This window comes from Bos indicus, chromosome 3 (genome assembly GCF_029378745.1).
Source record: "Bos indicus isolate NIAB-ARS_2022 breed Sahiwal x Tharparkar chromosome 3, NIAB-ARS_B.indTharparkar_mat_pri_1.0, whole genome shotgun sequence".
Classification (NCBI taxonomy): Eukaryota; Metazoa; Chordata; class Mammalia; order Artiodactyla; family Bovidae; genus Bos; species Bos indicus.
The window spans coordinates 51,406,808-51,620,690 of NC_091762.1; the positions used below are offsets into that span (position 1 = coordinate 51,406,808).

The window sequence follows — 213,883 nt, forward strand, 5'->3', positions numbered from 1 at the left end:
CTGTGGCAGGGCTTCTTAATCTTTTGGGGGTCTTTTGCGACTGTGAAGACTAAGGCCTGTTTGCTGTGTTCCCACTGTGTTCATCCCAAAGGGGCTCCCCCAGGAGTGTGTGGGGGGCTTTTCCTGCCATCCCTGTGGCACAGGTTGGCGGTGCCCTGTTGTGTCCTGCCCCTGCCTCAAGGCAGTGTCTCTGGCCTGAGACTTACTGCACACAGGAGCCTGCCTTGGAGCACACCCTCACTTCTTCACGTGATGCCAATTTATTAACAACAAATAAACCAATTAAATGGAAAAAAAAATCTTTTCCTCAGGGAACGGTTTGTGAACACAGTGTCTTGACTATAATCTGAGGAAATTCGTGTATCCTCAAAACCCATCCCTCCCCCAGATTCCCTTTCGGGAGCCTTCCACCTCAGGCCAGGAAACCTGGGGTTTTTAGGTATAGTATGCCCTGGGCCTGAGGGTAGGGATATTCCTTGTCTTGCCCAGGGCAACACTAGGGTGTAAAGAGTAAGACATTCCCCATAAGTGCAAAATTTAAGGGGACATCAAAAAGATCAGAAATCAAGATAATGTTTTAATGCAGTATTATAAACAAATGTGCAAACTATGGCTGTGGCTAGTCACCTTCTTTTGTAAACAAAATTTTATTGTAACCAGAGTTCCAGTTGGATGAGATGGGTGAGGCAGGTTTGCACAAGTGCAGAGTCCAATTCTGTCTTTATTTAGAATTTTGATATTGTGTATTTTGTTCATGGATTTTTAATTTTTTAGATAGTGCATTAAAAATATTATGTTTTGAATGCTGAGTTTTTTGTGTTCCCCCTTTAAGTTGGCACCTGACACTAGTACCCCCCTCTGTCTTACCCTAGCCCCAGCCCTGCTGTGTCCAACATACTGTTCAATTAAAAACCATATGTGAGTGAATACTTACTGTGTGCTAGGCCCTTGTGGCCTCACGTTTACAGACAGCAGGGATAGTGGGAAAAACTCTGACCTGTTAAGAAGGTTGAGGTCTAGTCTTGGCTCTGTACATATTGCTAGATGACCTTGGCCAGGTCATTTAACTTTTCTGAGCCTCCTGTTATCTGCAGAATGAGAAGATGAGACTGGATACATTCCAGTTTTGGCAGTCTATGGTTCTGTGACTTTGAAAGAGGCAACTAAGCCATATTATTCCCTAGAGAACATCCCTCAGTGAGCACCCAATTCCACATCTCAGCCTTCCAGGATTCCCTTGTTTGACCTCCTTAATGAAAGGACTATATACTACAGCATTTCATTTGCCTTAGTGTGAGGGCCGTGACTATCAAATGTCTCCTAAATTTGGTTACTGATTGCCAGAATCAAAGATTTTGAGAGCGGAAGAAAGTAAGGTACAGAGTAATTTTGTTTTAAGGAAAATGAGGCTCAGACAGGTGAAGTCAGTTGACCAAGGTGGCGCAAGTGTTAGAACCAAAACCCCATTCTCTGACTGCCATCCAGTTTTCTTTCCACTTCACCGTGATGAGATATGATGCTTAACTTGCTGTTTCCCTCCAGAGAATTTCCCAAAATTACTTTGAATCTTCTCTCACGATGGTCTCTCCAACTCCTGTGTTTTGCTGGTTTCCTTGTTACGATGTTGCTCCCCAAACAACTCTGGAATTCACCCACTTCTGAGGGATTGGGAACCAGAATTCTTCATCAGTGCCTTACCCTCAAGACCTTTTCTCTCCCAACCCCATCTTGGGTGATTTAACTTCTATGGGGATTTTTAAAAAACTGATACAAGGTATATAATCTTAGAAAGTGAATTTCCTCCTTCTTTCTTTTGAAAGATATTTTTAAATATGGAGAGAACAAATGATGCATAACAACTCTATCGGGAAGGTACTATTATTATTCCTGTTTTACTGATAAAGAAACTGGGGCATAAAAGGATTAAGTAATATGCCCAATGTCTTTCAGCTAAGTATCAGAAAGTGAAAGTGAAGTCGCTCAGTCATGTCTGACTCTTTGCGACCCCATGGACTGTAGCCTACCAGGCTCCTCCATCCGTGGGATTCTCTAGGCAAGAGTACTGGAATGGGTTGCCGTTTCCTTCTCCAGGAGATCTTCCCAACCCAGGGATTGAACCAGGGTCTCCCGCATTGCAGGCAGACGCTTTACCATCTGAGCCACCAGGGAAGACTCAAATCTAGACATCCTGCCTCCTGGGTCTGTGTTTTTAACCAGCACAATGTGTGGCCTCTCTTATGGGCCATATCACCTCAGCTTGGACAGTTCCTATAATGGGAAGCTTCTAGGGGATCTCCATTTTGTTGGTGAGCAGCTTCACCAGTAAGAATGTCTTTTTATTCATTGGTACAAGCTATAGGCAGTTGTCCAAAATTGTTTTCTATTGTCTAAATAAGAAAAAAGGTTAAAAGGAGATTGAGCAACAAAAAGAATAAAATCCCTCAGTCTACTCTGTCTCCACCAAACATTCCTGACCCACTTCCAGTTCTGTGGGCTTCCTGAAAAGACAAAGTTCCCTCTTTCAGTTTTGTGTCTTTTGAAAGTAAAATCCCCACTCTGTGTATAAACACATAAATACATTGTTCCAGGAAAGATTTAAGGTAGCACACATGGATTATAAAATACAGTTAAGTAGCATAAATTCAAAGTGTATGACATGATCTAGTAATTTCACTTTTAGGTATTCATGCTTCAGAAATAGTTACAGGAGCTTACAAGGATAAATATTCAAGGATTTTTGTCGTATCATTTTTGTAGTTCTGCAAAAAGTGGTAGGCAATTTAAATATACATCAGTGAGAAAATGGGTAAATAAATAAATAATGGTGTACCTTTACTTTGAACTACTTTGTAACTTCAAACAATTTTGTAACTTCAAACAAAAGATAGTTCTTCCTGTACCAACATAGAAAGGTGTTGTTGCGGAATTTAGAAAGTAATTTTTAAAGCCATATTTGTCAAAAAGAATATTTGGTGTACACTGAAAAAGGGTTTTAGGCATAAACTCCAAATGATTAACCATGGTTACCCCCAGGGATAGAAGTGGTGATAGCAAAGGGTGAAAAAACTTTCAGTCAATCAAGATCACCCCTTATAATTTAGACTCAAAGGGCAAGGGTTTTTTGAGCAGCTTGGCTTAGGTCCAATACATCCTGAGTGTTCAGCTAATGTTTGTTGAATTGATTAAGAAGCTGGATCTTATCTTCAGTATATAGTTATAATTTAAAGATTATTGCTGACACAGTAAATAATCATCTGAAAGAAAAAAGAGATTCCAAGTTAGACTCCACCAAAAAAATATCAAAATTGCTTCTCTGCTATTCAGACTACTTGTAACTATTTTTGTATAATGCTTAAGTAAACTCCATATTTGCTCTGGAAAAAAATCATTATTGACATTTTATAAATTGGTGCTTGAGGGAAATATTTTTCATCAGAAGGTACAGCAGTGAAAAAAAAACCTTTTTTTCTCATTTCAGAAGTTAATAATGTGGAAAATAATAGTGTAAAGAAAAAAAAGAACCTGTAAACCAAACCCTAAAGGTAACCACTGTGAACATTTAACTGCACTTTCCCATCTTTTTTTGTATGTTCAGCCTTTTTAAATAGACTCTTTAATTGTGATAAAATATATATAACATAAAATATACCATCTTAACCATTTTTAAGTATACAATTCAGTAGCGTTCAGTTCAGTTCAGTTCAGTTCAGTCGCTCAGTCATGTCCGACTCTTTGCAACCCTGTGAATCGCAGCACGCCAGGCCTCCCTGTCCATCACCAATTCCTGGAGTTCACTCAGACTCACATCTGTGAGTGATCAAGTCAGTGATGCCATCCAGCCATCTCATCCTCTGTCGTCCCCTTCTCCTCCTGCCCCCAAGCCCTCCCAGCATCAGAGTCTTTTCCAATGAGTCAACTCTTCCCATGAGGTGGCCAAAGTACTGGAGTTTCAGCTTTAGCATCATTCCTTCCAGAGAAATCCCAGGGCTGATCTCCTTCAGAATGGACTGGTTGGATCTCCTTGCAGTCCAAGGGACTCTCAAGAGTCTTCTCCAACACCACAGTTCAAAAGCATCAATTCTTCGGCATTCAGCCTTCTTTACAGTCCAACTCTCACATCCATACATGACCACAGGAAAAACCATAGCCTTGACTGGACGAACCTTTGTTGGCAAAGTAATGTCTCTGCTTTTGAATATGCTATCTAGGTTGGTCATAACTTTCCTTCCAAGAAGTAAGCGTCTTTAAGTACACATTATCGTGCATCCATCATGACTTTCCAACATCAGAAATTTTTCATCATCCCAAACTGAAACTCTGTATCTATTCAATAATAACTCCCCATTCTTCTCTCCCCCAGATACTAATAACCACTAGACTACTTTCTGTCTCTGTGAATTTAACTACTTTAATTACCTCATTGGAGAAGGAAATGGCAACCCACTTCCAGTATCCTTGCCTGGAGAATCCCATGGAGGGAGAAGCCTGGTGGGCTATAACCCATGGTGTCGCAAAGAGTTGGACAAGACTGAGTGACTGAACACAGTTACCTCATACAAGTGAAATCACGGAATATTTGTCTTTTTGTTTCTGGCTTATTTATTTCTGGCAGTGTTTTTAAGATTCATCCATGTTGTATTATGTATCAGAATTTCATTATTTTGAGGCTGAACAAAAACCTTTTGTATATATGTGCATTTTGTTTATTCATTCATCAAAGGACATTTGAGTTATTTCCACCTTTTGGCTATTGTGAATAATATTGTTATGAACATTGGTTTAGAAATATCTGTTTGAATTCCTGATTTCAGTTCCTTGGGTATATATCCAAAAAGACTGTTGCTGAATCATATGCTAATTCTATGGTTAATTTCTTATGGACCACACACTGTTTTTGACAGCAGCTACATCATTTTACATTCCCACTAGCAGTGCATAAGGGTTCCAAATTTGCCAACACTTTGTTTTTTTACCTTTTAAAAAAATAATAATAGTCTCCATCCTAATGGGTGTGAACTGGAATCTCACTGTGGTTTTGATTTGCATTTCCCTAGTGGTACTGAGCACCTTTTCATGTGTCTGTTGGCTGTTACTGTATATTCTTTGGAGAAATGTCTATTCCTGTCCTTTGTACACTTTTTAATTGGGTTATATTTGTTTTTGCATTGTATGAGTTTTTATATATTCTTAATATCAGTCCCTTATCAGATATATGATTTGGACTCCTTTCAGTCCAAGGAGTGATTCCAAAAAACACAAACTATATAATATGAGGATTCTGCTTGTTTTCTAACAATCTTGAATTTGCTGATACTTCCCCTTCAAGGTGAATACTAATGATTATACTAGTCAGATAGGAAAGTCTGATGCCATATGAGACAGGGATATCTTGTAATCATCTACCTGTCAGAGACTCTTTATAAATAATCAGACACTAGGACAAGTTTTGCACTCACTCATTGAGGAACTGAACAAGCACCAGCAGTCCTGGGAACAGCTGGCTGTGTATTTTGGTTCAATGTGTTAGTGATCTTTTAACATTTCATCATTTTGGCTGATAAAGTGTCTTTTCCTTAGACTCTTTTTCATTTTATTGGCTTCACTCATTTCCTTTATTTTGATTTATTTTTTAATAATGATTACAATGAAGATGTACAACTGCATGAGACCAAACTAGAAGAGATGGGCTTACATTAGCCAGTATATTAGTATGGTCCTTAGTGGGTGTACTTAGTCTGGGCCAGGTCTTCTGGATATTATTTGGATATGCATTGGACGGATCCAGGCCACATATTTCTCTTTCGCTGTAGCTAATAAATTAACTGACAGTGGGGTCAATTCCTGTTCCTCTGTGGCAGCTGGGCCCTCCCTTGGAGCCTCTTTACAATCCCTTCACTTATTGTTAATTGATTTCCTAATTCCCCACAGCAGCTGTTGTAAGTAAACCTCTTCCATTCTCCTCCATCCCCTTAATCTTCTCCCTGCTCTCCACACACCGAGTGGCAGGTGATTGTGCCTCCGTGATCACTTCTCTTTTGCATTGCCTTTGGGTCCTCTGTCATCCTCACCTCATGTCCCTTGGGCCTTTATCCCTGTGTACCCCCTCATCTTTCAGGGTCTATCTCCTTCTCCCTCTCCCCTAGCTTCAATCTTGCCTCTTCTTTTTCTTTCAACTGTAAGTGAGCTCAAATATTCTCCAGCCTAGAGAAGCCTAAGCATATTTGCTTTGAAGTTAATTTATTTCTCCTTTTACTATGGGCAAGCTCTTTTTATTTCCATTATAAAAGTAATAAAGTAGTAGAAAAATTGGGAAGTACAAATAATGGAACATATTTCTAACATCCATAATCACACTTCTGAAAAGTAATCATCAGTGTTGACATTTGGGTTTGTATCCTCCCAGTATTATTTCTATGCACTTATAATAGTCATTTATGTCAACATTGAAAGCATTCTGGGTATTCTGTTTTGTAAGTTGACATTTCTGTCAATGAGTATTCTATGTTATTTTTTAATTACTGTATGAAAATTTCCATTCTATGGATGCATTGTAATTTAGCCATTTTAAACCATAATCATGGGGTTATTTCCCATTATTTGCTATAATTAACATTACAACCTTTACAAATAAGTCTTTTCACGTTTCCATTTTTTTCTTTAGTATAAATTTCTGAAGGGAAGTTCCCGAGTGTGTATTTATTGCAAAATATAAACATTTTTGAAAGAGTAGTGTACTGTCATTCTTTCAACTTTTAACTCCCATTCACTAACTTCCAGGCAATCCTGGTCCTTCCACCATCACTGAAGCTGCTCTGTAAGAGGTTAAGGTCAACATCAATTATTAATCACAAGTCTTCCCAGACTTTATCCAACCTAATCTCTTTGCAGCAACTACCCCTTTTTGTCATTTTCGTTTAAAAATGTTTTCCTCTTCTATTTCACCCGAGTCCTTTAACTTCTCTGGTAACACATTTTTCCTGGTTCCTTTTCTTCTGCCTGATCTTTTACTTTACCCGTACCCTAGATTTTCAACTGTTGAGGTCCTGCCACTGCCACGTAGCTCTCAGCATAAATCTGACCTGATGTGGGGTCTGCTGGCCTCTCCATCCTCACATTTCACCACTCTTCCCCAACAGCTTGCTCTCCCCATCCTTACACATACTTTATGTACCAGTCATTCTGAACTAATTGTTTTTACCATGCCTTTGATCATGTTGTTCTCTGTGCTTAGAAATTCCTTCTCTCCTTCTTCACTTGATGAAGTTCTGCTTATCCTTCAAAATTCACCTCTTTTAGGAAGCTCCTTGACAGCCCCCCACCCCACACTGTTTAATATGTCTTTGTCCCTTGGCCTGGCTGACTAAGTATATACTCTCTATATATACTTATATATAGTATAAGTTTTTCTATACTCTCAGGTTTGTGTTTCTTTTCTTGTGCTGTGTTATAACTGTCTGTCTCCTCCTATAAGCTGTGAATTCCTGGAGGGCAGGAATTGTGACTTCAAGGATTATATCCCTACAGTATAGCATGATACTTGTCATCTAGTAGACACTTATACAAAACATCTTCCGTCCCTTAATCAAATCATACTCTGATCTTCCTCTGGGACCCTCTCCATTGCCTTACTCCTGAGCTATAGGTTTGAGTGGGACTGACCTAATCCCTGCTGAAGGGGTTGATCCTTATTGACCACAGTCCCCAATTATAAGCACACTTTAAAATAAATAAATAAATAAAGCTTTATTTTTGTTCTGTAATAGCTGTTGGAAGATGTGTTTCTTTTCCCCTACATGTTATAGGGTAAAGATTTAAGGTAGAATTGTTTATCCATTTTGCTAGCATGACAGGGTGGGTTAGAACTGCTTGACTGTGTTTAGAAGGTGAAGCTGACATCCTGGATTACAGAGCAGAGACAGTGAACCAGTTTATGCATGCATGTATGTATGTATGATTATTATTTAACAATCATGTGTGTTATGTTTCTTAACACAGTACCAGGTGCTGTTCTACATGCTTTATAAATATTAACTCATTTAATCATCATATCAGTCTTATGAAGTACTTATTCTTATTTTACAGCAGAGAAAGGCAATATACAGAAAGGCTGCTGCTGCTGCTGCTGCTAAGTCCCTTCAGTCGTGTCCGACTCTTTTCGACCCCAGAAACAGCAGCCCACCAGGCTCCCCCGTCCCTGGGATTCTCCAGGCAAGAACACTGGAGTGAGTTGCCATTTCCTTCTCCAATGCATGAAAGTGAAAAGTGAAAGTGAAGCCTCTCAGTCGTGCCCGACTTTTAGCGACCTCATGGACTTCAGCCTACCAGGCTCCTCCGTCCATGGGATTTGCCAGGCAAGAGTACTGGAGTGGGTTGCCGGTGCCTTCTCCCACAGAAAGGCTACTACTACTACTACTACTAAGTCATTTCAGTCATGTCCGACTCTGTGCGACCCCATAGACGGCAGCCCACCAGGCTCCCCCGTCCCTGGGATTCTCCAGGCAAGAACACTGGATTGAGTTGCCATTTCCTTCTCCAATGCATGAAAGTGAAAAGTGAAAGTGAAGCCTCTCAGTCATGCCCGACTTTTAGCGACCCCATGGACTGCAGCCTACCAGGCTCCTCTGCCCATGGGATTTTCCAGGCAACAGTACTGGAGTGGGGTGCCACTGCCTTCTCCAACAGAAAGGCTAGATAAAGTCTATTTGCCTGAGGCAGTACAACTCATAAGTAGGGATTTGAAGCTGGGCATAGTCACCCCTCTTATGCTGTCCCGCATTGGACACTGACACAAAAGAAGGGCTTAAAGAGCAGGGCTTTCTCTGAAGTCAGACATCAATTCAGAGTGATCTCCTTTCTTCATTGTGTTTGAAATCTACATGACTGTAGGTCCTACACTTGGATGCAGGGTAAGGGAGTCACTCTGGCGGGCTTATGCTTTCTTGCTGCCGCTGCTAAGTCGCTTCAGTCGTATCTGACTCTGTGCGACCCCATAGACGGCAGCCCACCAGGCTCCCCCGTCCCTGGGATTCTCCAGGCAAGAACACTGGAGTGGGTTGCCATTTCCTTCTCCAATGCATGAAAGTGGAAAGTGAAAGTGAAGTTGCTCAGTCGTGTCCGACTCCTAGCGACCCCATGGACTGCAGCCTACCAGGCCCCTCCGTCCATGGGATTTTCTTACCCATGGCTAATTAACATTGTGATTTCTGAACAAACTTTTTACTTCAGAAAGCCAGATTTTCAAAAGGTCTCTGCCCAGGAAAAGCAAAGCAGGAGTCTGTCTCTTCATGTGGCTTATTGGATCATGGAATGTAAGGGTTGGAAGGACACCTTAAAGATGATCCCTTCTGATCCTCTTAAGTTACTGATGGGAAAACGGAGGCGCATTAAGGAACTATGGCTTGCTCAGGATCAAAGGAAGAATTAGAGATGCGCCAGGACTGGTGCCTTTCCCAGGACACCCAGGTGTGTTTCATGTGCTGCACTCATGGTTTGCAGCCCATTCCATTTGAGGGGATTTTATAAAACTCAGAATGTAACAGGCCAGGCTTAGAGACAGCGCAGTGACAAGGTTTGGGTCCTGCACTACTGGGGCTAGAAAGCAAAGGGCGAAAGTCAGCTCAGATACAGCCATGAAAAGGATGGAGGCTCCATAGCCCACCCTTCCTATCTAGGATCGTTCTGAGTGGCACCTCCCTGGAAACCCAGGGATCTTGGTGGGCATGCATGTCAAGGTCACTTTTGAGTCTTCGTCTTCCTTGACCTCTCAGAACTGTTTGACACTATTATCGTCCCCTCTTCCAAACTGTTTTTCCTCTAAGGCATTGTGACCTCTTGATTTTCTTCTTAATCCTCTAGCTGTTCCTTCTCTGACATCTTCATGAGTTCTTTCCCTAATTTTAAGGCTGGTGTCCACCCTGGACCCTCTCTTTTTCACCTGTGTTGTACTCTCGCTGGAGATAGATAGATGTCACCTGTCCCCATGGCTTTAATGATTTACATGCTGCTATTTCTCACCATCATATCTCCTTCATCTCTGTCTTTCCCTAAACATCAGGGCTGTATATTCAGGTCACCAGCTGAGCAGCTCCACTTGGATATCCGTTGGGTACCTCCGTGTCCACAAGGACAAAATTGCTCTTCTTGTCTCTATACCTCTCCTGCCCTCCTTACTGAGGTTGATTTTCACTCCTGGTCCCTTTTTCAGTACATGTACCACCACCCACACGACTCCACAGTGTTGATACTCCTGACTTTTCTTTCTCCCCATCCCCACAGCTACTTCTCTGGTTTAGCAATTGACCCCTGCAGTAGCCTTGCAACTGGTCTCCCTGCTTCGGACTTACCCCCATTCCAACTTGTTCTGTGCACTGTAGTCCAAATTAACGTTTTTCTGCATTAAAAAGTATATTTTTAAATTATAAAATTGATATGTACTTGTAACAAATAATATAGTAGAATATAAAGTAACAACTGAAAGACTTCCTCTGTATTTGCAGCCTCAATGTAGGTGAACAGTTTGGTGTATTTCCCATCACACTCTTTTCTGTGCTTTTCCAAAACATATATTAACTGGGCATCTGCTATATGCTACTTTATTGTCCAGGAATCCAGAACTGCCCATTTCTTTGCACAAGCCAAGTTCTAGGTCCCTTCCTTGATTTTGCTCATGTCTTTCCTTTGCTCTTTTCTCAGTGTCTTTCTTGCAGTGAATACCTACTCATCCTTGGAGAGTTACTGCATGTGTCATCTCCTCCTTAAATGCCCCCTGACTCTCTGGGTAGCTTCCCCTTTATCACTCTCACTGTATTATTGTGAGCTCTTTTCTGCTGCTTTCTCCCACTGGGGAAGAGATTCTTAAGGAGGAGATTGTGCATTATTCTTCATGGTATCCCCCACCCTTGGCATAAGATCTGGCATAATGCTTAATTCACATGATGGAGTGATTGTGGCTTTTATTGCTGCCTGAGTGCAAATGCCTTGGGTTGGGGAGGGAATTGTTCCCAGTGGACTGTGAACCTTTCTGATGGTCAGTTCACAGCAAGAATGGGAAACAAGATAGTGGCTAAAGAGTAAGAGAAAGGATCCAAGAGTGGGAAAAGGAGCTTGGTAGCATCAAAGGAAGGAAAGAACTGATATTTATGAAGGATCACATTTAGCACCTCTCATATGTTATTTAATCTTCTTAGCAATACTGTTCCCATTTTACAGATGAGAAAACTGAGGATCGGGGTAGAGTACTTTTCCCAAAGTTTTACAGTGAGTGAGGAGCATAGCTGGATTTCAGACCCAGTTGTGTGACTTCAAAGTTGAAGCTTTTACAGACTGCATATTGGTGATCAAGTAAATACAGTATACTCAACATCTGCCACTACCCTATACCCTTCAGGAGTGCCTGGAAAAGTCTGTGTCTAGCAGCCTCTGAATAGAGACACAGAAAGGCCTTCAGCCTCTGGGGAGATATGAGTTACAGACCTAAAGTCCAGACTTTCAGACATGGTAAGACTTTTCACTTGCATAGGCTTTGAAGTGAAAGTGCTCAGTTGTGTCCGACTCTTTGCGACCCCGTGGACTGTAGCCCACCAGGCTCTTCCATCCATGGGATTCTCCGGGCAAGAATACTAGAGTGGGTTGCCATTTCCTTCTCCAGGGGATCTTTCCAACCCAGGAATCGAACCCAAGTCTCCCACATTGCAGGCAGACGCTTTAACCTCTGAGCCACCAGGGAAGCCCTGCATAGGCTTTGAAAGGGGTGCTAAAGCTCTAGAGTTCCTGCTGCAGGGAGTTAATCTTCCAGAAAAGGCCAGCAAAGGCTCTGAGAAGCTTCACTCAGCCCAGCTTTCCTCAGATCTCCCTCAGGCAGCTGTGACTCCTTAGTTACCTCTTGGCTTCTCCCCAGTCCAGATTAGCCCTGGTTGCGTTGTCATTTCACTGTCAGTCTGAGCACATCTATGGGGCAGAGTCACCTCTGGAGGCTCAGGAGTCTGGGGCCCCAGCCCATTGATAGCTGAGTTTTAGAAATACCTTGAGATTTGGAGGGCACCAGGGAACAGGGTCAAGGGTGCTAAGGAGCTGCTGGTGTAAGGAGCTGTGTTCAGGGGCAAAGCTGATTCACAGGGAAAGCTAATCCTTCAGTCTACAGTGTTTACTGATCCTACTATTGTTTGGTCTTTGAGGGCAGGCATGCTAGGCCTGAGAGAGGCACTGATAGTAATAACAATAGCTACTTTTTATCCAGACCATCCATATGTCAGAGGCCATACATATACCCTGTCATTTAATCTTCCAGTAACTCTGTGAGAGAGCTAGTAATAGTTGCATTTTATGGATTAGATAGTTTAAAAAAAGGAAAAACACCCTGAAGCTCAGAGAAGTTGCCCATAACCATTGAGAGAGAATTGGGATTGAACCCATATCTGTGTATCTCAAGCCAGTGGTAAACTGCCTAGAAATATAAATTTTGTCCTCATCAATACTTGGGCTACCTGATGTGAAGAGGCAACTCACTGGAAAAGACCCTGATGCTGGGAAAGATTGAAGGCAGGAAAAAGCAGTGGCAGAGGAAGAGATGGTTGGATAGCATCACTGAGTCAATAGACATGAATTTGAGCAAATTACAGGAGATAGTGGAGGGCAGAGGAGCCTGGCATGCTGCAGTTCATGAGGTCACAAGGAATTGGACATGACTTAGCGACTGAAAAACAACACTCATCAAAAAGCTCACAGTCCTTGTCTGCTCTCTGCCCACGCCAGTTCAACATCATCTCTTGTCAATGCTCATCTCACTCTGTGCTCCAGACATACTGAAATACTAGCAGTTTCTGCATGCTTTATACATGCTGTTTGCTCTGCCTCAAATGCCTTCGACCCCTCCTTTCCGATGCTAACTCTTTTTCATTCTTTCAGTCTCAGCTTGTCTGTCACCTGGTTCTCCAAGGCTGGGGAGCTCACACTTCTGCTGGGTAGGGGGCTGTTTCCCCTGTCTCTTACAGGATGTTCTTGGACTTCTTGTTTGGGAAATTCACTCCACCCCCTGCATAGTTAGTCTCCCAGTTAGTGTGACTGACACCCCTCCTCCTCCAGCTCCAGGCATGGGTTTGATTTGTTGTTCAGTCACTCATTTGTGTCCGTCTCTTTGCAACCGCACGGACTGCAGCACGTCAGGCTTCTGTGTCCTTCACTGTCTACTGGAGTTTGCTCAAACTCATGTCCATTGAGTTGATGATGCTATCCAACCATCTCATCCTCTGCCACCCCCTTCTCCTCCTGCCCTCAGTCTTTCCCAACATCAGGGTCTTTTCCAGTGAGTTGACTCTTCACATCAGGTGGCCAAAGTATTGAAACTTCAGCTTCAGCATCAGTCCTTGCAATGAATATTCAGGGTTGATTTCCTTTAGGATGGATTGGTTTGATCTCCGTGTAGTCCAGGGGACTCTTGAGTCTTATCCAGTAGCACAGTTTGAAAGCGTCAGTTCTTCTGCGATCAGCCTTCTTTATGGTCCAACTCTCACATCTGTACTTGACTACCAGAAAAACCATAGCTTTGACTAGATGGACCTTTGTTGGCAAAGTGATATCTCTGCTTTTTAATATGCTGTCTAGATTGGTCATAGCTTTTCTTCCAGGGAGCAAGCATCTTTTAATTTCATGGCTGTAATCACTGGCCACAATGATTGGGGAGCCCAAGGAAATAAAAGTCTGTCATTGTTTCCATTTTTCCCCCATATATTTGCCATGAAGTGATGGGACCAGATCCTATGATCTTCATTTTTTGAATGTTGAGTTTGAAGCTAGCTTTTTCACTCTACTCTTTTACCTTCATCAAGAGGCTCTTTAGTTCCTCTTTATTTTCTGCGATTAGGGTGGTGTCATCTGCCTATCTGAGGTTACTGATATTTCTCCCAGCTGTCTTGATTCCAGCTTGTGCTTCATCCAGCCTGGCATTTCACATGATGTACTTTGCATGGGTGACAGTATACAGCCTTGACTATTTAATTCAATCAGCAGATCTCATTCTGATACTGTGATCAACTCAGGAATGGGGGTACAGTGTACTCTGAAACAAAGAATCAGTGAGAAACTATAAATTTTGAGAGTTACCAGAAGAGTCACCTTTTCTAGGTAACTGAATGAGGAAAGATATAGGTATTCAGCCTGGCTATGAGCAACCTAGAGTTTAATAGTGAAGAGGCTTAAGGGTCTGGGTGGAATACAGTAAAGGGGACTCTACCTCTATCATTAAAAATAGGACATTTTGGCCCCCATATATACTGTTTGTTTACTTTCAACTTTTTCAGAACCTTGAGCAAGAAAGAAGGGTGCTATTCATAGAGGACTTCTTGGAGCCCCAGTGTATTCTTTGCAGACATTCATACAAACACATATATACAAATTATCTTGGAGTCATTTTAATGTATCATATTCTGCATCATATTTTCCTACTTAAAAAAGTCCAAATTAACTTTTAAATCTATCTTACAAATATTTTCCCAGATACCTTATTTCTCTGTGGCTTTTGTTTATGGCGTGAAAGTTGTAAACATTTATATAGTTAAAATGATCTTATATCTTTTTTAGTCTCCAGGTTTCCAGTCTTTGTTAGAAATGTCCCCCCATCTTCAGTTTTTAATGTAGTCTCCAAAGTTTTCTTGAAATATATTGTTTTCACTCTTTTACTGCTCTTTACTTCTGTATTTTTAAAATCTGTGTGGAATTTTTTTCTTTTTAATAATGTATAAGATTAGAGTCCCTTTGTACTTTCTCCCATATGGAAAACCAGTTGTACTAGCATCATTTATTAAATAGTCCATTCTCTTCCTACCAAACTGAATTTCCATATATATCATGTGTTAACTTTTTATTTTTTTGGTCTTGCCACATAGCTTGTGGGATCTTAGTTCCCTGACCAGGGATTGATTCGTGGCCCTCAGCAATGAAAGCACAGAGTCCTAACCACTGGAGTGCCAGGGAATTACAATGTTAACTTTTCATAAATATTGCTATTGATTGTGGATTTTCTTTTTCTTTTTAATTGAACTGTTTTTCTATTTCTGTTTGACTCTATAATATGTTCTGGTAAGGCAAGACTCTTTAACTGTTCTTCTTTTTTACAGTTTTCTTGGCTATTTTCAGTCATTCTTCACATAAATTTGAAGCTGATTTTATAAAATTCCATTGACTATGTTGTTTGTATTCTGATTGGAACTTTTGACATATATATTAATAATTTGAGGAAACTAGTAGGTCTATACAAGAATACAGTACAATTTTCCATTGTCTACATCTTGTTTTGTATATTCAAATACATTACTTCATTTAAGTCCTGTATCTTTCTTATTATATAGATCTCTAAGTGTGTTATATGTGTATATGTATGTGTATATATATATATATATATTTTTTTTTTTTTTTTTTGCAGACAACATGTACTATTTTATTGGGCCTCAAAAGCTTTAAATACAGAAACAGGGAGGGCTGGGCAAAGGGGCAGATGTGGACACACTGGCATTATTTTGATTGCTTAAATGTAATGCTTTCCTTATTTCCTTTTCTACTGTTTTCCAATATAATAAAATTATTTTATTATTAAAATTATTACATTAATAAAATTTAATGTTTATTTTATACCCAGCACCCTACCAAAGAAGGAGAAGGCAATGACACACCACTCCAGTACTCTTGTCTGGAAAATCCCATGGATGGAGGAGCCTGGTAGGCTGCAGTCCATGGGGTCGCGAAGAGTTGGACATGACTGCGTGACTTCACTTTCACTTTCATGCACTGGAGAAGGAAATGGCAACCCACTCCAGTGTTCTTGCCTGGAGGAATCCCAGGAACGGCGGGGCGGGGGGGGGAGCCTGGTGGGCTGCCATCTATGGAGTCGCACAGAGTCGGACACGACTGAAGAGACTTAGCAGCAGCAGCAGCTACCAAAGAATGTAAGATTACTTAGTGAAATTGGGGAAGATGTGGGAATTAAACATGTTGGGGGCTATGAAGCACAGGGCTAGCTTGGCCTGGAGCCTCAGGGTGTCAGGAGAGAAAGAAGACCAAGGACAAGAAGACCTGATGGTGTGTTTAGGGCACTGGGTTATGTTTACTTCTACTGCGAGCAGTGCTGAGTAACAGAGACCTGAAAAACAGTGGGTTAAACAGAATAACATTTATTTCTGTCTTATACTAAAAAAAAGTCTATTGTAGGCAGTTCAGGCTCTATAGTACTCAGGAATCCAGACTGCTTCTAGCTTTACATTCTGCTGTCCTTCAGATGTGGCCCTCATCATTATGGTCTAAGATGAACTCCAGGCATCTAATCCATGTTCCAAGCAGGAGGATGAGGGATAGGGAGGAAGAGACAAAGGGCACATCTAGGGTGTATCTTAAAGAAATTTCCCAGAAGCTGCCAAACAACAATTCTGCTTATCCTGTTGGCTGGAACTAAGTTATATGTGGTCGTCTGCCTCCAAGAGATGTTGGGGAATATTTTTATTCAAGAGGAAAATTCTAAAGATTAAAAAGATTTATCCAAGTCAAGATTCTAAGGATTCCAGGATGAAGTCTGAGCTCAGAAACAGCTATCACTTACCCTGTCAGCTGCTGGAGACAGCCCTGGCTGCCCAGCAATACTGGGAATCCTGCTCGTCTAACATCCATTTTGATTTAAAATCTTTTGTGTTTGAGATAGATTTTTCTCTGTTGACAATGGGCTGGGTTTTGCCTGTTCATTAGGTGTGGAACTCCTGGCTTGTGGTAAATCCTGATTGGAAAACAATATAAACGCGTTTCCTGGTAAATGTATAAATATATATAGATGTTGGTTGGTCCCCTCCCCTCCACCAACACACACCATGGAAGCAATTTGTAGCGATTTAGACATGCTCAGCATCTGGCTCTCATAAAAGGTCTTGAGTGAGTCATGATTTTGTGCCAACAGAGGGGGTTTGTCTTGCTTGTGGAGAGAATTGTGTTTACCTCCTATTCGGCCCGTGAACCTCTCTATTGCTTTATGATGATCAGTCTGATTTGTGTGCAGAGAGACTGGTGAGATAAGAATTCGGGAAAGGAGAGCAAGAATAAGAGGAGGCTCCAGACAGCTATATACTCAAGGCAAAACTACAAGCTTTAGGGGGCTTGCTGTTTCTGCTTTTGAGGAACCAGCAAAAAAAAAAAAAAAAAAAAAAAAAGCAGTGGAAAGAGCCTCATTTTGTGAGTTAGGAGATGACCTCTACTTCTAAGTAGGCTTCTCAATCTTTGGAGTCTCAGTTTGTTCATCGGACAAGTGGGACCAGTAATGGCTGCCCTGTCCAGTTGAGAGAGAGAGAAAAGGGCAGCTCTTGCTTGAGTTGTGGAGAAAGCATCTGAAATATGCCATCTCATTTAATGCCCAAGACAGTCCCATGAGGGAGGTGGCATTAAACCATTCTTCAGCTGAAGCAACTGAGACATGGAGAGGCTAAGTGGTTTGTCCAAGGTCACAGATGTGTTGTAACTCAAACCCACATCTGTCTGGCTCCAAATTCTGTGTTCTTTTTATTACTTAATGCTGACACTTAAGTCACAGGACACATCCCAGTCTCCCCCTGGGGAGGGGAAAAGCTCAAAGTTGCTTCCCTGCTCCGAGGCCCGAAGTATCCCTGTGTCTTGTCATTACAGAAGTTCCAGCCAAGCCAAGTTCTGTTTCCTCAGGACTCTGCTCTTTGCTGTGGGAGCAGGTGGGTTGTTAATCTGATAAACGGCTTCCTGCTAAGGTGGGAAGGCGAGCTAAAGAGCTGCTGAATTGCCCTCCAGAGTTGTAGGTTTGACACTCCAGTTGCTTTGGCCCATGAAATTGCTCTAGGACTGTGATATGAAAGGATGAGAGCTTTGGGGTCAGTCAACTCTGGGTAGGAGTCCTGGCTCTGAGTCTTGCTAACAGTGTGACCTTAAGTTGTCTGCCCTTCAGTTTCCTCATCAGTAAAATACGGATATGAGCTCACTAAAGGGTGGACATTGTGCCTATTAAATGAGCTAATGTGGGAAATGTGCCTGGCACCTTGTGCTGTGCATTGTAAAAGGCAGCTGAGCAGACCTCCACGAGAGCTATTTAGGCACTGAGTTGTTTTTGGGTCCCCTCTAGCTTAGACTATATAGGATAACTTAGTTGTTATCTGAGGCATTTATAGAGTGTTAGGTGTGCCATACCTGCCAGGGACAGTAAATGTACGAGGGACCTGTTCCAGCTCCCAGCCTGCTGACTCACAGGTCACCCTGATGTCATCAGTGAGTACTCTGGGCCTTTCCTGGGAGGCAGTAAGAAGGGTGCCTGGGTCCAGGCATGGAACTTGACAAAGGGCTCATTGGCTGTTTGCTTGGTAGGAAGCCTAAGGTACAGCTGTCCTGGGGATTGTGTCAGGTGTAGGCATAGAGTTCATCCTTCTGGGCTTTCCAAATACTCCATGATTCAACCCCTTCCCATCCCATTGTACACTTCTATCCTGCTTGTTCCTCGACAGTCAACACTTCCACGAAGCTGGCAACTCATGAGTCTCCAAACACACAGAAACTCAGTCCCACTTCATTGGTTTGTCTGCAGTTGGATCCCTATGTTTTTACTTCTTAGCCATAGCTAGATCATCTCTAAAGCCCAGCGCTCATCTGCCTCCTCCAGAAAGCTTTCCTTAACTTCTACAGTGCATGCTGACCTTTCTCCTTGTGGATCTCCTATTTTAGTGACTATGCATTAATTATGTCATTCATTAATTCATTCAATGCATTGGCAAGTCTTACCCATTGTATACGAAAAATACTTCCTAAATTCATTTAGTTCTGTCCATCTCTGCTGCTTCCACCCTAGTCATCTCTTGCTTGAATTATTAAATACCCTTGTAACTGGTCTCCTTGCTCTTGCTCTTTGTTGTTGTTCAGTCACTTAGTTGTGTCTGACTCCTTGCAATCCCATGGACCGCAGCATGCCAGGCTTCCCTGTTCTTTACTATCTCCTACAGTTTGCTCAAACTCTTGTTCATCAAATCGATGATGCCATCCAACCATCTCATCCTCTGTTGTCCCCTTCTCCTTCTGCCCTCAGTTTTTTCCAGCATCAGGGTCTTTTCCAATGAGTCAGTCTTCGCATCAGGTGGACAAAATATTGGAGCTTCAGCTTCAGCATTGGTCCTTCCAATGAATACTCAGGGTTGATTTCCTTTGGGATTGACTGGTTTGATTTCCTTTCATTCCAAGGGACTCTCATCTCCTTTCATCTCCAAGGGACTTTTGCTCTGCTTCTCTCCAGCCTTTTCATACTCTGTGGAACATCCAGCAAACTTTTGTATAGATATATTAGCCCCTGTCATTCTTTTGCTTGCAGTCTTCTAGTAAATTCCCAAACTCACCACAGCCCAGAAGGCTCTGCTAATCTGGCATTTGAGTGTTTTCCCAGCCTCTTCTCATCCTCTCATTTCTCTTGCTCATTCTGCTTCAGGCCCCTCAACCTTCTCTCTGTTCCCCCCAAAAGGCCAAACCACTACCACTGCCTTGGGTCCTTTTCTCTTTCTGGGTCTTCTGCCTAGTATGTTTTCAGTTCCTCAATGCCTGCTTCCTTCTCATTTCAGCATTCTTTTCAGCTGTGGCCTTCTTAGTGAGATTTTCCCGGAACACTCTATCTAAATTAGTTCCTGCTCTCTTCAAGTCACACTTTATTTCATTACACTATTTCTTTTATATCATTCACATTTTATGAACTTAACCTGTTTTCTTTATATTGTCTGCTTCTTTCCAGTAGAGAGAAAGACAATACCCCTCTTTTTCACCACTGTAACCTCAGAGTTTAGAATAGCTTAACATGTACAAAACTAAAATATAGTTTAAAAAATTATATGGGTATTAAATATCATCTTTGTGTGAAGCACTGATAATCAATAAGTACTTCCATTGATTAGAGATATGAATGCCTATTCTTAAAACAGAGTTTCTCAAAGGTAGTCCACAAACTCTGGTGATCTGTCAAGGAGTTTGCAATTGATTTGATGGTTTTAGAGGAAAAACTGATGGGGCAATTCTGTTCACATACACTTAACTAATTTAAAATGTAAGATCAGTTAAAATTTCCATAGAATTTTTATTTGTTGCTGTTGTTCAGTCACTAAGTCATGTCCAACCTTTTGTTACTCCATGGACTGCAGCATGCCAGGCTCCTCTGTCCTCCACTGTCTCCCTGAATTTGTTCAAATTCATGTCCATTGGGTCAGTGATACTATCTAACCATCTCATCCTCTGCCATCCACTTCTCCTGCCCTCAATCTTTCCCAGCTTCAGAGTTTTTTCCAATGAGTTGGCTGTTTGCCTCAGGTGGCCAAAGTATAGGAGCTTCAGCGTCAGTCCTTCCAATGAATATTCAGAGTTGATTTCCTTTAGGATTGACTGGTTTGATCTCCCTGCTGTCGAAGGGACTCTCAAGTGTCTTCTCCATTATCACAATTCAAGAGCATCAATTTTTCAGTGCTCCACCTTGTTTTTGGTCCAGTTTTCACATGTGTACTTGACTACTGGAAAATCCACAGCTTTGACTATACAGACCTTTGTCAGCAAAGTGATGTCTCTGCTTTTAATATGCTGTCTAGGTTTGTCATAGCTTTCCTTCCAAGAAGCAAGCATCTTTTAATTCATGGCTGCAGTCACTGTCCGCAGTGATTGGGGAGCCCAAGAGAATAAAATCTATCATGGCTTCCACTTTTTCCCCTTCTATTTGCTGTGAAGTGATGGGAACAGATGCCATCATTTTAATGTATAGTTTTTTAATGTGTAGTCTTTTGAATGTTGACTTTAAACCAGCCTTTTCACTTGCCTCTTTCACTGTCATCAGGAGGCTCTTTAGTTCCTCTTTGCTTTCTGCCATTAGAGAGGTAATCTGCATATCTGAGGTTATTGATATTTTCCCAGAAATCTGGATTCCAGCTTGTGGTTCATCCAGACCGGCACCTGGCACTGCACAGAAGTTAAGCAGGGTGACAATATACAGCCTTGTTGTACTCCTTTCCAAATTTTGTACCACTCAGTTTTTCCATATCCAGTTCTAACTGTTGCTTCTTGACCCACATACAAGTTTCTCAGGAGACAGGTAAGGTGGTCTAGTATTCCCATCTCTTGAATTTTCCACAGTTTGTTGTGATCTACACAAGTCAAAGGCTTTAGCATAGTCAGTGAAGCAGAAGTAGATGTTTTTCTGGAACTCCCATGCTTTTTCCATGATCCAATAAATATTGGCAATTTGATCTGTGGTTCCTCTGCCTTTTCTAAACCCAGCTTGAACATCTGGAAGTTCTTGGTTCATGTACTGGTGTTGAAGCCTAGCTTGAAGGATTTTGAGCATAACCTTATTAGAATGTGAAGTGAGCAGGAAGTTCTGTTACCGTCTTTTTTTTTTTTTTTTTTTTTTGCCAGTAAACAACTTAGTCTTTTATTTGCCCAAGGCCAGCTGTTGCAGGCACTGAGGCCCCAGGATTTCCAGAAGGGATGGAGGGGTGGGGGTGCGCCATCCTGCCTCCCAGGTGCTGCCTGCCCCATCCTGCTTCCTGCAGGAGTGGGAGAGTAGATGAACTGCACACTTGTGTCATCAAGTATCTCCTCAATTTTATGTGTCGGTTGCTTGGTCGTGTTTGACTCTGTGACCCCATGGACTGTAGCCGGCAAGGTTCCTCTGTCCAAGGGATTCTCCAGGCAAGAGTACTAGAGTGGGTTGCCATGTTACCTTCTTAATTGTTTCTTTTTATTCACTGCAAGGACTGCATTGGTAGATAATTTCAGTTATCAACTATAGATTATTTGCGATAATGTGTTTCGTGTCAGGATAGTGTTAAAATTCTTAATTGTAAAAACGTGTATTTTTACTGTTACTATTGTGTTGCATTAAATTTGTCATGATACAAAAGTAGTTCATTGAACAGTACAATTAATGATGAAATAGTGCAATACAAAATAACTCTGTAAGTGTAAATGTTGAATAGGGCTACAGTTTGAATATACACCATGAATCTTTATGAGCTAGGGGACAAAATAATTTATAGGACTGTTGACTTGGCATCATAGCTGAAAATGAGAAGTTCAAATAAGAAATATAGTGCTGACTGTTTGAAAAGTGGACTTTATTGGATTTTATTGTAATGATCCCTAAGGGTATTGTTTCTTGTGATATGCTGTCCTATGGTGGCACAAAGCCATAAAACTTTGACATCTTTTTTTTTTCTTTTTTTTGGCAGTTCACTTGGCTTGTGGGACTCAGTTACCCACCCAGGGACTGATCCTGGGCAATGGCAGTGAAAGTCCAGAATCCTAACAACTAGGTACCAGGGAACGCCCCACAATTTTAAAACAAAGTATGGCTACCTCTCTGTTAAATCAAATGGTATTTTCCAGAGTAAGTGTAGGAAACTGATTAATTTTGTCAGTAAAGGTAGAGAGGAGACCAGAACTACAAAAATATTGTTCAAAATTGTACTTCTTAGAGCAAAATCATACAAGTTACATTGCCAAGACGACACTTGAATAACCAGCTTAAGCTTAGATAATGGTAAGTGTTGTGTTTGGAGAAAAAGCAGTATAAGCTTTGGGAACAGTTCTTTTTATCAGGAGATCCTTCTCAAAGTTAGTAAAGAAAATGAGTATGACTCACACTTTTGACTGTCCAGTGAAAAGCTGGAAACAGTTTTTATCCTTCTCACTGTTTTGGGGTAATTAATTAAAAAACTATTATGTCTTGTTTATAATTTTAAAAATTAAAGTGAATTTCTAGCTAACTGTGGTAGATTTAACTCATGTTTACTTTCCACTACTTCCTCAAAATTGTTAGTAAATGGATTTTTAAAAAAGGATAAGTGTACTTCTGCTTTAATCTATCATGGAGTAACAGGGATCACATTTACCCTGCCACTGTAAACAACCAGAAACTGCACAAAATGTATGCAACACCTGTTTTCTGATGTTGGACTAGAAGTAGTACAGGATTGTGATTCCTGAGGGAAGAGAGACAAATGAAGTGAGCTCTGTCGTCACCTAGGCTTTTACCTAGAGGTACATTCTGGATCATGAAGCAGGGTCTGGTGGGGGTTGCAAGTGTAGCACAGTGGTCTCACTGACTGGTGGGAACAGAGATTGGAGGTCAGGGAGGTTGACGTAGCTAAAAATTGTGAGGAAGAATTCCATGCAAGAGACAGTTATGCAGAAAAAGAGCTCCAGAAATGTTAAATCTTTTCTGAATACCAAGAAATAATACTAAGAAACAATGGTGAAAACCTTTCTAAATTTGATAAATATGCTAAGACAGTGATCTAAGAAGCTTGGTGAACCCCAAGCAGGATAAAACTGCAAACCCTGAAACTCACACTGAACCCCATCATAATCAAGTTGCTGAAAACCAATGATAGAGAAATCTTAAAAGCAGTTAGAGGGAAGAAAGACAGTATGCACAGAAAACCAAAGGTAAGGATCACTGTAGACTAAAGCTATGCAAGCCAGAGACAACAGAATGGCATCTTTAAGGTGCTAAAGAAAATGATAGCTTGGAAATATGTGAAAGCATTCTTCAAAAGTGAAGGCAAGGGAATTCCCTGGTGGCCCAGCAGTTATGACTCAGTGCTTTTGCTGCCGGGGCCCAAGTTCAATCCTTGGTTGGGCAACTAACATCCTACAGACCACATGGTCTGGCCAATAAAAACCCCAAACAAACAACAATAAAAACAAAACTGAAGGCAAAACAATAGTTTTTTTTCTAACAAATAAAGTTGAAATAATTTATGTTATTCAGGCAGAAGGAAAAAATCAGGTGGAAATGTGGATCTACACAAAGGAATGAAGAGTACTTGAAATGGCATAAATGTGAGTAAATATAAAAGACTATCTTCCTTCTCATTAAAATTTTTATTTAAAATACAATTGACTATTTAAAGCAAAAATTATATGCATGCCAGGGTTTAGATGATATATAGAAGTGAAATGTATGACAATAGTAGCACAGATGGAAGGGATGAGATGATAGTTATCAAGTTTATTATTAGGTTTTTACGTTATATTTCAAGTGATATTATTTGAAGGTGCAATGTGATAGATAAAATATGCGTATTTTAAACCCTAGAGCACTCACTTAAAAAAAAAAAAAGCAAAAACAAAACCCCAAACCAAAAAGGAAAAGCAGAGAACTATAGCTGATAAGGGAGAGGGCAATGGCACTCCACTCCAGTACTGTTGCCCGGAAAATCCCATGGATGGAGGAGCCTGGTAGGCTGCGGTCCATGGGGTCGCTAAGAGTCAGACACGACTGAGCGACTTCCCTTTCACTTTTCACTTTCATGCATTGGAGAAGGAAATGTCAACCCACTCCAGTGTTCTTGCCTGGAGAATCCCATAGGCAGAGAAGCCTGGTAGGCTGCAGTCCATGGGGTCACACAGAGTCGGACACGACTGAAGCAACTTAGCAGCAGCATAGCTGATAAATCAGTATTGGAGATAAATTGGAGTGCTAAAAATACTTAATATAAAATTAGGCAGGCAAAAAGGGAAAACAAAAAATAAAAAACAAATATGAAGATGATATACTTAAACCCAACCATATTAATTATTATCAAATATAAAGGTCTAAATACCCCAATTATAAGGCAGAGATAGACTTTTATCCAGTTAGGATAAAAAAACAAAACCCGACTGTGCTCTGTCTAGAGGGAATCTATCTTAAATATAAATACACAGGTAGATTAAAAGTAAAAGGATGGAAGTTATACCATGCAAACACCAATCAGAAAAAAGCTAGCATGACTATATTAATAGCAAAGGATATCTTAGAACAAGAAATTTCATATGGAATAAAGAAGGTCATCTCATAGTAGTTGAGAGTACAGTTCATCAGGAGGACATAACAGTTCTAAATGTGTGTACATCCAATAACAAAGCTTCAAAATACATGCAACAAAAACTGATAAAGAAATTAACAAACCGACTGTTATTGTTAGAGGTTTCAACATTCCTCCTTTAGTAAATAATAGGATAAACTGGCAATATCAGTAGGGATTTGGATGATGATGATAATACTATCAACCAACATGACCCAACTGACATTTACAGAACACTCTACTCAACAACAGCATTAGGCATGTTATGAATTAGAAAACAAGTCTCAATAAACGTAAAACATTACAATCATACAGAGTATGTTTTCTAATAAGAATGGAATTTAAAAGTATTAACAAAGAAATTTGGTACAAAAAAAAAAAGCATATCTTTAAATAATGTAAGGATCAAATTAGAAATCACAAAAGAAATTTTAAAATACTTTGAATAAAGATGAAGAAACTTTTCAGAATTCATGGGATACAGCTTAGTAGATATGTATAGCTTAGAAAAGAAGAAAGTTCTCCAATCAGTGATTGAGGCTTTCACCTTAAGAAATTAGGAGAAAAGAAGCAATCTGAGTCCAAAGGAAGTGGAAGGAAGGAAATAATAAAAGTCAGAAAACAGAAAAAGGAAGGAAATTAATGAAAAAAAATTTAGGTTTTTTTAAATCAATAAAGTTGCAACATTACATAGAATGATCAAGAAAAAAGACAAATTTCCAGTATCTATAAGAAAAAGAGAAAACACTACTAAAACCCTGTTAATTAAGGAGATAATAAAAAGATATTATGAATAACTGTGCAAATATATTTGACAGCTTAGATGAAATGGAAAAATTCCTTGGAAGACAGTTTTCCAATACTGACTCAAGAAGAAACATTTCCGAATATCCATGTATCAATGAAAGTGATTAAATTCATATTAAGAAATGTTTTCACAAAGAAAACTCCTAGGCCCAGATGGTATTATTGGTGAATTCTGCCAAAAATTTAAGAGCTAATACCAATCCTTTAGCCCTGAAGAACTTTCAGAAAACAGAATTGGATAGTATACTTTCCAGTTCATTTTATGAGACTGATATTAAACCAGACAAAGAAAAAAATTATAAAGCAATGTCCCTTAGGAACAGGCAAAAATCTTTAACAAACTATTAAACAGCAATATATTATTAATAAAAGGTAAATATGTCATGATTCAGTAGGACTTATCCCAGGGATGCAAGGTTTTTAAGTATCAATAAGTATAATTTACATTAGCAGAAATAAAGAAAAAATATCTTTTAGATATGCATGAAAGCCTTTTGGCAAAACTCAACATCCATTATGAAAATCTTACAGTAAAATGAATACCATGGAACTTCTTCAACTTGATAAAGGTTTTCCATGAAAACCTACATTTTATTCTTAATAGTGAAAGACTATTTTCCCTCTAAGATCTAAGGATGAATGCTCTCACCACTGTCATTCCTTTTTTTTTTTAATAGTCTATTTGTTTTTGGTTGAGCTGGGTCTTCATTGCTGCACGTGGCGCTTCCGCTGGCTGTGGAGCAAGGGCCGCTCTTTATTGTGGTGTACGGTTCTCACTGTGGTGGCTTCTCTTGTGAAGCACAGGCCCTAGGACACTGGCTGCAGTGGTTGCAGCCTGCAGCTTCAGCAGTTGTGGTTCTCTGGCTTAGCTGCTCCATGGCATATGAAATCTTCCCAGACCAGGGATTGAACCAGTGTCCCCTGCACTGGCGGGCAAATTCTTATCTACTGTACTGCCTGGCAAGTCCACCACTGCTCTTTTTTTTCACCACCTACTTTTTAATATTGTTGTGAAGATCCTATCCAGGGTGATAAGGCAAGACATAGAGATTGGCAAAGAAGAAATACTATTGTTTACAGATGACATGGTTAACTCTGTAGAAAATTCTGATTCTATAGAAAAGCTGCTAGAACTAATGTAAAATTCACAAGATACAAGGTCAATATATAAAATTTATCTTTATACCAGCAATGAATAATTGGAGACGAAAACTTTAAAATACCACTTATCATAACATAAGGCTTCCCTGGTGGCTCAGGTGGAAAAGAATCCACTTGTGAGAGACATGGGTTGGGAAGATGTCCTGGAGAAGGGAATGGCAACCCACTCCTGGATTCTTGCATGGGAAATCGCATGTACAGAGCAGCCTGCCAGGCTACAGTCTGTGGGGTCACAAAGAGTCGGACAGGAGTGAGCGACTAACACTACAGTAACATAAAAAATACTTGGGTAGGGGTGAATACTCAGGTGGGGTGGTTGTGTGCATGTGGGGGTGGGGTATATGGGAACTCACTGTGCTTGGATTTTGCCATGAATCTAAAACTGCTCTAAAAACTAAAGTTTATTATTTCAAAAAAACACATGAAATATTCAGGGACACATTTTCCAAGATTTATGTGAGACTTGTATACTAAAAATTACAAAACACTGCTAAGATAAAGTAAAGGAGACCTAAATAAATGGAGAGGTATGACATGTTCATGAATCTGAAGACTTAATATTTCTGAGACATCCATTTCTCCAAACTGACCTGTAAATTCAATGCAATCATAATCAAGCTGATTCTAAAATTTCTAGTGTAATGCAAAAGTGCTAAAATGGCCAAAACAATTTTGAAAAGAACAGAGAAGGAAGTCTTACACTACTTAATTTGAAGACATACTATAAAGTTACAGTTATCAAGACATTCTTGGTACTGGCATAAAGACAGATTATATGGGTCAATAGAAGATAATGAGAGTTGTTAACAGACCCAAACATGCATAGTAAATTGACTTTTTTTTAAAAGATGGCTCTTTTTTCTTTCTTTTTTTAAAAAGATTATTTATTTATTTATGGCTGCGCTAGGACTTCGTTGCTGCACAAGGGCTTTCTTCAGTTGCTGTGAGCAGGGGCTACTCTTTGTGGTGTGCGGGCTTCTTGTGTGGTGTAGCAACTAGTTGCGGAGTACTGGTTCTAGGTACGTGGGCTAGTTGTTGTGGAGTACAGGCTCTAGGTGTGCGGGCTTGAGTTGTTGCAGCACTCGGGCTCAGCAGTTGTGCTGCATGGGTTAGTTGCTTTGTGGCATGTGGAATCTTCCCGGACCAGGGATTGAACCTGTGTCCTCTGCATTGGCACCAGTGGTCCACTGGACCACCAGGAAGTTCTGTAGTCAGTGATTTTTGACAAAGTGTCTGAGGTATTTCAGTGGGGAAAAGGAAAATCTTTTCAAGAAATGACGCTGTATCAACTGGATAGCTATATGGAAACAACCTTATCCCTAACCTTCCACCATGCACAAAAAGTAACAGAAATGTAAAGAAAGTAAAGCTTAAATTATAAAGCTTTTATATAGAAGAAAACTTAAGAGAAAATATTTCATAACTCTGGAGTAGGCAAATATTTCTTCAGTAGGATACAAAAACCACAAATGAAAATTTAAAGAATTTACCAAAATTTAAAGAACCTAGGTGAACTAGCCCAAGTAAGAAGCAAATGTACTTACAGAGGTGATGAAAGGAATGCCTCAGATAACTGTGCAGCAGAACTAGAGGCATCCTGTGCAGATTGGAACAGAAAGGCTCTGGGAAAGCTGAGTTCAAGGGATGGATAGACTTCTGATGTGTTTAAATAGGAGTGGAGATGAACAGGGTGGAGAGTTTGGTAATGGATTAGTGAAAGATGCATAAAAACTAAGAAAACTAAGACAAGTATTAATTCTAGTTACTAGTTGTAAAAGGAGGAATGAGAAACCATAGTGCATGGCCTGCCTGTAATAGCATTATAGGTGATAAAAATGTAAACACTGAATATTACTCTAATTAGAAATGATATTGAAAGGATGGAAGAGGGAAAATGTGGAGTGTCAGGTATGTGGTGGTTTCTAGTAGTGGTACAAGACTTACATCCTCATCTTCTATAAGCATGTTAGTTATCCAGAGTGGGAAGGCAGGGAAGGGAATGCAGAAGGTGGCTGTTTTTCATAATGTCTTGTAGAATATTTTGAGTTTCTTGAACTATGCATATGAACATGATTTGAAGCCTCATACTGCCACTTACTAATTGTGTGACTTTGATCGCTTAACCTCTCTGTGCCTCAGTTACATCTTTTGTTGAAAATTAGTGTAATACTTGTGCTTTCCTCAGAAAGTTGTTTTAGAGTGAACTAATTTAATCTATGCAAAATACTTGGGATAGTGTTTGGTACAAAGTAAGTGCTGTGAATTTTGTACAGCCTTTACTTTGAAAAGTATTACAATAAAAACAAAAATTGTGCTGAATCTTAAAAGCTTTTACCTGATGTTGTGGCCTCTGTGTATTTACCTAATATTGCTGATCTCTGTATCTTTAAGTCCTGTTAAATAAATAACCCTGTGAGGAATGTATTTTTATTATTTTCCATTTTCAAATAAGCTGAGGCTCAGAGAAGTTAACCACCTACCCATGATCAACGAGCTAGTTATTACCAATAGCCCCAGTGTTAGGATTTCAACTGGGCCAACCTGGCCACAAATCCCAGCCTTTTCCCATTTGCCTTCCAGGCTCACAGTTTACGGAATGTTTCACAACCCAAGGTAGGCCACAAGTTTCTGTGGGGGAGTGAGGGAGTGAACAGAGTACAGTCCTACATACCTCACAGAGAAACTGCACAGGGCATCATGGAACACACTCAGTGAGTAATCACAGATGGGGAGGCCTGGTCCATGGTGAGTGCTCAATAATATATGTTAAATGAATGCATGAGTGTGTAGGATTCTGAAGCCCTGGGTAGATTTCTTTTTTCTTAATATATATATTTCATTGAAGTATAGTTGACTTACAGTGTTTCAGGTACACAGCAAGGTGATTCAGGTATACATATACACATGTATTATTTTTGAAATTATTTTCCATTATAGGCTATTACAAGATACTGACTATAGTTCCCAATGCTATACACAGCATATGTTGCATATCTATTTTTTAATTATAAATCTAGCATTCTATTCATATTAAGTCAAACAAATGAAATAAAAATGTCATAAAGTTTTTAGTTAGGCAAAAATGCATATATTTTCTAAAATATATATTATACATATTACATATATATATATAAGCTTTTCTACTATGTTTGATAAGGAACAAGAAGAAAAAAAAAGATGGAGAAATTGGAAAACATAAACTAAATGAATTGGGAGCACTGAATATGAAATAGAAAAAGTGAAACAAACTAGATAAAAGTAAAAGATAATCGTATAGTCCAGTTGTTTTTGAACATGAATACTCATCAGAAACATAGCTGATGCTCTGGAGAAAAAAAAAATGCCAATACCTGGGCATTTGCATTTTTCAGAAAATTTCAAGATAATTCTGATATGCATCCGGGTCTTAAAAAGTGATTACAGGTTTTTCTGTTAAATCCTAGTTTTGGTGATACAGAATTCTATTACTTTTCTTTTGACCAGTGGTATTGAGTAATAGTTACATAATCACAATAGTAAAAGATGTTTATCAGTTTTTACAATGAATAGTGAAGTCGCTCAGTCGTGTCCGACTCTTTGCGACCCCGAGGACCGTAGCCTACCAGGCTTCTCCGTCCATGGGATTCTCCAGGCAAGAATACTGGAGTGGGTTACCATTTCCTTCTCCAGGATGTTCCCGACCCAGGGATCAAACCCGAGTATCCCACGTTGGAGGCAGACGCTTTAACCTCTGAGCCACCAGGGAAGCCCCACAATCAATAGCCAGACAGAAAATAAAAGATAATTCCAATTGCAAGCCATAATGGGAACATGATTAACTTAACAATATAAAATAATTACATAGAATTTGGGGGGTGTCAAACAGAGTGATGTGGTAAGTGGAAGTGCTTACATGCACAGGTTTTCATCTGCTGGGCAGATTTTAAAATGCTCCTCAGATGACCCTATATGCGAGACAGCAAAAGAGACAAAGATGTAAAGAACAGACTTTTGGACTCTGGGAGAAGGCAAGAGTGGGATGATTTGAGAGAACAGCATTGAAACATGTATATTACCACATGTGAAATAGATCGCCAGTCCAGGTCCGATGCATGAGACAGGGCACTCAGGGCTGGTGCACTGGGATAACCCTGAGTGATAGGATGGGGAGGAAGGTTCAGGATGGGGGACACATGTACATCCATGGCTGATTCATGTCAATGTATGGCAAAAACCACAATAATATTGTAAAGTAATTAGCTTCCAATTAAAATTAATTAAAACAAAGTGCTCCTCAGGAATGCAGGCTGTGGCGGGGGGTGGGGTGGTGGTGGTGGTGGTGAGGAAACAGTTTCAGGGGAGACTCTAAAGCTCCACGCTGCTCTGTCAGGCCTGCCCACCCCCATCCCAGGGCATGAAGCTGAACAAGCTGAAGACTGAGTGTGACATTTATCCAGGCAGATAATTCCATATACTCCTAAAAAATAAATTAACCCAGAATTTTAATTTGGGGTCCTCATAGTAATGCTAACTTATTTCTCCCACTCCTCCCACCCAGATGTCCCAGAACCTTACTTCTCTCACCAACATGAGCGAGCTCACTTTCTTGGCATTTCACTTTTCACAAAAAAACTCAAGGCTTTAATCACAGAAAGAACAAAGTTGTGACATGTGTGTTTGCTGGTTTATTGAGTTGAAACTCTCAGAAATGGGTTAGAAAGATCTTCAGCAAATGCTTCTTCCACTTAGTAAATATTCCTTCTCTGTCCTAGAGGTCTTCCCTGAGAAATTTCTAATGCAACTGAGCTGTTTTCCCAAACTCTAGAAAACCAAGGACTGCTGGGTGGCCCTATGATCTTTTAACCTCTAACCAAGCGTGGACGCTTCAAACAAAAATTTCTGAGCCTTAAAACCAAATTGTTCTGACTCAAATCCAAACCCTGTCTACAAGTTCAGCTCTCTTTGTGGCAGTGACCCTTGTTCTAAAACGGAAGTGGGGGTGGAGGTGGAGGAATCTCAGTTTAGCTCACCCAGACAGGGCGGCTGCCCTGATCCCAGGTGGGTTTTGATTAAGAGAGTCCTGTTTTGTGCTCCTCTCTCTCTCTTCAAAGCTCATTGAACTTTTTTGTTGCCATAGACTATGAGTTTGAAACCTGGTTTCTAGCAATCTCTCTGCTAAAAGTGGCTTGAACTTGTGTCAACTCGGGGTCTTAGTCTGTGCTTTCTTACAGTCAGGGATTTAGACCAGCCCAGTGCTTATCAACCCACTCCAGTATTCTTGCCTGGAGAATCCGGGGACAGAGGAGCCTGGTGGGCTGGGGTCTATGGGGTCGCACAGAGTCAGACATGACTGAAGGTGACTTAGCAGCAGCAGCAGCGCTTTTCATATCCTTTCCCAGAGTTTCAAGACTCTTGCAAAGGAAATCTATCTGGATGCCGATACAGAAAAGAGGTAGAGTTGCTTGACTTCTGAAGGTGGACTCTCTCCCCTACCATGTGGCCATATTGAATACAGTTTTAAAATTCAGTTTTAATTTTTCCCCCGAAAGATGGATAATATGTTAATAGGATAATGGGAGAAAGAAAATAAAGAGGTAAGAATGTGGGAGGGAGGGAGTTAACAAATCACTGGCTATGCTTTCCATATAAAAAAATGGAGATAGGTAGTATAATAGAAGATATTAGTATACTGTTTCTCTGAAATGTCTTACAAATTATGATATGAAATTTTATTGTTGTTTGTATGCCAACTCGAATAACATTATAGTTAAGTGAACACTGTCTTGGCTGTATGACTCTAGCAGGTCAGGGCTCGGATGGGTATCCATCCAGGGACCTGGCTTTTCCTGCCCATCTAAATAATAAAAGTTTTCACTGCTACAGCACTTCAATTTATGCTGTCTTACTTTTGTGATAGGCTCTGTGAGCTTGGTTGAGTCAAGGGTCACCCAGAAAATAACCAGCTTCCACTTTCTTTAATTATGCAAACTAGAGCTAGGCGACTGAGATCTTGCCTTTGGTCTGCAAGACACAGGGAGTTTTGCAAGCCCTAGGGGAGTGCAGAATTTCCTGAAGATGTTGCAAGGTGGCTGACTTTCTTCTGAAGTCATGCAATATTCTCCTTTGCTTTAGTTATGAGTGCAGAGGTGCTGGGAAGCAAACTGAAAACTAGCACCTTGACCAGGCTTTTCTCCATAGGTCCACCAGAGGCGAGGCAGGCTCACTGAGAGCGAAGAGCTTGGTGCCCCTGCTTTCAGCTAAGGTACTGTGACCCAGTTCCACCTCAGAGGCCCCCAGGAGCCTGTTTAAACCTCATTCAGCCCTTTCTAGGCACATTTCAGATGAAAGTCACCCCTGCTCCTCACTCCACCTTCAGCCCAACAGAGGTGGCCTTCTAGACATCCTTCCTCCTTTTTTTCTGCCAGGCTTATAATGTGAAACTCTTGAAGATTTTCAAACTTCTAAGTGGTATCACTTTCCTTGAGTTTAGGTAAATCTTTATAGAGAATGGATCCTGTTCCCTAATGAGTAGGAAGATTACCTAGTATTTGGACATGACCATAAGCAGAAGATGCTAAATAATACCTTATAGAGATTCCACTAAAATATTAAGCCTAGTGAGGATTTTAAGTGTTTGAGTATACGAAGGGAAGGGAATTATTCAAATGGAAAGATTTTTTTTTTTAAAGTCACCATTGCCTGAATATAACAGCATATGGGCTAGTTGCTGAAGTACTTAAATAGAAAGTGAAACTGAATCATACTGTTTACTTTTCAGAGTAAAAGCTATTGAGAATAAAAATTTTCCCTGAAAGAGCAACAGGGATTTTGTAAAATATTCCTTTCTGTTCTTTGAAATTCAGAGTTCATATGAAAACCTGGGGGTTATGCCTTATTGAAGTAACACTTCAATAATGAAGAATGCCACATGGGGTGAAGGAGTAGTGTTCTGGAGAGAAGACCAGTGTGTGCTCTGAGTCAGCAGAGCACATGACTGAACTACAGATGGGGTCAGACACCCAAGGCCTAGGGAAGCAGCTGCTAAATCTTGTATCAGTTGAGAGCTTAGTAAATGGCAATACCAGTGTTTAGAGAGGTCTCACAATGCATTTTAGAGTTAGCTTAGGTGAGCTGGAACTCAGTGTGTATCGAAGGGCCTAGAGAGAGTACAGGAAAAGTTAGGCAAAGAATAGATATATAAGGGCAAAAAAAGGATCTTTCTTAAGAAAATTAATTTTTAAGTTTTTCATTTTAGGGTGGTTTGCTCACTTTCCCTCCTGTGTGCTTGAAAATAAATTACTGCCCCAATAAAGTTCTAATTCATTTAGCCTGGATGGGTCATGGTGGAGAGTTCTGACAAAACATGGTCCACTGGAGAGTGAATGGCAAACCACTTCAGTATTCTTGCCTAGAGAACCCCATGAACAGTATGAAAAAGCAAAAAGCTATGACACTGAAAAATGAACTCCCCAGGCTGGTAGATGTCCAATATGCTACTGGAGAAGAGTAGAGAAATAACTCCAGAAAGAATGAAGACACGGAGCAAAAGCAAAAACACCACCCAGCTGTGGATGTGATGGGTGATGGAAACAAGGTCCGATGCTGTAAAGAGCAATACTGCATAGGAACCTGGAATGTTAGTTCCATGAATCAAGGCAAATTAGAAGTTGTCAAACAAGATGGCAAGACTGAACATCAACATTTTAGGAATCAGTGAACTAAAATGGTCTGGAATGGGTGAATTTAACTCAGATGACCATTATATATTTACTACTGTGGGCAAGAATCCCTTAGAAGAAATGGAGTAGCCATCATACTCAACAAAAGAGTCTGAAATGCAGTAGTCAGATGCAATCTCAAAAACGACAGAATGATCTCTGTTTCCAAGGCAAATCATTCAATATCACAGCAATCCAAGTCTATGGCTGGACCAGTAATGCTGAAGAAGTTAAGTTGAATGGTTCTATGAAGACCTACAAGACCTTCTAGACTAACACCCAAAAATTTGTCCTCTTAATTATAGGGAACTGGAATGCAAAAGTAGGAAGTCAAGTTACCTGGACTAACAGGCAAATTTGGCCTTGGAGTACAAAAAGAAGCAGGTCAAAGGCTGATAGAGTTTTGCCAAGAGAACGCACTGGTCATAGCACACACCCTCTTCCAACAACACAAGAGAAGACTCTACACATGGACATCACCAGATGGTCAATACCAAAATCAGATTGATTATATTCTCTGCAGCCAAAGATGGAGAAGCTCTATACAGTCAGCAAAAACAAGACCAGGAGCTGACTGTGGCTTAGATCATGAACTGCTTATTGCCAAATTCAGACTTAAATTGAAGAAAGTAGGACAATCACTAGGCCATTCAGGTATGACCTAAATTAAATCCCTTATGATTATACAGTGGAAATGACAAATAGATTCAAGGGATTAGATCTGACAAGAGTGCCTGAAGAACTATAAATAGAGGTTCGTGACATTGTACAGGAGGCAGTGATCAAGACCATCCCCAAGAAAAAGAAACACAAATGAAAAAGGGAAAATGGTTGTCTGATGAGGCCTTAACAAATAACTAAGAGAAGAAGAGAAGCGAAAGGCAAAGGAGAAAAGAAAGATATACCCATTTGAATGCAGAGTTCAAAGAATAGCAAGGAGAGATAAGAAAGCCTTTCTCAGTGATCAATGCAAAGATATAGAGGAAAACAATAGAATGGGAAAGACTAGAGATGTCTTCAAGAAAATTAGAGATACCAGGGGAACATTTCATGCAAAGATGAGCACAATAAAGGACAGAAATGGTATGGACCTAACAGAAGCAGAAGTTATTAAGGAGATGTAGCAAGAATACACAGAACTATACTAAAAGACTCTGATGCTGGGAGGGGTTGGGGGCAAGAGAAGAAGGGGACAACAGAGGATGAGATGGCTGGATGGCATCACTGACTCGATGGACATGAGTCTGAGTGAACTCCGGGAGTTGGTGATGGACAGGGTGGCCTGGAGTGCTGCGATTCATGGGGTCACAAAGAGTTGGACACAACTGAGCGACCTGATCTGATCTGATCTGATCCAAAAAAGATCTTCATGACGCAGATAACTATGATAGTATGATTACTCACCTAGAGCCAGACATCCTGGAATGCGAAGTCAAGTGGGCCTTAGGAAGCATCACTACAAACAAAGCTAGTGGAGGTCATGGAATTCCAGTTGAGCTATTCCAAATCCTAAAAGATGATGCTGTGAAAGTGCTGCACTCAATATGCCAGCAAATCTGGAAAACTCAGCAGTGGCCACGGGACTGGAAAAGGTCAGTTTTCATTCTAATCCTAAAGAAAGGCAATGCCAAAGAATGTTCAAACTAGCGCACAACTGCACTCACCTCACACGCTAAACAAAGTAATGCTCAAAATTCTCCAAGCCAGGCTTCAACAGTAGGTGAACCGTGAACTTCCAGATGTTCAAGCTGGATTTAGAAAAGGCTGAGGAACCAGAGATCAAATTGCCAACATCCGCTGGATCATCAAAAAAGCAAGAGTTTCAGAAAAACATCTATTTCAGCTTTATTGACTATGCCAAACCTTTGACTGTGTGGATCACAACAAACTGGAAAATTCTTCAAGAGATGGGAATACCAGACCGCCTGACCTGCTTCCTGAGAAATCTGTATTCAGGTCAAGAAGCAACAGTTAGAACTGGACATGAAACAACAGACTGGTTCCAAATCAGGAAAGGAATACATCAAGGGTGTATTTTATCAATCTGCTTATTTAACTTATATGCAGAGTACATCATGGGAAATGCCAGGCTGGATGAAGCACAAGTTGGGATCAAGATTGCCAGGAGAAATACCAATAACCTCAGGTATACAAATGAGCACACTCATGGCAGAAAGCGAAGGAGAACTGAACAGCCTCTTGATGAAAGTGAAAGAGGAGTGAAAAAATTGGCTTCAGTTCAGTTCAGTTGCCTAGTCGTGTCCGACTCGTTGCGACCCCATGAACTGCAGCACACCAGGCCTCCCTGTCCATCACCAACTCCTGGAGTTCACTCAAACTCATGTCCATCGAGTCAGTGATGCCATCCAGCTGTCTCATCCTCTGTCGTCCCCTTCTCCTCCTGCCCCCAATCCCTCCCAGAATCAGAGTCTTTTCTAATGAGTCAGCTCTTCCCATGAGGTGGCCAAAGTACTGGAGTTTCAGCTTTAGCATCATTCCTTCCAGAGAAAACCCAGGGCTGATCTCCTTCAGAATGGACTGGTTGGATCTCCTTGCAGTCCATGGGACTCTCAAGAGTCTTCTCCAACACCACAGTTCAAAAGTATCAATTCTTTGGCACTCAGCTTTCTTCACAGTCCAACTCTCACATCCATACATGACTACTGGAAAAACCATAGCCTTGATTAGACCTAAAGCTCAACATTCAGAAAACTAAGATCGTAGCATCTGGTCCCCTTCAGCTCAGTTCAGTTCAGTCGCTCATTCGTGTCCGACTCTTTGTGACCCCACGAATTGCAGCACGCCAGGCCACCCTCTCCATCACCAACTCCTGGAGTTCACTCAAACTCATGTCCATCGAGTTGTGATGTCATCCAGCCATCTCATCCTCTGTTGTCCCCTTCTCCTCCTGCCCCCAGTCCCTCCCAGCATCAGGGTCTTTTCCAATGAGTCAACTCTTTGCATGAGGTGGCCAAAGTTTTGGAGTTCCAGCTTTTGCATCAGTCCTTCCAATGAACACCCAGGACTGATCTCCTTTAGAATGGACTGGTTGGATCTCCTTGCAGTCCAGGGGACTCTCAAGAGTCTTCTCCAACACTACAGTTCAAAAGCATCAATTCTTCGGTGCTCAGCTTTCTTCACAGTCCAACTCTCACATCCATACATGACCACTGGAAAAACCAGACTAGACTGACTTGGTTTAGTCAAAAAACTTGACTAGATGGACCTTTGTTGGCAAAGTAATGTCTCTGCTTTTGAATATGCTATCTAGGTTGGTCATAACTTTCCTTCCAAGGAGTAAGCGTCTTTTAATTTCATGGCTGCAGTCACCATCTGCAGTGATTTTGGAGCCCAGAAAAATAAAGTCTGACAGTTTCCACTGTTTCCCCATCTATTTCCCATGAAGTGATGGGACCAGATGCCATGATCTTAGTTTTCTGAATGTTGAGCTTTAAGCCAACTTTTTCACTCTCTTTCACTTTCATCAAGAGGCTTTTTAGTTCCTCTTCACTTTCTGCCATAAGGGTGGTGTCATCTGCATATCTGAGGTTATTGAGATTTCTCCTGGCAATCTTGATTCCAGCTTGTGCTTCTTCCAGCCCAGCGTTTCTCATGACATACTCCTTTTCCTATTTGGAACCAGTCTGTTGTTCCATGTCCAATTCATGGCCCCATCACTTCATGGGAAATAGATGGGGAAACAGTGGAAACAGAGCCTGACTTTATTTTTTTGGGCTCCAAAATCACTGCAGATGGTGACTGCAACCATGAAATTAAAAGACGCTTGCTCCTTGGAAGAAAACCTATGACCAACCTAGACAGCATATTAAAAAGCAGAGACATTACTTTACCAACAAAGTCCTGTCTAGTCAAAGCTATGGTTTTTCCAGTAGTCATGTATGGATGTGAGAGTTGGACTAAAGAAAGCTGAGCACCTAAGAATTTATGTTTTTGACCTGTGGTGTTGAAGAAGACTCTTGAGAGTCCCTTGGACTGCAAGGGGATCCAACCAGTCTCTCCTAAAGGAAATCAGTCCTGAATATTCATTGGAATGACTGATGCTGAAGCTGAAACTCCACCGAAATACTTCGGCCACCTGATGTGAAGAACCAACTCATTGGAAAAGATCCTGATGCTGGGAAGGATTGAAGGCAGGAGCAGAAGGGGACGACAGAGGATGAGATGGTTGGGTGGCGTCACTGATGTGATGGACATGAGTTTGAGTAGGCTGAGGGATTTGGTGATGGACAGGGAGGCTGGTGTGCTGCAGTCCGTGGGGTTGCCAAGAGTCGGACACGACTGAGTGACTGAACTGAACTGAACCAAAACTCTAGTTGATCCTTTCTTTTTAATCATGTTTGCCATTTTCCTCAGTTTTCTCTAATTTCAGATGTCTTTGTCTTGAGAAGAACACACCCTGGGTCTTACCTACCTCAGGGACTTTCTTCTTGAAGCTGCCCCTGCCTGGACCATACCCTCCCTCCCCTCCTAGCTCTCTGACATCTCTCTCCACTTCATAACTCCCATCCATTCTTCCATGCCATCACAAATGTCCCCTCCTATCTCTGACCCCCACAGCATACCCTGTGCCTTTTAGGTGGTAATATCATATAATTTAATGTCTAAATCAGAATACTTTTGGAAATAAAAGAGGGTACTTGTAATTAATGATGATGCTGAACTTACAGTTATATACTCGGGACTATCCCAGGCAAGCTAGGATGGATGTTCCTCTTCAGTGCATTTACCGTAGTCTTGCCTCTCCCATCATAGTCAACAAAAGAGTCGGAAATGCAGTACTTGGATTCAATCTCAAAAAATGACACCTGATGTGAAGAGCTGACTCATTTGAAAGACCCTGATGCTGGGAAAGATTGAGGGCGGGAGGAGAAGGGGACGACAGAGGATGAGATGGTTGGATGGCATCACCGACCCAATGGACATGAGTTTGGGTAAACTCCAGGAGTGGTAATGGACAGGGAGGCCTGGCGTGCTGCAGTCCACGGGGTTGCAAAGAGTCGGACACGACTGAGCGACTGAACTGAACTGCCTCTTCTACAGGCAGGCTGAAGATTCTGAGGGCAGTGACGGTCTCATCTTTCCATCCCTTCTCATATCCAGTTAGTACTTTTTAAAAAATAAACTTTTTATTTTGAAATAATTTTAGATTTCTAGAAAGTGACAAAGAGTTCCTGTTTATCCCTTACCCAAATTCCCCCACTGTTTACATTTACATTACCATGATACATTTGTTAAAATTAACAACTGCCTTGGTTTATTGCTATTAATTAAACTTCAGACTCTATTTGGATTTCACCAGTTTTTCCATTAATGTCCTCTTCCTGTTCTGACTCAGACTACGACACGACGCTGCATTTGGTTTACATGGCTCCCCTAGGATGTGACAATATTTCATTCTTTCCTTGTTTTTCATGACAGTCTTGAGGTACTCACAAAATTTCCTGCAGAAATGTCCTCCAAACTTGATTTGTCTTTTCCCATGGTTAGACTGAGGTTATGTTTTTAGGGGAAGAATGCCACAGAGGTGAAGCACCCTTTTCATCATATGTATCAGGGTGACACATGCACACGGCATCACTGAGGATGTGAGCTTTCATCATTTGGGAAAGGTGTTCTTCCTTGCCCTGTGCTGTTCACTGGGAGCAAGTCACTGAGTTTAAGAATATCTGCCTCTACCTCCTGGAAGGCACAGTATCTATGTGTTTTTTTTTTCTGGCTGTCTTGGGTCTTCACTGTGGTGTGCAGGCTTCTCTAGTTGTGGCAAGTGGACTTAGCTGCCCTGTGGCACGTGGGCTGTTAGTTCACCAGCCAGAGATGGAATCTGCGCCCCCTGCATTAGAAGGTAGATTCTTTTTTTAAAAAAATTAAAGCATTTTATTTTTGGCAGTGCTGAGTCTTTGCTGCTGCTCAGGATTTCTTCTAGTCGTGGCGAGTCGTGGCTACTTTCCAGTTGTGGTGTGTAGGCTTCTCACTATGGTGGCTTCTCTTATTGCGGAGCATGGGCTTCAGTAATTGTGGCTCCCAGGCTCTAAAGCACAGGCTCAGTACCTGTAGCACACAGAATTAGCTGTTCAGTGGCATGTGGTATCTTCCTGGATCAGGAATGAACCTGTTTCTCCTGCATTGGCAGGCAGATTCTTTATCACTGAGCCAACAGGAAAGCCCCTAGAAAGTGGATTCTTAACCACTGGACCACCAGGGAAGTCCATACATATAGTTTTATTCATTTATTTGTTTCAAAACTGATTCTTTTCTGACAACCTTATCTCTGTTTTCAGTTTAAGAGCCTATGGAAGAACAGCTTAAGACCACCCAGTAATTGTTCCCACCCATTCAGTGGCCTGACTAGGGGGAGCTTCAGACCAGCCTTCAGTGGCAGGCTGAGCACTCCAGTGTTCTGCAGGCAGCAACTGAATAGGCACAGAGGACACCAGCCTGTCTTCAGGCTAGCCTGTAACCTCAGGCTACAATGAACTCAGTAGCTAGAGCAGTTCATTTGCTTGGAAATGCCTCCAGTCACAGCCTTTTGAGCATGCCTTGCTCTTCTTTTTCAGTCTTCTCAGGATCTCTAAGTAGAGATCAGACATGACCTGTGTGATCACTAAGACTGTGCAGAACACTTCCCAGACCAGTATCCACTACATCAGGCCTACTGAGTGAGCTCCCTTGTCACTGCAGGGGATGAGTGTCCACACAGCAAAAAGGAGAATGTGTTACACAAAGTGATGGTAGACAGGCTAATATAAGAGGCTGGTGGTAAGCCCTAGGGTAATATCACCAGAAAAATGAGGCTCCCAGAAGCTGTCTGGATCTGATTAGTGTACGTTCCAGGAGTGAAGTACCTGGGGAGTAGCTCCAGTGGCGGCAGCAACAAACTTCAGTGAAGTCTGCTGGCCAGTTTCCCTGAAGGATGACGACAGTCACATCAACCAGTTTTTCAATGGTAACAATGGCATGAACTGTCAGCCTCTCCCAAGTCGTCTTTACATTCCTGATATAGATGCCATCACTTTGCCTTTTGTACATGCAATGTTCCACTTGGAAGTCAAGGTTTGTACCACTTACGTGGGTTCCTGCTGCTAGGAATTTGAGGACATCCTCCTCTTTCATATACAGGACACCGAGAACTGTACACATCATGAAAATTTCCCTTTAAGATATGGGGATAGAGGACAATGCCATATGGATCCCTCTCTGGGTAGTACAGAAGGACTCCTTATATATTACTTGGAGTTCTTCTGTAAGGAAGATGTGTCTCTTCTACCTCATTTATTTTTCAATCACTTATATCAGTATGTATATTTCTTTTATACTTTGGGTCACGATTCAGTACTATATTGTTATTATTTCATTGTTGGAATTATCATGGCATTGGCCACTGGGAGCTTTCAGGTTGGTTTCTGTGTCTCTTTGACATACCTTCTTTTGGTTTTTGAGCACTTGCTTACCTTAAAGAATCTGCCTGAGATGCAGGAGGATCTGGATTTGATCCCCAGGTTGGGAAGATCCCTTGGAGAAGGAAATGGCAACCTACTCCAGTATTCTCGCCTGGGAAATCTCATGGACAGAGGAGCCTGGTGGGCTCCATAAACTGAATCCTACTCAGGTGTTCCCAAGTTAACATACACATGGCAGAAGCAGTAGTGGTCCATTTGGGCATCAGTCCACTTGGTTTCTGTTTCTGGTGAGCTACTGGCCCTTCACCTGAGGCCCTAGACCTGCAGGGTGTGGGAGATAACTAAAGAGGTGTTTCTGGGCCCAGGGAGGGAAGCAGTGGGATACAGCAGCTGCTTCTCCTCTTTATCCTGGAGAGCTGCCACTAATAGGTTAGAGGGAAGGGCCCTTTCAGGTATGATTTTTCAAAATTTATTTTAAAAAACTGTGGTATAAGTGACATTTATTCTGCAATTTTAGCTTTATCTGAATTAACAAATTTATAAAAATAGTATCATGTGTTTAAATGCATAGAAAATGTGTTCATACACTGCAGTATTTCAGTGGAGTCATAATTGATTATTTTGCTGAGTAAGTTCTTGTAAATAATATATGCTGTTGTTCAGTCACCAAGTCATGTCCAACTCTTTGCAACCCCATGGACTGCAGCATGCCAGGCTCCTCTGTCCTTCCCTATCTCCCAGAGTTTGGTCAAATTCATGTCCATTAAGTCAGTGATGCCATCCAACCATCTCATCCTGTTGCCCCCTTCGCCTTTGCCTTCAATCTTTCCCAGTATCAGGGTCTTTTCCAGTGAGTTGGCTCTCTGCATCAAGTGGCCAAAGTATTGGAGCTTCAGCTTTACCAGTATTCAGTGAATATTCATGGTTAATTTCCTTTTGGATTGACTGGTTTGATCTCCTTGAAGTCCGAGGGACTCTCAAGAGTATACAGCAAATTAAATTATTTAGTAATGTGAAATGTTACTTCATTTTATTTTTAATTGAAGTATAGTTTATTTACAATATTGGTCTCAGGTATACAACATAGTAATTCAATACTGTTATAGATAATACTATATTTAAAGTTAATAAAATAATGGCTATATTTTCCTATACAATACGTCCCTGTACCTTATTTTAGACACGGTGTAGTTTGTACCTCTTAATCCCCTACCTTTACTTTTCCCCTCCTATCTTCCTTCTTCTCACCGGTAACCACTAGTTTGTCTCTGTATCCGTGAATCTGTTTCTCTAGTTATATACATTTGTTTTTTTAGATCCTTCATATAAGTGATGAATGTCTTTCTGATTTATTTCACCAAGCATAACACGATACCACCCTTATGGCAGAAAGTGAAGAGGAACTAAAAATAAAAAGCCTCTTGATGAAAGTGAAAGAGGAGAGTGAAAAAGTTGGCTTAAAGCTCAACATTCAGAAAACTAAGATCATGGCATCTGGTCCCACCACTTCATGGCAAATAGACGGGGAAACAGTGGAAACAGTGTCAGACTTTATTTTTTTGGGCTCCCAAATCACTGCAGATGGTGACTGCAGCCATGAAATTAAAAGACGCTTACTCCTTGGAAGGAAAGTTATGACCAACCTAGATAGCATATTCAAAAGCAGAGACATTACTTTGCTAACAAAGGTCCATCTAGTCAAGGCTATGGTTTTTCCAGTGGTCATGTATGGATGTGAGAGTTGGACTGTGAAGAAAGCTGAGCACCGAAGAACTGATGCTTTTGAACTGTGGTGTTGGAGAAGACTCTTGAGAGTCCCTTGGACTGCAAGGAGATCCAACCAGTCCATTCTGAAGGAGATCAGCCCTGGGATTTCTTTGGAAGGAATGATGCTAAAGCTGAAGCTCCAGTACTTTGGCGACCTCATGTGAAGAGTTGACTCATTGGAAAAGACTCTGATGCTGGGAGGGCTTGGGGGCAGGAGGAGAAGGGGACGACAGAGGATGAGATGGCTGGATGGCATCACTGACTCAATGGGCGTGAGTCTGAGTGAACTCCGGGAGTTGGTGATGGACAGGGAGGCCTGGCGTGCTGCGATTCATGGGGTCGCAGAGTCGGACACAACTGAGCGACTGAACTGAACTGAATCTGGATATAAGCTGTTTATCAAATATGATTTGGAAATATTTACCCAGTCTGGTTTGTCAATTTACTTTTTTTCCTATTGGGTTGGCCAAAAAGTTTGGGGTTTACCGTAACATTGTATAAAAAAGCTGAACAAACATTATGGCCAATGCAGTATTACGTAAGTTGTTTCAGGTGTACATTGCTCAGGACCACTTTGTAGAATAGCAAGCTTCTTTAAAAGAATAAAGACTAGACTACCAAAAAGCCTTAAATTGTATTTATTGACCTCATTCTTTACTGTGTTCTTTAGAATCTAGAGTTCAACTATGAAACTAAAATGGGACTTCTCTCAATTTTCTAGTCAACTGATAATACAACTGGTATCATCCAGAAAAATTACAGCTTGTTATATTTTCTCAAATATTCAAGTTTCTATTTATTTCAACTTTTATTTTCATATAAATAAAAATACTATGTCTTATACCTAGGATGCAAGGATTTGGTTATCCTTGTTGGGATAATGGTTCTCTATCTGTGGAAGTCACTCTGTCCGGTGATAACTAATAAGTAGCTCTGCTGCTAAGTCACTTCAGTCGTGTCCGACTACTCTGTGCGACCCCATAGACAGCAGCCCACCAGGGTCCCCCGTCCCTGGGATTCTCCAGGCAAGAACACTGGAGTGGGTAATAAGTAACTCTAGCTATACAATTATTGTGGCTAGAATTCCAGAGATGGTGAATGGAAGCTCATCTATTCGGTCTTCATGGAATATACCTGGGAAGGAAAAATGACACTTGAATAAAACACCTAAAGTATTCTCACCAGTTTTGGGGAACACTGTGTTGTCTTTCCAATATACATTCCACTTCCCCCCATTATGAAGCAATAACGGTTTGGGTAATTCATACTTGGTTCGAGGAGTAGACCCTGATCTAGGTCAATAAGAAAATCTCTCTCCTATTCCTTGCTAGAATTACTGGGTTAAGCTCATAGCATTTCATAGCCACGTGGATTAGTTCAGAAGAGCCCTCAATTAGTGCGAAAAGTTGAAGACTCTCACTAGGACAGTGTGATCTGCCATAAAACTGAGAACTACTGAATGATTCTGCCGCCTCTGGTAGATTGTAAAATGGCCCCCAGTGACCTCTGCCTTCTGGTATTCATTCCCTTATACAACCCACTCACCTTCAATGTGGGCCGAACCTAGTGATTCGTTTCTAACTAGTCACAGGATACAGAAAAAGTGATGGATGTTACTTCTGAGACTAGGTACAAAAGGACTGTGGCTTTCATCTTGCATTTCCTCTCACTTGCTCACTCTTGGGGAAGCCACATGTCGAGCTGTGGGCCACTATGGAGTGGTCCATATGGCAAGGAACTGGGAGAGGTCTCTATAGACAACAAAGAGCGAGAAACTGAGGCCCTAAGTTCAGCCCGAGAAGAACTAAGTCCTGCCAATAACCACATGAGTGAGCTTAGAAGGACTTCTTTCTCTACTTGAGCCTTCAGATGACACTGCAGCCCTGTCAGGGAGCTTTAATACAACCTCATGAGAGACTGAAGCAGAGGCCCTAAGCTAAATTGTGCCCAGATTCCTGACTCCCAGAAACACATTAAAAAAAAAAGTTTGTTGTTTTAAGCCACTTACTTTTATAATAATTTGTTAAGCAGCAAAAGATACTATCATAAAAAAGTTAGTTTGAGCTTTTTTTTTCTGTTATTTGTAACTGAAAGCACATTAACATATACTAGCTAGTAGTACAGAGAAGGCGATGGCACCCACTCCAGTGCTCCTGCCCGGAGGAGCCCAGGGACGGGGGGCCTGGTGGGCTGCAGTCCATGGGGTCGCTAAGAGTCGGACACGACTGAGCGACTTCCCTTTCACTTTTCACTTTCATGCATTGGAGAAGGAAATGGCAACCCACGCCAGTGTTCTTGCCTGGAGGATCCCAGGGACGGGGGAGGTGGGCTGCCGTCTATGGGGTCGCACAGAGTCTGACACGACTGAAGTGACTTAGCAGCAGCAGCTAGTAGTAATCTAATCTTGCAAAGGCTATAAGACATTGTACACAAATAATTTTGTGAACTTAAGGTTTACAAATATACAAACAGAAAACCCCCCACCTACCCATTCACAACCATCTTCATTTCTCATATGGAAAATTATACAATAAGGCCTCATTCATTCAGTATCCCTTATAATATTGAGGAAGTCTGGGCAAAGATTCACCTTTAATTACTTACACAAATAAACAATGTAAAGACAACAACAACAACAACACTGATCACAGGGCAACTATTAAGTCCACTTAAAACATCTACTGTTTAGGGAATTCTCTGTCAGGACTCAGCACTTTCATTGCCAGGGCCTGGATTCCTTAAAAAAACTTTAACACCATTTGTTCATATACAAGCATTAAATATGCTAATTTAAAAGGGTTCTTAATTGATACATATTCATTAAAGCAGATCTGCAAGGACATCAGGTTAGGCATACTTTGTTCTTAGTCTATCCGGAAAAGCAACCTTTCAACCAATGGACATAGGATATCATGAATTGAGGGGTATGATTAATTCAATATTCTGTACCTGAAGCTCAATAAAACAAACAAAAAAACGAAACTCAAAACTTACTCTATTCTTAGAAGGGCGTTTGAAGTGCTGCTTCCACTAGCCAAGCTGAGTTCACTGCCTAAATAAAAGCCTTTGCTTTAGAGGGTTCTCAGGGGAGCAGGGTTGCATGAACTGGTCACTAGGTTTAAGTCTGGAGGCAGTAACAGTGCTAAGTCCTTATGTTCTATTTTCTAGGAGGTTCAATGAAAGGATAATGGCATTCTTTCTTGTCTGCCAAAATATACCTCTCAAATATCCTTGTCATATATTCAAAGATTTGCTTCATAGAGTTTTTTTTAACAAAATTTCAAGTATCAAAATGTAAAATGATATCAATCTGTAGTGTGCTTCTGGGAGGAGACAAGATTTGAGATAGAAGTGAGGGGGGAATTTTGCTTTTCAAAATTATACACACAGTTCTGTATTGTTTAATTTTGACAAGCTTGTATTACTTTTATAATTTAAAAAATATTTGAAAACTTTAAAAAAAGGAAATGCTCCATAAGGGGATCTCATTCATGGTTTAGAATGAATTTCCTTTAATCATAACATTAACTTAATACCTATCTGAGCACTTCAGAGTATGTGAAATAGAAAGTAAAGGGAAGAAGAGACGGAAAGTTGTGGATAAGGGAAGGGACATTCATATGGGCAGAGACAGAAACGTGGGATAGTAGAAGAGGGCTATGTATCTGGGAACAGGGTCAGGAATCAACAAAGCTAGACTTTTAAACTCACAAGCTTATCTGTACATGAGATGACTAAGGTATTGGCTGGGCTGAAGAGGGAAGTAGGGTGAGGATATTCTCAAAGATCATTGCAGTATTTGGTTGAAGTAAACTGCTACTTCCTTGGCAAAAACTTATCAGATGGGACATGCAGGCTGGGATGGTCCAGATTTGAGTATGAAGCTGATAGTGGGGAGTTTCCTGGATTGTAAGAAACAGAACTAACTGTGGTATCCTATAAAGGAAAAATAACAAAAAGATGGGACACGGAGTAACAAGAGTGGACAGGAATTGACTGGGGCAGCTGGGAACTCAGGGATATTGTAATCTACCATAGCAAGCTGAAGACGTATGGAAGTCTCTAGTTGGTTTTTAAAATTTCCAATATGAAAACAGAGTCCAAACGGGCAACAAATAAAAAAACAAACAAAAAACTAAAGTAAAACAAGTCAACGCACCATTCTGGTTAACAGCTGGTTCTAAATATGATGGTTAAACTTTCAAGGTCTTCATTTTTTAAATGCAATTCTTCAAGCAGGGTGGTCATGAACTGTGTAAACATCACATTTTCCTGAGAAAGCTTCTGAATGCCAAGAGTTGAGGTCAATCTGAAACACCAAAAATATTAAATGCATATCCATGAAATTGCAAGGACTAAGGGGCTCCAGTCTTTAACATGGCAGAAGGGATTTTTCTGAGAATAATGAAGTCTCTCTGATTTAGCAAAATCCACAGAGAGAGGATCTTCTACTAAAGCTGAAGAGAAATCTCATGAAAAAACTGAAAGACCAAACATACTGTTACATAAGGAAAGAAGCTTAAAAGCCTTAATCTGAAACATGTTAGTCATTATGTCAGCAAAAGCTACCAAAATTCTGCTCAGAAAAGAACATTAATGAAGTCTTTCCACATGAGGAAAGGAGGTTGTGTAGAGAAGCTTAGAGCTGAGAATTGCTTAAAAAAACATAATTTGTATCAACTGTTTAGGTTATATCACTTGAAAAACAGACAACAAACAAAAAGATTGCCTTTGGATGAAACCTTATCATTTTTATTTATTTTTTAAACATTTTTATTTTTGTAATACTGAACAGACAAATTGCATCTTACAAGGTACTTAATACAAAACTTCAGAAGGAAAACAAAGCTTTCTTCTCTAACCATTTCCAGTAACTATCCCTAAAGACTGATTACATATATAATAGTCATAGAAGTAATTTTCATGAGTGATTAGTAAACATGATTTTTAAAAAAGTGAACAATATCTAATCACAAAGACTGCAAACCATTCCTTTTCATAAATTTTTGTATCTCCAGAGAGCATGGGCATGCTTCACAGAGCCTTTTTCCAAGTACATTCTGGAAAGCTTTTTGAAAAAAAAAAATTATTTTTCACCCAGTCTACACTTCCCACACAAAGCTCTTACAGATGCTTATTTAACCTTGGCCATTGCCAGTGGGCACATCAAATATAAATAAAATAACTCTGATTTAAATCAATATAGCTCAAGAAATCAGAGCAGAGGAGTTTCACAGTAGTGAGTGTGGGAATGAGAAATGTTATTTTCTGAGGCAGATTTCTTCCTTGCTTAGCCATTTCATGCAGAAAGCAGAAACAAAAGGAAAAATTTGTCAGAACTGTCCAAAGATGCCCTAGACTTTGAGTAGACTCTCTATATTCCTGAAGGTATTTTAGCAAGAACTGGAGATGAGGTGATTCTGTCCAGTGAAATCCAGAGAGCTACCCAAGAAAACTTCTGATTTCCTCACCCACCTCTCCTCTATTTATTTATAGCTAGTGGATGGAGTACTAGGTTCTCCTATTTCATGAGCCTTGTCTGCAGGTATTCCCCAAAGACAGTTCATACTTGGAAATCCTTCTATCCAAGCATTCTAATGCCAAGTTCAAGCTGGGCACTTGGGTGAACTTACAGGCAGTTGTGGCCAGCTTTTCCTGTGGAGAAAGTAGAACCTAAAAGTCAACTCTTTCGGCTTTCTCATACTTAGCTGATGCCAACATTTAAAATATCAAGTTGCTGCTTCCCCACAGTAAGACCAAAGGTGCTGGGGATGGGATAACACTGGCAAAAACAGGAAGTCAGGGCAGTCAGATCAGATGTCAGCTCCACAAAAACCTAGCTTTTGTGTGTTTTAAAAATGGTAATGACATATCCAAAACAATGTCTCTGATTTTCAAGGAGACTATACGAAAACATATAGTTTGGTTCATATATGAAAACAAAGTTTCCTCAATTACTTCTCAAAGTGCCATTAATATGTTAAACTTCCTCAAATTAGAAATAAAGGCTGACTACTAGATTTTTCAACCTGTGTGCCCATATGAAAGCAGAAAATAATAAATGTTATAGAGAAAGAGTTTGTAAGAGAATTTTTCTATCAATCACTCTGGTTAGAAAATATTTTGGGAATAGTAACACTTCTCTAACAAACTTATAAGGTTAATATTATTGTATAATTATAGGATATGTTCGTGCATGTGTGCTAAGTTGCTTCAGTCGCGTCCAACTCATTGCAACCCCATGGACTGTAGCCCACCAGGCTCCTCTGTCCATGGGATTCTCCAGGCAAGAATACTGGAGTGGGTTGCCATTCCCTTCTCCAAGGATATATTCAAATTTACCTAAAAGTTTTGTTCATAAAGAAAAACCAGGATTATTGAGAAACTTTCCAACAATGCAATCTCGTTCCTGAGCCCATGCCACAGACAGCTAAGCAACCAGCCGTTCTTTGCTTAATGAGCTTGGACCTGTTTTGAGACGCCTCAAAAACATGGCTCTGAGCAGCAATCTGTTATGTTTTCTCACAAGATGAGTATCGAAGCCCTAGGGTGTATCTATAAAATGGGGCTAATAGTACTTAACTTCCTTAAAAGTTATTATTGCAAAAGGATACTATAAATAGGTTTTTAAAAAATCAATTATGATAATAACATTTATCATGTGCTACCTAGGAGATTTACTGTGTACTTGTTCTAAGTATGAATTATCTCTTTTTAACTGCACAATGACTGAAAAATATATACTGTTCCCATTTTATGAGTAAGGAAATAAAGGCACAAAAAAATGGAAGTACCTTCTCCAAAGTCACAAAGATAGTAAGTGTGAGGTCACAGCTTTGAAACCCAGGCAATATATCTCAAAAAGCCCATACTCCTGGCTAATACACAAGCTTTCATTCTTTGTAGGCTATAGAATACTATATAAATTTAATCTTCACTTGTGCCCTTCACTACTGTGCCCTCAATGAACATGCAGAAGAAACAGAATGTTTTAACTGCTTTAGAGAACTAAAAGGACAACAAAGTAGCTAGCAGCAGAAGGAAATGCTAATGGAGAAATCATACAAGGTCTGGTGTCTGTTAGGAGACAGTAATAGCAGTTTTGGGGTCTGGGGATTTCTGCAGCAAGTCATCAGACAGATAGCAATCCTTAGGCAACTGGAGCCAGGATTTCCTGACTTCTCTTAACACTTGAGCCTTAAGTGTTGTTGCATAATTTTACTCCCGGAAAGTGAGCCAATGAGATTTCCTTTATTTATTCCCTTGTCCTTTTAATCTTTATCTGAAAAGATTTCTTCCCTACCCCCAAGTCCCTAACACAGAATATAGTAAGAAATATATATTACCTTTCTAAAATTTTTGACTTAAATCCTTTTTGGAATAAGCTGAGGTATAAAGAAATAAATACTCTAATAGTGCCTGTGTACCTCTAAACATTAGTAACCCAGTGGATTACTTTTGGGGAGTCATGTAAAAATTGTTTTTCTTTCCATAGAAACCAAGCTCACAAAAAAAAAAAAAAAGAATGGTTTTGACAAGCTATAAAGTCATAATAGTATGTCAGGGAAGATGCTAAACCCTGAAGACTAGTAATTTTATTCATTCAAAAGAATTATGATTTACTTCTATCTCCAAAGTAATTTACATTTAAAGTTGAATAAGAGCTATATATAACCTTTGTTTTCTAGATTCCTTGACTTGTCTACTTTAGTATGTTTTATTACTTAATAGCAACTGGCACTCTTCCAGACTGACTGCTTACTGGATATCTGCTGGATTTCCATGTCCATGTCATTGGTGTAGTGAGAGGCCTCTGTGCCTGTTTGCAGAGATGAATCTGAGACAAGATCATAACTTTTTATCAGACTTTATGGTTTTGGTCAATGATAAGAGCTGGCTGTTGCCATTGACAAAGATGCTTTTGCCATTGAGAAAGCAAGGATTCTTTTTAGGGTACACACCACCTTAATGATAGGTACTATTGGCTGAATTGGGTGGGCGGACCTGTCTGATGTAGAGGAGCACTGCGTTGAGCTTGGAGACAGGGTTCTGTGCAGAATCTGCTTTTGTTAGCAGTGACCATGGAAGGTGGCTTCGGCAAGCACAGAGCACTAGGCAAACAGTCTATGTGTGCTTAGAACTAGGTCCAAGGACAAATGAACAAAGACTTATTACTGCAACTATTCTTTACATGGTCTCTTCACTGCCACATCTGACAGCCTCCTCTTAGTTCTTTTTCCAGTTGACTGCAGTATTTGATGTCCTCATTCACTTCCTCCTTTTCTAGAATTCTCCTTCTTTGGCTTTTCAGGTACTCTTATCTCAGTTCTGCTCCTACTCCTGAACCTTTATGATCTCTCTTGTTGGCATTTTTTTTAAAACCAGCCCATTAATAATGACAGGTCTTACCTAAGGTTTCATATTGACCCTCTTTGGCACTAAATCCTATCTCATGGCTCTGATTATCAGTGATTCAAATCTCTTGGGATTTTTTTTACACTTTGGATGTCCAAAAGGTACCTCAAAAACATTCTGTTCAAACCTGAAATTCTGACTTCTCGTTTTCATTAAAAACTTCTAGTATTAGAAATCTCAAGTCATCTTTTAACTCTTTACCCTTAATGTTCTTTGTTCAATGAACTACCAAGTCCTCCTGATTCTCCTCTGATGTGCTTCTTGAATCCATTTCATTTCCCCTGTTCTCACTGTCTAATTCAGATGAATCCTCTCCTCCTGGGACTACCTCCTCAGCCACTAAGTGGTCTCCCACTCCATTCCAGCCTCCACACTGCCACCACGATCCTCTCTCGTACATCTGATTAAGTCACTCTCTTTGATAAGTACTTATAGGAGAAACCAAATTTCTCTGGACCTTTTATTTTTCATTCTATCACATGGATATGCTTATATTTCAAGTAAAATGAAAATATATAGTTAGTTGTATATTTTTTTCTCATCAAGCAGGAAGGTGGAAAACTGGGATATTTATTCATCCATCTTTGTATTCCCCACAGACTTGTTCCCTTAATAGTAATACATAATTTGGTGAAGGATTACAGAACTGAAACTGCTGCTATACTAGCACTTCTCAGTGAACTACAAGATGCATGCGTATATGTGCGTGCTTAGTTGTGAGTGACTCCTTGTGACCCTATGGACTACAGGCTGCCAGGCTCTTTGTCCATGGGGTTCTCCAGGCAAGAATACTGGAGTGGATTGCCACTTCCTTCTCCAGGGGATTTTCCAGACCCAGGGATCTAACCAGGGTCTCCTGCAACTCCTGCTTTGGCAGGTGGATTCTTTAACACTGAGCCACGTAGTCCTGGACAAACGATGGTCTGTGGGCCAAATCTGGCCTGCTGCTTGTTACTCTTGTAAATAAAATTGAAAAACAGTCATGCCCATTTATTTATGTATTCTGTAGCTGCTTTTGTATTCCAACAGCAGAGCTGAGCAGCTGGGACAGTTGGGCCAGCAAAGATGAAGATATAATCTGGCCCTTCACAGAAAGTTTGCACATTCTTATACTAGTAGATTAATGTGCACCAATTTTAATTTAAAGTGAATAACTCAGTCACTAATACAATGCTTTATATGCTGTAAGTCTGATGATGGGAGCAACTAACATGAGATGAGAAATCCAAAGCAATCATTTGGCTGTAGGATATTAAAGATCTGGTCTGGGAAAGATCTTCTGCCCCCTGGATCACTAAAGTATGGAAGATGCTTAACGAAACCAAAAATATCTCATAAAAATCTACCAGCTGGAGAGAGAACTTTCCTTGATTTACTTCACTCCAGCCAAACTGAGCAAAGTTGCCTCAATTAAGCCAAGGTTTAGTTTGTCCTCACTTAAGAGCTGGCTGTGTTCTTTCTACGGGGTGCTTTTTCCCCAAGTATCTACATGGTGGACTCCTTCATGTAATTCAGTTTTGTTTAAATGTCACCTTTTCTATCTTAAACCCATCGTCTTGTTTACCTTCTCTACCTGCCTACTTTGTCTTCACAGTCCTTACTATTTTCTAGTTCTATTATTTGTTTGCTTGTTTACTGTCTCTCTCTCATCCAAAAGAAGGTGAATGTCATGAGGGTAGTGACTCGTGTATTTACTGCATTCACTGTGTCCTTCATGTTGGGGACACTGTAGGTGATCACTAATTGTTTAATGAGGAGAAATGGCTTAAGAGGTCACGAATTTATTGTGTTTACGGAAATATTTTTTCTTCTTCAAAATATTTTCCTCCTTTCCGTTTTAGAGGAAGGGAGGGAGGAAGCATGTTCTCGACTCCTCCTCCCGCCTGCACAGAGTAGTATCATCTTCCTGCTAGAATATTTCAGAGTATCTATCAGGGAGGTGAGATGAGCTTCAAATTCATTAGGTGGGCCAAACATTAAATCAAGATCTACCACTTGTTTCTGCATTTCTCCTCCTTACTTCCATTTGTCCTGAAACTCAGTGTTGGCCAAGGGTGAGCAGGACTGAGAGCCACTGAGCAGGCTTGGTCTGTACCTTTAATTCACTCCATTCCTGTAGAGGAAACTGTGGAGCAAGGGGCTGTTCCTCAAGTGGGTGCCTGGTGCCTTCCTCTGGAGCAAAAGTATTTTAGCTCCACAGGTTAAATATGAAAATGACACTTGCCCAAAAGGAAGAGCACTTTAGAATTTCTACAGTCCAACTACTACAGGTCATTATTTTTGTGTATTTCTGGTTGGTTACTACTGTTCTTGAATGGGGTGTGTTCTTACTCTTTTTAGGTCAATGCAAGTAACAGAGTGTAGCTGCAAAGCTATACTCCCTTTCAGTCTCCTCCCATTAAGTTAGAAGATCTAAGAAAACAGACTCAAGATCATTTCTTAATGTAGTGATTTGGACCCTTTACACAAGATAGTTAATAAACTACCTCCATAACCTTGAAGGACGGAGATTCTTTACCTCTATGTGTATAGCATGTTGCAATGGTTAATATGCTTTAAATCCTGGACGTTGTTTCTTATATATAATGTAAATGGCCCTTGCAGAATATGGACGTGGTGGGGGCTGTGTGTGGGAGGGAGAGGCAGCACTTAAAAGTTATTCCTTCATATGCTTGAAAATGGTTCTCAATTAATTCCAAGTCTTTTTATTATTTCCTAATAGATGCCATCTAACTGCTCCTTATTCAGACTGGTGTTCTTCGCTATATCCCTAATTCTAGCTTCTCATTTTCCTAAAATGCAATGCCCCAGAATATACTGTTCAAATTCATTACTTCACAACAAAAATACATTTTCAGAGAAAGATATCATGATGTAAAATCTTTCACATCCAAGTTATCTTTGAAGTAAAACCTCAGAATCTTATAAATCCTCTCCCATTTTTGTTAAATTGAGTCCCCAGGCTCCTCCTTTCAATACTTTAAAGGATTAGCATATACATCTGTATATATTATATACTTAATATATAAAATTTAAAGGGACTCAAACCTCTGTTCTAGTCCAACAACTTCTAATAGTGAATATCAAAGGAAACAATAACTGGGCCCAAATAACTACTCTACTTAAATAAAATAGTAATATAGCATAGTTGGTATTTAACAGTGTGCTTTATGCAGGAAATGCCTTTAAAATAATCAATAGAAAATGTGACTGGCAGTGAGTAAAAACAGAAGATTTTTATGTTTCCATTTATTACCTTTGTGTACTTTTAAAGATGAATAAAAACCTCTAAAGGTGACACGAAAAGGATGGTTTACCACAAACAGTCTTTATGTTGGAGAATATAATTTGACAAAAATGACATAATCTGCAAATGTATAAATCACAAACAAGCCAGGAAACTTCTCATGAGAACTCCCCTGATTCAAATCTCTATTCTGAAAAGAAAGGCAGCCTTCTATAACTAGTTCTTTACCATATGGTCAATGGCATGACAACAAAAGCAAAAAAAAGCGAAGTGTCAAACTGCATCTTATTGATAAGACCTTTATTTAGCTGACTGCTCCACATATGCTACACATCAAAAGGAGAGTCTGAAGGCAGGTTAGGACAGGTACCCTCCATTCGTTATTACTGAGCTGTCAAACAACATGTGGTTAACAGGAATTCTTATACACACAATTGGGAAGAGTTTCAAAGTTTGGTAACTGAAACAAGAGATTTTTAATTAAAAGTGGCCTTTTTATAAATCCTTATATCCAAAGATTTAGAGCTATACAAACTCTTGATTAAGCCTCAGAAGAAAGTTATCTGTGACTGTGAGTCACTGGTTTGTTTCGTATCAACAGAGAAAGCTATATGAAGAATTAAAGTTGTAGTTTACTGAACAAGTGGAGGTAAAACAATTGATGGGACTCAAGGTTATCCATCTCCTGGTAGTGCATTAAGAAACAGTAATTGACTTGGAATTTTAAATGGCCTTCCCAGTGTGGCTGTATTGCTTTGCTTACTGCACATTCCCACTGGGGAGCATACGATGCAGCTCTTGCAATACCAGAAATCGCAGCATGGTCTGATCGATCCTTTCTTGAATAATCTGGGTGATACGTGTGAAGATCACATCAAGCATTTATCTTAAATGAAATAGCACAGACATCCCTTAACCTGACCATCAACACTAAGCAGCAGTACCTCTTAAGAGTTTCCTAAACTTGCAGAATCAAGCTGGTAGGCTGTTGTGAAATGACACTGAACACCACTCCTCATATTCAGTATAATCTTAAGTGAAAAAAGTGCTGTGAGAATGTCTATGTGAATAAATGTCACCAGAAAGCGTGCTTCTCTATGGTTTGGGGTTGGAGGAAGGGACAGGAAGTGAAAAGCCACACTTTTCTGTATTATCAGATTTGAGAAATTACTAGGTTCATACAGAGTTCTGTTGCAGTAGGGAAACCTGTTCTGCTGATCACCACACATAAAGGTGATGAATATGCAGAGACTGCCAAAAGATAATGCTGGGCTTAAAAGGAAATTTTTGACACTCTGATCTCATCCTTCAGAAGTTAGGGCTGGGCAGGAGAAGGTAAGAGGGATATTTCTGTTAAAAGGAAGTACCTTCAATATTTACATGCACAAGCACTATGCCTGTTGCTTTACCAATGCAAAAAGAATAGATATTACAGTACCTGACATTTCAGGGGCTTAGAATCAAACAAAACCAAATGTCTTTTGCGACAGATGAGGCATCTTTATTAATACTGGCCTGAGTAAGTGAGAAATCTGAAACATGAGGTCTAACTGCACAGTCTTCTTTGATGAGGGTATACCACTTAGTTTCTTAAATGGGACCTATCCAGCTAGTTTCCTTTTGACAGCTGAGGTGGGCAGGGTACGGATTCATCCAAGGTCACATTGGTTAAGAACAGTGCTAAAAATGGACGCCTTTTATCACAGAGGTATCTTGCTTATCTATCAAGTCTGGATACTCCTTCCTGCACTGCAGCAACAGTTGTCATTTTACCCTTACCATGTCTTCTTTAAGAAAACGAGTTGGGATTTTCCCTCATTCTCTACATGCTGCTGCTGCTGCTGCTAAGTCGCTTCAGTTGTGTCCGACTCCGTGTGACCCCATAGACAGCAGCCCACCAGGCTCCCCCGTCCCTGGGATTCTCCAGGCAAGAACACTGGAGTGGGTTGCCATTTCCTTCTCCAATGCATGAAAGTGAAAAGTGAAAGTGAAGTCACTCAGTCATGTCCGACTCTTCGCGACCCCATGGACTGCAGCCTACCAGGCTCCTCCGTCCATGGGATTTTCCAGGCAAGAGAACTGGAGTGGGGTGCCATTGCCTTCTCCGTGAACAAGTGCTAAATGATAAAGGATGACCTCTGTCTGTGAAAACATACACTCAAAACTGAAACAAAGGAGAGCTGTGACCAGTAAGTAACCCAATGGGTCAAAATGTCATCTATTTTCAGAAATTTGAGGGCTCACACAAACCCAAGGCATTTTACAAAACATCTCTCTCAGATATTAAAAAATTTTTTTTTGGTATAAACTTTCAAAAAGGATATCATCTGTATGTTCAGGGCTCATATTTAACATAACTCTTTTTCTACCTTGAGTGCTTCTTACTGGGGAGAACGTAGATGATTATTCAACTCTGTCACTTATTTCTCTAAAAACATTTGTCTAATCTGTGACCCTTAGCCTCCTCCTTGAAGTAACACAATGGCCCCAGGGGCACAGGGAAAGAACAACAAAAAAAGTCAGCCTATGGAACAGCTTTTCTTTTTCCATAAAATAACATGGGCTGGGCCATGTGCAGAGGTAACTCCTTCATGGCACTTCCCTAAGCTGCTCTGGATGTTGTTTTTAAGTAAACATTTCCCTGGTGGCTCAGAGGGTAAAGCATCTGCCTGCAATGCAGGAGACCTGGGTTCAATCTCTGGGTGGGGAAGATCCCCTGGAGAAGGAAATGGCAACCACTCCAGTATTCTTGCCTGGAAAATCCCATGGACGGAGAAGCCTGGTGGGCTACAGTCCATGGAGTCGCAAAGAGTCGGACACGACTGAGCAACTTTACTTTCACTTTCAAACATGGTTTTACTCTTGTTTGACAAGGAAACAAATGACAAGCGGTCAGAGCTCAGTTTAAAATTCAGATACTTTAAAATGGGTGACTTTCTAAATTAGAGCAAGTGAATTAGCTTCCCTTGAAGAATGCCAGTTTTTTCCCCAGCTATTCCTTTTGTGGCAGGATCTCAGCCACTGAGTCAAACATAAGCAGCTACAGTGATTTCCAAGTTTGTAAAAAGAAACTTTTCTTTATGAAACTAACTTGTTTATCTTCCACCTTTCTGTGAAGTTACACCAAGTGTTAACTCCACAGTGAGGCTCAAGTGACTTTCTTAAGGTCACGTAGTTAGTAAGAGATGAGCAAATAAGCCCCAGAAGTACTCCCACAGGTCTACACTTCTAACCACCATACCACACAAGCTCACATGTCTGATTCATTTTAAGAACGAGGAGACTTTATGATTTCAAAGGCCCACTTGTCTATGCTCTTCAAATAATTTTTGAAATCTGTCATTACAAAATAAAACATGCTAATGAAAACAGACAATTCTATTGTTTCTAATTAATTCATCCTTTCTGTGATAGCCAAAAAGCATCTTCCAACACCATTAACTACTGAAGACTTTAGAAGAAACCTAGGAAATGCCTCTAAGCAACCAAATCCTGGCAGATACAGCTAAATTAACTGATTTAGCACATCTTTATCTAGCACACTAATAACTGCACTAGGACAGTGGTTGTCAATTTTATCTGTACAAATTACAATCACTTGGGGAACTTAAAAATATTTATGTCCAGGCTCCATCCCAGACCATTCAATTAAAATCTTTGAATCAGATATTATACATTACACACACACACAGAGGGATTCCCTGGTGGCTCAGATGGTAAAGAGTCTGCCTGCAATGTGGGAGACCCAGGTTTGATCCCTGGGTTGGGATGATCCACTGGAGAAGGAAATGGCAACCCACTCCAGTATTCTTGCCTGGAGAATCCCATGGATGAAGGAGCAGAGTTGGACACCACTGAGCGACGTCTTTCTATACATATACATATGTATATGTGTATATATGTGTGTATATATATATACAAAGAAATTTTTATTTTATTTTTTTGGCTATGCCATAAGGCTTGCAAGATATTAGTTCCCCAAGCAGGGATTAAACCTACACCCACAGTACTGAAAGTGTGGGGTCCTAAACACTTTACCATCAGGGAATTCCCAAGTATTAGTAATTTTTAAACACTTTCTATGTGATTCTAATGGACAACCAGTGTTTAAAACGAAGCACAAGCTGGAATCAAGATTGCTGGGAGAAATATCAATAACCTCAGATATGCAGATGACACCACGCTTATGGCAGAAAGTGAAGAGGAACTAAAAAGCCTCTTGGTGAAAGTGAAAGAGGAGAGTGAAAAAGCTGGCTTAAAGCTCAATATTCAGAAAACGAAGATCATGGTTCTGGTCCCATCACTTCATGGCAAATAGATGGGGAAACAGTGGAAACAGTGTCAGACTTTATTTTGGGGGGCTCAAAAAACACTGCAGATGGTGACTGCAGCCATGAAATTAAAAGACGCTTACTCCTTGGAAGGAAAATTATGACCAACCTAGATAGTATATTGAAAAGCAGAGACATTACTTTGCCAACAAAGGTCCATCTAGTCAAGGCTATGGTTTTTCCAGTGGTCATGTATGGATGTGAGAGTTGGACTGTGAAGAAAGCTGAGCACCGAAGAACTGATGCTTTTGAACTGTGGTGTTGGAGAAGACTCTTGCGAGTCCCTTGGACTGCAAGGAGATCCAACCAGTCCATCCTAAAGGAGATTGGTCCTGGGTGTTCATTGGAAGGACTGATTGTAAAGCTGAAACTCCAGTACTTTGGCCACCTCATGCGAAGAGTTGACTCACTGGAAAAGACTCTGATGTTGGGAGGGATTGGGGGCAGGAGGAGAAGGGGACGACAGAGGATGAGATGGCTGTATGACATTACTGACTCGATGGACGTGAGTCTGAGTGAACTCCGGGAGTTGGTGATGGACAGGGAGGCCTGGCGTGCTGTGATTCATGGGGTCGCAAAGAGTCGGACACGACTGAGTGACTGAACTGTTCAGTTCTGATCATTTGTTATACTTGTTATCTACACTGCTGGAAGAAAATGAATAGCAAAGAAAATGAGATCTTTATATAGATACCTCTACCAAAGCAGAAGACAATACGGTCCAAAAGAAGGGTCTCACCTATAGGAATTTGTAAAAGGAAGATATTATTTGTACCTCTGGGGGCTTAAGAAAGACTTCTAAGGAGGTAGTGACATTAGAAGTGGGTCTTGAAGGCTAGGACAGGCAAACATGAAAAGGAAAGGCATTTTAAGCACAGGCCACAATGATACAAGCTAACAGAGAACAAAAGGACACAAAAGAGAAATAAGTTGGGTAAGCAGGTTGGGGCTCTATTAGGAGGGCTTTGAATCTCAAGCAAAATCACATGATAGGAAATGGGGGTGTCACTAGGTTTCTGAACAAAGACCTGCCCTGATCAGAATTAAGCTTTAGTGAGATTACTTCTGTAGCTAGAGAAAGGATGGGCTAGTTTGAGGGAAGAGACACCTGGCCAGAGACCTGTTTAAGAAGGTTATGATTGCAGCAGTCTAGGCAAGTAATGAAAGCCTGATGTGGGTTGGTAGCAATGGGAAGGGAGAAAAACAAAGGAAGGATTTAACAATTGATTAGATATGGGAGATAAGGGCAAGAGAAGCACCAAAGCCAACTTCAGACTTCAATTCTGGGTAATTAGGAAGAGATCACCTAAATCTTAGATTTGAGAGAGTGAATTGCTTTAGTGATATCCAAATGGAGATCTCCCTTCCCACAAATAAAATTCTGGTTTGCAACCTAGGAGAGACGTCAGAACTGAAGATGCAACTTTTGGGGAGGGACAAAAGAAACATTTCATTAGGACAACCGATTGTATTCCTAAGATGTCTCCCTTACCGGTTACCAATTATAACTGTCCTGATTTCTTGAACTAACCTTTCACCAGCACACTTCAGCCTCTCTTGCATCCTTATCTTAACTTTCCTATTCATCAAAACTACAACCTGGGATCAGTGCTACATACTTGCTTTCTCCACACCTACAATAGGATAGCTGAAAAGTACTGGAGGGGAGGAGTGTGGGAGGAAGAAGGGAACTTCAAAAATTGATACCACTACAAATCCATGATCTCTGGCCTCCTCTGGGTTACTTGTCAGCTTTCTCTGGCACTTGGTTAGGTCCTTTTCTGGATACTCTCAATGACTGTAACCAATTTCTTTCACACCCTACTCAACCATCATCTCTTTAGTTTTAGAACCCAACATCATACTCATTGAAAACATCAACTTCATTGGAAAATGAAATTGTCAGGCATGATTTTAAAATCTCCCTTCTACTTACAAACTTACCTATATCCATACTTGTTGTTTAGTCACTAAGTCCTGTCCAACTCTTTTGTGACCCCATGGACTGCAGCCCACCAAGCTCCTTTGTCCATGGGATTTATTCTTATTTTCTTCTGGCCTCAGAAGATAATGTTATCTATTTGACCATGATCTCACTTTTTTGATTATGGGCTTCCCAGGCAGCACTAGTGGTATAAAGAACCCACCTGCCAATGCAGGGACATGAGAGACATGGGTTTGTTTCCTGGGTCAGGAAGATCCCCTGGAGGTGGGCATGACAACCCACTTCAGTATTCCCGCCTGGAGAATCCCATGGACAGAGGAGCCTGGTGGACTACAGTCCATAGGGTTGCAGAGACTTGGACACAACTGAAGTGACTTAGTGCACACTATTATATAAGCTTCCCTGGTGGCTCAGACGGTAAAGAATCTGCCTGCAATGCAGAAGACCTGGGTACGATCCCTGGGTCGGGAAGATTCCCTGGAGAAGGGAATGGCTACCACTCCAGTATTCTTGTCTGAAGAATTCCATAGACAGAGGAGCCTGGTGGGCTACAGTTCATGGGGCACAAAGAGTCAGACACGACTGAACAACTTTCACTTCTACGTGTCTCTTCTGGGACCCTGTTCCACCATTATGTCTACCCCCCAACTCTGCCCTCAGCTTCAGATTCTTGTTAAAATTCTTCTCTGTACCCTACAAACATACTTCAGTATTTTATCCAAAACAGACTGTAACCGTTCAATTTCTTTCCTACTCTTATCAATTTTCTCAAAAGAGAAATCTGTATTTGCTAACTCCACTTCCTCTTGTTAACCTGTGATACTGAGTTTCATACGATTCTTCAAAATTACACAAAGTTTTTTTCTTTTCAAATGTGTATTTTCTTTCCCTTTGGGGAAAGAATACATAACTTTATTTCTGCTTTCAATGTGTTAATGTATCTCTCAATCAATAATGTGAGCTGTAGAGGGTTAGTGCATTTAGTTTTAGGCCATTTGAGGAATTTTGGAGCATATGAAAGTTGTATGAGTTAGTGTTTTGGACGAACAACATACTTCTCTGCACTGAAACCACAGGAATATGTGGCAGCTGCTTGATTCTTATGAAACATTTTTGCAGTGTAGCTGATTTGTCATGCATTGCAATGGAAAACCTCCATGTGACAAACAGCATCATAACGTAGAGAACTGAAAAACTCATTAGAAAGAAAATCAGTAAATAAAATCGTACAATTCAGTTACCATAACATGATTTTACCTCCACAGAAATTATGGGCGTTTAAGCAGTTTGTAGCGGTTTCCTGAGTACTTTTGCTCCCATGTAATTTTCAGTATTAAGCTTTACGTATTTTTGATATGTCTTGTCTTTTAAGGCAGAGTATACTGAGCTTCAAAAGCAGACATTACTTTGCCAACAAAGGTCTGTTTAGTCAAACCTAAGGTTTTTCCAGTAGTCATGTATGGATGTGAGAGCTGGACCATAAAGAAAGCTGAGCGCCGAAGAATCAATGCTTTTGAGTGGTGTTCGAGAAGACTCTTGAGAGTCTCTTGGCCTGCAAGGAGATCAAACCAGTCAATCCTAAAGGAAATCAGTACTGAGTCCTTGGAAGGACTGATGCTGAAGCTGAAGCTCCAATACTTTGGCTACCTGATGTGAAGAACTGATTCTCTGGAAAAGACTGAAGGCAGGAGGAGAGGGCGACGACAGAGGAGGAGATGGATGGATGGCATTACTGACTTGATGGGCATGAGTTTGAGCAAGCTCCAGGAGTTGGTGATGGACAGGGAAGCCTGGCATGCTACAGTCCATGGGGTTGCAAACAGTCAGACTCAACTGAGAGACTGAACTGATACCCGAGCTGTTCCAGCATGACAAAGAGAAACTCATACTGCTCACTGAAACTGGGACTACACAATTAGCAATAGTGAGAACTAGAAAATAGTAATCTGCCTTTTACCCTTTGGCCTTTATAATCTGTTCTAAAACTTTGCAAAAATATCAATATTTAAACTAGGAATAAATCAGAAGCATTTTAATTTTGCCTGCAAGAATCATATGACTTTATTGTTATTGTTAACTAGAACTATCAGAATGAGAAAAGTCAGAGGCAGGAAGAATATTAAAAAGGTGTTAAGTCTCTATAATACACAATCTAAACGGAAGTGTTTAAAGACAACAGAGAAAAAAACACCTCGGGCAGTTAGGTTTCTTGAATTTAAGAAGCACTCAATATACCTGGGAATGAAATTTTTTCCCCTTATAATTTTCATGCAAGTTTGTAAGACTAGTTAATAAAAATATATTCAGTAAGACTAGTTAAAGAAGAGTCTGCCTCTAGAGTGAATTTTTCCATTAAGATCCATTAATATTTGATAAATGCTTCCAATTCAACGAACAAATACCAACATGTAAAACATTTGAAGAATTCTCCAGAAATGTGTCTGTGATGCATCAGATAAATAAAAGATTTAGTGCTATATCTACATACTTGGTGATTGACTGCTCTATAAGCAATTCTTCTATTTATCAGTCCATAGAACATGAAAGACTAAGTCCATCGAAATCAGAGAAAAGCAATATTCAAAGTTTTAAATCAAAGATATTAAAAATTAAAATGCTTACTAATTTTATAATTGTATGAGTTAAAAGATAATCTCCCAGTCAGATGTCTAGTTTTGTCTTTCATTAATTTTTAAAAGGTTTTATAAATATCTATTTGCAAAAAAGCTATGCTAGGTTTGGTTAAAAGTAGCAACTGTTTTTAGGCTATTTACATCCTTATCAGACAATATTCATCCTGGAAAATATGAATCATTATCAAGACAAAGGTTACAGTCCTTCTTTTAACTCATGATAGTAAGCAACTATTTTCATTTTTTCCTGTGCAATTTTACCAGTGCTACCAATTCTGTTTTGAAGTTCATAATACCAACAATAATTTAATCAAGTTTTCCCTGTCCATTCACTTATTTGATTTATTCCACAAATACTAACTCAGTGTTTACTAAGTGCTAGACTGAGTGTTTGGCTCTAGGGAGACAAAAGTAATCCAGATAATGTGCTTGGTTGCATGGAGATTTGGAGAAGGAAATGGCAACACATTCCAGTGTTCTTGCCTGGAGAATCCCAGGGACGGGGGAGCCTGGTGGGCTGCCGTCTATGGGGTCGCAGAGAGTCGGACACGACTGAAGCGACTTAGCAGCAGCAGCATAGAGATTGTTTTGGTAAGAAAACAGTTTCAAATCTGCCTCTCTTACTGTAGTCATCTTTTCTGGTTTAGTGTTGTTTTTACATTATCCAAACACAATTTTTGGATGACTGGAAAGTCTCTTATGTAGAAACTGTGTATATTTTTTGGTGAAGTATGTGTATATGTCCCTAAGACTGACTTATGGATTATTAAAGACGAGAAGGCAGAGAAGCTGAAAAAGCACAAAATATGAAAGAAAAAAGGAAGTTAGACACCAGAATTAAACACAGTGGCTGTATGGATCAAACTCAGAAATGCTGCCCTAAGTTAATTTTCCTAAAGCATATCATTAACCTGTAGTGGAGGGGGATAAGAATAAACTAGAACAAGAAATGAAATGATAATAAGATGGGTTTTTCGAAGGAGCAATATACAAGACTTGGTTCATTCACTTCTGAAATTAAGTACGAGAGGCAAAATGTTACCAAACAACACTGACATTCAAGGCAAGGAGAAAGGCGGAGGAAAGCAGGAAAGATGAAAAAACTGGGAATGTCATCAAAGGCATATTTGCTTATTACTTTTTCTAGGAAAAGTAATATTTGCCTATTACTTCATCAGCATAAGAATTCTTCATCAGTTACACTGTTTTTTCAATACTCCCAATCCCACTTGTCTGACTATCTCTTTTGTTGCCAAATGCTCAAGCCTCCATTATTCTGAAAAGTGTTCTGAAGATTTACCATATCCTACTGGATTATAATCTCTCCTCTTTCCTCTTATGCCAACCATATGAAGAGTGGTCAACGTTTGCTGTGTCTAGTATCTTTACAACTGTCTACTAGAGCAGCCCTTGCAATCAGGTCTCAATCATCACCCTATGTAAACTGCTTCCTGGAAGGTCACCCACAACCACAATTGACCAAACTATAGTGTTTATTCAGTCCTTGTCTTTGTTCAGCAAAGGATAACTGCTTGATTTTTCAGGAAGGTAGTTAGCACCTCTTTCTTGAACCTCAAACCCACTTTGGATTCCCTGTCAGTATTCTAAGGAACACTGGGCAGTGGAAAGGGCACATATTTTGAAATCAAAATCCCAGATGTGACCTTGGACAAAGTGCTTATCTTCCTAGTCTCTTTCTTTTCTCTGGAAGTGGGACACCACCACTGACCTCACTGAATTGTGAGGATCAAATGAAATAATATAAAGAATCTAGCATGATTACACACAGCTGGTGTTCAAAAAATTATTTGTTCTTCCCCCTTTCTGCTTTCTTCTGTATTGCTCAGGCAGCCTTGGCATAGATGCAGCTCTGTTTCACTGCATTTAATACTCTCAACCAGGCCTTCTCACTCATCTCAATAATGACTATAATTTTTCTTACCATTTGGTAGCTGGCAATGGCACCCCACTCCAGTACTTCTGCCTGGAAAATCCCATGGACAGAGAAGCCTGGTAGGCTGCAGTCCATGGGGTCGATAGAGTCAGACACAACTGAGCGACTTCCCTTTCACTTTTCACTTTCATGCATTGGAGAAGGAAATGGCAACCCACTCCAGTGTTCTTGCCTGGAGAATCCCAGGGACGGGGAAGCCTGGTGGGCTGCAATCTATGGGGTCACACAGAGTCGGACACGACTGAAGCGACTTAGCAGCAGCAGCAGCAGCAGCAGTCTACCTTTTCAACTGCCTTAACCCTAAATCTTTTTAATACATTGTCTAGGTTTGTCATAGCTTTCCTTCCAAGGAGCAAGTACTTTTTTATTTTTGCAGCTGCAGTCACTGTCCACAGTGATTTTGGAGCCCAAGAAGATAAAGTGTCACTGTTTTCTTTTCCCTCCATCTATTTGCCATGAAATGATGGGACCAGATGCCATGATCTTTGTTTTTCAAATGTTGAGTTTTAAGCCAGCTTTTTCACTCTCCTCTTTGGCCCTCATCAAGAGGCTCTTTAGTTCCTCTTCACTTTCTGCCATTGGAACGGTATCATTTGCACATCTGAGGTTGTTGATATTTCTCCTGGCAATCTTGATTCCAGCTTGTGATTCATTCAACCTGGCATTTCGCATGATGTACTCTTATAGAAGTTAGTAAGCAGGCTGACAGCATACAGCCTTTACATGCTCCCAGTTTTGAACCAGTCCATTGTTCTACGTCTGGTTCTAACTGTTGCTTCTTACTTGCATACACGTTTATCAGGAGGCAGATAAGGTGGTCTGGTATTCCTGTCTCTTTAATTTTCCAGTTTGTTGTGATCTACACAGTCAAAGACTTTATTTAGTGTAGTCAACAAAGCAGATTTTTTTCTGGAATTCCCTTGCTTTTTCCATGATCCAACAGATGTTGGCAATTTGGTCTCTGGTTCCTTTGATCTTCTATATCTAGCTTGAAGATCAGGAGTTCTCAGTCCACTGTTGAAGCCTAGCTTGAAGGATTTCAAGCATAACCTTGCTGGCATGTGAAATGGGTATAACTGTGCGGTAGTGTGAACATTCTTTGGCATTGCCTTTCTTTGGGATTGGAATGAAAACTGACTTTTTCCAATCCTGTGGCCACTGCTGAGTTTTCCAAATTTGCTGGCATGTTGAATACATCACTGTTAACACCATCACCTTTTAGGATTTGAAACAGCTCAGTTCTGAATTCCATCACCTCCACTAGCTTTGTTTGTAGTAATGCTTCCTAAGGCCCACTTGACTTCACACTCTAGGATGTCTGGCTCTAGGTGAGTGACCATAGCCATCATAGTTATCTGGATCATTAAGGCCTTTTTTGTACAGTTCTCCTGTGTATTCTTGCCACCTCTTTTTAATTTTTTCTGCTTCTGTCAGGTCCTTGCCAGTTTAGTCCTTTTTTATGCCCATCTTTCATGAAATGTTCCCTTGGTCTCTCCAATTTTCTGGAATGACCTCTAGTCTTTCCCATTCTAATGTTTTCCTCTACTTCTTTGCATTGTTCATTTAAGATTTTATCTCTCCTTGCTATTCTCTGGAACTCTGCATTCAGTTGGGAGGTGTATCTTTCCCCTTCTCATTTGCCTTTAGCTTCTCTTCTCAGCTATTTGTAAGGCCTCCTCAGACAACCATTTCACCTTTTTGCATTTCTTTTTCTTGGGGATGGCTTTGGTCACTGCCTCCTGTACAGTGTTATGAACCTCTGTTCATAGTTCTTCAGGCACTCTGTCTACCAGATCTAGTCCCTTGAATCTATTTGTCACCTGCACTGTATAAGCAATCATAAGGGATTTGATTTAGGTCATACCTGAATGGTCTGGTGGTTTTCCCTACTTTCTTCGATTTAAGCCTGAATTTTGCAATAAGGAACTCATGATCTGAGCCACAGTCAGCAGACTGTATAGAGCTTCTCCATCTTTGGTTGCAAAGTACATAATCAGTCTGATTTTGGTATTGACTGTCTGGTGATATCCATGTGTAGAGTCGTCTTTAAAAAATTTTTTTTAATTTATTTTTTAAGTGAAGGATAATTGCTTTACATAGAGTCATCTCTTGTGTTGCTGGAAGAGGGTGTTGTTTGCTATGACGAGTGTGTTCTCTTGGCATAATTCTGTTAGTCTTTGCCCTGCTTCATTTTGCACAAACCTAGACAGTATATTAAAAAGCAGAGATATCATTTTGTTAATAAAGGTCTGTATAGTCAAAGCTATGTTTTTTCCAGTAGTCATGTATGGATGTGAGAGTTGGACCATAGAGAAGGCTGAGTGCCAAAGAACTGATGCTTTCGCATTCTGGTGCTGGAGAAGAGTTTAAGAGTCCCTTGGACCGCAAGAAAATCAAACCAGTCAATCCTGAAGGAAATCAATACTGAATATTCACTGGAAGGACTGATGCTGAGGATCCAATACTTTGGCCACCTGAGAAAAGCCAACTCACTGGAAAAGACCCTGATGCAGGGGAAGATTAAAGGTAGGAGGAGAAGGGGGCAACAGAGGATGGGATGTTTGGATAGTATCACCAACTCAGTGGACATGAGTTTGAGCAAACTCCAGGAGATAGTGAAGGACAGGGAAACCTGCCATGCTGCAGTCCATGGGGTTGCAAAAAGTCGGACATGACTTAACAACTGGACAATAACCACCACCTTAAATATGCCTGAATAGGAATAGGCTCAGTGCTTGGAGAACAGGTTAAATCAAATCTAGTAACTACTTCAGTTAGTTCCTCATACTCTCTTCTCTAAAAGAACCAGTATTTTTCCCCGTTATCTGTCTTAATTTTGTGAAATCATGTTTGTCCCCCCTTTATCTCCATTGCTAAACTTTGTATCTGGAGCTGTAATGTCTCTCATTTCATTTTCATTGTGATCATTTTATTTCACTGACTAAGTGTTCTTTGGTTAACTAGGCTGTTACTAGTGGAGGACTTGAGAAAATCAATTTCATAAATGCTGTGGGCAAGAACCAGAATGCAAGGGATCAATGAAAAGCACTGGAATCACTGACAGCAGACTAGCTTCTTCAAGACATTTGGCAAGTGAAAGGATGATAGTCTGGGAAGCTCAGCAAGGTTGTGGAGGACGGATAGGTATTTTTTTCTTTTCTGTTTTTTAAACTTTAAAAAATGAATAAGCAGTTGTAGGCAGAAGGGAAGCAACTTGGGAGGCAGGAAGAAAAGAGTCAACCAAAAGTCAGAAATGATTGCTTCCTAATAATTCATTCTTTTATTCACCGTTAGGTATTTATTTTAAATCTGTGATGCTAAAGTGCAGGGCATATAATGGTGCATAAAATCACAGATAGAACCTGCCCCTAAAATCTTCAAGTTTTTTTTTTTTTTTTTGGCTGTGCATGTAGGATATCAGTTCCCTGACCAGGGATCTAACTCACACATCCCCTGCAATTGGGGAGTCTTAATACTGGACTGCCAGGGAAGTTCTAAAATCTTCAATTTGAGTGAGACAGATATTAATCAAGTAATATCAAGTATACTGAAACATACAGTTCAATATAAAACTGAAAACAGGGCAAGTGCTAGGAAAGATAAGTACATGGTGTTGTGGCCTATTATAAAGTGTTTTGATCTACTCAGCGAAGTCCAGGAAACGTTTTTTTGAGGAAGGAACACTTCCTCAAGTTCTGAGAGATGAGGGGGAATTAACCAAAGGAATAGGAGTGGAAAGAACATTCTGGATAAAGGGAACCACATGGGTCCTGTGGCGAGAGGAAAGACGATGAGAAGGGCTGGAGTGGCAGGAACGAGGAGAACAAGGCAGGGTGGTGTAAGCTGAGGCTGAGCCACACAGGGCCACAATGACAGCAAGTGGAGGCCGTGGAGGGACTGGTGTGAGGTGGAAGACAGGACAGATGGGACTCCAGTAAGACTGATCTCCCTAAAGCACTGGCTTCAGGAGGGTACTCTGCTCAAAACTTCAGTGACTTTCACTGTCCACTAAAATAAGTTTCCTTGCCATTAAAGGCTCTATCTCTACTATACACCTAACTTTCCAACTACTCTTTCCAGTTCCAGCTATCTTTACTCGTCACTACATCTCTTCTCTGCTTTTTTCATTATACAGGTACTTCCTAGAATGCTCTCAACCTTTCATTTCTATTTCTTGAAACCCTTTCTCTTTTTGGGGCCCATCAAAAATCCCACTTCTGTGAAATCTTTTTTGATCTTCCTAGTAGAGCTATTTTGCTGCTTTGAAGTCCCACGAGTCTGTGTTTCTTTCTTGCCTGTCGTTACCTGTGAACATACAGTTCTCTCCCTTTCCTCAGCAGTCTTGGAGGGCAGGGTCTTTGTCTTTGTTTAATCTCTGTATTCCCCAGCTGCTCGATAAACAATTTAAAGTCATATTTCTAATATTTGAAAACATTTCCATTATTGTGTAGATGCCAGCCTCTACACAGATTCACAGTTCTGATGCTGTAGCAAAGTGTGAGTCTCATCCTTCCTGGTATAATATGGGCTCTTATGCTGGTTTTTCTGGCACGATATTAAAAACATGAAAAAAAAGTCCTAACAAACTCTTTAGACTAAAAATCAGGGCAACAGGCAAGGTAGCTTATCAGTCCTTTAGCTAACAATCAGATGGTACTATCTGAGATGAAACACAGATTACCATACCTAGTTCAAAGAAGTTCTATCAATGAATGGTTGGGATCTTTTCATCAATGAAGGGGAGGGGGGGAGGCATTATTCTAGAACTACTTTAAAAAATGTCCGTAAATGTGATCTGAACAAAGAATCGGAAACATTTTGAAATTTAAAAAAATCAACTTACACATTCTACTTTGCTCTTCACCACACATTCTACTTTGCTCTTCACCGCCTTTGGTATAATGCTGAGGTACTAACTCACTTCACTGTTCCCTTTAGCATCCACAGCAGCTTCCTCATCTCTGATGTGGAGAGCAATATGTCATCAGCAAGGTCTACAGCAGAAAGAGACTAAAGGAATCTTAGGGGTATTCATCCCATTTACTTAAATGAGCACTCTGTACTCTTTCCACAGAAGGAATGGCTAGCAGTATTAATGTATTTCTTGCCAAGCTTAAGGACTAAGATACCAAACAAAGCAGTAACACCTGGACAGTGTCTCCATGACTATCAGCACAGTTACATTGTTTCCTATGCTCAAATAATCATCTTCATTGTCTCCTTCAGTAGCCTTTGACATACTGCATTAAAATAGTTTCTTATTTATGAGATGTCATAGTTGAATTCACACTGCCAAGTTAATTTAACCAGGATTTAGTCCCCCTCTTATTACTAACAAGACCAAAAAAATGCACAATGAAGTTAAGAAACTTGTGCAAGGCTGAACTGCTAATGCAAAGTAAAAATTAAGATATAATCCAGAATGAGACTGAACTTAGGGTTCTTAAGAACCCTTGCACAGTTAAAGGTGGTCTTTGGGGTAAGGGAATTACATTTACAAAAATATAATACTTAATAATAATTTACATAAATTTCATTTTATCCAAGGCACAAATCTAAAGTCTCACAATTTGCAAAACCAAAAGGCATGTGAGGTTATTACTGTTAAGGACTTCTGAAAGAAGAGCATACCATGAAGAAGTATATTATTATGAACTTTCTATTTCAGAACTACTATCTGGAAAACTGAGATAAAAACTTTGTTATAAAAGACCATGATAGCCAAATAAAATAAAATGTTTTTCTTCTAACAGATGGTTTATGTCCTGATAATGTTTGCATTTAATGCTTTGGGATTACCTATTAATAAGGAAGCAGGGATGCTTTCCATTGATATTTCTAATTCAAAAGAAACAAGTTCTTTGTAGCTCACCTAGTAGTGATAATATTACACGTTGGTTTGCTTAAAGGGCTGGGCTATTGTGAGTTTAAACTTTATATCTAAATCCTGTTTGTGACAGCTCTATAGAGCAGCTTTGGAGATGTGTTAGAAAAACTTTTCTTCATAATTACTGCTATGAAACAATTATCTAAGAATAGTGGCTACAACTTTTTCAGTACTCTAAGACAGAAATGGAACCAACCAGCAGTGTCCACAATGATTATCACACTCTTACGGTACAGAACTCTGAGGCTAGGGCTAACAGTGCCCTTAATTAAGCCTCATGCTTCCTGGCCTCCCCTGGCTATGCTCTCAGTGCACTCAGTCAGGCTGTGAAGATGTCAAGAGCAAGTAGGGAGGGAGACTGACTTCTCAAGTCGAGGTGACTGGTAAGGGCCAGGTGCTGCCTGCTACCAGCTGTCCCCACTGCTGTTACTGTGCTGCTTGGGAAGGGGAGGCTGCGGAGACATCTTTTTGCTGAAGACCCTTGGGGACTTTAGTATGTATTCTGGCCCAAGGTTGGGGACTCTTAGCTACTTATGGATTAAAAAACCAACATTATAAAATTGCCCAAAATTTGAGAACTTCTGAGGGGAAAAAAAAATTAGTGAAGAAAGTAGGCTTTTGTTAAAAATTTAAAGAAGTACTATTTTTCCTTTAGAAAATATCTGGGTTCCCACACAGCCTGGTGGCTGAGGATAAAGTTACTTCAATGAAAAAATATTATATTTTTCTTATAAGTCAGCCATACATATAGGGGGCTTAGGAATAATCTAATTATTATTTAATACTCAGTAAACAGGTACTTTAGAACTTCCCTGGTGGCTTTACTTAAACTTCACAATGATGGGTGTGTGAGGGGGCTCATTTTGCGTATGTAGTAGAAATTCCTAGAACATAAAAAATTGATGTTACAAAAAAAAAAATTGATGTTACAGGTCCACGAAGGTCTAAATTTAATCAGAACAAGCATATTTAAAGTTTGGAAAACTACAAACATAAGCCTGGTGGGGCTGCTGGGTATGAGGCGGTTCAATCTATAGCGTCTTCACAAAGTGCCCACAGAAATTTAAAACAGTGCACTTATTGTGGAATACAGTTTGGCAGTTCCTCAGATAAATAAAGAGTTATCACATGACCCACTAATTCCACTAAGAGAATCGAAAACTCATGTTCTTACAAAAACTTACACACAAATGTTCCTAAGAACCAAAGAATGGAAATAACCCAGATGTCCATTAACTGATAAACGGATAAATAAAATGTGGTATATCCATACAATGGAATATTACTCAGCCATAAAAAGGAATGGAGTGCTGTTACACGCTGCAACATGAAGTAAACCCAGAATACATTAAGTGAGAGACACCAGACACAAAAGCCACATATTATACGATTCCATCCATATGAAATGTTCAGAATAGGTAAATCCAGAGAGACAGAAAGTAGACTAGTGATTGCCAGGGGATGGAGGAAGGGAAAACTGGGACTAAGGTAATGCATATGAAGATAATTTTGGGGATGATGAAGTGTTCTGGAATGAGACAGTGGTGACAGTTGCTGTATACTCACACCACACTGCTGTATACTCACACTCACAAAACAGTGAGTATACTAAAAACCAGTGAACTGTACATTTTAAAATAGTGTGTTTTGTTACATGAATTATATCTCAATAAAATTCAATTAAATATAAAATCTGTAATTATAAGGAAACAAAATTATTTCAGTGATCTGCTATTATGGTCTCAAATACTGAAAAATATATTGGGAATATTGAGAAAGGCTTTCGAATACTTCTGAGAACCAATAAATTTCTAAGGCACTGTATCTTCATTTTTCATGGTGTGCTCACAAATTTCTCTAAGGAAATTAGTGATGGGCGCACTATAAAAAACAATCTGCTGAAGCAAAAAGCTGTAGTCACATCTTTCTGTTCATGCCTAGTACCCTAGGGAAGTGGCTCTCCTGAGTGTCTATCTGTATGATGGTTACCTAAAGTGGCTGCCCACATCCAGTGAAGGCTTTTGTTTAGTGATCATGGTCAAGTTGAGCTTATTTAAATACCATTTCCCAGGACTTACATGCTACTCCCAGAACGACGGGAATACTCAAAGCTTTTAGGGGGAATAAACTATTGCGTGGTCTGTGTCTAGGAAGTGGGCCACAGTTCACTGGAAACAGACAGTTCAGATAAATAAAATGAAAGCAGACATTTTTGGAGATGATCTTGAAAGCTTTCCATTAGAGAACATCAAGGGCATAAAACTAGGAATAGCATATATCCATGTTAGACTACCACAAGTCACTTTCTACCCTCCATTCTTTCTAAGCAGTACAACGTAACTAAGTATTTACTTACTTCTTCCTTCATTAGATAACCAAATCATTCCCATGGAACACAATAACACCTTTCTCTAGCTATCTACTAAGAGACATTTGACTCCTGTGCTACAGTTAGCTATAGATCATCACATTACATAAGCAGTGGTCTTTCTACAAAGGTTCCACATTAAACTCTGGTGAAAAAATGACATTTTAGATACAAGAAGTTATTGAAGAAACTGATTCCCACTTCTGGCACAAGTGCTGCACATAAAGGAACTCAAGCCAATCAATTTGTTTCTTCATAGCCTCCTATACTGTTTCTTTTTGGCTGCCAGACTTGGTCTGGACTGTTCTCTAGATTTCTCAGCTTTCCTAACATTTGCATGTTACAGGTTCAAGTATAATGACAGAGGTCAAAGAAGACTGGGAAGACTAAGACCAAAGGGAAGAGAGGGAGGAGGAAAAGGACTGAGCTGAGGGGGTGTGTCCTACAGCTATAAAATCTCAAAATACCAGTCAAAATCTTCTCAAAGAAACTACTCTGAAAACCATGACCATGATAAACAGTGATTCTTCAGTTTCTGTTTCCCTATACTGAGGACAGATGAGAATATGAGGAATAGAAAAACCAATATATGTTACACTATGAGAAGGCATCAGAAAACAAGCACACTTTAGTGTAATTTATTGTGCCGGCTCAGACAGTAAAGAGTCTGCCTGCAGTGTGGGAGACCCAGGTTTGATCCCTGGGTTGGGAAGATACCCTGGAGAAGGAAATGGCAACCCACTCCAGAATTCTTGCCTGGAAAATCCCATGGATGGAGGAGCCTGGCAGGCTACAGTCCATGGGGTCGCAAAGAGTCTGACGTGACTGAGCGACTTCACTTATTGTGCTTTCTAATCTGATGTATAAACAACACTGAAATATACAAATACATTAACAAGTTTTACACAATAGCACATTTAGGTACTAAAACATTTACAGGAGACTATATACTTACATACATTTTTATGAAAATCATGCATCAGGACTGTGGAAAGAGCCTAATATCTTTACTAGAGCATACTGATGTGAGAAAATCAGATTCAACTTCATATTATTCAACATATAATCTGTAATCATAAAGTACTAATAAAATTCAACAAAGTTATTACAGCTAAGAGCTTAAGCAACACCACCAACTACTAGGTTATTTTATTGCAATTCTAATCAGTTATTTAAAAAAAATATTAGTGTTCATCATCACTGTAAGTTCTTCTATGTGTAAGGAGTTCTTGTGAACTTATCTTTGTTAATTATAACATTTATTAAATAAAAATGTGAGTAGCAAAGGCACATTAATTCCTTCATTGTTAAATAAATGTATACTGCTCCAGTGTTCTTGCCTGGAGAATCCCAGGGACGGGGGAACCTGGTTGGCTGCTGTCTATGGGGTCGCACTGAGTCGGACACGACTGAAACGACATAGCAGCAGCAGCAGCTTAAGCTTTAAAAGGTTTTTCAGTGTGCTTTTGGTAACGGTTTAGGTTTGAATACATAGTATAAGTATCAATAAATGTTGCAGTCATACTGGCCATTCCATTTCTCACTATGGAATTAGTGAGAAATCTAAATGAACAGAGTACCAATTGATCAAGAATATCAATTTGATTTCATCAACTTCTTTGAGATTATATGGGTATAAAGTTCCCATCAGTGCACACTGATAAAGTACATATTGTGGTTCAAATTTTTAAAATGTTAATGTTTGTGAAAGTTCAAGGGAAGTTACCAGGAAAAGATGGTTTGCTACAGACACACCTTATTTATTCTTAAGAAAATAGATGTGAAAATTTAGGACCCAGCTTTCTTGTTTGGACTATCATGTTTTGCTTAAAATGTTGATTTTCCCTTCTAACAAGAGTTAGATTTGAGCCATTTGTTTTACTATACATGTGTATAGGTATCCTTTTCTAAGTGCTTCTCATGAGGAATTTTGAAAACAGCTTTCATGCATTAAACTAATGCTAAAAAAATAAAAATTTGCAATATTCACAAAGAATAGTACCGTTGTTATAATAATACTAAACATATTATCTTACTGTATTCATCTTCAGTGTCTACAACTACCATTCGGGACCTTCTTCCTAGCTATTAAGACTTCTAAGAAGTCCACTTAATATGAATTTCAGAAATGTCTACAATGACTTTAAAAATTCCATTGGCAATTTGAGAGTAGATGCAAAGATTTTCTGAATCATAGGATAATTAAATGAATAAAACGTAAATCCCATGTATGCCTATGCTCAATCTTAGTGGCAATAAAAGACTGAATGATGAGTTACTATTTTACAAATATGTGTTTACCTTCTTTCTTTTTATATGTACATGCCTCTTGGAATGTGTGAAGTCTCCATATTTTCCCTGGATTTAAGGTTGTTTATCTAATGCTAGCCCTCACATCTGCTTTTTCTTTCCCCAATGACAATAAATGTCTTCCCAAAAAAGTAACTGTGGGGCTTCCCTGGTGATTCAGTGGTATACAATCCGCCTGCCAATGCAGGAGACGTGGGTCCGATTCCTGATCCAGGAAGATCCCATGTGCCACAGAGCAACTAAGCCCGAGTGTCACAACTACTAAGCCTGTACTTGGCAACAAGAGAAGCCACCGCAATGAAAAGCCTACACACTGCAACTAGAGAGCAGCCCGTCTGCCACAACTAGAGAAAAGCCTGCTGCAACAAATACCAGCACAGCCAAAAGTAAATAAAACTGTATGTATAAAAAAAGTGGGAACCGGAAGTGGGAGGAAAGAAGAGTGCAAATATATATTAAAGTATAATTACACTTTACAGAAGCCAGTGGATGGGTTTTAATATGATGGCTGTGTATTTTCATTTTACTCCCATCTCATATGGTAATATTTACTGTAAAATGATGACAAAAGGACAGGCTAAGAAGGAAAAGGGCTATCAACTGAGCCATAGATTCCCTAGGGGGCAGAAATACGAAAAGCTAAAGGGAATTTGCTGAGAAATGAGGAAGTAAGAAATAAAACAGTATGGGGACTGAAGTCTTAAGAGAACAAATGACGAAAAACTAAGGAGATTCAGTTAGGGAAGATAAAGAATGTTCAAGAGGGCCTATAGCAAAAGTTATGAGAAAATTATCAGAAAACGAGATTTGAAAGGCGAAAACAAGATTTGAAAGGCAAAAACAAAGAAGTACCAGCTAACTTTGTGTCTACAAGTGACTAAAGATTTTAAAAGAAGCCAAAAGGGCCCTAACTGGAAAGGCTTTTAGTTGTCAAGGGCTCAAAAGTACCAAAGACTAGAGAAAGATGGGTGTATCTAACTAACTGTAGGGCTTAGGGAATAATGAAAGAGAATTCCAGGTGAATGACAAAAGCAAAGTGTTCACTGTTACAACCTTAGGCTAGACTGCATACTGTGAAATATGCAATACACCTTAAGATGTGCAGTTTTGTTTCTTCAATTAAATTACTATTTTCATGGGTCAGCGACCCTTGAAATCCCTACACTAAATCCAAAGTGAGAGAAGGCAAATAGTATTAATACATAAAAGAACTAGCAAAGCTTTTAGTGTTCTGGGCAACATGGGTGCTTCTATTAAAATAAAATTACTTTTATATGAAATAATCATACACAGTTTCGATGGTAGCTTTAAATTTCATTTTCCATACTATTTTTTGTTCCTTGTTATACATTTTGGAGAAGATCTGGCAAGAGTTTGATACAAAAAGAAGTAGGATCTAACGTGCATCCTCAGTAAGCAGCTGCTCATTAAGATAATACTTCCAGTCACTGGCTTAGAAAGCAAGATTCTGAGATTACTTCTAAGCCTTGGGCCTCTGACTTGTCAACCAAAAAAGTTACTTCCCCTTTAGTGTAATGAATTGCAGAAGTACAGTTAAACAGTTATCTATGAGGGTTTATTAGCAGGCATAGGATATGGTGGGTGAGCAGAGAGATACTGACTTTTTTTTTTGCCAGTGAGCAAAATATTTACAAATTTCATAAAATGGAAAGAACTTTCTAAAAAATTAATAAGATCTGTTTCACAAATTACCAATTCAACTGGAACATTGAATAGTAAAAATGACAAAAGATTTGTTCTTATGGTTGATAAAAAATTTATGTCAGGGCATTCAAGTAAAGTTATTTTCTGTGTTCTGATTTAATGAATCATGTGAGTTGTATCTCGTTGGGTGACACAGATGCTGGCTCAGTGAAGCCTACTCTAATGCTTCCCAGCACAGCCTTCCTTGGGACAGTGAAGCCAGAATAATATGTCAGACTGAAGTAATATCAAAGAAAGAAATGTAGGGCTGGAGATGCTATGAGGTTGGCTCATAACACTTCTTGATCTGTGAGTGTCCAGTAAGCATTCAATGTCCTATGGGCTTCAATGAACTAACAAGCATCAAGTAATAACAGTAATGAATGGTCTTCCAAAGAAGACTTCTGCAATTCAAGCTGAAAAACACTACACTTACGAGATGGTTTTAACTCTATTCAAAGACAGCCTTAGAAACCACTAGTGATTTCTTAAGAGGTGAACGAGTATTAAATGTTTTATATATGCTTGTGTAGTATCTACTTTAGTTCCTTTAAATCTGTTTGATTTTACATTGATTTTGAAAACAAAACTTTTCTGATGATATTAATAATAAGAACCGTGATGAAAAATAAAATAGCATTAGCTATATTGGTAAAAATATAGATGTAAAATAATGAAGCCATTTAACATTAATAAAATAAATGCACTGTTAAAAATGAAATTAACGGACTAGCCTGAGTATATCCCACATGGAGGTGTTTTTTTCTTTCAAGTGATTACAAATAATATTTGAGAAAAAAAAATGCCCTGAGAAGAAAAGATAGTTAAACATATAAAGAGAACGACAACAGTTTATCAAAATACAGCGTATCACTTTACATGAAAGTTATTCTATCATAAGGAAAATTGGTGCAAAATAAAGGTATATTTTCCAAAGAAGTTTAGAAAACTAATGAATTAACTGTTTTTCCCTAGTCAAATTCTTCATATTTAGTATTTAGAATTAAAAATCTGGAAGAGTACTTACATTGACAGCAACACCAAAGCAATTAAGGTCCACTCTGCAGGTTTATGTATAATATTTCTATTTGTTAATCTGAAAGACAGGTAAAATTTACCAAAAGATTGTTACAGTTAAATACATAAACTTTCTATTTTTAGATAAACTCAGTTTTATGATATCATGTGTTAAAGGACACTTTTTTAATCCTCGTTATATTTGATGGAAAAGAGTCAACAGTATAATAATGTGGCTTGATATTCAGAAGGAAGTGTTCTAGCCTCACATTTATATATTTATAACAATACCACTGTTAGACAAGATGGGGATATAGGAACAATATGGGGAACTAAACTGAATGGTTTATTAAAACACATGAACACAGACACGCCTCCTAACTGTATCTTTTGTTTTTCCCTAATCAAATGTTTTATTAAAACTGACAAGGTAAGCAATTTCTGATTTTAATTCAGCTTTTGCTAGGTTGCCAGCAGGCAATTAAGGAATGTCATAATCCATAATTTTCAGAAGTCAGAGTTGACTTGATAAATTTTAAGACTAGGTATCTTTATTCAAGAAAAGTTTTAAAAAATCAGAAGTAAAATCTATCACTTAGCAGTTGATGACAATAAAGTACACTGTAGTCATCTTATTTCTCAGAAAACATTTAGAAGGATCACTCTAAATAAAAAAATGATATAAGCTGATAAAAAGCAGCCAAAAATATCTGATAAAGGATTGTTATCCAAAATATCAAAGAAATCTTAAAACTTAACAATGAGAAAACAAAATGCCCAATTAAAAAATGGGTCCAAGACCTCAAGAGACACTTCATTAACAAACCTGTACAGGGACTTCCCTGGTGGCGCAATGAAATGAGAATCTGCTGCCAACGCAGGGGACACAGGTTTGATCCCTGGTCCGAGAAGATTCCATATGCTGTGGGGCAACTAAGCCCATGTGCCCCAACTACTAAGCCTGCGCTCCAAACCCGAGAGCCACAACTACTGAGTCCTTGTGCTGCAACCAGTGAAGCCCGTGTGACTAGAGCCTGTGCTCCCTCCATGATAAGACTCAGCACAGCCAAAAACAGCTAACTAAATACAATTATATATATATATAAAGAAGATACATGGGGGTTGGGGGTGGGAAGCACAAGAGGAAGGGGAAATATGTTTACTTATGGCTGATTCCTGTTATACGGCAGAAACCAACACACATTGTAAAGCAATTACCCTCTAATTAAAAATAAATTAAAAAAAAAAAGATGGCAAATAAGCATATGAAAAGATGCTCTACATCATATGTCATCAGGGAGGTGGAAATTAAAACAATGAGATACACTACACTTTTAGAATTGCCAAAATCCTGATAATCAACAAAATCAAATGCTGGTAAGCATGTCAAGTAAGAACTCTCATTTAATGCTGGTGGGAAAAAAATGGCACAGCAACTCTGGATGACAATCTGGTATTTCTTGAAAACTAAACATACTCCTACTATACAATCCAGCAATCACACTCCTTGGTATCTCTTTACCCAAAGGAATTGAAAACTTAATGTCTACACAAAAATCTGCACACACATGTCCACAGCAGCTGTATTTATATAACTGTGAAAACTGGGAAGCAACCAAGATATCTTTCAGTAGGTAAATGGATAAACAAACTGTGGTACATTCAGACCCTAGAATATTATTCAGCCCTAAAAAGAAATGAGCTATCAAGCCATGAAGACATGGAGATATTTCAAATGCATATTATTTAAGTGAAAAAAGTCAGTCTGAAAAGGCTACAGACTGTATGATTCCAAGTATATGACATCCTAGAAAAAGTAAAATAATGGAAATATTAATAAGAAGGGAGTGGTGCCAGGAACTATGGGGCAAGGGAGGACAGATGAATAGGTAGAATAGGTTGAATTCCAGACTTGGACTAGTGATCTACCTTCATTTCCACTTGAATGTCTAACAGGCATCTCAAAATTTTAGTATAACCAAAACTGAGCTCCTTATTTCCTCTCCAAACTGGGTTCTCTTGCAGGTATCTCCACCTAAGTATATGGCTACTCAGTCCTTCAGAATCCATCCAGTTGCTCAGGACCAAATTTTTGACTCTCTTCATATCCCATGTAAAAATCAGTCATCAAATTCTTTTTTTTTTTTTTTTAGTCATCAAATTCTGATGGTTCTATTTTCAAAATTAAATCTGATCACTTCTTATTATTTCCACTTATTACTTATTAATCTATGCCTAGATTACAGGCGGAGCCTGGTGGGCTGCTGTCTATGGGGTTGCACAGAGTCGGACACGACTGAAGCGACTTAGCAGGAGCAGCAGCAGATTACAGAAAGAGCATCCTAAATAGTCTTCCTGCCTCTGACCATTTACTATAATTCTCAAGTCAGCAGCCAGAGTGATACTGCCAAAATATGTCAGATCATGTCAACTTTCTATTCAGAATCCACAAACTGCTCTCCATATCACCTGGAGTAAAAGTCAAAGAACGACCATGGTTCCAAGGATTATATAACTATACTACAGCCAATCCCTGCCCTTTACTTCTCTAACCATATCTCTCTGTATTGTTGCCTTGCTCATTTCTCCAGCATCCTTAATATTCTGTGAATATACCTGGCCTTCTTCTGCCTCAGGGCATTTTTACCTGTTGTTCCCCTGTCTGATATATTTTCACCAATAGCAATATGGCTTGTTCACTTAACAAGCTTGAGGTCTTTATACAAATAGGATCTTCTTAATGAGGTCTTCCCTGACCAGTCTATATAAAATCACAACTTCCTCCCTCTTTAGTACCATCCATCCCCTCTTTCCCTGCTTCTGAGGAGAAAAGGAGGTGATGGAACTGGGAAAAGGGTGTATTACCACATAATAATAACATACATATTGTCTTAAAATTTTTACATATCCTCTCTATTAAAATAGTTCCATGAGAGAAGGAATTTTCTTTATTTTGTTCACTATTTCACCTGTAGCAACTAAAACAGAATCTAGCACATAACCAAAAAAGGCCAAAGATAAGCAAAGAAGGATAAAATAAAACTGCAAAAGCAGTTAACAGAATTTCCTTTTCTGTAATACTCAAATCTCTCAAAGCTAAGACAAATTTTAGATTTCATGAATTTATTTACTGAGTCAACAAAAAAATCTACTGAATGCCTGTTCTAAACTGTTTCAGGCACCGAGGAACAAGGTCTTTGCTTTCACTTCAAAGTGCTTTAAGCAGCAGAACAGCAAAATTTTACCTGCTATCACATTTTTCCCTTTTGCAGAACCAAAATAATTTCAAGCACAAATGCTAAACAAACACTATTTTGAGTGATAATTCAAAAATTAAAACAGTAATATCTGAAAGGAAACATTTTAAAACCATAGTTTCAAAATATAATTGGAAATTCAATATAGATTTAGAAAAAAATACCTTCAGTCATCACTGATGAAATTTAAAAAGGACTTGTGTCAAAATATAATTTTAATTCAAATCATATTTAGAAAATATCTTGCTTCAACACTGACGAGTTAATCATTACCAAGTAACTTCTGATGGAACCACTATGAGAGGTAAATCAATGTAACATTCCAGCTAAATGCCTATGAAGCAGTTCAGTGGAAAGGACAGCTCTATTCACTGGGGAAAGATTCTTCAAAAAGGTGAAAAAGCTGCTTTATGTTTAGTTCTAACATGCTCTCAACTCTGGCTGCACATCAGAAGCACCTGGGGGGGCTTTTGAAAAATACCAATGTCTGGGCCCAACCCTAACCAAATGAAACTCAATCTCTAGGGGTGAAGCCAGGCATCTGTCGTCGTTAAAAGCTCAAGTAATTCTGACGCACAACTGGCTTAAGAATCATTGTTCTACAAGTTCCAATTATTGATTGCTATTTCAAAGAGAAAGACACGGTTATTTATGTCAACTCTTTCCCACCACCAGTATTGATTGAAAAGATCTCCCAACACTAGTCACTGTCATTTATATGGTGTTTCCTCAGAGACTTCACCTAGAAGCCTTGGCCTACAGTCACATACCTGTTAGAACTGTCCTGCCAGAATCTGAAGACCCCAAAATGCATTATTTTACCAGAGGTGTCTCTGTATTATAAGTAACTGACATTTTACTGAAAAGAGCAAACTCAATTTAAGCAAAAGATTTTGACATGCAGGTACTAAAGAGTAAATATTTGGAAAAACCAACTTAACAACAAGGTTTTTTATGTTTATTATTTTTTTTAATTTTATTTTTAAACTTTACAAATCGTATTAGTTTTGCCAAATATCAAAATGAATCCACCACAGGTATACATGTGTTCCCCATCCTGAACCCTCCTCCCTCCTCCCTCCCCATCCCATCCCTCTGGGTCGTCCCAGTGCACCAGCCCCAAGCATCCAGTATCGTGTGTCGAACCTGGACTGGCAACTCATTTCATACATGATATTATACATGTTTCAATGCCATTCTCCCCAATCTTCCCACCCTCTCCCTCTGGAACAGTCCATAAGACTGTTCTATACATCAGTGTCTCTTCTGCTGTCTCATACACAGGGTTATTGTTAGCATCTTTCTAAATTCCATATATATGCGTTTAGTATACCATATTGGTGTTTTTCTTTCTGACTTACTTCACTCTGTATAACAGGCTCCGGTTTCATGCACCTCATCAGAACTGATTCAAATGCATTCTTTTTAATGGCTGAGTAATACTCCATTGTGTATATGTACCACAGCTTTCTTATCCATTCATCTGCTGATGGACATCTAGGTTGCTTCCATGTCCTGGCTATTATAAACAGTGCTGTGATGAACATTGGGGTACACGTGTCTCTTTCCCTTCTGGTTTCCTCAGTGTGTATGCCCAGCAGTGGGATTGCTGGATCATAAGGCAGTTCTATTTCCAGTTATTTAAGTTTTTCCACACTGTTCTCCATAGTGGCTGTACTAGTTTGCATTCCCACCAACAGTGTAAGAGGGTTCCCTTTTCTCCACACCCTCTCCAGCATTTATTGCTTGTAGACTTTTGGATCACAGCCATTCTGACTGGCGTGAAATGGTACCTCATAGTGGTTTTGATTTGCATTTCTCTGATAATGAGTGATGTTGAGCATCTTTTCATGTGTTTGTTAGCCATCTGTATGTCTTCTTTGGAGAAATGTCTATTTAGTTCTTTGGCCCATTTTTTGATTGGGTCATTTATTTTTCTGGAGTTGAGCTGTAGGAGTTGCTTGTATATTTTTGAGATTAGTTGTTTGTCAGTTGCTTCATTTGCTATTATTTTCTCCCATTCTGAAGGCTGCCTTTTCACCTTGCTAATAGTTTCCTTTGATGTGCAGAAGCTTTTAAGGTTAATTAGGTCCCAATTGTTTATTTTTGCTTTTATTTCCAATATTCTGGGAGATGGGTCATAGAGGATCCTGCTGTGATGTATGTCAGAGAGTGTTTTGCCTATGTTCTCCTCTAGGAGTTTTATAGTTTCTGGTCTTACGTTTAGATCTTTAATCCATTTTGAGTTTATTTTTGTGTATGGTGTTAGAAAGTGTTCTAGTTTCATTCTTTTACAAGTGGTTGACCAGATTTCCCAGCACCACTTGTTAAAGAGATTGTCTTTAATCCATTGTATATTCTTGCCTCCTTTGTAACAACAAGGTTTTTTAACACCCCCTCCACCAAAACAGACTTCCCTGGTGGCTCAGACGGTAAAGAATCCACCTGCAATGTGGGAGACCTGGGTTTGATCCCTGGATTGGGAAGTTCCCCTTGAGGAAGGCATGGCAACCCACTCCAGTATTCTTGCCTGGAGAATCCCATGGACAGAAGAGCCCGGCAGGCTACAGTCCGTGGGGTGGCAAAAAGTCGAAGACAACTGAGTGACTAAGCACACACCTTCAAAATGGAGTTTTTTGGCTTATTTCCCTGAAACTTTTTAAAAATTACAATTGAAATTTAAACATATATAAAAATAGAACATAAAATCAACTCCCATACAGTCATCACAACTGAGAATTATCAAATCCCGGTCAATCATATTTCATCTATATAACCTCCTATTCAACATCCCCTAACCTTGATAATTATGAAGCAAATCCCACACATAATACAATAGTTTCATCTAGGCTTTATTTTAATTTAGTGTAAACAATGCAGAAAATACCCTGAAAAGATTTACATAGTAAGAATGACAGAAAAAGGTGATAACAGTTTATAAATATAAAAGGAAAATGACATGTGAGTTTCCTCTTTTCTACAATCTGTTGGTTACCTCTTACTAGACTAAGGAACACTGTACCTCTTGTCTTGGCTAGCTTAGACGTCACAGAGGTTTAGTTTCACAGGTAACAACCATTTCAAGTAGAATTCTTACCTGGGGTCTAGAGAGGTAATAAATAAAATTACTTAAAAAAAAAAAAAAACTTTAATACTGATAATTACCAAGAAAACCAAAAACCTTTAATACTGATAATTACCAAGAAAACCAAAACCTGTTGGTAAACTCTTTAAAATTTTTTTCCAGCTTTCCTGAGGTATAATTGACACATAATAATTATATATATTTAAGGTACTCAACTTGATGTTTTGATATATGAATATATTGTGAAATGACAACCAAAATCAAGCGAATTAACATTTCCATCACATATAGTTACCGTTTTCTTTTTTTGGTGGTAAGACCACTTAAGACCTCTGTTCTTGACTTAGATTTGGGGTCTAAACCCAACTACTAGTTGTGTAATTTGAAATTACTTAATCTGTCATCTCTCACCTATAAAATGAGGATAATACAACTATTTTTTGGAAATCAGATAACATGTGTAAAGTGCCAAGCACAGTCCAGGAAATAGTAGTTACCAAAGTGAGTCCATGTACTGACATGAACTAAATGTTATTATCAGGGCTGCTTTCAAAACACTGAAATAACAAATAGCCTGGACAGCGAGTAGTTTCCAATCTGAAATACCTAAATTCCTTGGGCATATGAAAGTAATAATGTGGCAATCTTGAGTTGTAGCCAAACATTTCTTTTCAATGGGTTTCAGTAAGTTCTAGATCCTCAGAATAGTTTTTTTTTAAAAAGAAAACATGCAATTAGAGAGAAAAATAGCGCTAGAAAATACAGTCAGAATAAACTGAATCACTTGTTCATTTATTCTAAGTGAGTGGGGTTAAAAATTAAGTACAAAGTTCCTATCTGTAGTTCAAGGTTAAAGGTTTTATTCTTATATCTTTTCTAATGAGTCTTAACCAGTTTGCTCAGAATGGTAATTAAATACTGTCTGCAAGAAACTGAATGCCAAGTCCTTTAAAAAAGCAATGAAATAGAGCAACACCTGGTCTTCATCTTCCCTCAGTTAAGCTATCTTAATATATTTACTTCCTTAATAAATCCTGAACAAATCCTAAACTTCGGTGCAACCACATCGTGCATTCAAACTTTATCATCACTATAGACAGTTGAAAACACTTTTTTTTTTTCTTCTTTTGGATGTATGGCTTTGTGATAGGTATATTGACACAGACTCTCTCTTTTAATGAAAAAGGAATACAGAGAAGTTCGGCTTTGGTCTTGGTATTTGGCCCAAATCCTCCTTTTACAAAGCAGTTAGTATTCCAAAGGTCTAGCCCAAACTGAGCACCATTTCTGGCATTTATAAACCTGTGTGTGATCACTGATCTTGTGATTGTATGGGTGTAACAATCTCAGTAATCAGAACAATCATATCATTCAGATTTGTTATTCCCTGAATATTCACTTTCAAATATAAACATTCTAGACTCCACAAGAATGTCTTAAGACAACTTATAATTGTCTTAAATCTATCAAGGCTTAAGATTTAATCATAAAGTGTTACAAATGATCCTTTTCAATAGTTGAAGATGAAAAATTTTTGAGACATACCTAAACTTTGAACCTTGCTGCTGCTGCTGCTAAGTCGCTTCAGTTGTGTCCAACTCTGTGCGACCCCATAGACGGCAGCCCACCAGGCTCCCCTGTCCCTGGGATTCTCCAGGCAAGAACAATGGAGTGGGGTGCCATTGCCTTCTCCAACTTTGAATTTTAGTTCTTATTACATAATTTATCGGAAAACATTTTTCTGAATGTTTGTATTAACTGTCAATCTATTTTGCTAAGTGAAAAATTTTACAAATTGTTTATACATAAAATTATGTTTTCACAAGCAACATAATTACTACAGCATTCTACTCTTCTACTGACTGATAAAACAAGCATCTAAGAACATTTTTACTCCATTTCAACCAGTTTGGCCACCTGATGTGAAGAGATGACTCATTTGAAAAGACCCTGGTGCTGGGAAAGATTGAGGGCAGGAGAAGGGGATGATAGAGGATGAGACGGTTGGATGGCATCACTGACTCAATGGACATGGGTTTGGGTGGACTCCGGGAGCTGGTGATGGACAGGGAGTGCTGCGGTTCATGGGGTCGCAAAGAGTCGGACACAATTGAGCGACTGAACTGAACTGAACCTGTCAATACTACTATTGTTAGCAATAAACTATAGTAATAGTTAATTTTTTAGATGAAATGATTCTTCTACTCTAGAAGTTCATCCTATCTTGGTGCTGTCTGGCTAAAGATAAAAACTAATTGAATTTTTGGTCATTGGCATTGGGTCAAAATGTACATCTCGTATACATCTCTACTTATAACGTACGTAGCGGCTTATCTCTATTGCTTTTTAGTAGAGAATCTCGTCTTAGCCTGGTGGAGTATTTTTACCTTGATAGTTATAGAAAAATCCCAACTCTTCCACTTCATAACTGATATTCTCTAGTTTTCCTTTTCCTGTCTTTGTCACTCAAAGTCTATTCTACACTATTCAAAACTAAATTATCCATTGTTTTGCACTCTTCCCTGTGCTCACCTTGTCTTCTCACAGGAGTTCTTCCTTGAAGATGGGCTTTAGGCTTCTTCTATATTGTCCATAGTGCTGAACAATACAGAAGTGCCAGTCATTTAATATCTATTTACTAGTTCAGTAAAATCCAAGATATTACTAACTAGCTACCTTTGTGTCTCATATATCATTCTCCTTCATTTTAGATTATTCCATAAATAAACTATCCAAAGCTAAACATATCAAAGTTTAAGCAAATAAGAGGCTGCTTTTAACAAAAGATATAAGTGGGGGGTGGGGAGGGACAAACTGGGAGACTGGGAATTACATAAACATTAATGTAACAGTAAGGACCTACTGTATAGCACAGGGAGCTCTACTCAGTACTCCATAATGGCCCATATGGGAAAAGACTCTAAAAAAGAATGGATATGTGTATAACTGATTCACTTTGTTGTACACCTAAAACACAACACTGTAAATCAACTATACTCCAATAAAAATTTAAAAATAAAACAAACAAAACCCCCCAAAGATATAAATAATGTTGTCAGTGGAAGAGAAAACAGTGTATTAAGATTTAAGACAATGAAGGTAAATCATTTACTTTCTTCATGCCTTAGTCTACTATGGATTCTGCAAGGCAATTACATAAAGTCAAAATAACTGAGAAGGAAAATCGTAGTATTAATACTAACCTGAAAGTATGGACAAGATTTTTAAGTTGTGTGTAAATATCTCCTAATGTAATCTGAAGAGGTCCCAAAAGTCCAGGCAATCTGAAAATAAAAAATTTTATTTATTTTTTATTTTATTTATTTATAAAAAATAAATTTATCCTAATATATAATTATGCTGATACATTTAAAAAATATAATTATAAAGATACATTTTGGGGGTTCTTGCCTAAGTTTGGATATTTCATAGGTAGGTAACCATGACTCTGAGGTGGAAACAGTTAAGCCAGGTTTAACTGGTAAGAAGTCATAAATAAATATTTCAAAGTAACTCCACACTCTATTTTGTAGTCTATGCTACAGAAAGAGGCACTGAAATGAAAAAATATTTTGGCTGGTATCTATATTCTTGTCTCTTTCTTACCTTTTCACTTTCAAATATTAAACAAATGGAAAGAACACAGGCCAGAGGAATTGCCCTCCAAATGGAGCATTATGGGAATGTGGATTTAATATTTATTAAATCCTTATGGTAAGGTAAAAACTGGTACATTTCTAGAGAGCAATTTGACAATATATACTAACATTTTAAATGCAGACACTGTTTGACCCAACAGTTTTAATCAATACTATACAAAATTTATCCTAAAGAAATAATCAAACATAAAAAAAGACGGTTATTGGAGAAGTATTTTAGTAGTGAAAAACTGGCAACAAATGTGTGTCAGTAGATGGTTATATAAATTATGATGTAATTATAAAATAAAACCTTTAAAATATCATCAATCTATATATTTTAATGTGGAAAGATATTCAGGATAAATGTTAAGTAGAAAATGCACACGAAGTTGTCCCATTTTTTATAAAACCATACATAATACAATTGTATATCACACATAGTATATATCAAGCATGTCATTTTCTCTAGGTTTAGACTATAACAGATGGAACCAAAGGGAATGAATATACACACATCATATATATCACATATATGCCAGAGATGAACATCAAAATATTAATAGTAATTACTGTGATTACAGTGATTTTCACTTCTTTAATTATATCATTTTGCACAGCCTAACCCTTCTGGAATAAGCATGTATTACTTAAAAAAAATTATATAAGTTTAAAACATGTTCCAAAATACAGAAAAAATAATAACCCCTCATTTCTATTCCCAGATTTAGCCTCCCAATATTTTGCTCCATTTGCTTCATTTTTCCTTTTTTTTTTTGCGGTATCTTCAAGTAAACCATGTCCTTTGTTTGACCCCTAAATTACTCTTTATGTATCTAAATACAAGTGCATTTTTGTATAAAACCATAATAAAATCATATTTAACCAATAACAGTTCCTTAATATCATCTAATACCCAGCGCATAGTTCACTTTCTTTGATTCTCTAAAATAAATTTTTTGTATAATTGGTTTCTTCCAATCAGAAACCAGAAAAGGTCTTACTTTTATAATAAAGTGTTAACTTTCATAATGAGAAAAATAATTAACTGCTTTCATAAACAATGAAACAAAAAAAACCCCTATATCACTATTATTTTGTTTTCAGTATTCTTTGTGCTTCTCCTTCTTTTAATTATTCTACCTCTTCTTAGATTTAGTTGTCACCCAAATATTAATAACTTGGTATTTTTTAGTAAGGTTCCTTTTGGGATCTCCTGTTGCAGCTAAAACCCATAAGGGATAGAATTCCTTCAGTGACATGGCTGTGTGGTCTTAAATTTAAAAGTGGGTACTTTCATTAGCTAAAAAGTCTAGAAAACCATTTTCACCTAAACCTTTACCTATTAATTACATACTAGCATAGTTAATCTATCCCAACTTTGAGAACCTATGTAACTAAAATGAAGGATTGATACCTTTTTATCCTAAGTCAGACAGCTGGTAACTTATATTGTTATATAAATTAAATTTTAACAGAAACATATGTACAAGTATGAAGAATGGAAAAAAGGCAAAACAGATTATATATGAAGTCTTTAACACATAACAAGCATTCAATAAATATTAAACACTTATTTAAAATGTAAACTTTAGAAAAGTAAGCTGTTCAAAATACTATGGCTGCTAGAAAAGGCCTTTTAATCTTTGTACTACTACAGAATTAAGGCTTCTTCATGTGCACAACACCTTAAGTAATGCGTGAAAAAACCGTTCTGTCTTTTCTGCTGAAGAGAAAAATGCAAGTTGAAAAGTTCAAGACATCCGTCACATCTCTGGAAAAAAGATTTTCAAGCTCCTTTTGAAAGAGAAACCAAGACTGCAATTTTCAAATGTCATTTATGACTGGGCTAATTACAAGAACAACAATTTCCACTACGGGAAGCTCAAAACTAAAGTGCAAAACTCAAGCTTCTGAGTGTGAAATGGTTCTCTGAATATGCATATACACCGAGTAAGTCAATAAACCATTAAACCTTTATAAAATCTTATCCACATGTGAAACTGATGACACATTTACCACAAATCAGTATTTAAATGGGTCCAGCTCTGATATTTTTTTCCCTGACTTCACTGGATTATTGAATGGAAGTGAGGTAGTTTGGTTTTCTAGTCCCATAATCTCAACTTTTGTCTTTATTATGTGTCTCTGTCTTCAGCACAAAACAATTTCAATATGCTTTGGCAGAACACCTTAAAGATGCAAGTTTCTCAGGTGAAGAAATCCATGTAAACTTTATGTATTATTTTTCAAAATTAAAAAATCAAGGATTACAACTACAACTTATAAACCCACAAATATCAAATTGATTTTTAGATATTATAAAAATGGAATGATAATTACATACTTACACTTTATTCAATTTTTCAAGTACGATGCGTTTTCTGATCTGGTTCTGAGAACTTGAATCTATCAGTGGAAAGGTGGGATCATGCTGAATCACATTTTTAAACAAAGCAAAATAAAATCATAAATTTATATTCTTTCTTTGATAATAACACATTAAAACACAAAAGTTTATACCTATGATATGGAAGACTAAAAATGAGACTTCAGAAGCAGAAGATTTAAATTTGAGTATCCACTTAGTCAGCAGGCTGGTGTGAACTTCCTTGATCATCTGCCCTCTTTTGAGAGCCTTTTCTCATCTGTATAATAGGGATACTAACACATGTTGAAAATGTATAGAACAAGACTTTATAAAATGCTAAATGTCATATAAATGTAGGAGATTAAAGGACTAAAACTATCAAATACTATAAATATATTTTGGGAAACTCCAATTCTAGAAATGGCAGACAAGATAATTCAAACCACTCTTCTTGCGGAGAACTGAAAAAGAGAACAAATGTGGGAAAAAACCCACATTTGTTTGAAAGAATCAAGAGAGCTAAGTAAGACGGTAAAGAATTATGGTCTGAGATTTTGGAGAAAGTAATTCCAGAGAAGGCACTGACTAATTCTAGAAGAGGCAATTTAGATACTGAGAACCTAAGCATCAAAGTTTGGGGCATGCCAAAAAGGAAGAGGTACTGTCAACCTTCCCTGAACTTGAGACCAATGAGAATGAATAGGAAACAGCCTCGCTGCTGCAGGGACTGAAGCCCAGCTTCAAATCACCTTGATCACTGACTGGATGAAAGTGATTTGGGACGGCTGCAAAGCTGCCAGAAGCAAACACAAATCTGCTCTAGACGAAGATAACATCAGCCTAGGTTTCAAGTTATCTCTGTAATTTTTTATTATATGATGTTTGCCACATAAAATAGGACAATATGACCATAATCTGAAACACAAGTTCATAAAATCAACCCTTAAGGAAATCCATGTAATGAAACTATCAGCCTTATTTAGAATAACTATGCTGAATATATTAAAAAAAATGACAAGATGAAAAATTTTAGCAGAGAATGGGAAACCGTATAAAACAAAGAAATGAAACCCCTAGTAACTGAAAAATATAGTATTTAAAAGAACTCAATGGATAGATTTAATAACACAGTAGAAAGGACTGAAAAGAGAATATTCATTTGGAAAATATCCAGAATGAAACATAGTCACACACCTCTCCCTTTCAGGGGTAATGCAAAGTGTAGGAGAATATAAAAGACAGAAGATACAGTGAAAAAGACTAACATATCTGCAATTGGAGTACCAGGTAGAGAGGAAAACGAAAATGGGACAGAAACAATACCTGAAGAGGTAATACCTGAGAATATTCCAAAACTAATGAAAGAAATCACAGATTTAAGTATGTAACAGTCAAAATAATAAATACAAATAAAATCACATCTAGGCAAAGCAATAAAAAACTGATGGTAATCACGGGGACAAAAAGAAAAAAACAAAATCTTAAAAGTAGCTAAAGGAAGAAGGTATTTTCAAATAAGAGAAAAAAATAGAGGCCAAAAGACAATGAATATGTATTTTTAGTGGGCTGTAAGAAAATAACTGCTAATTTAGAATTTAATGTCCAGGGAAATATCTTTCAAAAGTGAAAGTAAAATAATTTCCTGATAAATAAAACTGGGAAGATTCATCATTAGCAAACTGGCACTAATGAAATAAAAGGATATTCTTCAGGCCCACGGTGAATGTTCCCGGATGAAAGAATAGAAATGCAGAAGACATAAAGAACAGTAAAAGAGTAATTAACTGGGCAAATCCAACTCAACATTGATTATAAACAATCTTGTAGGATTTAAAAATACAGAGAGAATAAAAGTGCACAACAGTATGAGCATGTTAAGCTGAGTGGGTAAATGTAAGTTTCTAAGGTACTAACTGTCCAGGAAGCAAAGTATTAACTTATATTAAATTTTAGTAAGACACAGATTCAAGTTTTAATCTAGGGAAACCAATTAATGATTAGTAAAAGAACGTATAAAAACAAGCAAACAGAGGACAAAAAAATGGAATAATGATACTGGATCCAAAGAAAGAAAGGAGAGAAAGAACACAGAACAGATGGGACATGCAGAAAGCAACAAGTGAGATGGGAGATTTAAACCTAAATATATCAATTATGACATTAAATGTAAATAGACTAAATTCTTCACACAAAGGACAGAGATTATCAGTCTAGGCTTTTTTTTAAGATAGTCCTTAAAAATACTAATGAAAGAATGCTAATGTCAAAGTAGATCTTGTAAGACCAAAATTAAATAAATAAATGTAGAGAAAAATTACTCCGTATGTTAAGAGGTTTGATTTACCAAGAAGACATGACAATCTCACATTTACACCTAAGAACATGGTCTCAAAGTATTAAAATTCAGAAAACTAAAGGGAAAAATAATCTATAATTATGGCAAGAAATCTTGACCAACCTTTCCCATCTTTCTCAGTAACTTATGGAATAAGCAAACAAACAAACAAGAAAGAAAAGAAAAATCAACAGTGCTTCTCAAACTGTAATGTGCACACATTTCCCCAGAGAGAAATAAGAACTCTGACTGATATTCCCCACCATAAACAAAAATCAATTCCAGATAAATTACAGACCTAAATGTTAAAGGAAACACAACAAAGCTTCTAGAAGATGAAATAATCCAAGCTAAGAAAAGATTTCTTAAAGAAGTCACTATGGGAACAATTAATAAACTGGGTTCAAGACACCATTAATAAAAATGAAAAGGAAAATCTCAGTGGAAGATATTTGTAATACACAAAAATGTGTTTGAATTCTGCACACAGAATTCCTACAAATCAACAAGAACTCCCTCCCCAGCACCCCATATTCAAACAGATGAATAGAAAAAAGGACAAGAACGGGTATGTCACAAAACAAACTATCCAAATGGCCAATAAGCAGAAGAAACAGTGCTCAACTCAATCATCAGAGAAATGTACTATAACCTAAAAGCAATACCATCAGAATGGTGAAAAGTAACAATATCAAGTATTGGTGAGAATGCAGAATCATGGAAACTGTCATAGATAGCAGAAAATACAAAGCAGAACCATTTTGGAAAACTGTTTGGCATTAACTAGTACAGTTGCATATATGCATACATTATGACCCAGAAATTCTAGTCCTAGATATATACCCAACAGAAATGCATACACATTAAGAGATATATATATACACAAAAAAAGTTCATAACAGCATAGTTCTTAATAGTTCCCCAAACTGGAAACAGCCTACTCATTAACATTAATAAATTGTGGTATATTTATATAATGGAATACCATACAGCAATAAAACTATGAATTACAACTATATGCAACACAAACATACATACTGGTTTGTTTTTTTTTTTGGCTACACTGTGTGGCTTGTGGGATCTTAGTTTCTCAACCAGCGATCGAATGCTGGCCCTTGCAGTGAAAGTGCCAAGTCCCAATCACTGGACTGCCAGGGAATTTCCAAGGGCTTCCCAGGTGGCGCTAGTGGTAGAGAAGTGAAGTGAAGTTGCTCAGTCGTGTCTGACTTTTTGCGACCCCGTGGACTATAGCCTACTGGGCTCCTCTGTCCATGGGATTTTCCAGGCAAGAATACTGGAGTGGGTTGCCATTTCCTTCTCCAGGGGAACTTCCCGACCCAGGGATTGAACCTGGGTCTCTTGCACTGTAGGCAGATGCTTTACTGTCTGAGCCACAAGGGAAGCCTTGTGGTAGAGAACCCGCCTGCTAATGCAGGAGACATAAGAGATGCAGGCTCAATCCCTAGGTGGGGAAGATCCCTAGAGAAGGGCATGGCAAACCAATCCATTGTTCTTGCCTGGAGAATCCCATGCACAGAGGAGCCTGGGAGGTTACAGTCCATGGGGCTGCAGAGAGTCAGACATGACTAAAGTGATTTAGTACATATAGCACAATGTTGCATAAAATAAATTATATACAGAGTTAATTTATTTACATATAGTTCAAAATTGGGAAAACTATGTTATTATAATAGTCATTAACTCTGGAAAGAGGTAATGATTTGTAGGAGACATACTGGAGCTTCTGGTTTACTCAAATTTTGTAGCCTGAGTAGTGATTACACTGGTATATTCACTTATGATAATGCAATGAGCTGTACACTTACAGTCTGTGTTACAGCCTCGTGGGCTACAGTCCATGGGGTTGCAAAGAGTCGGACACAACTGAGTGACTTCACTTTCTTTCTCAGAGAAGGCAGTGGTAACCCACTCCCGTACTCTTGCCTGGAAAATCCCATGGATGGAGGAGCCTGGTAGGCTGCAGTCCATGGGGTCTCTAAGAGTTGGACATGACTGAGCGACTTCACTTTCACTTTCAGTGAAAGAGGTTTAAAAACAGAAGCAGTCAAATTTAGGGATTAATTTTTTCTTCTTAAGGCTTATAAGCATAAAAATGATACAGGCATAAAAGAATATATAACTGAATGACAGAGATCAATGTTTTTCCAAGCTTCATGTAAAATTTATGGATGCTGTCTAATAATACAAGTATACTGTTGGGGTAGGTAACATTCTATACAAATAAAAGAAATTTCTAAATTTTTTACTTTATTACTTTTACCCTCGTTTTAAATCTCCAAGGTGTCGTTTAATTTATAGCCATATTTACTCAGAAATCTTTAGTAACAAACTTCTGTGCTAACAACAAGGTTATCACCTATTTGTCTTCATGTCAAATTACTTCATTTCCCAAACTACACATCAACCAAAATAGGATAATTAAAATATTATCCCGTTAAATCTCAGTGGCATACATCACTTTCTACATATAACTACTTACATATAACTGAGTACCAATTATATGTCAGGTACTGCGATAAATGCTTTATATTCATTACTTTTAAAACTCATAACACTTGAGCAAGGGAAGCCATTTATAATCCTATTTACAGATAAGCAATTAGACTCAAGAGACTAAGTTTTTATACAGCTGTAAATGACAGAGCAGATAACCAAATCTAGGTTTACCCACGAAAAAGGCAATGGCACCCCACTCTAGTACTCTTGCTTGGAAAATCCCATGGACTGAGGAGCCTGTTAGGCTGCAATCCATGGGGTCGCTAACAGTCGGACACAACTGAGAGACTTCATTTACACTTTTATGCATTGGAGAAGGAAATGGCAGCCTACTCCAGTGTTCTTGCCTGGAGAATCCCAGGGACGGGGGAGCCTGGTGGGCTGCCGTCTATGGGGTCACACAGAGTTGGACACGACTGAAGTGACTTAGCATAGCATAGGTTTACCCAAATGTGCTCTTTCCATTTTCTCCTATGTCCTCTATTTTCCCAATACGTCTCCTCTACTAAGTCATTTTCATTCATATTTTAAGTGAGCATGCTTTCCAAATATTAACCAAATATTTCACTATTCAATTCACAAATTTACTCCCATAAATGTCCAGAGTCCCACTGGAAATAAAACACAAAGATACACAACCTATGTAGAAATCTGAAAGCATATACACCAACAAAGAAAAAAGAAGTCTTTTCAGAGTCTAGACAGTCTATGAAAACTAGGTTTTAAAGAAAACTTTGTCCCACAATTCTAGGCTATTTCTACATTAGCGAAAAAAGGTTAAATATTCATGAAAATTTTCTAGGACAAACTTATTTTGAAAATAATAATGCTATTACTGGGCTTCCCTTGTGGCTCAGTTGGTAAAGAATCTGCCTGCAATGCAGGAGACCCTGGTTCGATTTTTGGGTTGGGAAGATCTGCTGGAAATGGGATAGGCTGCCCATGCCAGTATTCTTGGGCTTCCCTTGTTGCTCAGCTGGTAAAGAATCTGCCTGCAATGTGGGATCCCTCGGTTGGGAAGATCCCCTGGAAAAGGGAAAGGCTACCCACTCCAGTATTCTGGCCTGAAAAATTCCATGGACTGTATAGTCATGGGGTCACAAAGAGTCAGACACGACTGAGCGACTTTCACTTTCAATGTCAATACTGGAGATGGCATTTTAAACCAAATGATTAAGGGACTCTTCTTTCTTAAATTCTTTCAGTACTTTTCTTCCTGCTCCAAGATTTACTATGGTGATTGCTCATGTATTAGCAGTATGGAAAAATCAAAATCATTAAAGGACTTCCCTTGTGGTCCAGTGGCTGGGACTCCACACTTCCAATTCAGAGGGGCTGGGTTTGATCCCTTGTGAGGGACCTAGATCCCATATGCTGCAACTATGAGTTTGCATGCCGCCAACTAATAAAAAAAGATCCCCGCACACCACAACAAAGACTGAAGATCCTACATGCCGCAGCTAAGACCTGGTGCAGCCAAATAAATCAATATTAAAAAAAAAAATTGTCATTAAGACATACCTCTTCTGAGTCTTGTGATTTGGTGGTTTCTTCATTCAAAACATATCGTCCTCTATAAAACTCCCTGATCCTTAAATTTAATGTTTCAGTTTCTTTTTTCAAGTTCTCATAACTTGGCAGTGGTTTAATGGCTGTATCTGAGGCTCTAAATGGTAAAGACTCATCCAAGCTGTTCAACTCCTGCAGGGCAGGGGAATGACTATCTGGATCAGAGTTCATATCATCTTCATCAAGTTCTTCTTCTTTAACCAGAGGGGTTGAGGAGGATTTCAGACATACAGATGCATAATTCTGGCCATACAAAAACCTCAAAGTTTCTTCTGTCTTCCACTCAATCAAAGTCTCTTTCAGGGCTTTAAGTAAGTTTGCCTTTGCAATTTCAGGGCACACCTGCAATGAACTGGAAGCTGACCCAGAAACTTGGTTTGATTTGGCAAATTTCCTCTTAAAATGTTCAGCACTTTTCTTACTTATGCCTACAAGAGTTACTTTTGAACTACTGTATTTAATATCAGAAATTTCTGAAGCTTCTAATTTTTTTTGCAGAGAACTATTTGAAGAAATCTGTGTATTTACATTCTGTAAAGGAAGTTCACAAGCAGTAGCTTTCTCCTGATTATCTAATCTGCAATTGCCTAACTGCTCAATGACATCTACTACTGTTTGCTCTTTGCTTTCATGCTGAGAGTTAACTTTTTGACCAGCTTTCTTTTTCATTATGCTTTTTTCGTGCAGCTGTGGCCTTGTTGCATTTGGTCTGTTTCCTGGTAGAATGGAGGAAACAAAGTCTTGCTCATTATCACTGCTACTATCACTATGACTGCTAGAAGAACTAGATTCATAATGCTTCTCAAAATGGCCAGGACTGTCAATATCTGATGTTTTAATGGCTTTGCTGCATAACTGTATTTCTTCTCCAGAAGGACCACTGTTGAGAGAAAGAAATAAAAACTGTAACACAGAAACAAAATGTCCCAGAAAATTTGTACTTTGTAACTTCCAAGATAAAAATTTTATTCCCTAGGCAAGGCTTTATTTATAGGCTAATATTTACCTAGGCCTATATATACACACACACACATTTCAGAAGAAAGCTATAATTCTGTAATTTCTCTACATCATATCTGATATAGTTCTCCTTCCATCTTCTTCCCTTATCTTTTCTCCTTAATTATTTTAAAAGTGTTTTAAGAGTTGAGCAAAAAGAAGAAAAACAAAACAAGAAATCAAACCATATCTGCAAACAAAATCCCACAAACTAACACTCAATAATTTCATCCCACTGAATTATTTTGAATTTTGCTCACTCCAATTCTGTAATGAATCCATAGTTTTTTTTTCTTTTAAGGTTTCTGATAACTTCATTACCGGTTTCTCAAAAAAAAAAAAAAAAAAAATACTGTAGGAACTCTGTTCAGATTTTGAATATTTAAAAAAAGATGTTTAAGCATTTTCCAATTCTGGCTGATAGTTATGTAGAAAATTGCATTAAATGAAAAATATAAGAAAGTCATAGCAAAAGAAAAAGTTGGCAAATCAACATTAATCAATGAAAGATACTTGAAAGTCCAGAATTAAGACACAAGGATAATAATTAAAGACAACAGTTTTCCCTTTGACTATGTTACTTTAATTTTTAGATTAGGTTTATAAAAGATTAAAAAATATGAACGAGTAAAGGCAAAGAGAAGTGTTGTCTATACAAACGAGAAAGATGAGGGGAGGAGATCAATTACCCTTAAGCAAATGCACAAATGAGAACTTTAAAAGGTCAGGATGGGAAGGATTCTGGGTCAAGAAGTACTGCAAGAGTCATGAAAGGGTATACAGGAAATCTCTACTTTTCACACAATTTTTCTGTAAACTGCTCTCCAAAAACTGGCTATTCCAATTTTTAAAAAGGTTTTTAAAGTGAAATAAAGTAATTCAGCAACAAAAAAGCATGCTTGGGGAAAGTATAAAAGAAGAATAAAAGCAGAGTTGAAAACAAGGTTCTGGATAGAAATGGAGAAAAAAAGATAGTAAGTTTATTCAGTATCAGGTAACATTTTTAAAGTTAGAATTTAGCCTAGACAGTCATGGTCTACTGTAACTGAAGTACAATTTCAAAAAACTTAGAATAACTGAATTTTCATGTACACTTTCTCTCGGAATTGTAAGGTAATTACATTTTTCTATACTATTTCAAACCCATAAATTGAAGATTTATATCAATTAAAGAGTATCTAGCTTGTGCTCAATTCCATATAACTAAGGTAGTGATTAATAACCAGGAAAATTTACTCTGGAAGATAAAAGGGTATGTTTTGAGAGAAGATCGTGGCTGGGCAAGCAATGTCACTAGGAAAGTTTAGGAAAAAATACAACTTGGAATTTCTATTAATGCTTTAAACACTCTTTCAAATAATTAAATAGCTGATACATTAATGTTTGAAATTCTACAAAATAAGGCTATAAAAACCTTTCAACAAATGTAATTGGCACAATTTGGTTGACAAAGAAGCACAGTGTTTCAGATGGAAGCTGTATTTGTGTCGTATTTCAACAGGTTCAATTAGACTTCCTTGGTAGGAACAGCTGTACAGTAAATCATACAGATCAAACACATCATCTTACCATCACAAAAGAAAAAAAGCTGTACAAGGCAAATATTTCTTTGTGTGGGCTAGAATGGGCACTTACATAATGCACCAGCACAGGAAGTCCAAGAGTTCATATCACCTGGGTTACTCTTAATGTTTCTATTAACATGAATATACAGAAGGTAAGTGATACTGATTCAACCATACCTTTGTCCATCCTGTAGCAGCTGAAAATCAGGATGTCTGTGACAAGAACACAGGAATAAAAAATTGAAAGCACCTGATATGTCAAACACTTAAAGGTGGTTCATTATAACCACTTTGGACAGAAAATATAACAAAAAGCAAACAGTTCATATAAAAATTTTTAAGAAAAAATATTAAATGACAACATATTGTAAAACTCATCCACAAGAAATCTGGATTAATCTTTTTTGTCCAAAATTTTCTCATATTTCTGGACTAAGTTCCACAAGCCAAGAGTTTCCCTGACTAACCTGCTAAAGTAAATCTCTCCCTTCTCTAAATTTTAGTCATCATTGTCTTTACAGTTAATACACATTAATCATGTACTCTTCTATGACCTAATACAGAAATTTTATCTTAAGTGTCTTACTTTTCATATGTTTAAGTCTAGTTTCTTAACTAGACTACAAGCTTGTTGAGGGCAGAGATTATTATAATTCTCCTGTATTTTGTTTATATGGTAAGACTTTTTGCCCTAATTGATAAAGCAGTTGTACTGCAGCATTGTTGTGAGGTATGTAGGTCAGGTGGTTTAACTCTAGGAAAGTTTTGCCTTGTAATATCAAAATCACATTTAGCTAGGCATCAAGGATATCAAAAACAGGAGGAAAAAGTTCTTACAAAGCCAAGTACAAAAGGAACAAATACAACAGCAAATGAGTTCAAGAGAACATGCAAAGTCTGTAAAGTACTACAGAAGTACTCAGAAAAAGTACATCCTAAAAACTACATATTCAAAGAAGAACTAAATAAATGGATCAGTATTCTACATACTTACCAACAGATTCAGTATTGTCAAGGAGTCAGTTCTTCTCAACTTGATCTACAGATTCAATGCAACCCCAATCAAAATCCCAGCAAATTATTTTATGGATATTGACAAACTGATCCTGAAGTTTTTATGGAGAGGCAAAGACCCAGAATAGCTAACACAATACTAAAGAAGAACAAAGTTGGAGAATGACACTTCCTGATTCCAAGACTTACTATAAAGCTACAGTAATCAAGACAGGGCAGTGTGGCACTGGTGAAAGAAGAGACAAAAAAGATCAGTGGAAAAAAACAGAGAGGCCAGAAGCATCCCACATGGATACAGTCAACTGATTTTTAACAAAGGAGTAAAGGTAACACAATGGAGAAAATATAGTTGTTTCAAAAAATGATGTTCCACATGCAAAAAAATTATTCTAGACAGAGACCTTATACTCTTCACAAAAATTAACTCAAAATGGATTACAGACCTAAACGTAAGATGCAAAACTGTAAAACTCCTAGAAGATTACACAGGAGAAAACCTAGATGACTTTCTAGATACACACCAAAGGCATGATCCATGAAAAAAGAATTGATGAGTCAGACTTTATTAAGTTCTGTGAAAAATACTGTCAAGAGAATAAAAATATAAGACACAGACTAGGAGAAAACATTTGCAAAACACAAATTTAATCAAAGACTGTTATCCAAAATGTCAAAGCACACTTAAAACTCAACAAGAAAACAAACTCAATTAAAACATGGGCCCAAGACCTTAACAGATACCTCACCAAAGAAGATAAACAGATGATAAATAAGTATATGAAAAGATGTTCTACACCACAGTTCATCAGGGAAATGCAAATTTAAAAAATAATGGAAAAACAAACAAAACAAAGAGACATCACTATACATCTTTAAGAATAACCAAAATTCAGACCGTCAATAAGATCAAAAAGTCTGAATGTTTGTGTCCCCTCATCACCAAATTCATATGTTAAATTCTAACTCAGTGTGACAGTATTAGGAGGTGAGCCCTTTGGAAGTGATTAGGTCACAGGGGAAAATCTTTCTCCAATGGGATTAGTGTCTTTATAAGTGAGGCCAAAGAAATCCCTCTCCATCCTACCACATGAGGACAAAACCAGAAGTCTTCAACCCAGAAGAGGCCCTCACCCAATCACACTGGCACCCTGATCTCAGATTTAAAATCTCTATAGCTGTGAGAAGAAATTCTTCTTGTTTATAAGCTACCCAGTCCATGCCATTTTGTTGTATCAGCCTGAACAGACTAAGACATGCACCAAAGAGCTCCCCAAAGAAGATATACAGATGGCACACAAGCATATGAAAAGACGCCCTACCTCATGTGACATCAGAAGTGCAAATAAAATAATGAGATATTACTGAATACCTATTAGTATAGCCAAAATCCAGACAGAGCACTAACACTATCAAATACTGGTAAGGGTGTGAAGAAAAAGAAACTCTCATTCATTGCTGGTGGGAATGCAAAATGGTACAGTCACTTTGGAAGACATCTTGGAGACATCTTACAGAAACTAAACATATTCTTTACCACACAATCCAGAAATCATACACAGTGGTATTTATCCAAAGGAGTTGAAAACTTATGTCTACACAAAAACCTGTATGCTATGCTTACAGTAGCTCTATTCATATGTCAAAACTTGGAAGCAACCAGGACATTCTTCAGTAGGTAAATGGATAAATTCTACAGTAAATTCAGACAATGAAATTTTATTCAGTGCTAAGAAGAAAAGAGCCATCAAATTATGAAAAAACAGGGAAAAAATTAAATGTGTTAAGTGACAGAATCCAGTTTGAAAAGGCTACATACTATATAGGACTCCAACTATATGACATTCTGGAAAAGGTATAACCACTGGGACAGTAAAAAGATAAGGGGTTACAGAAGTTTTAGAGTAGGAGATGAACAGGTAGAACACAAAGGATTTTGGGGGCTATAGAACTACTCTGTATGATAGTATAACGGTACCTTCAAGTTATTATACATCTGTCCAAACCCCAAATGGTTCAATACCAAGAGTGAGCCCTAGTGTAAACCATGGGTGTGGGTGATAATGATGTGTCAATGTAGGCTCATCTATGTATGCTCACTTTGATGGGGGATACTGATAGTAGGGGAAGTTAGGCATGTGTGTGGGCAGGGGCTTTATGGGAAAATCTCTGTGTCTTCCTCTCCATTTTGCTGTGACCCTAAAATTGCTCTAGTAAACAAAGTCAGTTAATAGAAAAAAAAAAAAAAGAGTACATACAAGGAAATAGATGTGCACTAAAGAGAAACTAAGTCACTGAACATAAACTCCATTTAAAAGGAAAAACAGGGCTGCAATGAAGGTAATAGTGCCAAGAATTTCCGTTTTAAAAAGCGAAACTAAATGGATATATGGAACTGGAAGTCATTTCAGTTATGACATTTAAAGGCTGCCAATCAAAAACATCAGAGTTGCAAGTATTTTTCTATATAATTAAACATCACAGCATCAATCATATAACTATTGCCTAGATAATCCATTCATCTTTTGTTTAGCATACAAGGCACTGCAGGGGATGGATTCATTGGCAATCCTCTCCTTAGTTATGGGAGGCACTGCTAGCTGATTAAGGCATTCTTTCCCATTACACATCTAAGAACCACCCATCAGCATACATTCCTGTTCTAGAGATTCCCCTACAGTTCAGAAATTCCCCCAAGACCAATAATAAAAAATTCAGAAGACAAAATAAGGCAATAATCAGAGAGTTCCCTGAGAATAAAAATTTAATCTATTCTTTCCTTTCCTTAGTCCTTCAGCAATCATCCAAATTATTCTGTTTACCCTGCTTCTTCCCACTCATGAAAACTCTAGTCACAGGAGCTACCTTGGTTTGGTGTTACTCAAAGAAAACAAATGACACTGCTTGGATGGTGACAAGTCTTGACTTCTCCAGTGCATATTTATAACTCCCATTAAGAGCTTTTTTAGCATACTAAATAATATGCTAACGTCTACAACAGAGTGTTTTATTGCCTGTTGACTACTTCCTCCCACTTCCATTTGTAGTTTTCTCATTCTTCCTATCCCACATCCTCGACCGAGTCTTCTAGGCTAAAATTATCAAGGTCCAGTACCATGCAGCTGTCTGGCATTTGGTCCTACACCGGGATCTGAGTATCAGTGTAGGGAAAAAAAAATGTGTATAGACACAGTGATTCTCAACTAGATTCTTGTTCTAACTAAATGGCTAACCTGTAAATACAGGGTATATTCCATCATTCAACAAATTCCTCCAAAAATAAAATTCTGAAATATTATACATGTGGACTATTCTGGGTATGTTAAATAATACAAAGAATAAGTTCCTATTTTTAAGGACATTACAATTTAGTAGGAGGAAAATGCACATTCTAAGAGATTTACAAGTAACCATCCTCATGAGAGGAGAAGGCAGTGGCACCCCACTCCAGTACTCTTGCCTGGAAAATCCCATGGATGGAGCCTGGTAGGCTGCAGTCCATGGGGTCGCTAAGAGTCGGACACGACTGAGCGACTTCACTTTCACTTTTCACTTTCATGCATTGGAGAAGGAAATGGCAACCCACTCCAGTGTTCTTGCCTGGACAATCCCAGGGACGGGGGAGCCTGGTGGGCTGCCGTCCATGGGGTCGCACAGAGTCGGACACGACTGAAGTGACTTAGCAGCAGCAGCAGCATCCTCATGAGAATGATGTGGCTACTACTATCATCCCACATTACAGATAAAAAGACTGAATATTGAAAGACTAAGCAGCGTGCAGAAAGTCACACAGCTAGTAAGTGGTAAACCCAGGTATCAAACCCAGCCAGCATGGCTCACAAGAACTATACTCTTGCGTCGTATAATTCAACAGAATATGTAATAAGTACCGTGAGAGAGAGATGAGTTGCTACAGGAAATTAAGAGAAGAAAGAAAAACTTCCTGCTGAGCCAATGATGACAAGCTTCAGATTCAGCTGTGCCTCTAACGAACAATAAAGTTTATACGTAAAGGCGTTTGAGGTGAATCCTATGGATTTTACAGGGAGGTTTTTTTTTTCCCTTTCCACTTTTTATTTCTGGACCGGTTGTTAATTTCTTTTTAAATTTTAAAAAATTTTTTAATTGAAGGATAATTGGTTTACAGAGTTTTGTTGTTTTCTGTCAAACCTCAACATGAATCAGCCAGAGGTATACATATATCCCTTCCCTTTTGAACTTCCACAAACCTCTCCCTTTTTTCTCTTTTGGTAAGTTACCAAGGTTAAATCTAGCCTATTTCTTAAAAAAAACTAACACACATATACGCACACATAGAAAACAACTCTGTCCTTGAGCCATACAACCTCTCCCCTTTCACTGACAGACTTCTTTAAAGAAGTCTACACTCATCACTTCCAATTCGATTATCTCCTATTTAGTCCTCAGCCCTCTACCTCCTGACATCTGTATGTATGCATTACTTTACTAAAATGACTCTTGCTAAGATCACAAATAACCATAGGGCTGCTAAATCTAAAGAATAATTTTCAGATTTTTTTTTTCCTTTTCAGAGTAGAGGAAGAAGAATTAGAACAAAAGGAAGGGTCTGAAAGAGGAAGAAAATGGGAATAAATCATAAAGCAAGGCCTTGGTGAGAGGAGAATAGAATCAGTAACATACAAGGTACTATACTAGCAACGAGGAGGCAGAGAAATGACATAGTATATGAAGAAAATAATGGAGATTCTAGTGGATGTCCTCAATCATTTCACTTAAGTGGTAAGTTATATCTACTAGGAGTTGGGGGTGTGGGGCTTCAACATTTAAGGAGAGAAAAGGTCTGAATGTATCAGTCATTAAGAAAGAATAAACATGTGAACACACTGTTGAGACTAGACAGAATCAACTGGAACAGGGCCACAGGAGTGTAGGCTTTGGTGCCAGATACATCTGGATTTAAATCCCAAATCTATATATATTAGCCAAGTGTTCTTGAGTGAGTCACTAAAGCCTCAGTTTCACCATCCATAAAATGGGTACCAATACTTCCCTAGTATGTTGTGAGGATTGAAATGAGACAGCTTATCTAAAGTGCTAATTGGTCTTATTTGAGACCTTTACCCAATAATCTTGAGGAACAGGGAAAAAAAAAAAGGATGACTGAATTTTGGGAAAGTGGACATGGTTGAAGGCTAAGGGAGAAAGAATCTGGGGTTGTCTGAGAGGATGATGTTACAACCGCTTACCATGGAGCTCAAGAAAACAAATTAAATGAGGGTCTGCCACCCTAGAAGAATAGAGCTAAGGTAGAGACCGGAGGTCAAAATGAGGTCACAAAGCACACTCAGGAGTGACAGCTGTAGATGAGAGAGAGGTTGTGGTCAGAGACGGGAAGCTCTTATTTCAAGATCTTGGAGGCAGAATAGTTCCAAATAAGAATAAGGTCCAAGTATGGCTGAATCAAGGGTAATACAAATGTACACATTATTCTAAATCATGAAGATATTTTAAGAAGTCCTATGAGACATCTCCAGAATTGCAACTTCATATTTTTTGAGAAAAACACTAAGAATTAAAAGAAAACTCAATCTCTAATGAATGAGGAAATTAGCATATACTGAGTGCTTTTTATGCGATAAATGTTTTAAAAATTGTGGTTAAAATATATACATATATAACATAAAACTGACCATTTAACCTGTTTTTAGCAACAGTCCAGTGGTATCAAGTACATTTACATTATTGCACAACCATCACCATCCATCTCCAGGACTTTTTCATTCTCCCACACTTTCTGCTACGTGGTTCCATATATTATATTCTTTGATCCTCACATAACTCTCAACTTTACTTTTATAGATGAGGAAACCGAAGCTCGGAGGGGTAAAGTGATCCTTAAGGGGGTTCCCAAGATCACCACGTGTCTCAAGCAGTAAGATTTGACTTTAGGTCTTTGAAAGTCTAAGTTCTAACATGTTGCCTCTAATTAAAGCCAGAAAAAGCAACCCCCAAAGTTGTGATGAAACCATCTTTACATAACCCCTCCCATAGGAATTCAATATAGTTCATTATTTTCCTCTCTGTTGTTTCAGTTTTCTGACTTCATGTAAAGAAAACTATGTTGAACATTGTTTCTAGATGCTTTAAGAATGAACTTAATACTCTGATTTCCAATCTATAAAAGAGAGAGAGGTACCTGACACTAAAATAAACTAAAATTGAGTTTGATGAGGTATTGAACAAAAGATTCCATATAAAACTTCAGTTTGTTTTTCCTATGAGCTGTTTTAGAAACAAGGCACCAAGTCACATTACTTTCTTTTCTATCTGTTTTAGATGAAATTCAAAAGCTTTTTGTTAGAAATACCATTTTTCTTCAATCTAGGTACCTTCCATTCCCTTCATGTTGTCCTGAGACATTTAATCGAGATAATTTCAACTTTAAAAATAAGTAACCATGTTAAAGAATACTTTCAAGCTGGTTCTCCATAAACATTATTTTCACTAAATTATAAATCAGATGATTAACTGTAACTTTACCAAAGTAAGTCTAAAACTAGAAAAAGCACACCAAAAGACCTTGATGTGTGTTTGTATATATCACTTAGAATATTTGTATTATAAATAAACCAACAGAAGCAGCAGACTGCTATTCCCTCCTGTGGTGGGAATTTTTCAAATATGTTAAAAGCTGTTTCAGAAAGTTTTTAATCTGTCTACCAAGCAACAGAGGTGACTGTTCAGGAAGAGGTTATAGAAGTTGTTCTGCAGAGGTTTTTGGCTTCCGCACCTCTGAGATTATACTGTGTTTATTGCCAAGAAACATGTGTGAAAACCCCCTACGCTGGGCCACATGATGGCGCTTTCAGCTCTGTCAGCATTAACCATTTACCCCAATTTCATCTTTTAAAATCAAACTTTGATTCTAAACGTTTGTCCTTCCTCCTTAGCTTTAACTCCTAATTTTTTAATTACAATTTTAGAAGATTCCCTCCTTCAAAGACTTGTCAGAGCCTCCAGTTAACCACAGGATTTATAAATGTAACTATATAGTACTACTACCTGAAGGAGCATGCTGTCTTAGGAACAAAACTGTATGTGGTCTGGTTCTGGCCACCAAGTGAATGAGAATTTTCTAACTCACAACACGAGAAGCCTCACACTGTGTCATACCCAGGCCATCTAGGTCACTGTTTTGTCTCTGACAGGGCATCAGGAGCCCTTCTGTGTAAAGCACTGCTGCTGTCCACGACATTAAAGACACACTCCAGATAGTTTTACCTTAATAAGGAAAACAAGGGAACACAAACCCTCTAAGACCCTTTCTGACTCCAAAGCCTCAATAGAAATATGGAGCTAGAATTCATGAATTTGTCTAAATTTTTCCTAAGCTGCTTTATACATTTTTACTAAGGAGGAAGTGAGTTCATTATGGCACAAAGTAATATTTGATAAATTTTAGGAGATAATATAGGCTTTAGTATTTTAGAATCTGGTGGATAGATTAATATTACTTTTCATAACAATGTAAGAAAAACCAAACTGAGTCAAATTTAACATTCTACTGACAAATGGTAAGATCATGGTGTCTCTGAATATGTAGATTTCAAGTTGTTTGAGACATACTATAAAATATTCTTGGTTTTTATTCATAATATAAAAACTTCAATTCAGTCTTTTATCAGCCTTCTACAAGACTAAAGAATTCTAATTAAAGTCAGTAACTTTTATTCTAAACTCTTAAATGAGACAGACTTCCCTAAAAGGTAGTATATATTTCCCTAGGCTTATGCTGATATTTTAAATTTTCATCATTTTTATAAATGAGACATTTCTTACCCAGAAAACTTTCAACTATAGCAGCAGTGACTGACTTAGAACTGTTAAAACATTAAAATGAAAGGGAACTAAGGTTAAATGCAAGTTTCTACTTTACAAATGAGGAAAATGAGATTCAGTGCTGATAAGACTTTCCTAGAGTAAAACAATACTAAAATCCTAAGCTGGAGTCAACAAAACAGTGCTCTGCAGATCAGGACCAACCAGTTAAGGAGGTTGCTACCAGCATTTCAAAAAAAGCAACAGAGTAGAAAATAACAGAGGCTTTCCATGTAGTGAGGATAAACATTATTTCATAAAACTTTTTGTTCAGTTCTATGTATGTGTTGGATAAGGTAAAATGGTAAAAAATTCTGGAAATTGTTCATGAATACAGAGAACAAACAAGGGGTTGCCAGAAGGGAGACGGGTGTGTGTGTCGATGAAATAGGTGAAGGGGATTAAGAGGTACAAACCTCCAATTTTAAAAGAAATAAGCCACGGAGATGTAAAGTACAGCATAAGGAATATGGTCAATAATACTGTAATAACTTTGTATGGGAACAGATGGTTACTGGACTTATCATGGTAATCATTCCATAATGTATGTAATTATCAAATCACCACTAGTACACCTGAGACTAATATATAATACTGTATGTCAACCATATTTCAATTAAAAAAAGATTTTGGAAGTTATTACAATAAAATATCTAATTCTTTGAGTAGATTTTCAAATTTATTATTTTTAAATTATAATGAAAATAGCAATTAATATTAATAAAATTATAACTTGCAATTATGGTGATACAGCCGTCTATGGGGTTGCACAGAGTCGGACACGACTGAAGCGACTTAGCAGCAGCAGCACCTTATTTATTACAACTCGTTCAAAACTAATAAAAATATCTCTGCATTAAATACTAAATGTTGGCATTTTTTTTTAAAGCCATTTTTTGCCTTTAAAAGATATACTATGGGGTGTAACATTCATACCTATGTGAACAGACTTTAAAATACATTTCTGTAAAGTTATGTGAACAGACTTTCTTTAAAATACATTTTTGTAAAGCTTATATGTACAATATCTAGACAAGCTTTTTAAGAAAATATTGAATTCCAGAATTCTGATCATTAGCACACATAAAAATACCAAACATTTTTTGTGAAAAAACAGTGACCTCTAGTGGATTAAATAAACTGACATAATGTTTGCCTTTAAGAATTCAGAAATTAAGGTAACACTGATGCATCCAGTTATGAAAAATACTGACATGGTATACGGACAACTACTATGCATAAATAAGGGCTATAGTTACACTATGTACAATGTGATAACTGTATATTTATAAATTGCTCACTGGTTACTTCCAATCAAGAAAGAATCCTAGCTTTGTTCAGAATCTATAACTAGCTTAAGAAATACACTTATTCTTTCTGATCGTGTGTGATAATGAAGTTGGATTAAATTATCTCTAAGGATCCTTTCAGTTCTTTCATTGTGATCCTTTAATTCATCTTGCATACCAATGCCAGACTAAATTCTATTCAAAAATGTTGAGTGGCTCCTCAGCTCTTGAGTACATCCTACTCCTGTAAGTTTATTTTCTCATCTCTGCTTAAAGTTTTTCATTATGCGGTGTTTTAACCTCACTAACTTACATTATAGGTGCCCATTACAATAAGTCAAATTTGTTTCATTCAAGTGTATTTGTTTTGCTATCCCAATGAGATTTAAACGTAACCACAGAGGTTGGCTTTCACACATGTGTGTGCACAAGCAGACGCATGCATCCTGCTGGGTAGTAAGAGTACACTGCCCTACCTACCTACCTACCTACTTTTATTTTTTGGCCGCACTGTGCAGCATGCAGGTTCTTAGCTCCCAGACCAGGGATGGAACCTGCACCCCCCTGTCCAGCAGAGGGCTGGACAACCAGGAAAGTCCCTACACACTTTAAATGTAAATTAAGTTGGTAAGTTTCAAAAAACCAAGGGCATTTTTATCTTTCATTTTAGTGAGGTGGGGAAGGGTATATAAAGTAGAATTTCAAGAACCATAAATATAAATTGACAGAGCTTCATATTTTGGGAAAAAACTAGGCATTCTGAAGATAGGATGGTAAGATTTTGGGAAAAGGTTAGAGGAAGGAATGTTTTTAAATTAGTTAAAGGAAGTACCAATTTGAAGAAAACAGATGGCAGGAAAGGTGCTTTGATAAACGGTTTTGAAGCAGATATGTGGATGGACTAAAGGAGAGCGCTAAGTTCAAGAAGTAGAAAAAAGATCTCTGGAAGCAAAGCTAAGAACTCAAGCAAACATCAGTTTGAACACTGAGAAATGTAATATGTTGCTGTCATTAGAACTGAGGAGGCAATGGCAGCTCTCGTGAAAGAAATTTAGATTGGGTCATTTATTTTTCTGGAGTTGAGCTGTAGGAGTTGCTTGTATATTTTTGAGATCAGTTGTTTGTCAGTTGCTTCACTTGCTATTCTCCAAAGAAGACATACAGATGGCTAACAAACACATGAAAAGATGCTCAACATCACTCATTATCAGAGAAATGTCATGTATTTGCATGTCATACATGCAAATCAAAACCACTATGAGGTACCATTTCACACCAGTCAGAATGGCTGCGATCCAAAAGTCTACAAGCAATAAATGCTGGAGAGGGTGTGGAGAAAAGGGAACCCTCTTACACTGTTGCTAGGAATGCAAACTAGTACAGCCACTATGGAGAACAGTGTGGAGATTCCTTAAAAAACTGGAAATAGAACTGCCTTATGATCCAGCAATCCCACTGCTGGGCATACATACTGAGGAAACCAGAAGGGAAAGAGACACGTGTACCCCAATGTTCATCGCAGCACTGTTTATAATAGCCAGGACATGGAAGCAACCTAGATGTCCATCAGCAGATGAATGGATAAGAAAGCTGTGGTACATATACACAATGGAGTATTACTCAGCCATTAAAAAGAATACATTTGAATCAGTTCTAATGAGGTGGATGAAACTGGAGCCTATTATACAGAGTGAAGTAAGCCAGAAAGAAAAACACCAATACAGTATACTAACACATATATACGGAATTTAGAAAGATGCTAACAATAACCCTGTGTACGAGACAGCAAAAGAGACACTGATGTATAGAACAGTCTTATGGACTCTGTTGCAGAGGGAGAGGGTGGGAAGATTTGGGAGAATGGCATTGAAACATGTATAATATCATGTATGAAACGAGTTGCCAGTCCAGGTTTGATGCACGATACTGGATGCTTGGGGCTGGTGCACTAGGACGACCCAGAGGGATGGTATGGGGAGGGAGGAGGGTTCAGGATGGGGAACACATGTATACCTGTGGCGGATTCATTTTGATATTTGGCAAAACTAATACGATTTGTAAAGTTTAAAAATAAAGTAAAATTTTAAAAAAAAATTTAGAAAGAATTATTAAGAGAAAAAATGATAGTTAAAAAGGTGCTTATAACTTTCCAGAAACATTGGACAATGCTACAATCTTTTATCTCCAAATAAGAAAGTCAGGCTGGCAGAGAAATGATGAGCAATTTAGTCTCTATAATGTTTAATTCAATTAACAAAGGCCACACTGTAGTATATTCAACATATTCTAAACCACACAGAATTGGCTCAGCAGGCAAAGGCGTCTGCAAACAAAGCTACTGTCACCAGTACAACTGATGCCAGGTGAACATACAGCAGTGCTGTTACTTGAGCATCCAGTAAGATTATTTAGCATGTATCTTATTTTACCTCAAATAACACTGCTTTGTGTTATAATATTCTCTATCAAACATGAATTACTTGAGACATTATCTCATTAATTTAAGCCTTTGTATAGATATATAACAATAATTTTTGTTTCCTCTTTAACATTATGGCAACTTTCCTTCAGTAATGAATTCTCTTTCAAATTCAGCAACTACTAAAATGTTATAAATGTTCAAACATTTCTCAAAAGGCAACAACCCATGAGTGTCTATAAACTTTTTTGCTAAAAATGACTCTTTAAATTGGCTTTTTTAAATTTATAAAATATTGTACTTTTAATAAAGATTAAATAAATTAAATAATAAGTTATTTAATAAGTTAGAAAACAAAATTAGAAATAAGTAAATTATTAAACTAAATAAATTAGTTCTAATTAATTAGAACTTTTTAACCTTAGTACATAGTTAAGAACTATGTACAGAGGTTCATAACACTGTACAGGAGGCAGTGACCAAAACCATCCCAAAGAAAAAGAAATACAAGAAGGCAAAGTGGCTGTCTGAATGGCATTACACATAGCTGAGGAAAGAAGAGAAGCAAAAAGCAAAGGAGAAAGGGAAAGAAATAACCAACTGAATGCAGAATTCTAGAGATAAGAAAGCCTTCTTAAATGAACAGTGCAAAGAAGTAGAGGGAAAAAAAAATAGAATGGGAAAGACTAGAGATCTCTTCAAGAAAATTAGAGATACTAAGGGGACATTTCACCTAAGGATGGGCATGTAAAGGACAGAAATGGTAAGGACCTAACAGAAGCAGAAGAGATTAAGAAGAGGTGGCAAGAATGTACAGAATGACTACACAAAAAAGATCTTAATGACCCAAAAACCACAATGAAGTGGTCACTCACCTAGAGTCTGAAGTCAAGTGGGTCTTAGAAACCATTACTACAAACAAGGCTAGTGGAGGTGATGGAATTCCAGCTGAGCTATTTTATATCCTAAAAGATGATGCTGTCAAAGTGCTACACTCAGTACGTCAGCAAATTTGGAAAACTCAGCAATGGGCACACGACTGGAAAAGGTCAGTTTTCACTCCAATCCCAAAAAGGGTAATGCCAAAGAATGTTCAAAATACCATACAATTTTGCTCATTTTGCATGCTAACACAGTTATGCTCAAAATCCTTCAAGCTAGGCTTCAGCAGTGGTGAACTGAGAACTTTCAGATGTACATGCTGTGTTTAGAAAAGGCAGAGGAACCAGAAATCAAATTACCAAGATCCTTTGGATGACAGAGAAAGCAAGGCAATTCCAGAAAAACATCTACTTCTGATTCACCGACTATGCTAAAGCCTTTGACTGTATGGATCACAACAAATTGGAAAATTCTTTCAGAGATGGAAATACCAAACCACCTTACTTTAGAAACCTGTATGTGGGTCAAGAAGCAATGATTAGAACCTTACATGGAACAAATGACTGGTTCCAAACTGGGAAAGGGGTACGACTAGGCTGTATATTCTCACTCTGCTTAATTTAGTTTATATGCAGAGGACATCATGCAAAATACCAGGATGGATGAATCACAAGCTGGAATCAAGACTGACAGGAGATATATCAACAACCTCAGATATAGAGATGACAAGACTCTAATGGTAAAAAGTGTAGAGGAACTAAAAAGCCTCTTGACGGGGATGAAAGTGGAGAGTGAAAAAGCTGGCTGAAAACTCAGCGTTCAAAAAACAAAGATCACGGCATCCAGTCCCATCACTTCAAGGCAAATAGATGGGGAAAAAGTGGAAGCACTGGCAGATTTTATTTTCTTGAGCTCCAAAATCACTGCAGATGGTGACTGCAGCCGTGAAATTAAAAGACGCTCGCTCCTTGGAAGAAAAGCTATGACCAACCTAGACAGCATATTAAAAAGCAGAGACACCACTTTGCCAACAAAGGTCTGTCTAGTCAAAGCTATTGTTTTTCCCGTAGTCATGTACAGATGTGAGAGCTGGACCATAAAGAAGGCTGAGTGCCAAAGAATTGGACTTTCGAACTGTGGTGCTGAAGAAGACTCAAGAGTCCCTTGGAGTGCAAAGGAGATTAAACCAGTCAATCCTAAAGGAAATCAACCCTGAAAATTCATTGGAAAGACTGATGCTGAAGCTCCAATACTTTGGCCACCTGATTTGAAGAGCCAACTTGTTGTAAAAGACCCTGATGCTGGGAAAGACTGAAGGCGAAAGGAGAAGAGAGTGGCAGAAGACGAGATGGTTGCAGAGCATCACCCACTCAATGGGCACTGAGCAAACTCTGGAAAAGAGTGAAGGACAGGGAAGCAGTCCATGGCACTGCAAAGAGTCGGACATGACTTAGTAACAGAACAGCAAGATACAGTTCTCTAGGTGGCACGAGTGGTAAAGAACACTTCTACCAATGCAGCAGACAGAGACATGGGTTTGATCCCTGCGTTGGGGAGATCCCCTGGAGGAGGGCATGGCAACCCACTCTAAAATTCTTGCCTGGAAAATCCCATGGATGGAGGAGCCTGTTAGGCTACAATCATGGGGTTACAATGAGTTAGACACAACTGAAGCGACTTAGCACATGGCATGCACATACAGCTTCCTAACAAAGTAAGTTCAGTTGGATCTAAGATCCTGTACCTTCTGGAAAAATTTAAAATTCTCATCCCAGGATTATTATATTATTAGGATTAATAGAAATAACCATGAGAGCAGGAAGCAAAGTTCATTTTGTTCTTAAAGCTAAAACAGAAAACAAGTAACATCTGTAGGTACTTTCTGATTTTAAGTGTAAAATCCTTAAAAATTCTGCTTGAAATATAACCATTTCCCCACAATGAAAATGTATATAATAAATGCATTCCAAAGAAAACTAACCTACTCTTTACATATCTCAAAAACTATAAAGAAATATATGAACAAATATATACATAATGATTTAAATTACCTTTCTTCCTCGCGAATCCACACTGGACTTTTAGGAATTTGTGCTTCAAAAAACTTAGATGCTTTATAACAAAAATTGCTGCAAAAACACTGAAAAGAACATTTTAAAACCAGCAACTTATTGTTCTTATTTGAAATACAATTTATGTACAGAAGAGAATATAAAACATAAATATGTAGTTCACAGAAAAAAAAAAATCCAAGAATTGACCACTCAAGTTAAGAAATAAGATTTAGTACCTTTGAAGGCTTTTCTGTGTTCCTCCCCAATCGCATCGCTTTCCACATTCCCCAGAGATAACCACTATCATAAATTCTATTACTCATTCCTTTGCTTTCTTTCAGTCTTGCTACTGACATTTGGTTTTGCCTATTTTTAAACTTTGTCTAAACAGAATAATATTATGTATTCTTGTATTCTGTTCCACATCATGTTTTCCAGAGTCATTTATGTAGCCATAGCCTATGCATTTACACTGTGTATTACATTCCATTGCCTAAGTATTACTACCTTTTAGTTACCGTTTAAGAACAATGAGTTGCTATTTTTTGTTATCATTACCATGTTACATGAACCTTTTTTAATTACAATTTTTACAATAAAAAAATTGTGGGATGATACACAAAATTCATCATCTTACACATTTTTAAGTGTTCAGGTCAGTGGCTTTAAGTACCTCTTACTATTTTGCAACTATCACCATCATCCATCTCCAGAAATCTTTTCATCTTACAAAACTGAGACTTCACACCGATTAAACTGTAACTCCCCATTTCCACCTCCTGTGACAAAAACCATTCTACTTTCTGTCTCCATAAATTTGACTACTCTCAATTACGTTACATAAGTAGAATCATAGACTATTTTTCCTTTTGTACTGGCTTATCTCACTTAGAACAATGTCTTCATTCAGTTGTAGCTGTGTCAGAATTTCTTTCCTTCTGAAGGCTAAATAACATTCTATTTTATGTACTGAATATGCACCATATTTTGTTTATCCTACTAGGAACATTCACGGGCTTCCCTGGTAGTTCTGATGGTAAAGAATCTGCCTGCAATACAGGAGACCCAGGTTCCATCCCTGGGTCAGGAAGATCCCCTGGAGGATGAATGGCAACCTTCCCCCATATTCTTGCCTGGAAAACCCCATGGACAGAGGAGCCTGGCAGGTTACAGTCCACGGGGACACCAAAGAGTCATACACATCTGAGCAACCAAGCAGCAGGCTACAGTCTGCGAGGTCGCAAAAGAGTCGGACACGTCTGAGCAACTAAGCACAAGGAACATTGATACACATATGTACTTGTGTACACAGGTTAAATAAGAAAGAGTTTATACCAAAGAACAGAATGGTCTCAAAGAATGTGTAAATTTGACTTTAACAAATTTGATTTTGCCAAACAGTTTCTGAGAAAGGTTGTATCAATATTTATTTGACCAGAAGTATGAATCTGTGGTCAGTTATGTGTGAGAAATGTAACTCCTGATTTGTAGCTTATCTTTTCACTCTTGTTTTAGAACTTCTAATGAGCAATGTTGTCTATTTTAATGTAGAAAAATTTATCAGGTTTTCCTCTATGGTCTATAATTTTCTATCTTATTTAATAAATTCTCTCCAAGTTCTAAAAACATATTTTTTTACATTTAGGTTCTTAATCTACCTAAAATTGATCTTTGTATACACACTCTAATAGCTATCATTTTTTCTGTATGGATAATTGGGCTTATATAATTTATTAAAAAACCCATCCTTTCTCCACTGATCTAAAATACTCCTGATGTCTTATGTTCAGTGTCCACATAAGTAGTAGAAGTCTGTTTCTGGCTCTCTATTCTGTTCTATGATTCACTCACCTGAATTCATGCCAATATGCAATTTTTAAATGTTCACATACTAACTAAAGTGTAAGCAAAAAAATTTTTGAATGCTATAAATATTTATAAACGAAAAACTTTTAACATAGTCATTTTCTAAAAGGCAAGATTTTAAACAGATATTTTTAGAATTCCATTTAATATAATATTAAATATTAACTCCCACAGTGATGATAATCTTTAAACTTACCTTTCTTTCAGTAATATCATAGACTTTATTAGTTTTGGTAGAAATTTTATATTTCTGTTTTGGTACCTAAAGAAAAGAAAGTATAGTGTATGATAGAATTCAAGTAATAAACATGAACTTTATGGTTAACATTAAGTCATCTACATATTGTATCTTTGGCTAACCCACATCATTAGTTCATGACCTCGGTTTTATTGTTCTTTTTACATGGTATTTTGGTAAATACGAAAGTTAAAAGTCTACATGTTCAAGAAAAAAAAGTTACTTACAATTCCTAGCTTGTTCTGACATAAAGGATAGCCACAGAGTTTGATAATAGAACGCTCATCCACAACATCACTATAGTGAGCAGGTGTGATGAACTTCCCCTGCAACGAAATGAGAGGGGCACTTACTTGACCAGATTATTCAAAAAGTTTATTTATCAGCTCTTTAGGCCTCATTGATCTTATATGAAAACACAGGGATCGTAAAAGTACCAATCTTATAGGTTTGATGTACCGATCTCATACATTTGATAGAATCAGAGGAGAAAATAAAGGAAAAGCACTTAGAAAAGTGCTTCTAGACACATTCTAGGTACTTAGGAAATGTAAGTTATTATTTAAAAAACACAAACCCATAAAACCCCCAAAATTTCTGCCACAGTAAACTATACATCTTTGTAGATTATACAATTCATGAAATAATTGAGGCAAGAGGAAGAGGTGATGCTATTCTGATTACTATATCAAAGGAAAATATTAATAGTATATTTTTTATTTTTAAAAGTGTTACTCAAAAATAAAAATAAAATCATATACAATTTTACCTATTTCTGAAAGCACAGTCTTATAAACAAAGTATATTAAAGGTGTCATTGTGACTCCTGAACAAATTTTTGTGCAAAATCTTCCATCTTCTGAAAAAACACAACAGTGAGGTGACAGTTATAAGCTAACACCAAATATTTTTCTTTGACATTTTCTTGTTCAAATAATCTCAGATCTACCACCCAGAATGATGGGTTGGCTATGTCAGTAGGCTAGAGGGGAATGTTTAAAGGCAAGAGATAGAGTGATGAAGAAAGTCTCAGAAGAGGAGGAAGAAGATGAAGTTGAGCAAATAGGTGGAAGGATGGGTCAAGGCAAAGAAGAATGTCCCCTCTTCTGATGAGGAGGAGTAAAGGCGAGGCTAAGTAAGCTAAGGTGAGCAAGGGAGTGCAGTAGAGAAAAAAATCCAGGTGTCTGCTGTGTTCTCCATGAGTTAGGCAACAGCTTAGCAGAATGGAGTATGGAATTGGGGAAAGCAGTAATGATGGGAAGAGTGGCAGTGGGTGGTTAGAAAGGGTGCTAATTACAGATATAAATGAAATATATATATATATTATATAAAAAATAAACAAGGCCCTGCTGTATAGCACAGAGAACCACAGCAGAGTCAGAGATGATTGAGTGACTTAGCATGCATGTGCACACACACACAAGTGTAACTGAACACTTGGCTGTATACCAGAAACTAACATTACATTGTATACTAACGGAACTTCAATAAAAAAACAACAAACAAACCAACCTCAGTTCTTGAGACAAAGCAGCATTTCTGGTTTGTCTTTAGAGTCATCGAGTATGGAGATTCTGATGCAGTTACCCGTATCAATTTAAATATTGTCATATTTATATTCCTCGTTTAGGAAAATCTCTGAGCCACACCAAGAATTATTTCTACAATAAAATCTCTAGCTTTAATTTTCCATTTCTTTTTTCTCATAAGGATTATGAGGATATAACACACATTTCAAGTTTTTAATGCAATAAAGCCATTAATGAAAACAAAAAAAAATTTTTAATGTAAATGATAATTCTCATGTGTTGATTAAACCATAGGGGGTCTGTATCTCATGTTTTTAAAATATCAAAATGAATGAAGTTACATTAACAGAAATAATGATTTTCTAATACTAAAACAGGACAACATACAGCCTATGAAAAAAGGACATGGCAATCAGCAGTGCAAAGCAAGGAAAATCAAGTAAGATTAGCAGACTGGTTAAAAGAACTACTATTAAGGGATAAAACGTGCATGTTACCTCTCTCAAGTACATTTTAAAGTCATTATAAAACAAAGAATGCATAATAGTAATAGCTGGTTATCTTTAAATGCACAAATTATATAGCGTGTGACTGACAACAAATTCAAAGATTTCAATAATGCAAGGAAGTTTCATGTTATACCGATTTAAAGACTTTATACTATGGAAGTGTTAGTCTCTCAGTCATGTCTGATTCTTTGCAACCCCATGAACTGCAGCCCAATAGGCTCTTCTGTCCATGGGATTCTCTAGGAAAATATACTTGAGTGGGTAGTCATTTCCTTCTTCAGGGGATCTTCCCTACCCAGGGATCAAACTGAGGTCTCCTGCATTGTAGACAGTATCTTCACCATCTGAGCCACCAGGGAAGCTGGTGGCAAACCACTTCAGCGTTCTTGCCTTGAGAACCCCATGAACAGTACGAAAAGGCAAAAAGGTATGACACTGAAAGATGAGCCCCCAAGGTCAGTAGGTGTCCAATGTTACTGGAGAAACAGTTCCAGAAAGAATGAAGAGAGTGGACTGAGGTGGGAATGTCTCCTAGTTGTGGATGTGTCTGGTGGTGTATAGTCTGATACTGTACAGAACAATAATGCATAGGAACCTGGAATGTTAGGTACATGAATCAAGGCAAATTAGATGTGGTCAACCAGGAGATGGCAAGAGTGAACACTGACATCTTAGGAATCATGGACAGGTGATGATGGACAGGAATGGGTGAATTTAATTAAGATGACCATTATGTCTACTATGGTGGGCAAGAATCCCTTAGAAGAAATGGAGTAGCCCTCATAGTCAACAAAAGAGTCTGAAATGTAGTACTTGGGTGCAATCTCAAAAATGAGAGAATGATCTCGGTTTGTTTCCAAGACAAATCATTCAACAACACAGTAATCCAAGTCTATGCCCCAACCACTGACACTGAAGTTGAATGTTCTATAAAGACCTACAAGACATTCTAAAACTAACACCAAAAAACTATGTCCTTTTCATCACAGGGGATTGGAATGCAAAAGCAGGAAGTCAAGAGATACCTGAAATATCTAGCAAGTTTGGCCTTGCAGTACAAAATGAAGCAGGGCAAAAGCTCACAGAGTTTTGTCCAGAGAACACACTGGTCATAGCAAATATCCTCTTCCAAAACACAAGAGATGGCTCTACATGTGGACATCACCAGATAGTCAATACTGAAATCAGACTGATGATATTCTTTGGTGCCAAAGATGGAGAAGCTCTATACAGTCAGCAAAAACAAGACCGGGAGCTGACTGTGGCTCAGATCATGAAGTCCTTATTACAAAATTCAGACTTAAACTGAAGAACGCAGGGAAAACCACTTGGCCATTCAGGTATGACCTAAATCAAATCCCTTATGATTATAAAGTGGAAGTGCAAATAGATTCAACGGATTAGATCTGATAAGGGTATCTGAAGAACTATGGACAGAGGTTTGTAACACTGTACAGAAGACAGTGACCAAAACCCTCCTAAAGAAAAAGAAATGCCAAGAAGGCAAAGCAGTTGTCTTAGGAGGCCTTACGAACAGCTGAGAAAAGAAGTGAAGCAAAAGGCAAAGGAGAAAGGGAAAGACACACCCAACTGAAGGCAGAGTTCCAGAGAACAGCAAAGAAGAAAGCTTTCTTAAATGAACAATGCAAAGAATTAGAGGAGAATGGGAATGGGAAAGATTAGAGATCTCTTCAGGAAAATTGGAGATACCAAGGGAACACTTCATGCAAAGATGAGCACAATAAAGGAGAGACACAGCAAAGACCTAACAGAAATGGAAAAAGTTAAAAAGAGGTGGCAAGAATACACAGAACTGTATAAAAAAAGGTCTTAATGATCCAGATAATCGCAATGGTGTGGTCACTCACCTAGAGCCTGACATCCTAGAGTGTGAAGTGAAGTGGGCCTTAGGAAGCATTACTACAAACAAAGCAAGTGGAAGTGATGGAATTCCAGCTATTTCAAATCCTAAAAGATGATGCTGTTAAAGTGCTGCACTCAATATGTTAGCAAATTTGGAAAATTCAGCAGTGGCCACAGGACTGGAAAAAGTCAATTTTCATTCCAATCCCATAGAAGGGCAATGCCAAAGAATATTCAAACTAACATACAATTGTGCTTATTTCACATCCTTGCAAGGTAATACTCAAAATCCTTCAAACTAGGCTTCAACAGTACATGAAGTGATAACTTCCAGATGTAAAAGCTGGGTTTAGAAAAGGCAGAGGAACAGAGATCAAACTGCCACATACACTGGATCACAGAAAAGGCAAGAGAATTCCAGAAAAACATCTACTTCTGCTGCATTGACTACAATAAAGCCTTTGACTGTGTGGATCACAACAAACTGTGGAAAATTCTTCAAGAGATTCTCCCAAGAGATGGGAATACCAGACCACCTTACCTGCCTCCTGAGAAACATGTGTATGCAGGTCAAGAAGCAGTAGTTGGAACCAAACACGGAACCAATGGACTGGCTCAAACCTGGGAAAGGAGTATGTTCAGGCTGTATATTGTCACTCTGCTTAATTAACAAATGCAGAACACATCATGCAAAATGCCGGGCTGGACGAATCACAAGTTGGAAGCAACACTGCTGGGAGAAATGTCAATAATCTCAGATATGCAGATGATACCACCCTAATGCCAGAAAGCAAAGAGGAACTAAAAAGCCGCTTGATGAGGGTGAGGGAGGAGAGTGAAAAAGCTGGTTTAAAACTCAACATTCAAAAAACTAAGATAATGGCATCTGGTTCCATCACTTCATGGCAAACAGATAGGGAAAAAATGGCAACAGTGGCAGATTTTATTTTCTTGGGTTCTAAAATCACTGAAGATGGTGACTGCAGCCATGAAATTCAGATGCTTGCTCCTTGGAAGAAAAGCTATGACAAACCTAGACAGCATTATTAAAAAGCAGAGACACCACAATGCCAACAAAGGTCCATATATAGTCAAAGCTATGGTTTTTCCAGTAGTCATGTATGGATGTGAGAGTTGGACCATAAAGAAAGTTGAGTGCCATATAACTGATGCTTCCGAATTCTGGTGCTGGAGAAGACTCCTAGGGTCCCTTGGACTGCAAGGAGATGAACCAGTCAATCCTAAAGGAAATCAACCCTGAGTATTCACTGGAAGGACTGATGCTAAAGCTCTAATACTTTGTCCACCTGAAGTGAAGGGCCGATTCATTATAAGAGACCCTGACACTATGAAAGATGGAAGGCAAAACAAAAAGAGGAGGGCAGAGGATGAGTTGGTTAGACAGTATCATCGACTCAATGGACATGAGTTTGAGCAAACTCCAGGAGATAGTGAAGGATAGGGGAGCCTGGAGTGCTGTAGAACATGGGGTCGCAAAGACTCCAACATGACTGACTTAGCCACTGAACAAAACAACAACATAATATAGAAGTAATAATTTATCAATACATACACACTCCCTTAGGAATTCTTCTGAAATATTCTCTTCTAAAAGCTGTTCCACAATATGTAAAGCTTTTCTCTCAAACTCAATCTTCTTTCTCACAGCTGCTTCTAGTTCTGCTTTCCTAAAATTAAAAAAAAATGGTATTTAAGTTATTCTACTTAAGTTTTAGCATAGCCAATTTTCTACATTTTAAAATTAAACACTAACAATGTACTATTTTGCTATTAAGGTTAAATGTATATTTTTAAATGCTGTTCCTTTTGATCCAGTATTTTTCAAAAGGGAAACAAGGTACTTGTTATTGACGTCTGTCATAACAGGATTATTTGACTTCCAGGGCTCAGAGAACAAGGAAGAATTTAGAGTATCCTACAGAAAAGAAAATGGGAGGAAATCTTTTTTTGCCAGTTAAGTCTCTATCATTATTGAAATGATAATTTATCATTCTCTATCATTTCTCTGAGCTTTTACCTAAAAATGGAGGCTTTTCCCTTGAAATCATTAGAAATCAGAAGGGAATGGAGAAGAAAAATATGATTTTGGTTGTTCTCTAAATACAAATTCTTTGTGCTAATTCTCAAATGTTAACTAAATGGCCAGCCTGGTTTAACAGGACAGTCATATTCACAAAGAAGTATTTACTTAATTTTGTTGTAAAGTCTTACTAAATAACTATACTGGTATGACTATACGGTTCAGGAAAACAACAATCTAGGAGGCACCAGTGAAGATCTGTCAGCCTCTGTGGGCCCCACACATATAAAAGCAGAGGCTATCTGATCAAAAAATGGTCCTAACACAGTGTCCTCAATTCCAGCTGCAGTTTAGGGATCATCTGATGAGACCTTTTTTAAAAAAGATACCATGCTCAGGTCCCATTGCAGGCTAACTAAATAAGAATCTTTGAGGATGGGCTCTAATTAATGGTGTTTTCTTAAAAGTGCTCCAGATAAACCTAGTGTATAACAGGGTTGAGAACCAGTACCATGGGAACAAAGATACCAACTATCTTGGTGACTTGTTTGCTACACTAGTTTCTACTGGCCCACCAGAACAACTCTGCTGCCATCCTGGACCTTGACTGCTCTCATATCTGGACCTAGAATGTACTCAGTCCTGAATATTCATTGCAAGGACTGATGCTGAAGCTCCAATACTTTGGCCACAGGATGTGAAGAATGGACTCATTGGAAAAGACCCTGATGCTGGGAAAGATTGAAGACAGGAGGAGAAGGGGACATCAGAGGATGAGATGGTTGGATGGCATCATCGACTCAATGGACATGAGTTTGAGCAAGCTCTGGGAGTTGGTGATGGACAGGGAAGCCTAGCATGCTGCAGTCCATGGGGTTTCAAAGAGTCAGACACGATTCAGTGACTGAACTGAACTGAGAATATATTCACCTTTTCTCCCTACCTTTATTGACTGCCAAGACTTTAGCATCTAATTTCTTGCCTGGAGCAATATGTTTTACAAAAACAATTTGGAGAATTGACAGAAGACTGCCAGCTAGGGACAAATAAGGACATTAAAACAAGAATGTCCCACTGTTCACACTGTTCACTAAACCCAGGGTAGGCAAGGCGCTAGCAGGGAACCTGGAAGAAAACTCAAGGAGTCATAGTAAGTGAAGACACATTTATTCTCTCCTGACTGCAACAGCTGTAGCAGCAGATACACTGTATTCTCTCCTCTCATGACTAATCCAGTGGACACAGCCCTAACACAGCCAAAAAGCTCTTTAGGTGGAGCTCATATGTTTACAGAACAAAAGTGGCCCGTGGCCAAGTGGGTACATCATGACATGCATGCGCGGAGCTCTAAGTTATCTCAGCTGTTACATGACCATGTATTTACAAAACCTGGGGTCAGAGCGAGATGCCCTGGGGCAAGAGAGCCTGACCACCACCACTTTGGTTAATCTGCTCTTTCCCTACAAAGAAGAAACTTGTAATTAACACCTGTTCTCCCACCATCTCATAAAGACCAATCTTACATCAAAAATGTAAAAACGACATGGACACAGATTAAATATTCTTTGTACTGAAAAAAGTTTTCTGTGTAGTGCCAAAGTTCTTTGTACTGAATATACTTAGCTTTATGAAAAACATTATTTTCCTCATTTTGCTACTTACCAATAAAAGCTATGTCATTTACTAAGATCAGACTAGAATGTGCATTAGGAGTTGCTGACTTAAGGAATTACCTCAACCTGCAGGAACAGCAGACTCCTCTGAACTGATGAATATCTACAGCTGTTTCCCATGGACAGCCCTGTCTCAGAGCTCCCTTCTATCCCTCATGACGACACATGGTGTGGTCTACAGCAGTGGTTCTCAAACTTCTGGGCATCAGTGGTCCTTTATAATCTTAGTTTTTGCTTATGCAGATTGTATTTGTTGATAGTTACCATACTGGGATTAAAGGTGAGAAAAATTTCAAGCACTCATGAACTCATTTAATAGTAATATATCCATTATACATTAACATATTTTTAAATGAAAACTTCAATGTGAGTTACAGAATTGTTTTATATTTTCACAAAGCTCTTTATAATTTCTGGCTTAATACTATTCAGCTGGATTGAACGTAGAAGTATTTTTCAGTAGGAATAAATTCATGAAGGATCACTTCTCTCAACACCTAGGCGGTTACCCTCAAGGATCATCCTGGGTGATGATCATCACCTGCAAGCAAATTTCAAGCAAATCATCCTAGGTGATGCTTGAAATACATTTCAGCTTATCTATATTCTTCACTTGGTACTTAGAATAAAAGATAATCTCCTTAGGCATGTAGTCAGATCCACACTGAAGAGACCTGCATATTATCATTATTAACTAAACTTTACTGTTTTATTATTTTCTAAAGCCAAGTATAGTCATTCTGCTCCATAGGAAAACAGATCTCAAATTCATCTGATTTCTCTACTCCCAAATGATCATTATCCCTAACACCTTAACACTTTTGAAACTTAAATTCTATTACTTTATCACTTGAAGTTTTGTTTGCACTTAGAAAATCTGAATTTCTCACCCTAGCCTACTGGTACTGTTTGAATGCAACCCTGCCTCTAACTTACTCCTACACTCCTTTCTTCCTTTGCTCAGAATGCTTCACACGACCTTGGGTATCTCTCCTTTCTTTAAATGATCAAGCTTTTTCTTGTCACATATATTGGTGCTTCTAGCTGGAGGTCTCTCCTCACTACTCTGTCTGGTAAATGCCTACCTAGCCTTCCAATCAGTTTGGTTTTTTTTAATTTAAATTTACATATTTTAATTAGAGGCTAATTACTTTACAATATTTCCAGTCAGTTTAATTATTACTTTTTCAGAGAAGTTTTTCTCTGAACACATACCACCCTTCCTGCCAACCTCTTCTGTTTTTAGTTCCATCACAGTCTTTTCATTTGCAATTATGTATTTATTTGTGATAATTTAATTGGTATTTCTCTGTTCTACTAGATAGGAACTGTGTCTGTACTGTTCAAAATCATATCCTCAGGGTCTCTGAAACTGAAAAACTCCCCAAAGAGAACACAGGCAGAACAGCCTTTGACATAAATCTTAGCAATTTTTAAAAATCTGTCTTCGAAGGTGAAGGGAATGAGCAAATATAAACAAACAGGAAGGACCTAATTATACTTAAAAACTTTTGCAAACAAAAGGAAACCATCAACAAAATGAAGACAATCTACTGATGGGGAGAAAATATTTGCAAATGATATGACCAATTAGAGGTTAATATCCAAAATATATAAACAGTTCACACAACTCAATATCAAAAAAAAATCCAATTAAAACCTGGGTAGAAGAAACACGACACTTTCCCAAGGATGTATAGATGGCCAACAGGCACATCAAAAAATGCTCAACATCGCTAATCATCAGAGAAATGCAAATCAAAACCACAAAATGACATACCACCTCACATCTGTCAAAAAGGCTCATTTAAGTCTACAAATAACAAATGTTGAGGAGGATGTGGAGAAAAGGGAATCCTCCTGTTGGTGGGAATGTAAATTGGTGCAGCCACTTCAGAAAACAGTATAGAGGTTCCCTAAAAAACCAGAACTACCATATGATCCAGCAACTTCACTCCTGGGTATACATGTGAAGAAAATGACAACACTAGTTTGAAAAGACACATGCACCTCAGTGTTCACAGGAGCATAATTTATAATTGCCAAGATACAGAAGCAATGTAAGTGTCCATCAACAGACGAATGGATAAAGATGATGTGGTTTACACATGCCACGTAATACTATTCAGCCATAAAAAAGAATGGAATTCTGCAATTTGCGACAACATGGATGTACCTAGAGGATATTATGCTTAGTGATGTAACTCAGAGAAAGACAAATATTCTGAGATCACTTATATAGAGGACAAATCAGTGGTTACCAGTGGGGAAACAGCAGGGGGAAGGGCAAGAGTGGGGTATGGGATTAAGAGATACAAACTATGTATACAATAAATGAGCAACAAGGAAGTATTGTATAGCAGGGAAATTTAGTTATTATTTTGTAATAACTTAGAATATAATCTATAAAAATATTTAATCTCTATATTGTACATCTGAAACTAATATAAATCAACTAGAGTTCAATTAAAATTAAAAAAAGTCTTATCCACAGAGACGAACACAGATATAGCATATCTTACATTCAGTAAATAATTCTTGAATGAATGAACTAAAGCCAATACTTCATAAAATCATAACTTATATATAGTTACATCATCCTCAAAGATGACATCTATTCTAAGAATTTTGTCCCAGGAGATAAAGGTTGCCTTTTTAGGAGATGCTCATTGAATAGTATAGAACAACTTTCTGCTGAAAATATGGACATGATGTAAACAAAGAAAAACAACAAAAAGTTTCTTGGAGTCTGGCATATAAAACAAAAAGGAAAGTATCTGAAGAGATGAAAAAAAGGTTCCTAGTTAATTCAGGAATGTTTATTACCACTGACATTTTTCTACAGACAGTAATACATTCACCAGCAATCTGAAAGTGTCAACTTGGTTTTCTTAAGGCATGGAAGAGTAGGGGAAATAACAGTCTATGTGAGAGTTTACAGTACTTCTCAGATCGTCCCCTTCTCTCTAAATAATCTTCTCTGAGGTAGTACCTATTACACTTTTTACAAATGGTTCAATTAGTATGTGATTAACAGATAAGTGAAAGCAGCTGTCTGTAGTTCTCATACCTTTGAGAAGCATCTTCTTGGTTCAAGGCACTTGTCTGCTTAGTACCTACCATTAAAAGAAACAAAAAACAGTAGGTCAAGTGTACACGAACACCAGGTTACAGGACAGATTCTTGCCCAAATAAACTGTAGACCATCCTTTCTTCTTCTCCACACATTTCACTTCCAACTCTGTGTGAAAATCAAATGAAATGAGTAGGGAATCCAATTTGGTTTTGCAAGCTAATTATTTTTCTTGTTTAAAATGTACCTCTTTCAGGACTGCATTTTCTCATTATCCTAGTTGCATAATTAAGCACTCCTGAAAGCCTGAGATCTAGGGGCAACCTCTCTCTGTCCCCCTCAATGTTCGTTCTCTGGTAAAGAGGGGTGTGACCCCCCTCAAGAGATTCAGGGCACCATAGGGGCAGCCCACCTGCAAGGAGGACCAGTGCTAGGGTGAAGGCCGGCTGCACTCGGCCTTCCAACGCCCTCCTGGTCACCTGCCCACTCAGACGACCCCGATTGTAGGCTCTCAGGACCTCTCCTGCCCTGTCCCTTAGAGCCTGGAGCACAGCCAGCCCATTTTGGGGGAAATCTTGGAAGACTAGCGTCAAGAGATGGGGATTCGGACGAAGGTCTTTTCCAGAAGGCGACAGTTCGGCGGTAGAAAGCTCTTGGCCTTCTTGCCCCCGAGGATCTCCTTCCCTGGGGCAGCCTTTCGGGAGCGCCCACATGCCTCCATCTGGAATTCTGTCGGGGCCGAATCCTCAGTTCCAAACTTGGGAACAGGCCCTTCCTCCTACCTGCGACATCTCGGGAGGCGCGGGAACGCCGGGCTTTGCGGCCCGCAGAGCACGGTCCGACCCAGTCAGCCATGGGGTGCGTCGTCAGTGTCGGAACCGACCTTGGCGTCTTTCCCCCCCAAGACTCCGCCTCCCGTCGCGCAGCGCGGGGCGGGGCCGGCCAGGAGGGGAGGGACCCGGAAAGCAGCGCGGCGGCGGCGGCTGCGGAGGAGAGCCGCGAGCGGGGAGAGAGGCCTGGCGGTAGGTGGATACACGCGGGGTCCCTGGCGGCCGGGGCTCGCGGTGGGAGGTGAGCCGCGGAGGACCCGGCGTCGGGGCCGAGGCCTCCTTGAGGTCTGGGGCCCAATGGCCGACGCAGGCAGGAACCGGGAGAAATGGCTTCCCTTGGATGCCGCCTGCACGCGCGCTGGGGTTTTATTCGCCCTGCAGCCGGCTGCTGTGAGGATCCGGCGGAACCCCGCCTCTACTACTGGGCTGGGAACCCGGCGGTATAGCCCTGAGGGCGGCCTGTTGCCTGTTTTCGCGCGATACAGTGATTTCACTATATGGGGCGGGGCGCAGTACATCTGTTACAGACAGATGCCCGGGTCTGTAATGCTTGTTACTTTTGGGGTGGAAGGCATCCCAACTTTCATCCCCTCCAGGTGTTACACTCCAATTTCTGTCAAGTGCGACTTAAAAAAAAAATAAAGAAGAAAAGAAAAAGGCTCCCTGATAGTTAGAATTGATTGCAGGCCCACCTTTGGGCGGGAGGGGGTGGGGGGGCGGGGGAGACTGTCTTTTAAAAGATCTTAGTGTAAATTTGTGCTACCTCTTGGGAATGAACTAAAGAATTTCTTTCCCCTTCAGTTTATCTTTCAAAATTTTGCTCCAAAAAAACGTAAAGGATGAAACAAGAGGTTTTTGTTGTTTTGGTTTTTGTTTTAATTTCTTAGGCTAACGTTTCAGTAAAAAATTTTCAGCTTTAAAAACCTTCCATTTTCTTTATTGTATTTATTAATAATTCATCAGAATGAAGTAACTTATAATTCAGTATAGTATTACTGATAGTTAACAGTGTATTTATATTATCAATTTCAGCATCAAAACTGGGAAAAATAAGGAATGGCTGTGGAGGAACTACAGTCCATCATAAAGAGATGTGTAAGTAATTTTTTCTGTTTTTGTTTTTAATGACATTTAATGACCTTTCAGAATATGGGAAGAGCACAGTTTATTTTTAATTACATCTGCAGTCACTCAAATTGTTAATCTAATTTAATCCTTGCTTTTTTTGACCTATGAATAAATAGCATGAAGGCAGGAAGACAGATTGGATATGTCACTTGAGGAAATAATCTTTACACTTTTAATGCGGATCCTTATCATAGATTTCTTTGGCACAGTGGATTTCAAGGTGATTTATTGAAGTATTTTTTAGCCTAATCCTAATTTTCATACATATGCTTATGTGCAGCTTATCTAGAATTTAAACAGATTTCTTTTTTTTAGAGAAAAATCAAATAGTTATTGAATTTCCATTTGCCTAAACATACTTGTTTTTTTGTTTGTTTTTGCCAGCAAATCCTAGAAGAGCAAGACTTTAAAGAGGAAGATTTTGGCCTGTTTCAGTTAGCAGGCCAAAGATGTATAGATGAAGGGCACATAGATCAGCTATTAGAAATTATTCAGAATGAAAAGAATAAGGTAAGTACAATCTTTCTGTGTACTTTTTTAGTCTTTACTAGTAAGAGAATAGGCACATGATACTATCATTCATCCATTCATTTTTTTCAGCAAACATTTAAGAATCAACTTAAAGATCCACTGTAGAAAACTGTGGAAAATAAAAAGGAAATAAGATCAATTATATACTTTAAGGTGCTTACAGTCTAGTGGAAGATATAAACATGTAAAGAACTAGCAATAAAGAGGCAGAATAAACAGATGGTTTATATCTGTTAAGTCATTTAGCTTCTCCAGAATAAGTGTTACAGTTGAAATATAAGTAAAATGCAAATAATATTTTGGGAGAGCTGGATGACCTTATTGGCCAATATCATCCGGCTATAATTGTCTCAGAAATCATTCTGCACAATGGGAAAGGATCTTCTTGGGATCAGGAACAGGTGGGACACAGTGTTTATAACACCACCTAATTTTGTCTTCGGACTCATCCCAGCCCCACACTTCCTATATGAGAGATCATCTTGTTTCAAGGAACATACTTTATAGTCCTATTTATTTATACAGTTTTTGTAGGGACTTCCTGGCAGTCCAGTGGTTAAGACTGGGTTCTTCCTTTGCAGGGGACACAGGTTCCATCCCTGGTCAGGGAACAAAAATCTGGCATGCCATGTGACTCCACCAAAAAAAAATTTTTTTCTTTGTTATAACATTCTAGTCATTCTGGCCTAGGATTACATACAGGGCACCTTGATTGTATTTAGATTACTAAAACCTTTTAATCATACATTGTTACAGAATCTCTTACTAGTTCAAAGGTCTTATCTCTTTTTATTTATAATTTTTTTTTAGTAAATATTAGGATGTTTTATTTAGTACATTTGTTTTTGATATGTATTTGTAATACCACTGTAGCCCCAAATAAAATAATGCTTTCTTTAACTCCTTGGTTTTTTCCAATTGCATTCTCAGAGGAGAACCTTTGAGAGTACCTTACTTTTAGCTACGTTTGATAAATACTAATGAGTTGAAGTAGAATGCAGGTCAGAGAAGTGGAGTATATTGCCAGTAGTTTTAAAAATCAGTGGTTTTGCTCTAGGGTGGCTTGTGTGTTTTTCTTTGAAAAGTTCTTTTAGATTTCTAAGTTTAGAATGGGTAGCAGGAAATTTCTGTTTATTAAAGTTGATTCTGAAAAAGCCAAATTAAGAAAGAAAACTTTAAAAAATAGGCCAGGAGAAAGTGGAAAACTAATACACTTGAAGGCAAACTAGAAATTGGCTAGAAAACTGACTTTACTGCCTTAAAAAAGAAAACAACACGAACATTTTATTTTACATTGCAACATTTTCAATTTTGCTTTGGATTTCAATAAGCTGAAGAGTTACAGTAAAACATGTCACCAAGTTTTTGTACTTAATGGAAAATTTCTAGAAATTGTTCCTCAGTCATAAAACCTTCTTGTATCTCCTTTTATTTTTTATGTCATCCAGAGGCCAGATGTTGAGAAACTGGGGTGAATCCTTTCCCTTTGCTCCAAACAGTTGGCAGCCTATAATACATCTTAATTAAATAATTGCTTTAGAAAAAAAAGGGAATCGGTGGTTTTGATAATGAATGTGAATCACTAATTACAAGTTAAACTTTTAGTTGTATAAGCATTCTGAAATATCTTTGAAAATAGAAGCTGTTTGTAGATGAGAAAGTTGATGAAGTGGTATCCCCTTTATGTTTACAGAAGTTACGTGATTATAATATGCTTAGAGATTCTCCAGTGAACTTTAAAAGGTTCATGAGTGTTGGCTGGATTGCTTTATGAATTGGGAGCAAAATTCTCCGTGAAAATTTTAAGTACTGCTCATATAAAGCAAATTAGCTCTCTTGTTGGAAATAGAGGAACTATTTAAATCCTGGGAAAGACTAACTTACCTGATTAAAAGTAGAGACTCATTTGCCTTTCCTCAGTGTAAGTATTAAAAACCAGTTTAGAATTTGTTATCTCTTAGCTGCCAGTCCTAGGAAGTCAATGGGGAGATGTTCATGGACACACTTGCCTCATCTTTTCTGTTTTTGAGGAAATTGTAAGCTTCACCAGGTTAAGAAAGCTCACTGTGAGAGTCCTGTAGATGGCAGTATTTGCTTTACTCTGAAAACGTTTTTACAGGTCATTGTTAAGAATATGGGCTGGAATCTTGTTGGTCCTGTTGTTCGATCACTTTTAAGGAATGAGAAGGAAGATGATAAAAGAAAGTGTCATTTCCTGCTGCTTGATTTATTGGTAAAGGTAAGTTAACAAAACTAGATTCACTTTGTTGCAATATGCAGCAGTATTTTATAATTTCCTTTAATGTTTTTGGTGAGAAAGCTTTAGTACATGAATATATAGGAGGGAACTCTTTGGAGAAGAGGCCCATCCTTATTTATCAGATGGGCAATTCCATTTCATTTTTCCCAAGTTTTGTGGATGTAAGAATTATCCAACCTTATCTTCATTTCAGTTCAGTCGCTCAGTTGTGTCTGACTCTGCGAGCCCATGAACTGCAGCACGCCAGGCCTCCCTGTCCATCACCAGCTCCCGGAGTTTACCCAAACTCACGTCCATTGAGTCAGTGATGCCACCTAACCATCTCATCCTCTGTCGTCCCCTTCTCCTCCTGCCTTCAATCTTTCCCAACATCAAGGTCTTTTCAAATGAGTCAGCTCTTTGCATCAGGCGGCCAAAATACTGGAGTTTCAGCTTTAACATCAGTCCTTCCAATGAACACCCAGGACCAGTTTCCCTTGGATGGACTGGTTGGATCTCCTTGCAGTCCAAGGGACTCTCAAGAGTCTTCTCCAACACCACAGTTCAAAAGCATCAATTCTTCTGTGCTCAGCCCTCTTTATAGTCCAACTCTCACATCCATACATGACCACTGGGAAAACCATAGTCTTGACTAGACAGACCTTTGTTGACAAAGTAATATCTCTGCTTTTTAATATGCTGTCTAGGTTGGTCATAAGTTTCCTTCCAAGGAGTAAGCATCTTTTAATTTCATGGCTGCAATCATCATCTGCAGTGATTTTGGAGCCCAAAAAAATAGTCAGCCACTGTTTCCACTGTTTTCCCATCTATTTGCCATGAAGTGATGGGACTGGATGCCATGATCTTACTTTTCTGAATGTTGAGCTTTAAGCCAACTTTTTCACTCTCCTCTTCACTTTCATCAAGAGGCTGTTTAGTTCTTCTTTGCTTTCTGCCATAAGGGTGGTGTCATCAGCATATCTGAGGTTATTGCTATTTCTCCTGGCAATCTTGATCCCAGCTTGTGCTTCATCCAGCCCAGCATTTCGCATGAGGTACTCTGCATATAAGTTAAATAAGCAGGGTGACAATATACAACCTTGATGTACTCCTTTTCCTATTTGGAACCAGTCTGTTGTTCCATGTCCAAATCTAACTGTTGGTTCCTGACCTGCATACAGATTTCTCAAGAGGCAGGTCAGGTGGTCTGATATTCCTATCTTTTTCAGAATTTTCCAGTTTATTGTGATCCATACAGTCAAAGGCTTTGGTATAGTCAGTAAAGCAGAAATAGATGTTTTTCTGGAACTCTCTTGCTTTTTTGATGATCCAGCGGATGTTGGCAATTTGATCTCTGGTTCCTCTGCCTTTTCTAAAACCAGCTTAAACGTCTGGAAGCTCGCGGTTCATGTATTGCTGAAGCCTGGCTTGGAGAATTTTGAGCATTACTTTACTAGCATGTGAGATGAGTGCAATTGTGTGGTAGTCTGAGCATTCTTTGGCATTGCCTTTTTTTGGGATTGGAATGAAAACTGACCTTTTCCAGTCCTGTGGCCACTGCTGAGTTTACCAAATTTGCTGGCATATTGAGTGCAGCATTTTCACAACATCATCTTTTAGGATTTGAAATAGCTCATCTGGAATTCCTTCATCTCCACTAGCTTTGTTCGTAGTGATGCTTCCTAAAGCCCGCTTGACTTCCCATTCTAGAATGTCTAGCTCTAGGTGAGTGATCACACCATCATGATTATCTGGGTCATGAAGATCTTTTTTGTACAGTTCTTCTGTGTATTCTTGCTACCTCTTCTTAATATCTTCTGCTTCTGTTAGGTCCATCCCATTTCTGTCCTTTCTTGAGCCCATCTTTGCATGAAATGTTCCCTCGGTGTCTCTAATTTTTTTGAAGAGATCTCTAGTCTTTCCTATTCTATTGATTCCCTCTATTTCTTTGCATTGATCTCTGAGGAAGGCTTTCTTATCTCTCCTTGCTATTCTTTGGAACTCTGCATTCAAATGGGTATATCTTTCCTTTTCTCCTTTGCTTTTCGCTTCTCTCCTTTCCACAGCTATTTGTAAGGCCTCTTCAGACAGCCATTTTGCTTTTTTGCATTTCTTTTCCATGGGGATGGTCTTGATCCCTGTCTTCTGTACAATGTCACAAACCTCTGTCCCTAGTTCATCAGGCACTGTGTCTATCAGATCTAGTCCCTTAAATCCATTTCTCACTTCCACTGTATAATCATAAGGGATTTGATTTAGGTCATACCTGAATGGTCTAGTGGTTTTCCCTACTTTCTTCCATTTAAGTCTGAATTTGGCAATAAGGAGTTCATGATCTGAGTCACAGTCAGGTCCCAGTCTGTTTTTGCTGACTGTATAGAGCTTCTCCATTTTTGGCTGCAAAGAATATAATCAATCTGATTTTGGTGTCGACCATCTGGTGATGTCCATGTATAGAGTCTTCTCTTGTGTTGTTTGAAGAGGGTGTTTGCTGTGACCAGTGCATTTTCTTGGCAAAACTCTGTTAGCCTTTGCCCTGTTTCATTTTGTACTCCAAGGCCAAATTTGCCTCTCTTTCCAGCTATCTCTTGACTTCCTACTTTTGCATTCCAGTCCCCTGTGATGAAAAGAACATCTTTTTAGGGTGTTAGTTCTAGAAGGTCTTGTAGGTTTTCATAGAACCGTTCAACTTCAGCTTCTTCAGCGTTACTGGTCAGGGCATAGACTTGGTTTACCGTGATATTGAATGGTTTGCCTTGGAAATGAACAGAGATCATTCTGTCGTTTTTGAGATTGCATCCAAGTACTGTCTTTTGGACTCTTTTGTTGACCATGATGGCTACTCCACTTCTTCTAAGGGATTCCTGCCCACATTAGTAGATATAATGGTCATCTGAGTTAAATTCATCCATTCCAGTCCATCTTAGTTTGCTGATTCCTAGAATGTCGACATTCACTCTTGCCATCTCCTGTTTGACCACTTCCAATTTGCCTTGATTCATGGACCTGACATTCCAGGTTCCTATGCAATACTGCTCTTTACAGCATCAGACCTTGCTTCTATCACCAGTCACATCCACAACTGGGTATGTTTTTCTTTTAACTCCATCCCTTCATTCTTTCTGGAGTTATTTCTCCACTGATCTCCAGTAGCATATTGGGCACCTACCGACCTGGGGAGTTCATCTTTCAGTGTCCTATTTTTTTTGCCTTTTCATACTGTTCATGGGGTTCTCAAGTCAAGACTACTGAAGTGGTTTGCCATTCCCTTCTCCAGTGGACCACATCCTGTCAGACCTCTCTACCCTGGCCTGTCCATCTTGGGTGGCCCCACACGGCATGACTTAGTTTCACTGAGTTAGACAAGCTGTGGTCTGTGTGATCAGATTGACCTTATCTTAGATCCACTGATTCAGAATCTTCAAAGAGAGACCTAAAAAGATCTATTTTTTTTTAAAGTAGCTTATTATATAGATGTGAAATTAATGCTTGAGATAATTTAGGGAGGTAGTTCATGGCCACACTGATCTTTTGGCAATGTTGAAAGTAAAATCAAATCTCAGTCCTCTTTTTTCGGTGGTATGTTCCCTAAAAGAATATACCACAAAGAAATCTAAAAAATAAAACCTAGAATGCTGGTGATCACAGTGGACATAGAAGTAGCAAATATATTAGGTTTAATTGACCACCTTAGAAAGAGGCTCTGAGTAAAAGGTTAATAGAGTTATAATCCAAAAATGATAGTTAAGAGAGAGAAATTCTAAGGAAAAGTACATTATAAGAAGCCACTTAGAGATCACTGTAAATAAACACAAATATATACTTGGAAAGAAGGAACTCCCTAGGTTTTAGTTATTAACTATGAGAGCTTTCAGAAAAACAAGGCAGGTGAGGTGATAAGACCAGTCAGAAAGCAATGCAAAGTTTTGTTTCTTCAGGAAAGACAAAAGAGACTCTGCACTCATCTAAACACCCTGGCAGTGTGAGATAGAAATGTCCTACCTGCTAGAAGCTCTGGGAAATGAAGGCAGCCTTCAGAATAGACATCAAAGCTCAAAAGAAACCTCAGCTCTGGTGATCAGGCTGTCCTTTCCCCTATTTCTCTAACTTTTCCATTCATCAGTAATTTAAGTCTCGTAAATGTAGCTGTCCATTAGGAGACCTTGATTGTTTGCTTTCATAGAGTCACAGACTCTGGGTTTTGCCAGTGTATTTTTGAAAAACATTTTTATGAGATGTTCTACTCATATGCAAAAATAATTATATTATCTCAGTATATGCCTTTTAAAAATAATAATAATGTGGCTTTAAATACAACTTGTATTAAACAGGTTCAATTGTGAATATTTTTATAGTTATGTAATCCAAAGGAATTATTGTTGGGTTTGCTTGAACTGATTGAAGAGCCCTCCGGAAAACAGATATCCCAAATTATTCTTCTTTTACTTCAGCCATTACAAACAGGTAATGAGTATATTGATACCTAAGTGTTGCTTGTTTTATTTGTGTAAGTGCCTTGACGTTACTCCAAGATGTCAACAGTCTACCAAAGTATAGTTTATGCCTAATTATTGAGTACTCTGCTTAAACTAGTAATAGCAATGCCAAATTGAATCCTGCTGCTCATAGAAAGATGACAATACCTGGCACAGTGTGGGTACCCAGTAAATTGTTGAATGTCATGCCCCATTTCACATGCTTTGTTGTAACCTATAGCTTTTTGCTTAACCTTCCTATCTGCAACTTATATTTAGAATTTTTCCTGTAAACATATTTGAAGGATATGTTTTGGCTGTTCTGCACTGCTCAATCTGATTTTGTTGTGGTAGCCTTGTATCTTAATTATTAAGAATGGTATCAGGCAGGGCATTGCTCAGCCTCTGCCTTAGGAGGTTGGGATTAGGAATAATAAAGGTATTACTGAAGAATGAAACAAGTGGAAAGAAAAGTTTTCATGACTGAGTAAAAAAAAAAGTACTGGTAAGTAATCGACTTTGGCAACCAAGGCAGATAGTATTTGTGCATGGGAAGAGACTACCATTTTATAACCAACATGTAACACAGTCTATCAGAAGGACCTGGGATCAGAAACTAGAGTAAATTTGTTTTAAATGTGAATGCCCCGCAGATTTGTATCAATTGAAATATTTAAAGTCTTCTAGAAAGAAAAATACTACTACATTTCATTTTTACAGTGCTTTATAGTTTATAAGATACTTGATCTTATTTTATGCTTATAACAACCAAAGACTACAGAAAGAATTACTTCTTTAAGTTTTAAGTATGTAACCTGGTAAGAACATACCTAAACAAAATTTCATGGCATCTGTTGTAAAGTGCCATGATCGTAAGGTGTGTTATTATTTTATGCACCCCTAAGAAGGAAAAAAAATACTGCCAGTTAGGCTGTTATATGTCATCTTGATATCAGAGTTGTCAGAATGTGAGGGAGAAACTGTATGTGGTAATTTGGCATTTATTGGACTTATTCTTCATTGTTTACTATACTTCATGAGGCAGCCTCAAGTAATAACTTGGTCTCTGTTTTAGTGATTCAGAAACTTCGTAACAACAAGGCATATTCAGTTGGGTTAGCATTGTCTACACTTTGGAGTCAGCTCTCTCTCCTTCCTGTTCCATACTCAAAAGAACAAATACAGGCAGATGACTATGGCCTTTGTCAGTGCTGCAAGGCCTTAATAGAGTTCACTAAACCTTTTGTGGAGTATGTCATTGATAACAAGGAAAACTCAATGGAAAATGAGAAATTAAAAGATGAAATACTGAAATTGTAAGTATATTTTTAAGAACAATTCATAATGAACTTAAGTATTTGATAGTTCAGTTATTTAAAATGTTCCTTTATTTGTGATGGAAAGTAAATTTAGTTTCAAAATTTGAATTTTAGAAGAATATGGAATTCAGTTGATGTAACATGGGCATTTAATGATATTTAAAAAAATTAAATATCATATGTACATGTGGCTCAGATGGTAAAGAATCCACCTGCAATGAAGCAGACCTAGGTTCAGTCCCTGGGTTAGAAGATCCCCTGGAAAAGGGAACAGCTACCCACTCCAGTATTCTGGTCTGGAGAATTCTATGAACAGAGGAGCCTAGCAGGCCACAGCCTACGGGGTTGCAAAGAGCAGGACACAACAGAGCAACTTTCACTTTTCAAAAAAATTAAAACAAACATCCATTTTTTTTAGTTTACTTATATTCTTTTATAGATTGCCTTTACTTATGGTAAGTGAACAATAGCAGTGGAAGAATAGATAGTTGTAGCTCAAAGAATCTGTTTTTTTCCAGGGGAATTATGTTTTACTCTCCCTTTGAAAGCAGCAAAAGATGCACTAGACAGTTGAAATTCCACTTTGATAACAAAAACAGTAGCAGAGAACCCAGTAGCATTCATACCAGGGGTACTATAGGCTGTGCAAAGGAGTACTGTGTATTGTTGTCAAGCACTTGACACATGGTTAATCCAAATTTAGCGCTGGAAGTGTAAAATATTCCCTGTATTTCAACAACCTGTTCTTAAAAGAGATACTAGAATATCTTAATAATTTTTATACTGATAACATTGAAATAATGTTTCTAATATATGGGTTAATAAGATAAATTACTAAAATTCTCTTGTCTCCTACTACTTTTTTAGTGTGACAGCTAACAAATTTTTAATTACATATGGGGCTTTAATTATATATAGGACTGTTAGACAGTGCTGGACTGGATTATATTGAATTACATGTACCAATAATTTTAGTTTTAAAATTTGGGAGACTAAAACTGCTGTCAGCTTTCTATCTTGTCAGGCTAGGATATTAGACCTTTTTTTTTTCTTTTTTACCATTTATAAAACTCATTTCATGAAAGAAAATACATTTTAACTAAAGAAATAGGTAGGGCTTAATCACAGAATAAAGTTTGGTTTTCTAAATAAAACAAATACAGCTCTATGAAAAAAATTACTGCATTGTCCTGATTTTCCCCGAACTTATGAAAACTACATATACACTAGCACTGTCCTAAGACAAATATTCAGTACGCATCAGGCCAGACATGAAAGTGACTTTCTGCACAGTGAGTCTAGCACAGTATTCTTATCTCTCCCCATTAGTAGTAAGAAAAATCTTACATCATTACAGGCCATTGAATTATTGGTTATTTTATTTTTTATTGTTATTTTTCATGTTATTTATGTTATTTTTCATGTGAAAACTAGTTATTTTATACTTAGGAAGTGCTGTATTCAATAGTTACCTATTTCTTAAATTTTAGTTGTTTGAAAAGCTTGAAATGCCCTTTGCTGACAGCACAATTCCTTGAGCAGTCTGAAGAAGCTGGAGATGATCCTTTAAAGTGTTTTGCATCCGAAATAATAGTAAGTACAGCTAATTTAATTTGTTATAAAATCTGTAATCTAAAATATTACCTGCTATATTCTCATCTGCGGCACATGGACATGTAAATTGACACATATGTTAATAAAGCAATATGTATTTTTTGTAGAACATAGTTAAACAAAAAGATGAAAAATAAACAGCAATAATTTCAATAACCAGATATAAATAATATTAACACCTGTACAGAAAAATTCTGCAGTTTTCCTGTGTCTTTTTCCTTTACTTTCACTCAAAACACTTCACTTCTGACATTTCTGGTCACAAAATGTGTGGGTTTTTTCCCCCCATATGAAACAATTCTGCAGTGCCAACTGGGCATCCTACGGTTTAACTCAATTCTGACACTTAACTACCTGGAGATAGTATCAGATTCCACAGGTTAAGGGCTTAGTCCCATGAGACTGCTCCCTATTTCAGATGCCAGTTGCTAGTCTTAGGTTCCCAGTTTACCCGCAACTTCTGTCTGGCTTGGCTACAAATGGGAGATTCCGTGACCTCCTGCTCTTTGGGTTCGATTATTTGCTACAACAGCTCACAGAATTAAAAGGAAACCTTTACTTTATTTTACTAGTTTATTAAATGATATGATAAAGGATGCAGAAGAACAGCCAGATGAAGAGCTACATAGGGCGAGGTGTTGGAGTGTCCTAAGCTTCTAGTCTCATGATGTTGGAATACATCATGATCCCAGGACACTGTGATCTCTAGCCTGGAAGCTCTCTGAAATTCCTATTTTGGGGATTTTATTGAGGCTTCCTCATTTAGACATGATAAAACATTAACTCCATTTCCAGTCCCTCCCCCTCTCTAGAACTGGGGGATGGGACTCAAAATTCCAAGCTTCTAATCATGGCTTGTTCTTTCTGGTTACCACCCCCTACCCAGGAGCCATCTTAGTGCCCACTCAGAGTCTCTTTACTAGAACAAAAGATGCTTCTACTGTCTTATAACAGAAATTTACAGAGGTTTTAGAGCACTTTGTCAAGGACAGGGTTAGACACCAATATTAGAACAGATGTTCCTAGTGCTCTTATCACTTAGAAAAGGTTTCAGGAACCCTGAAACATTATGCAAAATGCTGGGCTGGATGAATCACAGGCTGGAATCAAGATTGCTGGAAGAAATATCAACAGCCCCAGATATGCAGATAATACTACTTTAATGGCAGAAAGTGAAGAAGAACTAAAGAGCCTCTTGATGAAAATAAAAGAGGCAAGTGAAAAAGTTGGTTTAAAACTCAACATTCAAAAAACTAAGATCATGGCATCCAGTCCCATCACTATAGAAGGGGGAAAAGTAGAAGCAGTGACAGATTTTATTTTTGGGGGCTCCAAAATCACTGCTGACAATGACTGCAGCCATGAAATTAAAAGACACTTGCTCCTTGGAAGGAAAGCTATGACAAACCTAGACAGCATATTAAAAAGCAAAGACACCGCTTTGCCGACAAAGGTCCGTACAGTCAAAGCTGGTTTTTCCAGTAGTCATGTATGGATGTGAGAGTTGAACCATAAAGAAGGCTGAGCACCGAACTGATGCTTTTGACAAAATTGTGGTGCTGGAGAAGACTCTTGAGAGTCCTTTCCACAGCAAGGGGATCAAACTAGTCAATCCTAAAAGAAATAAACCCTGAATATTTATTGGAAGGACTGATGCTGAAGCTCCAGTACTTTAGACACCTGATGTGAAATGGCAACTCATTGGAAAAGACCCTGATGCTGGGAAAGATTGAAGGCAAAAGAAGAGGGCGGAAGAGGATGTGATGGTTAATCATCACTGACTCAGTGGATATGAATTTGAGCAAACTCTGGGACATAGTGAAGGAGGGGGCAGCTTGGCATGCTGCAGCCCATGGGCTCGCAAAAAGTTTGGACACGACTTAGTGACTGAACAACAACAGGAACACTGTGCCAACAACCAGTAGCAGAGACCCATATATAGTTTCTGTTATCTCACACCACCTTCCAGATGTTTTTCTCCTTTAATAGTTTTATTTATATATATATTTATTATTATTATTTTTTTTAAGATCCTAACATATAGTTGACTCTTGAGCATGTTCAAGGGGTAGGGGCACCACACCTCTGCTTAGTCAGAATTCGTGTATACCTTGTAGTCTGCCCTCTGTATTCAGAATTTGAAATTTGAGGAGAGATGGAATTAGGAGAGAAGAAGCCAGAACTTTAGAGAAGCTAGATTCTAAGATGAGAGATGATTGGTAACTGATATAAACAGATATGTAGTTAAATAGTAGTGAAGAGGTTATGAGTGATGAAGAGGGAGGGGGAATGGATTTTTCCCAGGAGTATATAAAAACCTGGGGCTTCATTGTGGCAAGCGAGAGTACACTATAAACCTCTGGAAACAGTACAGACTTCACCATTTGTGATATATGTACCCCGTTTTAAGAACATGGCTATGAAAGTTGGAAACTTAAAGCTGGAAGTGATGTAATCAAACTGTTTTGAGTTCACCACTGTAATGGAGGTTGAACTTAAATAAGAATGGAAGTAGGGAGATTGGCTAGGTATCTTTTGGGAGTTAAGTGAGAATGATGAGAGTTAAGTTAAGAGAGAATGATAAGAGAATGGAAGAGAAGGCAGATTTGAGAACTTAATAAGTAGATAAAATTGCAAAGTTTGGTCATAGACTGAATTTAGAAAAATAGTAAAAAAGTTGAGTTATGGACAAGGTTTTTTGCTTAATAATAGGACAGGTATAGGTTCCAGTAATTGAGATAGAGAATACACAAGCAAGGAGTAGGGGGTTCTGTGCTTTAAATTTTTTTTCATTGTGGAAATTTAAAGACATTCATAAAAGTAGAGGGAGCAATGTAACATAGTCTCATGTACCCCTTGCCTCACTTTAACAATTAACATTTTTGCCAATCTTGTTTTATCTAGCCTACCCCCCCCCCTTTTCTTTTGGAGTTGATAAGCAATGTAAAGGTAGTTTAATGTGTTTTTTAATGTGTTAAATTAGAGTATAGTTGATTTACAGTGTTGTGTTAGTTTCTACAATACAGCAAAGTGAATCACTTATTCACATATGCACGATTTCTTAGATTTTTTTTTCCATTGTAGGTTATTACAGAGTATTGAGTAGAGATCCTATGCTATATAGTAGGTTCTTATTAGTTATCTATTTTATATACAGTAGTGTGTGTATGTCAGTCTCAGTCTCCCAATTTATCCCTTCCCCCCTTTTTGCTGTAGTATTTTATTGCAAGTCCTAGATATATCCTTTAGTCTGTGAGTCTTTATGTATGCTTCTCTAATTGGTAAGGACTTTTTAAAAAACATAACCACAATGCCATATGACCCCTAACCAGATTAACAATTATCTCTAAAATATATATATATATATGTATATCTAATACCCAGACAGAGCAGGTTTTTAAGGAGCAAATTTTGAATAAGAGTGATGAGATTAACCTAAAGAGGTGAATCGGTGTGAGAAAAGAGTTCAGGGCTGAACCCTGTAGGGTTCAGTTCAATTCAGTCCCTCAGTCATGTCTGAAATTTTGCGATCCCATGGACTACAACACTCCAGGCTTCCCTGTCCATCACCAACCCCCAGAGCTTGCTCAAACGCATGTCCATCAAGTCAGTGATGCCATCTAACCATCTCATCCTCTGTCATCCCCTTCTCCTCCTGCCTTCAATCTTTCCCAGCATCAGGGTCTTTTCCAATGAGTCAGTTCTTCACATCAGCTGACCAGAGTGTTGGAGTTTCAGCTTCAGCATCAGTCCTTCCAATGAACATTCAGGATTGATTTCCTTTAGGATTGACTGGTTTGATCTCCTTGCAGTCCAAGGGACTCTCAAGAGTCTTCTCCAACTCCACAGTTCAAAATCATCAATTCTTCAGCACTTAGCTTTCAGCTTTACCCTGTAGGGTACCAGCTCATAAACAAGCCCATCAGAGAGACCAAGAAAGGAGAGCAAAGCAGTGATGAAAATATCACAGAAACTGAAGCGGTAGAGTTTAGAAAGAAAGAAATGATTGCTACTGTTAAATGCAGCAGAAGTAGTCTATAGAATTGGAGTTGAAAAGCATCCACTGGATTTAGGAAGTAGATGCCATTGATAATCTTAGCAAGAGCAATTTGAGTGGACTGTGGGAGACAAAAATCAGTTGAGTAGATAAAGGAGTACATGAAAAATGAGACAAAGGAGATAACTGATATAAGCTATACTTTAGAAGAGTTTGGATGAGTAAGGAAGAGGCAGTAGAGAAGACATGAAGGTAATTGGGAGAGATAGGGAGGCTTGAGCATATTTATAGGCTAAAGGGGTGGAAACCATCAGAGGGGAAAAGAAAAGTGTTATGGAATAACTGAAGTAATGTGGCAGGAGGAGAGCAGACAGCTGGGCACAGGATCGAGGACACCTGGAGAGGAAGAACATGTAGAACAGATATGCATGTAGAAAAATTTGTAGCAGAAATGGAGTGTTATCATCAAGGGAATCAGACCCACTGGCCTCATATTTCTTAAGAATGAGGAGGTAGAAATGAGGATTGAACAGGGGGCTTCAGAAAACTGATAAAGATTTGGAATATTGAGTGGAATGAAAAGAGAGGTAGAAGACCAGGAAAGCATTAGTCAGTAGTGCTGAGCACTTGGCGTTTGTTGTTGAAGACCACAGCTGTAGAAATAAGTATTTGTGTGGTTTTTCTCCAGTAGTATCAGCTGTCTGGGTGTTGAAGTAGAAAGGTGAATTGTAGCTGTCTTTCCAAGGCTGGCATTTTATTGGGTACACGTAGCTAAAGGAAATATAGGGTGCAGATAGTTCAAATAATAGTGCATTGGTTGGTTAGGGAAAGAAGTGGATTAAGGAGGGACAGATGGGTAGGTTAAAAATGAAGGCATCATAATACTAGAGAAGTCAGAAGTAGATAAGTAGGTTGGTAGGAGAGATAAGAAATTGTGGTCAGAAAATGAGATGCTGGAGTTTAGGTATCTAATATGGAATAGCTCCAAATGTTGATAGAGATCCAGGATGGAATTTGGTGCCAAAATGGATTAGAAATTAAGGTCATTAGAATTTAGTGGTCAGAAACACCATGAGGCTGACCTGCTGTAGGAGTTATCTGCATAACTCCAGGATCATAGCAGGAGCTGGATAGAGAAAAGGCATGTGAGCAGATACCAGCCTTCAGTGAACATGGGGAAATGACCAGAAAGTCAGCATATGACAGAGATGAGGACAGATAAAGGGCACTATGACATCTGCTTCAAAGGAATATGTGCTTTTGCCTGAGAGTGCAGGAAGAACTAAGATAATACTAAGCCTCTATCCATACCACCCCTTCCTGCTGCTGCTTTTCTGGCTGTGCAATGTAAGAGATGGGAGAGAATGAGCAGCTCCCACCAGAAACCAGTCTGGTTTAATTAGAGCATTGAGCTACAACAAGCATCCTATGAAGAGGTTGAGGGTGTTAGGAAGAGGTTCTAAGATCTCAGTGGAAGGAGCGTTACAAGTAGAGCCAGCAGTGAAGAAGCACAAAGCAGTTAAGAAATAGAGATGAAATTGGGGCACGAAATGAAGTGAGAAGGTGCTGCTGAAGGATAGGTAAATGTGGCACATCTCAGCCATCCCTCTGGCACAGGTTGTTTTGGCAGAGTACTGCTTGAATGCCCCAAGGGTTGCAGCATAGGAACATTCCATGAGAGGGCAAAGACTGCCATGAGAAATTGTAGTGGGTCAGGTATGTTGGGTCTGAGCAAGTCAGTTGAGTGATACGTGGATAGACAGTGAAGGCTCTAATTGGGACACAGGTTAACCCCAAATATCTGCAGCAGCACTGTAGAATCTGGTTACATATAACGAAATTTTAAAAGGCTAACCTTACTCTGCGGGGAAAAGAACAACATCTAGTACTGGCTGGATAAAGAAATGAAACTTCATTATTAATAGGACATTTGGAATCAATATAGTCAGTTTTTGTTTTATAGCTATAATAATGTGTAGCTTCGAAAATCAATATGTATTTAGCATCTGGTAGCTGAATAGCAGTCTCTTGTGACTGGGGATGAGTTTCCATGGTTCTTTTTTATGTTTTGAAATGACTAATGGAGCCATCTGGGATAGGCAGATTTTAACTCCCTGAAGACTGGAAAAGTCTTATTTAGCTTTCTCATTCTCCACAATATTGGGCCCAGTGCCTAGCACTCAAGTATTTATTGAATAAATTAGTGATTATGTGGAACATCAGTGTTCGTCCTGACTTAGCTGTTTTTGTCATTCCGTTTTGACTTCTATTTAGTAGTTTCTTGTGGCCTTTAACTTTCTTGAACTTTTTTGGTGGAACTTTCTCAATAAATATTGACATAGGTGTTATGTCATTTTCTTTATAAGGAAACTAAGGCTTTGGAGAGGTTAGGAACTAACCCAGTATCTCACAGCTAATAAGTGGTAGAGCCAAAACTCAGGTTAATTTCATTGGACACTGAAGATCAGATGCTTTCTAGCACACTAGAAATAGAATAAAAGGCACAGGAGCAATCTTGTGTTTCTTAAGTCTCTCTTTTTGCCTTTCCTTCCCCTCTTAAAACAAACATGAAACTGTAGTAGTTAACACACGTGGGGATGCTTCTCTTTCTCTTAAAACACAAGAGCCTACTAGCCAGTCCATATCCAGCAGACAGTGGTCGGTAGAGCATTGTTACTGGAGTATTCTTCATTTGATTAGTCTATTGGCATTTCATGATACTTGTATGTCTCACGTGTTTAGGTTCTCATGTATCTCTGAAGCATTTTTTAAATTATAAAATATTCTCTGATGGCTAAGATGGTAAAGAATTTGCCTGCAATTCAGGAGACCAGGGTTCAATCCTTGAGTCAGGAAGATTCCCTGGTGAAGGGAATGGCTACCCACTCCAGTATTCTTGCCTGGAGAATTCCATGGACAGAGGAGCCTGGTGGCTACAGTCCATGGGGTCACTAAGAGTCGGACATGACTGAGTAATATACACATATATAAAATTTACCATTTTAACCATTAACTGTATAGTTCAGTGGCATTAAATACATTCACATTGTTGTGTAACCATCACCAGCATCTATTTCCAGAACTGTTTCATCTTCCTACTCACTTCCTTCAGATTGTTGGCAGAAATTCATCTTCTTGAAGCTACAGGATTGAGGTCTCCATTTGGCAACCTACTCCAGTTTTCATGCCTAGAAAATTCCAAGGACAGAGGAGCCTGGTGGCCACACAGTTTATGGGGTCGGAAAGAGTCGGACATGACTGAGCTACTGAGCATACACACACTCCATTTTCTTGCTGGCTAGGGACCACTTTCAGTTTCTAGAAGCTGCCTGTAGTTCCCTGCCAGATAGCCCTCTAAATAGGCCCCCTCATAACTTGGCAGCTTAGTTCTTTAAAGCCAGCAGAGGTGAGTTTCTGACTCTTAAAGAGGGCCTGGATCCTCTTTAAAAACATTGTTCCTCTTAAGTCAGGCCCACAGAGGATAGTCTCCCTTCTTAACTCACATCAGCTGATTTGGGGCTCTAATTACATCTGCAAAAATCGCTTCACTTTTGCTGTAGAACACAATCTGATCATGGGGTGGCATCTTGCCATAGTCTGCTGGGTGGAAGCAAGTCTCACAGGTCCTACCCACGCTCAAGAGGAGAGGATTATATAGGACGTGAATATGGGGTGCGAGAGGGCACAGTAGAGTGTCTGCTGTAGCTTCCTTTTTTATCCATTTCACAGGGATTTTTGTCAGCAATTGGATACCCTTTTCCCAAAATGATTTTTAATCATGGAAGGAAAAAGAAGATTTGGGATTATCTTGAATTTGAGGAAGAAGAAGACAAACAGTTATCAGACTCTATGGCTTCTCTGGCATATCTAGTATTTGTACAGGGCATCAGTATTGATCAGCTTCCAATGGTCTTAAGGTAGGAGTTAGTGTTTATGTATTCTAAAAGGAATAGCATCAAACGCATTTATCAAATGTCCAACATATATTTATTAATGTATTAGTACATTTTCAGTGAAGTTTAAACAAAACCTATTTTTATTCTAAGTATTACTGCCTATAATCTTTTTAAAACCAGTAATCATCAGTAGTAAAAAGGGTTGGAGGGGAGGCATTGAAATAGACATAAGGAATGATTGGGACAAGAGTCAGAAAGTGTTAAACTGAGCCTGGTTTGAAGCTGTTGGGCCAGTTGCCAAGAGGGTGGTCTAAATTGCCATCATCTTTTAACTGGATTATTAATGTAATCCTGAGTGGATATGCGCTTCTAAAAGTACATGTATATGTGTATGTATTTATATATACATTTTTTCTATTTTAGCCCATCATATCTTTTGCAGTTTAATATGGGGCATATTGAAGTCCTTTTACAAAGGTAAGATTATTTAAGTGGCATCTCAGAATTAAATAATAGTGTTAAAATAGCCCTTGTCAAGATCAAGGGAAACTACTTTGTCTTTGCCAGACCCTAGTTAATTAATTATTTTATAAAATAGTGAAGCAAGTATTCACAAGAGACAGAAATGAACCAAAGGGATGTTTACAACAAAATTTCTTATTTTAAGCTAAAGATAATATTAAAATATTGTCTTTTAAGGAAATTTCCAGTGATCTGCTTCTAGGGTTTCTTTGCTTATTTCAGAAGTTGGTAAATTAAAATACCTCTATCCCACTGCAGCCTCTTCCAATCTAAGGAGAGGTGGTCAAGAAAGAAATTCATCCATGGTTTTGCTTCATGGATACAATCTGTGAACTGCATTGAAAGACTCTACCTTTTATAGCTTAGATTATTGACAGTGATATCATTCAATGGCTTTTCTCATTTGAGGCACCAATAAGAAGAACTTTATCTTTTAAAAAAAAATTACCAAGTAACAGGTATGCAGTTTTCCCAGATATTTAAGAATCTTGCACAACTCTATGGTTTGTTTTCTTTTTCTATAACATGTTGAAATTCTCTCTTGAGATCAGTCAGGGCCTTTCAGTGCTATCCTGTAGGAATACTAGTGACAGTTTATTAATCCCGTCTCTTCCCAGGTGAAGGAAGATTTGTTACATGGCAAATGTCCAAAGCCTCGGCCTACAAGGCAGGAATTTCCAAGGGTCTCCTGGCACAAGTAGTTACTAACTCTGTAAATTTACTGTATTGTGTATGTGTTAATGATTTTACACAGTTCCTGTTATATACATAAGATGAGAATGTGTATTGATTTTAATACTCAGTTCTATAGTCTTAAAATTTCCAAACTGTTTAGTCATTGAGGCAAAAAACGGAACACTTTTAATTCCTTTTATGGTTAGAACAAGAACCTGGAGCCTAAGATCATATTTTTTGCCACAGATCTTAAATATTTCATTAACAATGATTGTAAACCTTTAAAAAATAAATGGAAAGCATTACTTTATATATAGATATATATAAAGAATTTAAAAGTTAACCAATTAATCAATTAGAATACATGGCATTATATCAGGCATAATTTATTTCTTAGCACTTGGTGTTGAAATTCTACTGATCTGATACCAGGAAATAAGCCCTGAGTGGACTGATTATGGTAAATTTTGCTATCAGTAGCCAAATCAAAAGACAGATCAAAGGTGGATTAAGAATTTTGATTAAGTTCTTCAACTTAAGAATTTCAAATTAAGAATTTCTCCTTAATATGCTTTTTTAAAGTATTTAAAATTCAATTTTTGCTTTATAATTCTAAAGCAATTTAGAAAACCATGTTGATAAATTTTAATACTCTCTTCCAGAACAGAGGAGTCTGTTTTCTCCAAAGGATTGGTAAGATTTGTTTGCAACCATTATAATTTAAATACACAGTCATGTTAACAAATACAGCTGTTGATGTTACCATATTTGTATCTCTGCATATATTTTAATCTGTAGGATCTGTTGGAGAATGGTTTATTGAGAATAGAGGACAACAGTCTACTTCACCAGTACTTAGAAATCAAGAGTTTTCTTACTGTACCTCAGGTAAGTAAAATATGTATTCTAATCTTGAAAAATGCTGCTTTTCTATTCTAAACTTAAGTTCTTCTCAGATTCCTTTCCTGCTTTTTTCTCCATATCCTTTGAAAACTCTGGTACCTTGCTGTCCAGTAGAACTTTCTGTAATGGCAAAAGTATCCTGTTATCTGTGCTGTACGGTTTGAAAGCCACTAGCCATATTGAACACTTGAAACGTGGCTGGTGTGACATAAAGAACTGAATTCTAAATTTTATTTAATTTAACCTTCACTAGCTATATGTGGCTAGTGGCTACTATATTTGACAGTATAGCATCCAGTGGGAAATAGAACTTTCTTCTTTAACACTTTGGTTCTGTAGGAACCTTGAAAAATGAAGCTCCTTTACTTTTATCATAACTCAGGTCCTCAGGACTACATCAAGGCATATATAATTCATTACTACAAAAATATTTTGTTTTTCTCTCCTGTGATTTGTTTTGCCCCTGTTTATTAGTTTTTTGTTATCATAGCCAAATAGGTCTTAGATGTCAATGTAGCAAATTGTTTTTCCACTATTTAAATAGAAAAATCAGTTTCAGTTCGGTCGCTCAGTCATGTCCGACTCTTTGCAACCCCATGGACTGCAGCACGCCAGGTTTCCCTGTCTGTCGCCAACTCCTGGAACCTACTCAAACTCATGACCATTGCATCGGTAATGCCATCCGACCATCTCATCCTCTGTCGTCCCTTTCTCCTGCCTTCAATCTTTCCCAGCATCAGGGTCTTTTCCAATGAGTCAGTTCTTCGCATCAGGTGGCCAAAGTATGGGAGTTTCAGCTTCAGCATCAGTCCTTCCAATGAATATTCAGGACTGATTTCCTTTAGGATGGACTGGTTGGATCTCCTTGCAGTCCAAGGGACTCTCAAGAGTCTTCTCCAACACCGTAGTTCAAAAGCATCAATTCTTTAGTGCTTAGCTTTCTTTATAGTCCAGTTCTCACATACATGACTACTGGAAAAACCATAGCTTTGACTAGACGGACCATGGCTGGCAAAATAATGTCTCTAATTTTTAATATGTTGTCTAGGTTGGTCATAGGTTTTCTTCCAGGGAGCAAGCATCTTTTAATTTCATGGCTGCAATCACCATCTGCAGTGATTTTGGAGCCAAAAAAAATAGCCTGTCACTGTTTCCATTGTTTCCCCATCTATTTGCCATGAAGTGATGGGAATGGATGCCATGATCTTAGTTTTCTGAATGTTGAGCTTTAAGCCACTTTTTCACTCTCCTCTTTTATTTTCATCAAGAGGCTCTTTAGTTCTTCTTCACTTTCTGCCATAAGGGTGGTGTCATCTGTGTATCTGAGCTTATTGATATTTCTCCCGGCAGTCTTGATTCTAGCTTGTGCTTCATCCAGCCCGGCATTTCGCATGATATACTCTGCATTTAAGTTAAATAAGCAGGGTGACAATATACAGCCTTGATGTATTTGGAACCAGTCTGTTGTTCCATGTCCAGTTCTAACTGTTGCTTCTTGATCTGCATACAGATTTCTCAGGAAGCAGGTCAAGAGTCTGGTATTCCCATCTCTTTAAGAATTTTCCACAGTTTGTTGTGATCCACACAGTCAGAGGCTTTGGCAAAGTCATAAAGCAAAAGTAAATGTTTTTCTGGCTTCTGTTAGTATATAATAAGTCTGATTATTTTAAATTAGTGGACTGTATTTCTACATGTTTGATTTCATTTCTTTTGCCACTCTAGACATAATTGAAAATTACTATGTGTTTCTAACTATACACTTGGTAACACCCACTCAATACCAGTTACAAAATGGATTGTACTTAGCTTCCTGTAGGCATAACAGTAGAGTGAAAGGCTTAAGGCAAAAATTACTTCAGCTTTAAATCTCTTATCCTCGTTTCTCTGAATTTTTAGTATACATTAATAATATAGTTGTTTCTTTGTAGTCAATATAATCTAATATTTGAAATAAATTTGTTTTTTTATTTCCAGGGCTTAGTCAAAGTAATGACCCTCTGCCCCATTGAGACATTGGTATGTAAATATCTGGGACTAAATAATAATGAGTTTCAGTGAAAACTTTTAATAATTTAATCTTTAGTTTATGTAACAGTATTATTTGTTCCATTTTAGAGGAAAAAAGGTTTAGCTGTGCTTCAGCTGTATATTAACAAATTGGATCCACAAGGCAAATATACATTATTTAGGTATGTATCAGAGGTTAATTGAGAGATGTGTGGTTGATTAAAAACCAAATTGATGCCATTAATTATTCCAGAGTATTGTATTTTGGTATGTTTTGCATGTAATTCCACTCTCTTCTCTTTGATAGGTAGAGAGGAATTAATCAAAAATTATGGATACATATATAAATATATATATTGTGTGAATATTACATAATAAACTATATATATATACACACTTCAGTTCAATTAATTGAAATACACTAAAATTAAAGTAGACTGAAAAGATTAAACTGAGATTGGTAAGGCTTCTGCTAGAACTTTATATATGTCAATAAATATCCATTATTCACAGTTGAAATTAATGGCTCTTGAAATTAATGGAGTTATAACCTTTGACAGCCTATTCACTTTAACAGTGGAGCTTATTAATAGTAGCGTTTGAGGACCAAAAGATTCTAGCAGCTCTGATTTGAAGATCAGCAAATTTTCTTAAAGGGCCCTAAGTAAATACAGTTTTTATGGGCCACACAGCCTCTGTTACAACTGCTCAACTTTGTGTTTGTAGTAAGGGTCAGTGTGTTCTAATAAAACAAAACAGGCAGTAGGCTGGATTTGGCCTGCAGACCTTAGTTTGTTGATACCTGGGTAATAAAAATGAGTTAAAACCAAATTGGGGCAGTGTTAACATGCTAAGTAAGAAGTGTTCTTTGGGATTGCCCAATACTAGCACTCTTGATTCCTTTTTTCTTCATTTCTGTTTGATAAGAATGAGAGTCAGTTTATGAAATCTCTGTTTGATGCTTAGGTCTTATACCAGCTTTCCTATTCTGATCTACCTGTATTCCTACCCAGAAAACTCCTTCTTCTTAGGTTGATCAGGTTGAGTTTCCTTTCTTTGCAATTAAGTTAATCTAACCAGACTAGTCAAACAGGGAATAATTTGGGGAGTTTTTAAGCTATTATACTAGTGACTGTACTTGTTGTGTTAGATCATTGCACATAATGCATATATGCACATTGCACATATATGCATAAAAAGATTCAAATTTGGTTTAATAGAAATTTCTTTTTGGAAAAACCCAGTTAAAATAGAATTTGCCAGTTAGTGAGGGCAGTAGCCATAACAGGTGACTTTGTCATTGTCTGCACTGTTTTTTCCTATTTCTGCAAATAACACATGGCCCATTTGAATTTGTAAAACTTTGATCATCATTTAATTTATAATGCAGTCCAGGATAATTTCAAATGTATTGTAATTTTGCTTTAAAGGTGCTTACTGAGTACAAGTAATCACTCAGGTGTGGAGGCCTTTATTATTCAAAATATCAAAAATCAAATTGACATTTCGTTAAAGGTAAGAGCATAACTAAGGTGTCAATTATCAATTTATTCTTTTATTTTGTAGGACTTTTTATTCATTTGTGGAATACATTAATGTGGAATCTTGCGCTATGGACCTTTTCTATCTCTAATATTAGGGTACAGGCACATCTCAGAGATAGTATGGGTCTGGTTCCAGATCACCATGATAAAGCAGAAATCTCCATAAAGCAAGTCACACAAAATTCTTGGTTTTCCAGTGTATATCAAAGTTAATTAGACTACATTTTAATCTGTTAAGTGCAGTAGCATTATGTCTAAAAAATACAATGTACATACCTTAATTTTAAAACACTGTTTTTCTTAAAACTGCTAACTATCATCTGAAACTTCAGGGAGTTGTAATCTTTTTCCTAGTGGAAGGTCGATGTTGATGGCTACTGATCAAGGTGCTGTGGCTATTTCTTAAAGTAAGACAGCAGTAAAGTTTGCCAAGTTGATTGACTGTTTCTTTCACAAATGATTTCTCTGCAGCATGCAAAGCTGTCTCATCATTTTACCCATAAAAGTTCTTTGATTATTGAAGTCAGTCCTCTCAAACTCTGCCACTGCTTTATCAACTAAGTTTTATGTAATATTCTAAATCCTTTGTTGTAATTTCAGCAGTCTGAATAGCATCTTCATCAGGAGTCTATTCCGTCTCAAAACACAATTTTCTTTGCCAACCTAGGAGAAACAGCTCCTCATCTGTTCAGATTTTATCATTGAAATTGCAGCAGTTCATTTACATCTTCAGGCTCCACTTCTAATTTTAGTTCTCTTGCTGTTTCCACCACAGTTATTGTTACTTCCTTTTTTAAAAAAATTTTGGGTGTGCTGGGTCTTAGTTGCAGTATGTGGGTTTTCTCTGATTGTGGCATGTGGGCTTAGTTGCCCTGTTACACGTGGGATCTTAGTTCTCTGACTAGGGATTGAACCTACGTCCTCTGCATTGGAATGTGGATTCTTAGCCACTGGACCACCAGGGAAGTCCCTCCGCTGAAGTCTTGAACTCTTCCAAGTCATCTGTGAGGGTTGGAATCAGTTTTTTCCAAATTCCTGTGAATGTTGATATTTTGACCTTTTCTCATGAATCACGAATGATTCCAGAAGGTTTTCAGTTTGTTCTGCCCAGATACATCAGAAGAATCACTGTCTCTGAAGCAATAGCTTTATGAAATGTATTTATTAAAGACTAAGACTTTAAAGTTGAAATTACTCCTTTTTCCATGGGTTGCAGAATGGATATTGTGCTAGCAGGCATGAAGACATTAATCTCATTTTATATCTTCCTTAGATCTTTCAAGTGACAAAGTACATTGTCAGTGAGCAGTAGTAATATTTTGAAAATAATCTTTCTTCTGAGCAATAAATCTCAAGAGTAGGGTTAAAGTGTTCAATAAACCACGTTATAAACAAATATGCTGTCAAGGTTTTATTGTTCCATTTATACAGCATAGGCAGAGTAGATTTGGTATGATTCTTAAAGGCCCTATGATTTTTGGAGCAGTAAAAATTAAGCATTAGTTTCAACCTCAAGCCACCAACTGCATTAACTCTTGAGAGTTGGTCTGTCCTTCGAAGCTTTGAAGCCAGGCATTTTCTCCTCTAGCTGTGAAAGCCTAGGTGGCATCTTGTTGCAGTATAAGTCTATTTTCATCTACATTGAAAATCTTTTGGTTAGTGTAGGTATGTTCATTAATTACCTTCCTGTGCTGTGCATAGTCACTGAGTTGTGTCCAACTGTTTGCAACTTCATAGACAGTAGCCCACCAGACTCCTCTGTCCATGGGGATTCTCCAGCCAAGAATACTAGAATGGGTTGCCATGCCTTCCTCTAGGGGATCTTCCCAACCCAAGGATCGAACCCAGGTCTCTTGCATTGCAGGCAGATTTTTTACCATCTGAGCCACAAGGGAAGCCCAAAATTACCTTCGGAGATTTTCTGAATCACTGCAGCTTCTACATCTGCACTTGCTGCTTCACCTTGCACTGTTAGGTCTGGAATTGGCTGCTTTTTCAACCTTATGAGTCAACGTCTACTAGCTTCAAACTCCTGCAGCTTTCTCACCTCATAGCCTTCATTAAATGGACGAGTCAGGGCCTTGCTCTAGATTACATTTTGGCTTAAGAGAATGTTGTGGTTGGTTTGATCTTCTATCCAGACCACTAAAACTGTCTCCATATCAGCAATAAGGCTATTTCACTTTCTTATCATTTGGGTGTTCAGTGGAGTAGCTCTTAAATTTCCTTCAAGAACTTTTCCTTTGCATTTAGGCTAACTTGCATTTAGGCTAATTTTGGCAAAAGAGGCCTAGCTTGGCCTTCGACATGCTTCCTCACTAAGCTTAATCAATTCTAGCTTTTGATTTAAAATGAGACTTATAGTACTCTTCCTTTTATTTGAATACATTGTAGGATTATTAATTGGCCTAATTTCAGGACTCTTGTGTCTCAGGAAATAGGGAAGACCAAGGAGAGAGAGAGACAGAGGAATGGCCAGACATTGGAACAGTCAAAACACACATACTTTTCAAGTTCACTGTCTTCTGTGAGCATGGTTCATGGTGCCCCAAAACAGTCAGTTAATGATAATAACATCAAAGATCACTGATCACAGATCACCCTGAAAAATATATAATAATGAAAGTTTGAAATTTTGGAGAATTATCAAAATGTGACACAGATGTGAAGTGAATAAATGCTGTTGGAAACATGGTACCGATAGACTTACTTGACACAAAGTTGCCACTAGCCTTCACTATGTAAAAAATGCAGTAAAGTGCAGTGCAGTAAAATGAGGTGTGCTTGTATATTTCCCCCATTTCTACTCTTTTTTAAAAACTTGGATTTTGAAATTGTTAACTATAGATTTAAATTGTATTAATTCTAATATGATTTCTTTTTGTTTTGCTGCATACTTGTGAAATATTAATGGAAACTGAAGTCTGTAAATACTCAGTAATTCCATATAGAGAACAGAGAAAGAGCATACCAGTGCTCTCAAACTAGCAGGGTTTGTTCCAAGTGCCTGGAAATAGTGAATGGAAATCAAAGTTAAAGATATGTATTTAAAATGTGTAACGGCTAATTTTTGTAGTATCAAGGTACTAGGAAAATAAATACTACATGTATTTATCAACCTGTTATTTAAAGCCTTTTTCATGTTTTCTTTTGCTTCTTAGAAAACACAGAACAAATGGTTTACAGGACCACAGCTGATTTCCCTTCTGGATTTGGTACTCGTTCTCCCAGAGGGTGCTGAAACAGATCTACTGCAAAACTCAGATAGGTGAGGTGACCATTACTAAGGTTCACATAGTAAATTCAGAATAAAATGTGAAACCCCTGTTTTGGGAACCTAAACTAAAAAAAAACATATTTTCCTGTGATTTTATAGTTAATGGTTAGTTCATAAAATTACATATTTACATGTTTAAATAATTTTTGTTGTTGTTTAGTTGCTTATATGTTTGGATTTTATTGTTTTGTTTTCCAGGACATCTTTTTTTTTTATACACAATATGTAATTTAACTTTTAGTATTACTAGAATGAATGTTGAGATATAGTTGTATATAAAAGGAATCTTAAAATTCAAGAAGCAAAAGATGGTATTCTCAAACATTAAAGATAACAAGTCTCCCTTGGTGGAGAAGGCAATGGCACCCCACTCCAGTACTCTTGCCTGGAAAATCCCATGGATGGAGGAGCCTGGTGGGCTGCAGTCCATGGGGTCGCTAAGAGTCAGACACGACTGAGCCACTTCACTTTCACTTTTCACTTTCATGCGTTGGAGAAGGCAATGGCAACCCACTCCAGTGTTCTTGCCTGGAGAATCCCAGGGACGGGGGAGCCTGGTGGGCTGCCGTCTATGGGGTCGCACAGAGTTGGACACAACTGAAGTGACTTAGCAGCAGCAGCAACAGCAGCAGTCTCCCTTGGGGAAAAAGAGAATAGTAATTTTCACAATTAAATTTTGTGAACTTGGAGAATGAGAGTAATAAATTATGTTAAGGGAGGAAGATATGTGATAAAATATTTTAAAGGAAAAGTTTTGGATGCCCAAACATAATTGTAGAAATATACCCAAGGTTTTAACTTAACCTTTATTCACTGAAATTGCTGATTATGTAAAATTGTACTGTTAAGTAATAAATCATATTTTTTTAATTAACAGGATAATGGCTTCATTGAATTTATTGAGGTATTTGGTTATCAAAGATAATGAAAAAGACAATCAAGTAAGTGAATTTTTTTAAAAAGAAACTGTATTATTCAAATGCGTAAGGAATGTTTTGTTATTTTCTTATCAATATCTACTTAAGCCAGTGAGTAATATTTTACCCAGTTGCAATAAGTGCCAACAATTATTCTTTAAACTTGAAGTGAATTCCCAGGAGTCCTTACCACCCCACATCCACTTGCCCTTCCCTTTTCCTGTTGTGCCTCTGTGCTCTTGCTGTGAGCATCGCTTAGCTCTGTTACGTAGGTAAGTTGCAGCTCCTAAGTTAACTAACCTTTCGAAACTCAACATATGTTTGCTTATCTTGTTCATTAACCTTCACCTATATAGCTCATGACTTATGTCTGAGCTATACAAAATAAAATAATCTGATATCCCCCTCATCGGACTTGACAAATTGAAGCATTTTCAGCACTAAATCTGTTAACAGCACCTTTTGAATAATGTGTAGGAAGTTAAAATTTTTAAAAATAGTGCACCATAAGAGGTATTCAGTAAGCAGAAAACTATTTGAGGGATATTTGTCATACAGTAAAATTATATTTGCTTTTTATCTTCTCTTTCTACTTAACTCTAATAGTTCCTTTCTCTATATGTGTCATCTTATTAACTGTAACTACCTGAATTACATGCATGATTAAGCTTTTTAGAAAGTAATAAATGAAATGAAAGTAATTGAGTTTTATATAAGAATCCCAGAGCCTTTTTTTTTTTTTTTAAAGTAAATCATGATTTGGGATCAAACATTTATGGAAAAAGTAGCAGTAGATTTTTGACTGAATCTATTAGGTTCATTGATCTGACTTCCCATTCATTGCTCTTCGGCCAAAAATAGTTATGTGCTATCACTGACTAGTGGATACTCTAAACAAGGATGCTTTTTTTTTCTAACGTTTTTTCAAACATAAAGCCAAGTTGAAAGAATTTCAGAGTGATCACTGTTTTATGTGCTGCAGAGATTCTACTGTTAACATTTTACTCTGCTATTATCACTTATCCAGCTCTCTATCCTGTACCCATCCTTCAGTCTCTCTTTATTTTTTGATGCAGTTCAGGGTAAACTACAAACATCATCATACTTTCCCATAAATACTTCAGCACACATTTCATTCAAAAGAGTTACATATTTGTGTATAATTTTTCTTTGAGTTAAAGTTCACATAAAATCTAATGCCCAAATTTTAATTATACATTAACTGAGTTTTAACAAATGCTTAGATCTGTTATCCAAATCCTTATCAAATATAGAACATTACTAACATCACGAGAAGCTCCCTTTTCCCCTCCCAGTTAATGCTGATGTCATCATTCCACACCCATCCCTAGCCCCTGACAACTCTATCCTGTCCGGGTGCTATCGTATATTCTTCACTATGCTATCAGTGCTCTTTAGTTTTATTTTTCATAGATGATGTTAGCACAGGAAGGATCTATAACATGCACAAGGGCATATAATTAGCAAGAAGCAGAAATAGCCATGACCAAATGCAGTGACTAGAACTTCCTTTTTTTTTTTTTTTTGTAGTAAATTCAGGAGCAGTGGAAGCCCTGAGGCTTCCAAAAAGTGTCCTTAAAGTATGGTATGAGTTTTTACTTTTGTCAGGAAGAGGCCATATCTAGAAATGATCTGATTTGTCTGACAGGGTGAGAAAGCATCTTCTTGATTAGGAGGGATAGATTTATTACTAGTAGGTATGGAGCACAGTGTACCACAGGGATAGCAAAGAGAGGGAAGGCAGAGCAGTTTTAGCATTGTGCAATGTCTACTCTGATATCCACAGATAATACCTCACATTTATTTAGTTTGAATATTATATAGTAAAGAAAAGGATGTAACCAGCTTATAAGACTGCCTTCTTATGTAAGTTTTAAAAATTTTTTCTTAAGAATCAACTATTCCAAAGTATTGCCATGCAGGTTACCATAAGAATCATCATACCAAGGAAACTGGCAAAAAAACAAAACAAAAAGCCAATCCAAGATGGTAACCTAACATCTTTGAGGCAATTTATTCATCATGGAAGCATTTCTACCAAGTGCAGTCACAGTAGGTCCTGAATATAAATGAGAGGCATATCTGTCTGCTGTGGTTAACAAGAAAATAATAGGTTCTGAGTTTTTAGAAATATTTGATTAAAGGAGAAACAAAATGATATTCTAATGATGCTGAACTGTGAGTAGTTTTATTCAAAAGGACTCCTATCAGTACCTGTCTTTGAGTTAAATATGCTGTGGTGGTAACTAGTCAGATGAAAAGCTGAAAAGCCATCAAAAAAGTGTACAGAAAAACTAAGAACAGGATCATTAAAATATAAAACAAGGTGATTCATAATTGAATAATGATCCATTTTTTTTCCTGCTATTTTGGGTTACTGTCATCTGACTTTCTTCATAAATCATTCCCTTCCTTTTTGCATAATAGGCTTCTTCATAATAGTCTCTTAATCTTCATAATAGTCTCTTCATCTCTGCATAATAATTTAAAAGCACTTTCCCCACACTTCAGCTTCACATAACTTCTTGGACCTTGAAATTCCATCTCTCTCTACTGGTCAAACCAACTTAATTTTTAGACTAGTGTTCACTATTATTTGGTAGGTATCTTTATATAAGTGTTAATTGTTTAATTACAGTAATTTATTCTAATACACAGCCTATAATAATTTATCCCTCACCTTCTAGCTACTCATTTCCTTATCTATCTCTGCTTACCTATTTTTTTTTCCCTAAATAATTTGTCATTGTAATATATAGAAAGCAGGATCAAGAGAAACAATGTAAGACTGTAAAGGCCAGAAGTGTGTATCAGGAACTTTAAAAAATTGAATTATGTAATGTGCACATACATGCTTTTCATTTAGGATAGAACAATAAATACCTGGCATACATCCACGTACATATAGTTCTATATATAATCCACATTTTAGGTTCTCATTTAAATTGTTTCTTTCTCCAAGATTAAAACATATACCCTGTATGTTATTTGCAGAGCCAAATGACTTAAGGTTATAACATTCCTTAATATTACAAGTGATAAAGTTCTAAAATATTATTTCATAAATAAGACATGATACACAAATTAGAAGGGAAAAACTGGGTCTTATTCATTTCCTTCCTTTTATTTCTTCAGTATCATGGTTGACTGTGTCCTTTGCAAGGTCCCTTTCCTCACAATAAATTTCATTATGTTATAAAACTGCCTTTCTATTTTGTGCAACAAACTGCAGTGAAATTTGAAATGTATAGTTAAGCTCTAAAATTGAAATGGTCTCAGTACTCTACCAGTGTGTTGCTTGGGTATAAAATTTTAAAGTAAGCACTTGTGAACATTTCAAATTTTTATCCTTATAACTATTTTTAAAAATCTTGTTACTTTTTTCTAGACATTGAAGTAAAATATGATTTTCTTTGTATTTTTTTTTCCATAAATCTAATAATCTTAAAGAATCCCCCGCAATGCAGGAGATGCAGGTTCAATCCCTGAGTCAGAAAGATCCCCTGGAGGAGAGCATGGGAACTCACTCAAGTAGTCTTGCCTGGAAAATTCCATGCCAGAGAAGCCTAGTGGGTTACAGTCCATGGGGTCGCAAAGAGTCAGACACAGCTGAGTGACTGAGTACACACGCATACCATCTTAATGTAAAAGAGAGAAAATATTCTTGTTTCCACAGCTTCTTCACTCCTACGTGTTTCTAAAAAAATATTACTGTTATTCATCACATGAAAAATTTGTGGAATTATGCAGAACTGAATGTGAACAAATTTTCTTTAGCCTCATTGTGGCACATTTTATTACCTTATTGTAAGTTTTAGATTATGGACTGTGTATTACATTATTGCCATTAAGAGAAACTAAAGTCTTTTATTGAAGTCTTTTATCTTAGGGGGTCTTTATTAGACCTTCTAGAGTTACACTGTCCAATAGACAGTAGCCACACATGACTATTAAATTTTAAATTAATTTTTAAATTTTTAAAATTAAAAATTCAGTTCCTCCTTGGCATTGGACAGCATCATTCTAGATCACTGTTTCTCAGCATATGGGTCTAATAAAAATTACCTGGATATCTTACATAATTCAATTTTTAGAAATTCCTAATATGTACTTGTTTAGATTGATATTAAAAATGGGTGAAGACACAATATGTTAATTAAAAAGGAAGTATAAATACAGCACAGATTGAAGAACAAAAGGAAAGTTACATGAAAACATTCCAATAAAATTTGAAACTTCAATAAAATGGAATTTGTTAGAAAATATAATCTAACAAAACTCTTAACAATCTACTAAGAGAAATCACAGGGCAGATAATTTTTACCATAATTTCAAAAAACATATACTCAAGTCTCATACAAAACATTCAAAAGACTAGAAAAAGTATAGTTGTGTCTAAATGTTATGTTTAGTCAAGTATGACCTTAATACCCAAACAGTCTAGGATAGTGTGCTTCAGTGAAATTACAGGCTCTCCCACATTGCAGGCAGATTCTTAACAAGCTGAACCACCAGGAAAGCCCAAGAATACTGGAGTGGGTAGCCTATCCCTTCTCCAGCAGATCTTCCTGACCCAGGAATCGAACTGGGGTCTCCTGCATTGCAGGCAGATTCTTTACCAGCTTAGCTACTCAGGGAAGCAGATATATAGATAATAATATTACCAAAACCAGATTTAGCAAAAAAAAATTGTTATAAGTCATCAAACTCAGTTGGATTCATTCTGGTAATACAAGGTAATGTAATTTCATAGGTTAAAGTAGAGGAAGTACTTGATTATATCAATAGTTAAATTTATACTATGTATAATATAGCATTTAATACATTCAGTATATAATCATGATAAAAATATTAGTCCACCAGAAAATAATATAACAAAAAATATGAGATACTTAGGAAAACATGTAAAAATATGTGTAAAACTTTATGAGGGAAAAAAAGGGGGGAAGAATGGGACTGTTCAATAGATGATAATGATGGGTAATTTGTCACACTTATGGGAAGGGGGGAATTAAGATGCCTATGTCACATAATATACAAAACAAAATTCCAAATAGATTAAAGACTTAAGGTTGAAAAGGAATTTACAAGTTTTTAGAATACTGTGTAACCTAAGGGTAGAGAAGGCTTTCTTAAGTAAAGAAGCACTAACCACAAATGAATAGATTGATAAAACTAATTGAAACTAAAACCTATTCAAGGAAAGAAAATGCATACAAACTGAAAAAGCCACAAAAAGAAAGAGAAAGAAAACCAAAATACTTCCACCCAATAGTTAGTATCAAAAAATCAGATAACTATAAAGCAAGAATCAAGACCACAAATCAGAAAAATAAGTAAAGGATACAGATATTGTAAGGCAGCTCACAGAAGAGGAAACCCAAATGGCCAATAACCACAAGACAATATTCCCAATATCAGTAGTGTTTATGGAAGTGTAACTTAAAACTGCAGCGAGATTCTATTTCACAGCCATCACAGTGGCAAATGTTAAAAAGGTAGATAGCATAGGTTAGGATACAGAACAGTGATGAAACAAAGTAGATAACCATTTTTGGGCAATTTGGCATTATCTAGTGAAATTGAATAAATACTCTTAACTCAGCACCTTCTGTTTTAAGGCATCTTAATGAGTCCTTAAATCAATTTACTGATTTAGACTGGCAAGTTTTACAAAATGAAATAGAATATAATTGAGGTTGTTTGCACAGATTCTTAGTTACAGATATTGCAGCAAATTTTGTGGTCACTTGCAAAGAACAAGGTTTGAAAATGGAGGGGATATGACAGATTGGCTAGGAATAAATGTATGTTGCTTTCCAATATCTCTGACATATTCAATGGTCAATTAGCAGAAAGGCTATGATACTGTACAGTTTAATTTTATAGTAACATAGTATATGGTTAAGTGGGAAGCAAACTGTCCCTCCTATCAGTAAAATTGTGAAAGTTCACAAATTATTTTAATCTGTGTATTTTCAGAATGAACTTTGAGAGAGAAAACTTTTTTCCCAAATTCATGACAATAAGAAAAATAAGTGAAAAATATAGAAACATTCACTTTCAACTGTTGATCTGAAACTGTAAATAGTGCCAATATTCAGAAAAATACTGACCCTACAATTAGTAGACTTAGCCTTAATTTGAACTACATTCTAAAAAGGAAGAAAATGAATATAACTTTAAAGCTAAGATTATTTAAGATGGTTTCATCAAAAGTAAATACCCAATGAAAATGATAGTCTAAAATAAAATTTTTCTTGCACATGAAAGCTAAAAACCTTCCAAATTAGACATCTAGAAACAACATTCTGAACTTGTGAATGAGGCCCCGTAATGGTTTGAAAGATGAAAAGTTACCAACATTCTTCTAGTCTCATTATCAGCATATATAATTACATATTTTTTAGCAAATGAGAAAAGTCACTCAGTTTGGCCTGCAAAGTTTATTTTTCCAGCATATACAGTGTTGGATTGTGTCTATTGATTTATTTAAAAGTATGTCTTAATGGTAACATGATGTTTTGGAAAATCTATATTGCAAAACATGGATGCAAAGGTTCTGATGCTTCTTCATGAAACATAAATTGTGTAGCACTTAAATTGATATCTGGTACTTGCAAAACAATATGAGATTGTTTCACCTTAACCTTTATATACATCTAGAGATTAGCTATATTTACTGAATTGGAAGCACACTGGGGGTCACTCAAAGTAGAAAGTTTATAGCAATAAGTGACAGAGCAGAACTATGAGCAATTACCTTCTTAAACTGTCAGAAGCACTAGCAAGTTGTTTTAAGTCAGTTGGAAAATTTTGGTATTCAAGGAAATCCCTCTGGATATAACTATATTATAAAAGTGGTGAAAATTGTTAATTTTAGCAGTTCACTGATAAGCCAAACTCTTGAAACTTTTTTCAGTGATTGGATCTAAGCATGACCAATGTATCATATCAGAGTTCATTTATTGTTCCTTTGGAAAGTTCGAAGTAGGGCATAAGAACTCAAGGATAATATACATGTTTTTCTAGTTGAAAAGCAATCTTATCTGACAGTTATTTTCAAAGATAATATTGAGTGGCAAAATTGACATATGTATCTGATTTTCTGGCACGCCTAAGACATAAAAATTGAAACCACAGGAAAACATGAGTATATTTTTCATATGTTAAACTTATCTGTCAGTTGTAGAAGACATTACTGTTACAGAAGGAAACTATCATCATTTTGATAATAAGATTTCAAATAACTTCTATTACTAATTAAGAGTGAATGAAAATTTCTTCAACTTAGACCAACATTTTTTAAAAGAAACTTTCCTATATTCTGGACATAAGTCTTTTATTAGGTATGGTTATTATATTTTCTTCCAGTTTGTGGCTTATATTTTCATTATCTTAATAGAAATTTTTAAAGAACAGAAATGTTAAATTTTGAGGAAGTCCAGCATATCAATTCTATTCTTTTAAATCATTTATATTTCTTTGGATTCTAACAAATCTTTGTTTTAACCCAAGATCACAGATTTTCTAGTAGAAGTTTTATTGTTTAGATTTTTATATTTATACTTATGATTGACTTCAAGTAAATTTTTTATATGGTGAAATAGGGTTAAGGTAGTTTTGTTTTGACTCCAGCAGTATTTGTTGAAAAGGCTATACTCAGATTGTCTTGTTACCTTTGTCAAAGATCAAAAAGATCATATAAGTATGGGTATATTTTTGGATTCTATTCTGTTCCATTGAACTGTCTTCTTTCACCAGTACCACACTATCTTGATTACTGTAACTTTATAGTAAGTCTTACATGTGAGTATGCCAACTTTGTTCTTTAAAAAAAAATTTTGGCTGTTCTAGATTCTTTGCTTCTCCATTTGAATTTTAGAATAATTCTGTCTTTCTACCTGTAGAGGAACAACATTTCTGTTTTTCTGCTCTACTCTCAGTGCTTAACCTCGTTTTTTTGTACTTTTGGTTACCAAATGTGCAGAGATTTTCCCATATCAAGGAATTTTTTGACACCAAGTAGATGTCCTACAATTGAGTCCCCTTGTGACACTCTCCCTGGAGATAGCATCAGATTACAGAGGCTAAGGGCTCAGTCCCACAACATTACCTCCCTTCCCTCTTCAGATGCCAGTCACGAGTCCAGGTATTGATCTGACTTCTGACAGACTGGCTAAAACAGGTTCTCAAAACCCCCTCCTCAGGTTCAGTTAATTTGCTAAAGTTGTTCACAGAACTCAGAACATTTTACCTACTGGATCACTGGTTTATTGGGAAAGGATGTAACAGCACAGCGAGATGAAAGAGATGCATAAGGCAAGGTATGTGGGGAGGGGCACTAAGTTTTCATGCCCTCCCTTGAAACTACTTTCCCAGCACCTCTACCTGTTCATCAACCAAGAAGCTCTCTGAACCCCATTCTTTTGAGTTTTTTGGAGGCTTCATTACATAAGCATGGTTGATTAAATCACTGGTCACTGATGACAGCTCAATCTCCAGCCCCTCTCCCCTATAAGGAGTTTGTGGTGAGAGGAGTTGACAGTTATAACCCTCTAATCACACAGTTCCTCTGACAGCCAGCCCCCATTCTTATTAGGGGCTTTCCAACAGTTACATTCCTGGCTGAAAGAGCTTCTTATGAATAACAAAATACACTTTGACCACTCTTCACTTAGGAAATTCAAGAGTTTTAGGAGCTCTTTGCCAGGAACAGGATGTAGACCAATACTAGTGCTCTTTGGGGGTGGGGGAAGAAAACACACCACCAAGGGGCACAAGGGAACTTCTGGGGTCATGAGACTATCTTCATAGTGGTGGTGGCTATACTGCTGTATATCTTTGTCAGAACTCAGAACTGGACAGCTAAAAAGAGTTTACTGAATGTAAATGATACCCAACACACCAGACCTTAAAAAATGTGTAGAAAGAAAAGGACCAGGCTCAATACCAGAATAGATGTCAGTGACTCCAAGCACACCATTGTTCTTAATGTGTATTTTGGAATTATTTTGGGGTTTTTCTGCATTATATTTAAATATTGATAGAATTATATTTGATATTATAAATAGAACATTTTGTAAAACATTTGTTTCAGCTATATAAATGTGTGTTGAGTTGTGATATAAATTATATTTCTTACTGTGGGCCATGGTAAAAATATTTTGAAAAATGCTACCCTAGAAAAACTTATCCCATGTGAATAGGAAGAGATATGCAGCAGTTTCAGTGAGCACTGTTTGAAATATTTAAGAAAACTAGTAATAGGATACATCGTATAGTGGGATGCCTGTATATCAGTTAAACTGAAAAGATAAGCGCTATAACATAAATAACCCTCAGAAACATAGGACTGAACAAAAGGGAGCTAAAGTAGGATGCTTTGATGTCATTTATATATTTTTAAACATGCAAAATTGGGATGTATAAATACATTAACTGCTAAAACCTAAAACCTCAAGTTTTAGAAAATTTTGCATAGTTAATGGCTTACACTTGAATAAAGAGGGCTTCAACCATATCTGTCTTTTTAAGTAAATAGGGCAAGATGTGTGCATTTGACAAAGCTTAGTGTGAGTATAAAGGTGTTTTCTCTGTCCTCTTTATGTTTGAATGTGTTTTAATCTATAGAGGGTCATCAGTACCTTCAGCCTTGAAAGCCATCTGTGATATTCGGTGGTAGCAGTGGGTTCTACTTTTAAGCTTAGAGGAAAGGGAAAGAAGGTTTTAAAAAGCGGGTGTGGGGATAGAGAAAGGTGAAAGAAAAGGCTGGAGAGAGAGGGAGGAACATAAGAAGTGAAACCAGTGGGTGCGTATGGTTGCGTAACATGCTTGATATGCTGTGTGACTATCCTCGGAAGTTTCTACTGCACTAACGCATAACCCCCGTTTTTCACATAAGGACAAAAAACTTAGGATTTCAATGGATGTTTAAAAATGTCTTTTAAAGTATACAATTGAAACTGGTTCATTGTTTAAAAATCAGGATAAATAAGCAAAAAGAAAATAATAAAATCTCAGCATTTATTTTTGATATTATAGTATATACCCTTTTGGCTTTATACCAGAAAATCTGTACTTTTTTTTAAAAAGATCATATTATAGGAGTCATACTGCAGCCTTTTTATTTGCTTTTTTACCACTCCCCAGTATGTACTGAAGAGTAGTACTATTTTACCAGCAGTGTAGTGTTCCATTGTGTGGATATGGAAGTTACCCCACTCCTGATGTGAAAAACTGTCATTATTTCCAATTTTTCACTATTTAAACATTTTTATAAACATATCTGCAGTGAAATCATTACAACATACATCTTTAAGTCTTCCCCAGGTTAAGTTCATAGATGGTGAGTGGAAAAGTATGCATATTTTTGAGATTGTGGATTCTTGATAGTTCCTCAAGAACTCCACTTTTCCTCATAATATAGGAATAATGAGAAAGGACAGATTTAAATTAAAGGGATATATGTGACAGTAAAATTATAAATTATTCAACACAGATACGTGTAGATTTTATTTTTGAGAGCTGTATATGTTAAATGTTATATAGTACTTGGATCAAAATAAGCTCAATTACAAAATAGGTTTTCATATGATCCAGTTCTAGTTAAAGATAATTGGATTCCTAAGTTTTCATTTTTTGCCTAAGCTACTTTCCTTTGTAATAAGTAACTGGAAACTGAGCAATACGAATGAATTTTCTTTTTCTTCTTAAAAAAAAAACAACAACTAAGACTTTATGATTCCCTTTTAGTACTATAGGAAGAAATGCTCTTAGAACAAAAATCTTTAATACGAATGACAAAATAATCCTAAGCTGTCCCAGACAGGTAAAATCTCCATCTTTATTGATCACCAAGAAAGTCTTAAGTCAGCTTTGTGTTAGAAGTTTCCTTCAATAGAGAAGGAATAGAATCCTCTGGCACTAGATCTGTGACAAGGATATCACTTGAAAGATAAGGAGTTGAAGGGGACTTACAACATAGAGTCATTATGGGGATGGTTTATAAGAGAAATGTCTCAGACTATGTGGATTATTTTCAGATAATTTTCTCATGGATAAAACTTGGAAGTTACAGATCTCAAAACCAGAAGCTGTCCAAATGACAAAATGAATATGCTAAACAAGTGCGTTTTTGTTTTGATTTGTATTTACATACAATAACTAGATGTAGTAATGAATGTACTAATAAACAGTCTACTCTACTCTGAAAGGCAAAGATCATGTCTTCCTTATTTCTGTTTCTCCAACACTCAGCACTTGTTTAATACTCAGTTCAGTCGCTCAGTCGTGTTTGACTCTTTGAGACCCCATGAATCACAGCACACCAGGCCTCCCTGTCCATCACCAACTCCCGGAGTTTACCCAAACTCACGACCATTGAGTCAGTGATGCCATCCAGCCATCTCATCCTCTGTCGTCCCTTTCTCCTGCCTTCAATCTTTCCCAGCATCACGGTCGTTTCCAGTGAGTCAGCTCTTTGCATGAGGTGGCCAAAGTATTGGAGTTTCAGCTTCAGCATCAGTCCTTCCAATAAACACCCAGGACTGATCTCCTTTAGGATGGATCTCCTTGCAGTCCAAGGGACTCTCAGGAGTCTTCTCCAACACCACAGTTCAAAAGCATCAGTTCTTTGGTGCTCAGCTTTCTTCACAGTCCAACTTTCACATCCATACATGACCACTGGAAAAACCATAGCCTTGACTAGACAGACCTTTGTTGGCAAAGTAATGTCTCTGCTTTTGAATATGCTATCTAGGTTGGTCATAACTCCTTCCAAGGAGTAAACATCTTTTAATGTTTAATACTAGATGACAGTAAATCTTGAATGAAATAACTAATTGTTTCATTAATTCTTCCAAACAGACTGGTTTGTGGACAGAACTTGAAAAGATTGAGAATAATTTCTTAAAGCCCCTCCATACAGGACTCAATATGTCAAAAGCACATTATGAAGCAGAAATTAAGAATAGCCAAGGTTGGTAATGTAAAATTTCATTTCCAGTTAAGCCTAAAAATTAGTCAGATTTTTTAAACTCATTTATATTCCAAATAAAGAACTTTATCTTGTACTTGTCTAACTTATAGCCAACAAGGAACCATGACAACTGAGTCATTTTATTTATAACTAAAATGATTCTTTGTGAATATATATTCCAATTAATACTGAAATTGTGTTAAATATTTAAACCAAACTGGAGCATAGTCTGGTTTAAAACCTCAAGTTCTGATTAGAAACTAATTGTATCACAAATATTTCTGTTTGGATACCATTGTACTTCTTTCAGTATTGAGGGGTCCATCCCCCATGATATCTTTACTAAATCTCGACCTCCACTAAATTTGTACAAATTACAAACAAGAATCTTAGGTCCAGAATTACTTTTTAAAGTCAGCAGTTCTAATAATCTTGTAATCTTTTCTATATAACTATGGTGGTATTTGTGCAGACATCACTATAAATAAAAATTTTGTCTTAGTGTGACAGGTTATAATTCTGATTTTATGTTGACAAAAGTTTCATTCATCTTGTACATGCCAAAATAATGCTATTCACCTGAAGAAACATTAATTCACATGTTACAGAATTTTGATATTTTTATTTGTTCACAACCAGATTTTAGCATACCCTGAGCTATTAAATCTTCCTGGTTGGCTCAGTGGTAAAGAATCTGCCTACCAATGCAGGAGGTATGGGTTCAATCCTGGGTCAGAAAGATCCCCTGGAGAAGGAAATAGCAACCCACTCCAGGATTCTTGCCTGGGAAATCCCACAAAGGACCTAGCAAGCAGGCTACAGTCCAAGAGTCAGACATGACCTGGCAACTAAACAACAACACAACTAGCTATTAAAACCATAAGACTTAATTTACACAAATAACTGGCATTTAAGTTAGTAAACAAATTATAAATTTATTATTGAAATCTGAGAGTTTTTAATGGTTAAGTGTGACACGGTTTTTTCCTTCTCTTATAGAAGTCCAGAAGTCTAAAGATCATTGTTCACTAAATGTAGGTAGAGAAGAGATCCCAAATATGCCTCCTGAAATGCAACTTAAGGTAGATATGAAATTTTCCTAAGCTACATCCAACTGAACTCTTTTCTCTTTTTTGCTTTGCTTTGTTTTAAACGCAGCCTTAGTAACCAATTTTTCTTGGCATTATAGGTCCTACATTCAGCTCTTTTCACATTTGATTTGATTGAAAGTGTTTTGGCTCGAGTAGAAGAACTCATTGAAACAAAAACAAAGTCTACCTCTGAGGAAAATATGGGATAAAGTGAAAGCTCCATCTCCTAAATAAAAACTAGTAATACACTATATTTTTCATTATGGTTTATTTAATACCTTTATAGAAGTTTTTCTGTAAAACACACTGAAAATAAATGTAGCTTCTCTTACTTATCTGTTTCAGCAGTGACACATTATGGATCAGTAGCATTGTTTCCTTTTAAAAAGGTATCTATATGGTAAATAATGCCCACGTGTATTTTAAATACTACTGTTGAAAAATCTAATACGAATCAATAATTTTATGATTTCATAAAATGTACTGGAATTACCTTTATCCATACAGTTGTGAGTTTATAAAAATTCTGATACACTTTATGTTCCAGTTAGATGCTATTTTAGAACTCCTAGTGTTAAACTGGCTATCATAGCACTGTAGGAGCTTAGAGAAAAATTCTGAGTCTGTGTACTACTCCTAATTTCCCTTTTTTTCCCTGCCTCAGGAGTCTTAGAGGGCAGAGTCCTCTATCACCAGCTTTCCAGCAGTAGTTACAGTGTAAAAGTACCTGTGAAGATTAATTTTAGAAATAGTGGCTTGTATTATAAAAAGGTATATATGACTTTTTCTTTAACCCAAGGGGCTGCTTATTTGCAATTAAACATTTCTTCTTCCAACTTAATTTGTATCATTAAGAAGCTTCAATCTAAGTTTTATATACATGTACCAATATTTTTTGAACATTATTAAAGGAATTAACAGAACTCTGAAAGTAAAATCATTTTTAATTATATGTATTTTATTTTAATATCCTTCCCAAAGAACATTTATAGTTGATAATCTAATTTGGGTTAAATGTATCACTACTCAGTTTTATCTTTTGAAGTGTTTTCCACACAGGACTTTGCTCAATGATGTAAGCTTTAGTTGTTATCATTCTGTAGCAGATGCTATCTATGTATGATTTGGAGGTGATCTGGAAGAAGATACAAACATGCAACATTATTTAAGAAATAAGGTATTTTTTACAGGGTCACATCATAAAATACCTAACTTATTCAACAAGTATTAATCAGTACTATGTATGAGTTATTAGAGTAATAGAAAAATACCTGATATTTGTCTTTATGGAATTTCAAACATGCAAACCAGAAAAGTAGAATACTATTAAGAATTGCTTCAACAGGGATCTGTTCCAAGTAAAAGAGTAAGGAACACCTACCTCTGCCTATGGGAGTTGGGAGCAGACTTTATGGAGAACAAGCATGAAAAGAAAAGTGGAAACTAGTCAAGTTATAAAATAGCATGTTTGCACTCTGACAGTTCATGACTACCAATATTTATACTTGAGAATTTGAAAGAAGATTTAAGTAACCAGTAGGGCCAACACAATGTATATATGACCAAATGATCTTGGGACGTAAATGAGTGATTCTGATAGTTGCTACTGGAATTGAGAAGACTTGAGAGGCCAAGTTCAGGCTTGGGAAAGAGTTGCATGTGTTTGGAAATAGCAACTTCTCTAAGGGAAACAATATTTATCAGTTCCATTGAATAGGGAATGCACTTTGAAGTGAAGTTTCTCAAAGTTTATCAGTGTGTATGTATGTATGTCATTTTCCTCAGGTGACTTACCTTAGCTATGGTGCACATAAGATTAATCGCATTTACTGTGTTGTGTACTGGAAGTATCCGTAAGTTACTACCCAGGAATCTGGGGGAGAAAAAAATCGTTTAAGTTAAATAGATCATATGACTTAAATTTGTTATCCTAAGTGGAAAGAAGAGACAAAAATCCTTTATTGTTTGTCATTTGTTTATTCATTCATGCCTGCCTTATTCTACAGAGGATTTAATATGGCTTTAAAACCAGAACTTAATTGACTAAAAAGTGTTCCACTTCTAATTTAGTCTTGCTGAAGAATTCCATAAATCAGCATGCATTCTGAAACTTGTCACCCTCATTCATAGAAGAGCTCTTTGGCCTGCGTTGTATTAAAAATGAAAGGTTAACATTATAAAGTTTATCTTTTGGCAAAACATAATTCACTTGCCTGAAACAATTCAGAACTGAAGTACATAAAATAACTTAAGGAAAACAGGTCTGTAGTGTTACTGTCCATACCTCTGCTGAATCCTGAACATCAGTTTCCATTCTTCAGGTCCATGCAGGGCAGCAAACAGAACCAAAAAACTATTTTGGTGAATGTTAATAAACTTCTCAATTTTGGCTAGAAATGTTTCTTCAGCAGACATAAAGCATTCTCTAGCATCCATCAATAAAAATGCAACTCCTAGGAGAGGTGAACGTAATATAAAATGTCACTTTGTCATATTAATAAAATTTTTTATAAATTTAGTAAAATCAACAAAAATAACTATAAGTTAAACATATATGTAAGTGTCCAGGCCTTAAACCCATAACAGATGGAAATCACTATAACAAAAGTCTTACACAGCAAAATAATTAGCTAGTTCTTTGAAGTGCTCTGTAGTAAAAGGATGACAATCTAAATATTTAAGGGGAGAACCCTTTCTGGGTCAGTAACCATTTTTTTTTTCCTTTAAGGCACTATCCACAATGAAAGTAAGGCCTAATTTTAGTTACATGTTAATTTTTCATGTTATAATTTTTAAAAGCTGGAAATCAACTAAAGAAAAGTAGTTTTAAGCAAACTTTTAGTTATTCCTTGGACAATCTTTTGTATCATAACATAAACCATTATATAAATTAACATACTCAGGAGCAGATATCTAGGGTCTCTGAAACAGTATCAAGTATAGAAGAATGCTCCAGAAGGCTTCCCTAGTAGTCCGCTGGTTAGGATTCAGTGCTTCCACTGCAGAGGGCACAGGTTCGATCCCTGGTCGGGGAACTAAGATCCTGCATGCCATGTGGCAGTCTTCCCCCAACCTCCCAAAAAAAGAATGGTCCAGAAGAGAAGCTTAATCTGATTAGCTCTTTAAAAGATGAGTGGAAGACACAATCTCAGGAAGTAAATAACTATGTGATTATACTAATTGAATGAACTTAACACTAAAAATTTATATAACCTTTCTGAATCTAAATTACCTCATCTGTAAGGCTGGAATAATAGTTCTTTGATAGGTTTGTTAAAAGGATTAAATAAGAGAATGTATATAAAGTGACCAAAGCATACAACAGAGTAGGTATTTACCAAAAATATTTTACTTCTCTCTAGAGGGCTCTCTATCCAACCAGGAAGGATGAATGTGAGGTTGGACCATTTTCAGCTTGGATGTCTATTTCTAGGAGCTTTTGAAAGTGCTTGTCTTCCAAAATCTCTGTTAGAGAACTGGTCTATTCATAACCATTCTAATAAAATCCTTTACCTCCACATCTTAACACTTCTGTCATTTTCTAAGCACAAGTAGAGCTGCCCCCTTCCCATGTCCCCAGTTTTCTCATATCCTAATCTAATTCCTTTGCCTATGACTCACAGTTGTATAGTTTTATGATTTCAGGAACATGTGTCCCCATTTGGTTCTTTTAGTTAGTATTTGTTTATATTATGTTCAGTAAACTCTTGTACAAAATCATGAAAAACATTCTCCTATATTGTTTTTTTTTCCACCTAATTTTTTTAATTGAAGGATGATTGCTTTACATCCTGCATTGTTTTTATATATGGATTTTGATCAATATGATGCTAGCTTCTTCATTAATATGAGTAATATTTTAAATGTTGATTGTTAGGGAGGGTGGCTTTGTTGTACTTTCATGTTAGTTTCAAAGCAAGTAGTTTGTACCATCCTCTACTAGACTTCAGTGATTTAACTTTAGTTCAACAATTGTAATCTAAAAAGGAATGTATTTTGTAATTGGCCACATGTACTGCTTTTGCAGGAATAACAAAGTTTTATTACACATTCACCTTTCCCAAAAAATAACACCTTAAGCTTATTACTTCGTTACTGAACTACTGAATAATTAGAATTTACGTGCACGTATTTATTAACAAACTTAAATCAAGGAAGTCAGCAAATATACTGTACCAGAAAGAGAAAATATAATTGATCCATTCTCCACTGAATCGGAATACCTAACCTTGTGGCTTCGATTTTCTAGGGCAGCTGCAACTTCATAACTCTTAAAAAAAAATTTTCAGAAATACAGACTTAAAACATCTTTTTAATAGTTAATTAAAGTTAATGAAAAAACATGAAGTTTAATAGCTTCTTTTATAACTGTACACTTAAAGATTTGATCATTGAGACACTAAATGTGCTGTCTCTATGGAGGAAAAAAACTTAAAAAAAACTAAAAATATTTAGTTCTCCTGAAATACACTATGGGTTTGGAAATGAGTTGTGTACTAGTTATGTTACCTAGGGAAGAAACTAAGGACAATATTAAAGAATTAAACTATAAGGGCAAACACAAACTTCTTTTTAAAAAGCAACTTGAAGATGGATTCTTCACATACCCATAATTATGTGGATAAATAGGAAATTAGAAATATTTGAGGCCTAGAAATTAGATGCTTAGTATTTAAACCAAAAGTCCTATTGTCTTCATACATATTTTCTAACTCACCTAAGTGCTTACAACATTTGAAAAGTTTACTAAAGGTAACTGTAAACAGATGAACTGGAGAATTGATTGTCTTTGTAGTTTTCTGTACGGCACTTCATGGTTGTGTCAGTCATCTAACACACCACATCTAAGAAACACGTCACCTTCTATTTATTCATTAATGCATGTCAGAATCCATCTTTAAGTTGTTTTTTAAAAAGAAGTTTGTGTTTGCTCTTATAGTTTAAATTCTTTCATATTGTCCTTAATTTTTTCCTTAAGTAACAGCCGTAGTAACACAACTCATTTCCAAACCCACAGTTTATTCCAGGAGAACTAAATATTTTTACTTTTTTTTTTAAGTTTTTTTCTCCATAGAGGGACCACATTTAGTGTCTCAATGATCAAATCTTTAAGTGGTACAGTTATAAAAGAAGCTATTAACAATTAGATATTGCCTAAAGCACTTCCCCAGTGGCTTAGCATTCATTATCTGCCTGCAATGCAGAAGACACAAGAGGAAGATCCCCTGGATGAGGGGCATGGCAACCCACTCCAGTACTCTTGCTGGGAAAATCCCATGGACAGAGGAGCCTGGCGGGATACAGTTCACTGGGTTGCAAAGAGTTGGACACCACTGAAGCGACTGAGCAAAGCATTAAAATATAAGTGGTTCATAGTATTTACTGACTGGTTAAAACTCAAGCTTGTTAGTCTCCAAGTAGATAGAAATCCCTTACATTTTATATTTTGCCTCATTATTATTATATATTTGCCTGTGTATATTTTAAGTACACAGGTTGGAATTAGGTACCAAATACTTGATTCCTTCCTAAAGATAGAGTATTTTATGCTACTCAGATTCTGACCTAGAGTTCAATTAAGACTCTTCCCATGAGTTTTCTGCTGTTTTCAAATTATATATTGCTTCCAGTGATGGCAGATTAAGTAATTTAGGCCAACTCTCCTGCTGAAAGCATCTAGAAAAGCTGGAAATTTTTTAAAAATCTGCTTGAATGCATCAGAGAGCTAGCAGGATAGTGAAAAATTACAAGACCAAGACCTATACAGAAATTCAAAGATAAGAGATGGGCATTTAGGCCATTTTCTCCCCTGAGGGCATCTGTCAATTCAGGAAGAGACAGATGAGAGGCTGAAGAGAGCATTTGACAAAAGTGGAACAGCTCTCACAGGGGCTGCAGCCTAGCTTCAAACCATTTCAATCCCTAAAATTGGATTAAAGTGATACTGTATTACTAGTGTTCCCAAGCACCTTGCAGAAGCACTCCCTAGAGCAACTCTTCTCAATTAGGTCTCCTCACTGCAGCTACAGAACAAAGAAAATTATCTGAATATTTTCTCAATTCAAACATAACAAGTATCACTGAAATGAACAGGACATAAGCTCCTTTATTATATACAATAGAAGCTGGGTGGCCACATCAGCAAATAAAAATACAGAACATCCAGTTGCAAATAAAAATATAAAACATCCAGTTAAATTTCAATTTCAGATAAACATGATATTTTAGTATTAATATAAGTATGTCCCATGCAATATTTGGGCTGAACTTAAACTAAATTCATTATTTACCTGAAACTTTTAAGTTTAACTGAGTGTCCTATATTTTATCTGGAAACCCTGCTTAGAGAATTAAAGGTTTAATTTTCTCTCAGAATTAAGGTTTCTCTAGAGGAATATAACACTATTCTAGGCCTCAAATAATTTCTACAAACACTTTTTTTTCAAATACAAATTCCAACAATCAAAAATAATCAAACATATAAAGAGACAAAATTACATGAAAAGAGAACTATGAGAAACAACAAGTAATAGAAACAGTAACAGGACATACAGTAAAGTTACATGTGTACCTTAAAATAGCTATTTACTATATTCAAGGAGATAAAATGCAAGATTGAGAATTTTGGTAAAAAATTAGAAATTATATAAAAGGATGTAACAGATCAAACCAGTCAATCCTAAAGGAAATCAACCCTGAATATTCACTGGAAGGACTGATGGAGAAACAAGCTCTAATACTTTAGCCACCTGATGCAAAGAGATGACTCACTAGAAAAGTCCTTGATGCTGGGAAAGACTGGGCTTCCCTTGTGGCTCAGCTGGTAAAGAATCTGCCCTCAATGCGGAAGACCTGGGTTCGATCCATGGGTTGGGAAGATCCCCTGGAGAAGGGAACTACTGCCCACTCCAGTATTCTGGCCTGGAGAATTCCCTGGACTATACAGTCCATGGGGTCTCGAGGAGTTGGACATGACTGAGTGACTTTCACTTTCACTGGGAAAGATTGAAGGCAAAAGAAGAAGGGGGTGGCACAGGATGAGATGGTTAGACAGCATCACCGATCAGTGGGCATGAATCTGAGCAAACTACAGGAGATAGTGAAGGACAGGGAGCCTGGCGTGCTGCAGTTGATGGGGCTGCAAAGAGTTGGACATGACTGAGCAACTGAACAACTACAACAGACAAAACTTACTATAAATCTGAGATAAATCAGATCAACAGTTGCTTGAGGCAGGGAACTGGATAAAGGATTGATTATAAAAGGGCATGAAGTAATTTTCTGGAGTGATGAAAACGTTCTATATATTCTGGGGTGATGGTTACACAGGTATACACATTTGTCTAAATTCATTAAGCTTACACTTTAAATGTGTGTATTTTATTGTATGTAAGTCCCACCTCAGTTAAATTGATTTTTAAAACATCTTTCAAGATCAAGGGGGAAACAAAAATATAGTAGATTCTTGTACAACACGGATTTGAACTGTGTGGGTCCATTTATATGTAGATTTTTTCAATAAATACATATATTACACAATCTGAGGTTCACTGAATCCTCACACACAGAGCTTCTGATAACAATGGGTCAAATGTAAAGTTAAAGGTGAGTTTTCAACTGTGCAGTAATCAGTGCCTATAACCCCCACGTTGTTCAAGGGTCAACTGTATTTTGAGAGGAAGACTGAGATGGTCCTCATTGAGGTAATTTCTAAATTATATTATTCAGAATAAAAGGAAAATGATCCAAAACAGAAGGTTTGAGCCAAAAGAAGAAGAGCAAAGAAAGTAACAAAGACATGAGTAAATCTAAATAATTACTAACTTTAGAAAATAATGTTTTGTGGAGTTAAAAAATTGAGAGAATTTAAACTATATGATAACAACAAATACAATACAGAAGAGGGTGACTGGAATTAGTATTCTAAGATTTATTTGTCATGTAAGAGGAAGATAAGTAGCAAACAGCTTTTTCCAGCACCCCAAGAGATGAGTCTATACGTGGACATCACCAGATGATCAACACCACAATCAAACTGATTATGTTTTTTGTAGCCAAAGATGGAGAAGCTCTATATAGTCAGCAAAAAACAAGACCTGGAGCTGACTGTGGCTCAGATCTTAAACTCCTTATTGCAAAATTCAGGCTTAAATTGAAGAAAGTAGGGAAAAGCACAATGCCATTCATGTATGACCTGAATCAAATCCCTATGATTATACAGTGGAGGTGATGAATAGGTTTAAAGATTTAGATCTGGTAGATAGAGTGCCTGAAGAACTATGGACAGAGGTTCATAACATTGTACAGGAAGCAGTGACCAAAACCATTCCAAAGAAAAATAAATGCAAGAAGGCAAAGTGGTTGTCTGAGGAGGCTTTACAAATAGCTGGAGAAAGAAGTGAAAAGCAAGGGAGAAAGGGAAAAATAGACCCCAAAAAATGCGGTGTTCCAGAGAATAGCAAGGAGATATAAGAAGGCCTTCTTAAATGAACAATGCAAAGAGAGAGGAAAATAATAGATTGGGAAAGATTAAAGATCTCTTCAAGAAAACTGGATATCAAGGGAACATTTCATGTAAGGATGGGTACAATATAGGACAGAAATGGTAAGGACCTAACAGAAGCAGAAGAGATTAAGAAGAGGTGGCAAGAACATACAGAACTATACAAAAAAGGTTTTAATAACCCAGATAATCATGATGTTGTGGTGACTCACCTAAGGCCAGACATCCTGGAGCGTGAAGTCAGTGAAAGTGAAAGTCGCTCACTCGTGTCCGATTCTTTGTGACCCCATGGACTATAAAGTCCATGGAGTTCTCCAAGCCAGAATACTAGAATGGGTAGCCTTTCCCTTCTCCAGGGGATCTTCCCAACCCAGGTCTCCCACATTGCACACAGATTCTTTACCAGTTATGTGAAGTCAAATGGGCCTTAAAAAGCATTAGTACAAACAAAGCTAGTGGAACTGATGGAATTCCAGCTGAGCTATTTAAAATCCTAAATGATGCTGCTGTTAAAGTGCTGCACTCAATATGTCAGTAAATTTAGAAAACGCATCAGTGGCCACAGGACTGGAAGTGGTCAGTTTTCATTCCAATCCCAAAGAAGGGTAATGCCAAAGAATGTTCAAAATACTGTACAAGTGTGCTCATTTCACATGCTAGCAAGGTTATGCTCAAAATCTTTCAAGCTAGGCTTCAGCAGTAGGTGAGCCAAGAACTTTCAGATGGATTTCAAGATGGATTTCAAAGAGGCAGAGGAACCAGAGATCAAACTGTCAATGTTCGTTGGATCATGGCAAAAGCAAGGGAGTTCCAGAAAAACATCTACTGCTGCTTCACTGACTATGCTGAAAACTGTGTGGATCACAACAAACTGGAAAATTACTAGAGATGGGAGTACCAGACCACCTTATCTGTCTCTTGAGAAACCTGTATGCGGGTCAAGAAGCAACAGTTAAAACCAGACATGGAACAATGGACTGGTTCCTAATTGGGAAAGGAGTATGACAAGGCTGTATAATGTCATCCTATTTAACCTACATGCACAGTACATCATGCAAAATGCCAGGCTGGGTGAAGCCCAAGATGGAATCAAGATTGCCAGGAGAAATATCAACAACCTCAGATATGGAGATGATACCACTCTGATGGCAGGAAGTGAAGAGGAACTAAGGAGCCTCTTGATGAGGATAAAAGAGGAGACTGAAAAAGCTGGCCTGAAACTCAACATTAAAAAAACAAGATCATGGCATCCAGTCCCATCACTTCATGGCAAACAGAAGGGAAAAAAGTGGAAGCAGAGACAGATTTTATTTTCTTAGGCTCCAAAATCACTGTAGTGACTATAGCCATGAAATTAAAAGACACTTGCTTCTTGGAGGAAAGCTTTGACAAACCTAGACAGCATATTAAAAAACAAAGACATCACTTTGCCAACAAAGGTCCGTCTAGTCAAAGCTATGGTTTCTCCAGTAGTCATGTATGGATGTAGGTTGGACATAAAGAAGGATGAGCACTGACGTATTAATGCTTTTGAATTATGGTACTAGAGAAGGCTCTTGAGAGTCCCTTGAACTGCAAGGAAATCAAACTAGTTAATCCTAAAGGAAATCAACCCTGTATATTCATTGGAAGGACTGTTACTAAAGCTAAAGCTTCAATACTTTGGCTACCTGATGCAAACAGCCAACATATTGGAAAAGACTCTGATGCTGGGAAAGATTGAGGGCAGAAAGAGAAGGAGCAACAGAGGATAAGACGGTTAAAAAGCATCACCCACTCTATGGACAAGAATTTGAGCAAACTTTGGGAGGTAGTAGAGAACAGAGGGGCCTGGGATGCTGCAGTCCATGCATGAAGTTGTAAAGAGTCAGACACAACTGAGTGATTGAACATCAAAAACAACAATAAAAATTTATTATTTACTTTGGACTTTGTTGGGCTAAGTATGTATGTATGTTAAATTTTCTAGGGTAACTATTAAAAAACAGAAATAGAGCATATAACTTCCAAAGCTAGTTAAAGAAAAAAAAAAAGAGACAATATTAACAATCAATACAAAAAGGCAAAAAAAAAAAAAAAAAAACAGAAAAGGTGAGACGAATAGCATAAAATAAGATAGATAAAACAAATAAAAGCAGTTGTTTTTGGCAAATTAGAATTGGTTGCTATCTTCCTCTCTTACAATCACTCTGACAAAGCTAAAGAAACAAGAGAAATATGGGAGAAAAATATGGATTCCAGAAATCTAACAAAAAGAAGCATGAAAAATTCCAGTGAAACTTAAGGCTGTCTTAAAACGGGTATGGAGCTAGATGGCTGAAGCCAACAAAGCAGAGGGCAGCTTGAGGCAACAATGAAAGAACAGGGTAGATTTTAAAAAATCATACTCAAAGTCTTATTCTAACCTCTCTCTCTTCTTTACCATGAAGAATCATCTCTTGCCCCCTCATTCTAGACATTAGGTGGTATCCATAAGATAAACATCTGGGAAAGGGTTAGATAATCCTGCTAGTTGCAGAGTTAAAACACTGATCAATTGCCCTCAGGCATTCAACTTCCCATTCCTTCCTCCTTCAAGCGTAGGGAGTCTCCTCTCAATGCTACTAAGTCTAGACAGGTCAGTTCCTGTTGTTTACTTCTCCAAAAAACCTTAAGTAATATATGTTCATATGAATTGTTGTTTTTGGAATCATTTAACATCTCTTAGAATAGGCTTAGTGAGAAAAAAAAAAAGAAAGAAAAACTTAAGAAAATGTCCAACTTTGAGATATTTAGAGAAGTAGGAAAATGGATGCAGTGATCTTCCTAATTTATATTTAAAATACATTTTAGATTATATACTTGCTGATTCACACAACTTTGGATAATCAAGCTAAAGGTATTTTAAAATACTGTTCTATTGCTTAATTTTAAATTCAAGATCAATGGCCCAAATGCCTCTTTTACCTTAAGAGATGAGCTAATAATAATGGTGGTTGTCCATTTTATTTTTTCTTTTCCATCACTTTCAGCCATCTCTTTGGATCAAATCAGCTTCTGGTAGTGCCAACAATCTGAGAAAAATAACAGCAAAAATAACACATAGAAATGTTTGCTTGATGAATGAGTAAATTTCAGAAAGAAATAAAATTAGGGTAATGGAGACATTCTAAAGAATACTTGACAGTCAAAATTTGACACTAAAAGAGTATCTGTCTTGTTATACATTGTTTTTGTTAAAGTCACTTCAGTTGTGTCGGACTCTTTGAGACCCTATACCTCAGTAAGTAAAGAATCTGCCTGCAATGCAGGAGACTGGAGTTCAATCCCTGGGTCGGAAAGATCCCCTGGAGAAGGAAACGGCTACACACTCCAGTATTCTTGCCTGGAAAATCCCATGGACAGAGGAGCCTGGTGGGCTGCAGTCCATGGGGTTGCAAAGAGTCAGGCACAACTGAGTGACTAACACTTCACTTCATGGACTACACCCCCATCAGACTCCTCTGTCCATGGGATTCTCCAGGCAAGAATAGTGGAGTAGATTGCCATGCCCTCCAGGGATCTTTCAGACCCAGGGATTGAACCTGCGTCTCTTACATCTCCTGCATTAGCAAGCAGATTCTTCACCTCCCGCGCTACCTGGGAAGCTCATTATACTTTACATGTTAAGCTCACTCAGTATTATGCTCCCCATTAACAATTATTACAAGCAATGGTTCCCATTTCAGAGCATTAGAGAAAAAAGATGTGAAAGATCTGAAATTTTATCCTACTTGCAAACTCAAAAGTTAACCTGCAAGAATTTCATGGGTATAGGGTAAGACAAAAGACTCTTGGATTAGAGACAAAGGACAGTTTTCTACTCACAGCAACAGGAGTATCACCATTTTCTTCTAGCAGTTCCCCAAGGGCAGTTCCCATGGGGTGATGAGACAAAAGCCATCTGTACACACAGGGGTTACACTACAGGAAAGGAAGTTAGAGCTCAGAAAGCCCCAACCTTTTCTAAAGAGACTGCAAGCATACCTGCCCTCTGCTCTAGAGGCAAATAACATAACTATCTCTAATTTACAATTATTTACTATACAAACATCCTTTGAAAGTTCAGGGGTGGGACATTTCTAAAAAGTACACTGGTGATGCTTGTTGATGCTGGCCTGGGGACCACATTTTAAGAATTCCTACACTAAGGGAAGAAAAAGCATTCTAGGCAGCAATAACACAACAACAAAGCATAGTATACTAGCAACCCGATAATAAAAGAAAATGATGTAATAACAGAATTCTGTTATTCTGTTCAGTGCACTAAAGTTGAAGATATACATGTCTGGGGTAGTTGGGTGGCAATAAAAGTGAAAATTACTGCAAAGCTAGTAGCATCAAACTGAATTTAATTATGGTCTGAATTTGGCACTTTTCTGATATTGAGACTAAACACCCTTAAGCTATATTTCCATTTCTGTGACAAGTTTTGCCCATTTTTCTATTAGATTTCCTTTTCTCCTTCATTTGTAGGATTTCTTTACATATTCTGGATATCAGTCTTTATTAGCTATGTGTGTTTTCTCCCAGTTTGTACTTGTCTTTCCCTTCTTTATGGTAATATCTGATACACACAAGTTAAAATTTTCAATATTGTCAAATTTATCAATCTTTTAATTTATGATTAGTGCTTTTTTGTTTCTCTGTTCCAAAGTCAAATATTCTCCTTCATTGTATTCTAAATTCTTAGTTTGGCCTTTCAAATTTAAGTCTTTAATTATTCATCTGGATTTTTTGTATAGAGTCTTAAGTAGGGATCCAATTTCATTTTTCTGAAAATATGGCTATCTAGTTGTCCCAGAACTGTTTATTTAGTCTCCTTTCTCCCCCTGGTCATTAATAATACCACCTTAGTCATACAATGTTTCTATATTAACAGACCTGTTTCTGGGTTCTCTATTCTATTTAGTCGCTCAATTTGCTTATTCCTAAATCAATGTCATACTGTTTTTTTAATTATCATAGATTTAAAAAAAAGTCTTGATATCTTTATGGGAAGTCTCTCCATCTTAACTCTTTTTCAGTTGTGCTGTAGCTATCCTTTGGTCATTTTTCATCCCTATAAATTTTAGAGTCATCATGTCAATTATTTTAAAAAACCCTGTTGGTTAAAGATTGTTTGGGGAGTTTGTTGTAATGTTTTTGCTGTAAAAAGTGTTTCAAACTCTGCTGCAATGTTGCTGAAAAGCATGGTGTTTGTAACAGTTCAACAATCCATGGCTGCTCACTCCGGCTTACTTCTACTCTCCCTCTGAAGCAGGTTAGCACTGAAGGTGGTATGGAAAAGATTTCATATGTGTTCAATTGTTTGTTTCTTCTTCCTTCTCCCTTTGGCTCCCCCCTAACCCTCCTTAGCTCCCTCAACCTCTTTTGTTCAATGTATGTATCTTAAAGCTAATTTTTACTACTGGATATCTGACTGGAGCCATAGATATAGAATCTGTATTGTTCAAAACACAGCATGGAATTAACATTAAACTTAAATAAAACTGAATTTAAAATGCAAAAAAAAAAAAAAGAAAGAAACCCAAAACAAAAAGCCCTACTAAAGGGACTTTTAAAAATTAGAAATGCATTTATCTATAAAACAGTTTTGGAAAAAAGCTTTTTTTGGCCATGCCACGTAGCATGCAAGATCTCAGTTCCCTGAAGAGGGATCAAACCCATGCCCCTTGCAGGGGAAGCGTGGAGTCTTAACCACTGGGCCACTGGAGAAGTCCCAAAACTAAAATTTTTATGAACTTGAGACTTTCCATCTGTGAATATATCTCCTCATATTTAGGACTTATAAACACTCAAGTGTTTTCATTTAACATTGTGTCATAAGCATTTTCCTTACATATTTTTAAAAATATGTAAAGGCTGGGTAACTTTCTTTTGTATAGATATGACACACTTTATTTGACAATTATATAGGGAAGGAAAAATAATTTCTACCCTGCCCTTCTGAGTTCTTGGCTTAGACCCTCCCTTATTATAAAAGACAGATAAGAGAAACACAAACAGAATTTTATTAACATGTATACCTCAGGTATACATGGGAGATACCCAGAAAAATTGAGTAAATCCTTGAGATGGCTCAAGCTACCACCTTAAATACCATTTTAAGTTAATGACAAAAGAAAGACATCATGGAGGAGGCCAATTATGGAAGGGGCTTCCCTGGTGGCTCAGAGGGTAAAGTGTCTATCTGCAATGTGGGAGACCCTGGGTCGGGAAGATCCCCTTGAGAAAGAAATGGCAACCCACTCCAGTATTCTTGTCTGAAGAATCCCATGGACAGAGAAGCTTGGTAGGCTACAGTCAACAGGGTTGCAGAGTCGGACACGACAGAGTGACTTCACTCCTTGGTGGCTCAGACAGTAAAGAATTTGCCTGCAGTGCAGGAGACCATGGTTTGATCTCTGGGTCAGGAAGATCCCTTGGAGAAGGGAATGGCAACCCATTCCAGTATTCCTGCCTGGAGAATTCCATGGACAGAGGAGCCTGGTGGGCTACAATCCATGGAGTCACCGAGTCAGACATGAATTATCAACTGAACAATTAGGAAAGGCACAGTACCAAAGGTAAGTTTTGTTATGCAGATTTAGGTTGGTGCCATTTCCACTGATAGGAGTTTCCTGTGATTTAGAATCATCCTGCTGCTACTTTCCCATAAACAGAGACGAAGACACCTACAAAAGATTTCCTTCATAAATGTAAATATCCTTCACAAAAGGGTAACTTCTACTCTGTTTTCAGAGCTTCTTCTGTGTCTGTTTTTTTTAAAAAAATAATCAGCTCAAAATAATCCTTACGCCAAAAAGGCATATTCTAGGGTGGCATTTCTCCTACCCTTCAATTATCACTGGGGTGATTTAAATTAGGCATTTAATCTGGTCGCAAATTTTTCCAATTACAACTGACCCTGCAATACATGGAATTACCTTTTAAAACCATAAATATTATATTCCTCCCCAATTAAAAATCCTTCAATAATTCACCATGGCTTACAGAACAAAGTCTAAACTGAAGGTATACAAATTCTTTCCTATTCAGCCTCATGTCCTGCCATTCTTCAACATATTACAAATACTCTAGCTATTCTGAAGAACTTGTCGTCCTGAACAAAACGTTTTTCACATCTCATCCCTTTACATATTTTTTAACTAAAACTCCCCTCCTCTCCTTGACAATTCCTATGTAATTTTAATAAACAGTTTGTGCTTTTCCTATTCTCTACAGGCAATTAGGACCTTCCTCTTTTGTAGAACTATAGTACTCCAAGCTTATCTTTATTATATCAATCATTAATATAGTTATATTTGTTTATATAGCTGTATTCTCAATGAAAAGACTTCTCACTGGAAGCTCCTCAAGCAGTGGGACCATGTTTTATTCATCTTTGTATTCCCAATGCCGAGCACAGTGCCCAGCACTTTTAGCAAGTTCAAACAGTAAGTCCAGATATCAGAAGCAAAATAAAGGTCAAAGCAAAATAAAGGTCACAGCAAACTGGGAACAAGTAAGGGGGTTACTGGTTGACTGCCATGAAGAGGGAGGTTTTTGCCATGTGCCTTTCTTATGTGTTAAGAAATCTGAGGTACAGAGATGGATTAAATTAGTTTAGGAGAATAATATAAGACATACATTCAAACTTTTTGGTAGAAGACCCATGGTGTAGTAGAAAGACCACAAGTTAGACGAGGGATCTAGTCTTGTTATCTATTACTGTGATCATTCAATGTCTTTGAGCATATTTTCATGGGAATATAATGACAAACAACAAGAAGAATAACACTAGGATTTCTATTATCTCAGAATAGTTAAGAAAATCAAGTTTACATAGGAAAACATAAATATGACATATTATATTATTACCATCATTATATGCTCTGTCAACTCCTTTAACCAAGCCAAAACAAAATAATAAATCACTTTTACAAAACTTTCAGTACTTTTTTCCAAATGCTCCAACACAAATACTCCCTCAGTTACATTTTTCTCCCCTAGAGATCTCTTCTTACTCATGTAGACTCTAGCCTTCCCTCTTCAACATAAATTGGAGATATGGGTCTGATTCATTAGCTGTCATCCTGGGAATTCCTTTCTCCTCTCTCCTATGTTAGAGCTATGTTTCCCTTGATTTATTTTTTCATTTTGCAGAAGCATTCTTTAGTTGTTTTTTGAAAAAAAGAATGCGTGACACATACACTTATCAATAGATATAGAGATACGAAATCCTTACCCTATCCCTAATTTATCCCTATCCCTATATTTAATCCTTATATTGAAAAAGACTTCCCTGGTGGCTCAGACAGTAAAGCGTCTGCCTACAATGCGGGAGACCCAGGTTCAGTCCCTGGGTTGGGGAAGACCTCCTGGAGAAGGCAATGGCAACCCACTCCAGTATTCTTGCCTGGAAAATGCCATGGACAGAGGAGCCTGGTAGGCTACAGTCCATGGGGTCGCAAAGAGTTGGACACGACTGAGCGATTTCACTTTCACTTTCACTTATATTTAATTGGCAGGGCTTCCCAGGTGACTCAGTGGTAAAGAATCCACCCACCAAGCAGGAGACTTGGGTTTGATCCCTGGATCAGGAAGATCCCCTGAAGAAGTAAATGGTAACGGACTCCAGTATTCTTGCCTAGGAAATCTCATGGATAGAGGAACCTAGCAAACTACAGTCCATGGGGTCACAAGAGAGTCAGACGTGACCTAAGTGACTAAACAACAACAACAATATCAAGTGTTGATAAGGATGTGGAGAAACTGGAACTCTTTCATACACTGCTATTCATAAGATATGTGGTACAATCGGTGTGGAAAATATCTTGGCAATTTAGTTAATCATATACCTACCATATAATCTAGTCATTTCACTCCTAGGTATTTTTACAAAGGCAAAAGAAAGCCTGGATCTATACAATGAGGTAAACACGAAGGCTTTATTCATAATACCCCCAACTAGAAACAACTCAAATATCCCTCAGCAGAAGAATGGATATTGTGATATATCTATACTCTAATATTACTCAGCAATGTAAAGGAACGAACTACCGATTCACACAACAACCTGGATCTAAAAAATTATGCTGAGTAAAAGAAGCCAAAAAAAAAAAAAAAAAGGATTACTATATGATTCCCTTTGTATAAAGCTCTGGAAAATGCAAACTAATTCACAATGACAGAAAACAGAATGGTGATGATGGAGGAATAATGACAGAAGGAAGAATTAGAAAGGGTAGGAGGAAACTTTGGGGAATGATGGCTACATTCATTATATTGATTGGTGGTGATGATTTCAAAGGTGTATAAATGTATCAAAAATCATATACACTACAATTAATTACACATTAATTATACCACAATATAGCTACATATAATAATGAGTGTATCATTTTTCAATTAGCAAATTCTGTGTGTTAAAAAAACAAGCACAGGTGTTCAACACGGGAGCCATTCAAAATGTTTCCAGTGGTGGGACTCTGAAATCTACAGTAATTCTATCTACTTCATTACCAGTTGCTTACTCTTGCTGCTATGAAAACCAACATTAATGCCAGACAGCTGAAATCAAGCAAAGAAAGCAAAGCTAATCTTTCGTTATGAAAAGTGAAAAATAACCTTTTTGAAGCACCTCAACAGTTATTGAAAAAGGTCCCCAAAGCTACCACATGCCAATTATTTTCCAAAAGGAAAAACACATTGAACTTCTGGATAAAATAACCTGTACTGCTTATATGACCAGGAAACAATCTTTGCTTCTACAGGATCTTTTTTCAAGTGGTAAGATCTTTTACAATAGTATGAAATTGAAGATATCTAATTATCAAAACTGGAGAAGGCAATGGCACCCCACTCCAATACTCTTGACTGGAAAATCTCATGGACAGAGGAGCCTAGTAGGCTGCAGTCCATGGGGTCACTAAGAGTCAGACATGACTGAGCGACTTCACTTTCACTTTTCACTTTCATGCATTGGAGAAGGAAATGGCAACCCACTCCAATGTTCTTGCCTGGAGAATCCCAGGGATGGTGGAGCCTGGTGGGCTGCCGTCTATGGGGTCCCACAGAGTTGGACACAACTGAAGCGACTTAGCAGCAGCAGCAATTATCAAAACAGGAATCTCCTAAATTTCTGTTAGAAGCAGCTTTTTTTCATATTCTTAAAACATGGAAATTACCATGATGAGGATATATCAGTAATAAATTCTATGTATTTAGGAGAAAATAGGACTAAGGTGAGTTCTTAAAGGAGGAAAGAAGGCCCCAAATAGGCATACCTTTTTGGATTAGAAATTGAGACAAACTCAGAGAGCACAACTGATCTGGCATGGAGATCTACCCAATATGGCTTTGGGAGCTACAGATGCTGGGAATTCTCAAACATAAAATCAAAACACAAAGTAAATGGGATCAAGAGCATCTAGATTTTTTAAAGGTTTTAGGCTTATTTTTATAAAGACTATGCAGTTTTAGGCTTACTTTTATAAAGACTATGATAGGGCTTCCCTAGTGACTCAGAGGTAAAGAATCCACCTGCCAACGTAGAAGACACAGATTTGATCACTGATCCAGGAAGATCCTACATGCTGTGGAGCACCTAAGGCCATGCATCACAACTATTGAGCCTGTGCTCTGGAGTCTGGGAGCTGCACCTACTGATGCCCACGTACCCTAGAACCTAGGCGACAAGAGAAGTTACCACAATGAAAAGCCCATGCATCGCAACACAATGCAACGAAGAGTAGTTACCATTTGCTGAAACTAGAGAAAAGCCCAGGCAGCAACGAAGACTCTAGAGAAAAGCCCAGGCAGCAATGAAGACTCAGCACAACCAAAAATGAGTAATTATTTTTTAAAAATTACTTAAAAAGACTGTCTTAGTCATTGTCAGGGCAATATAACATAATGGTCAAGAGCACAAGTTCTGGGGTTGGAGTGAAGGTAAAGTGTTAGTCACCAGGTCGTGCCCAACTCTTTGTGACCCCATGGAGTGTAGCCCACCAGGCTCCTCTGTCCATGGAATTCTCCAGGCAAGAATACTGGAGTGGGTTGCCGTTTCCTTCTCCAGAGGATTTTCCCGACCCAGGGATTGAACCTGGGTCTCCTGCATTGCAGGCAGACTGAGCCACCAGGGAAGACCCTAGGTTCCAATCTTGGTTCTGTCACTTACCAGTTGACATGCACTTGGGCAAGTTACTTAACTTCTCTAAACCTCAGCTGTCTCCAATTTAAAATGCAGAGAATACACCCTCTTTTACAACATTCCTGTGAGGATTAAATCAGATCATAAAGTAGCAAGATAGTGTACTGGTTAAAAGTGTGGGCTCTGGAGCCAGGCTGCCTGATTTAAATCCTTGGCTCTGCTACCTACCACTGGTAAATGATCTGACCTTGGGAAAATCACTTAACTTCTTCATGCCGCAGTTTGCTCATCCTTAAAATGAGGATAATATTTCCTGCCCCACAGGGCTATTAAGAAGATCAATGTGTTATACATAAATCATGTAAAACAGTAGAGCACATAATAAGTAGTAATTATTATTGAAATGTATACTGCATTAATTAAATAGTAAGCTTCAATAAATGCTAAATACTGGTAAACAAAAAGCACAATGTACATTAGACTGTTATTTCTAAACATGTAATTTTTATTTTTTTAAACAGAAAGTTTGGGTGCTCAAAAGAAAGCTGGCCCATGTCTTATAAGTAACAGAATTTCATGTCTGTTATTTCCACTCCTTAGAAGGTTCAAATCTTTTGGTTATGCTGTAGTTTAGATTATGTCTCAGCATTTCCATGAAGCCTTTTCTAATGATATTTCAATTTTTGTTCTTCCTCCATACTAGTCCACAGTAGATAGTTTATAAACATTTTGTTACTTGATTTAATTGGCATCCACAAACCAGGCTTTTCCTTCTAGCACAGGCAGTTTGGAGAAAAAAGAGAGGAAGCTGAAGTGATTCAAACTTGATAATAAAATTAAAGGCTTCTCAGAATAGAGACATAACCATCACAAAACAAAAGATCAATTAGATATGGAATGTGTATATACACATATTTAAATATATATATTTTATAACGTGAGGAATGCTCAAAAGAGAACACAAGAAACTGAGCGCTGAACTTCAGTTTTGGTTTTTCAACAACAAATGTGAAAAGGAAAAGACTATATAATTTTACATGTTAGGAAATTCAGGCTGAGAGGATGGTGTCAAAGGGCATATGTACCTACAGAATGAATATGAATGGGTTTACTTTTGGTAGACTGGACATGTTAACAGTTATTAAGTCTTCCAATCCACGGACGCAAGATATCATTCCATTGAGAGAGTCAGTTCCTAGGCAGGTTGATAGGGAGTCTAGGGGTCCCCAAGGAGAGAGGGGTCTGGAATTCTCAAGGAGGAAGAAAAGACAAACTTTTTTCTTTCTCCACATTCCTTAGGATTATATAATAATGTATCCTGCCTAAGGACAGTCTTTGGATTCAACCTTCTGTTATCTTAAAATGTTAATTATGGGAGAAGACCTGGTCTTTACAAGGATGTATCTTGCCTGAGGACAGTGTTGTCTTAAAATGTAAATTATGGGAGTAGGTCTGATGAGGTCTTTACAACCTCCAGATATTCTTTGGATTATATAACTTCATTGTTAACACTAGCAAGGGGGTACTCTTTCTGCCCCCTTCTGACGCCTATGTCAGAAGCTTTCTCTATCTCCTTTATACTTTAATAAAACTTTATTACACAAAAGCTCTGAGTGATCAAGCCTCATCTCTGGCCCCGGATTGAATCCTTCTCCTCCGGGGGCCAAGAATCCCAGTGTATTCGCGTGATTCAACAACAACCTTTCACATTTACTTGTTTCTTCCATTTCTTTCATTGATGTTCTGTAGTTTTCAGTATACAAGTCTTTCACCTCCTTAGTAAAGTGTATTCCTAAGTATTTTACCCTTTTTGTGCTTTTATAAATGGGATTATTTTCCTAATTTCCTTTTCATGTAGTTTGTTGTTTGTATACAGAAATGCAACTGATTTTTGTATGTGGATTTTGTACTCTGCAACTTTACTGAATTGATATATTAGTTCTAACAGTTTTTTCTTGCCTAACTGATCTGGCCAGGACTTCTAGTACTTTATGCAGAATGGAAATGGTAAAGGTGGGCATATCTGCCTTGTTCCTGGTCTTAACAGGAAAAATGTTCACTTTTTCACCTTTGAGCATGTTACTAGCTTGTGAGCTCATCACTTACGGCTTTTATTATACTCAGGTAATTTTCTTCTATGGATGAATGAGCTCTAGAGATCTGCTGTACAACACTGTGTATGTGCTCAATAGGTCAGTCGTGTCCAACTCTTTGCGACCCCATGGACCGTAGCCTGCCAGGCTTTTCTGTCCATGGAATTTTCCAGGCAAGAATACTGGAGTGGGTTGCCATTTCCTACTCCAGAGGATCTTCCCAACCCAAGAACTGAACCAACATCCCTGATGTCTCCTGCTTTGGCAAGTGGATTCTTTACTATTGTGCCACCTAGGAGTATACAACACTATAATATATACTTACAGTTTTATTAAGAGGGCAGATCTATATTAAGTATTCTTTCCACAATAAATGAAAAAAAAAAGTGAATGAGTCCAAATCTAGATCTAGCTCTTTTCCTTTTTCAATTAGTACCATGTTTATTATCTCATGCCTGAGCTACTCTAATTACCTCCTAACCCTCCTTTCAAATCTATTCTACAAACTCTTCTCAAATAATTTTCCTAAAACTTGAATTATAGCTAGATCACTCTTCTGTCCAGAAAACTTCAATGGTTTCCTAAAGCTTAAGAAATTAAATCCAAATTTGTTAGCCTAGCATTCAAACTCCTCTTCCCAAAGTCTGGCCCCATGTTTCCTTTCCAGAAATACTTCCCACTAACAGGGGCAGCTTCACTGACATGTAATCTGTGTAGTCTCATAGGGCCCCACACTTAAAAGGATTCTATACTTGGTTTATCACTATTATTCTCCTATTGCTTTCTTGAGAATGTGAATTTTTAACCAAAAGGTTCTATGTTTTCATTTCACACTGGGCCTGTAAATTATATAGTCAATCCTGCCCTCTATAACAAAGAAACCCTATACTTTCTCACCTCACGACTATACCATACTATTTTCTTCTATCTGAAACAACTACCTTGATCTCTGCCTGTCAAAATTCTACCTACTTTTTAAAAGCTCACTCATAACACACTCAAAAAGTTAAATTACATGCATATTAAGATGACAAGGAGGTATCATGTTGTACCCATGAAAGCCTTCTTAATTAGGGTTCTGGGATATGAAACTCTAATGCCATTAGACTAAGGTGAGGAAACTTTTTTGTATAAGGCTGGAGAGTAAATATTTCAGGCTTTGTGAGCCATATAATTTCAGTTGCAATGACTCATGAAAGAAGCTACAGATAGTAAGGAAACAAACGAATGTGACTGTATTTCTTAAACTTTATGTACACTAAGATATGAATTTCATATAATGTCCATGTATCACAAGTATTACTTTTCTTTGATTTATTTTTCTCAGTCACTTGAACCACAACTATCCATGGCTCCAAATGTGGAAGGCCAGATATGGCTCAAGGGTCACAGTTTGCCTAGCCCTCCCTAAGATATCCACGATATATCATGATTTTGCTTTTCTTCTATACATCTAGAATGGTACTAGTCATGAGAAAATAATCTCTTAAATCACGTTTTACAGGTTTAATTATCTCATAGAACTGTTGAGAACAGCTGCAGTAAGAGTGACAAAAATTAAAATAGAAAAAAGAACTTACAAGGATATGAAGCAATAAGGAGTCTTACACATAGGTAGGTAGAATGTAAATTGATACAGACATTTTGGAAAATAATTAGGGATTAATGGGGTAGATAATTTTTAAGGGGCCTTTAGTGTTCCTGCAGGTTTTTGCTGGATATGTATAGAATATTTTTCACGTGCAATAAGCAACACTGAGGAATGAGGCAAGCAGGCTTGTCACTATTAATTAAAAAGCGTTCTTCCACTCAGTGTTAACACAATCCACTCTGTTAACACAATCAACTGAATGTACCTTCACGAGGTCTACCTATGTTATTCTCAAATCCCTGTGGGATTTGGGGGCCAGAGGAACCAACAAGAATCTGAAACTTTGGTTACTGCTTTGCCACCAAGTTTCAAAAAATCCTTTGTTTCTGATCCAGGTGGCCTGTTTCCTCATCTGAAAATCAAAGGCGTCTTATGCCAGGTCCAAAGCCCAAATATTCTGGGCTTTTGTCGTTATGGTTTCGTCTTTCCCAAGTTTTCAAATTTAAATAAATTTAACATTGCATAATAACCTCTTTACTGTAACTTGCTTTACCGCTCAGTCTCCTCACTAGTCAAGTGACAGAGACTGGCCTACAAATCTTCACGGCCTCTTCGATTTCCTACTTTCTAGAAGAATCTTCCTCACCCCGTCCCCTCCCCTTCCCCAACCTCCCAGGACTGGGAAGTGTGAAGAAATTAGAAATTACACCGAAGGAGAATATAAATCATGGGGTGGAAGTCAGAGGTTTGGAAAAGAAAGCAGTTCCCGAATCCTACATGAACAAGCCGAGAAAACCCGTTTCCACATAGCTCCCAAAAGAAGAAAAGGCTACGGAGGATCCTTTCTCACCCGCCAAATCCCTGAGGTAAAGATCTGTTCGCTGATCTTTACCTCAAGGTTTTTCAAAACTGAGAAAAACCACACTGGCACAAGAACCAGGTTATCAGCAGCCTCATTCCCAAACTTGCAAACACACCTAACCTGCACGTTGTCAGTGACAGCTCCGCTGCTCCCAAGATTCAGGAATTTTCCAGGAGAAGCCCTTTTGGCGGCGCAGGAGGCCCAGGCGCGTTCTCTGCGCTCAGCGCCTCCTCAGGCTCTGCTTTCAGGGCTTCTGCGCAGCCGCAGACTAACAACCACGCCCCACGTGTCTCCCTGTTTGGAGCGCTTATACGAGAAACTGTGCAAGGGACTTTTCACGTTAAATTTAGCTCCCTGGAACTGATTTTTCACAATTTCTTAAATTTAGGCTCAATTCGTATAGTACTACTGTGAACATAAAATCAAAGTGACCTCCAGTTTATTCAGATTATGAAAAAATACGGTTTCATTAATGGCTGTAAATGTAACGTATAGAGGTCTGGGTATTTCCTCTTGGGACTCTGTTGTTTCAAACCTAAATGAAGCTCAGCAAATTATTAGGCACTGGTGCTCACAATTGTAAAAATTCAAAAATAAGGAAAAAGGAAAACTACCATTTGCCTAGAGCCTAATGGCTAGAGTATGAAATGATTTATGTGTCTTCCTTTATAAAAGATGGAGAGAAAGTGCTCCAGGAAAAAATCCTCTGCGGAACTCTTGTGATACGATTAATTATACCATAAGGTAGCCATTTTGTATAATAAATGTGGAGTTTTCTATAAATGATATTAAAATTAGATGCACTCTTTTGCCGCCTCTTTTGGACAGTTAAGACATGACAAGACATATGAGAGGAGTCAAGACCTGGCTGGAGCCACACCACCTGGGTTTGCAAACTCAAGGAATTGAGCCAGCAGCTGGTGTGGGCAGGAGGGTTTGGAGGACCTCTCCTTGGAAGGTCCTCACGTTTCAGAGCAGGCTAATAGCAGAGGAGTAGAGGAGACATTAGAGAAGGCAATGGCACCCCACTCCAGTACTCTTGCCTGGAAAATCCTATGGACGGAGGAGCCTGGTAGGCTGCAGTCCATGGGGTCGCTAAGAGTCCGACAAGACTGAGTGACTTCACTTTCACTTTTCACTTTCATGCATTGGAGAAGGAAATGGCAACCCACTCCAGTGTTCTTGCCTGGAGAATCCCAGGGACGGGGGAGCTTGGTGGGCTGCTGTCTTTGGGGTCACACAGATTTGGACACGACTGAAGTGACTTAGCAGTAGCAGTAGCAGAGGAGACATCCAAGATTAAACAGAAGAGGGTTTCAGCAGGCGGAGTGCAGGATGGCAGTTCCCTCTTCAACTGAGATTCTACAAGGAGTCTTAGCTGGGTTGAAAGCAGAGACTCCAGTTGTGATAGGGAAACTGACAAATGCAAAGAAGGGTCTGTGCTGGGAAGGATACTGAAGTTTTTGGATAACACACCAGAATATGGAGGGAAAACAAAACTAATGATATTGAGCATCTACTCTGTAGGTACTATACCAGGCGCTTTACATAAATGATTATATTAATCTTCTCCATAAAGGCTGTAAAACATACGTTATTTAAAAAAACTGGAGCTCAGAGAAATAGTTACTGGCTTTGAAAATATAGCTAGTGATAAAAGAGCCGGGGTTCAAGCCTAAGTCTTTCAAATGTATAGACCACATCCCTACCTCTACCTCTCCTTCTGCACATACGGACCCAGTTAGAAGATCTGGAACACAACATATAGGTCACATGTGTAGCAAAAATGACTTAGATAGTCACATACCATGGAGATAGCATTGATTGTTCTTCCTGTCTTTAATTTATCCCTTTTCCCTTCATTCAATCAATCAACAAATATTTGATTTCGTAGAAGAATGAGCCTAGTCTGTGGAGTCAAACAACTTGGCTCGTATCATGCCTCCAGCGTTTACTCAGCCATGAGACTTCTCAGTTTTCATATATTAACATAAGAATAATAATTCTGCAGTTCATAGGTTGATTATGTCAGTCTTTTAGAATAGTGCTTAAAACATGAGTACTCAATAGGTTTACCTGCTGTTTCATTATTGTTTAAATGTTCCCTTATATCAGGCAATTGTATTGTTTGCCCAGTCCATTCATTCTCCCACTCTTGTAGATAACTGTTTCATAGCTTTTCCTCTCTACAGATCTCTTCTTCGTCCTTACTTTCAGCTGTAGATCTTGTTTACTATTTAAATGAGATAAATAAGATCACCAGAAATGAGCTTCCATGGAGGCACATAAACATATGTATTCATCTTTCATCATCTGTGCCCACAAATTTTGCTTTCCCTCCAATTATATTAAATGAACTCTTCATGCTGTTATATAAGATCAGTTCTCCAGGTGGACACTAGACCCCATCTCTTGTTTACTCAAGAACACAGTTCCAGCAATTCTATCCTGTATCTTGCACAATAACAATTTTCTTCTCTACATTGGACCATTCTCAATAGCAAATAAATGTGCTGTTATTTCACCCATCTTAAAATCTCTTGATCCAATTTCCAGCTCCAACTAACCATCCCATTTCTCTGCTCTCCTTACAGTAAAACTCAAAAGGATTATAATTTCTGTTCTTAACCTCTCTTCTCCCATTCTTTCTTAAACATACTGGTTAGGCTTTTTAAATTTCCTCCATGCCACAGAAATTGCTCTTGTTAAGATCCTTGCTAAATTCAGCAGTTTTCAATACTATTTTACTTAGTCAATCAGCATAATTTGTTGCAGTTGATCACTTCCTTCTCTTGGAAACATGTTCCTCCTTGGCTTTCCCACACCAAGTTCTCAAGCTTTTCCTCTAAGCCTACAGGCCACTTTGCAACATCCTTTATTGTTTTTTCCTCAATATTCAAACTCTTGGGAGCACCCCCAAGTGCAATCCTTGCATCTGTTTCTTCTCTCACCAAACAGTTGACTCTTGAACTGCATGGGTCCATTTATACACTAATTTTTTTCAATAAAAATATTGGAAAAATTTTTTGAGAAGTGTGACAATTTGAAAAAACTTACAAGTCATTAAGCTAGAGATACAGAAAAAAAATTAGGCATGTCATGAATGCATAAAATATATGTAAATACTAGTCTGTCTTTACATAGACATAAGTGATATTTTATTTATTTATTTTTGGTTGTGTTGGGTTTTTGTTGCTGCACGCAGGTTTTCTCTAGTTAAAAAAAACAGGGGTTACTCTTTGTTGCAGTGTCCAGGCTTCTCGTTGAGGGGGCTTCTCTTGTGGCAGACACAGACTCTAGGCATCTGGGCTTCAGTAGTTGCGCCACATGGGCTCATCAGTTGCGCCACATGGGCTTTAGTTGCCTGAGGCATGTGGAATCTTCCCAGACCAAAGATCAAACCCGTGTCCCCTGCATTGGCAGTCGGATTCTTATCCACTGTACCACCAAGGAAATCCAAGAAGAGTGATAGTTAATGTAAAATTAATAGTGTTAGTTTTCTTACTGTTTCATAACTTTGCTTTCAAAGAATTACATTACCATATAGTATGCCTCTTTCTCATGGTTGGAGAAACTGCAATATCAGCTTATTATCACAGGTAAGTGTGTGTGTGTGTGTGTTTAAGTAACAATGTTTCCAGTATTGTATTATAATGCCTGTAATAAGAGTGCCATAAAATGTTTATAATGATTCATTCATTAGTGTATAGGCTAGGTTACCATGAAGTACATGCTCAGTCGTTCAGTATATCTGACTCTTTTGTGACCCCATGGACTGTAGCCCGCTAGGCTCCTCTATCCATGGGATTTCCCAGGCAAGAATACTAGAGTGGGTTGCCATTTCCTCCTGTAGGGAATTTTCCTGACCCAGGGATCAAACCCACATCTCCTGTGGCTCCTACATTGGCAGGCAGATTCTCTACCACTGAGCCACCTAGGAAGCCCCAAAATCGATCCGTGTGGCCCAAAGGAAAAGGTCCCACGGAGACTTGAACTCGGATTGCTGGATTCAGATTCCAGAGCACTCATCATTACACCATGGAACCATGGCCGACCATGAAGTAATTGTGTCAAAAACATTAGGCTACCATAGAGCAATCATATTGCTGCTTTGTTATCAGTGCATGAATTGTTATACCTGTAAATAAAAATTAATTTATTTTCACATTATCTTTTCAATTTTAATGCCTAATGTTGGTAACATCTACAGTGTTTTGTATCACATAAGACAGTATTGGGACTTTACTGGTGGTCCAGTGGTTTAAAAATCCACCTTGCAATGCAGGGAATGTGGGTTTGATCCCTGATAGGGGAACTAATGGGCTTCCCTGGTGGCTCAGATAGTAAAGAATCCATCTGCAATGACGGAGACCTGAGTTCGTTCCCTGGGTTGGGAAGATCCCCTGGAGGAGGGCATGGATCTCACTCCAGGATTCTTGCCTGGAGAATCACCGTGGACAGAAGAGCCTGGCAAGGACTGAGGAGTCCATGATGTCGCAAAGAGTCAGACATGACTCACTTTCACAGGGGAAGCAAGATCCCACATGCCTCAGGGCAACTAGAGAGAGAGCCCAAGCACCGAAAAGACAACAACAAAAAAAGACAGTACTGATATAGGTACTGACATGATTCATCTTGTAAATAAATGGTGTAAACTTATGGTATCAATAAATACTGTACAGTACTGTAAATGTATTTTTTCTTATGATTTTCTTAACAATATTTTCTTTACTCTAGCTTACTTTGAAAGTGTTAGTTGCTCAGTCATGTCTGACTCTTTAACACCCCATGGACTGTAGCCTGCCAGGCTCCTCTGTCCAAGGAATTCTTCAGGCAAGAATACTGGCTTTGGGTAGCTATTCCCTTCTCCAGGGGATCTTCTCAACCCAGGGATCAAGGCGCTGTCTCCTGCAATGCAGGCAGATTCTTTATTGTCTGAGTCACCAGGGAAGACCCAGCTTACTTTATTGTAGTGCATATCACACATATAATATGTTAATCAACTGTTCATGTTATTGGTAAGATTTCTAGTCAACAGTGGCCTCTTAGCAGTTAAGTTTTGGGGGAGTCAAAAGTTGTATACAGATTTCTAATTGTGCCCCTAACCCTTATGTTGTTCAAGAGTCCACTTATTCACTCCCTCAGTGATCTCATCAACTCATGGCTTTAGATGTAATCAGTATGCTGCTGCTGCTGCTAAGTCGCTTCAGTCTGTGCGACCCCATAGACGGCAGCCCACCAGGCTCCACCATCCCTGGGATTCTCCAGGCAGGAATACTGGAGTGGGTTGCTATTTCCTTCTTCAATGCATGAAAGTGAAAAGGGAAAGTGAAGTCGTTCAGTCGTGTCTGACTCTTTGTGACCCCCACGGACTGCAGCCTACCAGGCTCCTCTGTCCATGGGATTTTCCAGGCAAGAGTACTGGAGTGGGGTGCCATTGCTTTCTCCAATCAGTATGCTAACAAATCCCAAATTTCTATCTCCAGCCTTAGTTTTTCTCCTGAACTTCAGGTTGGTATAAACAACTGCCTATTTAATATTTCCACTAACAGACATCTCAAATTTCACATGATCAAGACAACGTCTAATTTCCCCTGCAAACCTATATCACCCCTAGTCTTCCCCATTTCTGTTAATAACTCACATTTTTCCTATTGTTAAATTTAAATACCTTGCCTCTCTCTTATTTGCCCCATCTCACTCATCAGAAAATCTTGCCTGTACTTTCAGAATATTAATATATTCACAGCCCAACCACCTCCCTTGTCTGAGCCAGTATCAACTCTCATCTGGATTATTGCATTAGCCTCCTAACAGGTTTCCATGTTTATGTATGCCTTGCTCCCTAAAGTCATTTTTCAATATAGCAACCAGGGTAATCTGGTTAAAGCAGGCCATGGATTTTGTTTTCCCTCTGCTTAAAACCCTCTAATGGCTCTCAGCTCTCAGAATTAAAGCTAAAGTCCTCATGATGACCTACAAGGTCCTATGTGATCCAGTTTCCCTATTGTTCCTACTACTCTCTCTCTCACTTGCTTCTTCTGTTCCACAATGACTCCCTTCCTGCTCTTCATAGCTACCAGGCATGCTCGTGCTTTTGCACCAGCTCTTCTGTCTAAAGTGTTTTCCCCCCAGACATATTCTTTTTACATATATATAATTTTATTTATTTTATTTTTGGCTGTGCTGGGTCTTCATTGCTGTGTGAACTTTTCTGTAGTTGCAGAGAGCAGGGCTCCTCTCTAGTGTGGGCTTCTTATGGTGGTGGTTTCTCTTGTTGCAGAGCACAGGCCATAGGGCACACAGGCTTCAGTAGTTGTGACACATGAGATCAACAGTTGTGGCTCCTGGGCTCTAGATCACAGGCTTAATAGTTGTGGCACATGGGCTTAGTTGCTCCTCAGCATGTGGGATCTTCCAGACCAGGCATCAAACCCGTGTCTCTTGCATTGGCAAGCAGATTCTTTACCACTCAGCCAGCCCCCTGCCCAACCCCCACCGCCAACCATATATTCTTAACTCACTTTCTCTGCCCTTCAAATCTGAGCTCTGTCATCTTTCCAGGTAAACCCACCCACCCTGATTTGCTCATTTAAAACTAGAACCATTCTTGATCTGTCTTAGCTTGTTTTGTTTTTTTTTTTAATAGCATTTGTCACCCTATAACCTGCTGTATAATGCATGTACTTACTATCTTTATTGTTTATAGCCTTTGTTCTCTCACTGGAATGTAAACTCCACAACAGCAGGACTTTTTTTCTCTTTTGTTCACTGATGAATCTCTTTCATTTATTACAATGTCTGGTACCTCTTAAGCACTAATGAAAAGTGTGAGCTACTCAGTTGTGTCCAACTCTTTGCAACCCTGTGGACTGTACCCCACCAGGCTCCTCTGTCTATGAGATTTTCCAGGCAAGAATACTGGAAAGGAAGGAGGAGCTAAGATGGCAGAGGAGTAGGACGGGGAGAACACTTTCTCCCCCACAAATTCATCAAAAGAACATTTAAACGCCGAGGAAATTCCACAAAACAACTTCTGAATGCTAGCAGAGGACATCAGGCACCCAGAAAAGCAACCCAAGTCTTCGAAAGGAGGTAGGAAAAAATATAAAAGACAAAAAAAAAGACAAAAGAGGGAGGGACGGAGTTCCATCCCAGGAAGGGAGTCTTAAAAAGAGAGAAGTTTCCAAACACCAGGAAACCTTCTCACTGCCGAATCTGTGCCGAGCCTTGGAAGCACAGAGGGCAACATAACAGGGAGGAAAAATAAATAAACAATTAAAACCTGCAGATTGCAAGCCCTACAGTAACTCCCCCAGTGGAGAAGCACCGCAGACGCCTGCACAGGCTACTAGCAAGCGGGAGCTGGGCAGGGAGGCGCGGTTCGGGCTGCATCGCTTAGAGTAAGGATCTGGCCTGAATACCCCGAGCGCTATCTGAGCGAAATAATTTGGGCTAGCAAACCAGACTGTGGGATATCTACCACGTGAAAAGCCAGCCCTAACCTAAGACACCGCCAGGCCCGCGCACGGAACAAAGGACTGAACAGAGATAGCCGGCTGCAGACCATCCCCCTCCGGTGACAGGCAGCCAGAGCCGGGAAGGGGCAATCGCAGCCCCAGAGAGACATTATCTATAACACTGTAAGCAGGCTTTTTTGCTAACTAAAACTTCTTGGGGGTCTGCACGGTCAACATCCGCCTGAGAAAGTACGCTGGTTGTACACCTAGATAACCCAGCGGCGGGGAGGTGATAAGTCGCAGCAATCGCGCTAGCCAAACACCTCATCACCTGAGGTGCTCGGACTTGGGAAGGGCACAAAACGCAGGCCCAACCGAGTCTGCGCCTCTGAGGACTACCCGAGTGCCTGAACCTGAGTAGCTTGGACCTGGGAGATGCAAGCAGCCCAGGGCCGGCCACGGATGGTTCCCAGTGGAGCAGCCTAGAGCCTGAGCAGTGTGGGAGGGAGGCTACATGCACCGTTAGTGGGGGCAGACCGAGTGTGGCTGAGGACTGCGAGCACATGCCAGTGTTATTTGTTTGCAGCGTCCCTCCCTCCCCACAGCGCGACTGAACAAGTGAACCTAAAAAAAAAAAAAAAAAAGTGTCCACCACTGTCCCCTTTGTGTCAGGGTGGAAACCAGACATTGAAGAGACCAGCAAACAGAAGCTATAACAGAGGGAACCACCTTGGAAGCTACAGGCAATAGATTAAACCCTGTGGTTAGTACTGACTACATAGGAAGGGGCCTATAGATCTTGAGAAATGTAAGTCGGACCAAGGAACTAGCTGAAAATGAACTGACCCCACAGTACTCACAACAAAACCAGAGAAAGTCCTAGATATATTTTTACTATTTTTACGATCATTCTTTCTTTCTTTTTTTTTAATTAAAAAAATTTTTTAAAGTCCTCTATTATTCCTTTAATTTTCACTTTTATAACCCACTATTACTTTGCAAAAAAAGACCCTATTTTTTTTAAAGCAAACTTCATATATATATATTTTATAATTTTTGTGACCTTGTTTTTTTGGTTTTTTTCTTCTTCTTTTCTTTAACATTGTAGTTTTGAAATTCCAATCTCTACTCTAGGTTTTTAATTTTAGCTTTTTGGTATTTGTTATCAATTTTGTACCTATTTTTTTTTAAATAATTTTTGTGACTTTTTTTTTCTCTCTCTCTTTCTTTCTCTTCTTCTTTTATATAACATTGTATATCTGAAATTCCAAACTCTACTGTAGATTTTTAATTTATGCTTTTTGGTATTTGTTATCAATTTTGTACCTATATTTTCTTTATAATTTTTGCGACTTTGTTTGTTTTTGTTTGTTTTTTTCTCTCTCTTTCTTTTTCTTCTTCTTTGTTTTAACATTGTATTTTTGAAATTCCAAACTCTACCCTAGATGTTTAACTTTTGCTTTTTGGTATTTGTTATCAATTTTGTACCTATATTTTCTTTATAATTTTTGCGACTTTGTTTTTGTTTGTTTTCTCTCTTTCTTTTCCTTCTTCTTTTCTTTAACATTGTATTTTTGAAATTCCAAACTCTACTCTAGATTTTTAATTTTTGCTTTTATGTATTTGTTACCAATTTTGTACCTTTAAGAACCCAATCTTCAGTACCCATTTTTCACTAGGGAGCGAGATTACTGGCTTGACTGCTCTCTCTCCCTTTGGACTCTCCTTTTTCTCCACTGGGTCGCCTGTGTCTCCTCCCTAACCCCTCTCTACTCTACCCAACTCTGTGAATTTCTGTGTGTTCCAGACGGTGGAGAACACTTAGGGAACTGATTACTGGCTGGATCTGTCTCTCTCCTTTTCTTTTCCCCCTTTTATCCTCCTGGCCACCTCTGTCTCCTTCCTCCTTCTTCTCTTCTCTGTATAACTCCGTGAACATCTCTGAGCGGTCCAGTTGTGGAGTGCACGTAAGGAAGTGATTACTGGCTAGCCCACTCTCTCCTCTATTGATTCCACCTCATCGCATTCGGGTCACCTCTAACTCCCTCCTCCCTCTTCTCTTCTCCATGTAACGCTGTGAATCTCTCTGGGTGACCCTCACGGTGGAGAAACTTTTCATCTTTAACGTAGACGTTTTATCAATGGTGCTGTATAGAAGGAGAAGTTTTGAAACTACTGTAAAAATAGGACTGCTAACTGGAGGCAGGAGGCTTAAGTCCAAACCCTGACTCCAGGGAACTCCTCACTCCAGGGATCATTAATTGACAGGAGCTCATCAAACGCCTCCATACATACACTGAAACCAAGCACCACACAAGAGCCAACAAGTTCCAGGGCAAGACATACCAAACAAATTCTCCAGCAACACAGGAACACAGCCCTGAGCTCCAAGATACAGGCTGCCCAAAGTCACCCCAAAACCATAGACATCTCATAACTCATTACTGGATACTTCATTGCACTCCAGAGAGAAGAAATCCAGCTCCACCCACCAGAACGCCGACACAAGCTTCCGTAACCAAGAAACCTTGACAAGCCACCTGTACAAACCCACACACAGCAAGGAAACACCACAATAAAGAGAACTCCACAAACTGCCAGAATACAGAAAGGACACCCCAAAATCAGCAATTTAAACAAGATGAAGACACAGAGGAATACCCAGGAGATAAAGGAACAGGATAGATGCCCACCAAACCAAACAAAAGAGCAAGAGATAGGGAATCTACCTGATAAAGAATTCCAAATAATGATAGTGAAATTGATCCAAAATCTTGAAATCAAAATGGAATCACAGATAAATAGCCTGGAGACAAGGATTGAGAAGATGCAAGAAAGGTTTAACAAGGACCTAGAAGAAATAAAAAAGAGTCAATATATAATGAATAATGCAATAAATGAGATCAAAAACACTCTGGAGGCAACAAACAGTAGAATAACAGAGGCAGAAGATAGGATTAGTGAATTAGAAGATAGAATGGTAGAAATAAATGAATCAGAGAGGAAAAAAGAAAAACGAATTATAAGAAATGAGGACAATCTCAGAGACCTCCAGGACAATATTAAATGCTACAACATTCAAATCATAGGAGTCCCAGAAGAAGAAGACAAAAAGAAAGACCATGAGAAAATACTTGAGGAGATAATAGTTGAAAACTTCCCTAAAATGGGGAAGGAAATAATCACCCAAGTCCAAGAAACCCAGAGAGTCCCAAACAGGATAAACCCAAGGTGAAACACCCCAAGACACATATTAATCAAATTAACAAAGATCAAACACAAAGAACAAATATTAAAAGCAGCAAGGGAAAAACAACAAATAACACACAAGGGAATTCCCATAAGGATAACAGCTGATCTTTCAATAGAAACTCTTCAAGCCAGGAGGGAATGGCAAGACATACTTAAAGTGATGAAAGAAAATAACCTACAGCCCAGATTATTGTACCCAGCAAGGATCTCATTCAAATATGAAGGAGAAATCAAAAGCTTTTCAGACAAGCAAAAGCTGAGAGAATTCAGCACCACCAAACCAGCTCTCCAACAAATACTAAAAGATATTCTCTAGACAGGAAACACAAAAACGGTGTATAAATTTGAACCCAAAACAATAAAGTAAATGGCAACGGGATATACTTATCAATAATTACCTTAAACGTAAATGGGTTGAATGCCCCAACCAAAAGACAAAGACTGGCTGAATGGATACAAAAACAAGACCCCTACATATGCTGTCTACAAGAGACCCACCTCAAAACAGGGGACACATACAGACTGAAAGTGAAGGGCTGGAAAAAGATTTTCCATGCAAATAGGGACCAAAAGAAAGCAGGGGTAGCAATACTCATATCAGATAAAATAGACTTTAAAACAAAGGCTGTGAAAAGAGACAAAGACGGTCACTACATAATGATCAAAGGATCAATCCAAGAAGAAGATATAACAATTATAAATATATATGCACCCAGCATGGGAGCAGCGCAATATGTAAGACAAATGCTAACAAGTATGAAAGGAGAAATTAACAATAACACAATAATAGTGGGAGACTTTAATACCCCACTCACACCTTTGGATAGATCAACTAAACAGAAAATTAACAAGAAAACACAAACTTTAAACGATACAATAGACCAGTTAGACCTAATTGATATCTATAGGACATTTCCTCCCAAAACAATGAATTTCACCTTTTTCTCAAGCGCACATGGAACCTTCTCCAGGATAGATCACATCCTGGGCCATAAATCTAGCCTTGGTAAATTCAAAAAAATTGAAATCATTCCAAGCATCTTTTCTGACCACAATGCAGTAAGATTATATCTCAATTACAGGAGAAAAACTATTAAAAATTCCAACATATGGAGGCTGAACAACACGCTGCTGAATAACCAACAAATCATAGAAGAAATCAAAAAAGAAATCAAAACTTGCATAGAAACGAATGAAAATGAAAACACAACAACCCAAAACATGTGGGACACTGTAAAAGCAGTCTAAGGGGAATGTTCGTAGCAATACAGGCATACCTCAAGAAACAAGAAAAAAGTCAAATAAATAACCTAACTCTACACCTAAAGCAACTAGAAAAGGAAGAAATGAAGAACCCCAGGGTTAGTAGAAGGAAAGAAATCTTAAAAATTAGGGCAGAAATAAATGCAAAAGAAACAAAAGAGACCATAGCAAAAATCAACAAAGTGAAAAGCTGGTTCTTTGGAAGGATAAATAAAATTGACAAACCATTAGCCAGATTCATCAAGAAACAAAGGGAGAAAAATCAAATCAATAAAATTAGAAATGAAAATGGAGAGATCACAACAGACAACACAGAAATACAAAGGATCATAAGAGACTACTATCAACAATTATATGCCAATAAAATGAACAACGTGGAAGAAATGGACAAATTCTTAGAAAAGTACAACTTTCCAAAACTCGACCAGGAAGAAATAGAAAATCTTAACAGATCCATCACAAGCACGGAAATTGAAACTGTAATCAAAAATCTTCCAGCAAACAAAAGCCCAGGTCCAAACGGCTTCACAGCTGAATTCTACCAAAAATTTAGAGAAGAGCTAACACCTATCCTACTCAAACTCTTCCATAAAATTGCAGAGGAAGGTAAACTTCCAAACTCATTCTATGAGGCCACCATCACCCTAATACCAAAACCTGACAAAGATCCCACAAAAAAGAAAACTACAGGCCAGTATCACTAATGAACATAGATGCAAAAATCCTTAACAAAATTTTAGCAATCAGAATCCAACAACACATTTAAAAGATCATACACCATGACCAAATGGGTTTTATCCCAGGGATGCAAGGATTCTTCAATATCCGCAAATCAATCAATGTAATACACCACATTAACAAATTGAAAAATAAAAACCATATGATTATCTCAATAGATGCAGAGAAAGCCTTTGACAAAATTCAACATCCATTTATGATAAAAACTCTCCAGAAAGCAGGAATAGAAGGAATATACCTCAACATAAAAAAAGCTATATATGACAAGCCCACAGCAAACATTATCCTCAATGGTGAAAAATTGAAAGCATTTCCTTTAAAGTCAGGAACAAGACAAGGGTGCCCACTTTTACCATTACTATTTAACATAGTTTTGGAAGTTTTGGCCACAGCAATAAGAGCAGAAAAAGAAATAAAAGGAATCCAAATTGGAAAAGAAGAAGTAAAACTCTCGCTGTTTGCAGATGACATGATCCTCTACATAGAAAACCTAAAGACTCCACCAGGAAATTACTAGAACTAATCAATGATTATAGTAAAGTTGCAGGATATAAAATCAACACACAGAAATCCCTTGCATTCCTATACACCAATAATGAGAAAACAGAAAGAGAAATTAAGGAAACAATTCCATTCACCATTGCAACGGAAAGAATAAAATACTTAGGAATATATCTACCTAAAGAAACTAAAGACCTATATATAGAAAACTATAAAACACTGGTGAAAGAAATCAAAGAGGACACTAATAGATGGAGAAATATACCATGTTCATGGATTGGAAGAATCAATATAGTGAAAATGAGTATACTACCCAAAGCAATTTATAGATTCAATGCAATCCCTATCAAGCTACCAACAGTATTCTTCACAGAGCTAGAACAAATAATTTCACAATTTGTATGGAAATACAAAAAACCTTGAATAGCCAAAGCGATCTTGAGAAAGAAGAATGGAACTGGAGGAATCAACCTACCTGACTTCAGGCTCTACTACAAAGCCACAGTCATCAAGATAGTATGGTACTGGCACAAAGACAGAAATATAGATCAATGGAACAAAATAGAAAGCCCAGAGATAAATCCAGGCACCTATGGACACCTTATCTTTGACAAAGGAGGCAAGAATATACAATGGATTAAAGACAATCTCTTTAACAAGTGGTGCTGGGAAATCTGGTCAACCACTTGTAAAAGAATGAAACTAGAGCACTATCTAACACCATACACAAAAATAAACTCAAAATGGATTAAAGATCTAAAGGTAAGACCAGAAACTATAAAACTCCTAGAGGAGAACATAGGCAAAACACTCTCTGACATACATCACAGCACGATCCTCTATGACCCACCTCCCAGAATATTGGAAATAAAATCAAAAATAAACAAATGGGACCTAATTAAACTTAAAAGCTTCTGCACAACAAAGGAAACTATAAGCAAGGTGAAAAGACAGCCTTCAGAATGGGAGAAAATAATAGCAAATGAAGCAACTGACAAACAACTAATCTCAAAAATAAACAAGCAACCCCTACAGCTCAATTCCAGAAAAATAAATGACCCAATCAAAAAATGGGCCAAAGAACTAAATAGACATTTCTCCAAAGAAGACATACAGATGGCTAACAAACACATGAAAAGATGCTCAACATCACTCATTATCAGAGAAATGCAAATCAAAACCACTATGAGGTACCATTTCACGCCAGTCAGAATGGCTGCGATCCAAAAGTCTACAAGCAATAAATGCTGGAGAGGGTGTGGAGAAAAGGGAATCCTCTCACACTGTTGGTGGGAATGTAAACTAGTACAGCCACTATGGAGAACAGTGTGGAGATTCCTTAAAAAACTGGAAATAGAACTGCCTTATGACCCAGCAATCCCACTGCTGGGCATACATACTGAGGAAACCAGAATTGAAAGAGACACGTGTACCCCAATGTTCATCGCAGCACTGTTTATAATAGCCAGGACATGGAAGCAACCTAGATGTCCATCAACAGAAGAATGGATAAGAAAGCTGTGGTACATATACACAATGGAGTATTACTCAGCCATTAAAAAGAATACATTTGAATCAGTTCTAATGAGGTGGATGAAACTGGAGCCGATTATACAGAGTGAAGTAAGCCAGAAAGAAAAACACCAATACAGTATACTAACGCATATATATGGAATTTAGAAAGATGGTAACAATAACCCTGTATACCAGACAGCAAAAGAGACACTGATATATAGAACAGTCTTTTGGACTCTGTGGGAGAGGGAGAGGGTGGGATGATTTGGGAGAATGGCATTGAAATACGTATAATATCATATATGAAACGAGTTGCCAGTCCAGGTTCGATGCACGATACTGGATGCTTGGGGCTGGTGCACTGGGATGACCCAGAGGGATGGTATGGGGAGGGAGGAGGGAGGGGGGTTCAGGATGCGGAACACATGTATACCTGTGGCGGATTCATTTTGATATTTGGCAAAACCAATACAATTTTGTAAAGTTTAAAAATAAAATAAAATTAAAAAAAAAAAAAAAAAGAATACTGGAGTGGGTTGCCATTCCCTTCTCCAGGGGAACTTCCCTACCCAAGGATCAAACCCAGGTCTCCTGCACTGCAGGCAGATTCTTTACCATCTGAGCCACCAGGGAATCCCTAAAAAGTATAGAATAAGTATAGTCAAATACTGAAATATTTACTCTTACTTATAAAGTCCCATTGGGCTTATGTCTCAATACTAACGTATCAGACTTCATTGAATGTTAGTAGCTGTAAGTTGAATAGTACCAATGGAGGTCTCTATTTTTATTAAAATTCTTACCCTTATTACTTTTAGGCTTGAATTTACTTATTTCAAGCTTTAATCTTCTGGGTTAGGGCTAACTAATTTGTGAGATACCTGCTAGAAGTAAAAATTTAACAGTTAATCCTGCTAATGAATTTTTATTCAGGAGGCTTATGTATTACCACAATTCATTCATTTATAGAACAAATAAAGCTGCTTAAGTTGTGCTTTTAGAGGTGTCTTCATGATTCAGGCCCAAATGTATTGAAATTGAATACACAAATATATTTGGCAGTTCTGTAACAGCTCAGTTTCCTGACTCACTACTCCCTAGAATGCTACACAGAAATATGTTCAATTTATATTCCTGTTTAGTGTCAGAACATTCCTATTTGAGCAGCTGTGAGAAAGTTACAATGAAAAATTAATTCCATAAATTATTGATTCCTGGATTGAAAATGTAAAATTCAACTTGAAAGCATAGAATCAATAAGAAATATATATTTCATAAACCTTGCAATGCCATATTTCCACATTAGTTGCACAGTGACAACCTGTTATGAGACTGCAAGAAGAGTTTAATGTTCTCTGTGAGATGCCTCCATTTCTGAAGTAACAACAAAGCCTTTGAATCTATTTAGTGGCTTGAATGCTCTGATAGATCTAAAATAATGAATATACTTCAGTATTTTTCCCTTTTCGTCAATTGCAAATATTGAACAGTCATTTTCTTTTGAGGCTCCACTGCATGTTCTTTATGCTATCTACTTCTTTCCCGATGTTCTGATCTTGATGTTGTTGCCCATGAAAAGGCAACACATCCATATCCCCCACCCCAACACACAAAAGGAATTGTAGAGGTTGTTAGATGAAAGAAAAGTGACTTTCACCAGTTTTTTCTTTGATATGAAAACTGACATAGTACTATATTCTCAGACCCTGATGAGGTATAATTGTTATTTTTAAATGACTGGATTTAAACAATTTATTTTTTTGGAAACAACAGGCTCAATTTAATGAAACTATTGGATGTTTTAAATTTGGCTTAAAATTATTTGGTTATTTGGCTTCAAAAACTTCTCTATTTCCAAATAGGTTTGAATATGAATGTGTATGACTTAGATAAAAGCAAAACATTCAATTCTCTATTTAGGCACTAAGAAAAAGATTTTGCATTTACCAATCTCACTGGTCCTATCAGTCCACTTTGACTTAGATCTCTCCTGGTTCTCAGCTGTCTATCATATGGTGTTGTTGATTTAATGTGATTATTGAGCACAGCTGTAATTCATTGGTGACTTCCTCAAGGTTTAGATATTTTGACAGCTTCTTATTTTTAGCCAGCAGTCCTCAGTTGTAATATAAAAAAAAAAAACAAGATGAAAACTCAACACACCAGTAAACAGGCGAGTCTGACAACATAAAAATTCCTGAGTTTAATATTGAACTGGATAAAGAAATTTCTGGTGTTTCCCAGGTGTCTCATGAGGGTAAAGAATCTGCCTGCCAATGCAGGAGATGCAGGAGACTTGGGTTTGATCCCTGGGTTGGGCAGATACCTTGGAGCAGGAAATGGCAACCCACTCCAGTATTCTTGCTTCGGAAATCCCATGGACAAAGGAGCCTGGCAGGCTGCAGTCTATAGGGCCACAAAGCAGTCAGACATGACTTAGCAACTAAATAACAAGAAGAAGAAATTCCTATCTAGGCTTCCCTTCAAAGCCTAGTCAAGTTTTAACATGTAAGTCAGACAGTGTCTGAAAAAGGATAAAAGAAGTGTAATATCTATCTCTTTGCCCTTCATCAAGGGTCTGCACCAACTAGAAAATTTTGTGGTTATCACTTTACCTTGTAGGCCCCATTATTTGAGGAAGCCGGAATTGTATTAATCACCTCTTTCTCTCTTCCTCCTTCTACCTTCATTATCTTCTCCTGTTCTACATCACAGAGAGATGAGCTCCAAGAAAAAAGCTGAATACGAAGAGGGAGTGGACTGCATGTTGAGAAATGTAGTGTCCCAACCTAGTGTACCATTGTAGGTAGTGGCAGAGAGAGGATGAAC

The 213,883-nt window shown here is 37.9% G+C and overlaps 3 protein-coding genes across 25 annotated transcripts; 1 reads left to right on the top strand and 2 right to left on the bottom strand.

The window, feature by feature from the left end:
• Nucleotides 1-557: 557 nt before the first annotated feature.
• RPAP2 (RNA polymerase II associated protein 2) lies at nucleotides 558-130,378 on the bottom strand. 17 transcript variants are annotated; one of them, XR_011565799.1, is made up of 15 exons: nucleotides 129,938-130,376; nucleotides 129,153-129,198; nucleotides 123,942-124,056; nucleotides 118,695-118,793; nucleotides 118,426-118,491; nucleotides 116,361-116,449; nucleotides 101,026-101,061; nucleotides 98,237-99,164; nucleotides 91,844-91,926; nucleotides 89,058-89,138; nucleotides 79,523-79,591; nucleotides 47,861-48,010; nucleotides 30,875-30,949; nucleotides 30,712-30,763; nucleotides 7,725-26,677 (listed from the first exon to the last, which is right to left on the bottom strand). XR_011565799.1 is itself a non-coding variant. In XM_019957053.2 (13 exons), exons 1-12 carry the CDS (start codon nucleotides 130,008-130,010, stop codon nucleotides 47,869-47,871), a joined length of 1,827 nt encoding a protein of 608 aa, XP_019812612.2. In that variant the 5' UTR covers nucleotides 130,011-130,376; the 3' UTR covers nucleotides 558-3,254; nucleotides 47,861-47,868. The 17 variants fall into 17 exon arrangements, 9 of the variants coding, with proteins under 9 accessions (XP_019812612.2, XP_070642210.1, XP_070642209.1 ...); XR_011565796.1 differs by having other exon boundaries at nucleotides 7,725-30,763; XR_011565797.1 differs by having other exon boundaries at nucleotides 30,712-30,949.
• GLMN (glomulin, FKBP associated protein) lies at nucleotides 130,090-172,374 on the top strand. Of its 4 annotated transcripts, none has more exons than XM_070786112.1 (19): nucleotides 130,090-130,177; nucleotides 131,018-131,080; nucleotides 131,498-131,623; nucleotides 133,764-133,883; nucleotides 138,239-138,347; nucleotides 139,434-139,674; nucleotides 141,168-141,270; nucleotides 149,018-149,205; nucleotides 149,608-149,661; nucleotides 151,044-151,074; nucleotides 151,180-151,269; nucleotides 153,259-153,300; nucleotides 153,400-153,473; nucleotides 154,722-154,806; nucleotides 157,997-158,103; nucleotides 158,990-159,053; nucleotides 170,919-171,030; nucleotides 172,030-172,112; nucleotides 172,220-172,374. In XM_070786112.1, the coding sequence occupies exons 2-19, from the start codon at nucleotides 131,042-131,044 to the stop codon at nucleotides 172,328-172,330; spliced, it is 1,779 nt and encodes a 592-aa protein (XP_070642213.1). In that variant the 5' UTR covers nucleotides 130,090-130,177; nucleotides 131,018-131,041; the 3' UTR covers nucleotides 172,331-172,374. The 4 variants fall into 4 exon arrangements, with proteins under 4 accessions (XP_070642213.1, XP_070642215.1, XP_070642214.1 ...); XM_070786111.1 differs by lacking the exon at nucleotides 130,090-130,177 and adding an exon at nucleotides 131,230-131,333 and having other exon boundaries at nucleotides 131,020-131,080; XM_070786114.1 differs by lacking the exons at nucleotides 130,090-130,177; nucleotides 172,030-172,112; nucleotides 172,220-172,374 and adding exons at nucleotides 131,230-131,333; nucleotides 170,096-170,179.
• A 672-nt stretch (nucleotides 172,375-173,046) lies between these two features.
• Nucleotides 173,047-196,557, bottom strand: C3H1orf146 (chromosome 3 C1orf146 homolog). Of its 4 annotated transcripts, XM_070786116.1 has the most exons (7): nucleotides 196,446-196,557; nucleotides 183,571-183,677; nucleotides 176,298-176,391; nucleotides 174,406-174,574; nucleotides 173,916-173,994; nucleotides 173,503-173,528; nucleotides 173,107-173,256 (listed from the first exon to the last, which is right to left on the bottom strand). In XM_070786116.1, the coding sequence occupies exons 2-7, from the start codon at nucleotides 183,637-183,639 to the stop codon at nucleotides 173,235-173,237; spliced, it is 459 nt and encodes a 152-aa protein (XP_070642217.1). In that variant the 5' UTR covers nucleotides 183,640-183,677; nucleotides 196,446-196,557; the 3' UTR covers nucleotides 173,107-173,234. The 4 variants fall into 4 exon arrangements, with proteins under 4 accessions (XP_019812619.1, XP_070642216.1, XP_070642217.1 ...); XM_019957060.2 differs by lacking the exon at nucleotides 173,503-173,528 and having other exon boundaries at nucleotides 173,047-173,256; XM_070786115.1 differs by lacking the exon at nucleotides 173,503-173,528 and having other exon boundaries at nucleotides 173,047-173,256; nucleotides 196,441-196,553.
• Between the last annotated feature and the right edge of the window lie 17,326 nt (nucleotides 196,558-213,883).

Bases quoted from the DNA above. Each gene is read 5' to 3' on its own strand.
- C3H1orf146 (XM_019957060.2), bottom strand. From the start codon at position 183,639: ATGGCTGAAAGTGATGGAAAAGAAAAAATAAAATGGACAACCACCATT. The intron at 174,575-176,297 runs GTACAGTATATT...CACCTCTCCTAG, and splicing joins AATTATATTTTCTCTTTCTG to GAGTTGCATTTTTATTGATG. The intron at 173,995-174,405 runs GTATGGACAGTA...TTTCTCCCCCAG, and splicing joins ATGTTCAGGATTCAGCAGAG to ATTCCTGGGTAGTAACTTAC.
- RPAP2 (XM_019957053.2), bottom strand. From the start codon at position 130,010: ATGGCTGACTGGGTCGGACCGTGCTCTGCGGGCCGCAAAGCCCGGCGT. The intron at 99,165-101,025 runs GTATGGTTGAAT...TTCTCTCAACAG, and splicing joins CTGCTACAGGATGGACAAAG to TGGTCCTTCTGGAGAAGAAA. The intron at 79,592-89,057 runs GTTAGTATTAAT...CCTGTCTTTCAG, and splicing joins AATCTTGTCCATACTTTCAG to ATTAACAAATAGAAATATTA.
- GLMN (XM_070786111.1), top strand. From the start codon at position 131,256: ATGTCACTTGAGGAAATAATCTTTACACTTTTAATGCGGATCCTTATC. The intron at 131,624-133,763 runs GTAAGTACAATC...ACGTTTTTACAG, and splicing joins TTCAGAATGAAAAGAATAAG to GTCATTGTTAAGAATATGGG. The intron at 153,301-153,399 runs GTATGTAAATAT...GTTCCATTTTAG, and splicing joins TCTGCCCCATTGAGACATTG to AGGAAAAAAGGTTTAGCTGT.